Source organism: Bombina bombina, chromosome 2, assembly GCF_027579735.1.
Source record: "Bombina bombina isolate aBomBom1 chromosome 2, aBomBom1.pri, whole genome shotgun sequence".
In the NCBI taxonomy this organism is placed as follows: Eukaryota; Metazoa; Chordata; class Amphibia; order Anura; family Bombinatoridae; genus Bombina; species Bombina bombina.
Window position 1 is genome coordinate 729,097,732 of NC_069500.1, and position 288,358 is coordinate 729,386,089.

At 39.6% G+C, this 288,358-nt stretch overlaps 1 protein-coding gene across 1 annotated transcript; it reads left to right on the top strand.

Annotated features, from left to right (window-relative positions):
- The first annotated feature begins 104,121 nt into the window (after positions 1-104,121).
- Positions 104,122-234,534, top strand: SRP72 (signal recognition particle 72). The gene is made up of 20 exons (XM_053700023.1): positions 104,122-104,140; positions 108,397-108,402; positions 116,829-116,949; positions 126,287-126,410; positions 126,526-126,669; positions 126,945-127,056; positions 127,411-127,442; positions 133,421-133,545; positions 133,634-133,691; positions 138,151-138,282; positions 138,393-138,521; positions 138,912-138,984; positions 139,146-139,210; positions 156,163-156,258; positions 200,325-200,428; positions 200,514-200,591; positions 216,675-216,809; positions 219,935-219,972; positions 233,429-233,588; positions 233,985-234,534. Exons 1-20 carry the CDS (start codon positions 104,122-104,124, stop codon positions 234,166-234,168), a joined length of 1,935 nt encoding a protein of 644 aa, XP_053555998.1. The 3' UTR covers positions 234,169-234,534.
- The last annotated feature ends 53,824 nt before the right edge of the window (positions 234,535-288,358 follow it).

Genomic DNA, 288,358 nt, shown 5'->3' on the forward strand with positions numbered 1-288,358 from the left:
ATAAACCTAACACTAGACTATCAATAAATTAATTAAATAAACTACCTACAATTACCTACAATTAACCTAACACTACACTATCAATAAATTAATTAAATACAATTGCTACAAATAAATACAATTAAATAAACTAGCTAAAGTACAAAAAATAAAAAAGAACTAAGTTACAAAAAATAAAAAAATATTTACAAACATAAGAAAAATATTACAACAATTTTAAACTAATTACACCTACTCTAAGTCCCCTAATAAAATAACAAAGCCCCCCAAAATAAAAAAATGCCCTACCCTATTCTAAATTACTAAAGTTCAAAGCTCTTGTACCTTACCAGCCCTGAACAGGGCCCTTTGTGGGGCATGCCCCAAGAAATTCAGCTCTTTTGCCTGTAAAAAAAACCATACAATACCCCCCCCCCAACATTACAACCCACCACCCACATACCCCTAATCTAACCCAAACCCCCCTTAAATAAACCTAACACTAAGCCCCTGAAGATCATCCTACCTTGTCTTCACCATACCAGGTTCACCGATCGGTCCAGAAGAGCTCCTCCGATGTCCTGATCCAAGCCCAAGCGGGGGGCTGAAGAGGTCCATGATCCGGCTGAAGTCTTCATCCAAGCGGGCCAGAAGAGGTCTTCCATCCGATTGAAGTCTTCATCCAAGCGGCATCCATCCGGAGCGAAGTGGCAGCATCCTGAAGACCTCCACCGCGGAACATCCATCCTGGCCGACGACTGAACGACGAATGACGGTTCCTTTAAATGACGTCACCCAAGATGGCGTCCCTCGAATTCCGATTGGCTGATAGGATTCTATCAGCCAATCGGAATTAAGGTAGGAATATTCTGATTGGCTGATGGAATCAGCCAATCAGAATCAAGTTCAATCCGATTGGCTGATCCAATCAGCCAATCAGATTGAGCTTGCATTCTATTGGCTGATCGGAACAGCCAATAGAATGCAAGCTCAATCTGATTGGCTGATCGGATCAGCCAATCGGATTGAACTTGATTCTGATTGGCTGATTCCATCAGCCAATCAGAATTTTCCTACCTTAATTCCGATTGGCTGATAGAATCCTATCAGCCAATCGGAATTCGAGGGACGCCATCTTGGGTGACGTCATTTAAAGGAACCGTCATTCGTCGTTCAGTCGTCGGCCAGGATGGATGTTCCGCGGTGGAGGTCTTCAGGATGCTGCCACTTCGCTCCGGATGGATGCCGCTTGGATGAAGACTTCAATCGGATGGAAGACCTCTTCTGGCCCGCTTGGATGAAGACTTCAGCCGGATCATGGACCTCTTCAGCCCCCCGCTTGGGCTTGGATCAGGATATCGGAGGAGCTCTTCTGGACCGATCGGTGAACCTGGTATGGTGAAGACAAGGTAGGATGATCTTCAGGGGCTTAGTGTTAGGTTTATTTAAGGGGGGTTTGGGTTAGATTAGGGGTATGTGGGTGGTGGGTTGTAATGTTGAGGGGGGGTATTGTATGTTTTTTTTTACAGGCAAAAGAGCTGAATTTCTTGGGGCATGCACCACAAAGGGCCCTGTTCAGGGCTGGTAAGGTAAAAGAGCTTTGAACTTTAGTAATTTAGAATAGGGTAGGGCATTTTTTTATTTTGGGGGGCTTTGTTATTTTATTAGGGGGCTTAGAGTAGGTGTAATTAGTTTAAAATTGTTGTAATATTTTTCTTATGTTTGTAAATATTTTTTTATTTTTTGTAACTTAGTTCTTTTTTATTTTTTGTACTTTAGCTAGTTTATTTAATTGTATTTATTTGTAGCAATTGTATTTAATTAATTTATTGATAGTGTAGTGTTAGGTTAATTGTAGGTAATTGTAGGTAGTTTATTTAATTAATTTATTGATAGTCTAGTGTTAGGTTTATTTGTAACTTAGGTTAGGATTTCTTTTACAGGTAAATTTGTAATTATTTTAACTATTTTAGCTATTAAATAGTTCTTAACTATTTAATAGCTATTGTACCTGGTTAAAATAAATACAAAGTTACCTGTAAAATAAATATAAATCCTAAAATAGCTCTAATATAATTATAATTTATATTGTAGCTATATTAGGATTTATTTTACAGGTAAGTATTTAGCTTTAAATAGGAATAATTTATTTAATAAGAGTTAATTAATTTCGTTAGATTTAAATTATATTTAACTTAGGGGGGTGTTAGTATTAGGGTTAGACTTAGCTTTAGGGGTTAATACATTTATTAGAATAGCGGCGAGATTCGGTCGGCAGATTAGGGGTTAATAATTGAAGTTAGGTGTCGGCGATGTTAGGGAGGGCAGATTAGGGGTTAATACTATTTATGATAGGGTTAGTGAGGCGGGTTAGGGGTTAATAACTTTATTATAGTAGCGCTCAGGTCCGGTCGGTAGATTAGGGGTTAATAAGTGTAGGCAGGTGGAGGCGACGTTGTGGGGGGCAGATTAGGGGTTAATAAATATAATATAGGGGTCGGCGGTGTTAGGGGCAGCAGATTAGGGGTACATAGGGATAATGTAAGTAGCGGCGGTTTACGGAGCGGCAGATTAGGGGTTAATAATAATATGCAGGGGTCAGCGATAGCGGGGGCAGCATATTAGGGGTTAATAAGTGTAAGGTTAGGGGTGTTTAGACTCGGGGTACATGTTAGAGTGTTAAGTGCAGACGTAGGAAGGGTTACCGCATAGCAAACAATGGGGCTGCGTTAGGAGCTGAATGCGGCTTTTTTGCAGGTGTTTGTTTTTTTTTCAGCTCAAACAGTCCCATTGTTTCCTATGGGGGAATCGTGCACAAGCACGTTTTTGAGGCTGGCCGCGTCCGTAAGCAACTCTGGTATCGAGAGTTGAAGCTGCGTTAAAAATGCTCTACGCTCCTTTTTTGGAGCCTAACGCAGCCTTTATGTGGACTCTCGATACCAGAGTTATTTTTATGGTGCGGCCAGAAAAAAGCCGGCGTTAGTTTTTCGGGTCGTTACCGACAAAACTCCAAATCTAGGCCACCGTTTCTAAAAATAAGTAATTTCTTATAATGAATTCGGATTAAGGAGCGTGTATGTATATGTATATGTATATGTATCTTTAGATGGTATCTTAAGAAATTTTATGTATGTTTTTATTAACTTTCAGATTAACAAATGGTGTTTAGAGAATATAGTTTAACGATCAAATTTTTATGGTTTTAAAATGTAAAAATTTCAAGTATCAAATGTATGGAGTTTCAAGTATCAAATGTATGGATTTTTTAAAATTGTCTTAGATCATTGGGAGTAGTAACAATGTGCACAATGTGTTAATATGCCGGTATCATTAAGATTTGTCCTGTAAATCAAACATAGAGGTGGTTTTCTACAGAGCCCGGTAAATTTAAAATCTCTAACGGTAGCACAATACTACATCAAATATTTTACCTGTTGAAAAAGCCCGCCCGTGTTGCGGACGAATCGCATCCAGGAGTGTAAAAAGTTTTTGGGAACTGACGCCTACATTTTCCAAATATCGAAGGCGACCTCACATGGTGAGTTAAGATCTTGAATTGCGGCACCCGGTTGGAAGTTGATAGCCAACAGCCTGAAGGGACTGCACGTAAACAGCTGACTGCCAGAGAGTTTGGAGTATTAAGGCGTGTTTTTAACTGCTATCTTGTAAGTGCTATACTATTTTGTCCTCTGTGTACTTTAAATAAACTGATGCTGTGAGTCGTGGCTGCGCCTGTCCTCCTTTTCTATCTTATACTTTGTTCACGGAGACAGGGAGTCTGTCACAGTTTCTGGGGAGGCACCATTTGGACCAAGCACAGAGGATTGTGTAGATTTTTTTCACTGAAAAAGTGTTATCAATGGGGATTTCATTGTGAACTATCATTCACGGTACGGTACAGTGGTCATTGTTTGGAACTTAAATATTTTCTCAGTAAATTTTTCAGTGTATTGGACAAATTGAATCTGTGGACAATTATAATTTTATCGATATAATTATATTTAAATTATTTTAATTATTTAAACTTTTTTATACTATTGATATTTTTAGTTTTATTATTTATGAGTTTAATTTTTGTATCTTAAAAGAATCATATATTACTCCTAAATTTTCATATTTTATTTTACTTTGTTACCTTTAGGAAAATATAGTCTATAATAATTTCTATTATTTTAACCCAGCTTGTCATTTAGAAGCGCTGCTTGTACAATTCGTGTGTTTGTGTAGAATTTCCAACAATTGTTGTCATCTTCTGCACCATTGGAGCACCTTTTTCTGTTTCTTCATATTTGCAGTTTCTCCACCTTGTTTCAAGAAGAGCTGATCCTGGTGTATCTCTCCTTAACCATCGACAGAAGCCTCTAGAGGGCGCCTTTGTCCTGAGGGACCATCGTTGATGGACTTTGTTTGGTGATTTTATTATTATGAGTGTAAGTGTACTTTGTAATGTATTGTGATGTGTTTTGTGATTTTTTTTCGGTTTGCAAAACAGTTAACCACAGCTCTGAGGACGCGATAACCCGAGGAGCGTTAACTTTAATTGCGCTCAAGTGATCGCGTTTACTTTCAACTTGTAATGCTTGTAAAACTGGCAATTTAACCTGCGCACAAATTTATGCAAAAACCAGATTTCGCTTGCACGCAAACATTTTCGATCCACTCGTAATCTGGCCCAATATGAGTGACGTTTAGCACAGACACTCCATCCATTGAATGTATAGGATGCGTTAAAGATTTTCTCTATTGAATTGTTTATTTTTTTCCTTAAAGGGACACTGAACCCTAATTTTTTATTTCGTGATTCAGATAGAACATGCTATTTTAAGCAATTTTCTAATTTACTCCTATTATCAATTTTTCTTCCTTCTCTTGCTATCTTTATTTGAAAAAGAAAGGCATCTAAGTCTTTTTTAGGTTCAGAACTCTGGACAGCAGTTTTTTATTGGTGGATGAATTTATCCACCAATCAGCAAGGACAACTCAGGTTGTTCACAAAAAATGGGCCGGCATCTAAACTTACATTCCTGCATTTCAAATAAAGATACCAAGAGAATTAAGAAAATTTGATAATAGGAGTAAATTAGAAAGTTGCTTAAAATGTCATGCTCTATCTGAATCACAAAAGAAAAAAATTTGGGTTCAGTGTCCCTTTAAGCTAAGCTTTCTTAAAGAGAAAAAAGAATCCACACAGGCTGTGTTCCAAGTAATCTTTTAATGACACACAGTTAAAGGTTTTCGCATATTGAAAACATGCAATATCACATTATCCAGAAAAAAGTTGAACATATTTCAGGTGATGAAAGGGTGTCACTTTCTGAATGTTTTTCACAATCCCACAACCTGGTTGCTTTCGTGTGAAAAAGACCTGTGCTGCATAGATAAATTGTTGTGCATCTGGTGGCTTTTAGTTGTAGATATTGCACTGAGGTGCACGGGAGGTTTTGTTGGGTGGAGCCCTGTAAGTGTGTTAGACAAGGATATTGATGTTGTGGTGTGTCACTGTGACTTCATTAAAGGAAGACATGTGCGATTCGATTCAGTCCAAATCGAAATTCGGCCGAATCGATTCGAATTTATTCGGTAGATTCGGATGGCCGTGTATTAAACTAGTATTGTACAGTATATTAGGTTTTATCACTCTGCTATGGGTTAAACCTAATATACAGTACATAATACTAGTGTAATACACAGCACATCCCACCTAACACTTACCGAAATTCTGAATTTCCGAATCGAACCGAATCCAGCCGAATTTTTTTCGAATCCGAAAGAATCCGAATGAATCCAAAACAAATTCATTCGTTTTTTTTCTGAATTCGAATCGATCCGAACTGAAATTCGAATCGATCCGAACTGAAATTCGAATCGATCCGAACTGAAATTCGAATTGATCCGAATCGATCTGAACTGAAACGAAACAAATTTTTCGAAGCTGCACAAGTCTAATTAAAGGGACAGTCTACTCCATAATTTTTATTGTTTTAAAGGATAGATAATACCTTTATTACTAGTGATGCCCCGAACTGTTCGCCCGCGAACGGTTCACAGCGAACATAGCTTGTTCGCGTTCGTGTTTGTGGGCGAACACATGGCGATGTTCGATCCGCCCCTATGTGTCATCATTGAGGAAACTTTGACCCTGTATGTCACAGCCGTCTGACACATTAGAGCCAATCAACATCAGACACTCCCTCACAGACCCTCCCAGCTACTCGGAATCCGCCATTTTAGACTCATAACGACCTTGCTTTCTTAATGAGAGGACGTGTTGTGTTTTTGCTCCTGACATTAATAGGAAAAACATAGCTAGGCTAGTGTATTTAGTGTCCACTACAGTCCAGAAGGACTCCACTCATCTCTGCTGCAAGCACAGCACCCCAAAAAGCCCTTTTTAGGGCTATATTTCGTGCCGTTTTTTTTTTTTTGTTGTATTTTTTTTTATTAGCATTTGCCTGGCTTTCAGGCTGTGTGTTTAAGGCTCACAGCATATGTTGTGATTACTGCCACCACTGATATCTCCCTAACAGCATTAGTTTAAATTTAACTAACCAAAAATTTTAATTATTTTGCTAGTGTAATTTTTTTTTCATTTTCTATCAGGCCTGTGTCACACAGCATATACTCTGGTTCATTGCTCTGTGCCAGCCACCAAAGTTAATATCCGTTTATAACATTATTTTAAATTGAAAAAAAATATATATATATATATTTTGCTAGTGTAATCTAATTACATTTACTATCAGGCCTGTGTCTGTCAGGCTCACTCAGCATTAATAGACCTCATTTTTTTTCAGTCTTTTGGTTAATTGGTCTGTGCCAGGCAGCCACCCAGCACTCATATCTTCTTCACCTTAATTTAAATATATAAAAAAAAAAGTTTAAATTTGTTTGATAGTGTAATCTAATATAATTTTCTATCAGGCCTGTGTGTTTTGCTGACATACAGAGCCTACTGTATTTACTTGCTGTCCTCCCTAGTCTATGAGCCACGACTCATATGTGTTTAACCTTTTTTTAATTTCCCCCCCAAAAAAAATAATTTAAATCATTTTTCTAGTGTAATCTAATAGTATTTTCTATCACTGGCGTGTGTGTATCTGACTTACAGAGCCTACTGTTTTTAATAGCTGCCCTTCCAAGGCTATCAGCCACGACTCATATGTATGTGCTTAACCTTTTTCTTTAAATTCCCAAAAAAAAGTCTTTAAATCATTATGCTAGTGTAATCTAATTTTATTTTCTATCAGGCCTGTGTCTAACTGTCTATCTGACTTACACAGCATACTGTTGTTAATTGCTGCCCTACGTAGCAGCCAGCCAGTGCGACCACTCATATGTGCATTGCACTTCTTAACATAATTTTAATATAAAAATCTAAAATTTTAAAATATTTTGCTAGTGTAATCTAACTTAATTTTCTATCAGGCCTGTGTTTTTGTCACTTACACAGCATACTGTGTTAAATTGCTGCCCTACCTACCATCCACGACTCATATCTGCCAGCCTGTGTGCCAGGCCCAACAAGTCAATTAGTGGCACCAATCATAATTCTTGTAACAGTATATAAAAAAATAAAAATCATAATTTTTTGGACTGCAAATATTCAGTCTCCTAGTGCCATTGAATTGCATTTACCTCCTGCCTGCCACCCTTTTCTGCCAGGCCGTCTAGCCAACTATTTACACCAATCATAATTGTTGTCACAGACAGTATAGTTACTAATTAAAATTAAAAAAATTTTGATTGTTGATCTTAATCCTCAGTTTGCTCGTGCCATTGAATTGCACTTTTCTACTGCCTTCCAAGCCTGTGTGCCAGGCCTACTTTCAAAATATATACACCAATCATATTTGTTGTCACAATATTCTTAATAATTAAAAATTAAAATTTTTGTTAATAGTTGTTCTGAATCCTCAGTTTGCTCGTGCCATTAAATTGCACTTTCCTCCCGCCTTGCAGCCTGCTGTGTGCCAGGCCCACCTAGCCAATTATTGCCAGCAATCATATTTCTTTTAACAGTATTGCAAAAATTGTCAATCATCACTGTTTTGACTGTCAGTATTCAGTCTCCTAGTGTCCTTGAATTGCATTTACCTCCTGCCTGCCAGCCTTTTGTGCCAGGCCGTCTTGCCAACTATTTACACCAATCATAATTGTTGTCACAGTATAGTTACTAATTAAAATTTAAAAATTCTTGATTGTTAATCTTAATACTCAGTTTGCTCGTGCCCTAGAATTGCACTTTTCTACTGCCTTCCAAGCCTGTGTGCCAGGCCTACTTGAAAAATATTTACACCAATCATATTTGTTGTCACAGTATACAGTAGTTACTAATTAAAATTAAAAAATTCTTGATTGTTAATCTTAATCCTCAGTTTGCTCGTGCCATTGAATTGTACTTTTCTACTGCCTGCCAGCCTGTGTGCCAGGCCCAACTATCCAATTAGTGCCAGCAATCATATTTCTTTTAACAGTATTGCAAAATTTGTCAATCATCACTGTTTTGACTGTCAATCTGCAGTCTACTAGTGCCCTTGAATTGCATTTTCCTCCTGCCTGACTGCCTGTGTGCCACTCCCAACTAGCCAATTAGTGCCACCAATCATATTTATTGTAACAGGATTGGAATTTTTGTTAATCATAACTGTTTTGACTGTGATTCTTCAGTCTCCTAGTGCCATTGAATTGCAGTTTCCTTTCTCCCAGCGTGTGTGCCAGACAGGCCCATTTGCCAACTAGTGACAAACAATCATATTTGTTGTCACAGTACTTGTAATATTTTAAAAAATTAACAATTTGTGATTTTTAAAACATCTGTCTTTTTTGTTGTTGTCAGTCTCACAGCGTATACTGTGCCCACTTTCACATTGCCACCACTCAATTGGTGTAATAGTATTGTTAGTGTCCATTTTAAAAAAAATGACAGGCAGAGGCAGGCCACCCCGCAGGTTCCGTGGTCGTGGTTGTGGTGCTGTGATTCCTTTAGACCCTACAAATATGCACATTGTTCAGATGCCGGGTGCCAGGAGGGACGCAAAAACTTCTGAGGAGGACCTAGTTGAATGGCTAACACAGGACACTCAATCTTCTTCAGCTTCCGCTGCTAGTCCTCCTAACCTTGACGCACCATCTAAGTCCAGCTGTGCTTTGGGCAGGTCTCAAGTGACCAGTGCCACTCCCCCGCCTGTCGCCACCACCAACACTAGCACCACAGCTGCTTCACTTGATCTGTCACAGGAGTTATTGACACATCATTTGGAAGAAATGAGTGATGCGCAACCATCATTGACAGAGGATGTAGATAATAGTGATCAGTCTCAGTCAGGCAGCATTACCGACATGGAGGTACGGTGTGATGATGATGTTGTACCCGCTGCTGCTTCCTTTCTTGATGTTTCAGATACAAGTGAAGCAGTTGATGATGATGTGTCGGTGGATGTCACGTGGGTGCCTGCTAGAAGAGAAGAAGAAGAGGGGGAAAGTTCAGATGGGGAGACAGAGAGGAGGAGGAGACGATTTGGAAGCATGGGGAGGTCGTCTCAAGGAGCTAGTGGCACAGTCAGACAGCATGCATCGTCACCAGGGGTCAGCCAGACAGCACGCCGACGCCCATCAACGCATGCTGTTGCCACCACCAGAATGCCGTCATTGCAGTGCTCAGCAGTGTGGCATTTTTTTTGTGTGTCTGCCTCTGACAACAGCGATGCCATTTGCAACCTGTGCCAAAAGAAACTGAGTCGTGGGAAGTCCAACACCCACCTAGGTACAACTTCTTTGCGAAGGCACATGGTCTACCATCACAAACGCCGATGGGAAGAACACATGAGTAGAAGCAGCACACAAAGTGAAAGCCGCCCTCCCACTCCTGCTCCAGCATCTTCAGCCACGTCAACCAGTGCTGTCCTCCTTGCCCCCTCTCAACCATCCTCCACTCAGTCTCTCTTACATAGCAGTTCCTGGTCATACGCCCACAGTCAGGTGTCTGTCAAGGACATGTTTGAGCGTAAGAAGCCAATTTCTCAAAGTCACCCCCTTGCCCGGCGTCTGACAGCTGGCTTGTCTGAACTCTTAGCCCGCCAGCTTTTACCATACAAGCTGGTGGAGTCTGATGCTTTCAAAAAATTTGTATCTATTGGGACACCGCAGTGGAAGGTACCTGGCAGAAATTTCTTTTCACAAAAGGAAATCCCAAACCTGTACTCTGTTGTTCGAAAGGAAGTTATGGCATGTCTGGCACACAGCGTTGGGGCAAGGGTCCATATGACCACGGATAGCTGGTCTGCAAAGCATGGTCAGGGCAGGTATATCACCTACACTGTGCATTGGGTAAACCTGCTGACTTCTGACAAGCATGGAATGTGTGGCTCTGCAGAAGAGTTGGTGACACCGCCACGACTTGCAGGCAGGCCTGCTGCTACCTCCTCTACTCCTCCTACTCCATCCTCTTCCATAACCTCTTCCTCGGCTAAGTCCTCTTCAACTTCTGCGTCTTGCTCCACATCTATGGCACCCCCCCAGCTCCCCAGGTACTATGCTACATCCCGGGTATGGCAGTGTCACGCCGTCTTGGGGTTGACTTGCCTGAAAGCGGAGAGTCACACCGCACCAGCACTCCTGACCGCCCTGAACGCACAGGTGGATCAGTGTCTGACTCCACACCAACTGGAGATTGGCAAGGTTGTTTCTGACAATGGAAGTAATTTGGTGGCGGCATTGAAATTGGGCAAGTTGACACATGTGCCATGCATGGCACATGTGTGTAATCTAATTGTACAACGATTTGTCCATAAGTACCCAGGCTTACAGGACGTCCTGAAGCAGGCCAGGAAGGTGTGTGGCCATTTCAGGTGTTCCTACACGGCCATGGCGCACTTGTCTGATATCCAGCGTCGAAACAACCTGCCAGTGAGGCGCTTTATTTGCGACAGCCCGACACGGTGGAATTCAACACTCCTAATGTTTGACCGCCTGCTCCAACAAGAAAAAGCTGTTAATGAGTATTTGTATGACCGGTGTGCTAGGACAGCCTCTGGGGAGCTGGGGATATTTTTGCCAAATTACTGGACGATCATGCGCAATGCCTGTAGGCTCATGCGTCCTTTTGAGGAGGTGACAAACCTTGTCAGTCACACCGAAGGCACCATCCGTGACATCATACCATTTGTTTTCTTCCTGGAGCGTGCCCTGCGAAGAGTGCTGGATCAGGCATTAGATGAGCGTGAAGAGGAAGAGTTGTGGTGTCCATCACCCCCACAAACAACCGAATCAGCATCGCTTGCTGGACCTGCGGCAATGCAGGAAGAGGATTGTGAGGAAGAGGAGTCAGAGGAGGAATGTGGCTTTGAGGAGGAGGAGGAAGACCGAGCACAACAGGCATCCCAGGGTGCTTGTTGTTGTCACCTCTCTGGTACCCATGGTGTTGTACGTGGCTGGGGGGAAGAAGATACCATCAGTGAGATCAGTGAGGAGGAGGAACGGGACATGATTAGCTCGGCATCCAACCTTGTTCAAATGGGTTCTTTCATGCTGTCGTGCCTGTTGAGGGACCCTCATATAAAAAAGCTGAAGGAGAACAACCTGTACTGGGTGTCCACGCTCCTCGACTCCCGGTATAAGCATAAAGTGCCTGAAATGTTACCAAATTCCGGCAAGTCGGAAAGGATGGAGCATTTTAACAATAAATTAAAAACTATGCTATACACAGCGTATAAGGGTGATGTCACAGCACCACGGGAATGTAACAGGGGAAGAGATGAAATTAATCCTCCTCCTCCTCCCACGACCACGGCGGCAAGGACAGGATGCTTTCCTGATGTCTTGTTGATGGAGGACATGCGTACCTTTTTAACTCCCATGCACCATCAGAGCCTTTCGGGATCCAGCCTTAGAGAAAGACTCAACCGACAGGTAGCAGACTACCTAGCTTTAACTGAGGATCTCGACACTCTCAGGAGCGATGGAGCCCTTGACTACTGGGTGTGGAGGCTGGACTTGTGGCCTGAGCTATCCCAATTTGCAATGGAACTTCTGGCCTGCCCCGCTTCAAGTGTCCTGTCCGAAAGGACTTTCAGTGCAGCAGGAGGTTTTGTCACTGAGAAGAGAAGTCGCCTAGGTCAAAAAAGCCTTGACTATCTCACTTTTATAAAAATGAATGAGGGCTGGATCCCGAAGGGACTGACATTGGGCGATACATTTGAATAAAAAAGGCCTGATGATGAGATGAGCTGGCTTGGGCTACAACTGGTACACAGGCTGGCCTTTTTTTTTGTTATAAAGCCGGAGGACTTGCTTGACTTATCCGCCAACAACTAGTGTTCAAGCCACAAGCTTTTAGGGCACTTTATAAATGTTTTTCAAACATCAATTTTTCTGGCCGCTGATACAGCAGTTGCTACAACAATACCCACATTTTTCAGTCATTTGTGCATTCCTAATTTTTCTGGCCTCTGCTGCAGCTCTGTGGGTACAAAACTCAAATAAAAAAAATAAGGCACATAACACTAGTGATTAAACTGTTACGAATAGTACAACTTAGCACACCACTCATATCTGGTGGACCATTAAATTGAACGCAAAATGCCACAAATTTGAAGGAGGAGGACCGACCAAGCATCTTTATCCGTCTCTTGGTTGCTCTAAATTATCTCCGTGTTCCATCTATGCCATACCTGTACTCTATTGTGCAAAAGGGTGGCATATGTGGTGTTTCATGCTGTTGTGCCTGTTGTGGGTCGTGGCCCATGGTATAAAAAGGCTGAAGGAGAACGACCTGTAATGGGTGCCCCAGCAAATTTTTAGAAAAATGTTCCTGGTTCCTCTCAATTATCTCTGGGTTTCTAAAATGGATGCCATACCTGTACTCGCTTGTGCAAAAGGATGGCATATGTGGTGGTGTTTCCTGCAGTTGTTTCTGTTGAGGGTGCTGGACCCTCTTATAAAAAGGCTGAAGGAGAACGACCTGGAGTGGGAGTCCAAGCATGGTTTTTGGGGCAATTTCACTTTTCCAAACAATTATCTGTGGGTTTCTAAAATCAATGCCGTACCTGTACTCTATTGCTCAAAAGGATGCCATATGTTCTCTTTCCTACTGGTATTTTGTTTGAGGGTCCTGGACCCTCTTATAAAAAGGCCTAAGGAGAAAGAGGTGTACTGAGTGTCCACTCAATTTTTTTTTCTATTTCACATTTGCCCAAAATTATCTCTGGGTTTGTAAAATCAATGCTGTACCTGTACTCTATTGTTCAAAAGGATGCCATAAGTCCTCTTTCCTGCTGGTGTTTTTTTTAGGGTCCTGGACCCTCTTATAAAAAGGCCTAAGGAGAAAGAAGTGTACTGGGTGTCCATCGAATCATTTGTTTGATTCAAATTCCCGGTTGCAACAAATTATCTCCGGGTTTCTAAAATCAATGTCTTTCCTGTAATCTAATTTTCAAAAGGATGCCATATGTCCTCTTTCCTGCGGCTGGTTTTGTTGAGGGTCCTGGAGTCTCTGCTAAAAAGGCCTAAGGATAAATAAGTGTACAGGGGACAGGTGGTTTCCGGTGAGAAGGCGGAGCTTTGTTACATGCTGCTCCAGGTCGGCGTACAGACCGATGGTTGTTATCTGTGCCTTCATTCCTTGCCCCCTATTGCTGTGGATGTTTGGGGCACATTGCGAGGCGCAAATCACGCCAGCTGGAATAGGAAACCCTAAGGCTGTGTGGGCCGCGGAAGATACCGCAGCTAAGTTGTATCACTGGAGAAAGTTGTAATCACAAAAAAGAAAGAAAAAAAGAAAAAATAAACTCTTTACACAGACTTATAGTAACGTTCAAAGAAGCCTGACCTACCATGCTGGTGTTCCCTGACTGACCCGGTGATTGTGGAGAGCGGTCGAGTCGGTGGGGGATTGAGAGCTGTTTGGTGCTGGCGGTGTAGAGTGACTCTTCTCACTGGAGGGCAGTGTTGAGCTGGTGTGCTCCAAGGCGGACGGAGGAGGTAGCGGTGTGTGCTATCTGGAGGGCGTGTGTGCAGTGGTCCGGGAGAGCAGTGGGCGTGCAGAGGGATCCGGGCGTCACGCTCACGCAGGGCAGCAGCGCCTAAGTCCCGGCTACAGCCTCCGTGCTGGATATCCTGCAGTCCCCTGGAGGAAACTGGAGTGAACGCAGGAGCGGCACATAGAAACACCCCAGCTGAAGCATCCTGACCCCGCTCTGTGACCAGCTATCGCAAGTATTCACAGTATAATATCAGTATTAATAGTGACATTTTTTGTGATCTACCCAGGTCAGTCAGGCCCAGTATTTGTTGGATACTGATATGGTGGCTGTATTAAATTGAGACTGTCAATAAGTAATGGTGATATCCCCTGTAATTGTAAAAAGTTGCAGAGGTCACTGTGGTGCAGATACAGTGTTCCTATAAGAGGAGGGAGAAGCGGGGAGGAAGGAGAAGGAAGAAAGGAGGGAAAGAAAAAAGGGAGAAACAGCCTGATACTTTGATGATACAGTAACCCTTGGTACTTTAAATCTAGGAACTGGACATACACAAGGAGTAAAAGAGTTACTGTTGTGAATATCTGGACTTGGGTTTCTGGACTTATTTGTTGTAATACAAGATCATTTTTTTCTCTTTCTCTTCCAATCCAAGGGTGACTGGAAATGTCACCTTCATAAAGTATAAGGCCGGGAGGTCGCTGAAGGAGTCTCTGACCAACGGTCTGAGGCACTTTTTTTTGTTTTGCCCGGTATATTTCAGAGTATTTTGTAGAAAGATTGGTATTTTTCAACAATGTTGCCAGGGCACATAAATATGTAAACTACAGTATCAGAAAGATAAGGTGTGATAAGGTGTCCTGAGCACTAGCCTAACTTGTTCTTTTTTTCTTTTTCTGTTGTTTTTTAATTATATTTATTTTTCCGGGCTTGTTTTTGTGCACAAAATGTCATAAGAGGGGTAATCACAATATTATTTGTTCACATTAAATCACTAGTTTGTTTATTGTATAGATAGTTGTATTAAAGTAATACACAGATTATACTCCCAATCAGGGATATTAGTTAGATCACGACTTAGACTAGTCAAAAGGAAGGAAAGCACGAGTAGACGTAGTCACAGGCTGTTCAGTTCAGGAGGTCCCCACAGAAAGGAACCAGCAGCAATAGAGTAGGAGACGGATCAGAGACAGCCTGAACCACGCACATATCACAATTATTGGCCTTCAGGGATTGTTTTTTGTTTTCTTTTATTTAAATTCTACACTTGATGGAAAAGTTTGTAACGCACGGGAAAAATAATTCACCTAAAATGCCCGCGAAATCTAGAGAAAAGAAAAATACCAAGTTGGGTGATGTTAGTGTGGACCTACCATCTGAAAATGTATCAGCTATTATTGATACTCAGGTGTTAATAGGTCAACTCACAGCTATTTTTGCTCCCCAATTTGAAGGAATCAAAAAGGAACTTGGAGCTATCTCTACCGAGATAGCAACACTTTCCGCTGAGGTCAAACAATTTTCTGTAAGAATAGGGGAAGCAGAAAATAGAATTTCTACAGTAGAGGATAAGGTGTCGATCCAAGATGGTATTATCCAAGCTCATGAGGCTAAATTAAACAACATGCAATCACGTCTGGAGGATCTTGAGGATCGCTCCAGGCGCAATAATATTAGAATCATTGGCCTACCTGAGTCCTCAGAATTTGAGGATCTTATTGAATTCACTTCTATCACTCTCCCCCAGGCAATTGGTGTAGCGTCCCATCAGCTCCCCCTCGCAATCGAGAGGGCACATAGAGTTGGTCCTAGGAGAGATTCAGCCTCTGGGTTAGTTAACCCTAGGATGTGTATCGTAAAATTGCTCAAATTTCAGGACAAACTTGAGGTATTAAAATTAGCAAAGAAAGCATCCACTTTGACATTCGGGAACAGCAAGATATTGCTTTTCCAAGATTTCTCTGCAGAGACATCAGCACGGAGAAGAATAATGGCACCCTTCTGCTCTCAGCTGATTAGCAGAGGCATAAAAGCCAACTTATTTTATCCAGCTAAAATCATAGCTGAAAATAAGGGGGCTAAATTTATTTTTAATGAAGTCACAGAAGTTAAAGAGTTTATCCGGACTCTAGATTCCTAATGAAATCCAAAACTGATGAGAAGGATAGTAAGCACAAGGTGGTCAGGGAATCTAGGTCTGGCTGGCAAAATAGAGTTAATATGTTTACTTTTCTCCAAGATAAGTTTGTTTATTTGTTTTTATGTACAGATATACGTAATATTAGTATTCTATTGCTCCACGTTAGTAGAGTTTTTGAATTTTGTGGTCAAGAAAGAGCAACTACAAGTTATCAAACATCTGAAGATTATTAATGTTTTCTTTTTTTTTTTTTTTTTTTTTTTTGTCGGATTTTTTTTTTTATTTGCTTTTCCCCTCCCCTCCCCTCTTTGCTTTTTCCTCCCCTCCCCCCCGTTCCGTCTCGTGCCCTCTCTCTTTCCTTCCCTTCCATTAATCTCCGCTGGATATTTAGTTGTCGGCTAAGGTTATGTGTAGCGGTGTTGTAGCATTGCAGGCAAGATGATGGAAAACAGCGTGAAAATACTATCATGGAATGTGGGAGGGATCTCTTCTCCGGCGAAACGTAAGTTAATTATCAAGATGCTCGCTAAAGAGAAGCCAGATTTAGTGTTTCTGCAGGAAACCCATCTGGACGGGGCTGAAGCGGCTAAACTCAAATTTAATTGGGTTGGTAAAGTAATCTCCTCCTCTAGTACTTGTAAAAAACGGGGGGTTGCGGTGTTATTTCACAAGGATCTGAATTATAAAATTATACATGTTGAAATTGACCCCGCGGCCAGATTTATATTACTGCAAGCTATGATTAACACAGTGAAATATATTTTCTGCAACATTTATGCTCCAAATAAATTTTCAACTATATTTTGTGAACATATCCAAAACAAAATATTTCCGTTTCAAAGAGAAAATTTAATTATATGTGGAGATTTTAACATGACCATATGTCCGGAGTTAGATCGCTTTTAAAAAAAAAATATTGCAGAATATGGTAAACACGCAAAGTATTTTAAGAGATTCTGTGTCAAATTCGGTTTGACTGATATTTGGCGAGTTCAAAATCCGCAGGTTTGTGCTTATACATGTGAGTCCAAAGCTCATAGGACCTTCTCTAGAATAGATCTTTTTTTGATTTCAGAATCATTAGTAATACAACAAGTTAAAGCTGGCATTGGTGAGTTTATGATATCCGATCACGCTGTCATCTCCTTATGCTTTACTGGATCAGAGGAGATTAAATGCCCTGGATCTGCGTTTTGCTTTCCTCGTTTCTTGTATACAAATGCTCGGTTTACGTCATGGATTAAAAGGTTGTGGCGTGAATATGTAACTTTGAACCATGAATATAGATGTAAAATAGAGATTTTTTGGGAGGCTGCTAAAGCAGTGATACGTGGAGAAATTATTGCTGTTATGAGCAAACGCTCTAAAAAAATGAAGGAGCAGGGCCTTCAGTTGGCTAATAATATTAAGACGGCGTATAGGAAAGTTCATCGTGATCCTTCCTCTTTAAATTGGTTAGCATATTTGGAGTGCAGGAAGGTAAGAGATGTTTTTTTAAAACAAAAATCACAAGAAGAGGAGACTAGACTGAATTTAAAGTACAAGAGCTTTCATGGGTGCTCCGCAAAGCATCTGGCGCGTCTCACCAGAAATAGAGAAAAGAAGAACTTTATTGCTGTTATCAAAAGTGGTGATGATAGGTTTTTTAAATCACTTGAAATCAGCCAAATATTTTACAAGTATTATCAACAACTTTATACTGAGATTGATATTAATCAATATTCCCAGAATATGTTCTGGTCTAGAATTATAACTCCCAAGATTCAAGAAGACGAGTTGGTAATGTAAAATCAACCGATAACTCAAGAGGAAATTAGTGATGCAATTGATAGACTTAAATTAAATAAAGCAGCTGGCCCAGATGGGCTTCCTGCTGAATTTTATAAATCATTTAAAGACGATTTATTGTCAGTTCTGGGGGAACTATATAATAATTATTATCTTTCCGAATATGCTACTTCGAAATGTTTTGCGGCTGCAAACATTACACTTATATTGAAAAAAGGCAAAAATCCGGAAGATCCGGCCTCTTATAGGCCGATTTCAGTCCTCAATACTGATTATAAAATAATGGCGGGGATCATCTCATCAAGGTTGAATTCTTGTTTACAGAAATTGATCCATCCAGATCAAACAGGGTTTATGTCATCAAGAAATTCAACCAAAAACATACGAAAGCTAACCGCCTTTTTGGATTATGCATGGAGTCTAGATCAGGAGTCAAATAATACGACAATAGCAGATTCAGCAGTCTTGACTTTAGACACGGTCAAGGCTTTTGACTCCATTACCTGGGAACATTTATTTTACGCGTTGGAAAATTTTGGGTTTCTAGGTAATTTCATCCGATATATTCATAAAATTTATTCAAACCCTATTTCTTATTTACTGGTAAATGGTATTAGGTCACCAGAGATAATTTTACACAGAGGCACCAGGCAAGGTTGCCCATTATCTCCTCTCTTATTCAATGTAGCAGTAGAACCCTTAGCGGTTAGATTTTGCGATGTCTTAACTGGTATCCCACTCGGCCAATATAGTTTGAAGACTCTGCTCTATACAGATGACATTTTGCTCTTTGTAAATAATGTTCATAATTGTATTCCAGTAATCATGCAGACTCTTGCCGAGTTCAGTTCATTTTCAGGCTATGTGGTCAATTTGGAGAAAAGTGAATTGATGTCAACAGGTAATAGTCACTCTTGTGTGTGGGATATACCATTCAAATTAGTGAAGTCAATTAAATACTTGGGACTGGAGCTGCACAAAAATCCAAAATTATGGTATGGGGCAAATGATTCTCCATTATTCGTAAAAATCAGAGAAGATCTTCAGCTTTGGGTATCTTATCCCCTGTCGACTTCAGCAAAGATCAACTTAATAAAAATGATTATTTTTCCTCGTCTTCTTTATGTCCTTCAAAATCTACCTCTTTTTATATCTAATTCAGACGTAAAAAAATTATATAGTTATTTTTCTAAATTTATCTGGAAAAATAAAAAACCCAGAATAGCTCTAGCGAAACTCATGCAGAAGGCAAGTGTGGGAGGGTTAGCTCTACCGGATGTCAAACTATATAATGTAGCGGCTCTGGTAAAATTTGCTCTTGATTGGGTTGCCGAAACTAACTTGATAACTGACAGTCAAGAGGAAGCATTTTATATTCGCCCTTTTTCGCTAAAAGCTATTCTGCATTGTAGCACGAAACAGCTTCCGTCCAATATCTGCAGAATGATATCTTTTAAAAATATCGTCATCGCATGGCATAAGTTTTGCCGTATGATAGGAATAGATCTGTCCTTTTCGGATTTCCTTCCTATTCAAGGTAACCCTAAGTTTATACCCGGCATTTATCATAAGGTATTCAAATCTTGGGCAAATAAAGGTTTATTGCTGATTAAGCAACTGTTAGATGAAAACCATCTGATACTTACAGCAGAACTTATTTTTCAGACCTATGATCTACCTAGATCAGATTTATTTGCCTATTTTCAAATTCAACATTATATACATGAGCAAAATTATGTGGGCAGGCAGGTGACGGCGTGGTCGGATGTCAGAACTCTAATTCAAAAATTCATTGGCGGGGTCTCATCCATCTCGTTGATGTATGACATTATGCTGTCCAAACAAAGTGAAAAATATCTAGATAAGATCAGTAATTGGTTATACCCAGTTATTTCTGAGATAGATAATGAAAAGATTGTTCAAAGTTTTAATATGTTATACAAATGCAGGATATCTATGAGCTGGAAAGAATCACATATGAAGCTCTTGAATAATTTTTACTTACATCCGCTTAAAATTCAAAAATTTTCTATTTCTAGTATAAGTAACTGTCCTCGCTGTGCTAATCATAAAGCAGACTTATTTCATATGTTTTGGTACTGCCCCAAAATCAATCAGTTATGGCTCAAAGTTTGTTTCTGGTTTAATGCTCTCTACGATATTAATATTGCTGTGACCATACAAGAAGTGGTTTTATTGTTTAGTGCTATGGATAGTAGATACCCCCGTTTGATTCGTATCATCAATACGATTATTTTGGCGGTGCGCCATCTCATTCTCAAGAACTGGAAGGCGAATAGAGCTCCGAGTTTCGGACTGCTTCTTAAAGAAATTCAAGAACAAGTAGTTTTTGAATCATTTCATTTAGTGGATGCCTCTGAGAAGAGAATAGACGATTTTCTTTGGTGGTGGTTTCCAATCATTAAGTCTTACTCTGTTCCAATCCAAAGACAGATACTTTTCCCGTTCCGTTCGTCTATTAGTTTCGCAGAAATGGTACTTCTGGGGAAATTTCCGGCCTTGTGGATCAGTAGTGGGCCATAGAGTATCTGACACTTTTCATGGGTGTTTGATTGAGATCTGGATGGTGCAGTGGGGGGGGGGAGGAGAGGGGGGAGACAGACAGGGGGGAATTTTTTTTTTTTTTTTTTTTATTATTTTATTCTATTACCTATATTATTTGTATTTGTCGTGTTTTACATAGATTAGAAAAATCCAGTAAGACAAAGAAGATTACGGCAAAATACTTGTATTCATAATTTTTGATTTTTATTTGTATACATTTTCATGAAATATCTTGCCACTGTTTGTTTTCATCATAATATCATGTCTCTTGGAGATCAATAAAAATTTATCAAAAAAAAAAAAAAAAATAAGTGTACAGGGTGTCTAATCAATGTTCTTTTAGATTTCCCGGTTGCAACTAATTATCTCTGTGTTTCTAAAATCAATGCCTTTCCTGTAATCTATTAGTCACAAGGATGCCATATGTCCTCTTTCATGCTGTTGTTTCTGTTGAGGCTCCAGGACCCTCTTATAAAAAGGCCTAAGGAGAAAGAAGTGTACTGGGTGTCCATTGAATCATTTGTTTGATTCAAATTCCCGGTTGCAACAAATTATCTCCGGGTTTCTAAAATCAATGCCTTTCCTGTAATCTATTATTCAAAAGGATGACATATGTCCTCTTTCATGCTGTTGTTTCTGTTGAGGCTCCGGGAGCCTCTTCTAAAAAGGCCTAAGGATAAAGAAGTGAACTGAGTGTCCAATCAATGTTTTTTTCTATTTCCCGGTTCATATAAATGATCTCTGGGATTCTAAAATCAATGCCTTAACTGTAATCAATTGTTCACAAGGATGCCATATGTCCTCTTTCATGCTGTTGTTTCTGTTGAGGGTCCTGGAGCCTCTGCTAAAAAGGCCTAAGGATAAATATGTGTACTGGGTGTCTAATCAATGTTTTTTTAGATTTCCCGGTTGAAACAAATTATCCCCGGGTTTCTAAAATCAATGCCTTTCCAGAAATCTATTTTTCAAAAGGATGCCATATGTCCTCTTTCCTGCTGCTGGTTTTGTTGAGGGTCCTGGAGCCTCTGCTAATAAGGCCTAAGGATAAATAAGTGTACTGGGTGTCTAATCAAGGTTTTTTTTTAGATTTCCTGGTTGCAACAAATTATCTCTGGGTTTCTCAAATCAATGCCTTAAATGTAATCTATTGTTCAAAAGGATGCCATATGTCCTCTTTCCTTTTTTTTTTTTTTCTTTTTTTTTCTCGGTATTTTTGTTTATTTTAGAAAATTGAATGCACTTATAGGTTCACTAAGATTATGACTTTGCACACTGCCATTTTCCATGCAGCATTTTGACATGTCGTGTGATATGACTAGAAGAATGGTATGTTTTGAATCTGCTGAGCATAATAAAAAATAAAAAAATTTAATTTAACTTGAGTTACTAACTGAAGCATGACTTCAGGAGTCAGGTGTGGTCCTAGGTAGTGGTTGTTAGCAGATTCTTTTTAATGCAAATTGCAATTGCCACAGCATGCATAAAATGTGCGTCACTAGTCTCCAAATCTTACCTTTTTAATGCCAATTGATATTGCCACAGCTGGAACAACAGTAAATAACGTGCGTCACCATAGTCTCCAAAGCTGTTGACGGATATATACAAAAACACTGATAAAGTATTCCTTTTGGGGCGCAAAGAGATGGCTACCTGAACACTCCAGGAACTTCCCAAGAGTCGCTGTCTTGTGTTTCTGGTGATGTTGGAGACATCTGGGTAGTGTATAGGGAGGCCCAAAATCCTCTCCATCTCTCTGCACCACAGGACAGGATGTCCTTGTCATCCATAAGCACATGAAATTGCTGGCATTTTCCTTGCTTCAAGAAGTTCAGCTTTTGTGGTGATAGTACAGAATTTAATAAACTTTGGTTTCCTACCATACTCAAGACAATCTTTTAGTTCAAGCTTCGGCCTTGCTGTGGGAAACAGTGGCCTGTCCATACCAGGAAGATCATTTAGACAGAAGTAACAAGCTCTGCTTGCAGTTGACACATGTTTATCGTCAATCATCAAAGGGGTTGCGTGCAGAATATGGCTGATGGCCCCTTATTCACATGTTTGTCCAGAGCCAAAACATTTGCAAACAGCCAGAAGAAAGGTCGGTTCTCACCAGCCTTAAGTTGCGCTTCATTTACCAAATGCTGATATTCAAAAAATAGACAAACAGTGCCTTAAAAAAGACATTTGCTATATGGATTCACCAGAGCAAGGTCATTGCAAGTACTTCCCACGATAACAAAATTAAAATGCCACAACTCCGCAATCTTCCCCTTCACATTATTATTGTCACATTCCCTTGTACTCCTATGCCCAGCTCCCTGCTCTTCTTTTTGTTGAGGGTCCTGGAGCCTCTGCTAAAAAGGCCTATGGATAAAGAAGTGTACTGGGTGTCTATTCAATGTTTTTTTAGATTTCCTGGTTGCAACTAATTATCTCTGTGTTTCTAAAATCAATGCCTTTCCTGTAATCTATTATTCAAAAGGATGCCATATGTCCTCTTTCATGCTGTTGTTTCGGTTGAGGCTCCGGGACCCTCTTATAAAAAGGCCTAAGGATAAATAAGTGTACTGGGTGTCTAATCAATGTTTTTTTCTATTTCACGGTTTTAACTAATTATCTCTGGGTTTCTAAAATCAATGCCTTTCCTGTAATCTATTATTCAAAAGGATGACATATGTCCTCTTTCATGCTGTTGTTTCGGTTGAGGCTCCGGGACCCTCTTATTAAAAAGGCCTAAGGATAAATAAGTGTACTGGGTGTCTAATCAATGTTTTTTCTATTTCCCGGTTGCAACTAATGATCTCTGGGTTTCTAAAATCAATGCCTTTCCTGTAATCTATTATTCAAAAGGATGCCATATGTCCTCTTTCATGATGTTTTTTCTGTTGAGGCTCCGGGAGCCTCTTATAAAAAGGCCTAAGGATAAAGAAGTGTACAGGGTGTCCAATCAATGTTTTTTTCTATTTCCCGGGTCATATAAATGATCTCTGGGATTCTAAAATCAATGCCTTTCCTGTAATCTATTATTCAAAAGGATGACATATGTCCTCTTTCATGCTGTTGTTTCGGTTGAGGCTCCGGGACCCTCTTATTAAAAAGGCCTAAGGATAAATAAGTGTACTGGGTGTCTAATCAATGTTTTTTTTTATTTCCCGGTTGCAACTAATGATCTCTGGGTTTCTAAAATCAATGCCTTTCCTGTAATCTATTATTCAAAAGGATGCCATATGTCCTCTTTCATGATGTTTTTTTCTGTTGAGGCTCCAGGAGCCTCTTATAAAAAGGCCTAAGGATAAAGCAGTGTACTGGGTGTCCAATCAATGTTTTTTTCTATTTCCCGGGTCATATAAATGATCTCTGGGATTCCAAAATCAATTCCTTTCCTGTATTCTATTATTCAAAAGGATGACATATGTCCTCTTTCATGCTGTTGTTTCGGTTGAGGCTCCGGGACCCTCTTATTAAAAAGGCCTAAGGATAAATAAGTGTACTGGGTGTCTAATCAATGTTTTTTTCTATTTCCCGGTTGCAACTAATGATCTCTGGGTTTCTAAAATCAATGCCTTTCCTGTAATCTATTATTCAAAAGGATGCCATATGTCCTCTTTCATGATGTTTTTTATGTTGAGGCTCCGGGAGCCTCTTATAAAAAGGCCTAAGGATAAAGAAGTGTACTGGGTGTCCAATCAATGTTTTTTTCTATTTCCCGGGTCATATAAATGATCTCTGGGATTCTAAAATCAATGCCTTTTCCTGCAATCTATTATTCAAAAGGATGACATATGTCCTCTTTTATGCTGTTGTTTCGGTTGAGGCTCCGGGAACCCTCTTATTAAAAAGGCCTAAGGATAAATAAGTGTACTGGGTGTCTAATCAATGTTTTTTTCTATTTCCCGGTTGCAACTAATGATCTCTGGGTTTCTAAAATCAATGCCTTTCCTGTAATCTATTATTCAAAAGGATGCCATATGTCCTCTTTCATGATGTTTTTTCTGTTGAGGCTCCGGGAGCCTCTTATAAAAAGGCCTAAGGATAAAGAAGTGTACTGGGTGTCCAATCAATGTTTTTTTTCTATTTCCCGGGTCATATAAATGATCTCTGGGATTCTAAAATCAATGCCTTTCCTTTAATCTATTATTCAAAAGGATGACATATGTCCTCTTTCATGCTGTTGTTTCGGTTGAGGCTCCGGGACCCTCTTATTAAAAAGGCCTAAGGATAAATAAGTGTACTGGGTGTCTAATCAATGTGTTTTTCTATTTCCCGGGTCATATAAATGATCTCTGGGATTCTAAAATCAATGCCTTAAAGGGACAGTATACTGTAAAATAGTTTTCCCTTAATGTGTTTACAATTGCTTTTTTTACCAACTGCAGAGTAAAAAATTTATGAAAATTAGCTTTTTAAGGCTTATTTGTGTATATTAAAGCTCTGATTTTGTGTTTTGAAGCCACAACCTAATAAAATGGGTTGAGCTTGTAGGTATAATCAGATCTCATTACTGTATCACATTGTGCACATATACCTGCTTCTTTATCTTATATCTGTCCTTAAAACAATCACCAGTACTTTGAGAGAACAATGGAAAATCAACATTGTATTACCTTATCTCTGCTATATCCGACTGGGAGTGTAATTGCTTCTGCTGGCTGTGTTTACAAAGCTTATCTATAGCTGGTACGCGCGGCCACAAACTTTCTGAATAGGTGGGGATACCACATACTAAATCAACAATTTCAAATGCCAATATAAGGGTAAAGGAGCTACTTGTAACAATTTAATACACTCCAGCAGGTAAAGTGGATCATTGGGAACAAATTAAAGGGGAGAAATATTTTGAGTAAACTGTCCCTTTAACTGTAATCAATTGTTCACAAGGATGCCATATGTCCTCTTTCATGCTGTTGTTTCTGTTGAGGCTCTGGGAGCCTCTTATAAAAAGGCCTAAGGATAAAGAAGTGTGCTGGGTGTCCAATCAATGTTTTTTTTTATTTCACAGTTGCAAAAAAATTATCTATGGCTTTCTAAAATCTATGCCTTACCTGTCATCTATTGTTCAAAATGATGCCATATGTCCTCTTTCCTGCTGTTGTTTTTGTTGGGGGTCCGGAACACTATTCTTAAAAGGCCGAAGGAGAACGACCTGTACTGTACTGGGTGTCCAATCATGTTTTTGTTTTCAATTTCACGGTTCATAATAAATATCGCTGTGTAACTAAAATCAATGCCATACCTGTACTCTGTTGTTCAAAAGGATGGCATATGTGGTGTTTCATTCTGTTGTGGTTGTTGAGGGTCGTGGTTGTGGGACAGCGTATAAAACGGCTGAAGGAGAACAACCTGTACAGCCTTGCTCCTCTTTTTAGGCAGGCCAGCTCTTAGCATACATGCCCACAGACTCTGTAACGCATGCCTCTTTTAGGGAGAGGTGCAGCCATAATGCAGGGTCAGAACCTCTGCCTGCAACTGTTATACTCGATTTTGCGAAAGGAAGTAACCTTACCATGGTTCCCTGCATGCACATATTGTTGTTATATTTTGATGAGGGTAATCATGATGGCCATGTAGACCACCACCGAGAGTCCTGGAAGTAACAGGGATGAGATGAAAGTGCTAAGAATAGTACAACTTGAAACAACAGAGTTAGCCATGGGTGTTAGTGCAAGACTGCTTGGCTTTATTTTTGTTTTGGGTGCGGCTAATCATGCAGGCCATATAGAGCTGCCACCATTCGGTGTTGTATCAGGTATTAAACTAATAAGAACAGAACTACAAAAATACAACCAATGAAGGGCCTTATGAAGACTGAGCCAAGGTTGGATTGTAGTATTTGGTTAGGCTAATCATGATGGCCATGTAGACCACCACCGAGAGTCCTGGAAGTAACAGGGATGATGAGATGAAAGTGCTAAGAATAGTACTACTTGAAACAACCGAGTTAGCCATGGGTGTTAATCCAAGACCGCTTGGCTTTATTTTTGTTTTGGGTGCGGCTAATCATGCAGGCCATATAGAGCTGACACCATTCGGTGTTGTATCAGCTATTTAACTAATAAGAACAGAACTACAAAAATACAACCAATAAAGGGCCTTATGAAGACTGAGCCAAGGTTGGATTGTAGTATTTGGTTAGGCTAATCATGATGGCCATGTAGACCACCACCGAGAGTCCTGGAAGTAACAGGGATGATGAGATGAAAGTGCTAAGAATAGTACTACTTGAAACAACCGAGTTAGCCATGGGTGTTAATCCAAGACCGCTTGGATTTATTTTTGTTTTGGGTGCGGCTAATCATGCAGGCCATATAGAGTTGCCACCATTCGGTGTTGTATCAGCTATAAAAATAATAAGAACTGTACTATCAAAATACAGCCAATGAAGGGCCTATGAAGACTGAGCAAAGGTTGGATTGTAGTATTTTGTTCGGCTAATCATGATGGCCATGTAGACCACCCGTAACAGGGATGAAAGTGCTAAGAATAGTACTAATTGAAACAATCGAGTAAGCCATGGGTGTTAGTCTAAGACCACTCGGCTTTTTTTTTGGGTTTGGGTGCAGCTAATCATGAAGGCCAGATAGACCTGCCACCATTTGGTGTTGTAACAGGTATTAAACTGCAAAGAACAGTACTACTTAACACAACCTACTTACCATGGGTCCCAGAGAATATGTTTGGTTATTATATTTTGTAAGGGTAATCATGCAGGCCATATAGACCTCCACCGATAGGGTGAGTATGAGTAACAGCTATTAAAATGCTAAGGACATTACTAATTAACACAACATAGTTACCATGGGTCGCAGACCAAGAGCAGATGTCTTATTATTATATTTTGTATGGGTAATCATCCAGGCCGTATAGACCGCACCAAATAGGGGGAGTTACAGAGATTAAAGTGCTAAGAATGGTAGTACTTAAAACACAACCTAGTTAAAATGGGTACCAGACTGCATGTCTTATTATTATATTTTTTCAGGGTAATCAGGCAGGCCATATAGACCACCCCCGATAGGGGGGGCTAACAGGGATTAAAGTGCTAAGAAAAGTACTAATTAACACAAGCTAGTTACCATGGGTCCAACACCGTGTGTCTTGATGTTATACTTTGTCAGGGTAATCATGCAGGCCATATAGACGTCCCTTGATAGGGGGAGTAACAGGGATTACAGTTATAAGAATAGTACTACTTAAACACAACCTAATTACCATGGGTCCAAGACCAGATGTTTTATTATTATACTTTGTCTGGCTAATCATGCAGGCCATATAGAGCTCCAACAAAAGGGGGGGTAAGAGGGATTCAAGTGATAAGAAAAGTTTTACTTAACACAACAAAATTACCATGGGTCCCAGACTGCGTGTCTTGTTGTTATACTTTGTCAGGGTAATCATAACCGCCATATAGACCTCCACCAATAGGGGGAGTTACAGGGCTGAAAGTGCGAAGAATAGTACTACTTAGCACAACCTAGTTGGGTCCAAGAACGCATGTTTAATTATTAGACTTTATCAGGGTAATTATATATCTAACAAATCTATCTATTTCTCTTCTATCGATTCTATCTAACTATCAATCTATGTATATCTATCTATCCTATCTATCAATCTATCTTCTGTCCGGGATGTTTTGAGACAGCCACTTGTGTTTCTGACAAATTTGAAGTAGGAGGACAGAACAATCATCTTCTTCCATCTCCCGGTTCCACAAATGAAGGCCATATAGACCTCATCTGATAGGGGGAGTAACAGGTTGTAGTAAAATGTTAAGATTATTACTACTTAACACACCACGGGTCACAGACCACATGTCTTATTGTTATACTCTGTCAGGGAAATTATATATATTTCAAATCCATTTATTTATATATCAAATCGATCGAACTATCAAACGTATCAATCAAATGTAGATTGCATATATTGATCAATGTAATTCGTATCTATAAAATGTATATTACATATTTTGGTTGATGTCATTCGTATCTATAAAATGTATATTGCATCTTTGATTCGATAACATTCGTATCTATCAAATGTATATTGTATCTATTGATCGATGTAATTCGTATCGATCGAATGTATATTGCATCTATTGAGCTATGTACAGTGTATCGATCATATGTATAGTATATTGCATCGATTGAGCTATGTTATCTATGTATCTATCTATCTATCAAATCTATCTATCTATCTCATGGTTGTGCAAGTGGACTGTTTGCGGTTGATTTCGGTGCGTAACACTTGGAGTTTGCTCTGTCACTGTGATGCGGCCGTAACCCTTACACTACCTGATAGATACGACATCATAACTGATGTTTTAAAGCACATTATTGCAAACAATTTGGGAATGTTAGTTGATTTAGGCCCATTATGTGTCAGCCGCTCTGGAATCAATCCGGGATGTAACCCAACTGCTAGCGTGAATTGAAAGCACACGCTAGCACACTGAGAAATATCCAGGACGTGACCCACTCAGGAAGCAGATTAGAAGATAACAAAAATGAATATTGTTCCAGAATGCAGGAAAGCCACAAAGGATAAAACGTCCCTTTAAGTAGTACAAAGAACAAAAAGGAAATGCTCTTACTTTGAAGCTACTGAAAAAGGTCCTCTTTAGCAGGCTTGTAAAACAAAGGAAAAGTTCTCTTTTGCAGCTTGTAAAAGTATAATGTCCCTTTAAGCAGGTTTATAACAAACAGAAAGGCAAAGTTCTCTTTTGCAGCTTGTAAAAGTAAATGTCCCTTTTAAGCAGGTGTATAACAAACAGAAAGGCAAAGTTCTCTTTTGCAGCTTGTAAAAGTATAATGTCCCTTTAAGCAGGTTTATAACAAACAGAAAGGCAAAGTTCTCTTTTGCAGCTTGTAAAAGTAAATGTCCCTTTTAAGCAGGTGTATAACAAACAGAAAGGCAAAGTTCTCTTTTGCAGCTTGTAAAAGTAAATGTCCCTTTTAAGCAGGTGTATAACAAACAGAAAGGCAAAGTTCTCTTTTGCAGCTTGTAAAAGTAAAATGTCCCTTTAAGCAGGTCTTGTTTAACAAAGAATAGGTTTAAAGGTAAAGGCCAAAGCAAGGTCAGGCAGGCAGAAGTCGGCATCCAAATATCAGCAAAAGGTATAGGCAAAAGACAGGGTCAGGCAAGCAGAAGTCGGAACACAGAAGAATAAAACTGATATGGTACTCACAATCCAGGGAAACAAACAAACGGGCCCAGATTCAGATCTCCCGCCGAGATTTAAAGGGCAGGAGCGTAACCGTCATCAGAGGGGTGTGAGAGAAAGCGTCATGTTGCTAAGCAACATGACGTCAGAGACACAGAGGAGTTCCGGGAGCCGCGGCGACACGGCGATGAACGGAAGCGCTCATGACAGCACCCCCTCCTCAAGGGCCCCTCCGGGGGACAGGACCAGGTCTATCAGGATGAGTCTTGTGGAAGGTCTTGACCAATATTGGAGCATTTACTTGATGAGCAGGTTCCCAAGAACGTTCCGTGACTGGATAACCCTTCCAATGAATGAGATAATACAATTTCTTGCCCCGCAATTTGGAATCTAGAATATGGCTGATCTCAAACTCAGGATGTCCATGCACCAATAACGGTGGAGGTTTAGAAAAAGGCTTAGAATACCTGTTAATCATCACAGGTTTTAAAAGAGAAACATGGAATACCGGATGGACTTTGAGAGACTTGGGTAAAGCTACCCGATAAGCAGTGGAACATACCTGACCCAGTATTCGGAAAGGACCCACATATCGTGGTCCCAATTTGTTAGAAGGTTGTTTCAGGCGAAGAAATCGAGAGGAAATCCAAACTTTATCACCAGGGCGATATTTGGGAGCCTTTTTTCCGTCGAAGATCCGAAAAGAACTTGTAACGTCTAGAAGTTACAGAAAGAATACGATGTATCTTCTGCCAATGTCGAGTTAATCTTCGGGCTGTAAGATCAGAAGCAGGATTCACTGTGGAGGAAGTATGCAAAGGGAACGTCCTAGGCTGATATCCGTAAGCTGCATGAAAAGGAGAAGTCTGAAGGGAGGAATTGTACCGGGCATTATGGGCCAATTCAGCCAAAGGAAGGTAAGAAGTCCAGTTAGAATGATAATGATCCACATAATGTCTAAGATATGTTTCAAGACACTGGTTTACTCTTTCAGTCTGACCATTCGATTGTGGGTGGTGAGAAGTAGAGAGAGATATAGTAGTACCAAAATGTTTACAAAGTGACCTCCAAAATCGAGAAACGAATTGTACCCCTCTATCTGAAACAATATCAAGAGGAAATCCATGGATTCTTACAATATGTAGAATAAAAAGTTCAGAGAGTCTTTTGGCAGATGGTAATCCTGGCAAGGGTACAAAATGAGCCGTCTTAGTGAACCTGTCGACCACCACCCAGATAGTATTGTTCCCAGTGGACAAGGGAAGATCGGTAATAAAGTCCATGGATACATGAGTCCAAGGCTGGTGAGGTATAGGCAATGGTTGGAGTAATCCTGAAGGAAGTTGGCGTGGAGTTTTGTTCATGGCACATTGTGTGCATACTGAGACGTAATCCTTCACATCTTGAGAGAGTGTAGGCCACCAGACATGTTGTTTGAGGTTTCGAGTGGTAATACTGATGCCAGGATGTCCAGAAAGGGGACTATCATGAGCCCAAAATAAAATCTTGGAACGAAGGCGTTCAGGAACAAAGAGTAAACCATTGGGAGGTTTACAGGACAAAGGAAGACGCTCTTGAGCGGACTGTAATTCTTGTAACCAAGAAGTTGTTAACTGGGCAATGACTTCATGAGGTTGGAGAATGGTACCAGACTCAGGAACTGGGGTATCTTGAAATTGTCTGGAAAGTGCGTCTGCTTTAATATTTTTTGAACCAGGTATGTAAGACAAATTATAGTGAAACCGAGAGAAGAATAAGGACCAGCGTGCTTGCCTGGAATTTAGTCGTTTGGCTGTTTGGAGATACAGAAGGTTCTTATGATCAGTAAGTATAGTAAATGGCAAAGAAGTACCTTCCAGCCAATGTCTCCATTCATCCAATGCCATCTTGATGGCAAGTAACTCTTTATTCCCTACGTCATAGTTAAATTCGGAAGGAGTGAATTTTTTAGAGAAAAAAGCAACAGGATGAATCCTTCCAGTCTCTGGTATTCGTTGAGACAGAACCGCTCCAGCAGCAACAGAGGAAGCATCCACCTCCAGAATAAATTGAAACTCAGGATTTGGATGACGAAGGATAGGAGCTGAGGAAAAAGCTTCTTTGAGAGATTCAAAAGCTTCTATAGCCTCAGACGGCCATACTTTACAGTTTTGTCCTTTTCTTGTGAGAGAAGTAAGAGGAGAAGTAATAGTAGCAAAATTCTTGATGAACTTTCTGTAATAATTGGCGAAGCCTAGGAAACGTTGTAAAGCCTTCAAAGAATCAGGTCTAGGCCAATCCAAAATGGCAGAAAGTTTAGTAGGGTCCATTTCGAATCCAGATGCCGATATTACATAACCCAGAAAGGGTATGATTTTTTGATGGAAAGAACATTTCTCCAGTTTAGCAAACAGATGGAATTCTCTTAGACGTTGAAGTACTTTCTTGACGTGGTGCACATGATCTTGGTGGTTCTGAGAAAAAATTAAGATGTCGTCCAGGTATATGATAACAAAAATATTCAAAAAATCACGAAAGATCTCATTTACAAAATGCTGGAAAACCGCCGGAGCATTGCATAGCCCAAAGGGCATGACCAAATATTCATAATGCCCAAATCGAGTGTTAAAGGCAGTCCTCCACTCATCTCCTTTGCGTATACGGATCAAGTTGTATGCACCACGTAGGTCGAGTTTGGTGAAAATGGTGGCTCCCTGAAGATAAGTAAAAAGTTCAGGAATAAGGGGCAGAGGATAACTGTTCTTGATGGTAATCTGATTCAATCCACGATAATCAATACAGGGTCTTAATCCGCCATCCTTTTTTCCCACAAAAAAGAAACCAGCCCCTACAGGGGAAGAGGAGGGTCGAATAAATCCTCTAGCCAGATTGTCTTTTATATATTCTTCCAGAGCCATGTTTTCTGGTTTAGAAAGTGGATATGTTTTGCCTCGAGGATAGGCAGCCCCAGGAAGGAGGTCAATGGGACAATCAAAAGGGCGATGAGGAGGAAGACGTTCCGCTTCTTTTTTGGAGAAGACATCCACAAAGTCATGGTAATGCATAGGTAAGGATTCCGGAGTTTCAACTGTGAGAGCAATAGTGAGTGGTAACTTAGTAATCTCTTGAAGACATTTAGTCTGGCATGTAGATCCCCAGGAAGTGAGTTCACCGAAAGTCCAAGAAAAAATGGGATTGTGAATCTGGAGCCAGGGTAATCCCAAGATAATGGGAAATTGCGGAGTGGGAATGACATCGAAACAAATTGTCTCAGAATGAAGTATTCCTACGGTGAGGATTAAGGGTTGAGTAGAAAACTGAATGTATCCAGAACCCAAAGGATCTCCACTGACCGTAGAGACTGAAATGGAATACTCCTTCTTTAGTAAGGGTATAGAATGAGTAGAAACAAATGTAGAGTCAATGAACACACCTCCAGCACCGGAATCAATTAGGGCTTGGGTATAGATCTTCTTTTGTCCAATTAGAAGAGTTACTGGAACAAAGAGTTTCTTGTATAGGGAATGACCACTATTTTGGCTTAACTCAGTTCCCTGGACTAGAGTTAAGCCCTGGCTTTTACTGGCCTAGTAGGACAATCCCTTAATAAATGTCCTTTAAGGCCACAGTACAGACATAAGCCAAGAGTCCGTCTTCTTAAGCGTTCAGTCTCAGTTAATTTTATACTTCCTACTTCCATGGGTTCAGCCTGATCAGTAGTAGGAGAGGCTGGAGTGACTGGACTAGAAAAACGAGGAGCTAAACGAAAAGGAGTTCGAGTGGCAGTCCTCTGTGTTCTATCCTTTTCTTGTTGGCGTTCACGAAACCTGGCGTCGAGACAGATACAGAGATTTATTAAGGCTTCTAAGGACTCTGGAAGTTCACGATACACCAATTCATCCTTGAGACGCTCAGAAAGTCCTTTACGGAAAGCGGCTCTGAGTGCTCCCTGATTCCAAGTGGTTTCAGAGGCAAGGGTGCGGAACTCAATTGCATATTGAGAGACTGGTTGATTTCCTTGACGTAAATCCAGGAGAGTTGCTTCAGCAGCGGATGACCTTCCAGGTTTATCGAATACGTTTGAGAATGTAGATAGAAATGTATCAACATCCAACAGTATAGGATCATTCTTTTCTAGCAAAGGTGACACCCAAGCCAAGGCTTTTCCTTTCATTAAGGAAATAAGAAACGTGATTCTAGAAGAGGCAGTAGCAAAGAGAGTAGGGCTATTTCGGAAATGAAGACGGCATTGATTCAAAAAGCCTCTACATTCTTCAGGATTCCCATCATATTTATCCGGAAGAGGAATCCTGGGACTTAGTTGTACCTGAGACTGATTGTTAGGAATCGGAGGAGGTAATGCCTCAATCGGATTTGGATTGGGATTAGGATTGGGAGGTGCGGTAGCAACCAAATTTTGTAATAGAGCAGTAATTTGATCAAGTTTAGTGTCCAGAGACTGCAAGTGAGTGGCATGAGAACCCAAGAGCTGTCCCTGGTGAGCCACGGCCATAGATAATTCAGTGGGGTCCATTTTTATGGCCCGTTTGTAATGTCAGCCGCTCTGGAATCAATCCGGGATGTAACCCAACTGCTAGCGTGAATTGAAAGCACACGCTAGCACACTGAGAAATATCCAGGACGTGACCCACTCAGGAAGCAGATTAGAAGATAACAAAAATGAATATTGTTCCAGAATGCAGGAAAGCCACAAAGGATAAAACGTCCCTTTAAGTAGTACAAAGAACAAAAAGGAAATGCTCTTACTTTGAAGCTACTGAAAAAGGTCCTCTTTAGCAGGCTTGTAAAACAAAGGAAAAGTTCTCTTTTGCAGCTTGTAAAAGTATAATGTCCCTTTAAGCAGGTTTATAACAAACAGAAAGGCAAAGTTCTCTTTTGCAGCTTGTAAAAGTAAATGTCCCTTTTAAGCAGGTGTATAACAAACAGAAAGGCAAAGTTCTCTTTTGCAGCTTGTAAAAGTATAATGTCCCTTTAAGCAGGTTTATAACAAACAGAAAGGCAAAGTTCTCTTTTGCAGCTTGTAAAAGTAAATGTCCCTTTTAAGCAGGTGTATAACAAACAGAAAGGCAAAGTTCTCTTTTGCAGCTTGTAAAAGTAAATGTCCCTTTTAAGCAGGTGTATAACAAACAGAAAGGCAAAGTTCTCTTTTGCAGCTTGTAAAAGTAAAATGTCCCTTTAAGCAGGTCTTGTTTAACAAAGAATAGGTTTAAAGGTAAAGGCCAAAGCAAGGTCAGGCAGGCAGAAGTCGGCATCCAAATATCAGCAAAAGGTATAGGCAAAAGACAGGGTCAGGCAAGCAGAAGTCGGAACACAGAAGAATAAAACTGATATGGTACTCACAATCCAGGGAAACAAACAAACGGGCCCAGATTCAGATCTCCCGCCGAGATTTAAAGGGCAGGAGCGTAACCGTCATCAGAGGGGTGTGAGAGAAAGCGTCATGTTGCTAAGCAACATGACGTCAGAGACACAGAGGAGTTCCGGGAGCCGCGGCGACACGGCGATGAACGGAAGCGCTCATGACATTATGGGTTAAAAGCAGACTCTGCATAAACTATGTAATTTTCCATGGGAGTTTTGCCAGGGATCCCCCTCCAGCATGCCACAGTCCAGGTGTTAGTACCCTTGAAACAACTTTTCCATCACTATTGTGGCCAGAAAGAGTCCTTGTAGGTTTTAAAGTTCGCCTGCCTATTGAATTCAATGGCGGTTCACGCAGTTAGCGAACAATACCGGAAGTTCGAGTCCGCAGTTCGCGGACCGAAAATTTTAGGTTCGCGACATCACTATTTATTACCCATTCCTCAGTTTTGCATAAGCAACATGGTTATATTAACCCCTAAATGACCACAGCACTTTTCCATTTTCTGTCCGTTTGGGACCAAGGCTATTTTTACATTTTTGAGGTGTTTGTGTTTAACTGTAATTTTCCTCTTACTCATTTACTGTACCCACACATATTATATACCGTTTTTCTCGCCATTAAATAGACTTTCTAAAGATACCATTATTTTCATCATATTTTATAATTTACTATAAAAAAAATTATAAAATATGAGGAAAAAATGGAAAAAAACACACTTTTTCTAACTTTGACCCCCAAAATCTGTTACACATCTACAACCACAAAAAAACACCCATGCTAAATAGTTTCTAAATTTTGTCCTGAATTTAGAAATACCCAATGTTTACATGTTCTTTGCTTTTTTTGTAAACTATAGGGCCATAAATACAAGTAGCACTTTGCTATTTCCAAACCATTTCTTTTCAAAATTAACGCTAGTTACATTAGAACACTGATATCTTTCAGGAATCTCTGAATATCCATTGACATGTATATATTTTTTTTTAGTAGACAACCCAAAGTATTGATCTAGGCCCATTTTGGTATATTTCATGCCACCATTTCACCGCCAAATGCAATCAAATACAAAAAATCGTTCACTTTTCACAAATTTTTTCACAAACTTTTGGTTTCTAACTTAAATTATTTACAAACAGCTTGTGCAATTATGGCATAAATTGTTGTAAATTCTTATCTGGGACCCCCTTTGTTCAGAAATAGCAGACATATATGACTTTGGCGTTGCTTTTTGGTAATTAGAAGGCCGCTAAATGCCACTGTGCACCACACGTGTATTATGCCCAGCAGTGAAGGGGTTAATTAGGGAGCATGTAGGGAGCTTTTTGAGATAGTTTTAGCTTTAGTGTAGTGTAGTAGACAACCCCAAGTATTGATCTAGGCCAATTTTGGTATATTTTATGCCACCATTTCACCGCCAAATGCGATCAAATTAAAAAAAAAGTAAAATTTTTCTCAATTTTAGGTTTCTCACTGAAATTATTTACAAACAGCTTGTGCAATTATGGCACAAATGGTTGTAAATGCTTCTCTGGGATCCCCTTTGTTCAGAAATAGCAGACATATATGGCTTTGGCATTGCTTTTTGGTAATTAGAAGGCCTCTAAATGCCGCTGCGCATCACACGTGTATTATGGCTAGCAGTGAAGGGGTTAATTATGTAGCTTGTAGGGAGCTTGCAGGGTTAATTTTATCTTTAGTGTAGAGCTCAGCCTCCCACCTGAAACATCAGACCCCCTGATCCCTCCCAAACAGCTCTCTTCCCTCCCCCACCCCACAATTGTCCCCGCCATCTTAAGTACTGGCAGAAACTCTGCCAGTACTAAAATAAAAGGTATTTGGCCCTTTAAAAAAAAAAAAAAAAAAGCATATTTATATATGCTGATGTGTATGATCCCCCCTTAGACCCCAACCTCATTGATCCCCCACCTAACAGCTCTCTAACCCTTCCCCTCTGCCTTAATGGGCGCCATCTTGGGTACTGGCAGCTGTCTGCCAGTACCCAGTTTTGCAAAAAATGTGCCTTTTTTTTTTAAAAAAAAAAGCCCTTTCTGTAGTGTAGCTTCCCCCCCCCCACCAAGACCAACCCCCAACCCCTTCCAGATCCCTTAGATTATATTTTTAATATTTAAAGTTTCTTATTTTTTTTTACTTTTAACTTTATGTTTTTCTGTAGTGTAGCGGTTCCCACCCGCTCCCGCCCCGTGCACGCGCCCGCCCACCAACCCCCGTGCACGCGCGCGCTCCCTTGCGCGCCCCCGTGGGTCCCGCCCCCCTCCACTCCATACAGAGCATCGATGGCCGCCCACCCGCCTCCCACGTAAGCTCCCACCCATCAACGATACCGGCCATCGATGTCCGGTGCAGAGAGGGCCACAGAGTGGCTCTCTCTGCATCGGATGGCCAAGGGGGGTTATTGCAGGATGCCTCCATATCGAGGCATCACTGCAATAACCGGAAAGCAGCTGGAAGCGAGCAGGATCGCTTCCAGCTGCTTTCCAGACCAAGGACGTACGCCACACGTCCTCGTGATTAACTGTATTTTTTTTGAGGACGTGTGGCGTAGGTCCTTGGTCGTTAAGGGGTTAATAAACTTTTTACCTCTGTGATTAATTTGTGTCTAAGCCTGTGCAGACTGCCCCCTTATTTCAGTTCTTTGACAGACTTGCATTTTAGCCAATCAATGCTGACTCATCAATAACTCTATAGCAGGGAGCACAATGTTATGTTTATCTATAAGGAGGATAGGTGAGAATTGGAGCTTATATCAACCCTAATGCCAAGGAGCTTATATCAACCCTAATGCCAGTATTTCCGCTTAAATTATGTTTATCTATAAGGCACGAGTGAATTAGTGCTATCTAGCTGTGAAAAACTGTCAAAATGCACTGAGATAAGAGGTGGACTTTAAGGGCTTAGAAATTAGCATATGAGCCTACCTAGCTTTAGCTTTCAACAAAGAATACCAAGAGTACAGAGCAAATTTGATGATAAAATTTAATTGGAATGTTGTTTAAAATTACATGCCCTATCTGAATCATGAAAGTTTAATTTTGACTAGACTATTCCTTTAATGTTTCACCTAACAATCTGGGTGCAATATTCTTAATGCTGGTTTTCATTTTTTTCACATTTGCCTCAATACTTACCATTGCTTTTAGATTGTGGATAATCTCACATGTGTTTTCTGTGTATGACCTGGGCAGCATATTAACTGCTAATCATAATCGTTGTCCTCCGTATAGTGGAGCTTCTCATTCTTATATGTTCAGGTATGTTTCTACATGCAAAATAATAGCGTATTCAACTACCAAAACAGATATAATATATTTCAGCTCTGTATAATAATCTTAGCTTGCCATCTTGTGGTCAAATGACAATATAACCAAGAGCAGATCTGCAGTACAATTGTTTAGGATTTTAACAATAAAAGTAACTGATAATGGTTTGTTGAGATACAGCCGGATTATTGTCAATAAATCTGTAATAGTAAATAAATGTTTTATTTTTTACTACAAATTAATTCAGATGTGCAGAGATGAGAAGGTAGCTACAGGCCAGAAACAAGCTGGGGTCCGTATCCCGTAGATCAGTCAGTGTAGCAGCAGAGGTGCCTGAGGATAATCCACATGGGTAACCATATTTCCTTCATGATGTGGCCGCTGTTTGTTTATGGTTGACTAGCTACCCCAACCTTCGCAACCTTCTTGTTATCATTTGGCTCTGCTTTGCATAATTTTTTTGTGGCTGTTGCGTCATTTTTTCACAGCTGTCACGTCATCGCACAATGAATTTTTTGTTATGCTTGGCGCTATAAATTGCCACAATTGAGTCTATTCTGTGCACGTTTGTTGGAGTATTCCTGGGTGCTAATGCTTGCTGTTGTGATCTCTTTGTTTGACCTTCTGCTTGCTCTTTGACCTGTCGCTGGATCCTGATTCTCTACCTCTGCTGCCAATAAGGCAGTGGCGGCTGGTGAATTTTTAGGATGGGGGTGCACAAGACCCTGCCCCTATTAGAAAGCCACGCCCCTTTGAAAAACACGCCCCCTTTTTAAAAACCACGCCCCTTTTAACAAGCCACACTCATTTTTTAAAAGCCACACCCCTTTGTGAAAGTCACGCCCATCAAATGGCCCCGCCCATTTGAAACAGCAGTGTTTTTGGTCATCGTCTTCTTGAGATATCCAGCCCCGGCCTGGGGGTAACTTCAACTGAAGTTTGTGACTGATTCCTCAACATTATTCTCAAGTATCTGCTGATATTGAGTGGAATCCATGAGACCCTCAACAATATTCCCAGTAGTACAGGTCTTTGGAGGTGGTCTGTGGACTGTTTTTGACTGTTCTTATCATCCTTTGCCTATCCGATATTTTACTTGGCCTGCCACTTCTGGCCTTAACAAGAACTGTGCCTGTGGTCTTCCATATCCTCACCATGCTGACTATGTTCCTCACAGTGGACACTGACATCTTAAATCTATGTAATAGCTTTTTGTAGCCTAACTCTAAACCAGGGGTGTCAAACTCAAATTCATCGGGGGCCGCATCAGCAGTTTGGTCACCCTCAAAGGGCCTGCTGCCCCCCCCCCCAACCCCTTTGTTTTTAGGCTGTTGTTTAGCCACAATAATTTTTGGTCATGGTATAATGTGACTTTTTTAAGATTAGGACACAAGGAAGGAACAATTATTTCTAATGTTGTTAAAGTTCACAACTTTTTAACATTCACACACATATGTACGCACACACACAGAAACATACATTCACACATTTACACACACACAAAAAACATACATTCACACTGTCACATTAACACACACACACACATTTACACACACATACACATATTTTCACACACAAACATACCTTTACACACAAACACACATATTTACACACACAGACATATAAATTCACAGATACACACACAAACATACATTCACACATTTACACACACACACACAAACATACATTCACAGATTTACACACAAACATACATTCACAGATTTACACACAAACATACATTCACACATTTACACACAAACACACATTTACACACAAACACACATTTACACACAAACACACATACACATATTTACACACACATACTTACACACACAAACATACATTCACACATTTACACACACACAAAAACGTTATTACTGCTCTGATTTAGGTGGGCAATAAACTAATGATAATGCAGTGTGAATATGTTTTCCCATGCATGCAAGCATAACAGGCAGGGATAAGGTTAATAAAATCTGTGCAGACTACAAATCAGTCACAGACAGTACAAGTGTAGGAGCAGACTCCCGAGATAAAGATTTGATTTATTACCTGGAGAAGGCTGAGAGCAGAATAAGACAATCTGCAGAGACAGAGCCTCAGAACGGCTGTTTTAGAATTGTCCTGCTGACATATTATTTAAAAAAAACATGTTTTCCTTACCAGCCTCGCTGTGTGCCTGCTGCTGCCTCTCTGGTCTCTGCTGCTAGTCCTTTTCCCACGCGTGCAGATACATAGGGAAGCTGGGAGGAAGTGATGAGGGAGCAGGAGGTCAGTGTCTTGTTCTCACTCAGTCACTTCCTACCAGCCAGAAGTTTTCCATAAGTTAAATATGTATGTGAAGGCTGGCGGCCGGCGGCGGGTACACGGGCCACATGACGAGGTCTGGTGGGCCAGATTCGGCCCGCGGGCCTTGTGTTTGACATCCGTGCTCTAAACCATGATGTTGAACAATCTTTGTTTTTAGGTCATTTGAGAGTTGTTTTGTGGCCCCCATGTTGCCACTCTTCAGAGGAGAGTCATAGAGAACAACTTGCAATTGGCCACCTTAAAACCTTTTCTCATGATTGGATACACCTGTCTATGAAGTTTAAGGCTTAATGGGCTCACCAAACCAATTTTGTCTTCCAAATTCCAATTAATCAGTGCTAGGTAGTTCCAGGTATTCAAATCAACAAAATAACAAGGGTGCACAAATGTATGCACCTGTCTAATTTTGTTTTGATGCATATTGCACATTTTCTGTTAATCCAATAAACCTAATTTCATTACTGAATATTTACTGTGTCCTTCATTTATTTGATAGATCAAAATGAAATTACTGATCCAAACAGCCAATTATTTATAACTGAAAATCATGGAAATTGTCAGAGGTGCCTAAACTTTTTCATACAACTGTATATGATTTCATGCACACAAACTGCATTAAAGTTATGTACTCAGATATGAAATATATTTTTATGAAATGTAACATCAATTATATATAAATACTATGCTCCAATACAGCTCACAGACAGGATATCTAAAAAATATACAAAGGGAACATTTGTTAAAGTTTAAGCTTCAAAAGATTCTTTACTTCATCGCTTAATGAAATTAGATCTCTACAAACAAGATAACCATGTTACCTCTCTGGGGTGACAGAGAAACAATTCTGTACTTTAGTTCTGATATGCTCAATCTTCAGGAAAGTATGTAATTATCCCTTGTATGATATACAAATGATGATACTAACAATACTTTTGAAGGTGTGAATCCACATATACATCTGGAAAGGTTTTCTAGCTCAGAATCGATGCAAGCATATAGAAGACAAAATTTCATATGAAATGACTTGTACCTAATTTTCATATAGTTTTATATACTCCTATACTTTATTAAGGAATGACTTCAAATATGGAATATATTTATATTAAAGTGGGATAATAATGAAATATAAATATCGTTACAATAAATGAATCACTACAGTATTCTAATTAAATGCAATGTAATATCAGAATATGAAATGATTAATCAATTGATTTCAAATAGTTAATAGTATAGCTGATTATTAGTATCATACTAACTAAGTATTAAATTACAATCCTTTTAAGTCTCCCAATATTTAATGAATCATCGCGTTCATCATGTCCTCGAAGTGAAAGCTCAAATGCGCTGGAAAATAGAATACAATTCATCATTTTGGAAAGAACATAACGATTTGTGGTTACTTGATCATTGTGTTTTTTAACATTCAAACAATATGCACTGACAAGTTGTTGGTGAATATCAATCTTTCATAGCAAATTAAACTCTAATGGGGAGTATAAATGTGATTGGTAGCAATTATTTATATTTTTGGAGTTAAATGTGATAAATCGGCGACACCATAACTCACCCAACTTGAATCACCACTTTGTTTTTCAAACAGGAGACAATAAAAAGAAGATCATGTTTGCAAAATGACTATTAAGTTAATCTCTTAAGATATTATCAGTAGTAAGTATATATATATATATATATATATATATATATATATTTATATATATATATATATATATATTTATAATATTTAATATTATGACCATGTCTAATATTTAAATTAATATACAAGAATCCATACTCTTCAGTATACCCATGTCTAGTCTTAAAATATACATGCTCAGTTAAATTATATGATAACATATATATTAACCAAATGATTAATCAAAGCTGCAAAATAATAAGTATCTTGAATGTAAATTTATGAAAATATATATATTCCTGGATTTAAAGAACCTTCCACTTTATAGAGAAATAAAACCACATCTCAATTATTGTTGCCTTAGCCCCCAGTGTTCGATATTAGGCAATGCTGCCACAGGCCGTTGCAACATTAAGATAAATACATCAACATTTTACTTTCTACAAAAGAAGATTATTTCTATTACACTAGTGCTTAATAATTAACTTCAAAGGTAAAGATTAAAACAGAATGTTGATAACTCAAGTACAATTTTTGTAAATTAACTCAATCCGACGGTCTTTTTTTGATGAAAATAAATCAATAACATTTTCGGTTAATGTAGGCATGTCATTGATCAATTGTTTTTCAATTGTGAGCATAGCTAGAGCAGTCAGTCTTTCCTCGGTCATGGTGCTCCTTAGAAATGTCTTAACTCGTTTTAAAGTTGAGAAACATCTCTCAGCCTCAGCAGTTGTCACTGGAATAGTCGAAATAATTTGCAACAGTTTGTAGGTCTCCGAGAAAGTACTTTCCAAGTTATTTTCTATTACAAACTGATGGCACCATTCATATTTCGGAAATCTGGTCTTCTGTAAATTATGCCTAGTTCCGTTTTCAGGCGATCTTTCTGTAATATGTCATAAACAGCTGATGTTTGTTCAAGAAGCTGATTTGGAAAAATTTTCTCATAATCTGCAAATTTTTCAGCTTGGAGGAGAGAAACAGCCGAGTAGTGAGTTATAAAAGAAAATCTATCTTTTACTTGATTCGTGATAACATTGCATATCTCTTTAGCTGCCACAGTCTGAGCAATGTGAATTGACTACTTGAAATACGTTAAAGCAATGGAAGACTATGTCTTTAGAACAAGGAAACAGTCAGATCTTTTCTGCCTAGTATGGGAACCATGGGAGGCCTACCTAAAGCCAAATGCATAAAGTCCTACTTCCTTATGCCCTAGAGGCCCCCTTCCGACTGCCGTATTCCTTCCCCCCTGAAGATGCATCTCGCTATGTGTGACCTGAGGTGCACTTCGCTTCCCGGACGCTTCCCCTCCCCCCCCCCTCCCTCTTGACGTCCCTACCTCTTTTCCTAATATTCCCCCCCTTCCCTTTGGGAGAGGTGGGTGATGGACTTCGTCAGTATTATCCTCATCCAGACACACCACTCGCCCTAACTGTCCTATCTCACTTAGATGTCAGGCTCACTGGGTTTGACGTATGTAACCATACGTTACCTAGAATACAGAATTTAAAAAGAAAAGAAAAACTAAACCTTCCTTCTAGACAAACCACTATTCACCCCCGGGAAAGCGACAATACACAGCTGAAATATGATTACTGGGCAAGCTTGACCCCTATATATTAATACTATTGGCCCTCTGCATAACCGCGTGTAATTGCGCTTACAAATATGTCTCATGAAAACTGTGTTGTGGTTTGATCTTGTATGTTTATTTTTCTGTTAATAAAAACTTATTTAAAAAAAAAAAAAAAAAAATATTCCTATTTAAAGCTAAATACTTACCTGTAAAATAAACCCTAATATAGCTACAATATAAATTATAATTATATTATAGCTATTTTAGGATTTATATTTATTTTACAGGTAACTTTGTATTTATTTTAACCAGGTACAATAGCTATGAAATAGTTAAGAACTATTTAATAGCTAAAATAGTTAAAATAATTACAAAATTACCTGTAAAATAAATCCTAACCTAAGTTACAATTAAACCTAACACTACACTATCAATAAATTAATTAAATAAAATACCTACAATTACCTACAATTAAACCTAACACTACACTATCAATAAATAAATTAAACACAATTCCTACAAATAAATACAATGAAATAAACTAACTAAAGTACAAAAAATAAAAAAGAACTAAGTTACAAAAAATAAAAAAATATTTACAAACATTAGAAAAATATTACAACAATTTTAAACTAATTACACCTACTCTAAGCCCCCTAATAAAATAACAAAGCCCCCCAAAATAAAAAAATGCCCTACCCTATTCTAAATTTAAAAAGTTCAAAGCTCTTTTACCTTACCAGCCCTGAACAGGGCCCTTTGCGGGGCATGCCCCAAAGAATTCAGCTCTTTTGCCTGTAAAAAAAACACATACAATACCCCCCCCCAACATTACAACCCACCACCCACATACCCCTAATCTAACCCAAACCCCCCTTAAATAAACCTAACACTAAGCCCCTGAAGATCTTCCTACCTTATCTTCACCCTGCCAGGTTCACCGATCCGTCCTCGGAAGTCTTGATCCAAGCCTCGGAAGTGTTGATCCAAGCCCAAGCGGGGGGCTGAAGAGTGACGTCCATCCTCGGGCTGAAGTCTGGATCCAAGCGGCGACTGAAGAAATCCATTATCGGGCTGAAGTCGGAAGTCCATCATCGGGGTGAAGTCTTCTATCAAGCAGCATTTTCAATCTTCTTTCTTCCGGAGCGGAGCGGAGCCATCTTGTTCCCAGCCGACGCGGATCCATCCTCTTCTAACGACGCCTACTAGCCGAATGACGGTTCCTTTAAATGCCGTCATCCAAGATGGCGTCCGTCGAATTCCGATTGGCTGATAGGATTCTATCAGCCAATCGGAATTAAGGTAGGAAAATTCTGATTGGCTGATGGAATCAGTCAATCAGATTGAGCTTGCATTCTATTGGCTGATCGGAACAGCCAATCAGATTGAACTTGAATATGATTGGCTGATTCCATCAGCCAATCAGAATTTTCCTACCTTAATTCTGATTGGCTGATAGAATCCTATCAGCCAATCGGAATTCGACGGACGCCATCTTGGATGACGTCATTTAAAGGAATTGTCATTCGGCTAGTAGGCGTCGTTAGAAGAGGATGGATCCGCGTCGGCTGGGAACAAGATGGCTCCGCTCCGCCCCGGAAGAAAGAAGATTGAAGATGCTGCTTGATAGAAGACTTCATCCCGATGATGGACTTCCGACTTCAGCCCAATGATGGATTTCTTCAGTCGCCGCTTGGATCCAGACTTCAGCCCGAGGATGGACGTCACTCTTCAGCCCCCCGCTTGGGCTTGGATCAACACTTCCGAGGCTTGGATCAAGACTTCCGAGGACGGATCAGTGAACCTGGCAGGGTGAAGATAAGGTAGGAAGATCTTCAGGAGCATAGTGTTAGGTTTATTTAAGGGGGGTTTGGGTTAGATTAGGGGTATGTGGGTGGTGGGCTGTAATGTTGGGGGGGGGGGTATTGTATGTGTTTTTTTTACAGGCAAAAGAGCTGAATGCTTTGGGGCATGCCCCGCAAAGGGCCCTGTTCAGGGCTGGTAAGGTAAAAGAGCTTTGAACTTTTTTTATTTAGAATAGGGTAGGGCATTTTTTATTTTGGGGGGCTTTGTTATTTTATTAGGGGGCTTAGAGTAGGTGTAATTAGTTTAAAATTGTTGTAATATTTTTCTAATGTTTGTAAATATTTTTTTATTTTTTGTAACTTAGTTCTTTTTTATTTTTTGTACTTTAGTTAGTTTATTTCATTGTATTTATTTGTAGGAATTGTATTTAATTTATTTATTGATAGTGTAGTGTTAGGTTTAATTGTAGGTATTTTATTTAATTAATTTATTGATAGTGTAGTGTTAGGTTTAATTGTAACTTAGGTTAGGATTTATTTTACAGGTAATTTTGTAATTATTTTAACTATTTTAGCTATTAAATAGTTCTTAACTATTTCATAGCTATTGTACCTGGTTAAAATAAATACAAAGTTACCTGTAAAATAAATATAAATCCTAAAATAGCTATAATATAATTATAATTTATATTGTAGCTATATTAGGGTTTATTTTACAGGTAAGTATTTAGCTTTAAATAGGAATAATTTATTTAATAAGAGTTCATTTATTTCGTTAGATTTAAATTATATTTAACTTAGGGGGGTGTTAGTGTTAGGGTTAGACTTAGCTTTAGGGGTTAATCCATTTATTACAGTAGCGGCGAGATTCGGTCGGCAGATTAGGGGTTAATAATTGAAGTTAGGTGTCGGCGATGTTAGGGAGGGCAGATTAGGGGTTAATACTATTTATTATAGGGTTATTGAGGCGGGAATGAGGCGGATTAGGGGTTAATAACTTTATTATAGTAGCGGTGCGGTGCGCTCGGCAGATTAGAGGTTAATAAGTGTAGGCAGGTGGAGGCGACATTGAGGGGGGCAGATTAGGGGTTAATAAATATAATATAGGGGTCGGCGGTGTTAGGGGCAGAAGATTAGGGGTACATAGCTATAATGTAGGTGGCGGTGGTGTACGGAGCGGCAGATTAGGGGTTAATAATAATATGCAGGGGTCAGCGATAGCAGGGGTGGCAGATTAGGGGTTAATAAATATAATATAGGGGTCGGCGGTGTTAGGGGCAGCAGATTAGGGGTACATAGGGATAACGTAGTTGGCGGCAGTGTACGGAGCGGAAGATTAGGGGTTAAGACATTTAAATATAGTGGCGGCGATGTGGGGGGACCTCGGTTTAGGGGTACATAGGTAGTTTATGGGTGTTAGTGTACTTCAGAGCACAGTAGTTAAGAGCTTTATAAACCGGCGTTAGCCCAGAAAGCTCTTAACTGCTGACTTTTTTCTGCGGCTGGAGTTTTGTCGTTAGATTTCTAACGCTCACTTCAGACATGACTCTAAATACCGGCGTTACAACGATCCCATTGAAAAGATAGGATACGCAATTGACGTAAGGGGATCTGCGGTATGGAAAAGTCGCGGCTGCAAAGTGAGCGTTAGACCCTTTCCTGACTGACTCCAAATACCGGCGGTAGCCCAAAACCAGCGTTAGGAGCCTCTAACGCTGGTTTTGACGGCTACCGCCCAACTCTAAATCTAGGCCTAAGTAAATATAATCATTGTGTATATAAAGTTAACTGATCAGAAGTAAGGATTATTTTATTATTATTATTTATTATTATCGGTTATTTGTAGAGTGCCAACAGATTCCGCAGCGCTATAAACAAAGGGGGAGTACAACAAAACAATTATAGGGATCAAATGGGTAGAGGGCCCTGCCAAGAGTTGCACTGTTGTAGTCAGCTCTTAAGAAGGTGATCCACAAACAGCTGGATTCTTAGGCTTACATGCTAAGGGGGTTCAGGGGATAGCAATGGAGGAGAGGAACTGGTATTAGGAAAGGTTAGTATAGGTTGTATGCATCCCTGAACAGTAGAGTATTTAGGGAGCACTTGAAGCTTTTAAGACTAGAAGAGAGTCTTGTGGAGCGAGGCAGAGAGTTCCACAAGATGGGAGCCAGTCTGGAGAAGTCCTGTAAACAGGAGTGTGATGAGGTGACAAGAGAGGAGGAGAGTAGGAGGTCATGAGATGAGCGAAGGGGACAGGAGGGAGAGTATCTGGAGACAAGGTCTGAGATATAGGGGGGGAGCAGTGCAGTTAAGGGCTTTGTATGTCAGAATGAGAATTTTGTGTTGGATCCTAGAGGCAAGAGGAAGCCAGTGAAGGGATTGGCAGAGAGGTACAGCAGATGAAGAGCGACGTGTAAGGAAGATGAATCTGGCAGAGGCATTCATTATGAACTGTAAAGGAGCTAGGCGGCAGGTGGGGAGACCAGAGAGGACAGTGTTGCAGTAATCAAGGCGGGAAAGAATGAGAGAGTGGATTAAAATCTTAGTTGTGTCTTGTGTAAGGAAGTGTCTAATTTTAGAGATGTTTTAAGGTGGAAGCGGCAGGCTTTAGCCAAGGACTGAATGTGAGGAGTGAAAGAAAGATCTGAGTCAAATGTGACCCCGAGACATCGGGCGTGCGGGGTAGGGGTAATGATGGAGTTGTCGACAGTTATAGAGAGATTGGGGGTGGAGAGTTCTGAGGAAGGGGGGAAAAACATAATTTATGCTTACCTGATAAATTCCTTTCTTCTGTAGTGTGATCAGTCCACGGGTCATCATTACTTCTGGGATATTACTCCTCCCCAACAGGAAGTGCAAGAGGATTCACCCAGCAGAGCTGCATATAGCTCCTCCCCTCTACGTCACTCCAGTCATTCGACCAAGGACCAACGAGAAAGGAAAAGCCAAGGGTGAAGTGGTGACTGGAGTATAAATTAAAAAATATTTACCTGCCTTAGAAACAGGGCGGGCCGTGGACTGATCACACTACAGAAGAAAGGAATTTATCAGGTAAGCATAAATTATGTTTTCTTCTGTTAAGTGTGATCAGTCCACGGGTCATCATTACTTCTGGGATACCAATACCAAAGCAAAAGTACACGGATGACGGGAGGGGATAGGCAGGCTCTTTATACAGAAGGAACCACTGCCTGAAGAACCTTTCTCCCAAAAATAGCCTCCGAAGAAGCAAAAGTGTCAAATTTGTAAATATTGGAAAAAGTATGAAGCGAAGACCAAGTTGCAGCCTTGCAAATCTGTTCAACAGAGGCCTCATTCTTGAAGGCCCAAGTGGAAGCCACAGCTCTAGTAGAATGAGCTGTAATTCTTTCAGGAGGCTGCTGTCCAGCAGTCTCATAAGCTAACGAATTATGCTACGAAGCCAAAAAGAAAGAGAGGTAGCGGAAGCTTTTTGACCTCTCCTCTGCCCAGAGTAAATGACAAACAGAGAAGACGTTTGTCGAAATTCCTTAGTTGCCTGTAAGTAAAATTTTAGAGCACGGACTACATCCAGGTTTGTGCAGTAGACGTTCCTTCTTGAAGAAGGATTTGGGCATAAAGAAGGAACAACAATCTCTTGATTGATATTCCTGTTAGTAACTACCTTAGGTAAGAACCCAGGTTTAGTATGCAGGACTACCTTATCCGAATGAAAAATCAAATAAGGAGAATCACAATGTAAGGCTGATAATTCAGAGACTCTTCGAGCCGAGGAATAGCCATTAAAAATAGAACTTTCCAAGATAACAACTTTATATCAATGGAATGAAGGGGTTCAAACGGAACGCCCTGTAAAACATTAAGAACAAGGTTTAAACTCCATGGTGGAGCAACAGTTTTAAACACAGGCTTAATTCTGGCCAAAGCCTGACAAAAAGCCTGGACGTCAGGAACTTCTGACAGACGTTTGTGTAACAGAATGGACAGAGCTGAGATCTGTCCCCTTTAATGAACTAGCAGATAAACCCTTTTCTAAACTTCTTGTAGAAAAGACAATATCCTAGGAATCCTAACCTTACTCCAAGAGTAACCTTTGGATTCACACCAATATAGGTAATTTACGCCATATCTTATGGTAAATCTTTCTGGTAACAGGTTTCCTAGCCTGTATTAGAGGTATCAATAACTGACTCAGAAATCCACGTCTTGATAAAATCAAGCGTTCAATTTCCAAGCAGTCAGCTTCAGAGAAATTAGATTTTGATGTTTGAAGGGACCCTGTATCAGAAGGTCCTGTTTTCAGAGGTAGAGACCAAGGTGGACAGGATGACATGTCCCACCAGGTCTGCATACCAAGTCCTGCGTGGCCACGCAGGTGCTATTAGAATCACTGATGCTCTCTCTTGTTTGATTCTGGCAATCAATCGAGGAAGCAACGGGAAGGGTGGAAACACGTAAGCCATCCTGAAGTCCCAAGGTGCTGTCAGAGCATCTATCAGGACTGCTCCTGGATCCCTGGATCTGGACCCGTAACGAGGAAGCTTGGCGTTCTGTCGAGACGCCATAAGATCTATCTCTGGTTTGCCCCAACGTCGAAGTATTTGGGCAAAGACCTCCGGATGAAGTTCCCACGCCCCCGGATGAAAAGTCTGACGACTTAAGAAATCCGCCTCCCAGTTCTCCACTCCCGGGATGTGGATTGCTGACAGGTGGCAAGAGTGAGACTCTGCCCAGCGAATTATCTTTGATACTTCCATCATAGCTAGGGAGCTTCTTGTCCCTCCCTGATGGTTGATGTAAGCTACAGTCGTGATGTTGTCCGACTGAAACCTGATGAAACCCCCGAGTTGTCAACTGGGGCCAAGCCAGGAGGGCATTGAGAACTGCTCTCAATTCCAGAATGTTTATTGGCAGGAGACTCTCCTCCTGACTCCATTGTCCCTGAGCCTTCAGAGATTCCAGACGGCACCCCAACCTAGAAGGCTGGCGTCTGTTGTTACAATTGTCCAGTCTGGTCTGCTGAATGGCATCCCCCTGGACAGATGTGGCCGAGAAAGCCACCATAGAAGAGAATTTCTGGTCTCTTGATCCAGATTCAGAGAAGGGGATAAGTCTGAGTAATTCCCCATTCCACTGACTTAGCATGCACAGTTGCAGTGGTCTGAGGTGTAAGCGTGCAAAGGGTACTATGTCCATTGCCGCTACCATTAAGCCGATTACCTCCATGCATTGAGCCACTGACGGGTGTTGAATGGAATGAAGGGTGCGGCAAGCACTTTGAAGTCTTGTTAGCCTGTCCTCTGTCAGGTAAATCTTCATTCTACAGAATCTATAAGAGTCCCCAGGAAGGGAACTCTTGTGAGTGGAACGAGTGAACTTTTCTTTTCGTTCACCTTCCATCCATGTGACCTTAGAAATGCCAGCACTAACTCTGTATGAGAACTTGGCAGTTGTGAAAGCTTGAAGCTTGTATCAGAATGTCGTCTAGGTATGGAGCTACCGAGAATCCCCGCGGTCTTTAGTTACCGCCAGAAGAGCACCCAGAACCTTGTGAAGATTCTTGGAGCTGTAGCCAATCCGAATGGAAGAGCCACAAACTGGTAATGGCCTGTCTAGGAAGGCAAACCTTAGGTACCGATAATGATCTTTGTGAATCGGTATGTGAAGGTAAGCATCTTTTAAATCTACAGTGGTCATGTATTGACCCTCTTGGATCATAGGTAAAATTGTCCGAATAGTCTCCATCTTGAACGATGGAACTCTTAGGAATTTGTTTAGGATCTTTAAGTCCAGGATTGGTCTGAAAGTTCCCTCTTTTTTGGGAACCACAAACAGATTTGAGTAAAACCCCTGGTCCCTGTTCCGATCGTGGAACTGGATGGATACTTCCCATTAACAAAAGCTCTTGTACGCAGCGTAGAAACGCCTCTTTCTTTGTCTGGATTGTTGACAATCTTGACAGATGAAATTCTCTCTCTTGTGAGGAGAGTATTTGAAGTCCAGAAGGTATCCCTGAGATATTATCTCTAGCGCCCAGGATCCTGAACATCTCTTGCCCAAGCCTGGGCGAAGAGAGAAAGTCTGCCCCCCACTAGATCCGATCCCGATCGGGGGGCCCTCAATTCATGCTGTTTTTAGGGGGCAGCAGCTGTTTCCTAGTCTGCTTGCCCTTGGTTCCAGGACTGGTTAGGTTTCCAGCCTTTGTCTGTAGCGAGCAACAGCTCCTTCCTGTTTTGGTGCAGAGGAAAGTTGATGCTGCTCCTGCTTTGAAATTACGAAAGGAACGAAAATTAGACTGTCTAGTCTTGGGCTTTGGCTTTTGTCCTGAGGCAGGGGCATGGCCTTTACCTCCTGTAATGTCAGCGATATCCTTTCACCCGGGGCCCGAATAAGGTCTGGCCCTTTGAAAGGTATATTAAGCAATTTAGACTTAGAAAGTAGTCATCAGCTGACCAGGATTTTAGCCACAGCGGCCCTGCGTGCCTGATTGGCGAATCCTGAATTCTTCGCCGTAAGTTTAGTAAGATGTACTACGGCCTCCGAAATGATTGAATTAGGCTAGTTTTAAGGACTCTAAGCCTGTCCGTAATGTCGTCCAGAGTAGCTGAACCAATGTTCTCTTCCAGAGACTCAATCCAGAATGCCGGCTGCATGCCGTGATCGGCGCAATGCATGCAAGGGGTTGCAATTAAAACCTTGTTGAAGCAAACATTTTCTTAAGGTAACCCCTCTAACTTTTTATCCATTGGATCTGAAAAAAGCACAGCTATCCTCCACCGGGATAGTGGTACGCTTAGCTAAGGTAGAAACTGCTCCCTCCACCTTAGGGACCGTTTGCCATAAGTCCCTTGTGGTGGCGTCTATTGGAAACATTTTTCTAAATATCGGAGGGGGTGAGAGAACGGCACACCGGGGTCTATCCCACTCCTTAGTAACAATTTCAGTAAGTCTCTTAGGATAGGAAAAACCTCAGTACTCGTCGGTACCGCAAAATATTTATCCAACCTACACATTTTCTCTGGTATTTGCAACTGTGTTACAATCATTCAGAGCCGCTAACACCTCCCCTAGTTAATACACAGAGGTTTTCCAGTTTAAATTTAAAATTTGAAATATCTGAATCCAGTCTGTTTGGATCAGAACCGTCACCCACAGAATGAAGTTCTCCGTCCTCATGTTCTGCCACCTGGACGCAGTGTCTGACATGCCCTAATATTATCAGCGCACTCTGTTCTCACCCCCAGAGTGATCACGCTTACCTCTTAGTTCTGGTAAATTTAGCCAAAACCTCAGTCATAACAGTAGCCATATCCTGTAATGTGATTTGTTAATGGCCGCCCAGATGTACTCGGCGCTACAATATCACGCACCTCCCTCTGAGCGGGAGATTGTAGGGTACTGACACGTGAGGCGAGTTAGTCGGCATAACTCTCCCCTCGTTGTTTGGTGAAATTTGTTCAATTTGTACAGATTGACTTTTATTTAAAGTAGCATCAATACAGTTAGTACATAAATTTCTATTGGGCTCCACTTTGGCATTGCAACAAATGACACAGGTAGTCATCCTCTGAATCAGACATGTTTAACACACTAGCAAATAAACTTGCAACTTGGAAATACAATTCAATTAGAATAATATTAAAATGGTACTGTGCCTTTAAGAAGCACAGAAGATCTATGGACAGTTGAAAATTAATAAATTGAAACAGTTTATAGCCTCAATCCTTGTAAACAAACACATACTTTAGCAAAGTTTAATCCCATTAGCAAAGATAACAAATTCTGAAAGCAGGAAACAAATTACAGAATAAACGTTTTTTATCTCAGTCAAACTATAATTCTCACAGCTCTGCTGGAGAGAAATTACCCTCCTCAAAATAAGTTTGAAGACCCTGAGCTCTGTAGAGATGAACCGGCATCATGCAGGGGAATACAATGAGTTGCTGACTGAAATATTTGATGCATAGAAAAGGCGCCAAAAAACGGCCCCCTCCCCCTCACACACAGCAGTGAGGGAGAACAGAAACTGTCAGAAAAACAGATTAAGCAACTGCCCAAGTGAAAAATAGTGCCCAAACAATTTATTCACACAGTACCTCAGCAAATGAAAACGATTTTACATCCAGCAAAAACGTTAAACATAATCTCTAGTTATAAACAGCTTTATGTATTTCTTACAGTGTAATTCTAGTGAAGTACCATTCCCCAGAATACTGAAGTGTAAAGTATACATACATGACATTATATCGGTATGGCAGGATTTTCTCATCAATTCCATTGTCAGAAAATAAAAACTGCTACATACCTCTATGCAGATTCATCTGCCCGCTGTCCCCTGATCTGAAGTTTACCTCACTCCTCAGATGGCCGAGAACAGCAATATGATCTTAACTACTCCGGCTAAAATCATAGCAAAACTCTGGTAGATTCTTCTTCAAACTCTGCCAGAGAGGTAATAACACACTCCGGTGCTATTTTAAAATAACAAACTTTTGATTGAAGATATAAAACTAAGTATAATCACCATAGTCCTCTCACACATCCTATCTAGTCGTTGGGTGCAAGAGAATGACTGGGAGTGACGTAGAGGGGAGGAGCTATATGCAGCTCTGCTGGGTGAATCCTCTTGCACTTCCTGTTGGGGAGGAGTAATATCCCAGAAGTAATGATGACCCGTGGACTGATCACACTTAACAGAAGAAATAAGGAGCTCAGTTTTGGAGAGATTTAGCTTGAGGTAGTGAGAGGACATCCAGTTAGAGATGTGGGAAAGACAGTTAGTGACACGGGTTAGCAAGGAAGGAGATAAGTCTGGTGCAGAGAAGTAGATTTGGGTGTCGTCGGCATACAAATGATATTGTAAACCATGGGACTTTATTAGGGAACCTAGTGATGACGTGTAGATTGAGAAGAGAAGGGGACCGAGGACAGAACCTTGCGGTTCTCCAACAGAAAGTGGTGACGGGGCAGAGGAGGCCCCAGAGAAGGCTACACTAAAGGTACGGTTTGACAGGTAGGAAGAGAGCCACGAGAGGGCTGTGTCACAGTTGCCGAAGGATTGGAGGTTTTGGAGCAAAAGAGGGTGGTCAACAGTGTCAAAGGCTGCGGACAGATCAAGGAGGATAAGCAGAGAGAAGTGGCCTTTTGATTTTGCTGAAAGTAGGTTGTTGGTAACCTTAACAATTGCTGTCTCTGTGGAGTGATGGGGACGAAATACAGATTGCAGTGGGTCAAGGAGGTAGTTTATTGTAAGGAAATGGGATAAGCGTGCATAAACTAGTTTTTCGAGAAGCTTTGATGCAAGAGGGAGGAGGGATATAGGGCGGTACTTGGATGGGGAGGTAGGATCAAGGGAAGGTTTTTTGACGATAGGTGTAACCAGTGCATGTTTCAGTGATGAGGGAAATATACCGGTGCTGAGGGAAAGGTTGAAAGTGTGTGTGAGTATAGGGGTGAGGGTAGCAGAGAGGGAGGGGAGTAGCTGTGAGGGGATAGGGTCAAGGGGACAGGTAGTGAGGTGAGAGCGCAGTATAAGTGCTGAAACTTCTTCCTCAGTGACAGGAGAGAATGAGCTAAGTTTAAGGTTATGTGGGTTGTGGCTGATTGAGAGCATTTGAGAGGGTGAGAGAAAGGAATTATGTTGAGAGCTGATTTCATTTCTGATGGAGTCGATTTTGTTATTGAAGTGGCTGGCAAAATCTTGCCATTTTCCAACTGTCTGTCTAAGTTCTGGAGGTAGCAAGAATTTCAAAGGTGATAGTAAAGAGTGGGATGGGCATAACTTAATTTTCTGGGAAAACCTATGCCACATGCGAATTGTCTCCAACGTGACTGGAGATCTATATTTGAGTGGGTTTGTTTTCAGTGTGGGATCCCACAGAATATCTGTGGGGCTTTCACATCCCGCTATATCTGCTTCTATCCTAGTCCAATTAATCCTACTTTAAAGGGACACTGAACCCAAATTTTTTTCTTTCGTGATTCAGATAGAGCATGCAATTTTAAGCAACTTTCTAATTTACTCCTATTATCAATTTTCCTTTGTTCTCTTGCTATCTTTATTTGAAAAAGAAGGCATCTAAGCTTTTTTTCTTCGTTCAGAACTGTGGACAGAACTTTCTTATTGGTGGATAAATTTATCCACCAACACCAAGGACAACCCAGGTTGTTTACCAAAAATGGGCCGGCATCTAAACTTACATTCTTGCATTTCAAATAAAGATACCAAGAGAATAAAGAAAGTTTGATAATAGGAGTAAATTAGAACGTTGCTTAAAATGTCATTCTCTATCTGACTCACGAAAGAGTTCAGTGTCCCTTTAAGTCTATTTGCAATAATGGAAGCGAGTATTTTATAATCAACATTTAATAGTGAGATAGGTCTGTCAGTATATTTATAAGAATCTTCAGTAGTGCTCTCCAAATAATATATCAGTCTATGGCAGGGCTATAATACAATACACTTAATAATTATCCTTTAAAATATAAACCCTCAATCAATATGCATCTACTAGAAACCATAAAATTAATATAAATATCTGATTTCTTTTTATTAGTTAATATCTATGAATATATTTATACTACCAGAACATGAAATAATATTATACACGTTTAAAAAAAAACTATTAAGATATGCTATACTTCTTACAAAGCTCATAAAAGTTTACCTTTAAAACCAGCCTTATTTACAAATAGCCTTTCATTCAATTAACACAATGGGATTCTAAGTAAAATACTCAGCTATTTACCCACACTTTACTCTAACACAATTCTACTTTAAAATATCAAAATTTTCACAGATAATTTACTTAGCATCAATGATATATGTTTAACAATACACAGGCTATGAAATACTAACTTGCAATACAAATTATTTCTTTAAATCTGCTACATACAGCAGTAATGAATGTTTACTTTAAATATTTGTATACAAAAAGGCAAGCTAAGAGCTATTCAAGGCTATGAAATACTAGCTTTAAAATACAATTTTCTCTCTTCAATCTACCCCAATCTTTTAATACATTACCAGGATGACCACCAATCGATATCCAATATCTTTCAGCAGGTTTAATCTCACCTCAGAAATACCAATAAGTATATTTTGCAATCAATGAGAAATGGGTAGATCAGCTTTGCCAAAGTAAAATGGTACTTTTCACGCACAACACACCAGTTATAAGTTAGCTCAGCAAAATCTGTGTGTCCTGTTTCTCTCTCTTGCATTAACTTATATAAGTTCCCATCATTGTTGAGGATTGGAAACGCCCAAACGGAAGCCTTGTCCCTTCTGATTGGCTATCTGGAATATCTTATTTTTAACAGCCTAAAAAGCCTTCTGGCTGTAGTTCTCGCATCATAACACTGGGGGCAGCATGACAAACACAGCAATACATTTACTATCCAACATTGAAAGAAAATATTTCTTTAAAATGTGTAATAAATGCCATAATTTCCTTACATCAATAAGTTCTATGTTCATTATGCATTGGGCTAGGTCACAATATTTATTCTGATTATTTTAATATGAAACATCATGTGTCTTTAGCATTATACTATATGAAAACAAATTAATACTGCTAATTATTCTGAAATTAATGGTATTTATACATCTGTTATACATGCATTTACACAAATACAGCCTGTTCTACATCTCCAACAAGTTCTGCATGCATGCATTCCTCTATGGTCCATCTGAAATAAAATAAGTGTCATTAATCATTTCTTTTTAGTTCCATAAATAGTCTTAAAATAATACAGATGCTAAGACATTTTACGCTTTCATATATATATATATATATATATATATATATATATATATATATATATATATATATATATATATATATATATATATATATATAGATCTGAAATTATATGTCTGAAAAATAAAAACAATACAGAGGTTATTGAACATTTTAGACCGACTAAAATAGTTACCTACCAAGTTTAGCAAATACCCATGTAATAATAGAGAATTAGACAATTTCCTCATTTTCACACTCTAGCTAGAAAAGTCTCTTTTGAAATAATCTTTATGAGTGTCCTGTGTAATTGAAAAAGTGGGGGAGGACTGATTATGGGTTTTAAATCAATCCTTTACATCAGAAGTGCTATTCTACAGCACATCTGATAAAATAGACGGCCTCAAATATACACACATCCTTTTCATATTATTTTCATTTATATATATTAGTATATATATATACATATATGTCACTGACCTGTACCCTGACAGGTCTATAGGAACCCAGATCCAAACAATTCTTATCTTTTTTCAGAATAAGAGTAATAATGGAGGAGGAAAAATATTTAGACATAGTTTGTATTTTAATGAAATAATCATTATAAAGTCTAGTTAATGTATCCACAATATGGATTTTCAAAATTTTATAAAATTCAGTGGGAAGTTGATCGGGTCCTTGATCTTTGTTTAGCTTAGCACATTTAATTGCCTGCAGGACTTCCTTGTTAGAGATAGGGGCGTTTAAACTGTCTAAAAAAACATTCGATATCTTAGGAGGCTTAATTTATTCCAAAATGTATTTTTGTTTTCTGTATTGATATCCTTTGACGCATAGATATTTTTATAATAATCTAGGAAAACTCTCTTAATGTTTGTGAATCTATTCTGCCCATCTTTTATAGCTTCTATTGTGTTATTTTTATTCCTTGCCTTATCCAGCCTAGATAAAAATTGGGCTGATTTGCCGAAATGCCCCTTGAATTTCCCATTTATTTTAAGTTCTTCCTTGGCAGATTATTGTTTTATTAAGAGATCTCTCTCCTGCTTAGCGGCTTGATATCTATCCCAGCTTGTTTTGCTAGGATCATTTATATATTTTCTGTACATATTACTAACCTGGTTTGCCAGCTGGATTTTGCGTGCTTTGAACTTTTTTTTTTATTTGATCATATAGGCCTTAATTTCCCCTCTAAGGTATGCTTTGGCAGCTTCCCAGAATATTTCTGTTTTATCTGCATAATCTTTATTGAAAAAATGGTAGTCTCTCCATTTATACACAAGCCAATTAGTAAACTCACTATTTTGAAATAAAAATTTGGGGAAGAATAAATTATGGGACATTTCTGAGGCGCATGACTTACGTGGAATATCCAAAGAGATAATAGCGTGGTGTAAGTCTAATGTGAATTAGACCTGGTATGTCTCTTTAAGGATCTCAACTGCAGATTTGTAAATAAATATAAATATGTATCACTTGGCACTAGATCAATATTTAACATAAGATCTGCTTTATGCGTTAAGTGAAGTTATTCAATTCTTTATAAAATTCAACAACAATCAAATATGCACTTGTTGTTGCAGGAATAAAGGTGAATGTGAATAAGTAACTCAAATTGTTGTTGTGGTATTCATCTGAAATAACAAGTGCTTTAAACTGAAGATGACGTCAGGAGGAAGTGTCTCTTGTGTTTTAACAGTAATATGCGTAGTAACTTTAACTACGGTATACAAATGCATTTATAACAAGTACCCAGTGAAGAAGAGGACAAATGCATAAAGACAATTTGTTTCAAGTAATGTGTGCAGTAACAGAAGATTGCATTCACTTGCGAATAAGACGAAAACACTGAAGCTCCAATGAGAGGATCAGATTTACTGACAGGCAAGATGTGGGTGTGTCTTAACTCTGGTCACAGATAACATAGAAATTCCCAGTAAATGTGTAGCAAGGTAAATATAACAAAGTCCGTTAATCACTTAGCTAATGAATGAACTTCTGAATAATATGAGGGTAAACACTGTTTCAAATAAGATGGCATTCCCAGCTAGCTAGCAAGTATAGACAATATTGCGACAAGTTCAAACAGCACAGAGAAGTTGGAAACAGCAGCTTAAGCAGAGGTAGTCTGTATTATATCCTTGACAAAACCTTTGCAGATAAAGTCAAAATACTTGCGATTAGTTGGTATCAAATTAGAGGTTTTGTTAACAGTTTCATAGCAGAGTAGGTGATTCAATAATCACAGATTGCAGGACTCAAAGGAAGACAAAGTAAACAGAGAATTCTTTGGAGCTCAATAGCTTGCAGGATACAAACTAATTAACTAAGCACCTGAGCTTGTCTGTGTGAGCATTAAGTAGAGGATGTGGGTTGAGCTAGCAGAGGCTGAGTTTGACAGGCAAGTAAGTGAACAGGTTTAACAACACAGGCAACAGAGAGCGTCCTGACATGACCCCCCCCCCCCCTCAAGCAAGCCGTTCCATGGTTTGAAGCCGAGGTCGGTGAGGATAACGTCGGTGGAAACGTGAGACAAGCCTTGGTGCATTGACATTAGAATAAGGTTCCCAGGTATCATCATCAGGGGAATAACCTTTCCATCTCACCAAATATTGAAGTTCATCATTCAGAAGTCTGGAATCCAGTATATCTTGAACCTCATAAACCTCTGCATCCAAGAGTACCGGAGTAGGGGGTAGTACTGTTTTGTAAGTCCTCGCTTGAGTCACAGGTTAGTAAGGAGACATGGAAAGTGGAGTGGACCTTCAAGGAAGGTGGCAATTGCAAGGTGACGGCATTGGAGTTAACTATGCGTGTAATAGGGAATGGGCGAAGAAATAATCCAGCAAGTTTTTTACTGAGTATCTGTAATTTTAGGTTTGTTGTTGATAACCAGACCATGTCACCAACAGAATATTTAGGAGGTGTTCTTCTCCTCAGATCGTAATACCGTTTCTGGTTGTTTTCAGCAAGTTGAATATTTTGCTGTAAAATCTGAAAGTTTTCTGTTATTTTATGTGTTAAATCTTCAAAACTTGGGGATAATGAACCTTCGGTAGTCATGTATGAAATTCTTGGGTGATAAGCATAATTAGCGAAGAACGGAGTAAAGTTAGTGGATGAATTTAAAGTATTATTATAGGAAAATTCTGCCATGGAGAGAAAATCCATCTAATTATTTTGTTGGTAAGCACAATAACAACGTAGGTATTGCTCTAACCATTGGTTTAAACGTTCTAAATGTCCATTAGTTTGAGGGTGATAGGCAGTACTAAGTCGATGATCAATTTGTAGCTTTTCACATAGATGGTTCCAAAATTGTGAGGTGAATTGGCTGCCTCTGTCAGTAGTAATGATGGATGGTATACCATGGTATTTGATAACTAGAAAAAGTTGTGCCGTTTCGGAAGAAGTTGGTAGTTTATGGTATGGGATAAAATGTTCCATCTTAGTAAGTAGATCGATTACCACTAGAATAGTATTTTTCCCTGATGAAGTCGGTAACTCAACAATGAAATCCATTCCAAGATGATTCCATGGTCTGTCGGCTATTTGAATCAGCATGAGTAACCCATAATGAGGTTTTCTTTCAACTTTAGATGTAATACAAGTGACACAGCCCTGTATGTAGTCTTTGATGGACGTGTCCATTTTAGGCCACCAGAATTCTCTTTGTATGAGTTATTTTGTCCTTTTATAACCTGGATGTCCTGAGAGTGGAGAATCATGATACTGCTTTAAGATGACAGACCTCAGGTCCTTAGGTATGTAGAGTTTCGTTCCATGATAGAGGAGATAATTTATCCTTGTAAGCACTTCTAGTGGTAATTCTCTGTCTCTTCCTTGTGCGGTTAAAACTTGGTTAGAGAAGTCAGGTAGTAACCCAACAAAATTCTCAGTTGGGATAATGTAATCCTTTGAAGGAGTGTGTGATGGTCTTTGTTCCCTTTGAGAGAGAGCATCAGCTTTCCCATTTTTGGATCCAGGTCTGTATGTGATCTGATACTTAAATCTACTAAAATAGAGACTTTATCTAACTTGTCTCGCTGAGAGTTATGTAAGCTCTAATGTGAATTAGACCTGGTATGTCTCTTTAAGGATCTCAACTGCAGATTTGTAAATAAATATAAGTATGTATCACTTGGCACTAGATCAATATTTAACATAAGATCTGTTTATGCGTTAAGTGAAGTTATTCCATTCTTTATACAATTCAACAACAATCAAATATGCACTTGTTGTTGCAGGAATAAAGGTGAATGTGAATAAGTAACTCAAATTGTTTTTGTGGTATTCATCTGAAATAACAAGTGCTTTAAACTGATGATGAACAATTTTATGCCTGATGAAACGGTGCAAAACCGAGAAACGCGTTGCATTATTGGGGTCACTGTTAACCCCTTTTTTATCCACCTAACACAGCAATTGTTCTGTTGTGTTTTTTAACTTTTGTTTTTAATAAATATTTGTATTTTACTGGAAATACGCCTTTGAGTGGATATCTTTACCTACCTACTGCCCTGCTGATACATAAGAGTCTCTCTACCTTTTTGGGACTTTGTGTTACCTATTGGAGCCATTTGTTTACAGCATTAAGAAATCTGATCTGGGGTGAGCTGCTACACCTGCCTAAAATTTGCAGCTTGTTTCTACCAGCACATAAGTGTGCTCATGGAGTATGTGAGTAACCATCTGTACCACTGAAAATATTGTTTGTTATATTTTTAACAGTCTGCACATGTAGTGCTTTTTTGCTGTGTCTCCTTTTCCATCTCCAGCATCACAGTACTACCTGAGAGGTGAGCTGCCACACCTATTTGAATCTGCAGCCTGCTACTACCAGCACATTGGTGTGCTTGTGAAGTGTGTGAGTACCCATTTGGCTCTACTACTGTTATTACTGATTTTTATATCTGTTGATCCTACACATGAGGCGCCCCTCTATTTTCTTCTATTCCTCATGATGTCAGGAGGAAGTGTCTCTTGTGTTTTAACAGTAATATGCGTAGTAACTTTAACTACGGTATACAAATGCATTTATAACGAGTACCCAGTGAAGAAGAGGACAAATGCTTAAAGACAATTTGTTTAAAGTAATGTGTGCAGTAACAGAAGATTACATTCACTTGCAAATAAGACGAGAACACTGAAGCTCCAATGAGAGGTTCAGATTTACTGACAGGCAAGATGTGGGTGTGTCTTAACTCCGGTCACAGATAACAAAGTCCATTAATCACTTAACTAATGAATGAACTTCTGAATAATATGAGGGCAAACACGGTTTCAAATAAGATGACATTCCCAGCTAGCAAGTATAGACAATATTGCGACAAGTTCAAACAGAACATCACAGAGAAGTTGGAAACAGCAGCTTAAGCAGATGTAGTCTGTATTATATCCTTGACAAAACCTTTGCAGATAAAGTCAAAATACTTGAGATTAGTTGGTATCAAATTAGAGGTTTTGTTAACAGCTTCATAGCAGAGTAGGTGATTCGATAATCACAGGTTGCAGGAATCCAAGGAAGACAAAGTAAACAGAGGATTCTTTGGAGCTCAGTAGCTTGCAGGATACAAACAAATTAACTAAGCACCTGAGCTTGTCTGTGTGAGCATTAAGTAGAGGATATGGGTTGGGCTAGCAGAGGCTGTGTTGGACAGGCAGGTAAGTGAACAGGTGTAACAACACAGGCAACAGAGAGAGTCCTGACACGTGGTCAGAGATGGTAATATCTAGGATTCGAGTTTTAATTTCTGGAGCTAGCATTATACTTGATACTAAAAGTCAATCCTAGATAGAGACCTATGCGTTTTAGACTCGCAAGTATAGGTTTTGACGTCTGGAAATTGGATACGCCATAGGTCATGTACCTTCAAATCCCTGCTAATTTGTGTGAATATTTTAGATGTTTGGATTGAAAAAGAAGTATTTTTAGACGTGAACTTATCCAATATTATTGATGGGATCAAATTAAAATCGGCCGCTATAATTAATATCTGACCTATATATTGAGACAGGTGAGTGATGAGTTTATTCCAGAACTCTAAGTCTGATTGGTTTGGGCCATATACATTACAAAAGATACATTTAAGCCCATCTATCTCGATTTCCAGAATTAACCATCTATCTTTAGCATCCAATTCCTGTTTCAAAATTTGTAAATTAGATTTTTGTTAATTAAAAAGGCCACAGCTCATTTCCTTTTAGAACATGCAGAAGCAACCACTTCTCCTACCCATTTAATTTTTAGTTTGTTTGCCTCATCTAATTTTAAGTGGGTTTCTTAGCTGCCTGACTATAAGTGGGTTTCCTAGCTTCCTGACTATAAGTGGGTTTCCTAGCTGCCTGACTATAAGTTTCCTTTTACTTTGTGGATGTAATGGCCCCTACATTCCAAGAAAGACATTTAATATGTTACCTCATCCTGGCACCTTGACCTCATTATGAGCGTATGGATAGGGAACAGGAAGGGGAGAGGGCAATGCCATCAGGCCCGTCCACTCTATCTACGGTATAGACTCAGTTTAGACTTGTTTTAGGGTAGTGGAATTTTTTTTTTTTTTAAATAATCTTTTGCATCTCATTAGTCAAGCTAACATTAACCTCCTCATCCTCAATCACAATTTTAGCTGGGTAAAGCAATTGGCCCTGTAGCCTGCTTTTATAAGTTTTGTGCAGAAGGGTGCCATCTCCTTCCTCTTTTGTGCCGTATAACTGGAATAATCTTGAAAGAGTAGGATTTTAGCATCTCCTACGAATACACTGTGCATTTTCCTATACAACCTTAAAACAGTCATTTTGTCTTGGAAATTAAGAAATCGAATCATTATTGGTCTATTTAAATTCCTCCCTGAAATGTTTGTTTTTGGAGGGCTTATTCTATGAGCCCTTTCAATACCAATCAGAATATTTTGTTGCTGAGCACCTAAAATTTGTGGGAGAGTTGAAGAAGCAAAATGTATTAAATCAGCAAAATGGCTGGTTTCAGGGAGGCCAATAATTTTCAAGTTATTCCGTCTAGAACAGTCTTCTAAATAAGATATTCTAGTCTGTAGTACTGTAATAATATTGGTCTATTCAGTGGAGATATGTGCATGATTATTAAGGGTATCCTCTACCTCAGAAACTCAGTTTTCTATTTCAGTTAGTTTACTAGAGAATTGCCTTATCTCTCTAGAGAGATTAGACATTTGTGTTTTCAGGAGCTCAAATTGTGGTAGGAAAATTCCTGAAAGCTGATTAATTAGTGGCTGCATTTCTACCCTGGGTAATGTATGTTCGGTCGGGATTTCAGAAGTGGCATCTGATAGGCAATTTTTTTAATCCTTTAGTTTGGCAGGCATGGTAGGTAAATTAAATTTGGTAGAAGTGATGAACCTTCCCATGTGCTCTAATACAATATTTAAATATTAAAATCATTTAGGGGTACATACATAGAGGTACCATTAGACATACATTTAATATAGTGAAAATAATTCAAAGAACAATCAAGCAGCAGTGAATTGGGCTGCATCCACGTGTGAAAACCTCTCCCTCCTCCTCCCTCTTCCCTTCTCCACGAAAAAAACAATAAAGCAAAAATACAAAAATAAAACACAGAAATAACGCCAGAAGAGTGTCACAAAGGATAAACCAAGCTGCCAACTTGAGATAGAGAATATGTTCCAGGGAAAGGAAAAACAAAAAAAAAAATAAAAAAAAAAAATAAAAGATTGTTTTCAAAAGCTCTGGGAATAAATCTGAAATAACAGCCTTCTCAGTAAGCCACCTCATAGATGGCAACTAGTGTATAGCAAGCCGAGCAGCAAATCAAAGCAACAATTTGGAAGAAATTAAACAAAATGTTCTTGATCCCTTCCTCTTAAGATCAATTAGGGGCAAGTAAAGTTAATGACACATAGTGGCTCATAGGCACTCTTGACCCTTGTGTAGGCTTAAATACAGTAAATTATAGGATTATTCAGACTTGATATCCCAGGTAACATGCATATGTCAGGACACGTTTCAGACCCTTTTAGTGGTTCAAAATATGGCAGACCGTTATCTTCAGTTAAGGGCTGATATGAGGCAGTCCAACCTTTTTTCTTTTAAAAAAACAGCTTTTAGGGTAAATATGAAGCAGGCTAAGAACTAGGGAGGGCTCCCAACAATATTCTTCACAGCTAGTATTAATGCTGTTTCCACTTTATCATGAGAGTGAATGGGCAAAGATACACAGCATAACTTACAGTTCCCAGCTTCCCAGGCCATCTGCAGATTACCTACAAAATAATTTAAGCCTCAAGCATATGAATAATATACAGCCAATATAGAACGGCCAGTGATACTTGCAGTTTCAGGCTGTACATACATAACGTTGGAGTTAAAGTTCCACCAACTTTATTCGGCTCAGGCTAGGCCACCAAGCCCTCTTGGTTTCCCTGTTACACAGGGACTGTGGGCTGGGTGTAGATAAGCCTTTCTCCCAGGATTGTATTTTTCCACGACCGTTCCCCCTTGTCTTCACTGGGTCAGAGACGCTAGCTACCAGAGCCTCTGCGCCACCCGTGTAGGACTGCAGTACAGGGATTTATTGATGCGGCCTCAGCTTAAGTTGTAGCGTGGAGACTTGTCTGTCGCTGGTGAATTTACAAATTTAGGAGGGGCGTGTCTCCCGGCTCAGGCAATTTTCTTTAGAGAGACTCCAAGTCAAGCAGAGCAATACTCTAGCATTACCACTCCAGCAGCGTGTATTGCCCTGCGAGGAGGCAGCCTGTGGCAGAGTTGGATTGTCACTTGTGGCTCTAGTGATGTGAGCCAGGCACGGCTCTTGTGGACTTTGTGGTCAGGCCTCAGGTTGAAGCAGGCCTTTATCCTAGGGCATGTTCCCCGCCAGCAACGGATAGAGACCAGGGAGGTACGTGACAAGCTCTCTTGGATACCACACTTCGCTCTGCATGTTCCTCTTAGCTCCTCCCACTGGAAAACAATGTATTTCTATAAAGAAATTAGCTCATATTAAAGAGGATGTGGGCTTTGCCCTTCCTAATATCAAATTATATAACTGGGTCTGTCTGACCAAGATTGCAATTGATTGGCTTACAGGCACTGATTTTATTACGAAGAAGTCTTGACTTCACCATATTCTTTAAGAGCTCTACTACATCTGAACCAGCTCAAACTAGCTAAAAAATATCTACTAAAGTACTCATTTTATAATATTCTAGTAGCTTGGAGGAAGACTTGCCAAAGTTTACACATTAATAATAATGCCTCTCCATATCTTCCAATAAAGGGTAATCCTGAATTTGAATCTGGACTTAAAGGGACAGTCTAGTCCAAAATAAACGTTCATGATTCAGATAGGGCATGTAATTTTAAACAATTTTCCAATTTACTTTTATCACCAATTTTGCTTTGTTCTATTGGTATTCTTAGTTGAAAGCTTAACCTAGGAGGTTCATATGCAAATTTCTTATACCTTGAAGGCCACCTCTTTTCAGAATGCCTTTTAACAGTTTTTCACCACTAGAGGGTGTTAGTTCATGTGTTTCATATAGATAACACTGTGCTCATGCACGTGAAGTTATCTGGGAGCAGGCACTGATTTGCTAAACTGCAAGTCTGTCAAAAGAACTGAAATAAAGGGGCAGTTTGCAGAGGCTTAGATACAAGATAATCACAGAGGTTAAATTTTATTTTTTAGCTAGTAGACCCAAAGACTAAAATGGTTAAAAACTTTGACACTTTAGCATTGGAATTTGAGCTGGATAATAAACAATTCTTTGCTTATTTACAAATCAGATATTTTATAAACAGTCATAAAATTGTTGATTGTAATTTATGGACATTGGGAGATATAGATGTCATTATCAGTGCTTATCGCTCGGGGAACCATTCGATCACGATTATGTATAAACTCTTATTATCTCAAGACAACAAAGATAAAATTCTTGATCTTTTTCATAAATGGCGTTCTGATTTTCAATATCTAAACCTTGAATTCTTTTTAAAAAAAAAGTTTTGGTCGGGCCGCCATGTTTTCCCCTGCTATTTCATTTAGAGAGTCACATACTAGATTAATCAACAGACCATATATAACCCCCAGCAAGATAGCTAGGTGGCATACACGGGGTAACATGGCTTGCTCCAGATGTAGTTTTCCCAGAGCAGATCTACTGCATGCTTTTTACTACTGTCCTACTGTCCCAAAATTCAGAAATTTTGGACACAAATTGCCTATTTTTTAAATAGATTTCTTTAGCAATGAAACCAATGGCACTACTTATAAACAATAACAAACGTTCCCATATATATATACAAGCTTTATAAGCAAGTATTATCAGGGACTGGTGCTTGTACTGAGCAACATAGGAGGGTCAATCAGTAAAGAACTGAAACTAGAAGTACAAATATAGCACTCTGACGTTTAGATAAGATATAGTCGGCAAATTTATGCTAAACACAACTAAAAAATAAAACTTAACTTTTATTGAATAATAAGGATGTTAAAAACATAGGGTGGGTGAAGGTTAAAAGTACAAAATTGCTTATTGGTACCCGGAGATGAGTTGTGAACAACCAATGTCAAGTAATAACCAAATGGTTCACTGGTTGTTACAATCTAAATGCGTTTTGAAGGTATATAGAAGTTATTTCTAATAGATGGCCTCAGGTATATATATATATATATATATATATATATATATATATATATATATATATATATATATAAAGAGAGAAGTGCTCAACCTGAGAACGAACAATAGCATAATAGCTTGTTCTATGGCTAGTTACCACCCAAGAAGCAGCCTCTTTTTGCTCAACATGTGCCTTTCACAGAGAAGAACTTTCCTAAAGCATATCAGTCTGATCCTGACTTTACAGCACAGTCCAGCCCCGAAATACCAGGCAATCCCTCTCTGAACGAGAGAAACAGCAAAACCCCAGACGTACGTTTCGGCCTATTGTGGGCCTTGTCAGTGAGGTGCAGCCATATCCCTCTAGCCAGTCCTGTCCATGTCTGTCTGGGTCATTGTGTTTAAATAAACTCTGAAAGTTTTTTTGGACCTGTTTGTGCAGCCGGTGCCTTTCTTCTTTCAATTCATTGAGCGGTTGGTTTCCGCTAACTGTCGGCTTTGCACCTTGCATTCACCGCTCAGCATGTTCTCCACTTAACGATTGACTAGTCACGTCTGTCTGGGCATTTTCTGATGAGATCATCATACCGGCGACGACACCACAGCTGCGTGTGATCTGGAAGCTTTGCGCGGCCGTACTTTGACCTTCCATATCCCTCTAGGCACACTGAGCAACGGGTCCACGTCTGGATTCCCGCATCACACTTAGGGAAACTTCCCCAAATGTCATAATTTGCATAACTAAAAAGAGAGAAGGGCTCAACCTGAGAATGAACAATAGCATAATAGCTTGTTCTATGGCAGGTTACCACCCAAGAAGCAGCCTCTTTTTGCTCAACAAGAGAAGAACTTTCCTGAAGCATATCAGTCTGATCCTGAATTTACAGTACAGTCCAGCCCCGAAATACCAGGCAATCCCTCTCTGAATGAGAGAAACAGCAAAACCCCAGACGTACGTTTCGGCCTATTGTGGGCCTCGTCAGTGAGGTGCAGCCATATCCCTCTAGGCACACTGAGCAACGGGTCCACGTCTGGATTCCCGCATCACACTTAGGGAGACTTCCCCAAATGTCATAATTTGCATAAATAAAAAGAGAGAAGCGCTGAACCTGAGAACGAACAATAGCATAATAGCTTGTTCTATGGCTAGTTACCACCCAAGAAGCAGCCTCTTTTTGCTCAACATGTGCCTTTCACAGAGAAGAACTTTCCTGAAGCATATCAGTCTGATCCTGACTTTACAGTACAGTACAGCCCCGAAATACCAGGCAATCCCTCTCTGAACGAGAGAAACAGCAAAACCCCAGACGTACGTTTCGGCCTATTGTGGGCCTCGTCAGTGAGGTGCAGCCATATCCCTCTATTCACACTGAGCAACGGGTCCACGTCTGGATTCCCGCATCACACTTAGGAAGACTTCCCCAAATGTCATAATTTGCATAAATAAAAAGAGAGAAGCGTTCCACCTGAGAACGAACAATAGCATAATAGCTTGTTCTATGGCTAGTTACCACCCAAGAAGCAGCCTGGTATTTCAGGGTTGGACTGTACTGTAAAGTCAGGATCAGACTGATATGCTTCAGGAAAGTTCTTCTCTGTGAAAGGCACATGTTGAGCAAAAAGAGGCTGCTTCTAGGGTGGTAACTAGCCATAGAACAAGGTATTATGCTATTGTTCGTTCTCAGGTTGAGCGCTTCTCTCTTTTTATTTTTGCAAAATATGACATTCTCTCTTTTTATTTATGCAAATTATGACACTTATGGAAGTCTCCTTAAGTGTGATGCGGAAATCCATACGTGGACCCGTTGCTCAGTGTGCCTAGAGGGCTGCACCTCACTGACGAGGCCCACAATAGGCTGAAACGTACGTCTGGGGTTTTGCCGTTTCTTCCGTTCAGAGAGGGATTGCCTGGTATTTCGGTGCTGGACTGTACTGTGAAGTCAGGATCAGACTGATATACTACAGGAAAGTTCTTCTCTGTGAAAGGCACATATTGAGCAAAAAGAGGCTGCTTCTTGGGTGGTAACTAGCCATAGAACAAGCTATTAAGCAAATTATGACACTTATGGAAGTCTCCTTAAGTGTGATGCAGAATCCAGACGTGGACCCGTTGCTCAGTGTGCCTAGAGGGATATGGCTGCACCTCACTGACGAGGCCCACAATAGGCTGAAATGTACGTCTGGGGTTTTGCCGTTTCTCTCGTTCAGAGAGGGATTGCATGGTATTTCGGTGCTGGACTGTACTGTGAAGTCAGGATCAGACTGATATGCTACAGGAAAGTTCTTCTCTGTGAAAGGCACATATTGAGCAAAAAGAGGCTGCTTCTAGGGTGGTAACTAGCCATAGAACAAGCTATTATGCTATTGTTCGTTCCCAGGTTGAGCGCCTCTCTCTTTTTATTTATATATATATGTTTCCAATTATCGTGGGTAGGTATATATATTTTATCTGGTTACCGTAGGTAGATTAATGCTAGATAAATTGATCACTTAGCAGATAAGGTAAAAAGGTATTTTAACCTATTATTACCAAGGGTAATTAAATTCTGCTTTCCTGATGGCACTAAGGATACTTATTAATATCATAAGGGAGATTGCCAGTTGATACCATAAATAACACTCTAAAGTAAGAGAGTATCTGCCTGTTATAATCCCCTAATAGGACTCAGTGTACCTGTAATACCGTACAAGGATTTTCCAGTTGATACCAAATGTATCAATCCGAAATGAAAGAGTGTATGTCAATTATAATCCCCTTACAGAGGTAAGTATATTTGTTAATATCATATAGGGGAGGTTACCTATTAATACCGTGAATATACTGGTTAGTACCAGTTTGGATCTGGTTGAGAAAAGTGGCCTCTTAATACCGTAAGTATTGTTAGTACTGGTTATACTGGTTAGTATCAGTTTGAATCTGGGTAAGAAAAGTAGCCTCTTAATACCGTAAGTATTGCCCAAAAAATGTAAGTATACTGGTTAGTATCAGTTTGAATCAGGTTACCTATGAATACCGTAGGTATTTGCTCAAAAAATGTTGAGAAGATATATCGATCAATAGGTTTACCTAGTTATACCAAGATGTAGGAACTGGTGGGTACAGAAGGTATCACTACACAAATAGAAAATTAAAGTATATACCTATTAATACCAAGGGTAGTTATGTTATGGTATCAAGGTGGGTATTAGCAGACCTGTTAATGCCATGCTGAAAGATTACCTGTTAATACCGTGAGTATATACCTATTAATACCGAGTGTAGTTATGTTGTTATCTCCAAGTTGGAATGAGCGTACCTATTAATGCCGTGCTGAGAAATTACCTGTTAATACCGTAAATACCATAAGTATCATTAGGAAATGGCAAGGTATATGCCTATTATGGTTCTCTAATGTATCTTAGTATCTTAAGGAAGATATTGCCTATTAATACCATGCATATTTCTCAATCGTGAGTTAACAAATTGTAGTATCCTTAGATACTATTCGATCATGGGTAAGATTTTATATGGGCTGAGAGTAAATCACCCAATTGGAGATAAATACCTTTTAATACCCATAAAAGATTAATACCTATTAATACTGTGAGTATTACCAAATGGACAGCGTAAATCTCCCAATTGGAGATCAATACCTTAGAATACTGATGGAAAATAAATACCTATTAATACCGTGAGTATTACCAAATGGAGAGAGTAAATCTCCCAATTGGAGATAAATACCTTTTAATACCGATAAAAAATTAATACCTATTAATACCGTGAGTATTATCATATGGAAATAGGTATACCTGTTAATACCAGATTGAAATGGTTACCTATTAATACCGTATTACCAACTACTAAAGGTAATATACCTTTTAATACCGAGGGTAGCAGATAAGCAAAATGCTTATTTAAAAGAGGGGAGAGGGAGCAGGGACGCCACTGACGCGTTTAGCCATGGTGGCTTTATCAAAGGGCAATCTCACTGACATCTCGTGGGATTTATATACCCTTAGTTCTTTCAGGATTCGCTAATACCGCCATCAATCTTAGGGCATCAGAAGATGATTGGTTCAATGGTCTGTCACTTACTTTCAACCATTTGATTGGTTACATCAGCTCAAAAATATAGAAATATAAAAATACAATTAATCATTAACTGGTCTCACAAAAAATGTGTAATTATTAAAGTGAATTAGGCTTCTATTGCCTAATTTATATGCTTTTGAATGAATAGCATCCAAAAAAGAGGGCATATTGTAATGTTTGTTGTTCCTCTTATGTTATTGGTTACAATGCCTGTCACTCATTGTATCCGGTTAAACAAATGGTTCTCTCAAATCCAATCAGAACTTGATATGATCGGAACAAAAAAATACGGATTTTATTCATATTAGGACCTAATAATATGCAAGTTAGGTATTCCTGTTTCTAAATGGAATTCGAAACATACTTGCATATAACGTATTAGATATTTATACAGCTGTATCGTATTTGTTTGGATGTTGAGTTTGGTCATTGGTTAAACCATCTGTCGCTCATTGTGTCCCGTTTGACAATTGGTTCAATAGGATCCAATCGAAACTTTATATGATCGGAACTGAATATTATGGTAATATATTATATAAGATCCAAACGAAAGGGGAATTGCAACAAAATGACACATAGTGACCTGATTGCTTATAAAAAAAAATTGACTGGTAATACGTCTTCCAATAAAGACACAGATGTTAGAGAAAAAAGCTAAACAAAACGAAGAATTACAATTAAAGAAATAGTAATTACACGAGAGTGTAAATTACATAGATCAGAAATATAATAACAAGTAAATATGATTTGCGTGAATGGAAATGTTTCAGATAAAAAGCATACTGATAACAAGAGTTAATCGAGTGAAAAAAAAGTGACTCTAAAGTGAAAAAGTGAGCATACTGGGTGATCTAAGGTAAACACAAAGTGAAGGGGAACGGGTGTATGTCACATATAAAGAATGAATGTGAACGATTATTAGTGATGCCCTGTGTATAAAGGACACAAAGTATTGAATCATAAATATACATAGTTCCATAAGGTGATTAAGTGCGATATGCACAAGTGAAAAAAATGGTTATTTTACGCTGGTGAATACGCCAGGAATAAATAACCACTTTTGATATTTAAATTTGTTTTGGTTCTATAATAACATCTTAATATAATGTCCATAATACCACCATGCAATTGGTGAAAAGGGATGGTGTAATTGGCAAGTGCGCCAAGTGTCAAGAGGAAATAAGATAAAATAAAAATTATTAGCATACTGATAACAAGAGTTAATCGAGTGAAACAAAAGTGACTCTAAAGTGAAAAAGTGAGCATACTGGGTGATCTAAGATAAACCAGGGGAACGGGTGTGTGTCACATATAAAGAATGAATGTGAACGATTATTAACAGGTGTACCTACTTCCATCTGATAATACTCACTGTATTAATAGGTTTTAATTTTTTATCGGTATTAAAAGGTATTTATCTCCAATTGGGAGATTTACTCTCTCCATTTGGTAATACTCACGGTATTAATAGGTATTTATTTTCTAGTAGTTGGTAATACTCACGGTATTAATAGGTAACCATTTCAATTTGGTATTAACAGGTATACCTATTTCCATCTGATAATACTCATGGTATTAATAGGTATTCATTTTTTATCGGTATTAAAAGGTATTTATCTCCAATTGGGAGATTTACTCTCTCCATTTGGTAATACTCATGGTATTAATAGGTATTTATTTTCCATCGGTATTCCAAGGTATTATTCTCCAATTGGGAGATTTACTCTGTCCATTTGGTAATACTCACGGTATTAATAGGTATTAATCTTTTTTTTTTTTTTTTTTTTTTTTAAAGTTTTCAAATTTTTATTAGTAAAGATTTCTCAAATACAGCAGTGACATATTAAATGATTTGGAGCACGTAGGCTCCTACAGAAAGTATGAACAGTAAAATTGGAACATTAAAAATATGTCAGGTTAGAATGTGTTCCCATAATGACAAAGTGAACGAAATATAGCTCAAGTCAGATGGGGTGGGTTAACTGGGGTGGGGGGGAGGGATTGGGGAGAAAGGAACGGGAGGGTAATTGTTAGAGGCAGGGATTTGGTTCATATGCGGATGGTACTTGGAAAGGGTTACCTAGTGTGTGTTTACTCTAGTGTTCGGGGCCCAAGTAGTGGTGTGGTTAGATTGCCAATCTGCCCACACTAATTCAAATAGGTCTGAATTATTTAGAGAGTAAAAGATAGGTTTCTCCATATTGTAGATGTATGCCATATAGTTTAGGATGCATGACCATTTTGGGGGCGTCTCAGTTTTCCATGCCTTGGCTATTGTCGCTTTAGTAGCTGTTAGCAAATAGATTGCTAGATATGCTTGGTGTTTAGGTAATTTAGTGATGCCTATGTGTAAGAGGGCATTAGAAGGAGTTATAGGAAGTGTTATGCCTAATCTCCCTAGCGTACGGAAGCATGTACTCCATAAGGGTTTTAACTTGGGGCATTCCCACCATATGTGTAGAGAGTCTCCTTTTTTGCCACAATTGCGCCAGCATAGGGAAGAGGTAGAGACAAACATTTTATTAAGTCTCGCAGGGGTAAGGTACCAGTTCGTTAAGAGTTTGTAATATGTTTCAAAGAGTGTGACACAGTGCAGTGCTTTTTTAGTGAGGGAAATTACATGCTGCCATACTTGTGGGGGCAGAGTCAGGTTCAGAACTGATTCCCAAGTGAGTAAGTGAGGAAGTTTATTCTCAGGGTCTGTGTTTCCTATTAAAGTGTAATGCATTGATAATGGTCTGTGTAGTTTGTTACCTTGTTGCCAAGTCGTTTCCCAGAGTGTACGGGGTCGGTGTAACTCAGGTTGGAATCCCCAGCTAGTAAGAAAGCTCTTTAGTCTTGTGTATTCATATGTCATGTACCTGGGTAAGTTGGAGCCAGCCTTTATTTCTGAGAGTGTCATGAAGCGCGGGGTTGGTGAAGTAACCCAAAGGTCAGCTACTGTTTGTCTTCCAATTCTAGTCCAGCCATAAGGATGAGAGTCAGGTAAGCCTCGTAGGAGACCTGTCAAGGGAGTAATAGGTGAAGGATGTGGGGCGATGTGTGGATAGTGTCTAAGCTTGTCCCACATGGCGAGGCATTCTCGTATTATGTTATTGCTAATGTCTGTGGTACGTCTTAGGTGGGCAGGAATCCAAATTAAGTCGGGCAAAAATATATGATTTGGGAGGGAGGCTTGTTCTATGGTTTTCCATTTACTAGGGGAGTCTTTAGCACCCCATTGTGAGATGTGGGTGAGCATGGCTCCTTCATAATAACTAGTTATTGATGGGGAGGCTATACCTCCTCTATTAAGGGGGCTTTGAAGGATTTTGTGCGCCACTCTGGGGGGTTTGTGCTGCCATATATATTTTGTAAATTCACTCTGAAATTGGTGAAGGAGATATCCCGGGATACGGAGAGGGAGACATCTAAATAAATAAGTAATTTTAGGTAGAAAGGACATCTTAAGGGCTGTTAACCTACCTATCCATGAGATGTGAGTATAGTCCCATTTGTCTTTCAAAGTACGCAGTTCGGTTAAGAGGGGCAGGTAGTTGTCTTTGATCATCTGAGGGATATTGTTCGATATCTTAACACCTAAGTGGGAGATGAAGTTATTGACGCAGTGTACTCTGTATTGGACCTTGAGGGTGTCAACTGTGTTCTGTGGGATTCCCCAGGTAAAGATTTCTGTTTTATCTAGATTTAATTTGTAGAGTGACATGTCTCCAAAGGAGTTTAAGATTTCTATCAGTCTCGGGAATGAAGATAGGGGGTCTGACGAGAATATAGTAATGTCGTCTGCAAAGAGTGCAATTTTGTGAATTGTGCCATGTAGGCGAATGCCATCAATTTTTTTATCTTGTCTGATTTGTTCTGCTAGTGGCTCGATTGCCAGGGCAAAAAGAAGGGGTGAGAGTGGACACCCTTGTCTGGTGCCATTAGATATTGGGAAGGGGGGTGAGGCAAAGCCTAGGCCTCTAACTACTGCTGTGGGAGTGGAATAAAGAGCCTGTATCGCTTTGATAATTTGATCTGGGAAACCAAAAATTTTAAGAGCTTCCCATAAGTAGGACCATCTAACGCGGTCAAAAGCCTTCTCTGCATCCAATGAGATGACAGAGAATGGCCTATTTAGTCTGGTGGATTCAGTGCAGATGTTTAGGAGACGTCTAGTATTGTCTGGCCCCTCGCGGTGAGGGATAAATCCTACTTGGTCTAAGTTTATGAGTTTCGGGAGTAATTTAGAGATACGTGTAGCAAAGAATTTAGCATAAATTTTAATGTCTAAATTAATCAAGGAGATTGGCCTGTAATTGGAGCATAAGGATGGGTCTTTTTGGGGTTTAGGAATAGTAATCACTGTTGCTTCCAAGAATTCCTGACTAAACCTACCCTGTTCTCTAGCGTGATTAAAAAATCTTAAGAGTAGTGGGGTTAGTTCGTTTGTGTATGTTTTGTAGAAGGCTGCTGAGTAGCCATCTGGACCCAGAGTTTTAAAAGGTTTTAGATGCTTTATTACGTGTTTGATTTCCTTAGAGGTGAAGGGGGATGAGAGTGTTTCTTGGTCGTCAGGTGACAATGAGGGGAGATTTAAGCTGCGAAGGAAGGAGCATATTTTGTCAACAGGAGTTAGTTTGTCGCTTGCATTTTTTTCTAAATTGTACAGGTTTGAGTAAAATTTCTCAAAACAAGTACCAATGTATGAGGGTTTGCGGTATGTCTGGTTCTCAAATTGGATCTGGTCAATTCTTGAGGTACTCGCTCTGCTTTTAAGTTTATTTGCTAGTAGTGTATCTGCTTTGTTACTCTTATGGTAAGTAATCTGTTTCAGTTTAAATAAGTTAGCCTAGGTACGTTTTAGCTCTAGTTGGTTAATATGGTTTTTAATCTGTATAATTTGAGCTGTGGTTTCATCTGAGGGTGTACTTCTATTTAGGAGTTCTAGTCGACGCAATTCAATATGAGATTTGGAAAGGGGTAGGCCAGATAGTTTTTTAAGATGAGCTTGTTTTTTAATTATGAGATCTCTAAAGGTGGCCTTTGCCGCCCCCCATAGTGTGTCGTCTCTGACCTGATTATTGTCATTAGTTTGGCAGTAGAAGGTTATGTCTTTTCTCAAGGTTTCCTTAAATGCAGCATCCTGTAGGATGTCATGCGGGAGGCGCCAAGAAGGCTTCACATTATGTCGCTCCGCTGAGCGGAGAGTTACTGAAACTAGGTCATGATCAGACCATGGGCATAGGGAGATGTTAGAATGTTTGACTTGGTCAAGGGTTTCTGCTGAGCAAAAAACATAATCGAGTCTGGAGTATGTTTTATGGGGGAATGAGAAGTGAGTGTAGTCTCTATCTCTGGCATGAAGTGAACGCCATACATCGAAGTAGCAGAAGTGGGTAATTATTTGTCTGAACTTTTGGGAAAGTTGAGCAGGAGGGGTGGTGTGTTTTGTCCGGGCAGTTCTTTTTCTGTCTAGTGCTGGATCCCAAGTCATGTTGAAGTCCCCCGCTAGCAAGACTCTGCCTATTTTTATCTGGTCAACTGTGTGTAGGATCCGTTTGAGGTATCTAGGCTGATGTGAGTTAGGTAGATAGATAGAAACTAAGGTATGATCAGTATGGTCTAGCTTACATGTTAGAATGAGAAATCTAGATTGGGGGTCTTTTAGAACTTGGATTGGTTCGTAAGCTATTCTTTTATGGATTAGAATTGCCGTACCTCTGGCTTTTTTTGAAAAAGAGGTGTATTCGAGGACAGTGTAGTCTTTAGATATTGTGCAAGGAGGATTGTCTGACGACCAATGTGTCTCCTGAAGGAATGCTACGTCAGGGTTATGGAATTTGAGTGATCTAGTTAAAAGGCTACGCTTATGTGGGGAGTTTAGGCCTCGTACATTATGGGTTAGTATTTTGAGGGGTGGCATAGAGAGGTATGGGGAGTAGGTCAGGTCTTTTAATACTGAGAGTTAGTGTAAATGGGGAGGATAGGGGGAGGGAAATAGGCAACAGATAGTGTGAAGAAAAGTTAGCGAAAATAGTTCGCTATGGTGGAGCCCTAGTGTGGGCTGCCTGTGGTGGGGGGCGAGAAGCTAACAGAAACAGGGGTCTTTGGAATGGACCCTGCTCCGCAGTAATCATTGTAAATTAACTTGCTATTACATATGTGCAATACTTAAATTAAGACAACAACCTTAAAATAACAATCTAACACATAACTTAATTGTACTATCTAATAGTAAACTTTTCAAACTTTAACTCAGTCTCATTTATGATCTGTTGGAGACAGGTCAAACTTCCAGGTTAAATAAAGTCTAGGTAAGTTCCGTTAGAGGCTACCAGACGTGTTTTTACGGTGGGTTAGTTTTAGGTTTCTTGGCTCTTTGCTCTTTAATAGTCCATTCGGGAGCCGAAGCTCTCAGCTTTGGGTAGGTTGGCTGTAACGGTGGAGGTTGTTCCTGGTGTAGGCCCCATGTGGCCAGGAGAGCCATACCTTGAGGTATGGAGTTAATTGTGTGGCTCTGGTTGTTTCTGGTGACCACTAGGTTTGTAGGATGGCCCCACCTGTATTTAATATTGGCCTTCCTGAGTGTCAGGGTAATTTGTTGAAAGGTTTTACGGTACTGTAGGGTATGAGTTGACAGGTCAGGCAGGAGTTGAACATCCTTGAATTTTTCTGGCATAGGCGGTCTTTTGAAGGCTGCTTGCATAAGTTTATCTTTATATATGTAGCTGTGAAAGCAGACAATTACATCTCTTGGTTTGTCGGCTGGAGTAAGCCGTGATCTTAAAGCTCTATGGGCTCTCTCCATTGTATCAGTGTGTCCATCTGGGGTGCCCACGAGTACTGTAAACAGCTCCTTTAGGTAGGGTTGGAGATGAGTATTTTCTACGGTTTCTGGAATGCCCCTAAACCGGATATTATTTCTGCGAGATCTGTCTTCAATGTCTGCCATTTTAAATTCAAGTTGAGTCATCTGATCTGCTAGGGTTTCAGAGTAAGTGAGCAGGTTTGATTGATCTACTGCTAGATCATCCTGTTTCCGCTCTAGTGCTTCAACTCTTTTTCCAATCTCTGAGATTTCCTTTTTCAGTTCCGCAGAGGACCGTTGAATTTCCTGGGTGATAGAGCGTGTTTGACTGGCCAACATATGTTGTAGGGTAGCCTTAGTAATGTAATGATGTGATGGCGCTTCTGAGCGCACACTGGAATGAGATTCAGCATCGATCGACTCAGGGTCGCTCATCTCCTCGTTGGTGACAGGGTTAGATTCCTTTCCTGATTGAGTAAAGTGATCATAAACAGTCTTCTGAGTGTTAGTGGAGGGTTTCCCCTGACGTCTGGGCCCGTGGGGCATTGTGTTAAGACTGTTAGGTATGTCTGTAGGTTAAAGATTAACACCAACCTTCTCTTATAGAGCGCTCTGAAAACAATCTGAAAAGTATAAAGCACCGTACAGTAAAGTTTACTAGGTCTGATATGTATTGCTAGACTGCGGAGCAGGGGTCAATAACACTTTCTATATTTATGACATTTTGTTACAGCATCAAATAATAGGTAGTAATTGAACCCTTCGGTCCCAACATATAAAAAGTATGTGTAACTCAATGGCATATATTCAGACTGCGGAGCAGGGACTCTCAACATTTCCTGTGTTTATGGCATTCTGTTAAAACATCACATAGCAGACAGTAATTGTGCCTTTCAACATTAGAATACAAGCTAAAGTGAATAGGTCCCTAGCACCTCAGGGAGAGACGGGATACGACTTTGCAGAAGGGGAAAAGGAGAGGGGAAGTGACCAGTCCAGACTAGCTGGACCGGAAAGGGAGAGGTGCCGGGGTAAGCCTGCTACTAGTGTAAGTCGAGAGAGCACTGGATGTGTGTTAACGGGTTACCCCACTAGTGAGATATTAAGAGGGGGGGTGTAATGTAACAGGTGGACCAGGAATATAAATGGTTGTATTAGTTTTCAGGATCTGATGTTTCTCTTAGGTCACGTGGGTGAGGGATGAGGGCAAGTTGCGCTCTGTAATAATAAGAGTGTAGTGTGGTGTAACCTAGGTGTGCATGATGAGTGTGTGTCAGTATATGGGAGGTTGAAGGTAAGTTCTATATGAATGTACAGTAGAGGGGAGTGTTCTGGTTCTAGTCTGGTTTAAAAGTGTTGGCCAGGGGTATGTTGTGCTGGTGTGATGGGTGAACCTGAGAGGTTGTCAGTGTGTTATACCAATCCTGAGAGGTGTCTTGGTGTCTAGAACAGGCAAAGGTAAGTAGTGTGACTATTCTATATGATCAGGACTCATAAACCTAGGAACAACACATACAAATAGCAATACAGTGAAAATAAATGCACTCCACCCTGTTTGCAACAGGGAACATTTGGCTGACGCAGCAGCTAGGTAAAAAATAAAGGGTAAAGTACTTGGTGTCCTAAGTTATTACTCTGAGGATAGGATTGACTTAGATTGCTGTCAGGTAAGGGCTAGTGCTATCAGACACCACCCTGAGGGGTGCATTACCAGATAAGAAGGGATTGTTCAGATTGTCTGAATAAGGTGTCTATGAGATAACTATGTGAGAAAATTTTCTGTCTCCAGAGACTCAGATGGGGAAGGTAATCTATGCTTTTAAATTGGTTCTTCTGTCTCCATAAGTGTTACCCAGGAGAAGGCTACAGGGCCTTGTATATTGCAGGGTGTTTGTAACTTTAATCTCAGGTATTTAATTTCAGGACCCCCTCTGAAAGACTGTTAGGGGTACTCCTTTTAAGTTCCTCACAATTATATTGTCAGTTCAGTGGCTACCGGCAAGTGTGAGTTTTTTTTGTTTTTTTTTTTGCAGAATGCCAGACGGGCCTCAGCCTCTCAGTAGGGGACTCCTTATGATTCCAATGAGCTGGGCCTCACAGCACATTTATCATGTCCAGCTTTATAAGTTGCTTATGAGTAGGGCTGCTATGTACGGCTAGGCTTAAAGGTTAGGCTGTTTATACCAGGTCTGTCCCCCTTAGCTCCCTCTACTTTCGATTCGGTCCCTCTTACCTCCGAGTATGGAAGGGCCTCCGGTGTCAGGCGACAGGTTCCCCAAGACTGCTGCCCTCTCCGTCTTGTGTCAAATAGCCGGTTCTTTCCGGGCAGCCAGTGTGTTCCCAGCGGGGTACACTAGCGGTCTGTCTGAGCGGCCTCCTGCCGCGCTTGCGTGGGGGAGGTGAGGCGCCTGGAAATATGGCGGAGCTTCGCGCCAAAATCTGCCGGGAGGAAAGGAGTCCAGGTCCCGTCCAGAGGAGCCACCTGTGCCGCTCACCAGGGTAGCAGTCAAGGCTCTGTTGATCCGCCGGGAGGTGGGCAGATGTGCCCCCGGCTGCAACTCTTAACCGGGTAAGCGGGTTGTTATGATGGAGACCGTGGGACCATGCGGCTTCTCAAGGTGGCGGTCCGATGTCGACCTAGAAGGGCTATTTGCTCGTCGAGGGGGTGCTTGAGAGGCAGACAGTGTTCCAGTATTGGACCCCGATCCTCCGAAGCAGTTCCGTGGTGGCTTCTCCAATGGCTGGGGCACTCTTAGTCTGTCTGCTACCGGGAGTCCGCAAATGTGTTAAAGTAATCAAATTTAGGCAGATTCTGCTCTCACGCACTAATTTAACTATTAGTATACTTCTTATGCCCATAAAGAGGGGAAAAATATAGGCAAAAAAGCACTTTAACAGGGCACAATTGCAGGAGCTTCTCTGCAACACGTCCGTCTCTGTAAGCGGTTAACTCTGCCCCCCCGGTATTAATCTTTTATGGGTATTAAAAGGTATTTATCTCCAATTGGGTGATTTGCTCTCAGCCCATATAAAATCTTACCCATGATCGAATAGTATCTAAGGATACTACAATTCGTTAACTCACGATTCAGAAATATGCATGGTATTAATAGGTAATATCTTCCTTAAGATACTAAGATACATTAGAGAACCATAAGAGGCATATACGTTGCCATTTCCTAATGATACTTATGGTATTTACGGTATTAACAGGTAATTTCTCAGCACAGCATTAATAGGTACGCTCATTCCAACTTGGAGATAACAACATAACTACACTCGGTATTAATAAGTATATACTCACGTTATTAACAGGTAATCTTTCAGCATGGCATTAACAGGTGTGCTAATACCCACCTGGATACCATAACATAACTACTCTTGGTATTAATAGGTATATACTTTAATTTTATATTTGTGTACTGATACCTTCTGTACCCACCAGTTCCTCCCTCTCGGTATAACTAGGTAAACCTATTGATCGATATATCTTCTAAACATTTTTTGAGCAAATACCTACGGTATTCATAGGTAACCTGATTCAAACTGATACTAACCAGTATACTTACAGTATTAACAGGTAACCTTCTCCACATTTTTTGGGCAATACTTACGGTATTAAGAGGCTACTTTTCTTACCCAGATTCAAACTGATACTAACCAGTATAACCAGTACTAACAATACTTACGGTATTAAGAGGCCACTTTTCTCAACCAGATCCAAACTGGTACTAACCAGTATATTCACGGTATTAATGGTAACCTCCCCTATATGATATTAACAAATATACTGACCTCTATAAGGAGATTATAATCGACATACACTTTCATTTCGGATTGATACATTTGGTATCAACTGGAAAATCCTTGTACGGTATTACAGGTACACTGAGTCCTATTAGGTGATTATAACAGGCAGATACTCTCTTACTTTAGAGTGTTATTTATGGTATCAACTGGCAATCTCCCTTATGATATTAATAAGTATCCTTAGTGCCATCAGGAAACCAGAATTTAATTACCCTTGGTAATAATAGGTTAAAATACCTTTTTACCTTATCTAGTGATCAATTTATCTAGCATTAATCTACCTTACGGTAACCAGATAAAATATATATACCTACCCACGATAATTGGAAACATATATATATATATATATATATATATATATATACCTGAGGCCATCTATTAGAAATAACTTCTATATACCTTCAAAATGCATTTAGATTGTAACAACCAGTGAACCATTTGGTTATTACTTGACATTGGTTGTTCACAACTCATCTCCGGGTACCAATAAGCAATTTTGTACTTTTAACCTTCACCCACCCTATGTTTTTAACATCCTTATTATTCAATAAAAGTTAAGTTTTATTTTTTAGTTGTGTTTAGCATAAATTTACCGACTATATCTTATCTAAACGTTCAGAGTGCTATATTTGTACTTCTAGTTTCAGTTCTTTACTGATTGACCCTCCTAAATAGATTTCTTCCCACTAAAATTAAATTAGACACAGAGCATGTAATTTTTTTAACCACTCAAGACCACTTTCAAAATAAACAATTGATTAATACCGCCATTCTAACTGCTAGACAAATGATCTTGAGAACGTGGAAAGATAAAAGTGCACCAACCCTAGCTGAGTTTATTAAGAACATGTTATTCCAGCTAGCGGTAGATCAAGAAGACCCATTGATACATTTGGATAATAAACTAAAATCTTTCTTGGCTAAATAGGAAAATGTCATCATGTCACTCCCCACAGATACCCAAATACAGATTCTGTATTTATTCCATGCCTCCTCTCTCTTTCTCCAACTTATACAGTTAAGCCGCTATACCCACTAATACCCCCCCTTTTTTTTTTTCTTTTTTCATTTCTGTTTGTCCGTTTATGTATAGTTGATAATTGTATTAAAAATATCCATTCATGATCAAAACTTACACAGGTTCAGTCTGGACCAGATAGACGAGATTGTTGTTATAATAAATTACATTAAGCTGACTTTATAAAACCACATTAAAAAACCCACCAGCACATGTCCCCAATGTGATCAGAATTTCTGTACGCCACTAAAACAGCTTGTACCCCTGCTAATGTCTGATACAAGGGTCCAAATATTCACCATATAAGCAACTGCATGGAAGGGGAGGCATGCACTGCCAAACCAGCTGCTTCAGCTTGCCATCCTCAGGGAGGGAAGGTGAGAGCTTCTGGACTGATGACATGTTCTGAGTACGTTCCCATCAAAACACTTTACCATGCTCCCAGCTAATCCCCACACACTCTCCAAATGTTTTACGTGGGGTCATAAAACCCTCTCTTAGATTTTCCCGTTCAGGGATATATTGACTCCACAATTGGATCAATTGGGCAAAAATAATTGCCCAGATTCCCCTTCAAGTTCAAAACGGCTGATACATAATCCTTCCAAATAAATTACTAACCATTCGTTTCACCTTCCTTCAAGACACATCCAGCTTCTTAACATCCTAAGCAGCCCTCCAGCATAATAAAGACTAAATCTCTCACCAAACTATTGCCATAAGAGGAAACAGATCCTTCAAACTACACAAATCCGTTCCAATTTTGTCTCTCAAATATTTATGTGACATTAACCCTAAATCATTCCCCCCAGTATGCATAATCAATATAGATCAATATAGATGGAGGTCAAAACATCCTAGCAAATTCAACAACCATATCAATTATTTTGGCCCACCTAAGGCCTCTTAAACCTCTAAAACCAAACCAATTAACAACCACCTCATCCATATAAAATACAAACTGCATACCTCTCTCTTTCTCTAATACCACTCTCTTTACCCAGTAAATATATGAATGACCATTGACCCTGCAAATTACTGGGCCTATAAGAAACGCAATCGCAATTAAAGGAAAAAGTGTGTATTATTCAGCGCTGGGGTTAAACTTTTAATATTTTGATAAAAAAGATATGTGCTGTATTGTCAAATAAAGCCCAAGTATGTGGGTGGTTATGAATCTAAATCACACTAACTACAGGTGAACAAAACCCCCAAAAATTTAGGTATAGCAACATAAACTTAAATGCAAATATTGCAGCAAAAAAGCAGCAATTAAATAATATACATAAGAAAAATAAAATCCTACATACGGTTACCAACTGGTGTAGATAGGATAAGCAAGTGAAGGACAACAGTCTTAGACACTCTGTATGACGATCAGTAAATTGTCAGCTTGTAGGTTTCAAGATCCTCAGAGCAAATGAGCGCAGCAAAACCGGAATCTCCTTCTCCAATTTGAAAGTGATCAGAACTGTAAAAAAATGTAGACACAGCGCAGCTCCGACTCAAGGTAGTTTATTATACAGCATGTGCATACATAAAATAACTGATTGCACTTACTAAAAAGAAGTTTAAAATAAGCCTTTAAAAATGGTCTTTGCGTGAAGCAGTCCTCATTAAACCATACAAGGGGTGTTGCAGACAAGAAGCGATAACGGGCTAGTCTGAAAACAGGAAAACCCCAAAGGAGCAGTGAGAGTCTGTCCGTGTCACGCACGTTCCAATGATATCAGGCACGTAGTCTCAACCTCAAAGCGTTTCCCCAGAATGATGGTCTGGCTTTCTCAAGAGGATTTTAGGAAGAAGTCGGATATCGTTGTAACACAATACTTCTTCTTAAGTATACATGTCTTAAAGTGACAGTGCTTACAATTATGGTACTTATTGCATTTACAAAAAAATTAATCTCATACATCACAACTAATACACAAACAAAAAAATGCATAAATAAAAAAAACACTTAAATTGTATACACCTTTCAAAGCAATAAATGAATGATATAAATTGTTTTGATATCTACAAAATAAGTATAAAAACTAGTTAATAATAGCTAAAAAGCTTTACGGCTAGATTACGAGTTGTGCGTTAGGCTTAAAAAACAGCGTTAAGAGTTCCTAACGCTGCTTTTTTTAATGCCCGCTGGTATTACGAGTCTTGCAGGTACAGGTGTACCACTCACTTTGTTGGCCAGACTTGGAAATACCGCAAATCCAATTACGTAAATTGCGTATCCTCTTTTCTCAATGGGACTTGCATAGCGCCGGTATTACGAGTCTGCCAGAAAGTGAGCCAGTAGTTAAGAGTTTTACACTACAACGCCGTATCATAAAACTTTTAACTAAAGTGCTAAAAAGTACACTAACACCCATAAACTACCTATTAACCCCTAAACTGAGGACCTCCCACATCGCAAACACTAAAATAAAATTTTTAACCCCTAATCTGTCGAACCGGACATCGCCGCCACTATAATAAACATATTAACCCCTAAACCGCCACACTCCCGCCTTGCAAACATTAGTTAAATATTATTAACATCGCCGACACCTACCTACAATTATTAACCCCTAATCTGCCGCCCCCAACGTCGCCGACACTATACTAAAGTTATTAACCCCTAAATCTAAGTCTAACCCTAACCCTAACACCCCCTAACTTAAATATAATTAAAAGAAATCTAAATAAAAATTCCTATCATTAACTAAATAATTCCTATTTAAAACTAAATACTTACCTATAAAATAAACCCTAAGATAGCTACAATATAACTAATATTTACATTGTAACATTGCTAGCTTAGGATTTATTTTTATTTTACAGGCAAGTTTGTATTTATTTTAACTAGGTAGAATAGCTATTAAATAGTTATTAACTATTTAATAACTACCTAGAACAAATAAATATAAAGTTACCTGTAAAATAAAACCTAACCTAAGTTACAATTACACCTAACACTACACTATAATTAAATTATTTCCCTAAATTAAATACAATTAAATAAAATTATCTAAAGTACAAAAAACCCTCCACTAAATTACAGAAAATAATATACAAATTACAAGATTTTTAAACTAATTACACCTAATCTAATCCCCCTAACAAAATAAAAAAGCCCCCCCCAAAATAAAAAAAGCCCTACCCTACAATAAATTACAAATAGCCCTTAAAAGGGCCTTTTGCGGGGCATTTCCCCAAAGTAATCAGCTCTTTTACCTGTAAAAAAAATTACAAATCCCCCCCAACATTAAAACCTGCCACCCACACAACCAACCCTACTCTAAAACCCACCCAATACCCCCTTAAAAAAACTAACACTAACCCCTTGAAGATCACCTTACCGGGAGAAGTCTTCATCCAACCGGGCCGAAGTCCTCAACTATGCCGGGAGAAGTCTTCATCCAAGCCGGGTGAAGTGGTCCTCCAGACGGGCAGAAGTCTTCATCCAGACGGTATCTTCTATCTTCATCCATCCGGCGCGGAGCGGGTCCATCTACAAGACATCCGACGCGGAGCATCCTCTTCATCCGACTGAATGAAGGTTCCTTTAAATGACGTAATCCAATATGGCATCCCTTCAATTCCGATTGGCTGATAGAATTCTATCAGCCAATCGGAATTAAGGTAGAAAAAATCCTATTGACCGATGTAATCATCCAATAGGATTGAGCTGGCATTCTATTGGCCGATTGGAACAGCCAATAGAATGCCAGCTCAATCCTATTGGCCTTTTAAGGGCTATTTGTAATTTAGTGTAGGGTAGGGCTTTTTTATTTTGGGGGGGCTTTTTTATTTTGTTAGGGGGATTAGATTGGGTGTAATTAGTTTAAAAATCTTGTAATTTGTTTATTATTTTCTGTAATTTAGTGTTTGTTTTTTTGTACTTAAGATCATTTTATTTAATTGTATTTAATTGTATTTAATTGTATTTAATTTAGGGAAATAATTTAATTATAGTGTAGTGTTAGGTGTAATTGTAACTTAGGTTAGGTTTTATTTTACAGGTAACTTTGTATTTATTTTAGCTAGGTAGTTATTAAATAGTTAATAACTATTTAATAACTATTCTACCTAGTTAAAATAAATACAAATTTGCCTGTAAAATAAAAATAAATCCTAAGCTACCTACAATGTAACTATTAGTTATATTGTAGCTAGCTTAGGGTTTATTTTATAGGTAAGTATTTAGTTTTAAATAGGAATTATTTAGTTAATGATAGACATTTTTATTTAGATTTCTTTTAATTATATTTAAGTTAGGGGGTGTTAGGGTTAGGGTTAGACTTAGGTTTAGGGGTTAATACATTTAGTATAGTGGCGGCGACGTTGGGGGTGGCAGATTAGGGGTTAATAAATGTAGGTAGGTGGCGGTGATGTTAGGGCCGGCAGATTAGGGGTTAATAATATTTAACTAATGTTTGCGAGGCGGGAGTGCGGCGGTTTAGGAGTTAATATGTTTATTATAGTGGCAGCGACGTTGGGGGCGGCAGATTAGGGGTTAATAAGTGTAGGTAGGTGGCGTCAACATTGGGGGTAGCAGAGTAGGAGTTCATAAGTGTAAGATTAGGGGTGTTTAGACTCGGGGTTCATGTTAGGGTGTTAGGTGTAGACATAAAATGTATTTCCCCATAGGAATCAATGGGGCTGCATTAAGGAGTTTTATGCTGCTTTTTTGCAGGTGTTAGACTTTTTTTTCAGCCGGCTCTCCCCGTTGATTTCTATGAGGAAATCGTGCACGAGCACGTTACACCAGCTCACCACTAACGTAAGCAGCGCTGGTAATGGAGTGCGGTAATGAGCAAAATTTTGCTCAAAGCTCACTTCTTGTCTGGTTTGTAAAAACTCGTAATACCAGAGCTGTCTGTAAGTGAGCGGTGAGCATAAACTGCTCATTAGCACCGCACAGCCTCTAACACAAAACTCGTAATATAGGTGTTAGTTTGTTATCATGAATAGTTTAAAATTTAAAAAAATAGCTAAAAAATTCTTGTATACTGGTATATGGGTATATGGGATTCAAAAAATATATCATTTGGTTACCACCTAACTACCTAGGCTAACAGTGCTACACATGTGCCTAAAAATTTAGTTATAAAAATAGATAATGGTTAAAATATTATTGTGTTCTAATATGCTCACGTTCAAATAATTTCTATTAGTTGCCCCCTAACTATCTAAGTGAACAGTGCTACATGGATATCAATATCAATGTTGAGACCATTCGGTTGCAGACTGTTTATTTTATAAATCCAAAAAGTCTCTTGTTTGTGTAACTCTAAAAGTCTACTATGTCTTTTGGGAGATATCATATCGCTGACTTGTACTATACATTTATTGTTTTGAAAGGTGTATACAATTTTAAATGTTGTTTTTTTATGTTTGCATTTTTTTTGTTTGTGTATTAGTTGTGATTTATGAGATTACATTTTCTGTAAATGCAATAAGTACCATAATAGTAAGCACTGTCACTTTAAGACATGTATACTTAAGAAGAGGTATTGTGTTACAACAATATCCAACTTCATCCTAAAATCCTCTTGAGAAAGCCAGACCGTTCTGGGAAAACGCGTTGAGGTTGAGGCTACGTGCCTGACGTCATTGGAACGTGCGTGACACGGATAGACCCTCACTGCTCCATTGGGGTTTTCCTGTTTTCAGACTAGCCCATTATCGATTCTTGTCTGCAACACCCCTTGTATGGTTTAATGAGGACTGCTTCACGCAAAGACCATTTTTAAAGGCTTATTTTAAACTTCTTTCTTGTAAGTGCAATCAGTTATTTTATGTATGCACATGCTGCGTAATAAACTACCTTGAGTCGGAGCTGCGTTGTGTCTACTTTTTTTTCACAGTTCTAATCGCAATAAAACCTTACAAAAAACTGCTTCTACCTTGATGTGAGACAACAAATCCCCATTCTCACTAATCAATAATCAGCCATCACCATGTGAAGCTTTTAATTGTCCGAACTGGACAACATACTCCTCCAATAACAAAAAGCTCCCCTAACCTTAAAAAAAATTATAAATACATTTTAGAAAATGAAAAGTGCAACTGATTCAAGGTAGTATTCAAATATAATCACAAACTGTGATTATTGTTAGGCACATACATAAAAATGTTTTAAAACAGCTTATCGCAAAGTGTTTTGCAAGGTAAGTAACTGCAGATGACAAATAATCTGAGGAGTGTGCGCTGAGTATAATAAACCAGACTCCTAAACAAACCTAAATGATTCCCCACGGTTAGGTGAATATAAAAAACAATCAAAACATATATTAGAAGTGCTCAGAGGCTAAAGTTTTATAGATAAATCAATAAGGTCTAAATTAAAAAGTGCATAACTCAGTAAATACTCATTGGATAGCGAGAGAAAGGTATATAAACAGAATTTTACTACACCTTACTTACAAAAAAAGTAAAAAGCTACAACAGATAATCGTTTGTTGCAAACAGTATAAAAATCGGACGTCTCCGATATATAAACAATTAAAATCAGTAACTCTAAATTATTGCCACCACAGAAATGATTGTCAACCAATATTAAAAGTTCCAATTAAAACCCGCTGATTCATAACAATCCAAATGGTTAAAAGCAAAATGATTCAAGGCAGAATGTTCGTTATGATAGCAGTCCCAGTTAGATTAGTACATATTTCCTTATTCCTTCAGGGTTGTACTCGACACAGGGAACAACAAACTTACAGGCTGCTCTACTTCCGCAGAGATTCAAGTTCTCAACCGTTGCGGTCACATTTACAGAGGCTGTCAGAATGCTCCGATCTTATTGGCTGGTGTTGGTTTTCTTTTTTTGAAAAAAAACTTTTCCAGCTGGTTAATCTGTGTGCTCCTACTGTAGTGAAAAGACGTATCCACTTTTAAGTGCAATTTGCAAACAGGATACTTAGATGGTGCTTGAGAAATTCCAACAGAAATCTTATTCAGCAGGCTGTGATAGAATCTTTGGCATTTATGTAGTACAAAGATATGTTATTGCAAACACAGGCTCCAGGTATCTGGGCTAGTTTACCGGTATCTCAGCCTCAGTGTCTACTTATATAAAAATCCCAACAGACAACTTTGTTCTCAGCATAAAAAATGTGAAGTGTTTAGATATTGTGGATTATTCTTACTGCAACTCGTTAGCAAACATCAACGCATTTCTCCCTTCGTGAGGGCTTTTTCAAGATGAGAGAGTTGCAGTCCAAATCTTCCTTTAAAGTCTGTTCCAGTTTTTTCATTGGTTGAGCTCTTTAATTGGTATTAAAGGTGGTATTGGCAATAATTGACCAAAAGGTGTAAACAGTGGTTTCGGAAATAAAGTTAAGACTAATTATATGATAGCATAATTCAAACAAACTCAAATAGTGTATAAGTGTTACAATAGTAAAACAGTAGTGATCCTAATTTATAGTTATATTTCAAAGAATATGTCAGTAAGAGCTAAGTTATTAACTTTAATATATTGACATATTTATAGTGACTGACCAGTAATAGAGAAAAAAGAACTGGTGAAAGGTCAAACAGTAAGTGAACAATATTAACATTAGAGAAAAGATGTATTAAACGTGAACAGTGTATTAATAAAACCAATTGTTAAAATTTAATACATAATTTATTTTTAACAGAAACGGTGAAATGTCCAGTTCAGAATTTAGACCTGCTGGATATAAGGTGTTATATTTGTAAATGTATTCTGCTTCTTTCAGAAGGAGATGTTTATCTATATTACCTCCCCTCCAGTTTAATTGTATAGGTTGTATCCCCCAATATTTTAGGTCATTAGCTCTACCATTATGGACCTCTTTGAAGTGTTTATAAAGCCTAGTATCTTCTGTCTTCTTTTCAATGCACAGAATGTGTTCTCTGATGCTATCTTTTATCATTCTTTTCGTTTCCCCAAAATAAATCAGATTACAGGTACATTGTAACGCATAAATGACTCCCTTAGTGGTGCATCTAATTAGGTCTCTTATGACTATCTCTTATCCTGTAGTTGGTATAATTAGTGAATGCTTCTTACAGCTGTGTTGACAGGCTTTGCATGAATAGCAAGGGGAAAAAACGGAAATTTTAGCCCCAGAGAGATCTCTATTCGTTTTGGCCTGTTTTATCTTATCTTTAAAGACACTAGGTGCTAGCAGAGATTTTAGATTTTTTGTTTTTCTAAAAATTAATTTAGGTTTATGTGAGAGATTATTCCCTATTATGGGGTCAGCCCTAAGTATATGCCAATGTTTATTTATTATCTTTCTCATTATTCCATGATCAGTGCTAAAGTCAGTGATAAAGGGAATTTCAATAAATCTTGCCCAGTCTCAATATTTTTAATAGTGATTTCCTATCAGTATTTTTCGCTATTACTACTGCTTTATTAATGTTCTCTTCTTTATAGCCTCTGTCTTTTAATTTTTCAATAAGTATTTCAATTTGATTTTCAAAATCAGACAGCCTGGAACAATTCTTTCTAATCCTTAGGCTTTGTCCAACAGGAAATATTATCCTTCCATTGTTTCAAGTGGCAGCTCTCAGCATGTATAAAGCTGTTAGAGTCAACCTTCTTGAAATTAGTTTTAGTTTCTATAGTGTCATTAACCACCATAATCTCCAGGTCCAGAAAAATAATTGACTACTTATTGTAGTTGCATGTAAAACTAAGACCCTTATCATTTTTGTTCATACTTTCAAACATCTTAGTCAGGCCAGATTCTGAACCTCTCCATATAATTAAAATATCATCGATGTATCTTCTATAGAGCACAAGGTCTGCACCATAGCTACTCTCCTGGAAAAAAGCTCTTCCCAGCTACCCATAAAGAGATTAGCATAGCTTGGTGCAAACCTTGTGCCCATAGCTGTTCCTTCAACTTGCAGATAGAATTTATTATTAAATACAAAATAATTATTTTCTAGTATAAAAACAATGCTTTTTAATAAAAAAGTTTTCTGTTCTAATAGGATACCAGGATCATCGTCAAGATATTTATTTACGGCTTGCAGACCCTTCACATGATCAATTACTGTATACAGTGAAGTGTCACAGGTCACTAAAAATAGATCTTTTTCCAATTTAATGGTATCCAAGATGTTTAACACTTGTGTGGAGTCTCTTAAGTATGAATCTATTTTTTTTTACATATTTCTGTAAAAAAAAATCTACATACTGGGAAGGATTTGAGGAAAGTGCCCCTATCCCCAAAATAATTGGCCTCCCTGGCAGGCTATTCCGATCTTTATGAATTTTGGGCAGGAAGTAGAACAACGGAATCTTTGGGTATTTAGGATCTAAAAAATCTAATTCTTTATCATTTAGAATTCCTAATTTGTTACCTTCTATAACGATCTTTTTAAGTTTGGCTACAAATTTATTAGTTGGATTGAGTTTTTTATATGTTTTAGTATCACTAAGTAATCTTAGTGCTTCTGTCTCATAGTGGGTAGTATCCATAACAACAATCCTGCCGCCCTTGTCGGCGGGTTTTATGGCTACATTGTTGTTCTTTTTTAGATTATCTAGTACAAGTCTATCCTTTCTTGTCATATTTAATTTACTGTATTTAGATGGCTGACTTTTCTTTAAAGCACTTAAGAGCGGATACGTCTTTTCACTACAGTAGGAGCACACATATTAACCAGCTGGAAAAGTTTTTGTTAAAAAAAAAGAAAACCGACACCAGCCAATAAGATCGGAGCATTCTGACAGCCTCTGTGCATGTGACCGCAAGGGTTGAGAACTCGAATCTCTGCGGAAGTAGAGCAGCCTGTAAGTTTGTTGTTCCCTGTGTCGAGTACAACCCTGAAGGAATAAGGTAATATGTACTAATCTATCTGGGACTGCTAACATAACGAACATTCTGCCTTGAATCATTTTGCTTTTAACCATTTGGATTGTTATTAATCCACGGTTTTAATTGGAACTTTTAATATTGGTTGAAAATCATTTCTGTGGTGGCAATAATTTAGAGTTACTGATTTTATTTGTTTATATATCAGAGACGTTTGCAACAAACGATTGTCTGTTGTAGCTTTTTACTTTTTTGTAAGTAAGGTGTAATAAAATTCTGTTTATATACCTTTCTCTCGCTATCCAATGAGTATTTACTGAGTTATGCACTTTTTAATTTAGACCTTATTGATTTATCTATAAACCTTTAGCCTCTGAGCGCTCCTAATATATGTTTTGATTGTTTAAGTAACTGCAGATCTGTATACCCATGCCCACTACTTGTTGTTTTTCAGATCATCCCTAAGCCACTCAGCTGTTGACCAATCAAGTTCACATCTTTGGATGAGTATGGTAGCCTGTAAAGATCTAACCCAGTGTTTTTCAACCAGTGTGCCGTGACACACTAGTGTGCCGTGAGAGATCCTCAGGTGTGCCGCGGCAGACTGACAACAGTGTGACATATTTTTAAAATGTTGCTTGTTTTTGATTCTGGGCTGTTTTTTTATTTTGAGTGAGATGATGACTGAGGGTAACTGCGCAGCGGCAGCTCGCCTCCCCGATCCGTGTTCACACTTGGAAGGAACCCCCACCCACCACAACACGTGTCTAGTGCCGGCTCTACACGCAGCACAACGTGACACTTCAATCCCCCATGCTTTGCTCCTCCTCCAGAACAGTTCCAGCCAGGTCACGTCACTCTCGTTCCTTCTCAGCACCAGGAACATGACCGGAGGACTGGAGTGCGTGGGTGTCCCTCTTTCAAATTTTTAAATATTGGGAGATATGTGACAGGCTCATAAGGCATCATTTATAACCATGACATATTAACATTCATTCACAGACAATCATTATGATTGTTTGTGAATGAATGTCAATATGTCATGTGTAGTTTGTAGGAGTAATGTCATGACAGCACAGTACAGTGTGTGTGTGTGTATATTTATATATACTGTATCTATATATATATACTGTATCTATAAATATATACTGTATCTATATATATATATACTGTGTATATATATATATATATATATATATATATATATATATATATATATATATGCTGTATTAGGCTACAATGTGTGATTTTGCAAAATTTTGGGATGGTGGTGTGCCGCAGGATTTTTTTATGTAATAAAGTATGCCACGGCAAAAAAAAGGTTGAAAATCACTGATCTAACCTACCTATGCCTTCCACATCAATATTTGACCTATGCAACCAGATCTTCACATCCTTTTACCAAACTACACAGCCCTTTAATAGCTACATAATGAACTACCCACTCAACAAAAGTCCAAAACGTTCCAAAATAAAAGCAAGCAATAGCACAACCACCAGTACACACAAGTCAATAAAGGAGAAGTCTTCAAAACAAGTGATGACACGTCGGATAAACAGGCAGCAAGCGAAAGGCTGCTTCAAAATCAAACGGCCACCAACGCTCGCTATTCTGCCCTACACACCAACAAGATGCATGACAAACTGCTATCAACTGCTGTCATTCACCGACAAATCTTTTGGATAAGATAGGTGGTGAATCATTCTAAACTGACCCCACTAAAAATAATGTAGTTCAAATATTAAGGAATATTTATTATAAATAAAACTAGTCACTGTTCATGTTTATACAATAAAAGGAACACAGTTACTCAAAACAAGCTTTTTAAAAATAAAAGGGAGAAAATAACAGAACATACTATACTAATTCCAATGGAGATTTGCATGAAACATGGCTAATGCAATGTAAGCAACCTCTCATGGAATTAACAATATGATTTAGCCATATTCAAAATTAAAGAGACATTACAGCCAAAATTGGAATCCACATGGATGCATTTGTTTTGAATAGAAGCATTTTTGTAATATAAATGTATTATCAAGGGGGAGCATGTGCATGCTGTTTTCCTGAGAGGACGCATATCCAGAAGCTGATTTATAATAATCCGCCTGATTATTAAAAGTGTCTCACAGCATCACTTATTGTTCTGTTAAAATTGTTATAATTCTTTGTTGCGGGGACTTACTCTGGAGACGAGGTTTGAACAAGCAGGGCCTAAAGCGGCAGATTACCTAGAGACTGGAAGCACCCCCCCCCCCTGTTAGTTCAGGATACCTTTCTACTCCTGAACTAGAGTAATACAGATAGATACATAACTACATATGTTACTGTATTGATTACTAAAGCCTCAACCTATCCTGATATAAAAATTATACCACAAGCCATGTCAGTAGAAAATGTCCTACAGCGTTTGGATGGCCATTTCATGAGGCTGGAGAACTTACTACTCTCATTAATTGAAAGCATGCCTTCCAATAATTTGCTGGACAGAACTATTAAACAGTCAGTAACAGCTACCCCTCCTGCCAATTCTCTGGGGATCTCACACAGCAGTGATAGAGAATTTTGCTGGAGTTTGGCACAATAATTTTGTACTAGACCCAAGCAAGACATCTTCCAAGTACACAAGATAAGTACTTTTCATACATATAATTTGCATGTCACTGATTCAAATGGCCCCTTGAGTGCTGGAATAAGATGTGAGTCTGCCATTGTGGACATGGGCGCTAGCGCTCTCGTCCTCCAACCGTCACCAGACTTGGAAGGCTCAGGCATGCTGAAATACTTGAAAACAGTGGGCAGAGACCTACTTCAAATATTAAATCCTTGTACAACTTCAATGACCTTAAAGGGACAGTAAATGCAAAAAATAACGTTAAATAATTCTGCACACAGTGCAGAATAATGTAACATTATCTTAGCGACAGGTTTAAAAATCTAAAGATTTTAGAGATTTTACTTCTCAAAGTTGAACATACCTGGTCTTCTCTCCAGGATCTTCTGATTGTGTCTTCTTTTTCAAAAGCACTTCACAGCACGCCCAATTGTGTCATTGAACTGAATGTAGCGCCCTCCCACTCTGGCCTGATAGCTGAAGCGCGCTACATTCAGTTCAATAGCGCAATTGGATGCGCTGTGAAGTGCTCCCAATGCCTATACCATTATTTGTTTATACTTAAATTGCATTCTTAAAGTGGGTTACTTTTATTTTATGTTAATGCTAATTTGTTTATAAGTCAAAGAATATGCTTATTTCATATTGAGGGCAATAAGATACAGCTTTTATAATTATTAGGATTCAAAACAATTGGGGACAATTTATGTATAAAGCTTTGACATAAGTTCTGGTTACTACCAATTCAGTAACTTCTACAATAAAGGGCAGGTTTTTTTTTGGTTTGTTCCCCCCCCCCCCCCCCCCCGCTGTGACTCGTAGGCAGCGGCCAAAGCCATGGTGACAGTGGTAAGCAATATTCTTGTTTGTCACAACATGTATATTTTTATTTTTTTATATATAGAACTTAGCTCTACAAAATATTTACTCATCTTATGTTTATTTCATATAACCTATTATTTTAACATCCCAATTCTCTAACTTATACACAATCCTGACATTTTTAAATAGTGTTATACAATATTATATCTCACAACTCGCTGATTTTATATTATTACAGCTTTCCCTTGTGGTCTTATACCTAGCAAATATTTTCCCAGCACTAGTGAGCCAGACAGAACCACTGACTTTTGATTCAGCTTATTATTTGGAAAAATGCTGTTCCCTAGCTGCCACATATAGGCCTAGATTTGGAGTTTGGCGTTAGCCGTGAAAACCAGCGTTAGAGGCTCCTAACGCTGGTTTTAGGCTACCGCCGGTATTTGGAGTCACTCAAAAAAGGGTCTAACGCTCACTTATCAGCCGCGACTTTTCCATACAGCAGATCCCCTTACGTCAATTGCGTATCCTATCTTTTCAATGGGATTTTTCTAACTCCGGTATTTAGAGTCGTGTCTGAAGTGAGCGTTAGACATCTAACGACAAAACTCCAGCCGCAGGAAAAAAGTCAGTAGTTAAGAGCTTTCTGGGCTAACGCCGGTTTATAAACCTCTTAACTACTGTACTCTAAAGTACACTAACACCCATAAACTACCTATGTACCTCTAAACCGAGGTCCCCCCACATCGCCGCCACTATATTTAAATTTTTTAACCCCTAATCTTCCGCTCCTTACACTACGGCCAACTACGTTATCCCTATGTACCCCTAATCTGCTGCCCCTAACACCGCCGACCCCTATATTATATTTATTAACCCCTAACCTGCCCCCCACAACGTCGCAGCCAGCTACCTACAATAATTAACCCCTAATCTGCCGACCGCAAAGCGCCGCCACCTACGTTATATTTATGTACCCCTAATCTGCTGCCCCTAACACCGCCGACCCCTATATTATATTTATTAACCCCTAATCTGCCCCCTTCAACGTCGCCTCCACCTGCCTACACTTATTAACCCCTAATCTGCCGAGCGGACCGCACCGCTATTATTATAAAGTTATTAACCCCTAATCCGCCTCACTAACCCTATAATAAATAGTATTAACCCCTAATCTGCCCTCCCTAACATCGCCGACACCTAACTTCAAACATTAACCCCTAATCTGCCGACTGGAGCTCACCGCTATTCTAATAAATGTATTAACCCCTAAAGCTAAGTCTTACCCTAACACTAACACCCCCCTAAATTAAATATAATTTTAATCTAACGAAATTAATTAACTCTTATTAAATAAATTATTCCTATTTAAAGCTAAATACTTACCTGTAAAATAAACCCTAATATAGCTACAATATAAATTATAATTATATTATAGCTATTTTAGGATTAATATTTATTTTACAGGTAACTTTGTATTTATTTTAACCAGGTACAATAGCTATTAAATAGTTAAGAACTATTTAATAGCTAAAATAGTTAAAATAATTACAAAATTACCTGTAAAATAAATCCTAACCTAAGTTACAATTAAACCTAACACTACACTATCAATAAATTAATTAAATAAACTACCTACAATTACCTACAATTAACCTAACACTACACTATCAATAAATTCATTAAATACAATTGCTACAAATAAATACAATTAAATAAACTAGCTAAAGTACAAAAAATAAAAAAGAACTAAGTTACAAAAAATAAAAAAATATTTACAAACATAAGAAAAATATTACAACAATTTTAAACTAATTACACCTACTCTAAGCCCCCTAATAAAATAACAAAGCCCCCCAAAATAAAAAAATGCCCTACCCTATTCTAAATTACTAAAGTTCAAAGCTCTTTTACCTTACCAGCCCTGAACAGGGCCCTTTGCGGGGCATGCCCCAAAGAATTCAGCTCTTTTGCCTGTAAAAAAAAACATACAATACCCCCCCCAACATTACAACCCACCATCCACATACCCCTAATCTAACCCAAACCCCCCTTAAATAAACCTAACACTAAGCCCCTGAAGATCATCCTACCTTGTCTTCACCTCACCGGGTATCACACCGATCCGTCCAGAAGAGCTCCTCCGATGTCCTGATCCAAGCCCAAGCGGGGGGCTGAAGAGGTCCATGATCCGGCTGAAGTCTTCATCCAAGCGGGAGCTGAAGAGGTCCATGATCCAGATGAAGTCTTCATCCAAGCGGGAGCTGAAGAGGTCCATGATCCGGATGAAGTCTTCTATCAACGGCATCTTCAATCTTCTTTCTTCCGGATCCATCTTGCAGACCTCCGACGCGGAACATCCTCTTCTCCCGACGCCTACTAGCCGAATGACGGTTCCTTTAAGGGACGTCATCCAAGATAGCGTCCCTCGAATTCCGATTGGCTGATAGGATTCTATCAGCCAATCGGAATTAAGGTAGGAATATTCTGATTGGCTGATGGAATCAGCCAATCAGGACTCAAGTTCAATCCGATTGGCTGATCCAATCAGCCAATCAGATTGAGCCTTGCATTCTATTGGCCTGATCGAACAGCCAATAGAATGCGAGCTCAATCTGATTGGCTGATTGGATCAGCCAATCGGATTGACCTTGATTCTGATTGGCTGATTCATCAGCCAATCAGAATATTCCTACCTTATATTCCGATTGGCTGATAGAATCCTATCAGCCAATCGGAATTCGAGGGACGCCATCTTGGATGACGTCCCTTAAAGGAACCGTCATCTGGCTAGTAGGCGTCGGTGAGAAAGAGGATGTTCCGCGTCGGAGGTCTGCAAGATGGATCCGGAAGAAAGAAGATTGAAGATGCCGTTGATAGAAAACCTTCATCCGGATCATGGGACCTCTTCAGCTCCCGCTTGGATGAAGACTTCATCCGGATCATGGACCTCTTCAGCTCCGCTTGGATGAAGACTTCAGCCGGATCATGGACCTCTTCAGCCCCCCGCTTGGCTGGATCAGGACTCGGAGGAGCTCCTTCAGGACGGATCGGTGAACCTGGTATTGTGAAGATAAGGTAGGAAGATCTTCAGGGGTCGGTAGTGTTAGGTTTATTTAAGGGGGGTTTTGGGTTAGATTAGGGGTATGTGGGTGGTGCGTTGTAAATGTTGGGGGGGGGTATTGTATGTTTATTTTTTTACAGGCAAAAGAGCTGAATTCTTTGGGGCATGCCACGCAAAGGGCCCTGTTCAGGGCTGGTAAGGTAAAAGAGCTTTGAACTGTAGTAATTTAAAATAGGGTAGGGCATTTTTTTATTTTAGGGGTCTTTGTTATTTTATTAGGGGGCTTAGAGTAGGTGTAAATTAGTTTAACATTTTTGTAATATTTTTCTTATGTTTGTAAATATTTTTTATTTATTTGTAACTTAGTTCTTTGTTTATATTCTGTACTTAGTTAGTTTATTTCATTGTAGTTATTTGTAGGAATTGTATTTAATTTATTTATTGATAGTGTAGTGTTAGGTTTAATTGTAGGTAATTGTAGGTATTGTATTAATTAATTTATGATAGTGTAGTGTTAGGTTTAATTGTAACATAGGTTAGGATTTATTTTAAAGGTAATTTTGTAATTATTTTAACCAGGTACAATAGCTATTAAATAGTTAAGAACTATTTAATAGCTATTGTACCTGGTTAAAATAATTACAAAGTTGCCTGTAAAATAATATTAATCCTAAAATAGCTATAATATAATTATAATTTATATTGTAGCTATATTAGGATTTATTTTACAGGTAAGTATTTAGCTTTAACTAGGAATAATTTATTTAATAAGAGATAATTAATTTCGTTAGATGTAAATTATATTAATTTAGGGGGGGTGTTAGTGTTAGGGTTAGACTTAGCTTTTAGGGGTTTAATACATTTATTAGAATAGCGGTGAGCTCCAGTCGGCAGATTAGGGGTTAATAATTGAAGTTAGGTGTCGGCGATGTTAGGGAGGGCAGATTAGGGGTTAATACTATTTATTATAGGGTTAGTGAGGCGGATTAGGGGTTAATAACTTTATTATAGTAGCGCTCAGGTCCGGTCGGCAGATTAGGGGTTAATAAGTGTAGGCAGGTGGAGGCGACGTTGTGGGGGGCAGATTAGGGGTTAATAAATATAATATAGGGGTCGGCGATGTTAGGGCAGCAGATTAGGGGTACATAGGGATAATGTAAGTAGCGGCTATTTACAGAGCGGCAGATTAGGGGTTAATAATAATATGCAAGGGTCAGCGATAGCGGGGGCGGCAGATTAGGGGTTAATAAGTGTAAGGTTAGGGGTGTTTAGACTCGGGGTACATGTTAGGGTGTTAGGTGCAGACGTAGGAAGTGTTTCCGCATAGCAAACAATGGGGCTGCGTTAGGAGCTGAACGCGGCTTTTTTGCAGGTGTTAGTTTTTTTTCAGCTCAAACAGCCCCATTGTTTCCTATGGGAGAATCGTGCACAAGCACGTTTTTGAGGCTGGTCGCTTGCGTAAGCAACTCTGGTATCGAGAGTTGAAGCTGCGTTAAAAATGCTCTACTCTCCTTTTTTGGAGCCTAACGCAGCCTTTATGTGGACTCTCAATACCAGAGTTATTTTTATGGTGCGGCCAGAAAAAAGCCGGCGTTAGATTTTCGGGTCGTTACCGACAAAACTCCAAATCTAGCCGACAGTTAACACACTTCTATTTAATACTTTCTGCTTTCACACCATTGACTATAACACCAATTTACACCTCATTAGATGTTAGTTAAGCGTTACTTAAAAATTCAAGTCCAGAATCTGTCTTTATTTTTTCTCATGCTTTCTGTGTACTTTTCTGTCAAAGGTCTAAGTTTGACCTTTAAAGGGACATTATACACTCATTTTTTCTTTGCATAAATGTTTTGTAGATGATCTATTTATATAGCCCATAAAGTTTTTTTTTTTTAAATAAATGTATAGTTTTTGCTTATTTTTAAATAACCATTGCTCTGATTTTCAGACTCCTAACCAAGTCCCAAAAGTTTATGTGAATAACGTCAGCTACCTTCCTCCAGCTTGCTCCTGTTTGCGTAAAGGGGTCTTTTCAATCTGTAAAAGAAGGGGGAGGGGGGGAGGGTCTTATTTGCCACTTGCAGTGGCTTTCCAGCTACCTTTTCAACAGAGCCAAACTGACAGCTTCTAAGTAAGTTTTTAAACAGTTTTATACTGGATTTTTATATCAGTATCTGTGCATCTTATTCTTTATAGTAGTGTCTATTACATGCAGTTATATGAAAAATGAGTGTATACTGTCCTTTAAGTTATAATGACCCTTTGCTTATTTGTATATCAATAAATCAGAGGTCAAAGAGAGATTGATATGATAAAGAAAAGAGCAAAAAAATGGGGGACTGTAACTTTATGGGGGATATTTATCAAAGCGTCAATCTCTGTGCATTCGCCGCGTTCAATACGCTGGCACGTATGCCATATACGATGCCCTTATTTCTCAACACAAACGTAAAAAGCACGCGCATCAAGTACGGCGAGATGAGCATCGTACTGTTGTTTAACTAACAGACATTGATGTTGCTGTTATTCAGGTTTTTCCAACTTCATTTCCATTACTGTCCATGAACAAGCACTTTCTCTACAGCTAATCTTTTATTTTTCATCTGTTAAGTCTAAGAAAATAGCTACATTATACCTCAACAAACCAATAGCTCATAGGGAAAGTTATTTTTAATTTATTAGTTAATAGTTGATAAGCCTGCCCAGAGGGCAGTCTATTTGTTGAAAATGCAACCCTCCAAACTACAAAAAAAAAATACAGAAAAAAATAAACAAAGCCTATCTAAAAAACATAAAATTAAACCTAAACTAATTACCCCTATAAAATAACCCCTCCCCCAAATAAAAAACACCCCAATCTAGATCAAACTACCAATAGCCCTTAAAAGGGCTTTTTGTAGGGCATTGCCCTAAAGGAATCAACTCTTATACATTAAAAATAAACAAAGTCCCCCCTAACAGTAAAATCCCCCACCCACCAAAATAAAAAAAAACTAACACTAATAAACCTAAACTACCCATTGCCCCTAAAGGAGCATTTGTATGGGTATTGCCCTTAAAAGGGCAATCAGCTCTTTTTCACTGCCCTTAAAAGGGCATTCAGCTCTTTTTGAAATTGCCCAAAAAACCCTAATCTAAAAAAACAAAACCCCCCCCAAAAATTAAAAAAAAAACTAACACTAAAGCCCCAAATAGGTACTCACGATTTCAGAAGTCCGACGAAGAAGGTCTTCTTCCAGGTGGGTCCATCATCTTCATCCACAGCAAAGGCAGCACGCTGATGAAGTTATCTTTTCCGGCGTAAGGGGGCCACAAGTAGGGAAGTATTTGTTAACTGGACCGCGGTCAGATTGTGTCAACTAGTATGGCCACTACATGGAAGCTTGCTCTAGAAAACGTTAATGTGCCGCTATCAATGAGGCCCAACCTTATTTTTATTAAATGTATACATGTCTTTAAGTGAGGAGAGTTTAACATTGAGCACTGCTTATTTTAGGCCCAAGAATCTTCCTCAGGTATGTGGGGTGGTGATTTAATGGGGAGTTTGCTGATGTGGCCGTTAATATGAGCTGTGAGATCAGTACAGACTTTGAGAGACCAGAACTTTTATTTCTGACCAACCAGTATGTATATTATGGGCACCACGAGATTTTCTTTAGGCGTCACCTTGCATTTCTTTCTTGCTAGTGGCGTGTCTTACGGCCCTAACACTATTTCCCAGCTTATAACTTTCTGCGTGTTCTGAGGCCTATTTTTATCTGTGATTCAAAGTCTCTGGATCTTGGATTATTTATATGCAAGAAGGGTGTGTTTCAATCTGAATCTATCTGCTCGATAACTTTTCCTCCACTCCCTATGGGTGTCACTAAGTCTTACCCTGCTGCAGCGAGAAGTGAGTGCCGGCAGGCCCATTACTGTCCCAGGATGCAGCTCTTAGGTGACTCGTCTGGGCAGGACTTTGCTTCTCACATTTTCCACAGAATCCCTCCCTATAATGGTGTGTGGCTTTGGTCGTTCCGGTTTAAGGATACTGGTCAAATCTGCTAGGCCTGCCGCTTTACCTCACTTCCTTGCGGATTCCACTCCGCCTCAATAGCCCACCTCTAGGTCTGGTTGGGTGATCCTGTCTGAGGACTTGAGGAGTCAGCGGGTTAGGCTATGTGTCTTCCGCTGTCGCCGATCTGAGAACTGGGCCTATGTGATGCAAGGTCTTTGAAGTTGCGGCAGTGCGATCATGTGTCGTGTTCTTGCCGGTAAGTTGATAGGGTAATGCTGCCTTTGCCTTTTTAAGTTGGTCCACAAACCGTCTCCTTCAGCTCCGCTGCCGTATCTGTAAGGGTAATGGGCCGTATGGAGCTGCTAATATGCTTTTCCCCTCAGCGCTGTTTCTTATGTAGCTGGTGGCGGGAAGGTCTGTTCAGTCGACCCTGCTCAGTGGTTATTAGTATATAGTTTTACCTCCGGATTTCAGACCAGGTACAGCCCTCTTAGAAATATATTGTGGCACCTTTCCTGATAAAAAGGATGAATTAATTGCACATAACTTTCTTATTTTAGCACATGGGTTTCAAGAGCACTAACAGATTGCAGCCATCCTCCAGCGTGGCTAGGCTCCGCTCCGTTTTTTTTTTTTTTAAATACTTATCGTGGGGGGGGGGGGGTTTAATTGTCCGTTTGCCTTCGCTGCATCCCGGTGGATTCCGAAAATGGCAGGGTGGTGAAAGAATCCACCTTCGGTAATAATAATTTTATTGGGTATGTTTTTTATTAATACTTCATGCGGGCGGTTATTATTTTTTTTTTATTACTTAATGCGGATGGTTAGGTTGTTTTTTTTTAATACTTATTGCAGGCATTTTTGGTTTTCTTTTAATACTTATTGCGGCAGTTATTTTTTTTTTTTAATGCTCGTATGCCTTCGCAGCATCCAGTGGATTCGAAAATGAAGAGGGTTGTGAAAGAATCCACCTTCGCTACATCCATGTGAATTATTTTGGCTGCCCTCGCACTGCCAACATTCCTTTGAGGATTGCGTGCCGCAACTGCCGATTGCGACAGATCGCGTTACAACGCGATTATAGGTATAGATATGACTACTTTCACATAAATTAATGTGTATTTGTATTTCTAGAAGTCATATGATATGCTTTTATATATTTTTTAAAAAAAAAATGATTATTAATGCCTAGAATTTGTACATATATCTTTGCACATACTTGTATATATATATATATATATCTATATCATAATTATATATATATATATATGTGTGTGTGTGTGTTATGTCAGAAAATCTTTTGTCAAATAATATTTACATTCCCCTAAATTCTTTATTTTTGTTCTAAACCAATGTTGTCTTTCATGATCTTTGTGTTTATTTATACCACTATATGTATATAGTGTAAATGTATTATTATTCTGAGCCAGGAATAATTGCAAATATAACATGTAATCATGGTATCATATGTACAGTATTTAATTGCAATCAATGGATAATTTAAGAGCTGGGCCTTTTTCTCCCTGTACCTGTGTAACTCCCTCCTGATTGCAATCTAGTTTTAAAAACACCCCTACACAAGTGTTATAAAATGGGCTGGCATATAAGATGACATTTCTTACTGAAAAAGAAATTCAAGAGAAGGAAGAAAATACACTGAAAATAGTGTGGACAGTAAAGAGGTGAATTTAATTTTCTGCTGTAATCTGATTCATGGTCAGTTTTAATGTTAGGTGGGCTATCCTTTTGAGCTATCAGCTTAAGATTATACTGATTAAAACATCAATTCAAATTTTAAAATCATTGTCTAAAATATTGCACTGTGTGTGTCCTAATGTTAACATCAATGTTTATCTTTAATACTAATTTCACATATATATACTTTCAAAGTAATAATACACAATGTAACAAATGGCACTTACAAGTGCTTATGAGTGATCAATGACACAAGAAGTTCGAGCAATTTGATTCATTAGTGATAGTTTAAAATGTATATTTGAATCAGATTGGCTGAATGTCATAAATCATGTGATATGCATATTCCAATCAAAAGTGGTTGAAAAATCACTAGCATGTGGGTTGTTTTAGAGTTTGCATCATAATTTGTGCGAAAAGTGTTGCATCAAATATGGTACGAAGTGGAGGGAGGTGGGACTTGTATTACATGTCCTTAAACATGGTGCAAATAAGATTTTTCCAAAAAAATAAATAAAAGGAAGATAGCTATATTATGTTGTGGTATTCATATCATTTTATCTCTATAATCTATTAGTGCAACAAGTTAGGGGCAAAACTTTGCAACAAATTTGGAAAAATAATATTGTCCCCTTGCTTTGTAATGAGAGACAAAGTTGTAACATTATCCATAAGTAGTAATGTATTTTCATTTTTATCCCTATATCCACTAGTGCACCAAATGTGGAGCAATAATATTGTTTGATTTAGAAAGGGTATAAAATTTTAATAAAGTTTCTAATTTACTTTTATTATGTAATATACTTCATTCTCTTGCAGCATCGAACATAAGCTTTCTGTGTTTTCAGACTCCCATTGATTTGATTGAAAACTAGGTACGCTGCATCGGAATAGACGCGAGCGTACCTGTTAAATGTTTGATAACTTGGGAAAAGGGTCAAATAGAGTTGAATGTGAATTCAAAACATCTGTAATGACGCAAGCATCGATCTGCGTTGGATTGAGATCACGGGAGCGTATATTATGCCCCAAATTTCAACATTTGACGATCTTGGTGCTTTGATAACTACGGCGGATCAATCTCGTGACAAATACAACGCGGGATTCAAGCGTATTTACAGTTGACGCTTTGATAAATATCCCCCTATATATCCAATGTTATTTTTCAGGTATGATGTATATGTTCAATGTGAACAATATCCCTCATAATTGTCTGTACATTTTTCTGTGTCCTCAATAAAAATAATACATTAAAATAAACACAGCACTTGCTGAGCGAGCCTAAGGTGCTTGTTCCATCTGGTAATGACTCAATTTGCTAATTACAGACATGATACAAGCACCAATGGCACTTTGAGCTGCTGCAGTATTTAAAATGCTGGTGCACTGAGAATATCTAGCTATTCTTCACATGCACGTGCAGAGAAAAAATGTTAACACTAAAACAGTGATAACTTTTACTAGAAGCATTTTAGACAATACATGTATATTACATATATGTTTCTATTCAATTATGTAATTCCATCTATGTGCATTTAAATTTTGACCGGAATGTCCCTTTAAATACATTTCTTTTACTTTAGTCAGGTTTCTGATCAGCCCCCTTTCGGAGAAGGGGCAAGGAATAAAGCCCACACATTTATAGCAAGCCATAAACCAGCTCTCAAACCTGACTATATTATAGGAAACTGTTTACTTCCACTTAGGTACATTAAGTGACAGTATTGTGTTGATCGCTCACATTGGGGAACAAGGTGGATTAATTTCATACCAAACATGACATGGCAGTCATATTTAGTCACATAATCACATTATTAAAACATATCCTAAGATAGCCTAGATTTCCTGAAATGCTGTTAGTGATATGTGTTTTGTGATACCAATTAAGAGAGTGTGGCAATAATAAACTCAGTACAGCAAAGAAAATAAATTGCCTCTGATCAATAAAATTACTGAAGCTTGATTTCTAATTTTCACCAGACTTTACTTAAACTGAGACTGCCCTAGGATACCACTGACTGAGCACAATCCAATGATGTCAAAGATAGTACCCTATCTTGGTAAAATAAGCCTTCACAAGTCTCCTAAATGCACTACTGCATTCACTCTACTCTCATACGGCTAGATTACGAGTTTGGCGTTAGAGGCTGTGCGGTGCTAAGGAGCAGTTTATGCTCACCGCTCACTTACAGACAGCGCTGGTATTAGGGGTTTTTACAACCCAGACAAGAAGTGAGCGTTGAGCAAAATTATGCTCCTTACCGCACTCCAATACCAGCGCTGCTTACATTAGCGGTGAGCTGGTGTAACGTGCTCGTGCACGATTTCCCCATAGGAATCAACGGGGAGAGCCGGCTGAAAAAAAGTCTAACACCTGAAAAAAAGCAGCGTAAAGCACCTTAACGCAGCCCCACTGATTCCTATGGAGAAATACATTTTATGTCTACACCTAACACACTAACATGAACCCTGAGTCTAAACACCCCTAATCTTACACTTATTAACCCCTAATCTGCCGCCGCCGACATAGCCGCAACCTTCATTATATTGTTAACCCCTAATCTGCCGCTCCGGACACCGTCGCCACTTACATTATATTTATGAACCCCTAATCTGCTTTCCCCAACATCGCTGACACCTACATTATATTTATTAACCCCTAATCTGCCGCCCCTATGTCGCCACCACCTACCTACATTTATTAACCCCTAATCTGCCGCCCCCAACTTCGCCGCCACTATATTAAAGTTAATAACCCCTAAACCTAAATCTAACCCTAAACACCCCCTAACTTAAATATAATTAAAAGAACTCTAAATAAAATTACTATCATTAATTAAATTATTCCTATTTAAAACTAAATACCTGTAAAATAAACCCTAAGCTAGCTACAATATAACTAATAGTTACATTGTAGCTATCTTAGGGTTTATTTTTATTTTACAGGCAAGTTTGTATTTATTTTAACTAGGTAGAATAGTTACTAAATAGTTAATAACTATTTACTAACTACCTAGCTAAAATAAATACAAATTTACCTGTAAAATAAAACCTAACCTAAGTTACAATTACACCTAACACTACACTATAATTAAATTAATTCCCTAAATTAAATACAATTAAATAAAATTATCTAAAGTACAACCCCCCCCCACTAAATTACAGAAAATAATAAACAAATTACAAGATTTTTAAACTAATTACACCTAATCTAATCCCCCTAACAAAATAAAAAAGCCCCCCCCCCCAAATAAAAAAAGCCCTACCCTACACTAAATTACAAATAGCCCATAAAAGGGCCTTTTGCTGGGCATTGCCCCAAAGTAATCAGCTCTCTTACCTGTAAAAAAAATTACAAATCCCCCCAACATTAAAACCTACCACCCACACAACCAACCCTACTCTAAAACCCACCCAATACCCCCTTAAAAAAAAACTAACACTAACCCCTTCAAGATCACCTTACCGGGACGCCGGGAGAAGTCTTCATCCAAGCCGGGCGAAGTAGTTCTCCAGACGGGCAGAAGTCTTCATCCACAGCATCTTCTATCTTCATCCATCCGGTGCGGAGCGGGTCCATCTTCAAGACATCCGACGCGGAGCATCATCTTCTTTTCACGGCGACTGAAGAATGAAGGTACCTTTAAGTGACGTCATCCAAGATGGCGTCCCTTCAATTCCGACTGGCTGATAGAATTCTATCAGCCAATCGGAATTAAGGTAGCAAATATCCTATTGGCTGATGCAATCAGTCAATAGGATTGAAGTTCAATCCTATTGGCTGATCCAATCAGCCAATAGGATTGAGTTTGCATTCTATTGGCTGATTGAATCAGCCATTAGGATTGAACTTCAATCCTATTCGCTGATTGCATTAGCCAATAGGATTTTTTCTACCTTAATTCCGATTGGCTGATAGAATTCTATCAGCCAATCGGAATTGAAGGGACGCCATCTTGGATGACGTCACTTAAAGGTACCTTCATTCTGTATTAGCCGTCGATTGAAGAGGATGCTCCGCGTCGGATGTCTTGAACATGGACCCGCTCCGTGCCGGATGGATGAAGACAGAAGATGCCGTCTGAATGAAGACTTCTGCCCGTCTGGGGGACCACTTCGCCCGGCTTGGATGAAGACTTCTCCCGGCTTCGTTGAGGACTTCGGCCCGGTTGGGTGAAGACTTCTCCCGGTAAGGTGATCTTCAAGGGGTTAGTGTTAGGTTTTTTTAAGGGGGTATTGGTGGGTTTTAGAGTAGGGTTGGTTGTGTGGGTGGTGGGTTTAATGTTGGGGGGGATTTGTAATTTTTTTTTACAGGTAAGAGAGCTGATTACTTGGGGCAATGCCCACACAAAAGGCCCTTTTCAGGGCTATTTGTAATTTAGTGTAGGGTAGGGGCTTTTTTTATTTTGGGGGGTCTTTTTATTTTGTTAGGGGGATAGATTAGGTGTAATTAGCTTAAAATGTTGTAATTTGTTATTATATTCTGTATTTTGTGGTTTTTTTTGCACTTTAGATAATTTATATATTGTATTTAATTGTATTTAATTTAGGGAATTCAGTAATTAAGTATAGTGTAGTGTTAGGTGTAATTGTAACTTAGGTTAGGTTTTATTATACAGGTAACTTTGTATTTATTTTAGCTAGGTAGTGTTATTAAATAGACAATAACTATTTAGTAACTTATTCTACCTAGTTAAAATAAATACGAACTTGCTGTAAAATAAAAATAACCCTAAAATAGATACAATGTAACTATTTAGTTATATTTTAGCTAGCTAGGGTTTATTTTACAGTAAGTATTTAGTTATTAAATAGGAATTATTTAGTTAATGATAGTAATTTTATTTAGATTTATTTAAATTATATTTAAGTTATGGGGTGTTCGGGTTTGAGCTTAGATTTAGGGGTTATAACTTTAATATAGTGGCGGTGACGTTGGGGGCAGCAGATTAGGGGTTAATAAATGTAGGTAGGTGGCGTCGATGTTAGGACGGCAGATTAGGGTTAAATAATATTTAACCAATGTTGCGAGGCGGGAGTGTGGCGGGTTTAGGGGTTAATATATATTATTATAGTGGCGGCAATGTCCGGTTCGGCAGATTAGGGGTTACAAATTTTATTTTTAGTGTTTTGCTATGTGGGGGGAGGCTCAGTTTAGGGGTTAATAGGTAGTTTAAGGGTTTGTTAGTGTACTTTTTAGCACTTAGTTAAGATTTTATGCTACGGCGTTGTAGTGTAAAACTCTTAACTACTGACTTTAAAATGCGGTACCAGTCTTGACAGGAAAGGGTGTACCGCTCACTTTTTGGCAGACTTTTTGCCAGTACCTAAGATGGTGGTGACTACTGGGGGTGAGGGAGGGAAGAGAGCTGTTTGGGGGGTAAGGGGGTGGGAGGTGTTAGGTGGGAGGGTAATCTCTACACTACAGCTAAAATTAACCTTACAAGCTACCTGATTAACCCCTTCACTGCTGGGAATATGTGTGGGGCGCAACTGAAGCTGCCTTCAAATTACCAAAAAAAATGTCTGCTATTTCTGGACAAAAGGGATCCCAGAGAAGCTTTTACAATTGTTTGTGCTATGATTACACATGCAGCATGTAAATAATTTTAGTGAGAACCCCAAATTTTGTGAAAAACTTAACATTTGTTTCTTTATATGATCGTATTTGGCGGCATGAAATATACCAAATGTATATATATATAGTTTTGACAGGTAAATAGAAATAAATAAATGCTCTATATCTGTTAAATTGAGTGAAGCAAAAATCAGTATTTTTAGGCAGTTGTTCTCTGAAAGTCCGGGTGTAGTGACTTTATTTATAATATGTCTAGTACCAGCTAGAAGCGGAGAGAAAACGCTGACTACTATATCAGGAGATAGGGAACGACTTGCAGTGCCATGAAACTTGAGATGAGCGGAGGAGGTGTGACCTGGTGTGAGGAATAAAAAATCAAGAAACGGAAACTGTTAAGGAGAAGGGGGAGGAGCACAGAGTTCAGAGTACGTGGTCTTAAAAACTAGTGGAGAACAGAGACCTAGTAGGTGTGCATTTCGGAGCATCTTTATAAGGGACATATTTGTATCACTTTTATTCATTTTTAACAAGATTACAGAAATAACAAACCAACATATATTCTGTGGACACACTCACACTGTAATGATTACTCGTCTCCATCTTTAATATTTCTGTTGCATGAATCTACCATTTTGCCCAATTATAAAGTCGCAGGTATGCAAATGTAAACTTTATTTATTTAAGATATACATTTTAATCATCGCCTTGGTTGTTTAAATCATATTTGATATGTAAACGCTGCACTTGCTCTATGTGGACCCGATGTAATGCCAGAAGTAAACACGGCGCTGTATAGGTCGCTGTTATGACGTCATTAGTTCCTCGGTCTCGTCTCCCGTCCCGTGCCTGAGCTGCACTTGGCATTAGAAGATGGCGAGACTTCTGGGCAGCTGCTGGCTTCTCAGCTTTGGCTTCTTTAGGGAGTGAAGTTTATAGAGCTGGGACAAAATGGGGTTTTAATCGGGCCCTGAAATCTCGTAATAAAAAGTAAGGGATAAGCGTACAGAAAATGGGAATGTGTTTCTCTTAGTCTAATGGGTACTTGCAATATATTACTGGCCTACAGCTGTATAAGGACCAGAACAGAATTATTTTTTTGTTAACACTGAGCATCATTTCTTTGGTTGTCTTTGCCTTCGTTTTAAAACAGCTACACTGTGTCTTGAATGTTATAAATGCGTTTTGTTTTCAATCTTTACTAATAGAGTAGATGCTAGTTATGTTTCTGAGATTCTATTTGAATCCTTACATTTACAAATTTCTAGTTGTTGGAAGTATAAAGTAATTTACTATTTTGGATTTTCCCCCCTCAAATTTGTTTTATATTCGGTTATGGCAGCTTTTGTCAGTTCTTTAGACACAAATTATTTTACTCTTGCTGAGTCCTAATGTATGAGCCTTCTGCAGTATAATGCCTGTCTCTTCACAAGGCACTAGCGACACACTGGCAACATTATCCGTTTGGTTGTGCATCCTGTCCCTCACATAGACATGAACCAGTCAGATTATGCAATAATGGCAGAGGGCAGATACGCTCCAGAGAACTTTGTTGTAATCAGAGCCTCGGGGGCCACAACCACCTCTGGGAACCTAACCATGGGTCCCACCCCCCACTACGTACTTTTGTAGGTTCTCAGACAGAATACATGTGCGATGGATAATAATCTGACAGACAAATGTCTGTCGGATAACAGTTCAGTCAGTCCGAGAACCTTTTTTTTGTGGGGGTTGGGCCCCATGGTTTGGTTCCCAGAGAGGCGGTTGTGGCGCCTGAGGCTCTAATTAGGACAGAACGCTCTGGAGCGTATCTGCCCTTTGCTGTTATTGCATTATCTGATTGATCCGTGTGTCCGTGACGCACCAGAGGCACAACCAATCGAATAATGTTGCCAGTGTGTCGCTAGCGCTGTGTCTCTTCTGACTGGCTCTCCATGCTCTTTGATCATTCAGGAGGTTGTAGATAAATGCCCATGGAGACCTAAGAGAGAGTGCAGTATGATGTAGTATTTATTAAGAAAAAATGCCTTAATTATAAAACAGGGCCATGAATTTATTTTGGTTGCCCGTACAGTTTATTATTAAAGGAATGGTCTAGTCAAAATTATACTTTCATCATTTAGATAGAGCATGTGATTTTAAGCTCCTATTATCAATTTTTCTTCTTTCTCATTGGGTATCTTTATTTGAAAAAGCAAGAATGTAAGGCATATGTAGCGCGGCCCATTTTTGGTTCAGCAACCTGGGTAGCACTGTCTGGATTGGTGTCCTAATGGGCCGGCTTCGAAGTCTACTTTTGGGAAATAAAGATTCAAAGAGAACAAAGAATAATTGACATAGGAGCAAATGGAGAGAGTTTGCTTAAAATTGCATGCTCTAATCTGAATCATGAAAGTTTAGTTTTGACTAGTCTATTCCTTTAAAACACTGTTTATCAGTTTTTGTAACTTATGGGTATGGTTGAACCTTTTTTTTAAGGCGATAGAGAAATGACTTGAGTAACAAATCCCACAGTAAAAACACATCTCTAGGCTTATAAAGACTTCTTGCTTAAAAAACAAAAACAGCAGAGTTTGCTGATATGTATCAAATAATGGTGACTTTAATATAAAATTATATGCTTTTATAAATTTGTCACATTTTTGTAGTCTTATTTTTCTGAAATCACTCTTAAAGGGACCTAAACCCCCCAAAAATGTATTTCATGATTCAGATAGAGCATACAATTTTAAGGATTAGAAGTCTTTACTTTTGCAGTGTTTTAAAAATACATAACCACTTAGTTAAAGGGATAGTAAACCCCAAAATTTTCTTTTAGAATTCAGATAGAACATACAATTTTAAACAATTTTCCAATTTATTTCTATTACCAAATTTGCTTCATTCTCTTGTTATCCATTGCTGAAGGGACAGTATTGCACTACTGACAGGAAGCTGAAAACATCTAGTTAGCCAAACACAAGAGACAAAGTGCAGGCACCAATTAGCAGCAGCTCCCACTAGTGTATGATATATGCGTATTCTTTTTCTAACAAGGGATACTAAGAACGAAGTACATTCGAAAATAGAAGTGACTTTAAAAGTGTCTTACAATTACATGCTCTATGGGAATCATGCAAGTTTAATTTTGACTTTCCTATCCCTTTAAGGTTTCATAGATTAAAACCTTTAAGTCTTACCTTAAAACGAAGCTTTAATGTTCAATAAAATTATGTTTTCGTTTCCCTGTATACGTCCGTAACGACTGCCCATAAATGTAGACTGATAATGCATTCTCTTCCTCCAATGGCGCTGCAGCATGATAAGCTAATTACAGTATTTAAAGGGACAGTCAAGTCTAAAAAACCTTTCATGATTTAAATAGGGGAATGTAATTTTAAACAACTTTCCAATTTTTACTCATCACCAATTTTGCTTTGTTCTCTTGGTATTCTTAGTGCTAATTTCTTAGACCTTGAAGACTGCCTCTAATCTGAATGCATTATTGACCACTAGAGGGCGTTAGTTCATGTGTTTCATATAGATAGCATTGAGCTCATGCACATGAATTATCGAGGAGTGAGCACTCATTGGCTAAAATGCAAGTCTGTCAAAGAACTGAATAAGGGGGCAGTTTGCAGAGGCTTAGAGTACAAGGTTATCACAGAGATAAAAAGTATTTTACTATAACTGTGTTGGTTATGCAAAACTGGGGAATGGGTAATAAAGGGATTATCTTTCTTTTTAAACAACAAAAATTCTGGTATTGACTGTCCCTTTAAATGAACGCTTCTCATCAATCTTGGGGGGTGGGCACTTGCATGCGCAATGCATTGTTAGTCTCCGGTCACGTGACTTAGTATACATGTTCTGTCGCAGTTTTCATGTAAATTTTTAAAAATGGCTAAAAGATATGTTTTAAAAAAAATATATAAATTTTTGGTTTTGTTTACTATCCCTTTAAACAACTTTCCAATTTACTTCTATTATCTTATCTAATTTGCTAAGTTCTCTTGGTATCCTTTCTTGAAAAGCATACCTAGGTAGGCTCAAGAGCTGGAAGCTAGCTGCTGGTTGGTGGCTAAATTATATATTATTTTAATTGGCTTATCCATGCTGCTCAGCTAGCTCCCTGTAATGCATTGTTGCTTCAATAAAGGAATGAAGCAAAATTGACTATAGAAGTAAATTGGAAAGTTGTTTAAAAATGTATGGACCAGTTCAGTAGATCCGTTGTGATCACACTAAACAGCTTGGAATTGTTTCAAACTACACAATGCACCAAGTGGAAGGTACAAAACATATAGCCTTCCTGTTACCACTTTATAGACCAAATAAATCCATTTTAATTCTATGGTTTTATAACATAGTCCTTTCTTTGTTACTGTAACTACATCACTTGCATAATAGGCTAGGGAATTTGGAGGGAGAGTGGATGGAATATATAGGGATAGGTTTATGAAGCTTTTTAGGCTATGCGAAACAAGTTTGCATGTGTGATCTTGATGTCACATATTTAAAGGACCAGTCAACACAGCAGATTTGCATAATCAACAAATGCAAGATAACAAGACAATGCAATAGCACTTAGTCCGAACTTCAAATGAGTAGTAGACTTTTTTTCTGACATTTTTAAAAGTTATGTCTCTTTCCACTCCCCCTGTACCATGTGACAACCATCAGCCAATCACAAATGCATACACGTACCATGTGACAGCCATCAGCCATTCACAAATGCATACACACTTATTCTTGCACATGCTCAGTAGGAGCTGGTGACTCAAAAAGTTTAAATATAAAAAGACTGTGCACATTTACTTAATGGAAGTAAATTGGAAAGTTGTTTAAAATGGCATGCACTATCTGAATAATGAAAGTTTAATTTTGATTGAGTGTCCCTTTAAGAAGCAGAAACTGCTACTTCTGCCACTGAGGTGGTGAGATCAATCACTCTGGCGCCTGCTCGTTCAGGGTGATTGACATGCCCTGCTCTAGCTCAACCTGTCCACCTAATAAATTTTGTCCATTGTATACACAGTTTTTAAGACAAAAAAAGAATACAGTGATATACATGAACGTTGATGGATAATATAGAAGCAGTCCATTGTTTACTATGGTATTATAAAAATAATCCGTAAAGATTACTGATTTTGGGCAAGTGTCAATATCCTGTAACCAAAATAGAATGTTTCCATTTTTCCTCAGTGCTTTGACTTGTCGCCTTTTATTGTAGGTATACCTTATTGCAATGTGCCTCTAAGTGTGTCTGAGTTTTCCTATGTTGTGTGTGTGTGTGTGTTTTTTTTAATATTTTTAAATTAACAAGTTGTGATCCGTGTTTCCTTTTCATTATTTGTTCCAATAAGTGTTCTTTGTAAAGGTTGGTTGTATGCTCAACATATTGGTACATGCACTCACATTCTAGAAAGAGATAAGGCCAGATGAGGGACACTACCTAGCTTGGGGTACACGCACTTAGTGTATTTATTGGGTTTTGCAAAAGTTATAGAAGATGCATCTAGCCTTTTGTCCAGGTCATTGTATGCGCATCAAATTGATTTGCAGTTTTTTATTTTAATATTATTATTTTAAAAAAACATGTAAGCCATTTCTTAATAGCTTATTCAGTGTTTGTTATAGTAAAAGTAAATAAATTAATCAATGTTGTGTTTTTTTTTTTTTTTTGTTTTTTTAGTATTACAAGTTGCCAAGGATGATGTCACTGCCCTACACTGTAAAGTTGTTTGCCTCATCCAGAATGGGAGCTTTAAAGAAGCCCTTAATGTCATCCACAACAGTACTAAATTGTTAACAAGGTACATATATTAATGTTATTTAATTAACAGTTTAAGAGAGTTGTCACACTTTAGTTAGATGTATGTATTGGGAATCAATAATGACTTGCATCTTTAAGAACCACAAACACAGCTTTTCTGTCAAACTAGGATGACATGTGCACCAAATCAGTTACTGATCTTTTCTTAATGTAAAAATGTTCTCACTATTCTATAAGTCAGTGGAAGATATCCACATCATGCAATGAGTTTACACGTGTTGTGGGACCAATACACAAGTGTTCAACTCTGCTTTTTGTAGGAGAGAGTTAAAGTGAAGGTAAACTTAATAATTTTTAGTTACTATATTTGTAATCATAATGTAAAACATTGGCACTTTCATTCATGAAAGGCTTTGCAAATGCTTTATTTTTTTAAGAATTACCCTTTCATGTTATCAGATATTCTGCCTTTCCTCTGCCGTTAACAGATACTATTTTTCTTACTTCAGTGATGATTCAGGCTGTAGCCAATCGTATTGCGTCCCCTTTGGCGTCCAAAACCAGAAACGTTATTTATTTGCTGGACACCCAAGGGGGCGCAAAACGTTTGGCTACAGCATGAATTGTCACTGAAGTAAGAAATATAGTATCCATTAAAGGCGGATGATTGTTTAAAAAGATAATCCCTTTATTACCCATTCCCCTCTTTTGCACAGCCAACATGGTTATATTAATATACTTTTAACTTCTGTGATTGCCTGTACCTAAGCCTCTCTTGACAGCCCCCTGAACACATGACTATTTATGATCTATTGACTTGCATTTTAGTCAATTGGTGCAGTGTCCGTCACAACTCCACAGGAGAGAGAACAATGTTATCTATTATAACCCACATGAATTAGCAGTCTCTTGATGTGGAAAACTAATTTAAAAAGCATGTGATAAGAGGCTGTCTGTAGTGACTTAGAAACAGGCAGAAATTTAGAGGTTTAAAAAAAAAGTATATTAATATAACAATGTTGGTCTGGGGTATGGGTAGTAAAGGCGTTTATCTATCTTTTTTAAACAATAACAGTTTTGGTGTTGACTGTCCCTTTCATGATTCAGATAGAGCATGTAATTTTAAACAACTTTTCATATTACTTCTGTTATCAAATGTGCTTTGTTCTTAGGGGGCGCCCCGCCAATCCTCTGGCATTCACCCCAATTGAACCTTGGGGGAATAAGGTTTACTAGGGGGTCTTCACACCCCTTGAACCCCCCAGGCAGAGGCAAATATAGATAGTGAAGATAGGCGCTAATGCTGAATTACAGTGCCCATCTGATTGGCCCGTGTCTCAGTGAGAGACAAGATGCACAACCAAATAGATGAATGGTTCGGCTGTAATTGGATATTCCTGACGACTTGGAGACAGTGGCAGTGTTTTGCAACATTATTTGTAGCTTTTTTATACAATGTTGCAAAACACTGCTGCCATAGAGTGCTTAAAGTGAATGTAAAGTTTCATGAATGAGTGCCCCGTTTTTAAAAATACTATTAAAAATAGGGGCACTTTCATTCATTAAACTTTACATTGCAGCTGGGGGTTTTTAAATACTTTTTTTTTCTTTAGCAAACCCAGACCGGCGATACTCCGCCCTCAGCTCCTCTGTATTTTCCTCAGCAAAACCAGGTACTCATTCATTTAACTTTACATTCACTTTAAGACACGTGCACACTCCTGAGCTCTTATGAGCCTACCAAGTTTTACATTTCAATAAAAGATACCAAAAGATCAAAGCAAATTTGATATCAAAAGTAAATTTTAAAGTTGTTTTAAACTGCATGCACTATTTGAATTGTGAAAGCCTAATTTTGACTTTGTGTTTTTACAGTTGTTACTTAAAGGGACAATAGATATCTGTAAATATAATTTGTAGAATAAAGACCCGCACTCACTGGACTTAAAATACAGTGAAACAATTATTTTACACATTAAAGAATCGTTTCACTGTATTTGAATTCCAGTGAGTGTGGGTCTTTTTTCTACAAGTATTTATCTTCATTAGACCTTTTGGAATATATATATATATATATATATATATATATATATATATATATATATATATATATATATATATATATATATATATATATATATATATATATATATATATATATATATATATATATATATAACAATTTCCAGTTCAGCCCACCGATAGACAACTCGCCTGGGTGCAATGATACAGCATCAAATAAGAAACAAGAGAATGCACTCTCAGGACTTCTTCAAAAAAACAATTTAATGGAACGTTTTCGGGGGTTCACAACCCCTTCATCAGCATACAAAATACAACTCATTTATAGTGTTTCATACAAATTAAATCACACCAACCTTAGTGCCTCTCCAAAAAAGTGCGCCAATATTTCGAGCTTGGAACGCATCTTGCGTTCCACAGTGCTGTCCGAAACCGGAAGTTACATTACATCACTTCCGGTTTTCGGTCCCAATATACAATCGTAAACTTATTCATAAACTTATTCAATCTACATGTCTGAACATTCTTGTGTGACATACTAGTGTAGAGAACTTCATATAGACAAACCTGTGGAACATTGCCACAAATACCTAAAATTGTGTTAAATAAATATTAGAAAGTGTTTGTGCATCGAGTTGGCATGGTGGCAGTAACCAAGGTAATTGTATACAATGTAAATTACCCAAAAGTGCCATTACCTGTGTTAAGTTTAAAACAAAATACCAACTGGACAGAACAAAGATTTTCTTAATGTGCAAAACAGCATAAATTCATGCTGAATATGCTCATTACAATGAAAATAATAATAATAATAATAATAATTAAAATAATAATTGGACTATGTATCAGTACGTGTGATTGGAATGACATTTTCTAAATAAGAAACAAATGGAATGCTGCAAATATGGATGTAAAAAAATTAGAGTGTGACATCAATATGATATATGGGTAACTTGGACCAACTGACAGTTGGCATGAATATTACTTCAATCGATATGCGAACAGATAGATGCATAAAGTGAGAGGAATATATAATGAAAGGAATATGTGGGATATAGTAGGGCTGTACAAATTATAAGCTGTACCGCTGGGGCATCACATCGTGTTCATATAAAGTAAATTTGGCCATCGGGCGGTTATAACATACATCAGCCCAAATATAGATGCAGATGAATATATATAATGGCTGGGAAAATGTATAAGGGTGGTAACCTTATTTTAGATTTATAGCCTCAAACATGGCAGCAAAGCTACCTATATAACAAGATAGAAGGGATAATAATAAGGACATGTAGCTCATATATACAGTCCCACCATCAGAAATTTCTCCAAGTGGGTATAGTAGTATTCATATCCGCTATAAGACTGGTGGTGCGTGTTTGAACAGTGGGTAATTGCACAGGGCAGACCAGGCTTCCACGGAGAAGATGGAGACAGATGTCCCCCCTTGCTCCGTGCCGTTAGGTGCACAACACTTCCCCCTAAAAATAGGGGCAAATGAAATGTGTACCAAAAAACGGAGCCACAGTGTCCACCTGACATACCCCAAGTATGTAGCACCCCAATTATTGATCACATAAGGCTCTTAAAGTCCGGCATGGTATTCAAGCCGCCTGGTTGTATCGTGCCCAGTCTGAACATCCACTGGGCCTCGCGTTTCAGAAGTTGCTTGTTCCGGTCGCCCCCCCGATCCAATGGGGGTATGTGATCAATTAGAATGTAACGGATGGAAGACACTGAATGTCCCTTTTTGGCGCAATGTCGCGCCACTGGCTGCTCAGAATCTCCTTGTTTGAGTGCAGTCCTTATGGCGTGGCGATGATTTGCCATACGCTCACGGAGTGTGCCAGATGTTTTCCCTATATAGAAACAGGAACATGGACAAAATAATAGATATATTACGTGAGTGGTAGTACACGTAATAGAGTGCCTGATAGAAAATGTTCGATTTGTGTGTGGATGATGGAATACTTTGGTACCCACTAGGCCATTACATGTTGTGCAGCCTAAACAGCGATAGGATCCCTTGATATTCCTTTTGTTCCCGGTCAAATAACACTGCTTGGGGATCCGTTTTCACCAATAGATCCTTAAGATTGGTCCCCCTCTTGAACCCAACCATAGGTTGTAAATTGTGAGTGAATGTGAGCTTAGGGTCTGAAGACATAATTGGCCAGTGTTGGCGAAGAATCTGGCCAACATTTTTTGTCGCTGGAGTGAAAGTGGTGGATATAATGAGCTTATCACTTGTGTCCCTTTTGGGTTTAGGTAAAATCAAATCCGTCTGTGTTAATGTTGAAGCGGATTCCATAGCGTCTTGAATTACCGGGATCTTATATCCCCTATTCTGGAACCTCTCACCCACTCCTTTCAATTGGGAGACCCCAGTTTCGGCATTAGAGTTATTACGCATTGTTCTTATGCATTGTGATTTTTACTATGCCTTTTAGTAGGGCTGGGGGATGGCAACTATCTGCCCTTAGTATAGAGTTGCGGTCAGTGGGTTTATGGTATAATGTGGTTCCTAGATTATTGGAATCCTTGAAGACTGTTAAGTCCAAGAAATTAATGGATTGAGAATCCACTGTCATCTTAAACTTAACATTATTGGTAGTGTTGTTATACACTTCAAACCATTTGTGGAGTTCCTCCAGGCCCCCTCGCCACACCAAGAAGATATCATCTATGTATCTGTAATAACAAATGATGGATACATTCGGCGTGTTCCACAGATACATGTTTTCGAATTGTGACATGTAGATGTTGGCGTACGAGGGGGCCATGGAGGAACCCATGGCTGTGCCAGCGGTTTGTAAATAAAATTTACTCTCGAACCGAAAATAGTTTTTAAATAGACAGTATTCAATGAGGGACAGTAAGTATTCCACTGGGGGACCCTCATAAAGGGGGTTTCCCGTGAGATGTTCTTGTATGGCTTTAAGTCCATCAAGATGGGGTATGATAGTATACAGACTGTTGATATCCAGAGTGACGAGCAAATCGTCTGGCTGGATGTCAACAGTCCGTATCTTACGAATGAAATCATTCGTATCCATAACGTAAGACCGTGTTTCCCTCACCACTGGCTGTAATAGTACATCCACATATTGTGCTACAGGCTGGGTGAGTGACTCCCTAGCCGACACAATAGGACGGCCCGGTAGGTGGTCTAGTGTTTTATGGATTTTGGGGATTGAATACAAAATGGGTATCTTGGGATGTATAGTAGTGCAGAAATCACGAATGTGCTCAGTTAAGTACCCTTGTTCAAATCCCAAATTAATCAGTTTGTCAAGTTGTGTTTTGAATTGTATGGTAGGGTCAGAAGTTAACAGGTTATATGTCAGGGTATCAGCCAATTGTTCCAGGATGTCATCTCTATAATCATTATAATCCAAAAGGACAATGTCCCCGCCCTTATCGGCGGGCCTGATGACTATAGAGGAATCATTCTGGAGGGTTTTAATGGCTTTAAATTCATCTCTGGAGAGATTATGTTTCCACAATGTGTCTGTTCTTGCTGTGTCCAAATCTTGGGTTATCAGCCTCAAAAAGGTTTTAGTACTTGGACTGCTATTAATGGGCTCAAAAGAACTGGGTACTTTGCATTTAAGTTCAACGTGGGACTTCAGTGATGGCGAATCTTTATTTTGAAAAAATTCCCTAATCTTAAGGGATCTATTCAATTTGTAAAGATCTAGCTTAAGGTCAAATTCAGATACTGGGGTGCTCGGCACAAAGGATAAACCTTTGTTAAGAACTTTGCGCTCACTGTCAGTCAAGGTGTGTGTACTCAGATTAACAATTATGTCCTCTGTCGTGGTCGTCTGGGGGGTCTGTGTCTGATGCCCCGCCCGCCTGATGTGGGGTCTGTGATGCCTCCCCCTCCCCGAGAACGTGTTGTTACCCCTAAAAAATGACTAGGGGTTGAATGTGATCTGGGTTCATGTAAGGAAAATTGGTCCTGATGTCTATGTGGACCAGGTGGAGTGAACAGAGTACCAGAGGGATTCCTTTCGGTGTCAGTGGAGTCGTCCCCACTCGTATCTACCGTATCAAAGTGTACCCGTCTGGTTCTATGTCTCCTCCTGGTCTGATTCCTCTGTGTAGTAGTCAGCCATTTATACACTTTTTCCCTGAGTGTAGTCACTGTTAACAGTCTCCAACTTTTTGTTTTTAAATGTAATTAATTCACTCTGGTATTTGTCAATTTGCAATTTAATTTTTGATAACCAATTTTCTTGGGTGTCACTAGTGAGTGTGATATTGTGTAAAGATTCGAAAGTTTGTATTTCTATCCTAACTTTGCTTAGAATTACAGTGACCTCCTCTATAACCAATAGTATTAGGTCTAAAGAGCACTTGTTTAAAATGAAACACCATTTCTTTCTAAATTCAGGGTTATCACGTCCAATAGTAGGTACATTATGGACTCTAAATCCGCGGGGGATGTGGCCTGTTCTATAATAATCAGACAGATAGCTGCCATGTAACGCTAGATCAACCTCTCTTTTTTTTTAATTTAAACAAAGTGTAATACAAATTAACTGGGGTCTCACCAATAGTTTTGGAGATGGGTGCGAACAAAATCCGGTCAGCATCATCTGAGGTATAAGATACAGTGCCTGTCTGTGCTGCCACGGCCTGGCAAGTCAGATCCTCCACCTGGATGTTGGGATCTAGGGTGTTAATATCCTCTGCTCTCGGTTGTGATGTCATGCTGGAGGTGAGCAATGAATAGTGTACAAATGGAAAGAAAAGTATCTGGAAAATTAGTTCACAGCAGCCAAAGTCCAAGCACAAAAATACTGAAAGCACAGAAGGAATTGTGCAGCCCAGTTGTGAAAGCGCTGGAGATGTAGATAAATGAGGTTAAACAGGGGGGTTCCACTGGTCAGAAGATAAATAGTAAACAATTTCCAGTTCAGCCCACCGATAGACAACTCGCCTGGGTGCAATGATACAGCATCAAATAAGAAACAAGAGAATGCACTCTCAGGACTTCTTCAAAAAACCAATTTAATGGAACGTTTTCGGGGTTCACAACCCCTTCATCAGCATACATAACAGACAAAATACAACTCATTTATAGTGTTACATATAAATTAAATCACACCAACCTTAGTGCCTCTCCAAAAAAGTGCGCCAATATTTCGAGCTTGGAACGCATCTTGCGTTCCACAGTGCTGTCCGAAACCGGAAGTTACATTACATCACTTCCGGTTTTCGGTCCCAATATACAATCGTAAACTTATTCATAAACTTATTCAATCTACATGTCTGAACATTCTTGTGTGACATACTAGTGTAGAGAACTTCATATAGACAAACCTGTGGAACATTGCCACAAATACCTAAAATTGTGTTAAATAAATATTAGAAAGTGTTTGTGCATCGAGTTGGCATGGTGACAGTAACCAAGGTAATTGTATACAATGTAAATTACCCAAAAGTGCCATTACCTGTGTTAAGTTTAAAACAAAATACCAACTGGACAGAACAAAGATTTTCTTAATGTGCAAAACAGCAAAAATTCATGCTGAATATGCTCATTACAATGAAAATAATAATAATAATAATTAAAATAATAATTGGACTATGTATCAGTACGTGTGATTGGAATGACATTTTCTAAATAAGAAACAAATGGAATGCTGCAAATATGTGACACCAATATGGTATGAGGGTAACTTGGACCAACTGACAGTTGGCATGAATATTACTTCAATCGATATGCGAACAGATAGATGCATAAAGTGAGAGGAATATATAATGAAAGAAATATGTGGGATATAGTAGGGCTGTACAAATTATAAGCTGTACCGCTGGGGCATCACATCGTGTTCATATAAAGTAAATTTGGCCATTGGGCGGTTATAACATACATCAGCCCAAATATAGATGCAGATGAATATATATAATGGCTGGGAAAATGTATAAGGGAGAGCCTTATGTGATCAATAATTGGGGTGCTACATACTTGGGGTATGTCAGGTGGACACTGTGGCTCCGTTTTTTGGTACACATTTCATTTGCCCCTATTTTTAGAATCAGGGACGTGCACTCATTGGAGGCAGGGGAAGCAGTGCCTACCCTGCCATATGTGGCTAAAGCTTAATTAAATTTGAATAAAAAAAAAGTCCCCCAAAAAATATTTCCCCCCCATGTAATGCTATGGAGAGGCAGGTACAGGAACTCTTCTCTCTATTGCAGTACATGGGTCAAAGGAAAAGCTGTGCTGCAGCGCCACCTGTGTTCTGTCAATATATTAGCAGCAGAAATTGGTACCAATAGGAGACACCCCTCTTGATGCCTCCTAGCAAGAGAAGGAGATATAGATTAATCAGAAGGAGGATGCAGTGAGCAGGGTCATGTGACACAACTGGAAGCTGAGGTAGCCTAAGAACAGATGACACCAAGCAGAAGAGTAAAGTAGTATTCTACATCTCTTTTGATTCACAAATTGTGTTCAGATACAGCTCATTAACAGGGGGGGGGGGACAGTAAGTGAGCATAACCCAATACTGACAGGAAGGTCTTGAACACCATATTGCAGCAGCTGTGTTGGCAGTATTGATAACTTGTCCTTTGTTTAAAATTTGTATGGTACATTATTTCTATTTTTACAATACAGTAGTGAGTAGAGAAGAGATTGTGTATCATTCTAATTGCTTAGTAACTGGCACTGTATCACAGAATTGTGTGAGTGTGTATGTGAGCAGAGTGTGTGTGGGTGTCAGTGAGCAGAGTATGTGTGCTTTATTCTCCAGGTAATCAATACATTTCCAATGAGCTGGTACTTTAGTGCAGTGTTTCTCAACAATGGTCCTCAAGTTCCTCCAACAGGCCAGGTTTTCATTATAGCTGAATCAGTGCACAGGTGAAGTAATCAGCTGATCAGTAACTCAGTGGTTACTAACTTGCTCTCACCCATCACCTGATTATGTCACCTGTGTACTGGTTCAGCTATCATTTAAACCTGCCCTGTTGGGGGTACATGCGGCCCTCTGTACATGTGTTTCTCCGGCGTATCATATCTAGTGCCTCACCAGCCTCTGACCTCACTGCACGTCACTTATATATATATATATATATATATATATATATATATATATATATATATATATATATATATATATATATATATATATATATATATATCTATATATCTATATATCTCTATCTTATCTCAATGCCGGAGGCTTTCAATAATTCAGTTCATGTAGTGACCTAGTTTGTCATTTGGAGAGGAAAATGTATTTAAACTATATTAATTTTCAGAATACAATATACTTTTATCTTTTTAATTTAGTTCTGTCTTCTTTTTCTTTCTATCTTTTTCTTTCTAATGCTAGTGAGGTAATAGCTTTTGAAAAGGCGTACTGTGAATATCGGTTAAACAGGATTGAAACTGCATTAAAAACCATAGAAACTGCACCTCAAAAAACAGATAAACTTAAAGAATTGTATGGACAAGTGGTGAGTATTTCTCTTCCATATTTTTAAGACTTGTTGGTCCCAGCTTTGAAATTTGAATGAATACTTTTACCCAACATTAATTTGTGGGGTTTTTTTTTTTTTTTTTTTGTTAAAGCTTTATAGATTAGAACATTACGAAGAATGTTTAGCTGTTTATCGGGATATTATTCGCAATTCCCAAGATGATTACGACGAAGAAAGACAGACAAATTTATCTGCTGTTTTGGCTGCAATGAGTTTATGGGAGAACAAGATGCCAGTAAGTTATTTGGTATATATGAGTAATGTGCTAGATTATGATGTCACACGTTTAAATATTATGCCATAATTTTCCTTTGTGGTGAGGATTTGCTAATTTTACCCTTGTAAAGCTTGCAGCAAAAGAGAGACAAATCTGCAGGTATTAGCTGAGTATGCATAGTACAGTGATTAGAAAGATATTTAAATAAACTTATTTTTAATATCTGTTCTACAGGGCCTTCTTATTTTACAATATTCATACCACATTCAGCCTGTATTTTTTTTTTCTTGTAGGATGATTTTGATTTGCAGGAGTCATCCTATGAACTTTGCTACAACACTGCCTGCACTCTAATAGGTCAAGGAAAGCTGAATGAGGCCATGCAGAAGCTGCAGGAAGCAGAAGGTGCGGTCACTAGAAGTCTGTTATTTAAACATCAGTTTTTAAATTTTTATGTATTAACCTTTCATGTGTTCCATAAATGTTGTTGTTTAATGTCCATGCTTTTGGGTCCTTAGAGAAAGCAACCTGTTTGTATGCATATAAATATGTGCCCTGTAAATCCATTTGTTTCCATATAAAATTGTATATAAGCACCGCAGCAAAAGGTTAAAAACCCAGTGATTTGTTGATTTGTTGCTGCTTGGCAACCAAATTGGGGAATGGTGCCATTTAGCCGTATATAACATCCCCCTGAATAAAATGTACTTGTTCAATTGGTTTTGACCGCATCTCAATTTTTATCCTCATTTCTTTTAGAACTTTGCCGACAGTCCATTTCAGAGGATACTGTAAGTATATTTTTTTCATTTGTTGGTACCAGTACAGAGTGCATAAAATGTGCAGTATACAAGTAATAACATTACAGCTGTTCTGCAAGTCAAATTTTAACTTTCATAAATAGAGCATTTTAAAAAAACCTTTCCATTTTACTTCTATTATAAAGTTTACTTTGTTCTTTTGGTGTCCAATGTGGAAGAGTAAATCTAGGTAGGCTCATAGGAGCTCAGGCGCATGCACGTGTCTTAAGTACTCATATGAGCCTACCTAGATTTACTCTTCCAAAATGATACCAAGAGAACAAAGGAAATGTGATAAGCGGTAAAGTTGAGATTTCCAAATGGATATTAGGATGAGCATGCTTAATTTTAATTACTTTTAAAGTATCTTTAAATGTGTGAGTTGATCAATAAACAGTTGAATGTAACTGGGAGAACGTGTGTGTAAAAAATGTAACATGTATGATTGTTGCCCCCTCAAAAAAAAAAAAGCCTTAAAGGGACAGTCAACACCAGAATTTTTGTTCTTTAAAAGAAAGATAATCCCTTTATTACCCATTCCCCAGTTTTGCAAAGCCAACACATTTAAGGCTGTGACACACTGCAAGCGGAGCGTCGCGAGGCGAAGCAGCTGCTTCGCTCCGCATCGCTTCTGAAGTTCAGATATTTCATCTCTGAGCACTCAGCTACGCGATCTGATGCAGCAGAGTGCTCAGAGATGAAAAGGCAAGACACACGGAGCACGCACAGCTGCATCTACACGCTGCGCGTCGCTCTGCTTGCAGTGTGTCACAGCCTTTATAATAAGACATGTTTTACTTCTGTAATTACCTTGTATCTAATCATCTGCTGACTGCCTCCTTATTTCAGTTCTTTTGACAGACATGCATTTTAGTCTGTCAGTGCTCACTCTAGGTCACTTCACGTGCATGAGCTCAATGTTATCTATATGAAACACATGAACTAATGCCCTCAAGTGGTCAAAATGCATTCAGATTAGAGGCATTCTTCAAGGTCTAAGAAATTAGCATATGAACCTCCTAGTTTTAGCTTTCAACTAAGAAGAGAACAAAGCAAAATTGGTGATAAAAGTAAATTGGGAAGTTGTTTAAAATGACATGCTCTATTTAAATCATGAAAGTTTTTTTTGGACTTGACTGTTCCTTTTAAATTAGATAATTTAAAGTTCAGGTTTAAATTAATGGGAAATATCTATATCTATCCAGCATGGGTCCTCACAGGACTGGCCACTTCCTTGCAGATGAGACCCCCTCATAGGCACTCTTGGATACAAAACAAGCCTTTATTAGCATACAAAATCCATGATTTTTTTTTTCAGATCTAGCAGAGGAACCTTTCCCAAATAGAATAAACATACATTGTGTAAAAACAAACCTTCACCCCGTGATATATAATATTATTTATATATATATATATATGTGTATATATATATGTATATATATGTATATATATATATATATATATATATATATATATATATATATATATATATATATATATATATATATATATATATATGTATATATATATACACACACACACACACACACACATATATATATATATATATATATATATATATATATATATATATATATATATATATATATATATATATATATATATATATATATTAGACCGGCATCAACAATATAAAATGGACTTTCACTTCTATGTATGCATGAGCTTAATGCTTCCTATAATGTGGTAGAGAACATATACATATGAGTCCATTTTAATAAAAGCAGCTCTAATCAATTGCTGGGTTAAGACCCTTAGGAGTCAGTGCCCAAGTAATAAATCCATCTGGATTCCAACCTTAAAGAAAAGCGCTCTCTCAGGATCGAACAACAGCCCGATAGCTTGTACTAAGGCGATTTACCACCTGTGAGCAGGTTCTTTTTAGCCCAATAGTACTTTCCTGAAGTATATCAATCTGATCCTGCCAAACAAGGCCAGTCCAGCCCCACAATACCAGGCAATCCCTTTCAGAACTTTGTCCAAAAAATATATATGTGTATATAAATGAGAGATTTTGAGGTCCCTAGACTAAGATTATCAAGCAATATAAATAGCAAAATATTCTATAGTCAACTTCACGAAATTTTGCTGACCACAAAAATACCAAGATTTGTTGGATTTATGCCACCTATTCCCTGAATTGGAACATTGAGGCCTTTTCCAGCAGGGCCCTTGACACCCTCCCCAGATACGCCAGTTATAATAGTCAATTATTAGATATCAAACCACCAACGCATAGCTGCACTTATAATGGAGAAGGCTCAGAAGATGATACATCTCTTACAGCAAGATTTGTATTGTCAGCTAGAAAGATGTTTCTCAGACTTATCTGACACTCTAGCAATTCACTAAATGGCATGGAGTAAGGAGTCATATTGACAGAGCAACTCTCTGAATGCCTGCTAGTGCTACCTCAAACAATCGCAGCCTAACGGCTTTATTGTTGATTGTGGAGACATAAATCACGGGCTCTACCTGGATCACACTTTACCGACCACGCCACATAGAGATCTGATGATCTGGTAATCACCGGAATTTCCATAGCAATGCCGGAGCTCACTTTGCAGAACTTGTCAACGCAGCAACTTTCCAACCCCAAACCCCCTCATGGACTGTGGAGGGGGGACCGACTTTTGCAGCTGGGTTCCGGAGCTCAGGGCACTGACACTTTCACAGGAGGATCTAACTACTACAAAAACAAGTCAGGTCGATTGACATTTCATTATTGAAATGATTTGTTTCTCCAGCTATAGAGCAGGCTCCTAGAGGTGCTCACGTATTTGTGGAGGCCTCCTATGGAATGTGGTTGTGGACTCTATTATACAGACTTGGCATTGGGTAAACCACTTTTCTTATGTTATTCATGTAGCCCTTCTGGACTTTCCCACTGTAGATGTCCCAGGGTCTGGAGATATCCTTATGTTAATGACTTTGCCCCCACTATAAGGCCATATCACCAAGTGCTCACACAAACCTTTATATATCCTTCCTCATGTCTCTGTCATTATGCACATTTAAGCTATCTGCAAGCCATCAGTCTGTTTTTTTTGTTGTTTTATATGTAGCTATTCTCACTAGTATTTTATTAATTCACCACTATAATCTATTTGCTAGTCTATCAAATGTCACTAACATGGATAAGTTATTTTTATTTTACATCCTGCTTCAAAGAATGAGACATTTGCACCAGAAAATGTTATACTTACCCATACTGAATGTTATCTTAAGTTTGTGGTCTGTGTTTAGACTTTTAATGGCGATCACGCCAGTTTATTTGGTGTCCTCTTTATACTTAAAATAGGAGGTATCACTGCAGATAGTGCGGTATGCTAATCTTCATCTTTAAAATAAGAATGCCATTTTATAGTTGCATAATTTATCGCTCCCTACTTTGCTTTAGCAATGTACTAGTAGATTTAAAGCCTAGCGTTGTAAAATCCCCTTTGAAATATTCTATTTTTTCTATTACTCATAGCATTTATTTTAACTTACTAGATCCGTAGCCGATATGTTAACTAGGCTTAGTATTATGTTTTGTAGGGAATGAGTAAGTCATATCTTCTATCAGTGGCTATATATAATCAACCTGATTATAGCTTGCTTATTTAGGCTGTATTATGTATGTCCAGCTCCCTCTGATCTCCCCATAGGAGGTAGTTCTACATACTAGTGTATGTAACTTGTCATTGAGGATAACTATATCTTTATCCTAAGGTGAGGGATCTTTACACTACCTGTCATCTGGGTATAGGGCCCGTACCAGGGTGACAGGGTACATATTCCCAAGCTTGCAGAGTTACGTTTTATACGGCAAGTTTACTAATTAATTGTCTGCCATCTTATTTTACTTTCCATTTGTCTGATGATGAGCCCAAGAGAGACCTTCTTAATAGCGAGCCTTACGATAATAATACCACACCAATAATTGCCCAGACGTGACCCCCCCCCCTTCCAACATTCTAACATTTATATCCCTATAGAGCCAAATATGAAGACGCTGTAGAGGTGTCATATATACTGACTTGCTTGCGTCATTCTAAGCAAATTAATGGATGTACGTATCATTACCCAGCTTTCGGTCTGGGATTTTGCAAGAGCGACTTTGGTCCGCTATTTCCCCATACAGTTATACTGGAATAATATAAATATATCCTTTTAAGATTCCTATTTGTTATATTGATTGTATACATGTTCAACTGCATATTTATCATATTTATGAGTGTCTGACCTTTTCAACATTAGATATTACATGTAACTTATACGTGATAACAAATTGTACCTCTCAAATAAGAGAGTATGTTTTTGCCTGCGATAGGTTTGCATAAAAGTATCATCCTATTCGGCAGCAAAACATAATAAAGAGGTTCTATCGAAAGACCTGTTTATAAAGTTAAACTTTAAGGTATCAATGTCAGTTCTGTTCTGGTTTGTGATATAATTGTTAAATATGAAGATACTATATTTTACAGTGAAGTTAACAAGATTTATGTTATTGATCTATTATTTTATATGTTTGGCAAAATGTGCAACATACTGATGTAACTTGATTTGAGTTGTGTGACTTATCAATATCTTAATAAAATAAAAAAATTAAAAGATTTTGGAATTGGTTTTAAAAACAGAGTTTCACACTATAAAAAAAGAACATCTGTAGGGCTCCAACTAACGATTATTTTCATAATCGATTAATCGGCCGATTATTTTTTCGATTAATCGACTAATCGGATAAAAAGAGAATCAATAATAGTTTTCTATGTTTTAAATAAAATCCACATAATAAGTGTTACATATATAAACTTCAGACTAAAACTTTACATTAACACAACTGTTTCTTCAATTTTTAAGCAGCTGAGCACAGTTTTATAATTAAACAAAACAAAACCACAAACTGTTTGAAAAGAGGTAGAACTAGAAAGAGTTAAACTATCACTGTTAATAACATTCTGTTGTTCACTCTTTCAGAAACTTTGCATTGAAATGCAAACATCTCAACATGTCCACATGCTTCTGGTTAAGGCTGGTTCTTTGTTTGCAGCTATACTTCCTGCAGCAGAGAAAAGGCTGTTGAGGTGTATAAGTAGGGTTTTGCCAATTTCACCAAAGTGGGATATTTATCTTTGTTAGCTCTTTACCAATGCCAAGTGTTTTCTACCTTGGCAAGGGGCCTCTCAATAAAGTAACCCTTGATTTCATTCTAACATAAAAATATCTTGAATATCTATATGCAATGGTAAATAACCAGCTATAAGGTTAGGGAAAATAACGAATATATACTTATAAAGGTTAAATCTGGTGCATATTATCACAATTTATTAAAAATATAAAAAAACAATAAAAAACAAAATCAGAAGCGCTAAGTACTGTATATCAATAACAGGACAAATCCTTACACATTTATTTATACAGTACATATAATCAGCAATAGCAAGCAATACGCTAATAATTGTGCAAACAGATAATAGTGCACATCAATTTAAATAACTCCCATCAATCTAGGGGCAAGGTGTAAACAACAAGCTTGGCACTATATCATGAAAAGCATAGTTCCAAATCACCAGATTTAATATAAACAATCCAAATGATGACTATTATATCTGGGTTGCACATAAGCCAGGAGTAATTGTAAACTTATACTGTCCTGAAAAAGTGAAAAGTAAAATGTCTGTAGACGTCCTTTAGGTTAAGGACATAACCATAAAACAAAATACCATGTGCAGGAGTTCATTGGAGTGAAGCAGCTGGTGTTGTGCACAGACCAACTAATTGCAAACCAACTAATCGATTATGAGATTCGTTGACAACTATTTTCATAATCGATTATTATTGATTATGACGATTAGTTGTTGCAGCTCTAAACATCTGTACAGTATTCTTTGAGGATGGTTTGCAGATATATGTGTATATTATGGCTCTGTTGATCTAGAAAAATGATTAACCTTTCTTTGCAGGACTTATCTGAAGAAGACATTGATGCAGAATTGGCTATAATTCATGGGCAGATGGCATATATTAGGCAGCAACAAGGCACTACAGATGATGCCCTCCAACTCTACAATCAAATAATTAAGTTAAAGTAAGGATGTCTGGTTTTAACCTTCTTATAAATTTCTACATTTTCATGTTTGTATTTTCTTCATTACTCTCTTACATTTTATTTACAGACCCACAGATATTGCATTGCTGGCTGTTGTGGCAAATAATATTATAACCATTAACAAGGTATATATCTATATTCCTTAGTTTTCACTATTCTTATAAACTGTAACTTATTTCCTTCTTAATATGAAGAGAGTCCACGGCTTCATTCCTTACTTGTGGGAATACAGAACCTGGCCACCAGGAGGAGGCAAAGACACCGCAGCCAAAGGCTTAAATACCTCTCCCACCTCCCTCATCCCCCAGTCATTCTTTGCCTTTCATCACAGGAAGTTGGCAGAGAAGTGTCAGGATTTCGGAGTAGTTCCTTATGGAGGGTAGTACTCTTCGAGATGGGACTGGAGTTTTAAGTAGTCTTGTCAGCCTCTCAGTGAGAGCATTGATGATAGTTAGTCTGGAGATGCAGGGAGAGTCTTTCTGCGAACCCATCCAGACTCATTAACAGCTCCTTAAGTAATTAGCGTTTACAAGATTCGCTGCCTGCTTACTTCACTCAAGTACATGTCAAAAGCGCTGCTTTTTTCATTGCTTCAGATTCCCGACCAGATGACTGCGAGAGGAGCTTTCCCAGCTATTTGGGGTGTAAGGTGCCAGTTGTTTTTCCCTTCTATAATTTGATATAAGACGAGTTATGGAGGGTTCTGATATTTTAGAGTGGAAACCTTCCGATACAGAATTTTGTACCTGTGTATATTGTGAGGAGGCCCGGGTAATCCAGCCTGCTCAATTATGTTCTGTATGCCGCAATAGTGTTCTCATCAACCAATGTTGAGATATTAGAGACCACTGAGCCCGTCCGCCTCTGAGGACTCTTCATCCAGCGAGGTGTGTTCCCTTGGTTCTGTTTCTACATACGCAGTTTTCCCAAGCTTCGACCCCCCCCCCCCTTTCGCCTGTAAGGGGTTTGTTTACACCAGAGGTTACTATGCACTACCGCATCGCCATCTCTTCGGCCTTGGCAAGGTTACCTATTCCTACTACGCACAAGCGAGGGATTTGTCTGGGCTCTCCTGCCCGAGGACAATTTAGATTGGCACGCTTGCGTTTGTCTGAGAGAGGTTTTGGCAATGTTAGAGATTTCCAGGACTGCTCCGTCAGTTGACTCTCTGTACTCTAAATCAGAAAACGATCTTAACTAGACGAGTGGAGGATGGAACATTCCTTGTCGTTTTGTTTTATCGTTTATTTATAATCCCAGTTCCAAGCTTTATTGGGGATTGTACCGTATAACAGGCAGGACCTGTTTTTGGTTTTCACTCTCCTTTTTTCTTTGTTCCATACCGGATAGTTTTTTGGGTGTTTTTTTTTAGCTCTGGATTGTTTAAGAAACTCTTCTTAGAAAGAAGTTTTGTCACATGGGATTTTTGACCCTATCGACTTTAATGGTCGAGAGGTTGGAGCCTTCTGGTGGAAACCTATATTTTTTTTTTTGCTTCGGGTGATAGTTCCCCCGATATTTTAGAGGACTTTTAAGACTTGGAGCTTAATTAATTTGATGTCTCAGTGGTTCTAGCTTCACTGGAACATAAGAAGTTTTCCTTTTTAGCACGGGAGTGTTCTGGAAGATAAGCTGTATCCTAGATGACAGGCTAGGCCTTTTGTGGATACTAGTTAGGTTTGTTTCCTTTGTTCTTCTTAGGAAAAATTAGTTTTTTTTCTTCTAGGTTCAGGAACAGCAGGCCCATCTGTCCTAGTTAACAGGCTGGACCTGTTTAGGTATTATCTGGGATGGGTGCTTGATACTGAATCATATGGATCTAGGGGTCCTAAAGACCGGAAATAGGCATCTTTTCTGACCACTGGTCAGAGAAGACTAGGGACCTTTGGAGTCTTTGTCCCAGTATATTTATTCCGCTGTTGGTGCATACGCTATTGGGGGAGGGTCTTCCCTTCCTACATGGCTTCTATATATGGAGGAGCTTATCGGTTCTTTTGCTGGAGAAAGTAAGGTTCTCCCTTCCTCTCTTAGCAATAGTATTTTTCAGTATACTTTTCTGATCCTTCTTGGGATCTGGGGTTTCAGGCGGCAGTATCCTGCTTCCAGATTTTACTGTAGTTCCCGGGTCTCGAGTTTTCTGGTTTTCTTACCTTCCCCTGCTAGAGATTTTTAAGGGTTTTCTCGTGTCTTTTCGATCCCTTCTGGTCTTTGACGCAGGGGTGGTGAGTGATGGACACTGCCGAGAGTTTGGCATGATGGTGTTTCGGCCTTAGACAGTCTTACATGGAATACCGGTGGGGGAAATCAATTCTCAGTGTTCTGGTCAGATCTCCTTGTTCTGAGAATTTTTTCTCTTCTCCCAGAAAGGTTTTGACCTAGTCACTTTCTTGTCCGTTGGAAGAGTGTGTCCTAGGGAGGTCCGTGGGTTGGGAGTTTCCTTCTGTTTATTCCTTTGGTTCCTCAGTGAGCATTCTGCTTGGAGGATTTGGTCTTCTGGGTTTGTTCCAGTTGGGACCTCTTAGTGAGGAGACCCTCTTTTACAGAAGGAGAGTTCCTCCTGCTTATCGGGGGCATCTCGTGTTTGGTGGTGGGCGGAAGCCCACGTCGGCTCAATGCCGCCGACCCGCTCTATGAGCATACTCTTCAGCAGGACTAAGTGCCCTAAGGGATGGCTACCCTGCCTAGCAAGCTGAAGGCTTGGAGTTTGAATCCTGCTGGTGCAGTCCTTTTTTATGATTTTCAAGACGCAAATTAGCTCCTCCTGCTTCTGTAGCAGAAGGTGGGTTTGAACCCAAAGGGGGCTCCAGCATTTTCAGCCTGAATATGCTAGAATTCTAGCTTTCCTTAGAGGGTTTATTTTATTCTCCTTATTCTCTTCAGTCATATCGTTCTTTGTGGTGGAGGGTCGATCTTAGTAGGAGCAGATGTCATTGAGACGGTTTGCTTTGTTTATATTTAAAGTTATGTCGCAGTTTAGGGGCTTTGCCTCTATGGACCTTGTTCAGGTATCTGCAGTCCAGGATCCTTGTGTTCTTCACATCCTGGTCTCTCTGAGGCTAATTGCGTGGAATTGTTCGCTTAGTCATAACCAAGAGAGTTTTTTTTCTGATGGAGTGTTGATGCTCTCGGCTTATTTCATAGGCTGGTATATATTCGCTTCTATCATAAGGGGTGCAAGACCTACTTCTTATGGTATGTAGAGCGGAGATTCTCCTGGCATAAGGCCAGGTTTTTTTATGGGTTCCTTTCTTTTCTCCAGGATGTCCTGGGGAAAGGGTCCTCTGTAACTCCCTTAAAGGATAGTTTCGGTCCTATCCATCTTACTGATTGAGAGGCTCACAGAGCTTCCAGATGTCAGTATTGTTGAGGCCTGTGTTTAGACTCCTTACTCCTCTCTGGAGTTTACTTCTTGTTCTAAGTTTTGCAGATGGCTCCGTTTGGGCTTCTGCATGGAGTTGTTAAATCTTTCTGTCTTGAAAGGTTTTCTTTTTTCTAATGGTTATTGCTTCAGCGCACAGAGTTTCTGAGTTGGCTGTTTTGCAAGGTCAGGACCCTTACCTAGTTTTTTTATTCATACGGCTAGGGCTGTTCTCTGGGTTGGTTTTTCTTCCTATGATTGTTTCATATCGCAATATCAATCAGGAGAATGTGGTTCCTTCCTTGGCTCCTAATCCTCCTCCTTCGAAGGAGGGGTTATTTCATAACTTGGATGGGGTTCGGCCCTTGAAGTTCTATCTTCAGGCTACAAGGGAGTTTTTTTTGTCAAACTTCTTCCTTGTTTGTGTCTATTCTGATAAGTGTAAGGGGCTCATTGCTTTGGCCACTTCCTTGTTTTTCTGGTGAAGGAGCTTGTTCGCTTAGCTTACAGATTCAGCAAGACGCAAGCCTCCTCAGAGGCTTAAAACTCATTCATCTAGAGCTGTGGCTCCCTCTTGGGGTTTGAGAATGAGGCGTTTAGCATTCAGAATTGTAGGGCATCTACCTGGTTCTTCCTACATATTGTTTTCAAATTTTTACTTATTTGACATTTTTGGCTTTGGCTGAAGCAGCTTTTTGGAGCAGGGTTTTGCAGGCTGTGGTGCCCTCAGAATAGGGTCCACCTATCTTTTTACCCTCCCGTTCATTCAGTGTCCTCTAGAGCTTGGGTATATGTTTCCCACAAGTAAGGAATGAAGCGGTGGACTCTCCTTATATTAAGAAGAAAAACATAAATTATGCTTACCAGATAATTTCCTTTCCTTCTGTATGAGGAGAGTCCACGGCCCCCGCCCATATTCTCTGTTGGGCGGACCTAAAAAAATTTTTGTTGTTCTTCTGGCACCTTTCTACCCTGATGTTTCTCCTACTGTTCCTTGTTCCCTTGGCAGAATGACTGGGGGATGAGGGAAGTGGGGGAGGTATTTAAGCCTTTGGCTGGGGTGTCTTTGCCTCCTCCTGGTGGCCAGGTTCTGTATTCCCACAAGTAAGGAATGAAGCCGTGGACTCTCCTCATACAGAAGGAAAGGAAATTATCTGGTAAGCATAATTTATGTTTTTATGACTACGTAAAAAGTAACTATCTTTTTATTATTATTATTATTTAAGGACCAAAATGTGTTTGACTCAAAAAAGAAGGTGAAACTAACGAGTGCTGAGGGAGTGGAGCATAAGTTATCTCAAAAGCAACTACAAGCTATTGAATTTAACAAAGCTTTGCTATCCATGTATACAAACCAGGTATGAAACTTCAGAATTCTATTCTTTAGGGTTTCTTGACTGTGCTCTTTTTCCAGATTAGTTGTAACTTTCATGGAACTAATCTATTATATTTTTTTTTAATAAATCAGGCAGATCAGTGTCGGAAGTTATCCTCCAGTTTACAGTCCCAGAATCCTGAACATTTATTACCTGTGCTCATTCAAGCTGCCCAGCTTTGTCGCGAAAAACAGCATTCAAAGGCTGTAGATTTGCTTCAGGTAAACTTGGATTGATTAGAACAAATCATACTAGCTGATAAGTTTAAGTCTCATTTTAATTAACGCATAACCTCTTTCAAGGATACAAAGAGCATGTCTTGCATAAGGAAAAACAGTCTTGGTTGCAGAAGAGAAAGTTAGATCTTAAATCTTCTGAAGTGTTTTTTTAATTAAATTTAAAAAAAAATGATTTTACTTTTTTAACAGAAGGTAATGGGTAGATTTCTTCTGATGCATAAAATAAAAGGGATCACGTGCAGTCTTTGTATAAAGAAATAATTATGTGTAACTAATTTATAGTGTTGATGGCCGTCGGCCATTTCATGTTTGTTTTAATTAATGAACCTTAGTTTGCATACCAGTGACTGTTAATTTACGTTATGTCCTTAGGAATTTGCTGATCAGCATCCAAATAACTCTGCTCAAATAAAATTAACAATGGCACAACTGAAAATCGCTCAAGGTGTGTATTCAATGTTGAATGGCACATAAAAATTCTAAGTGCTCTCTTTTTAAGGTTTTTTAATTATTTATCTCCTTTTTTTTTATTTTATTTTTTTTATTATAAATAAAGCTTGTTTGATTGCTAATGATTTTTAATTGTTCTCTTGCTTCTTTTCTTAGGTAATGTGACAAAGGCCTGTCTAATACTTAGAAGCATTAAAGAGCTAGCGCATACACCTGGTATGGTGAGTATTCTTTGAGTCCTCTAAAAACCATTTTGAAAGGCTAAATAAATATACACAATGCAACTACCATACCAGTACTGGAAGATTATTTTAATTGATTGTGCATCTAAGATTTTTTTCTGAAGTTAAATCCTAAAATAAATAAGTTTACATGTAGACAATATTTCTTCTGTTAAGTGTGATCAGTCCACGGGTCATCATTACTTCTGGGATATTACTCCTCCCCAACAGGAAGTGCAAGAGGATTCACCCAGCAGAGCTGCATATAGCTCCTCCCCTCTACGTCACTCCCAGTCATTCTCTTGCACCCAACGACTAGATAGGATGTGTGAGAGGACTATGGTGTTTATACTTAGTTTTATATCTTCAATCAAAAGTTTGTTATTTTAAAATAGCACCGGAGTGTGTTATTATCTCTCTGGCAGAGTTTGAAGAAGAATCTACCAGAGTTTTTGTTATGATTTTAGCCGGAGTAGTTAAGATCATATTGCTGTTTCTCGGCCATCTGAGGAGAGGTAAACTTCAGATCAGGGGACAGCGGGCAGATGAATCTGCATAGAGGTATGTAGCAGTTTTTATTTTCTGACAATGGAATTGATGAGAAAATCCTGCCATACCGATATAATGTCATGTATGTATACTTTACACTTCAGTATTCTGGGGAATGGTACTTCACTAGAATTACACTGTAAGAAGTACATAAAGCGGTTTAATAACTAGAAATTATGTTTAACGTTTTTGCTGGAATGTAAAATCGTTTTCATTTGCTGAGGTACTGAGTGAATAAATGTTTGGGCACTATTTTTCCACTTGGCAGTTGCTTAATCTTTTTTCTGACAGATTCTGTTCTCTCTCACTGCTGTGTGTGAGGGGGAGGGGCCGTTTTTTGGCGCTTTTGCTACGCATCAGATATTTCAGTCAGCAGCTCATTGTATTTCCTGCATGATCCGGTTCATCTCTACAGAGCTCAGGGGTCTTCAAAACTTATTTTGAGGGAGGTAATTTCTCTCAGCAGAGCTGTGAGAATTATAGTTGACTGAGATAAAAAACGTTTATTCTGTAATTTGTTTCCTGCTTTCAGAATTTGTTATCTTTGCTAATGGGATTAAACCTTTGCTAAAGTTGTGTTGTTTGCAGGGATTGAGGCTATAACTGTTTCAATTTATTAATTTTCAACTGTCATAGATCTTCTGTGCTTCTTAAAGGCACAGTACGTTTTTAATATTATTCTAATTGAATTGTATTCCAAGTTGCAAGTTTATTTGCTAGTGTGTTAAACATGTCTGATTCAGAGGATGATACCTGTGTCATTTGTTGCAATGCCAAAGTGGAGCCCAATAGAAATTTATGTACTAACTGTATTGATGCTACTTTAAATAAAAGTCAATCTGTACAAATTGAACAAATTTCACCAAACAACGAGGGGAGAGTTATGCCGACTAACTCGCCTCACGTGTCAGTACCTGCATCTCCCGATCGGGAGGTGCGTGATATTGTAGCGCCGAGTACATCTGGGCGGCCATTACAAATCACATTACAGGATATGGCTACTGTTATGACTGAAGTTTTGGCTAAATTACCAGAACTAAGAGGTAAGCGTGATCACTCTGGGGTGAGAACAGAGTGCGCTGATAATATTAGGGCCATGTCAGACACTGCGTCACAGGTGGCAGAACATGAGGACGGAGAACTTCATTCTGTGGGTGACGGTTCTGATCCAAACAGACTGGATTCAGATAATTCAAATTTTAAATTTAAACTGGAAAACCTCCGTGTATTACTAGGGGAGGTGTTAGCGGCTCTGAATGATTGTAACACAGTTGCAATACCAGAGAAAATGTGTAGGTTGGATAAATATTTTGCGGGTACCGGCGAGTACTGAGGTTTTTCCTATACCTAAGAGACTTACTGAAATTGTTACTAAGGAGTGGGATAGACCCGGTGTGCCGTTCTCACCCCCTCCGATATTTAGAAAAATGTTTCCAATAGACGCCACCACACGGGACTTATGGCAAACGGTCCCTAAGGTGGAGGGAGCAGTTTCTACTTTAGCTAAGCGTACCACTATCCCGGTGGAGGATAGCTGTGCTTTTTCAGATCCAATGGATAAAAAATTAGAGGGTTACCTTAAGAAAATGTTTGTTCAACAAGGTTTTATATTGCAACCCCTTGCATGCATTGCGCCGATCACGGCTGCAGCGGCATTCTGGAGTCTCTGGAAGAGAACATTAGTTCAGCTACTCTGGACGACATTACGGACAGGCTTAGAGTCCTTAAACTAGCTAATTCATTCATTTCGGAGGCCGTAGTACATCTTACTAAACTTACGGCGAATAATTCAGGATTCGCCATTCAGGCACGCAGGGCGCTGTGGCTAAAATCCTGGTCAGCTGATGTTACTTCTAAGTCTAAATTGCTGAATATACCTTTCAAAGGGCAGACCTTATTCGGGCCCGGGTTGAAAGAGAATAACGCTGACATTACAGGAGGTAAAGGCCATGCCCTGCCTCAGGACAAAGCCAAAGCTAAGGCTAGACAGTCTAATTTTCGTTCCTTTCGTAATTTCAAAGCAGGAGCAGCATCAACTTCCTCTGCACCAAAACAGGAAGGAGCTGTTGCTCGCTACAGACAAGGCTGGAAGCCTAACCAGTCCTGGAACAAGGGCAAGCAGACCAGGAAACCTGCTTCTGCCCCTAAAACAGCATGAATTGAGGGCCCCCGATCCGGGATCGGATCTAATGGGGGGCAGACTTTCTCTCTTCGCCCAGGCTTGGGCAAGAGATGTCCAGGATCCCTGGGCGCTAGAGATAATATCTCAGGGATACCTTCTGGACATCAAATACTCTCCTCCAAGAGAGAGATTTCATCTGTCAAGGTTGTCAACAATCCAGACAAAGAAAGAGGCTTTTCTACGCTGCGTACAAGAGCTCTTGTTAATGGGAGTAATCCATCCAGTTCCACGATCGGAACAGGGACAGGGGTTTTACTCAAATCTGTTTGTGGTTCCCAAAAAAGAGGGAACTTTCAGACCAATCCTGGACTTAAAGATCCTAAACAAATTCCTAAGAGTTCCATCGTTCAAGATGGAGACTATTCGGACAATTTTACCTATGATCCAAGAGGGTCAGTACATGACCACTGTAGATTTAAAAGATGCTTACCTTCACATACCGATTCACAAAGATCATTACCGGTACCTGAGGTTTGCCTTCCTAGACAGGCATTACCAGTTTGTGGCTCTTCCATTCGGATTGGCTACAGCTCCAAGAATCTTCACAAAGGTTCTGGGTGCTCTTCTGGCGGTACTAAGACCGCGGGGAATCTCGGTAGCTCCATACCTAGACGACATTCTGATACAAGCTTCAAGCTTTCAAACTGCCAAGTCTCATACAGAGTTAGTACTGGCATTTCTAAGGTCACATGGATGGAAGGTGAACGAAAAGAAAAGTTCACTCGTTCCACTCACAAGAGTTCCCTTCCTGGGGACTCTTATAGATTCTGTAGAAATGAAGATTTACCTGACAGAGGACAGGCTAACAAGACTTCAAAGTGCTTGCCGCACCCTTCATTCCATTCAACACCCGTCAGTGGCTCAATGCATGGAGGTAATCGGCTTAATGGTAGCGGCAATGGACATAGTACCCTTTGCACGCTTTCACCTCAGACCACTGCAACTGTGCATGCTAAGTCAGTGGAATGGGGATTACTCAGACTTATCCCCTTCTCTGAATCTGGATCAAGAGACCAGAAATTCTCTTCTATGGTGGCTTTCTCGGCCACATCTGTCCAGGGGGATGCCATTCAGCAGACCAGACTGGACAATTGTAACAACAGATGCCAGCCTTCTAGGTTGGGGTGCCGTCTGGAATTCTCTGAAGGCTCAGGGACAATGGAGTCAGGAGGAGAGTCTCCTGCCAATAAACATTCTGGAATTGAGAGCAGTTCTCAATGCCCTCCTGGCTTGGCCCCAGTTGACAACTCGGGGGTTCATCAGGTTTCAGTCGGACAACATCACGACTGTAGCTTACATCAACCATCAGGGAGGGACAAGAAGCTCCCTAGCTATGATGGAAGTATCAAAGATAATTCGCTGGGCAGAGTCTCACTCTTGCCACCTGTCAGCAATCCACATCCCGGGAGTGGAGAACTGGGAGGCGGATTTCTTAAGTCGTCAGACTTTTCATCCGGGGGAGTGGGAACTCCATCCGGAGGTCTTTGCCCAAATACTTCGACGTTGGGGCAAACCAGAGATAGATCTCATGGCGTCTCGACAGAACGCCAAGCTTCCTCGTTACGGGTCCAGATCCAGGGATCCAGGAGCAGTCCTGATAGATGCCCTGACAGCACCTTGGGACTTCAGGATGGCTTACGTGTTTCCACCCTTCCCGATGCTTCCTCGATTGATTGCCAGAATCAAACAAGAGAGAGCATCAGTGATTCTAATAGCACCTGCGTGGCCACGCAGGACTTGGTATGCAGACCTGGTGGACATGTCATCCTGTCCACCTTGGTCTCTACCTCTGAAACAGGACCTTCTGATACAGGGTCCCTTCAAACATCAAAATCTAACTTCTCTGAAGCTGACTGCTTGGAAATTGAACGCTTGATTTTATCAAGACGTGGGTTTTCTGAGTCAGTTATTGATACCTTAATACAGGCTAGGAAGCCTGTTACCAGAAAGATTTACCATAAGATATGGCGTAAATACCTATATTGGTGTGAATCCAAAGGTTACTCTTGGAGTAAGGTTAGGATTCCTAGGATATTGTCTTTTCTACAAGAAGGTTTAGAAAAGGGTTTATCTGCTAGTTCATTAAAGGGACAGATCTCAGCTCTGTCCATTCTGTTACACAAACGTCTGTCAGAAGTTCCTGACGTCCAGGCTTTTTGTCAGGCTTTGGCCAGGATTAAGCCTGTGTTTAAAACTGTTGCTCCACCATGGAGTTTAAAACTTGTTCTTAATGTTTTACAGGGCGTTCCGTTTGAACCCCTTCATTCCATTGATATAAAGTTGTTATCTTGGAAAGTTCTATTTCTTCTGTTATGTGTGATCAGTCCACGGGTCATCATTACTTCTGGGATATAACTCCTCCCCAACAGGAAATGCAAGAGGATTCACCCAGCAGAGCTGCATATAGCTCCTCCCCTCTACGTCAGTCCCAGTCATTCTCTTGCACCCAACGACTAGATAGGATGTGTGAGAGGACTATGGTGATTATACTTAGTTTTTATGACTTCAATCAAAAGTTTGTTATTTTACAATAGCACCGGAGCGTGTTATTACTTCTCTGGCAGAGTTTGAGGAAGAATCTACCAGAGTTTTTTACTATGATTTTAACCGGAGTAGTTAAGATCATATTGCTGTTCTCGGCCATCTGAGGGAGGTAAAAGCTTCAGATTAGGGGACAGCGGGCAGATGAATCTGCATTGAGGTATGTAGCAGTTTTTATTTTCTGAATGGAATTGATGAGAAAATCCTGCCATACCGTTATAATGACATGTATACACTTCAGTATTCTGGGGATGGTATTTCACCGGAACTACTCTGTTAAAAGTCACTAATCCTTTTAATAAGTATTTTCATGTTAAACGTTTTTGCTGGAATGTAGAATCGTTTACATTTCTGAGGTACTGAGTGAATAAATATTTGGGCATTATTTTCCACTTGGCAGTTGTTTGGTTTTAATTGTGACAGTTTCGTTTCTCTTCACTGCTGTGTGTGAGGGGGAGGGGCCGTTTTGGCGCTCTTTGCTACGCATCAAAAATTTCCAGTCAGTTACTCTTATATTTCCTGCATGATCCGGTTTATCTCCGACAGATCTCAGGGGTCTTCAAACTTCTTTAGAGGGAGGTAGATTCTCTCAGCAGAGCTGTGAGAATTTTATATTGACTGTGAATAAAAACGTTGCTCTGTAATTTTTATGTCAAATTTAATTATTGTTATTTTACTAATGGGAACAAACCTTTGCTAAAAGTTGTGTTGTTTTAAAGTTTGATGCTATAACTGTTTTTCAGTTCATTATTTCAACTGTCATTTAATCGTTTAGTACCTCTTTGAGGCACAGTACGTTTTTGCTAAAAAAGATTATAACCAAGTTGCAAGTTTATTGCTAGTGTGTTAAACATGTCTGACTCAGAGGAAGATATCTGTGTCATTTGTTCCAATGCCAAGGTGGAGCCCAATAGAAATTTATGTACTAACTGTATTGATGCTACTTTAAATAAAAGTCAAACTGTACAATTTGAACAAATTTCACCAAACAGCGAGGGGAGAGTTATGCCGACTAACTCGCCTCACGCGGCAGTACCTGCATCTCCCGCCCGGGAGGTGCGTGATATTATGGCGCCTAGTACATCTGGGCGGCCATTACAGATAACATTACAAGATATGGCTACTGTTATGACTGAAGTTTTGTCTAAATTACCAGAACTAAGAGGCAAGCGTGATCACTCTGGGGTGAGAACAGAGTGCGCTGACAATACTAGGGCCATGTCTGATACTGCGTCACAGCTTGCAGAGCATGAGGACGGAGAGCTTCATTCTGTGGGTGACGGTTCTGATCCAAACAGATTGGATTCAGATATTTCAAATTTTAAATTTAAATTGGAGAACCTCCGTGTATTACTAGGGGAGGTTTTAGCAGCTCTCAATGATTGTAACACCGTTGCAATACCAGAGAAACTGTGTAGGTTGGATAAATACTTTGCGGTACCGGCGAGTACTGACGTTTTTCCTATACCTAAGAGACTAACTGAAATTGTTACTAAGGAGTGGGATAGACCCGGTGTGCCGTTCTCACCCCCTCCAATATTTAGAAAGATGTTTCCAATAGACGCCACCACTCGGGACTTATGGCAAACGGTCCCTAAGGTGGAGGGAGCAGTTTCTACTTTAGCTAAGCGTACCACTATCCCGGTGGAGGATAGCTGTGCTTTTTCAGATCCAATGGATAAAAAATTAGAGGGTTACCTTAAGAAAATGTTTGTTCAACAAGGTTTTATATTGCAACCCCTTGCATGTATCGCGCCGATTACGGCTGCGGCAGCATTTTGGATTGAGTCTCTGGAAGAGAACCTTAGTTCATCTACGCTAGACGACATTACGGACAGGCTTAGAGTCCTTAAACTAGCTAATTCATTCATTTCGGAGGCCGTAGTACATTTAACCAAACTTACGGCTAAGAACTCAGGATTCGCCATCCAGGCACGTAGGGCGCTGTGGCTAAAATCCTGGTCAGCTGATGTTACTTCTAAGTCCAAATTACTTAATATACCTTTCAAGGGGCAGTCTTTATTTGGGCCCGGTTTGAAAGAAATTATCGCTGACATTACAGGAGGTAAGGGCCACGCCCTACCTCAAGACAAAGCCAAAGCTAAGGCTAGACAGTCTAATTTTCGTCCCTTTCGGAATTTCAAAACAGGAACAGCATCAACCTCCACTGCACCAAAACAGGAGGGAGCTGTTGCTCGTTACAGGCAAGGCTGGAAGCCTAACCAGTCCTGGAACAAGGGCAAGCAGGCCAGGAAACCTGCTGCTGCCCCAAAGACAGCATGAACCGAGAGCCCCCGATCCGGGACCGGATCTAGTGGGGGGCAGACTTTCTCTCTTCGCCCAGGCCTGGGCAAGAGATGTTCAGGATCCCTGGGCGTTAGAGATCATATCTCAGGGATACCTTCTAGACTTCAAATTATCTCCCCCAAGAGGGAGATTTCATCTGTCGAGGTTGTCAACAAACCAGATAAAGAAAGAAGCGTTTCTACGCTGTGTACAAGATCTGTTATTAATGGGAGTGATCCATCCGGTTCCGCGGTCGGAACAAGGACAAGGGTTCTACTCAAACCTATTTGTGGTTCCCAAAAAAGAGGGAACGTTCAGGCCAATCTTAGATTTAAAGATTCTAAACAAATTCCTAAGAGTTCCATCGTTCAAAATGGAAACTATTCGGACAATCTTACCCATGATCCAAAAGGGTCAGTACATGACCACAGTGGATTTAAAAGATGCTTACCTTCACATACCGATTCACAAAGATCATCACCGGTATCTAAGGTTTGCCTTCCTAGACAGGCACTACCAGTTTGTAGCTCTTCCATTCGGATTGGCTACGGCTCCAAGAATCTTCACAAAGGTTCTGGGTGCCCTTCTGGCGGTACTAAGACCGCGAGGGATTTCGGTAGCTCCGTACCTAGACGACATTCTAATTCAAGCTTCAAGCTTTCAAACTGCCAAGTCTCATACAGAGTTAGTTCTGGCATTTCTAAGGTCGCATGGATGGAAAGTGAACGAAAAGAAGAGTTCTCTTTTTCCTCTCACAAGAGTTCCATTCTTGGGGACTCTTATAGATTCTGTAGAAATGAAGATTTACCTGACAGAAGACAGGTTAACAAGGCTTCAAAATGCATGCCGTGTCCTTCATTCCATTCAACACCCGTCAGTAGCTCAATGCATGGAGGTGATCGGCTTAATGGTAGCGGCTATGGACATAGTACCTTTTGCACGCCTACACCTCAGACCGCTGCAATTGTGCATGCTAAGTCAGTGGAATGGGGATTACTCAGATTTGTCCCCTACTCTGAATCTGAATCAAGAGACCAGAAATTCTCTTCTATGGTGGCTTTATCGGCCACACCTGTCCAGGGGGATGCCATTCAGCAGGCCAGACTGGACAATTGTAACAACAGACGCCAGCCTACTAGGTTGGGGCGCTGTCTGGAATTCTCTGAAGGCTCAGGGACTATGGAATCAGGAGGAGAGTCTCCTTCCAATAAACATTCTGGAATTGAGAGCAGTTCTCAATGCCCTTCTGGCTTGGCCTCAATTAACAACTCGGGGGTTCATCAGGTTTCAGTCGGACAACATCACGACTGTAGCTTACATCAACCATCAGGGAGGGACAAGAAGCTCCCTAGCAATGATGGAAGTATCAAAGATAATTTGCTGGGCAGAGTCTCACTCTTGCCACCTGTCAGCAATCCACATCCCGGGAGTGGAGAACTGGGAGGCGGATTTCTTGAGTCGCCAGACTTTTCATCCGGGGGAGTGGGAACTTCATCCGGAGGTCTTTGCCCAAATACTTCGACGTTGGGGCAAACCAGAAATAGATCTCATGGCGTCTCGCCAGAACGCCAAACTTCCTCACTACGGGTCCAGATCCAGGGATCCGGGAGCGGTTATGATAGATGCTTTGACAGCACCTTGGAACTTCGGGATGGCTTACGTGTTTCCACCCTTCCCGCTGCTTCCTCGATTGATTGCCAAAATCAAACAGGAGAGAGCATCAGTGATTCTAATAGCACCTGCATGGCCACGCAGGACTTGGTATGCAGATCTAGTGGACATGTCATCCTGTCCGCCTTGGTCTCTACCTCTAAGACAGGACCTTCTGATACAGGGTCCATTCAAACATCAAAATCTAACTTCTCTGAAGCTGACTGCTTGGAAATTGAACGCTTGATTTTATCAAAACGTGGTTTTTCTGAGTCGGTTATTGATACCCTGATACAGGCTAGGAAGCCTGTTACCAGAAGGATTTACCATAAAATATGGCGTAAATACCTATACTGGTGCGAATCCAAAGGTTACTCCTGGAGTAAGGTTAGGATCCCTAGGATATTGTCCTTTCTACAAGAAGGTTTAGAAAAGGGTTTATCAGCTAGTTCATTAAAGGGACAGATTTCAGCTCTGTCCATCTTGTTACACAGGCGTCTGTCAGAAAATCCAGACGTCCAGGCCTTTTGTCAGGCTTTAGCTAGGATCAAGCCTGTGTTTAAAGCTGTTGCTCCGCCATGGAGTTTAAACTTAGTTCTTAACGTTTTACAGGGTGTTCCGTTTGAACCCCTTCATTCCATTGATATAAAATTGTTATCTTGGAAAGTTCTGTTTTTAATGGCTATTTCCTCGGCTCGAAGAGTCTCTGAGTTATCAGCTTTACATTGTGATTCTCCTTATCTGATTTTTCACTCAGACAAGGTAGTTCTGCGTACTAAACCTGGGTTCTTACCTAAGGTAGTCACTAACAGGAATATCAATCAAGAGATTGTTGTTCCATCCTTGTGTCCAAATCCTTCTTCAAAGAAGGAACGTCTTCTACACAATCTGGATGTAGTTCGTGCCCTCAAGTTCTACTTGCAGGCAACTAAAGATTTTCGCCAAACTTCTTCCCTGTTTGTCGTTTATTCTGGACAGAGGAGAGGTCAAAAAGCTTCTGCTACCTCTCTCTCTTTTTGGCTTCGTAGCATAATACGTTTAGCCTATGAGACTGCTGGACAGCAGCCTCCTGAAAGAATTACAGCTCACTCCACTAGAGCTGTGGCTTCCACTTGGGCCTTTAAGAATGAGGCCTCTGTTGAACAGATTTGCAAGGCTGCAACTTGGTCTTCGCTTCATACTTTTTCCAAATTTTACAAATTTGACACTTTTGCTTCTTCGGAGGCTATTTTTGGGAGAAAGGTTCTTCAGGCAGTGGTTCCTTCTGTATAATGAGCCTGCCTATCCCTCCCGTCATCCGTGTACTTTTGCTTTGGTATTGGTATCCCAGAAGTAATGATGACCCGTGGACTGATCACACATAACAGAAGAAAACATAATTTATGCTTACCTGATAAATTCCTTTCTTCTGTTGTGTGATCAGTCCACGGCCCGCCCTGTTTTAAGGCAGGTAAATATTTTTTAAATTATACTCCAGTCACCACTTCACCCTTGGTTACTCCTTTCTCGTTGATTCTTGGTCGAATGACTGGGACTGACGTAGAGGGGAGGAGCTATATGCAGCTCTGCTGGGTGAATCCTCTTGCATTTCCTGTTGGGGAGGAGTTATATCCCAGAAGTAATGATGACCCGTGGACTGATCACACAACAGAAGAAAGGAATTTATCAGGTAAGCATAAATTATGTTTTTTAATGGCTATTTCCTCGGCTCGAAGAGTCTCTGAATTATCAGCCTTACATTGTGATTCTCCTTATTTGATTTTTCATTCGGATAAGGTAGTTCTGCGTACTAAACCTGGGTTCTTACCTAAGGTAGTTACTAACAGGAATATCAATCAAGAGATTGTTGTTCCTTCTTTGTGCCCAAATCCTTCTTCGAAGAAGGAACGTCTACTGCACAACCTGGATGTAGTCCGTGCTCTAAAATTTTACTTACAGGCAACTAAAGAATTTCGACAAACGTCTTCTCTGTTTGTCGTTTACTCTGGGCAGAGGAGAGGTCAAAAAGCTTCTGCTACCTCTCTTTCTTTTTGGCTTCGTAGCATAATTCGTTTAGCTTATGAGACTGCTGGACAGCAGCCTCCTGAAAGAATTACAGCTCATTCTACTAGAGCTGTGGCTTCCACTTGGGCATTCAAGAATGAGGCCTCTGTTGAGCAGATTTGCAAGGCTGCAACTTGGTCTTCGCTTCATACTTTTTCCAAATTTTACAAATTTGACACTTTTGCTTCATCGGAGGCTATTTTTGGGAGAAAGGTTCTTCAGGCAGTGGTTCCTTCTGTATAAAGAGCCTGCCTATCCCTCCCGTCATCCGTGTACTTTTGCTTTGGTATTGGTATCCCAGAAGTAATGATGACCCGTGGACTGATCACACTTAACAGAAGAAAACATAATTTATGCTTACCTGATAAATTCCTTTCTTCTGTAGTGTGATCAGTCCACGGCCCGCCCTGTTTTTAAGGCAGGTAAATATTTTTTAATTTATACTCCAGTCACCACTTCACCCTTGGCTTTTCCTTTCTCGTTGGTCCTTGGTCGAATGACTGGGAGTGACGTAGAGGGGAGGAGCTATATGCAGCTCTGCTGGGTGAATCCTCTTGCACTTCCTGTTGGGGAGGAGTAATATCCCAGAAGTAATGATGACCCGTGGACTGATCACACTACAGAAGAAAGGAATTTATCAGGTAAGCATAAATTTATGTTTTTTATGCTTCTAACTGCAGATTTTTTGGAAAAAAAAATTCAAACAGGCTTTGAGTTTTAAAGAGATGACAATGGATCAGATATCATTATAATTAGAGTTGTTAGACAATACATGCGACATTTAAGCGCAAATACCAAAGTTTGAATAAACTTTAAATACAGATTACGATTTTAACAACAACATCATCTCTGTTTGGATACAGGCAAAGAGTTATCCAAACCATATTATATAAAAATAAATAAATCTGTACTTTTACTCCTGAGAGTCTGTTTGGTGCTTATTCAGTTTTTCATAAGTCTTAAATTTTGCTTTATAGACGTTTGTGTTTCCAGAGAAATTTCTGGATAGGTAAAATACTTTTGAACAGAGAAAGTTCTAAAAAGTGATAGAGGGAGAGAGAGATGTGTGAGAACAGAGAGAGAGGGAAAAAAAAGGGGAGACGGGGCGAGGATGCAAGGGTATGGGGGGGAATAAGGGAGTTTGCTTTCGATTTTATGTGGGGGAAAGTATTGCAGTTTGTGACCTTTTTAAATTATTTTGTTCCATACCGCAAGCAGTGACTCGTGAGTTTCCAATCTGTGTGTTTTTTAAGATAGTGGTACTTTCTTCTACAAGATATGACGAGTCCACAGATTTCATCCTTACTTGTGGGATTTATCCTCCTGCTAACAGGAAGTGGCAAAGAGCACCACAGCAGAGCTGTATATATAGCTCCTCCCTTCCCTCCACCTCCAGTCATTCTCTTTGCCTGTGTTAGTAATAGGAAGAGGTAAAGTGAGGTGTTAGTTTAGATTCTTCAATCAAGAAGTTTTTTATTTTAAAATAGTGCCAGAGAGTGCTATTTTTCTCAGGGGGAAATTGTCAGTCTCTTGCTTCCCAAGAGACAACAGGTTAATTCCGGGGGCAGGTAGGCGCCACAGTGGTGCAGGGGCCAATAAATTGAATAAATAATCAAATTTATGTTCTGAGTGATAATATTGTGTTTGGGCTTATCTTGCAAGTGGATGCAATATTAAGGAGCGTTTTTAGGCACATTAAAACAGTTTTTTCAGGCTAAAAAGCGTTTTTTAGTTTTCAGTAAAATATTTGCGCTTTTAAAATTTAAAGGCGCAGTACAATTTTTTTTTTTGGTATTCGAGGGATCCTCAGGCCGAACTGATAGATGCCTTGGCAGTGCCTTGGTCGTTCAACCTAGCTTATGTGTTTCCACCGTTTCCACTCCTTCCCCGGGTGATTGCTCGAATCAAACAGGAAAGAGCTTCAGTAATTCTAATCGCGCCTGCGTGGCCACGCAGGATTTGGTATGCAGATCTAGTGGACATGTCCTCTCTGCCTCCGTGGAAACTTCCAGTTAGACAGGACCTTCTCATTCAGGGTCCTTTCCAACATCCAAATCTAATTTCTCTGCAGCTGACTGCTTGGAGATTGAACACTTGATTTTATCTAAGCGGGGATACTCTGATTCGGTCATAGGTACTTTAATTCAGGCACGTAAGCCTGTCACTAGAAAGATCTATCATAAGATATGGCGTAAATTTCTTTTTTAGTGTGAATCCAAGGGGTACTCATGGAGTAGAGTTAGGATTCCCAGGATTCTGTCCTTTCTCCAAGAAGGATTGGAGAAAGGGTTATCAGTGAGTTCCTTAAAGGGACAAATTTCTGCTTTGTCAATTTTGTTACATAAACGTTTGGCAGATGTTCCAGACGTTCAGTCTTTTTGTCAGGCTCTAACCAGAATTAAGCCTGTGTTTAGACCAATTGCTCCACCCTGGAGTTTGAATTTAGTTCTTAGTATTCTTCAAGGGGTTCCGTTTGAACCCATGCATTCCATAGATATTAAGTTGTTATCTTGGAAAGTTTTGTTTTTGGTTGCTATTTCTTCTGCTCGTAGAGTTTCTGAGCTTTCAGCGTTACAATGTGATTCGCCTTATCTTATCTTCCATTCTGATAAGGTGGTCTTACGTACCAAACCTGGTTTCCTTCCTAAGGTTGTTTCTAATAAGAATATTAATCAGGAAATCGTTGTTCCTTCATTATGTACTAACCCTTCTTCTAAGAAGGAACGTATGTTACATAATCTGGACGTGGTCCGTGCCCTGAAGTTTTACTTGCAGGCGACTAAGGATTTCCGTCAATCATCTTCATTATTCATTGTTTTTTCTGGAAAGCATAGGGGTCAGAAAGCTACGGCTACCTCTCTTTCTTTTTTGCTGGAAGAGTATCATCCGTCTGGCGTATGAGACTGCTGGACAGCAGCCTCCTGAAAGAATTACGGCTCATTCTACTAGGGCTGTGGCTTCCTCATGGGCATTTAAAAACGATGCTTCTGTTGAACAGATTTGCAAGGCTGCAACTTGGTCGTCTCTTCACACTTTTTCCAAATTTTACAAATTTGATACTTTTGCTTCTTCTGAGGCTGGTTTTGGAAGAAAGGTTCTTCAAGCAGTGGTGCCTTCCGTTTTGGTTCCTGTCTTGTCCCTCCCTTTCATCCGCGTCCTGTAGTTTTGGTATTGTATCCCACAAGTAAGGATGAAATCCGTGGACTCGTCATATCTTGTAGAAGAAAAGTAATTTTATGCTTACCTGATAAATTAATTTCTTCTACGATATGACGAGTCCACGGCCCACCCTGTCATTTTTAAGACAGATTTAGATTATATTTTATTTTTTTATAAACTTCAGTCACCTCTGCACCTTTGGCTTTTTCTTTCTCTTCCTAACTTCGGTCGAATGACTGGAAGTGGAGGGAAGGGAGGAGCTATATATACAGCTCTGCTGTGGTGCTCTTTGCCACTTCCTGTTAGCAGGAGTATTAATCCCTCCAAGGCCAGATATGTGTGTGACTCGTCATATCGTAGAATAAATTAATTTATCAGTTAAGCATAAATTTACTTTTTCTAGTGTTATAAGTTCATCCACTTGTATTTTCCATTCCTGGAAAGGAGTGACTTGCAATTTCCAGTGTTTTGGGATGAGTTTTTTTGACGTCAACATTATCAGTAAGAGAGCCTTATGGGCTATACCGCTTATTTTAGGTATTGAGCAGAATAGGAGGGTCTCTGGATTATTGGGGATCTGAGTGGCTAATATTTCCGACATTTCATGAAAAACCTCTGTCTAAAAATTTCTTAATTTCGGGCAAGACCACCAAATATGAAGGAGGATGCCCTCCTCTCCACAGCCTCTCCAGCAGGTCGGACTCAAAGTAGGAAACATTTTATGGAGTCGCACTGAATTTTATATGCATTTCCTTAATCAATGCAGAAACAGAGGAACATTTTGTTGTATTAAATGCTTTGAGCCAAGTATCAGTTTCAATGTCTTGGTTCAGTTCTCTTTGACATGCATGGGTATAAGAAGGAAGGGTAGCTGAGTCTGTAATAATTATTGTTTTGTATAAGGACGAGATAAGATGTTTTGGAGTGATAGGTAAGATGCATAGGTTTTCAAAGTGTTTAGTTTCCTTTCCTAAGTCCTTTTTTTTTGCTTTTTTGGTGGGAAATGTAGTGTAGCCATGAAGAGAAAATCCTTTCATAAGCTTCTTCTAAGGCTGCCTGTGGCTTGACACATCCGTTCTCTACCAGATATTGTATAGAGACTATTCTAAGACTATAAGGCTGCTTTAGACGAGAACCCAGTCGGTAATAGGGAAGGTCAACATTCTCAATGATTGGTGTTAGCGGGGACTGTCTAGAGTAGATCAGAGTGCTTGTGGCGATAATTGTATCCCATTCTGTCAGTATTGTAGTTGCTATATGATAGTTATTTAAGATTTTGGATCTTTTCTGTAAGGGTGTCCATGCTAAAGTGCTCACATTATTAAGTTAAAAAATTTGTCTGTCTAGTCCGATCCAGGCCTTATGATTAGTATTATGTGCCCATTCCACAATATGTTGGAGAATGATTGCTTTTCTATAAGCTGTTAGGTTTGGAACCCCCAGACCTTCTATCTCGCTGGGTAAATACATAGTTCTTTTAGGCACTCTAGGTTTGGACCCTGCCCAAATATATTGTTCTAGTAGTTGTTGGAGCTGGGAGAGAAACCCCTCGTGTATAGATATAGGTAATGTTTGTAAAACATAGAGGATCCTGGACAGGATATTCATTTTCATGACCCCTAATCCCAACCATGTAAGTGGCTTGTTTTTCCATGTTGACAAATCTCGTGAGATTTTATTTTTGAGAGCTAGATAATTCTATTTAAACAGATCTTGGGGTAAGGTAGAAAGATATATTCCCAAATACTTTAAACTTACGTTGTGCAATGGTGATATTGTAACTATTTTTTAAGTGTTGTATATGATGTAGTTGCGCGTTTATTTAGGAGTTCGGACTTACTGATATTTAGACTAAAATCTGAGATTTTTCCATATGATTCTAACTTTTTTTTTTTTTTTTTTTAGTAGTACTGGAACAGAGGTTTCAGCTTCTGTCAGGCAGAATAGAATGTCTTCCGCAAAAAGATCCTGTTTATACTCCATATCCCCTACAGTTAGACCCCTGATAGCCTTATTTTTTCTTATTTATTTGGGCAAGGACCTTTAACGAGATGTCAAAGAACAGAGGGGAAAGGGGGCAACCATGTCTAGTGCCATTATTTATTTTAAACAAGTCTGACAGGATGCCATTTACCCTTATTCTTGCGTTAGGGTTGGAGTACAGTGTCATTGTCATGTTGACAAAAGCTTTTGGTATGCCCATTTCCCCCATTGCCCTTTGCAGAAAAGACCACCACACCCTATCAAAGGCCTTCTCTGCGTCAGTCGCGAAGAGGACCATTGGTACGCCAGACACCCTAGCATGGTTTATTAGTTGCTAACTGCAGATCTTTTAAGTGACAAATAATATTTATGTAGTCAGTCCAAAGGCCACAGTGCGGCTCTCTAATTCTCATGTGCTCCCTGTCCCCAGATAATATGCTCATGTATGAACTATGTTGATTAGCATCTCTTTCACTGTGACTGCATGTCACATAATGTTCTTATATAGTTCGTCACAATAATGTGTATAAATGCTAATCACGTCCTTGTGTTTATCCAGGTGTCGGCACTAGTCACCATGTATAGCCATGATGAAGATATTGACAGTGCAATTGAAGTGTTCACACAGGCAATCTGCTGGTATCAGGAAAGTCAAGTAAGTACAATTTATTTTTCAGAAAACAGTCTATTTTAAGAAGGTATAAGGTTATTTAAGATGTTTCTGTACTTTATAGTATCCGTTCAACGCATAGAGAAGTTTTTTTTTTTTCTTCTTCTATATCTAAAAAATGTTATGTTCAACACCAACATTATCACCAATTTTTTAAATAAATAAAAAATAATACAAAGAAAAAACAAAAATCATCCTAATTATACAGAGAATAATAAAAAAAAGAAATATGTTTTAAGTGACAATATTGATAATCCATTGTTCTTAACTAAATCAAATTTAGTGACAAGTTCATCAAAACTTTTTATGGTCTTAGAATTCATATTCAATAAAGCACTTAATCTACAAATACCCTTATTACTCCAATTTGTAAGAGAGTTAATTGCAGGACTAAAGTTTACATTTCCTATAATAAGATACTTTGCATAGGCTCTATACAATTTGTCAGACTGTATTTCCGTACACGTTAACCTGGATATATTTTTAGAGAATATGATTATTAAATTATGCAGATGATTACCTATCAGATGATATCAAACAAGATGCTGGTGCTACCCTTTTCAAAGTTTTTAGCTCTATCTACATACGAGAAAAATGTTAAGAATTTGTAACCCAAAATCTAGACATTTCCTAATTATAATATTGAATATTTGGGAAACCTAAACATCCATCCATTTTAAAGAAGTGTTAATTTCTTAAAACTTAAACAAGGTTTCTTCCCTTTTCATAGGAAAGCTCTGAACTATTTATGTATCTTTCTGATGTCACCATTAGTAATCAATAAGTGAAGCATCTGTTAAGTATACAGTATCCAAGGAAGACTATTCATTTTAATTAAAGGGACAGTCAAGTCCAAAAAAAAAACTTTCATTTTTCAAATAGGGCATGTTATTTTAAACAACTTTCCAATTTACTTTTATCAACAATTTTGCTTTGTTCTCTTGGTATTCTAGTTGAAAGCAAACCTAGGAAGGCACATATGATTTCTAAGCCCTTGAAGGCCGCCTCTATTTTATTTACTTTTCACAGCAGGGGAGAGCAAGCTCATGTAGGCCATATAGATAGCATTGTGATCACGCTCGTGGCTAGTGGCAGACACTGCACTAATTGGCTAAAATGCAAGTCAATATATAATAACTAAAAGCCTTGTGATTAGGGGCAGTCAGAAGATGCTTAGATACAAGCTAGTCACAGAAGTAAAAAGTGTATTAATATAACAGTGTTGGTTTTGCAAAACTGGGGAATGGGTAATAAAGGTGATTATCTATCTTTTAACCCCTTAACGACACGCGTCGTACAGGGTACGTCTTGCACAAACTGGTCTTTAAAGACCAGCGACGTACCCTGTACGACGTTGGGGTTGAAAGCGGCTGGAAGCGATCCTGATCGCTTCCAGCCGCTTTCCGGTTATTGTAGTGATGCCTCGATATCGAGGCATCACTGCAATAACATTTTTCCCCATCCGATGCAGAGAGAGCCACTCTGTGGCCCTCTCTGCACCGGACATCGATGCCGCGATCGTTGGTGGGTGGGAGCAGACGTGGGAGGCGGGTGGGCGGCGATCGATGATGACCGGTGGGCGGGATCGTGGGCGGGATTGCTGGGGGGCGCGCACGGACGCGCGCGCGTGCACAGGGGAGGCGGGCGGGCGCGTGCACGGGGAGGGAGCGGGTGGGAACCGTTACACTATGGAACAGTGGTTTATATTTAGAGGGAGAGAGGGGGGATAAATATGTTAATCGAAGGGATCTGGGAGGGGGTGGGGGTTTAGTCTTGGGGGGGGGGGGAAGCTACACTACAGAAAAGTGGGGAAAAAATTAAAAAATATACTTTAAAAAAAAATATATTTTTTTTGTAAACTGGGTACTGGCAGACAGCTGCCAGTACCCAAGATGGCTCCCAATAATGTAGAGGGGGAGGGTTAGAGAGCTGTTTGGGGGGGGGATCAGGGAGGTTTGGGGCTAAGAGGGATCCTACACAGCAGCATACTTAAGATGGCGGGGACAATTGTGGGGTGGGGGAGGGAAGAGAGCTGTTTGGGAGGGATCAGTGGGTCTGATGTGTCAGGTGGGAGGCTGATCTCTACACTAAAGCTAAAATTAACCCTGCAAGCTCCCTACAAGATCCCTAATTAACCCCTTCACTGCTAGCCATAATACACGTGTGATGTGCAGCGGCATTTAGCAGCCTTCTAATTACCAAAAAGCATTGCCAAAGCCATATATGTCTGCTATTTCTGAACAAAGGGGATACCAGAGAAGCATTTACAACCATTTGTGCTATAATTGCACAAGCTGTTTGTAAATAATTTCAGTGAGAAACCTAAAATTGCGAAAAAAATTACGTTTTTTTTTAATTTGATCGCATTTGGCGGTGAAATGGTGGCATTAAATTTACCAAAATGGGCCTAGATCAATACTTTGGGTTGTCTACTACACTACACTAAAGCTAAAATTAACTCTACAAGCTCCCTACATGCTCCCTAATTAACCCCTTCACTGCTGGGCATAAAACACGTGTGGCGCGCAGTGGCATTTAGCAGCCTTCTAATTACCAAAAAGCAACGCCAAAGCCATATAAGTCTGCTATTTCTGAACAAAGGGGATCCCAGAGAAGCACTTACAACCATTTATGCCATAATTGCACAAGTTGTTTGTAAATAATTTCTGTGAGAAACCTAAAGTTTGTGAAAAAGTGAACATTTTTTTTTATTTGATCGCATTTGGCGGTGAAATGGTGGCATGAAATATACCAAAATGGGCCTAGATCAATACTTTGGGATGTCTTCTAAAAAAAAATATATACATGTCAAGGGATATTTAGGTATTCCTGACAGATATCAGGGTTCCAATGTAACTAGCGCTCATTTTGAAAAAAAGTGGTTTTGAAATAGCAAAGTGCTACTTGTATTTATGGCCCTATAACTTGCAAAAAAAGCAAAGAATATGTAAACATTGGGTATTTCTAAACTCAGGACAAATTTTAGAAACTATTTAGCATGGTTGTTTTTTGGTGGTTGTAGATGTGTAACAGATTTTGGGGGTCAAAGTTAGAAAAAGTGTGTTTTTTTCCATTTTTTCCTCATATTTTATAATATTTTTAATAGTAAATTATAAGATATGATGAAAATAATGGTATCTTTAGAAAGTCCATTTAGTGGCGAGAAAAACGGTATATAATATGTGTGGGTACAGTAAACGAGTAAGAGGAAAATTACAGCTAAACACAAACACCGCAGAAATGTAAAAATAGCCCTGGTCCTTAAGGGAAAGAAATTTAAAAATGGCCGTGTCCTTAAGGGGTTAAACAACAAAAATTCTGGTGTTGACTGTCCCTTTAATTCGGACAGATAATTTTTCCATTTCATTAAATCCTTATCTGATTTCGTCAGTAAATTACTTATATTCAATTCATACCATGTCTTTTTGGATTTCTTAAATTAAATAATTTTTAACTTAAGTAAATTTTAAATCACCTCCTTCATCTACATTACTCTTATTTAACAAACGAATGTCAGATTTCTCTAAATTAATTTTATAGTCTGAAATCTTTTCATAATCCTTTATCACTTAAGATAATTGGCAAGTTTTTCCTTGGGTTCTGGACATATAATAATAAATAATTGAGACGCCTTCATTTGTTCACAAAATAACATTCTCTAATTACAAGCTAAAGGTTCTAACATAAAGTAAAGGAGAGGGGGGGCATCCTTGTCTGGTGCCCCATTTAAGTTTAAATTTAGAGAGGATAATTATTCACCAGAATTGGGGCCCAGGTAGCTGAATAGATATTTTGTATGAATTTAAAAATAATACCCCTAAAATTTAAACTGAACTAACGCTTTAAACAAGTAAGACCATTGTACTATTAAAGGGACATGAAACCCACATTTTTTTCTTTCATGATTCAGATAGAGAATACAATTTTAAAAAACTTTCTAATTTTCTTCTATTATCTAGTCTGCTTCATTCTCTTGATATCCTTTGCTGAAAAGCATATCTAGATAGGCTTATTTGCTGCTGGTTGGTGGCTGCAGAAAGATGCCTCGTGATTGGCTCTCCCGTGTGCATTATTTCTTCTACAAAGGATATGTAAAGAATGAAGCAAATTAGATAATAGAAGTAAATTGGAATGTTGTTTAAAAATGTATCCTCTACCTGAATCATGAAAGAAAAATTGTTGGTTTTGTGTCCCTTTTAAGGCTTTTTCATCATCTAATGATATTAGCAAAGCCTCTGAGGGTTAACATTTTTGCCTTTTTATGGTCGTCACAATAATTTGCTATAATATGAAGAATACACCTCATTTTTAGTAGCAGAGCCTGTTTAAATAAAGCTGACCTGGTTTTAATGTATAACATCTGTAAGTATTTTCTTAAGCCTATTTGCCAAAGTAGCGAGAGGGTTTTTTTTTTTTTTCCTAGGTTTAGGTATTATGATAGGTTTGCTTGAGAAAGTTTACTTTTTTTTTTTCTAGGTTTAGATATTAAAGGGACAGTATACACTAATTTTCATATAACTGCATGTAATAGACACTACTATAAAGAATAAGATGCACAGATACTGATATAAAAATCCAGTATAAAACTGTTAAAAAAACTTAGAAGCTCTTAGTTTAGCTCTGTAGAAAAGGTAGCTGGAAAGCCCACTGCAAGTGGCAAATAAAACACTCCCCCCTCCTCTTGCATATGAAAAGACCCTTTACACAAACAGGAGCAAGCTGAAGTAGGTAGCTGACGGTATTCTCATAAAACTTTGGGGCTTGGTTAGGAGTCTGAAAATCAGAACAATGTTATTTAAAAAAAAAAAAAAGCAAAACTATACATTTTTAAAAAAAAACTAACTTTATGGGCTATATAAATAGATCATCTACAAAACATTTATGCAAAGAAAAAATGAGTGTATAATGTCCCTTTAATATATGTTTGCTTGAGAACGTTTACTTTTTTTTTTTCTGAATTTATAAAATAAGGCTTCCAATAAGTTTTTCCAATACAGGCTCTACATAGTCTTTGGCAATCTTAAAAAATTTAAATGGGAAGACTGCTGCTTTTTGGGGTTCGCAAAATATATATTTTTTTATTTGGGCCATAGACCATTAAACAACATAATTACTTGACTACTGATATTTACTTGGGTCTACCTTTGGGGTCACATTTTGTTTTTACCAAATACAATTGCAACTCAAACACTTTATTTTATTATATGAAGCATAGATTGCTTCCTAAACCCAAGAATGGGTATGCTTTGTTGAATGAGCAGCAATGCACTACTGGTTGCGGACTGAACATATGGATGAGCCAATAACAATTGTTGTGTGTGTGTGTATATATATATATATATATATATATATATGTGTATATATATGTATATATATATATATATATATATATATATATATATGTGTATATATATATATATATATATATATATATATATATATATATATATATATATATATATATATATGTGTGTATATATATATATATATATATTCTACACACCCCTGTTAAAATGGCAGGTTTATGTGATGTAAAAAAATGAGAAAAAGATAAATAATTTCAGAACTTTTTCCACCTTTTAATGTGACCTATAAACTATGCAACTCAATTGAAAAACAAACTGAAATCTTTTAGTTGAAGGCAAGTAAAAAATATAAAAATAAAATAATTTGGTTGCATAAGTGTGCACACCCTTAAACTAATACTTTGTTGGAGCACCTTTTGATTTTATTACAGCTTTCAGTCTTTTTGGGTATGAGTCTATCAGCATGGCACATCTTGACTTGGCAAGATTTGCCCACTCTTCTTTGCAAAAACACTTCAAATCTGTCAGATTGCGAGGGCATCTCCTGTGCACAGCCCTCTTCAGATCACCCCACAGATTTTCGATTGGATTCAGGTCTGGGCTCTGGTTGGGCCATTCCAAAACTTTAATCTTCTTCTGGTGAAGCCATTCCTTTGTTAATTTGGATGTATCCTTTGGGTCGTTGTCATGCTGAAAGATGAAGTTCCTCTTCATGTTCAGCTTTCTAGCAGAAGCCTGAAGGTTTTGTGCCAATATTTACTGGTATTTGGAACTGTTCATAATTCCCTCTACCTTGAATAAGGCAAGGCCCCAGTTCCAGCTTAAGAAAAACAGACCCAAAGCATGATGCTACCACCACCATGCTTCACTGTGGGTATGGTGTGCTTTGGTGGTATGCATTGTTGTTTTTGCGCCAAACATATCTTTTGGAATTATTGCCAAAAAGTTCATCCTTGGTTTCATCAGACCATAACACCTTTTCTCACCGGGCTTGGATGTTTTTCTTCATAAGAAAAGGCTTCTATCTTGCCACTCTCTACTTCATAGCCCAGATATATGAAGAATAAGGGAGATTGTTGTCACATGTACCACACAGCCAGTACTTGCCAGATATTCCTGCAGCTCCTTTAATGTTGCTGTAGGCCTCTTGGCAGCCTCCCAGAGCAGTTTTCTTCTCGTCTTTTCATCAATTTTGGAGGGACATCAAGTTCTTGGTAATGTCACTGTTGCGCCATATTTTCTCCACTTGATGACGGTCATCACTGTGTTCCATAGGAAGAGAGGTACGGCGTGCGGCTGCACTGACCCGGAACCGGAACTGCAGATACACCACGGGGTTATCCAATGATAGAACAGAGACTCCGGAGTGCCGTAGCCAGTGGGATCAAGCCCAAAGTGAGTATGAACAGGAGAAAAAGGCAGGCACTACTCGGGGGTTTAAAAAACAAAGAAGTTTATTGATAAACATAAGCCCAACAAAAGAAAAATAGGCTTAGAATTACCAACAGCAATACAGCAGATAGAATGACACAGAGGGACAGACGGCCTGACGCGTTTCGCGCCCCCTAGTGGCGCTTAATCATAGGCTGATTTGGAAAAGACAAGACAACCCTTATATACACAAGGGAATTAACCCCATCCTCACCAACATAACTAATTAATAAAACTTACATGTGTTCTAATGCATTTGAGACTGTGACATGAAATAAACAAAAGAAAACATATAACACCACCTCATAATGTAATCAAGGAAATCTGGAATAATATATAAATTAAGTGTTAATCATGGCCAGTTTTAAGAAAGAGACCTCACTTATTACTATCTAAAAAATTCCAGACAGATTGCCAATTAAGTTATGGGCAAAAGATAAAATGAAAGGAAATTGTTATATATATTAATCTTATTGCTCAATGTGATGCTGTACCTTAACAAGGAATATCAGACTGTATGCACCTTTAGATTAAAAAATTACAGATAACTCTAAGTGTCAATAAAGAAGTTGATATCGCATTCCTTATTCATGCCATGTGGTATTCTGGTATGTAATTTTAAAATCCAGTAAAGTTCTTTTCTATCTAGGATTTTATTTTTGTTCCCACCTCTAGGGGGAAGTATAACTCTATCAATGACTTGTATAGACATATCTGCAATATGGCTGAAATGTTGATAATTAAAATGGTTTGCTACAGCAGAATCTACAAAGTAATTTTTCACATCTCTAGTGTGCTCACTATATCTTGTTTTTACCTCACGTGACGTTTTTCCAACGTATTGGCTATTACAAAGATTGCAGGTTAATAAATAGACCACGTAAGTGGTTCTACAATTAGCATAGAAGTCAATGTGGTAAGTTTTATTATCATAGGATGAAACAAAACTGTTTCCAACTATTACATTAGTGCAAGTGGTACACTGTCTGCCTCCGCATTTAAAGTTCCCTTTCTTTGAAAGCCAACACGTTGGATTCTGATTATCTTTTGTTGTGACCATACTGGGGGATAGTGACCTAGCTAGAGTTTTTGGCTTTCTGGATACAAATCTGCAATTCTCAATCAGGGGTGTTAAAATAGGATCACCCTTTAATAAATGAAGATGTTTTGGGAACTTTAAATGCGGAGGCAGACAGTGTACCACTTGCACTAATGTAATAGTTGGAAACAGTTTTGTTTCATCCTATGATAATAAAACTTACCACATTGACTTCTATGCTAATTGTAGAACCACTTACGTGGTCTATTTATTAACCTACAATCTTTGTAATAGCCAATACGTTGGAAAAACGTCACGTGAGGTAAAAACAAGATATAGTGAGCACACTAGAGATGTGAAAAATTACTTTGTAGATTCTGCTGTAGCAAACCATTTTAATTATCAACATTTCAGCCATATTGCAGATATGTCTATACAAGTCATTGATAGAGTTATACTTCCCCCTAGAGGTGGGAACAAAAATAAAATCCTAGATAGAAAAGAACTTTACTGGATTTTAAAATTACATACCAGAATACCACATGGCATGAATAAGGAATGCGATATCAACTTCTTTATTGACACTTAGAGTTATCTGTAATTTTTTAATCTACAGGTGCATACAGTCTGATATTCCTTGTTAAGGTACAGCATCACATTGAGCAATAAGATTAATATATATAACAATTTCCTTTCTTTTTTCTTTCATTTTATCTTTTGCCCATAACTTAATTGGCAATCTGTCTGGAATTTTTTAGATAGTAATAAGTGAGGTCTCTTTCTTAAAACTGGCCATGATTAACACTTAATTTATATATTATTCCAGATTTCCTTGATTACATTATGAGGTGGTGTTATATGTTTTCTTTTGTTTATTTCATGTCAGTCTCAAATGCATTAGAACACATGTAAGTTTTATTAATTAGTTATGTTGGTGAGGATGGGGTTAATTCCCTTGTGTATATAAGGGTTGTCTTGTCTTTTCCAAATCAGCCTATGATTAAGCGCCACTAGGGGGCGCGAAACGCGTCAGGCCGTCTGTCCCTCTGTGTCATTCTATCTGCTGTATTGCTGTTGGTAATTCTAAGCCTATTTTTCTTTTGTTGTGCTTATGTTTATCAATAAACTTCTTTGTTTTTTAAACCCCCGAGTAGTGCCTGCCTTTTTCTCCTGATCACTGTGTTCCATGGTATATCTAATGCCTTGGAAATTCTTTTGTACCCTTCTCCTGACTGATACCTTTTAACAATGAGATCCCTCTGATGCGTTAGAAGCTCTCTGAGGACCATGGTTTTTGCTGTATGATCCGACTAAGAAAATGTCAGGAAAGCCCTAATAGAACAGATTAACTTTATTTGGGGTTAATCAGAGGCACTTTAAATGATGGCAGGTGTGTACTGACTCCTATTTAACATGATTTTGAATGTGATTGCTTAATTCTAAACAGGGCTACATCCCCACATTAATAATGCAAATACATTATTTTAGTTTTTTTTGTTTACTTCCCTCCAACTAAAAGATTTCCGTTTGTTTTTCAATTGAGTTGTGTAGTTTATAGGTCACATTAAAAGGTGGGAAAAGTTCTGAAATGATTTCTTTGTCTCATTTCTTTTTATATCCACTGTATGTGTGTGTGTGTATATGTATATGTGTGTATATATATATATATATATATATATATATATATATAATGTGACGTGCTGTCATAAGAGGCAGGTGAGGCAGCACCTCACCTGTCCTATGTGTGTAATTGCACCATTTAATACTGTTTAATAATAAATATATATATATATTTGTAAGTTTTTATAAAAAAAATAATTGTAGTCATTGGTGATACCCCCCACCCCCCTGCCACCCGCTGCTGACTCAGCTATCCTATTTGAATAATTCTGCGTGCAAAAAAAAATAATTCTCAAATACATACACATTGTGCAAGGAAGTAGAGGCTGTGAGCCCTTCCGTTGGGCAATATGATTGTATTTGTTCGTATGGGCCGCTAGAGACTGCCACCTAGTGGTGAATAAGCTTTAATGCTCTTCTTTTTGCAGCCTATACAGCTCCCAATAGAGGCTGGTCTATAGCAGCCTCGGGAACCCTGCCTGCCCTCGGCCAATCAGCGGTCCCGGTCTCTGACAGTGACTCCAGTGGGTGGGACTGGTGTGGCGGGAGATCCCAGGCGCAGAGTGAGACACGCTGTCACGTGCCCGTGAAGCGGTAGAGTCTACTGCAGCCAGCCACGCACTCAGTCAGATCGTGTCGTGACCGTGTGAGAAGTTCAAGGCTCACTCAGGTCAGGTGTGAGAGGCTGAGAGCTGCGGCTGCTGTGCTGTCCACTGAGTCCCGTGACCCGCATCGTGATGGTTAAGACCGTTAAGTGAACTTTCTTTGATTGTCGCTGTGTGCCTTCTCTCAACTGCCAGCATGCAGTCATCAGTGTGCTGAGTGTCCATTGTGCTGGTGCTCAGACAGAACTGGACAAGAGGTGACTTGGATTGGGAGCAATATTCCATATGGTGCGCGGCACTGGAGGGATAGGGAAACAAGTGTGATATCGCCAGGGTGATTTATTTTTTAGGAAAGTGCAAAGACTCCATCAGGGGTGGGATGTGACTTGCACTGTCAGCACCATCTAAGAGCTGTATACAGGAAGTAGGCTAGATGTGTGCAGGGTCCAATCTGCAGTGGTTTTAAACTTCAGCTAGGGGACTGGATTTTTTCCATGCCTGCTCTCTCCATGGTATGTTCCTCGTTACTGGGTTATTAAACTCTTATATAAAATCTCTGTGTGTGCAGGGCCAAGTGGTTCTGAAGTGGTTGCTACAGATTAAATCAGCACCGCTTGGACCTGCACACACTGAGAGATTTTATAAAAGTTTAATGACCCAGTAATGAGGAATGTACCACGGAGAGAGCAGGCATGGAAGAAATCCAGTTCTCTAGCTAAAGTTTAAAACCAATGCAGATTGACTAGTTTACCCCTCAGATTTTCATATTGTGTCCCTGTCTGCTTAAGCCACACCCTGCAAGTCACTGTCCCCATCTTCCAGGAAAGGTGAGAGAGGCTGCAACATTGATATCACATCGCACTATTTTAAAGGGATGTAAGCCAATAAATAACGTGCTGGGACATGGACTTAGTGCCAACCTCAGATAGTGCCAACCTCAGAATTTAAAAAAAAGCCTTTTTTTAATGCTGTATATTAGAAACCGCTGTACACTTGCATGCTCCATACTGACCAATATGTCCCTTTAAAAGCTGTGTGACATAGAGACATGACAATTTACTTTCATTATCAAATTGTCCAGTCCTTATGCGCACAATTTCTGAGGCACCAGCATCTACTGAGGAATTCACAGTATATACTTAGTAAGTTTGAGATTGGCTGATGGCTGCAACATGATACAGGGGACAGGGAATTTAATAAAACTTTAACATTTTCCAGAAAAAAAATCTTCTGTTCATTTAAAATTCATATTGTGTTATTGTCTTTTTATTATGTATTTGATGTGAATGTGTTTTGGGGTTTGGGGTCTTGGCTTAAAGGGGGTCCCATGAATCTAGTTTGCAGGGGGGCCTAGAAAAAAATTGTTCCACCCCTGGGGGTGTCTATATGGTCAGTGTGATATAATACTGAGCAATAAAGGTGCAGTTTAGTTGATGTGATGCTCTGATATTGGCTTCTCCAAATAAGGCAAATGGTGGGTGGTGTTTGACTACTGGAGAATAGCTGCAATAAAAAGGATGTTAATTTGTTTTAGAATATAAACGGAGCATTAAAAACATGTTTTCTTTCATGTTTCATATAGAACATACAATATGAAACAACTTTACATTTTACTTCTGTTATCTACATTACTTTTTCTACTACTTGTAGCTAGCTGCTGATTAGTGGCTGTGCATATATGCCTCTTGTCATTGGCTCATTTAATGTGTTTAGTTAGCACCCAGTAATGCTTTGCTGCATATCCTTCAACAAAAGATACCAAGAAAATAAAGTAAAATTAAAGGGACAGTCTACACCAGAATCTTTGTTTAAAAAGATAGATAATCCCTTTATTATTCATTCCCCAGTTTTGCATAACCAACACAGTTATATTAATATACTTTTTACCTCTGTGATTACCTTGTTTCTAAGCCTCTGTAGACTGCCCCCTTATCTCAGTGCTTTTGACAGACATGCAGTTTAGCAAATCAGTGCAGACTCCTAAATAACTCCACGGGAGTGAGCACAATGTTATCTATATGACACACATGAACTAGTACAGTCTAACTGTGAAAATGTTTCAAAATGCTCTGAGCTAGGAGGCGGTTTTCAACGGTTTAGAAATCAGTTTGAGCCCAACTAGGTTTAGCTTTTCAAAATTTCCACCAAGAGAACAAAGCAAATTTGATGATAAAAGTAAATTTTTTATATATATATATATATATATATATATATATATATATATATATATATATATATATATATATATATATTTATTTAATAAATATAATATAAACCACAACAAAACACTCATAAATAACATACAGTACAATCAACTATTTAGTTTTCAGTTGTTTTCTCTGGGTCTGGGAAAGCAGACTTGGACTAACTCGTAGAAAGTATGTGAAAGTCAGTTCCCAGATCGTGTAACCAAGGTGAGAAATGAAAAAATGGGGATACCAATAAAAAATAAAATAAAAAATACAATTCCGTGTGTGTTGTTAAGGCACAATGTAGTGAGTAGTTGGTCCTGTTAGAAAGTGTAAAAAGTCTCGTATAAAAAAATCCTCTTATATAAAATTCCTTCCTGTAAAGTGAACTGCAAAAATTAATGCCTGAATAGGAAATTTCGCTTATCTAGATCATGCGGTAAATAAAAGATGAGTGTAAAATCTTACTATTATGTTGCATAAAAGGATGTACTTATCTGTATAACACTTTTTCGTCGTTGTATAAAACGGAGGAGCAAACCGAAGGGAGGAGAAACAAACCATCAATTTGTGAAAGGCTTCAATAAATGTGGGAGAAAGAACTGCGAGTGCTGTAAACGAACAAGTGGAGACAAATGGAAAACAAATGGATTATCAATGACCGTACTAAGCAAATCCAAATCCAATTGTACATGAATTGCAAATCACAATATGTAGTTACACATGCAAAAATATTTATATCGGCAGAACGAAAAGAATTCTAAAAACTAGACTTCTAGATCATGTGAAAAACATTGAGGGAGAAACGTCAGAATATGGTCCGAGTAGACACTTTGAGGAATTCCATAATAAAAACCCCAATGAATTCACAATCAAAGCTATTGAACAAATGCCAAAATCATGGAATAATGATAGATTGCTACAATTGAGGAAAAGGGAAACTTATTGGATCCACTTCTTAAACACAAGGGAACCATAAGGTCTGAATAGAGCCATAGACCTAGCAGCCTTCCTATGAAAAATACATTTTCATTTAACATTAATAGATCTATTACCATTAATTTTATATTAAATTTTTTAATTTTATATTAATTTTATAATAGATTTTTTTTTTTTCAAATACAGGCCACTAAACATATGGTAAGCCTTATTCATATATTTATTTATTTACTTTTTAAACTGTTAATAAAATAAAACTGACTAAATAAAAAAAAAACAATAAAAATATCCCTAACTATTCATTATTTTTTATTTTATAACCCTTCTTTACTCCAAAATCAGAACGTTTGTCTCAATTAAATAAACTCTTTTATGTCAGAATAGGCATAAGATAAGTGATTTCCCATAACGTTATAAATGTATGTTCTAAATTAATATAAGTATATGGATATTCAAATTGGTGCATATTTTGCCTTTAAATGTTTCACAACCCAAAAAAACGTTAATCACATATGTTTAAACAACTAACAAAATAGGCGGGGTTTTTTGCGTAAATTTCCTTCTACCAATACAGATAACATTTAATAAAGCAAAATGGGAGCATATCCGGTTCTCTAAAATAAAAGGAGCCTAAGGATGGAGGTGGATCCTATCTCTGAGGAAGTGGGCATAGGACCCACGAAACGTGTAAGAATTTGCGACCCCAGTGACGTCACTTCCGGTTTAGCGCACAGGATCCACTTCCGGTTTCTCCTAAACCAACCAAGCGGTGTGTACATGCTTTTTTTCTGGCTCCTCCATTTTATACACCAACGAAAAGGTTTTTTACAGATAAGTACATCATTTTATGCAACACATTAGTAAGATTTTACACTCATCTTTCATTTACTGCATGATCTAGATTAGCGAAATTTCTTTCATGTAATTAGCAAGAGTCCATGAGCTAGTGACGTATGGGATATACATTCCTACCAGGAGGGGCAAAGTTTCCCAAACCTTAAAATGCCTATAAATACACCCCTCACCACACCCACAATTCAGTTTTACAAACTTTGCCTCCAATGGAGGTGGTGAAGTAAGTTTGTGCTAGATTCTACGTTGATATGCGCTCCGCAGCAAGTTGGAGCCCGGTTTTCCTCTCAGCGTGCAGTGAATGTCAGAGGGATGTGAGGAGAGTATTGCCTATTTGAATGCAGTGATCTCCTTCTAAGGGGTCTATTTCATAGGTTCTCTGTTATCGGTCGTAGAGATTCATCTCTTACCTCCCTTTTCAGATCGACGATATACTCTTATATATACCATTACCTCTGCTGATTCTCGTTTCAGTACTGGTTTGGCTATCTGCTATATGTAGATGAGTGTCCTGGGGTAAGTAAGTCTTATTTTCTGTGACACTCCTAGCTATGGTTGGGCACTTTGTTTATAAAGTTCTAAATATATGTATTCAAACATTTATTTGCCTTGACTCAGAATGTTCAACTTTCCTTATTTTTCAGACAGTCAGTTTCATATTTGGGATAATGCATTTTAATTTAACATTTTTTACCTTAAAATTTGACTTTTTCCCTGTGGGCTGTTAGGCTCGCGGGGGCTGAAAATGCTTCATTTTATTGCGTCATTCTTGGCGCGGAATTTTTGGCGCAAAAATTCTATTTCCGTTTCCGGCGTCATACGTGTCGCCGGAAGTTGCGTCATTTTTTGATGTTATTTTGCGCCAAAAATGTCGGCGTTCCGGATGTGGCGTCATTTTTGGCGCCAAAAAGCATTTAGGCGCCAAATAATGTGGGCGTCACTTTTGTCTCCACATTATTTAAGTCTCATTTTTTATTGCTTCTGGTTGCTAGAAGCTTGTTCTTTGGCATTTTTTCCCATTCCTGAAACTGTCATTTAAGGAATTTGATCAATTTTGCTTTATATGTTGTTTTTTTCTTTTACATATTGCAAGATGTTCCACGTTGCAACTGAGTCAGAAGATACTTCAGGAAAATCACTGCACAGTGCTGGAGCTACCAAGCTAAGTGTATCTGCTATAAACTTTTGGTATCTGTTTCTCCAGCTGTTATTTATATTGCATGTCATGTCAAACTTATTAATGCAGATAAAATTTCCTAAAAAAACAAAGGGTATAACCCAATAGGGGGCGCTAGTATGAATAGTATACAATATATATGTGTGCCTACGTGGTAATATATAAATATTTCAGACCATTAATCGGCAGATTACTGGTATGGCATAGATACAATACTGGTGTGTGTGAGCACACTACTATATACCACAGTCCTGGATCAAAGGTGGAAAACAAAAGACAGTAAGTCCAAGGAAGTCCAATATGGTACAGGTATCTGTCTTCTATGAAGGCAGCACTCGATCTTCACCCTCCAAAGGTTAATAAATCTAAAATCAAACACAAGGAAAGAGGCGCCGTATGTGTGAATCTGAAACAGCCAACATCACATATAAAACATGTGCAGGGTACTCACAATCTGGAAAGGCACTCTGGTGTGCCTATAGGAGCGGGCTGGTATTCACAGCACACCAGCTGGCTGATCTGGCAATCCCTGGTATCCAAGGTAGAAGATTCTATGTCTAGACTGATGGTGTATGATGTGTCCAGCAATATGGAAGCAGGAGCTAGGTGCAAAACAAAGGCACACCACTGTGTGAATCTGCAAGTGTATACTGGTAAATTTGCAATCTGTGCAGGGTACTCACATACTGTGGCGGCACTCAGTTGTGCCAATAGAGGCAGGCTGGCTTTCTCAGCAACCCAGCTGGCTGTACAGGGAATGATGCAGGAAGATCCACAGCATTCAAGATGAACAGGTAGCTCAGGAATAATCAATTGCAGTGAGGTTTATATGATTAAAAAAGATTTAATAAAATTACCAACAGTTAAAAATACATATATCCCTCATATACAATAAGTAAAAATCATGCAACGCGTTTCTCGGTATAAACCGTTTCTTCAGGCATGTATTCTATCTCTGCATGTACGTCTTATAAAGATCTGAGCTACCTGTACTGCCCCTCCCTTCCTACCAAAAAGGACCAATCATAGAAGCCCTTTGTTTAATTGCCCATTATTTGATGCACCTGCACACTTCTCATCCCTTATCCTGATAGGTTTATTGGGCTTGTACAAGTGTTATAGTCACTAGAAGGAAAAGTACTATAAATGTTTATTACAAATAAACCCAATTATAGATCATGATATCGTGACTGTATGTTTAATGATATTACATATACAATCCCCAGATGGTGTGATACCTCATTGAATCTGATATTAGCCTCAAAGAGTAAAAAACACATATTCGTACCTGTCTGCTGATGCTTGTCATCATGCGTAACTGAAATATAATATGTACAATAAGCCGCATTTCCCTAATAGTTTTTCTATGTCTCACTGTATGTTTTCATAACTGTTAGCCTAATTTAACCATTTTGTGTTATGTGGAGAACCGCCACCCGGATTATGACAAATAAGCGATCTCCTGTAATTGTTTGGCGTCTGACGTAAGCGCACGCCATAGGCTGATCGGCTCCAGCTTTCGGACCAATCCTGGATGTTAGCCGCTGCACACCCCCACTATAGTGTATCAGCCGATTTTCCGATTCGTAACAATGAATCGAAGCACTCAGTTGGTGTCCCCAGTACACACAACACGCTGCACGCATTATCAGCGCCTGCCCATGTAACAATCAGATTCAAAGACTAAATGCTGCTCCCGCACAAGTACCAACAGAGGGGATGTCTCTCCCATCCGCGGTCAAACTACAAAAGGACACGCCTCTCCATTACGTCACGGAGCTGTCAAAAAACTACCGTGAGCACTCCCATATATGAATGCACTCGATCAAATGTGGCATCCATCGACAACAAAAGAGACACTCATAAAGATATGTACACATATTTCGCTACACGAGTCCGCAAGTGTATCTCCTCCCGGTGTCCCAATATCTGGGCTCCAATCCAAAGCGGGACATAAGGAGACCCCCTGGGCGTGAACAGGACCACCATATTAGGTGGTCTATGCCGATGTACTCTCAGCTCACTATTATTTGTAATAAATGTTCATAACATGTGTGAAAATCTAATAGAATTAGAACTACTAACTAGCCTGTGTTGTATTGTATAACAACATTTGCTGACAATATAAAATGTACCGTGTGTAAAAAATTGCTAACCTATTGATAACCTTAATCATAAAGATATAATTTCCTATCATTCCTCTATCCCTCAACACTCCTAACCCTACCAGTGCCATTAAAGTGTTACTGAAATGGTCATTAATCAGAAAACTATATGCATATGACCATAATAAACAGTACTCACATATTGTGATCCATAGACAGTGCTCACATATTGTGATCCATAATTGTAAGTATATATAATCTCATACCCTACTCCTCCTACTTGGACAGTGCTAACCATACTAGTGCTAATAATTAAAGTGATACTCCAATTGTCATAAGACCTTATCGATAATTGTCATGTAAAAGATGACGTAGTGATACAATATAAATAAACACATACTTTCTCCAACATAGGTGTGTCCGGTCCACGGCGTCATCCTTACTTGTGGGATATTCTCTTCCCCAACAGGAAATGGCAAAGAGCCCAGCAAAGCTGGTCACATGATCCCTCCTAGGCTCCGCCTACCCCAGTCATTCTCTTTGCCGTTGTACAGGCAACATCTCCACGGAGATGGCTTAGAGTTTTTTAGTGTTTAACTGTAGTTTTTCATTATTCAATCAAGAGTTTGTTATTTTCAAATAGTGCTGGTACGTACTATTTACTCAGAAACAGAAAAGAGATGAAGAATTCTGTTTGTATGAGGAAAATGATTTTAGCAACCGTAACTAAAATCCATGGCTGTTCCACACAGGACTGTTGAGAGCAATTAACTTCAGTTGGGGGAACAGTTTGCAGTCCCTTGCTGCTTGAGGTATGACACATTCTAACAAGACGATGTAATGCTGGAAGCTGTCATTTTCCCTATGGGATCCGGTAAGCCATGTTTATTACGATTGTAAATAAGGGCTTCACAAGGGCTTATTTAAACTGTAGACTTTTTCTGGGCTAAATCGATTGATTATTAACACATATTTAGCCTTGAGGAATCATTTTATCTGGGTATTTTGATATAATAATATCGGCAGGCACTGTTTTAGACACCTTATTCTTTAGGGGCTTTCCCAAAGCATAGGCAGAGTCTCATTTTCGCGCCGGTGTTGCGCACTTGTTTTTGAGAGGCATGGCATGCAGTCGCATGTGAGAGGAGCTCTGATACTTATAAAAGACTTCTGAAGGCGTCATTTGGTATCGTATTCCCCTTTGGGTTTGGTTGGGTCTCAGCAAAGCAGATACCAGGGACTGTAAAGGGGTTTAAAGCTTAAAACGGCTCCGGTTCCGTTATTTTAAGGGTTAAAGCTTCCAAAATTGGTGTGCAATATTTTCAAGGCTTTAAGACGCTGTGGTGAAAATTTGGTGAATTTTGAACAATTCCTTCATGTTTTTTCGCAATTGCAGTAATAAAGTGTGTTCAGTTTAAAATTTAAAGTGACAGTAACGGTTTTATTTTAAAACGTTTTTTGTACTTTCTGATCAAGTTTATGCCTGTTTAACATGTCTGAACTACCAGATAGACTGTGTTCTGAATGTGGGGAAGCCAGAATTCCTATTCATTTAAATAAATGTGATTTATGTGATAATGACAATGATGCCCAAGATGATTCCTCAAGTGAGGGGAGTAAGCATGGTACTGCATCATTCCCTCCTTCGTCTACACGAGTCTTGCCCACTCAGGAGGCCCCTAGTACATCTAGCGCGCCAATACTCCTTACTATGCAACAATTAACGGCTGTAATGGATAATTCTGTCAAAAACATTTTAGCCAAAATGAACCCTTGTCAGCGTAAGCGTGGCTGCTCTGTTTTAGTTACTGAAGAGCATGACGACGCTGATATTAATATCTCTGAAGGGCCCCTAACCCAATCTGAGGGGGCCAGGGAGGTTTTGTCTGAGGGAGAAATTACTGATTTAGGGAACATTTCTCAGCAGGCTGAATCTGATGTGATTACATTTAAATTTAAATTGGAACATCTCCGCATTTTGCTTAAGGAGGTATTATCCACTCTGGATGATTGTGAAAATTTAGTCATCCCAGAGAAACTATGTAAAATGGACAAGTTCCTAGAGGTGCCGGGGCTCCCAGGAGCTTTTCCTATACCCATGCGGGTGGCGGACATTGTTAATAAAGAATGGGAAAGGCCCGGTATTCCTTTCGTCCCTCCCCCCATATTTAAAAAATTGTTTCCTATGGTCGACCCCAGAAAGGACTTATGGCAGTCAGTCCCCAAGGTCGAGGGAGCGGTTTCTACTTTAAACAAACGCACCACTATTCCCATAGAGGATAGTTGTGCTTTCAAAGATCCTATGGATAAAAAATTAGAAGGTTTGCTTAAAAAGATGTTTGTTCAGCAGGGTTACCTTCTACAACCCATTTCATGCATTGTCCCTGTCACTACTGCCGCATATTTCTGGTTTGATGAACTGCTTAAGGTGCTCGATAGTGACTCTCCTCCTTATGAGGAGATTATGGACAGAATCAATGCTCTCAAATTGGCTAATTCTTTCACTCTAGACGCCTCTTTGCAATTGGCTAAGTTAGCGGCTAAGAACTCTGGGTTTGCTATTGTGGCGCGCAGAGCGCTTTGGTTGAAATCTTGGTCGGCTGATGCGTCTTCCAAGAACAAGCTACTAAACATTCCTTTCAAGGGGAAAACGTTGTTTGGTCCTGACTTGAAGGAGATTATCTCTGATATCACTGGGGGTAAGGGCCACGCCCTTCCTCAGGATCGGCCTTTCAAGGCAAAAAATAGACCTAATTTTCGTCCCTTTCGTAAAAACGGACCAGCCCAAGGTGCTACGTCCTCTAAGCAAGAGGGTAATACTTCTCAGGCCAAGCCAGCTTGGAGACCAATGCAAGGCTGGAACAAGGGAAAGCAGGCCAAGAAACCTGCCACTGCTACCAAGACAGCATGAAATATTGGCCCCCGATCCGGGACCGGATCTGGTGGGGGGCAGACTCTCTCTCTTCGCTCAGGCTTGGGCAAGAGATGTTCTGGATCCTTGGGCGCTAGAAATAGTCTCCCAGGGTTATCTTCTGGAATTCAAGGGACTTCCCCCAAGGGGGAGGTTCCACAGGTCGCAGTTGTCTTCAGACCACATAAAAAGACAGGCGTTCTTACATTGTGTAGAAGACCTGTTAAAAATGGGAGTGATTCATCCGGTTCCATTAAGAGAACAAGGGATGGGGTTCTACTCCAATCTGTTCATAGTTCCCAAAAAAGAGGGAACGTTCAGACCAATCCTAGATCTCAAGATCTTAAACAAATTTCTCAAGGTCCCATCGTTCAAGATGGAAACCATTCGAACTATCCTCCCTTCCATCCAGGAAGGTCAATTCATGACCACGGTAGATTTAAAGGATGCGTATCTACATATTCCTATCCACAAGGAACATCATCGGTTCCTAAGGTTTGCATTCCTGGACAAACATTACCAGTTCGTGGCGCTTCCTTTCGGATTAGCCACTGCTCCAAGGATTTTCACAAAGGTACTAGGGTCCCTTCTAGCGGTGCTAAGACCAAGGGGCATTGCAGTAGTACCTTACCTGGACGACATTCTGATTCAAGCGTCGTCCCTTCCTCAAGCAAAGGCTCACACGGACATTGTCCTGGCCTTTCTCAGATCTCACGGCTGGAAAGTGAACGTGGAAAAGAGTTCTCTATCCCCGTCAACAAGGGTTCCCTTCTTGGGAACAATTATAGACTCCTTAGAAATGAGGATCTTTCTAACAGAGGCCAGAAAAACAAAGCTTCTGGACTCTTGTCGGATACTTCATTCCGTTCCTCTTCCTTCCATAGCTCAGTGCATGGAAGTGATCGGGTTGATGGTGGCGGCGATGGACATAGTTCCTTTTGCGCGCATTCATCTAAGACCATTACAACTGTGCATGCTCAGTCAGTGGAATGGGGACTATACAGACTTGTCTCCGAAGATACAAGTAAATCAGAGAACCAGAGACTCACTCCGTTGGTGGCTGTCCCTGGACAATCTGTCTCAAGGGATGATGTTCCACAGACCAGAGTGGGTCATTGTCACGACCGACGCCAGTCTGATAGGCTGGGGCGCGGTCTGGGGATCCCTGAAAGCTCAGGGTCTTTGGTCTCGGGAAGAATCTCTTCTACCGATAAATATTCTGGAACTGAGAGCGATATTCAATGCTCTCCAGGCCTGGCCCCAGCTTGCGAGGACCAGGTTCATACGGTTTCAATCAGACAACATGACGACTGTTGCGTACATCAACCATCAGGGGGGAACAAGGAGTTCCCTAGCGATGGAAGAAGTAACCAAAATTATTCTTTGGGCGGAGTCTCACTCCTGCCACCTGTCTGCTATCCACATCCCAGGAGTGGAAAATTGGGAAGCGGATTTTCTGAGTCGGCAGACATTGCATCCGGGGGAGTGGGAACTCCATCCGGAAATCTTTGCCCAAGTCACTCACCTGTGGGGCATTCCAGACATGGATCTGATGGCCTCTCGTCAGAACTTCAAAGTTCCTTGCTACGGGGCCAGATCCAGGGATCCCAAGGCGGCTCTAGTGGATGCACTAGTAGCACCTTGGACCTTCAAACTAGCTTATGTGTTCCCGCCATTTCCTCTCCCCAGGCTGATAGCCAGGATCAAGCAGGAGAGGGCGTCGGTGATCTTGATAGCTCCTGCGTGGCCACGCAGGACTTGGTATGCAGATCTGGTGAATATGTCATCGGCTCCACCTTGGAAGCTACCTTTGAGACGAGACCTTCTTGTTCAGGGTCCGTTCGAACATCCGAATCTGGTTTCACTCCAGCTGACTGCTTGGAGATTGAACGCTTGATTTTATCGAAGCGAGGATTCTCAGATTCTGTTATCGATACTCTTGTTCAGGCCAGAAAGCCTGTGACTAGAAAGATTTACCACAAAATTTGGAAAAAATATATCTGTTGGTGTGAATCTAAAGGATTCCCTTGGGACAAGGTTAAGATTCCTAGGATTCTATCCTTCCTTCAAGAAGGATTGAAAAAAGGATTATCTGCAAGTTCCCTGAAGGGACAGATTTCTGCCTTGTCGGTATTACTTCACAAAAAGCTGGCAGCTGTGCCAGATGTTCAAGCCTTTGTTCAGGCTCTGGTTAGAATCAAGCCTGTTTACAAACCTTTGACTCCTCCTTGGAGTCTCAATTTTGTTCTTTCAGTTCTTCAGGGGGTTCCGTTTGAACCCTTACATTCCGTTGATATTAAGTTATTATCTTGGAAAGTTTTGTTTTTAGTTGCGATTTCTTCTGCTAGAAGAGTCTCAGAATTATCTGCTCTGCAGTGTTCTCCTCCTTATCTGGTGTTCCATGCAGATAAGGTGGTTTTACGTACTAAACCTGGTTTTCTTCCAAAAGTTGTTTCTAACAAAAACATTAACCAGGAGATTATCGTACCTTCTCTGTGTCCAAAACCAGTTTCAAAGAAGGAACGTTTGTTGCACAATTTGGATGTTGTTCGCGCTCTAAAATTCTATTTAGATGCTACAAAGGATTTTAGACAAACATCTTCCTTGTTTGTTGTTTATTCAGGTAAAAGGAGAGGTCAAAAAGCAACTTCTACCTCTCTCTCTTTTTGGATTAAAAGCATCATCAGATTGGCTTACGAGACTGCCGGACGGCAGCCTCCCGAAAGAATCACAGCTCATTCCACTAGGGCTGTGGCTTCCACATGGGCCTTCAAGAACGAGGCTTCTGTTGATCAGATATGTAGGGCAGCGACTTGGTCTTCACTGCACACTTTTACCAAATTTTACAAGTTTGATACTTTTGCTTCTTCTGAGGCTATTTTTGGGAGAAAGGTTTTGCAAGCCGTGGTGCCTTCCATTTAGGTGACCTGATTTGCTCCCTCCCTTCATCCGTGTCCTAAAGCTTTGGTATTGGTTCCCACAAGTAAGGATGACGCCGTGGACCGGACACACCTATGTTGGAGAAAACAGAATTTATGTTTACCTGATAAATTTCTTTCTCCAACGGTGTGTCCGGTCCACGGCCCGCCCTGGTTTTTTTAATCAGGTCTGATATTTTATTTTCTTTAACTACAGTCACCACGGTACCATATGGTTTCTCCTATGCAAATATTCCTCCTTAACGTCGGTCGAATGACTGGGGTAGGCGGAGCCTAGGAGGGATCATGTGACCAGCTTTGCTGGGCTCTTTGCCATTTCCTGTTGGGGAAGAGAATATCCCACAAGTAAGGATGACGCCGTGGACCGGACACACCGTTGGAGAAAGAAATTTATCAGGTAAACATAAATTCTGTTTTTAACCTATCCCATATTGGCAATCAATTATATATCATGTAAAAACAATGAGAGGCATCCTGATCATATTTGACCGACATGATCCTCAAAAAATAAAATAAAAAATAAAATGAAAGTGGTACCTAATACATTCATCAGCAATAGCTGTGGTAGTGAAAACTAAGATTTTTCATAGTAGTGTATACTAAATCTAAAGTGATCTATAAAGAGCAAGCTTGTGAGTTAAATGGGTGTGAGGAATCTGTGTGACATACTATTCTCATTGTTTATCCCCAAATAATGATATGTTGTATATGGATGTAGCCCTATATAGCTACATAAATCAATATATTTAAATATGTGTATATAGAGAAGTGAGCAAGTATCAACATAGGATTAAACTCCGGTTCACAAAGATATGCACAATATCATACAAAGCTCGCAGTATCTATCACTTCATTTAGACCTAATGGGAACAACGTTTTGATCCTATAGATCCAGTAGGTCTCTCTCTGTCTGAGTCGTGAAAACCTATTATATGTGCGGCTAGGTGGAATGCTTTCTAATGGGGTGATTTTAAATCTACATCTCCCTGCGGTGTGTTCCTGGCAAACATGCCTAGGTACACTATGTTTCATTGATTTGTTTTTAATATTTCTAAGGTGTTCGCTCCACCTGATTCTTATTTTTCTGCAGGTTCTTCCAATATATTGGACCCCACATTCGCAGGTAAGTACATATATCACATATGAAGAATCACAAGTTATTCTAGAGGTTATCTGATGTTGTTCTCCCGTTGTGAACGATTTTACATTCAAAGCTTTATGGGTAATATACTCACACATAAAGCAACGGGTCTTACCACACCTAAAACTGCCCTTAAGTAGATGTCGAGTGGCCGTCACTTCAGATTTCTTTGAGGTATTTTTCTGCGTTATACGTTTGGATAACATAACCACTTTACTGGGTGCTAGTTTTTGTTTTAGGGTGGGTGCCCTTCGATATACAATTTTAGGTCGTCCCGGTAATGTCTTTTTCAAAACGGGGTCTCTCATAAGGAGTGGCCAATGTTTTTCTAAGATTTTCCCTATAGCTTTATAATTAGAGTTGTATTGGGTCACAAAAAGAGGGATCTCCTTCAATGAGTCCCCTTGTTTTTTCTCATCATTGTTTTTTGTTGACAACAACAATTTAGTACGATTGAGTTCTCTGGCCCTTTCGTAGCTATTAGTTACCAGTTGTAATGGGTAGCCTTTCTCTAAAAATCTAGACTTAAGTGTTTGGGATTGTTCATCATACTTGTCAATGGAGGAGCAATTACGTCTTATTCTACAAAACTGGCTAAAAGGGATATTTTTCTTCCAGTTTAGTAAGTGGTTGCTGCCAAAGTGTAAGAAATTGTTGCAGTCAACTTGTTTGAAATAAGTTGCAGTGCAAACATTACCCTCAGTGTCCCATGTGAGGCTTAAATCCAAAAATTCTATTGTAGATTGCTGAATGTTGGAGGTAAAGCCAATACCCATGTTATTATTGTTAAGATGTACTACAAATTCTTTCGCCTCAGCAATGGAGCCATCAAAAATAAACAAGAGATCGTCTATGTACCGGCCATAGAACACCAGATTGCCCCACCAATTAGAGTCATATATATACAGCTTTTCAAAATGGCCCATAAACAGATTAGCAAAACTGGGGGCAAATCTGGTGCCCATGGCCGTACCCTTGATCTGTAAATAAAATTCGTCTTGAAACTGAAAATAATTATGATGTAAAATAAAATCAATCAATGTAAGTAAATATTCCTTTTGTGTTTTGGGCATATAGATGTCTCCTTCTAGATATAGACTAGTGGTGAATAACCCTATCTCATGCGTGATGTTGGAATATAAAGATCCTACATCACACGACACCCATAGGATGTTGGCCTTCCTATTAAGTTTGATCTGTGATAACTTATCCAATAGATCTTTGGTGTCTTTGATGTAGGACGGTAGATTACACACATATCTCTGAAGATAGAAATCTACGTATTCTGACAATTTGTCCGTCAAACTATTAATGCCAGCGATAATCGGTCTTCCCGGAGGCACTTTGTCATCCTTATGTAATTTTGGAAGATGGTAATAAAAAGGTATATCTGGGTGATTTGGCAACAGATATCGTTTTTCTTTTTTATTTAGAATACCAGAATTATGACCATATTCCAATATTTTTCCCAGTTTTTTGGAAAATTCCAAGGTGGGATCGGATGTAAGCTTTCTGTAGTATTCTTGATCCCAAAGGATGCGTTTGGCCTCCTTAAGGTAATCACAAAAGTCTTGTAGAACAATCCCACCCCCCTTATCGGCCTGACGAATGACTAAATTGTCATTCATAGTCAGGTTATATAGTGCTCTTGCCTCATTAGGCCAAATCTTTTTCTTTTTGGGGATGTGATTGGGGATTCTCTCCCAATCTTCCAATACCAGCTGTTGAAATAGGTCGATGTAAGATACATCTTCCCTCGGGGGGGACCATGTGGAAGGGGGATGGAAAGGAGTGTGTAAATATTCCTCAAAGAGGGTTTCTGTGATTTGACTGGGATCACAGTAGAGAAGATTAGATGATTCTCTTTCTCTTTGTGAGTCTAAAGTGATAGGCATACCCGATATATTACGGTTCTTCATCGTTTTCAGTGCAAAATATCTTTGCAATGACAGCTTTCGTGTGTATCTATTCAAATCTACAAACAGATTGAAAAGATTATGTGTGCTGGGGGGACAATAGGATAAGCCCCTCCCTAAAATTCTAACTTCATCATCCGTGAGGGTGTGTGAGGACAGATTGAAAATTCCACTTTTCAGTTTTTGTAGTTGTGCTTTTTGGTGGGTTTTCCCTCTGCCTCGTTTTCCCCGTTTGGATATGGTCTCTTTTTTTGATTTGACGCTTGTGGTGTTGGTCTCCTCCAAAGAGATATCAGCCCCTCAGCCATACGGATGGCAATCAGTCTGCACCTGAAGAGGGTATTAATAGGGATAATTCACCTTCCACGTCTGGTGTGGTTTTTTTAGAGACCCCCCAGTTGGCACCTCTTTGGAGGAGACCAACACCACAAGCGTCAAATCAAAAAAAGAGACCATATCCAAACGGGGAAAACGAGGCAGAGGGAAAACCCACCAAAAAGCACAACTACAAAAACTGAAAAGTGGAATTTTCAATCTGTCCTCACACACCCTCACGGATGATGAAGTTAGAATTTTAGGGAGGGGCTTATCCTATTGTCCCCCCAGCACACATAATCTTTTCAATCTGTTTGTAGATTTGAATAGATACACACGAAAGCTGTCATTGCAAAGATATTTTGCACTGAAAACGATGAAGAACCGTAATATATCGGGTATGCCTATCACTTTAGACTCACAAAGAGAAAGAGAATCATCTAATCTTCTCTACTGTGATCCCAGTCAAATCACAGAAACCCTCTTTGAGGAATATTTACACACTCCTTTCCATCCCCCTTCCACATGGTCCCCCCCGAGGGAAGATGTATCTTACATCGACCTATTGCAACAGCTGGTATTGGAAGATTGGGAGAGAATCCCCAATCACATCCCCAAAAAGAAAAAGATTTGGCCTAATGAGGCAAGAGCACTATATAACCTGACTATGAATGACAATTTAGTCATTCGTCAGGCCGATAAGGGGGGTGGGATTGTTCTACAAGACTTTTGTGATTACCTTAAGGAGGCCAAACGCATCCTTTGGGATCAAGAATACTACAGAAAGCTTACATCCGATCCCACCTTGGAATTTTCCAAAAAACTGGGGAAAATATTGGAATATGGTCATAATTCTGGTATTCTAAATAAAAAAGAAAAACGATATCTGTTGCCAAATCACCCAGATATACCTTTTTATTACCATCTTCCAAAATTACATAAGGATGACAAAGTGCCTCCGGGAAGACCGATTATCGCTGGCATTAATAGTTTGACGGACAAATTGTCAGAATACGTAGATTTCTATCTTCAGAGATATGTGTGTAATCTACCGTCCTACATCAAAGACACCAAAGATCTATTGGATAAGTTATCACAGATCAAACTTAATAGGAAGACCAACATCCTATGGGTGTCGTGTGATGTAGGATCTTTATATTCCAACATCACGCATGAGATAGGGTTATTCACCACTAGTCTATATCTAGAAGGAGACATCTATATGCCCAAAACACAAAAGGAATATTTACTTACATTGATTGATTTTATTTTACATCATAATTATTTTCAGTTTCAAGACGAATTTTATTTACAGATCAAGGGTACGGCCATGGGCACCAGATTTGCCCCCAGTTTTGCTAATCTGTTTATGGGCCATTTTGAAAAGCTGTATATATATATGACTCTAATTGGTGGGGCAATCTGGTGTTCTATGGCCGGTACATAGACGATCTCTTGTTTATTTTTGATGGCTCCATTGCTGAGGCGAAAGAATTTGTAGTACATCTTAACAATAATAACATGGGTATTGGCTTTACCTCCAACATTCAGCAATCTACAATAGAATTTTTGGATTTAAGCCTCACATGGGACACTGAGGGTAATGTTTGCACTGCAACTTATTTCAAACAAGTTGACTGCAACAATTTCTTACACTTTGGCAGCAACCACTTACTAAACTGGAAGAAAAATATCCCTTTCTTCTGTTATGTGTGATCAGTCCACGGGTCATCATTACTTCTGGGATATAACTCCTCCCCAACAGGAAATGCAAGAGGATTCACCCAGCAGAGCTGCATATAGCTCCTCCCCTCTACGTCAGTCCCAGTCATTCTCTTGCACCCAACGACTAGATAGGATGTGTGAGAGGACTATGGTGATTATACTTAGTTTTTATGACTTCAATCAAAAGTTTGTTATTTTAAAATAGCACCGGAGCGTGTTATTACTTCTCTGGCAGAGTTTGAGGAAGAATCTGTCAGAGTTTTTTACTATGATTTTAACCGGAGTAGTTAAGATCATATTGCTGTTCTCGGCCATCTGAGGGAGGTAAAGGCTTCAGATCAGGGGACAGCGGGCAGAGGAATCTGCATTGAGGTATGTAGCAGTTTTTATTTTCTGAATGGAATTGATGAGAAAATCCTGCCATACCGTTAAAATGACATGTATGTATACACTTCAGTATTCTGGGGATGGTATTTCACCGGAACTACTCTGTTAAAGGTCACTAATCCTTTTTAATAACTATTTATCATGTTAAACGTTTTTGCTGGAATGTAGAATCGTTTACATTGCTGAGGTACTGTGTGAATAAATATTTGGGCATTATTTTCCACTTGGCAGTTTTTTTGCTTTATTTGTGACAGTTTCGTTTCTCTTCACTGCTGTGTGGGAGAGGGAGGGGCCGTTTTGGCGCTCTTTGCTACGCATCAAAAAATACCAGTCAGTTACTTTTATTTTTCCTGCATGATCCGGTTCATCTCTGATAGATCTCAGGGGTCTTCAAACTTCTTTGAAGGGAGGTAAATTCTCTCAGCAGAGCTGTGAGAATTCTTATAGTGACTGTGAATAAAAACGTTGCTTTGTATTTTTTATGTCAAATTTAATTATTGTTATTTTACTAATGGGAACAAACCTTTGCTAAAAGTTTTGTTGTTTTAAAGTTTGATGCTATAACTGTTTTTCAGTTCACTATTTCAACTGTCATTTAATCGTTAGTACCTCTTTGAGGCACAGTACGTTTTTTGCTAAAAAAGATTATAACCAAGTTGTAAGTTTTTTGCTAGTGTGTTAAACATGTCTGACTCAGAGGAAGATATCTGTGTCATTTGTTCCAATGCCAAGGTGGAGCCCAATAGAAATTTATGTACTAACTGTATTGATGCTACTTTAAATAAAAGTCAATCTGTACAATGTGAACAAATTTCACCAAACAGCGAGGGGAGAGTTATGCCGACTAACTCGCCTCACGCGGCAGTACCTGCATCTCCCGCCCGGGAGGTGCGTGATATTTTGGCGCCTAGTACATCTGGGCGGCCATTACAGATAACATTACAAGATATGGCTACTGTTATGACTGAAGTTTTGTCTAAATTACCAGAACTAAGAGGCAAGCGTGATCACTCTGGGGTGAGAACAGAGTGCGCTGACAATGCTAGGGCCATGTCTGATACTGCGTCACAGCTCGCAGAGCATGAGGACGGAGAGCTTCATTCTGTGGGTGACGGTTCTGATCCAAACAGATTGGACTCAGATATTTCAAATTTTAAATTTAAATTGGAGAACCTCCGTGTATTACTAGGGGAGGTCTTAGCAGCTCTCAACGATTGTAACACCGTTGCAATACCAGAGAAACTGTGTAGGTTGGATAAATACTTTGCGGTACCGGCGAGTACTGACGTTTTTCCTATACCTAAGAGACTAACTGAAATTGTTACTAAGGAGTGGGATAGACCCGGTGTGCCGTTCTCACCCCCTCCAATATTTAGAAAGATGTTTCCAATAGACGCCACCACTCGGGACTTATGGCAAACGGTCCCCAAGGTGGAGGGAGCAGTTTCTACTTTAGCTAAGCGTACCACTATCCCGGTGGAGGATAGCTGTGCTTTCTCAGATCCAATGGATAAAAAATTAGAGGGTTACCTTAAGAAAATGTTTGTTCAACAAGGTTTTATATTACAACCCCTTGCATGTATCGCGCCGATTACGGCTGCGGCAGCATTTTGGATTGAGTCGCTTGAAGAGAACCTTAGTTCATCTACGCTAGACGACATTACGGACAGGCTTAGAGTCCTTAAACTAGCTAATTCCTTCATTTCGGAGGCCGTAGTACATTTAACCAAACTTACGGCTAAGAACTCAGGATTCGCCATACAGGCACGTAGGGCGCTGTGGCTAAAATCCTGGTCAGCTGATGTTACTTCTAAGTCCAAATTACTTAATATACCTTTCAAGGGGCAGTCTTTATTTGGGCCCGGTTTGAAAGAGATTATCGCTGACATTACAGGAGGTAAGGGCCACGCCCTACCTCAAGACAAAGCCAAAGCTAAGGCTAGACAGTCTAATTTTCGTCCCTTTCGGAACTTTAAAACAGGAGCAGCATCAACCTCCACTGCACCAAAACAGGAAGGAGCTGTTGCTCGTTACAGGCAAGGCTGGAAGCCTAACCAGTCCTGGAACAAGAGCAAGCAGGCCAGGAAACCTGCTGCTGCCCCAAAGACAGCATGAACCGAGAGCCCCCGATCCGGGACCGGATCTAGTGGGGGGCAGACTCTCTCTCTTCGCCCAGGCCTGGGCAAGAGATGTTCAGGATCCCTGGGCTCTAGAGATCATATCGCAGGGATACCTTCTAGACTTCAAATTATCTCCCCCAAGAGGGAGATTTCATCTGTCAAGGTTGTCAACAAACCAGATAAAGAAAGAAGCGTTTCTACGCTGCGTACAAGATCTGTTATTAATGGGAGTGATCCATCCGGTTCCGCGGTCGGAACAAGGACAAGGGTTCTACTCAAACCTGTTTGTGGTTCCCAAAAAAGAGGGAACTTTCAGGCCAATCTTAGATTTAAAGACTCTAAACAAATTCCTAAGAGTTCCATCGTTCAAAATGGAAACTATTCGGACAATCTTACCCATGATCCAAGAGGGTCAGTACATGACCACAGTGGATTTAAAGGATGCTTACCTTCACATACCGATCCACAAAGATCATCACCGGTATCTAAGGTTTGCCTTCTTAGACAGGCACTACCAGTTTGTAGCTCTTCCATTCGGATTGGCTACGGCTCCAAGAATCTTCACAAAGGTTCTGGGTGCCCTTCTAGCGGTACTAAGACCGCGAGGGATTTCGGTAGCTCCGTACCTAGACGACATTCTAATTCAAGCTTCAAGCTTTCAAACTGCCAAGTCTCATACAGAGTTAGTTCTGGCATTTCTAAGGTCGCATGGATGGAAAGTGAACGAAAAGAAGAGTTCTCTCTTTCCTCTCACAAGAGTTCCATTCTTGGGGACTCTTATAGATTCTGTAGAAATGAAGATTTACCTGACAGAAGACAGGTTAACAAAGCTTCAAAATGCATGCCGCGTCCTTCATTCCATTCAACACCCGTCAGTAGCTCAATGCATGGAGGTGATCGGCTTAATGGTAGCGGCAATGGACATAGTACCTTTTGCACGCCTACACCTCAGACCGCTGCAATTATGCATGCTAAGTCAGTGGAATGGGGATTACTCAGATTTGTCCCCTACTCTGAATCTGAATCAAGAGACCAGAAATTCTCTTCTATGGTGGCTTTATCGGCCACACCTGTCCAGGGGGATGCCATTCAGCAGGCCAGACTGGACAATTGTAACAACAGACGCCAGCCTACTAGGTTGGGGCGCTGTCTGGAATTCTCTGAAGGCTCAGGGACTATGGAATCAGGAGGAGAGTCTCCTTCCAATAAACATTCTGGAATTGAGAGCAGTTCTCAATGCCCTTCTGGCTTGGCCCCAGTTAACAACTCGGGGGTTCATCAGGTTTCAGTCGGACAACATCACGACTGTAGCTTACATCAACCATCAGGGAGGGACAAGAAGCTCCCTAGCAATGATGGAAGTATCAAAGATAATTCGCTGGGCAGAGTCTCACTCTTGCCACCTGTCAGCAATCCACATCCCGGGAGTGGAGAACTGGGAGGCGGATTTCTTGAGTCGCCAGACTTTTCATCCGGGGGAGTGGGAACTTCATCCGGAGGTCTTTGCCCAAATACTTCGACGTTGGGGCAAACCAGAGATAGATCTCATGGCGTCTCGCCAGAACGCCAAACTTCCTCGCTACGGGTCCAGATCCAGGGATCCGGGAGCAGTTCTGATAGATGCTTTGACAGCACCTTGGAACTTCAGGATGGCTTATGTGTTTCCACCCTTCCCGCTGCTTCCTCGATTGATTGCCAAAATCAAACAGGAGAGAGCATCAGTAATTCTAATAGCACCTGCATGGCCACGCAGGACTTGGTATGCAGATCTAGTGGACATGTCATCCTGTCCGCCTTGGTCTCTACCTCTAAGACAGGACCTTCTGATACAGGGTCCATTCAAACATCAAAATCTAACTTCTCTGAAGCTGACTGCTTGGAAATTGAACGCTTGATTTTATCAAAACGTGGTTTTTCTGAGTCGGTTATTGATACCCTAATTCAGGCTAGGAAGCCTGTTACCAGAAGGATTTACCATAAAATATGGCGGAAATACCTATACTGGTGCGAATCCAAAGGTTACTCCTGGAGTAAGGTTAGGATCGCTAGGATACTGTCTTTTCTACAAGAAGGTTTAGAAAAGGGTTTATCAGCTAGTTCATTAAAGGGACAGATTTCAGCTCTGTCCATCTTGTTACACAGACGTCTGTCAGAAAATCCAGACGTCCAGTCCTTTTGTCAGGCTTTAGCTAGGATCAAGCCTGTGTTTAAAGCTGTTGCTCCACCATGGAGTTTAAACTTAGTTCTTAACGTTTTACAGGGTGTTCCGTTTGAACCCCTTCATTCCATTGATATAAAAATGTTATCTTGGAAAGTTCTGTTTTTAATGGCTATTTCCTCGGCTCGAAGAGTCTCTGAGTTATCAGCCTTACATTGTGATTCCCCTTATCTGATTTTTCACTCAGACAAGGTAGTTCTGCGTACTAAACCTGGGTTCTTACCTAAGGTAGTCACTAACAGGAACATCAATCAAGAGATTGTTGTCCCATCCTTGTGTCCAAATCCTTCTTCAAAGAAGGAACGTCTTTTACACAATCTGGATGTAGTTCGTGCCCTCAAGTTCTACTTGCAGGCAACTAAAGATTTTCGCCAAACTTCTTCCTTGTTTGTCGTTTACTCTGGACAGAGGAGAGGTCAAAAAGCTTCTGCTACCTCTCTCTCTTTTTGGCTTCGTAGCATAATACGTTTAGCCTATGAGACTGCTGGACAGCAGCCTCCTGAAAGAATTACAGCTCACTCCACTAGAGCTGTGGCTTCCACTTGGGCCTTTAAGAATGAGGCCTCTGTTGAACAGATTTGCAAGGCTGCAACTTGGTCTTCACTTCATACTTTTTCCAAATTTTACAAATTTGACACTTTTGCTTCTTCGGAGGCTATTTTTGGGAGAAAGGTTCTTCAGGCAGTGGTTCCTTCTGTATAATGAGCCTGCCTTTCCCTCCCGTCATCCGTGTACTTTTGCTTTGGTATTGGTATCCCAGAAGTAATGATGACCCGTGGACTGATCACACATAACAGAAGAAAACATAATTTATGCTTACCTGATAAATTCCTTTCTTCTGTTGTGTGATCAGTCCACGGCCCGCCCTGTTTTTAAGGCAGGTAAATATCTTTTAAATTATACTCCAGTCACCACTTCACCCTTGGTTACTCCTTTCTCGTTGATTCTTGGTCGAATGACTGGGACTGACGTAGAGGGGAGGAGCTATATGCAGCTCTGCTGGGTGAATCCTCTTGCATTTCCTGTTGGGGAGGAGTTATATCCCAGAAGTAATGATGACCCGTGGACTGATCACACAACAGAAGAAAGGAATTTATCAGGTAAGCATAAATTATGTTTTTAGCCAGTTTTGTAGAATAAGACGTAATTGCTCCTCCATTGACAAGTATGATGAACAATCCCAAACACTTAAGTCTAGATTTTTAGAGAAAGGCTACCCATTACAACTGGTAACTAATAGCTACGAAAGGGCCAGAGAACTCAATCGTACTAAATTGTTGTTGTCAACAAAAAACAATGATGAGAAAAAACAAGGGGACTCATTGAAGGAGATCCCTCTTTTTGTGACCCAATACAACTCTAATTATAAAGCTATAGGGAAAATCTTAGAAAAACATTGGCCACTCCTTATGAGAGACCCCGTTTTGAAAAAGACATTACCGGGACGACCTAAAATTGTATATCGAAGGGCACCCACCCTAAAACAAAAACTAGCACCCAGTAAAGTGGTTATGTTATCCAAACGTATAACGCAGAAAAATACCTCAAAGAAATCTGAAGTGACGGCCACTCGACATCTACTTAAGGGCAGTTTTAGGTGTGGTAAGACCCGTTGCTTTATGTGTGAGTATATTACCCATAAAGCTTTGAATGTAAAATCGTTCACAACGGGAGAACAACATCAGATAACCTCTAGAATAACTTGTGATTCTTCATATGTGATATATGTACTTACCTGCGAATGTGGGGTCCAATATATTGGAAGAACCTGCAGAAAAATAAGAATCAGGTGGAGCGAACACCTTAGAAATATTAAAAACAAATCAATGAAACATAGTGTACCTAGGCATGTTTGCCAGGAACACACCGCAGGGAGATGTAGATTTAAAATCACCCCATTAGAAAGCATTCCACCTAGCCGCACATATAATAGGTTTTCACGACTCAGACAGAGAGAGACCTACTGGATCTATAGGATCAAAACGTTGTTCCCATTAGGTCTAAATGAAGTGATAGATACTGCGAGCTTTGTATGATATTGTGCATATCTTTGTGAACCGGAGTTTAATCCTATGTTGATACTTGCTCACTTCTCTATATACACATATTTAAATATATTGATTTATGTAGCTATATAGGGCTACATCCATATACAACATATCATTATTTGGGGATAAACAATGAGAATAGTATGTCACACAGATTCCTCACACCCATTTAACTCACAAGCTTGCTCTTTATAGATCACTTTAGATTTAGTATACACTACTATGAAAAATCTTAGTTTTCACTACCACAGCTATTGCTGATGAATGTATTAGGTACCACTTTCATTTTATTTTTTTTATTTTTTTTGAGGATCATGTCGGTCAAATATGATCAGGATGCCTCTCTTATTGTTTTTACATGATATATAATTGATTGCCAATATGGGATAGGTTAAAAGTATGTGTTTATTTATATTGTATCACTACGTCATCTTTTACATGACAATTATCGATAAGGTCTTATGACAATTGGAGTATCACTTTAATTATTAGCACTAGTATGGTTAGCACTGTCCAAGTAGGAGGAGTAGGGTATGAGATTATATATACTTACAATTATGGATCACAATATGTGAGCACTGTCTATGGATCACAATATGTGAGTACTGTTTATTATGGTCATATGCATATAGTTTTCTGATTAATGACCATTTCAGTAACACTTTAATGGCACTGGTAGGGTTAGGAGTGTTGAGGGATAGAGGAATGATAGGAAATTATATCTTTATGATTAAGGTTATCAATAGGTTAGCAATTTTTTACACACGGTACATTTTATATTGTCAGCAAATGTTGTTATACAATACAACACAGGCTAGTTAGTAGTTCTAATTCTATTAGATTTTCACACATGTTATGAACATTTATTACAAATAATAGTGAGCTGAGAGTACATCGGCATAGACCACCTAATATGGTGGTCCTGTTCACGCCCAGGGGGTCTCCTTATGTCCCGCTTTGGATTGGAGCCCAGATATTGGGACACCGGGAGGAGATACACTTGCGGACTCGTGTAGCGAAATATGTGTACATATCTTTATGAGTGTCTCTTTTGTTGTCGATGGATGCCACATTTGATCGAGTGCATTCATATATGGGAGTGCTCACGGTAGTTTTTTGACAGCTCCGTGACGTAATGGAGAGGCGTGTCCTTTTGTAGTTTGACCGCGGATGGGAGAGACATCCCCTCTGTTGGTACTTGTGCGGGAGCAGCATTTAGTCTTTGAATCTGATTGTTACATGGGCAGGCGCTGATAATGCGTGCAGCGTGTTGTGTGTACTGGGGACACCAACTGAGTGCTTCGATTCATTGTTACGAATCGGAAAATCGGCTGATACACTATAGTGGGGGTGTGCAGCGGCTAACATCCAGGATTGGTCCGAAAGCTGGAGCCGATCAGCCTATGGCGTGCGCTTACGTCAGACGCCAAACAATTACAGGAGATCGCTTATTTGTCATAATCCGGGTGGCGGTTCTCCACATAACACAAAATGGTTAAATTAGGCTAACAGTTATGAAAACATACAGTGAGACATAGAAAAACTATTAGGGAAATGCGGCTTATTGTACATATTATTATATTTCAGTTACGCATGATGACAAGCATCAGCAGACAGGTACGAATATGTGTTTTTTACTCTTTGAGGCTAATATCAGATTCAATGAGGTATCACACCATCTGGGGATTGTATATGTAATATCATTAAACATACAGTCACGATATCATGATCTATAATTGGGTTTATTTGTAATAAACATTTATAGTACTTTTCCTTCTAGTGACTATAACACTTGTACAAGCCCAATAAACCTATCAGGATAAGGGATGAGAAGTGTGCAGGTGCATCAAATAATGGGCAATTAAACAAAGGGCTTCTATGATTGGTCCTTTTTGGTAGGAAGGGAGGGGCAGTACAGGTAGCTCAGATCTTTATAAGACGTACATGCAGAGATAGAATACATGCCTGAAGAAACGGTTTATACCGAGAAACGCGTTGCATGATTTTTACTTATTGTATATGAGGGATATATGTATTTTTAACTGTTGGTAATTTTATTAAATCTTTTTTAATCATATAAACCTCACTGCAATTGATTATTCCTGAGCTACCTGTTCATCTTGAATGCTGTGGATCTTCCTGCATCATTCCCTGTACAGCCAGCTGGGTTGCTGAGAAAGCCAGCCTGCCTCTATTGGCACAACTGAGTGCCGCCACAGTATGTGAGTACCCTGCACAGATTGCAAATTTACCAGTATACACTTGCAGATTCACACAGTGGTGTGCCTTTGTTTTGCACCTAGCTCCTGCTTCCATATTGCTGGACACATCATACACCATCAGTCTAGACATAGAATCTTCTACCTTGGATACCAGGGATTGCCAGATCAGCCAGCTGGTGTGCTGTGAATACCAGCCCGCTCCTATAGGCACACCAGAGTGCCTTTCCAGATTGTGAGTACCCTGCACATGTTTTATATGTGATGTTGGCTGTTTCAGATTCACACATACGGCGCCTCTTTCCTTGTGTTTGATTTTAGATAAAATTTCCTTTAGTACTGTTACATTACCTGTTGCTGTTCCGTCAACATCTAATTTTCAGAGTGTTCCTGATAACATAAGAGATTTTATTTTTTAAATCCATTAAGAAGGCTATGTCTGTTATTTCTCCTTCTAGTATACATAAAAGTCTTTTAAAACTTCTCTTTTTTCAGATGAATTTTTAAATGAACATCATCATTCTGATACTGATAATGGTTCTTCTGGTTCAGAGGTTTCTGTCTCAGAGGTTGATGCTGATAAATCTTTGTATTTGTTCAAGATGGAATTTATTCGTTCTTTACTTAAAGAAGTGTTATTTGCATTAGAAATAGAGGATTCTGGTCCTCTTGATACTAAATGTAAACGTTTAAATAAGGTTTTTAAATCTCCTGTAGTTATTCCAGAAGTGTTTTATCTCCCTGATGCTATTTCTGAAGTAATTTCCAGGGAATGGAATAATTTGGGTAATTTATTTACTCCTTCTAGACGTTTAAGCAAATTATATCCTGTGCCACCTGACAGATTAGAGTTTTTTGGGACAAAAATCCCTAAGGTTATGGGGCTGTCTCTACTCCTGCTAATGTACTACTATTCCTACGGCAGATAGTAATTCATTTTAAGGATCCTTTAGATAGGAAAATTGAATCCTTTCTAAGAAAAGCTTACTTATGTTCAGGTAATCTTCTTAGACCTGCTATATTTTTAGCGGATGTTGCTGCAGCTTCAACTTTTTGGTTAGAAGCTTTAGCGCAACAAGTAACAGATCATAATTTTATAGCATTATTATTATTCTATAACATGCTAATAATTTTATTGGTGATACCATCTTTTGATATCATTAGAGTTGATGTCAGGTATATGTCTCTAGCTATTTTAGCTAGAAAAGCTTTATGGATTAAACTTGGAATGCTGACATGTCTTCTAAAGTCAACTTTGCTTTCCCTTTCTTTCCAGGGTAAATAATCATTTTCGTTCCTTTCCTCACAAGGAACAAAAGCCTGATCCTTCATCCTCAGGAGCGGTATCAGTTTGGAAACTATTTCCAGTTTGGAATATATCCAAGCCTTATAGAAACCTATAGCCAGCTCCTAAGTACCTATGAAGGTGCGGCCCTTATTCCAGCTCAGCTGGTATGGGGCAGATTACGTTTTCTTCAAAGAAATTTGGATCAATTCCGTTCTTAATCTCTGGTTTCAGAAAGGTACAGAATTGGCTTCAAGTTAAGGCCTCCTGCTAAGAGATTCTTTTCTTTCCCGTGTCCCAGTTAACACAGCAAAGGCTCAGCATTTCTGAAATGTGTTTCAGATCTAGAGTTGGCTGGAGTATTTATGCCAGTTCCAGTTCTGGAACAGGGGCTGGGGTTTTATTTTATCTCTTCATTTTACCAAAGAAGGTCAATTCCTTCAGACCAGTTCCGGATCTATCATTATTGAATCGTTATGTTAGGATACCAACATTCAAGATGGTTACTGTAGGACTATCCTGCCTTTTGTTTAGCAAGGGCATTATATGTCTACAATAGATTTACAGGATGTGTATCTGCATATTCCGATTCATCCAGATCACTTTTAGTGTCTGAGATTCTCTTTTTAGACAAGCATTACCAGTTTTGTGGCTCTACCGTTTGGCCTAGCCTCAGTTCCAAGAATTTTTTTCAAAGGTTCTCGGTGCCCTTCTTTCTGTAATCAGAGAATAGGGTTTTGGTATTTCCTTATTTAGACGATATCTTGGTACTTGCTCAGTCTTCTCATTTTCGAAGAATCTCATACGAATCGACTTGTGTTGTTTCTTCAAGTTCATGGTTGGAGGATCAATTTACCAATCAGTTCATTGATTCCTCAGACAAGGGTAACCTTTTTAGGTTTCTAGATAAATTCAGTGTCTATGACTCTGTCCTTGTCAGACAAGAGAAGTTTAACATTGATATCAGCTTGTCAAAACCTTCAGTCACAATCATTCCCTTTGGTAGCCTTATGCATGGAAATGTTGGGTCTTAGGACTGCCGCATCAGATGCGATCTCCTTTGCTCGTTTTCACATGCGACCTCTTCAGCTCTGTATGCTGAACCAATGGTGCAGGGATTACTCAAAGATATCTCAATTAATATCTTTAAACAGATTTTACAACACTCTCTGACATGGTGGACAGATCACCATCGTTTAGTTCAGGGGGCTTCTTTGTTCTTCCGACCTGGACTATAATCTCAACAGATGCAAGTCTTACAGGTTGGGGAGCTGTGTGGGGGTATCTGACGGCACAAGGGGTTTGGGAATCTCAGGAGGTGAGATTTCCGATCAATATTTTGGAACTCCGTGCAATTTTCAGAGCTCTTCAGTCTTGGCCTCTTCTGAAGAGAGAGTTGTTCATTTGTTTTCAGATAGACAATGTCACAACTGTGGCATACATCAATCATCAAGGAGGGACTCACAGTCCTCTGGCTATGAAAGAAGTATCTCGAATTTTGGTTTGGGCGGAATCCAGCTCCTGTCTAATCTCTGCGGTTCATATCCCAGGTATGGACAATTGGAAAGCGGATTATCTCAGTCGCCAAGCGTTGCATCCGGGCGAATGGTCTCTTCACCCAGAGGTATTTCTTCAGATTGTTCAAATGTGGGAACTTCCAGAAATAGATCTGATGGCTTCTCATCTAAACAAGAAACTTCCCAGGTATCTGTCCAGATCCCGGGATCCTCAGGCGGAGGCAGTGGATGCATTATCACTTCCTTGGAAGTATCATCCTGCCTATATCTTTCCGCCTCTAGTTCTTCTTCCAAGAGTAATCTCCAAGATTCTGAAGGAATGCTCGTTTGTTCTGCTGGTAGCTCCGGCATGGCCTCACAGGTTTTGGTATGCGGATCTTGTCCGGATGGCCTCTTGCCAACCGTGGACTCTTCCGTTAAGACCAGACCTTTTGTCTCAAGGTCCTTTTTTCCATCAGGATCTGAAATCCTTAAATTTAAAGGTATGGAGATTGAACGCTTGATTCTTGGTCAAAGAGGTTTCTCTGACTCTGTGATTAATACTATGTTACAGGCTCGTAAATCTGTATCCAGAGAGATGTATTATAGAGTCTGGAAGACTTATATTTCTTGGTGTCTTTCTCATCATTTTTCTTGGCATTCTTTTAGAATACCGAGAATATTACAGTTTCTTCAGGATGGTTTAGATAAGGGTTTGTCCGCAAGTTCCTTGAAAGGTCAAATCTCTGCTCTTTCTGTTCTTTTTCACAGAAAGATTGCTATTCTTTCTGATATTCATTGTTTTGTACAAGCTTTGGTTCGTATAAAACCTGTCATTAAGTCAATTTCTCCTCCTTGGAGTTTGAATTTGGTTCTGGGGGCTCTTCAAGCTCCTCCATTTGAACCTATGCATTCATTGGATATTAAATTACTTTCTTGGAAAGTTTTGTTCCTTTTGGCCATCTCTTCTGCCAGAAGAGTTTCTGAATTATCTGCTCTTTCTTGTGAGTCTCCTTTTCTGATTTTTTATCAGGATAAGGCGGTGTTGCGAACTTCTTTTGAATTTTTACCTAAGTTGTGAATTCCAACAACATTAGTAGAGACATTGTGGTTCCTTCATTATGTCTTAATCCTAAGAATTCTAAGGAGAAATCGTTGCATTCTTTGGATGTTATTAGAGCTTTGAAATATTATGTTGAAGCTACTAAGTCTTTCCGAAAGACTTCTAGTTTATTTGTTATCTTTTCCGGTTTTAGAAAGGCCAGAAAACTTCTGCCATTTCTTTGGCATCTTGGTTGAAATCTTTAATTCATCTTGCCTATGTTGAGTCGGGTAAGACTCCGCCTCATAGGATTACAGCTCATTCTACTAGGTCAGTTTCTACTTCCTGGGCGTTTAGGAATGAAGCTTCGGTTGATCAGATTTGCAAAGCGGCAACTTGGTCCTCTTTGCATACTTTTACCAAATTCTACCATTTTGTTGTATTTTCTTCTTCTGAAGCAGTTTTTGGTAGAAAAGTACTTCAGGCAGCGGTTTCAGTTTGAATCTTCTGCTTATGTTTTTCATTAAACTTTATTTTGGGTGTGGATTATTTTCAGCAGGAATTGGCTGTCTTTATTTTGTCCCTCCCTCTCTAGTGACTCTTGTGTGGAAAGATCCACATCTTGGGTAGTCATTATCCCATACGTCACTAGCTCATGGACTCTTGCTAATTACATGAAAGAAAACATAATTTATGTAAGAACTTACCTGATAAATTCATTTCTTTCATATAAGCAAGAGTCCATGAGGCCCGCCCTTTTTTGTGGTGGTTATGATTTTTTTGTATAAAGCACAATTATTCCAATTCCTTATTTTATATGCTTTCGCACTTTTTTCTTATCACCCCACTTCTTGGCTATTCGTTAAACTGAATTGTGGGTGTGGTGAGGGGTGTATTTATAGGCATTTTAAGGTTTGGGAAACTTTGCCCCTCATGGTAGGAATGTATATCCCATACGTCACTAGCTCATGGACTCTTGCTAATATGAAAGAAATGAATTTATCAGGTAAGTTCTTACATAAATTATGTTTTCCTATTCAGGCATTAATTTTTGCAGTTCACTTTACAGGAGGGAATTTTATGAGGATTTTTTATGAGACTTTTTACACTTTCTAACAGGACCAAATACTCACTACATTGTGCCTTAGCAACACACACGGAGTTGTATTTTTTATTGGTATCCCCATTTTTTCGTTTCTCACCTTGGTTACACGATCTGGGAACTGACTTTCACATACTTTCTACGAGTTAGTCCAAGTCTGCTTTCCCAGACCCAGAGAAAACAACTGAAAACTAAATAGTTGTATTGTACTGAATGTTATTTATGAGTGTTTGAGGTTTTTTTTATATTTATTAATTAAATTTGAGTTTAAGCATCCTCAACAAATTATTGACTACAGCCTTGTTTTGAGTCCAACACTTTATACCTTGCCAAGACTTATTTCAATTGGATTTTATATCCATATATCCTTCTGGGACCCTTTTAGCGCTTTTTCTTTACACACACACACACATAGATATATACAGGTAGCCCTCAGTTTACGCCGGGGTTAGGTTCCAGAAGGTATGGTTGTAAATCGAAACTGTTGTAAATTGAAAAACCGTTTATAATGTAAGTCAATGGGAAGTGAGGGAGTTAGGTTCCAGGCCCCTCTCAAAATTGTCATAAGTAACATCTAATACATTATTTTTAAAGCTTTGAAATGAAGACTTTAAATTCTAAACAGCATTATAAACCTAATAAAATAACCACACAACACAGAATATATAATTAAACTAAGTTAAATGAACAAAAAACATTTGCTAAACAGCATTATAAACCTAATAAAATAATCACACAACACAGACTTCACTTGCATTTTTCTGCTAACAGTTCTTTCTATGCATTCCAATCTGGACTGATTTATAGACAGGAAGATCTTGTTCCTTTGAAATCTGCTCGATAGCTCAGGTCTGGTTAAACTGATTAATTTCAGCTTGTTTGGCTTTGCTGCAACACAAGCGGACAGCTCCCCCTACTGCCTATTTTAATAAATGCACTGCTTCTCAATAGCAGTCACATGACTGGAAAAAAAGGTTGTTATTCTGAAACGGTGTAAATTGAACCGTTGTAAAACGAGGGCCACCTGTATGTGTATGTGTATATATATATATATATATATATATATATATATATATATATATAATCTAGAAAACTAAAGTTTAATACATAGAGAGAAGAATGGAAAAAATATATAATTGTATTACTTAACTATCCTGTGCGCCACTGTGAGTTTAATTTCTTTTGCTGGCTGTGTTAACTTTGGCTTATCAATAATTGAGACTCCAGTATCAAAACTTTCAGTATAGGTTGGGAAACCACAAGCTAAATCAGTTATTTCAAAGGCCAATATAGGGGTAAAGGAGCTACTTATAAACAATTTAATACACTCCAGCAGGAAAATGGATCATTGGAAACAATTTAAACGGGAGAACATTTTTGGGTGAACTTTCCCTTTAAAGGCATAGTAAAGTAAAAATTAAACTTTTGATTCAGATAGAGCACAGATTTTTAAACAACTTTCCAATTCACTTCCATTATCTAAATATGAACAATCTTTTATATGCACACTTTCTGAGGCTCCATCTCCTACTGAGCATGTACAAGATTCACAATATACGTATATGCATTTTGAGAATAGCTGATGGCTGTCACATGATGTATTATTTATTTGAAAATTAAACTATTTTAATTTTTTTGGACAAATTTCAGTTTGGTCCATTTTCCCATGTGCTTTTGTATTATGTTTTCATTATGGACGTATTGATTATGCACTTATACTGTACTGTGTTTAGTAGTTCTTTAATAAACCTTTCGAAATAACACAAGTGCATTAGTGTCACATTGCTGTATATGATTACAACAGCGTTCGTGATCCCAACGTTGATCTAATGGATACATATGGAAAAGTCTTGGATTTTTTTTCAAACTCTGTTTTTAAGTGCAAACTTTTGCTTACATTTTGATGAATTCCTCTTCCTAACAGCCAAACTCACCAGCACATTTGTCTCTAATAAGAGAAGCTGCCAACTTCAAATTAAAGTATGGACGCAAAAAAGAAGCCATCAATGATCTTGAACAGTTATGGAAGTATGTGGTTGTTTTTTGTTTCTTGTACATCTTATTCCCCACCCCCCCAACAAAAGCTTTAATAATGATTTGCATTATTTTACAGGCAGAATCCTAAAGACATTCATACCTTGGCTCAACTCATCTCTGCATATTCACTTGTGGATGCAGATAAAGCAAAGGTGTATCCTTTTTTATCACCATTTATTTAATATTTTTTTCTCTACTTTCTTTACACCTTTATTGCAACACCCTACACCATCTTTTATTCTTAAAAATTTTTTTTAACTAATTTTAGCTAGGTCAGTTATTTGTTAAAAATGAAACATTAAATTCAGAAATTGCATGCAGTTTTAGAAAACTTAAATTTCCTTCCATAAAATTGTGTACATTTGTTTTATGCATTCTGCATTCTGAGGCATCAACTCCTAATGAGCATGTACATTAGTTCACTTTATATACTTATGAGTCTGATTTGGCTGATGGATGTCACATGATACAGGGGGCCAGCAAATTAAAGGAAGTTTAGAACTTTGTTAGAAAAAAAATCTTTCTTATTTAAAATTCAGAGTTAATGCTATGACATTGCCTTTTTTTATTATGAACTTGTTGAGTGTGCAATTCTATTGTATTTAATGGTCCTTTAATTCCTCTTCATGGCATTCTCCCTTTTCGTTCTTAGATATGGAATGTGTTAACCCTTTCATTACAGGGTCAAATTGAAATCCCGCTATTGTGCACGCGATCGAGAGATTTCAGTTATGGCATCGGGTCGGGAAGTATCCCTATGTCGCTAGGCATGCCCTCCAGACCGTGATCACATCCAGGAAGCGCCTTTTGCTTCAGGACAGATAAACTAGGACGTTCTATTCCGTCCTAACGGCGCTAAAGGACGGAATAGAACGCCATAACGGCATTAAAAGGTTAATTTCTTTCATGTAATTAGCAAGAGTCCATGAGCTAGTGACGTATGGGATATACATTCCTACCAGGAGGGGCAAAGTTTCCCAAACCTCAAAATGCCTATAAATACACCCCTCACCACACCCACAATTCAGTTTTACAAACTTTGCCTCCGATGGAGGTGGTGAAGTAAGTTTGTGCTAGATTCTACGTTGATATGCGCTCCGCAGCAAGTTGGAGCCCGGTTTTCCTCTCAGCGTGCAGTGAATGTCAGAGGGATGTGAAGAGAGTATTGCCTATTTGAATGCAGTGATCTCCTTCTACGGGGTCTATTTCATAGGTTCTCTGTTATCGGTCGTAGAGATTCATCTCTTACCTCCCTTTTCAGATCGACGATATACTCTTATATATACCATTACCTCTGCTGATTCTCGTTTCAGTACTGGTTTGGCTTTCTACAAACATGTAGATGAGTGTCCTGGGGTAAGTAAATCTTATTTTCTGTGACACTCTAAGCTATGGTTGGGCACTTTGTTTATAAAGTTCTAAATATATGTATTCAAACATTTATTTGCCTTGACTCAGAATGTTCAACTTTCCTTATTTTTCAGACAGTCAGTTTCATATTTGGGATAATGCATTTGAATTAATCATTTTTTTCTTACCTTCAAAAATTTGTCTCTTTTTTTCCCTGTGGGCTGTTAGGCTCGCGGGGGCTGAAAATGCTTCATTTTATTGCGTCATTCTTGGCGCTGACTTTTTTGGCGCAAAAATTCTTTTCCGTTTCCGGCGTCATACGTGTCGCCGGAAGTTGCGTCATTTTTTTGACGTTATTTTGCGCCAAAGATGTCGGCGTTCCGGATGTGGCGTCATTTTGGCGCCAAAAGCATTTAGGCGCCAAATAATGTGGGCGTCTGATTTGGCGCTAAAAATATGGGCGTCGCTTTTATCTCCACATTATTTAAGTCTCATTTTTTATTGCTTCTGGTTGCTAGAAGCTTGTTCTTTGGCATTCTTTCCCATTCCTGAAACTGTCATTTAAGGAATTTGATCAATTTTGCTTTATATGTTGTTTTTTCTCTTACATATTGCAAGATGTCTCACGTTGCATCTGGGTCAGAAGATACTACAGGAAAATCGCTGTCTAGTGCTGGATCTACCAAAGCTAAGTGTATCTGCTGTAAACTTTTGGTAGCTATTCCTCCGGCTGTTGTTTGTATTGATTGTCATGACAAACTTGTTAAAGCAGATAATATTTCCTTTAGTAATGTACCATTGCCTGTTGCAGTTCCCTCAACATCTAAGGTGCAGAATGTTCCTGATACATAAGAGATTTTGTTTCTGAATCCATAAAGAAGGCTATGTCTGTTATTTCTCCTTCTAGTAAACGTAAAAAATCTTTTAAAACTTCTCTCCCTACAGATGAATTTTTAAATGAACATCATCATTCTGATTCTGATGACTCTTCTGGTTCAGAGGATTCTGTCTCAGAGGTTGATGCTGATAAATCTTCATATTTATTTAAAATGGAATTTATTCGTTCTTTACTTAAAGAAGTACTAATTGCTTTAGAAATAGAGGATTCTGGTCCTCTTGATACTAATTCTAAACGTTTGGATAAGGTATTTAAAGCTCCTGTGGTTATTCCAGAAGTTTTTCCTGTTCCTAATGCTATTTCTGCAGTAATTTCCAAAGAATGGGATAAATTGGGTAATTCATTTACTCCTTCTAAACGTTTCAAGCAATTATATCCTGTGCCGTCTGACAGATTAGAATTTAGGGGGCAGGTTACGTTTTTTCAAGGAAATTTGGATCAATTCTGTTCACAATCTTTGGATTCAGAACATTGTTTGAGAAGGGTACAGAATTGGTTTCAAGATGAGACCTCCTGCAAAGAGATTTTTTCTTTCCCGTGTCCCAGTAAATCCAGTAAAAGCTCAAGCATTTCTGAATTGTGTTTCAGATCTAGAGTTGACTGGAGTAATTATGCCAGTTCCAGTTCCGGAACAGGGGATGGGGTTTTATTCAAATCTCTTCATTGTACCAAAGAAGGAGAATTCCTTCAGACCAGTTCTGGATCTAAAAATATTGAATCGTTATGTAAGAATACCAACGTTCAAGATGGTAACTGTAAGGACTATCTTGCCTTTTGTTCAGCAAGGGAATTATATGTCCACAATAGATTTACAGGATGCATATCTGCATATTCCGATTCATCCAGATCATTATCAGTTCCTGAGATTCTCTTTTCTGGACAAGCATTACCAGTTTGTGGCTCTGCCGTTTGGCCTAGCTACAGCTCCAAGAATTTTTACAAAGGTTCTCGGTGCCCTTCTGTCTGTAATCAGAGAACAGGGTATTGTGGTATTTCCTTATTTGGACGATATCTTGGTACTTGCTCAGTCTTTACATTTAGCAGAATCTCATACGAATCGACTTGTGTTGTTTCTTCAAGATCATGCTTGGAGGATCAATTTACCAAAAAGTTCATTGATTCCTCAGACAAGGGTAACCTTTCTGGGTTTCCAGATGGATTCAGTGTCCATGACTCTGTCTTTAACAGACAAGAGACGTCTAAAATTAATTACAGCTTGTCGAAACCTTCAGTCACAATCATTCCCTTCGGTAGCCTTATGCATGGAAATTCTAGGTCTTATGACTGCTGCATCGGACGCGATCCCCTTTGCTCGTTTTCACATGCGACCTCTTCAGCTCTGTATGCTGAATCAATGGTGCAAGGATTACACAAAGATATCTCAATTAATATCTTTAAAACCGATTGTTCGACACTCTCTAACGTGGTGGACAGATCACCATCGTTTAATTCAGGGGGCTTCTTTTGTGCTTCCGACCTGGACTGTAATTTCAACAGATGCAAGTCTCACAGGTTGGGGAGCTGTGTGGGGATCTCTGACGGCACAAGGAGTTTGGGAATCTCAGGAGGTGAGATTACCGATCAATATTTTAGAACTCCGTGCAATTTTCAGAGCTCTTCAGTTTTGGCCCCTTCTGAAGAGAGAATCGTTCATTTGTTTTCAGACAGACAATGTCACAACTGTGGCATACATCAATCATCAAGGAGGGACTCACAGTCCTCTGGCTATGAAAGAAGTATCTCGAATTTTGGTTTGGGCGGAATCCAGCTCCTGTCTAATCTCTGCGGTTCATATCCCAGGTATAGACAATTGGGAAGCGGATTATCTCAGTCGCCAAACGTTGCATCCGGACGAATGGTCTCTTCACCCAGAGGTATTTCTTCAGATTGTTCAAATGTGGGAACTTCCAGAAATAGATCTGATGGCGTCTCATCTAAACAAGAAACTTCCCAGGTATCTGTTCAGATTCCGGGATCCTCAGGCGGAGGCAGTGGATGCATTATCACTTCCTTGGAAGTATCATCCTGCCTATATCTTTCCGCCTCTAGTTCTTCTTCCAAGAGTAATCTCCAAGATTCTGAAGGAATGCTCGTTTGTTCTGCTGGTAGCTCCGGCATGGTCTCACAGGTTTTGGTATGCGGATCTTGTCCGGATGGCCTATTGCCAACCGTGGACTCTTCCGTTAAGACCAGACCTTCTGTCTCAAGGTCCTTTTTTCCATCAGGATCTGAAATCCTTAAATTTAAAGGTATGGAGATTGAACGCTTGATTCTTGGTCACAGAGGTTTCTCTGACTCTGTGATTAATACTATGTTACAGGCTCGCAAATCTGTATCTAGAGAGATATATTATAGAGTCTGGAAGACTTATATTTCTTGGTGTCTTTCTCATCATTTTTCTTGGCATTCTTTTAGAATACCGAGAATATTACAGTTTCTTCAGGATGGTTTAGATAAGGGTTTGTCTGCAAGTTCCTTGAAAGGACAAATCTCTGCTCTTTCTGTTCTTTTTCACAGAAAGATTGCTATTCTTCCTGATATTCATTGTTTTGTACAAGCTTTGGTTCGTATAAAGCCTGTCATTAAGTCAATTTCTCCTCCTTGGAGTTTGAATTTGGTTCTGGGGGCTCTTCAAGCTCCTCCATTTGAACCTATGCATTCATTGGACATTAAATTACTTTCTTGGAAAGTTTTGTTCCTTTTGGCCATCTCTTCTGCCAAAAGAGTTTCTGAATTATCTGCTCTTTCTTGTGAGTCTCCTTTTCTGATTTTTCATCAGGATAAGGCGGTGTTGCGAACTTCTTTTGAATTTTTACCTAAAGTTGTGACTTCCAACAACATTAGTAGAGAAATTGTGGTTCCTTCATTATGTCCTAATTCTAAGGAGAAATCGTTGCATTCTTTGGATGTTGTTAGAGCTTTGAAATATTATGTTGAAGCTACTAAATCTTTCCGAAAGACTTCTAGTCTATTTGTTATTTTTTCCGGTTCTAGAAAAGGCCAGAAAGCTTCTGCCATTTCTTTGGCATCTTGGTTGAAATCTTTAATTCATCTTGCCTATGTTGAGTCGGGTAAAACTCCGCCTCAGAAAATTACAGCTCATTCTACTAGGTCAGTTTCTACTTCCTGGGCGTTTAGGAATGAAGCTTCGGTTGATCAGATTTGCAAAGCAGCAACTTGGTCCTCTTTGCATACTTTTACTAAATTCTACCATTTTGATGTATTTTCTTCTTCTGAAGCAGTTTTTGGTAGAAAAGTACTTCAGGCAGCGGTTTCAGTTTGAATCTTCTGCTTATGTTTTTCATTAAACTTTATTTTGGGTGTGGATTATTTTCAGCAGGAATTGGCTGTCTTTATTTTGTCCCTCCCTCTCTAGTGACTCTTGTGTGGAAAGATCCACATCTTGGGTAGTCATTATCCCATACGTCACTAGCTCATGGACTCTTGCTAATTACATGAAAGAAAACATAATTTCTCCAACATAGGTGTGTCCGGTCCACGGCGTCATCCTTACTTGTGGGATATTCTCTTCCCCAACAGGAAATGGCAAAGAGCCCAGCAAAGCTGGTCACATGATCCCTCCTAGGCTCCGCCTACCCCAGTCATTCTCTTTGCCGTTGTACAGGCAACATCTCCACGGAGATGGCTTAGAGTTTTTTAGTGTTTAACTGTAGTTTTTATTATTCAATCAAGAGTTTGTTATTTTAAAATAGTGCTGGTATGTACTATTTACTCTGAAACAGAAAAGAGATGAAGATTTCTCCAACATAGGTGTGTCCGGTCCATGGCGTCATCCTTACTTGTGGGATATTCTCTTCCCCAACAGGAAATGGCAAAGAGCCCAGCAAAGCTGGTCACATGATCCCTCCTAGGCTCCGCCTACCCCAGTCATTCTCTTTGCCGTTGTACAGGCAACATCTCCACGGAGATGGCTTAGAGTTTTTTAGTGTTTAACTGTAGTTTTTTTTATTCAATCAAGAGTTTGTTATTTTAAAATAGTGCTGGTATGTACTATTTACTCAGAAACAGAAAAGAGATGAAGATTTCTGTTTGTATGAGGAAAATGATTTTAGCAACCGTTACTAAAATCCATGGCTGTTCCACACAGGACTGTTGAGAGGAATTAACTTCAGTTGGGGGAACAGTGAGCAGTCTCTTGCTGCTTGAGGTATGACACATTCTAACAAGACGATGTAATGCTGGAAGCTGTCATTTTCCCTATGGGATCCGGTAAGCCATGTTTATTAAGATTGTAAATAAGGGCTTCACAAGGGCTTATTAAGACTGTAGACTTTTTCTGGGCTAAATCGATTCATTATTAACTTGCTATTGTGGCGCGCAGAGCGCTTTGGTTGAAATCTTGGTCAGCTGATGCGTCTTCCAAGAACAAGCTACTTAACATTCCTTTCAAGGGGAAAACGCTGTTTGGCCCTGACTTGAAAGAGATTATCTCTGATATCACTGGGGGTAAGGGCCATGCCCTTCCTCAGGATCGGTCTTTCAAGGCCAAAAATAAACCTAATTTTCGTCCCTTTCGTAGAAACGGACCAGCCCAAAGTGCTACGTCCTCTAAGCAAGAGGGTAATACTTCTCAAGCCAAGCCAGCTTGGAGACCAATGCAAGGCTGGAACAAGGGAAAGTAGGCCAAGAAACCTGCCACTGCTACCAAGACAGCATGAAATGTTGGCCCCCGATCCGGGACCGGATCTGGTGGGGGGCAGACTCTCTCTCTTCGCTCGGGCTTGGGCAAGAGATGTTCTGGATCCTTGGGCGCTAGAAATAGTCTCCCAAGGTTATCTTCTGGAATTCAAGGGGCTTCCCCCAAGGGGGAGGTTCCACAGGTCTCAGTTGTCTTCAGACCACATAAAGAGACAGGCATTCTTACGTTGTGTAGAAGACCTGTTAAAAATGGGAGTGATTCATCCTGTTCCATTAGGAGAACAAGGGATGGGGTTCTACTCCAATCTGTTCATAGTTCCCAAAAAAGAGGGAACGTTCAGACCAATCTTAGATCTCAAGATCTTAAACAAGTTTCTCAAGGTTCCTTGGAAACCATTCGAACAATTCTTCCTTCCATCCAGGAAGGTCAATTCATGACCACGGTGGATTTAAAGGATGCGTATCTACATATTCCTATCCACAAGGAACATCATCGGTTCCTAAGGTTCGCATTCCTGGACAAGCATTACCAGTTTGTGGCGCTTCCTTTCGGATTAGCCACTGCTCCAAGGATTTTCACAAAGGTACTAGGGTCCCTTCTAGCTGTGCTAAGACCAAGGGGCATTGCTGTAGTACCTTACTTGGACGACATTCTGATTCAAGCGTCGTCCCTTCCTCAAGCAAAGGCTCACACGGACATTGTCCTGGCCTTTCTCAGATCTCACGGATGGAAAGTGAACGTGGAAAAGAGTTCTCTATCTCCGTCAACAAGGGTTCCCTTCTTGGGGATAATAATAGACTCCTTAGAAATGAGGATTTTTCTGACAGAGGCCAGAAAAACAAAACTTCTAGACTCTTGTCGGATACTTCATTCCGTTCCTCTTCCTTCCATAGCGCAGTGCATGGAAGTGATAGGTTTGATGGTAGCGGCAATGGACATAGTTCCTTTTGCGCGCATTCATCTAAGACCATTACAACTGTGCATGCTCAGTCAGTGGAATGGGGACTATACAAACTTGTCTCCGAGGATACAAGTAAATCAGAGGACCAGAGACTCACTCCGTTGGTGGCTGTCCCTGGACAACCTGTCACAAGGGATGACCTTCCGCAGACCAGAGTGGGTCATTGTCACGACCGACGCCAGTCTGATGGGCTGGGGCGCGGTCTGGGGATCCCTGAAAGCTCAGGGTCTTTGGTCTCGGGAAGAATCTCTTCTACCGATAAATATTCTGGAACTGAGAGCGATATTCAATGCTCTCAAGGCTTGGCCTCAGCTAGCGAGGGCCAAGTTCATACGGTTTCAATCAGACAACATGACAACTGTTGCGTACATCAACCATCAGGGGGGAACAAGGAGTTCCCTGGCGATGGAAGAAGTGACCAAAATCATTCTATGGGCGGAGTCTCACTCCTGCCACCTGTCTGCTATCCACATCCCAGGAGTGGAAAATTGGGAAGCGGATTTTCTGAGTCGTCAGACATTGCATCCGGGGGAGTGGGAACTCCATCCGGAAATCTTTGCCCAAGTCACTCAACTGTGGGGCATTCCAGACATGGATCTGATGGCCTCTCGTCAGAACTTCAAAGTTCCTTGCTACGGGTCCAGATCCAGGGATCCCAAGGCGGCTCTAGTGGATGCACTAGTAGCACCTTGGACCTTCAAACTAGCTTATGTATTCCCGCCGTTTCCTCTCATCCCCAGGCTGGTAGCCAGGATCAATCAGGAAAGGGCGTCGGTGATCTTGATAGCTCCTGCGTGGCCACGCAGGACTTGGTATGCAGATCTGGTGAATATGTCATCGGCTCCACCATGGAGGCTACCTTTGAGACGAGACCTTCTTGTTCAAGGTCCGTTCGAACATCCGAATCTGGTCTCACTCCAGCTGACTGCTTGGAGATTGAACGCTTGATCTTATCGAAGCGAGGATTCTCAGATTCTGTTATCGATACTCTTGTTCAGGCCAGAAAGCCTGTAACTAGAAAGATTTACCACAAAATTTGGAAAAAATATATCTGTTGGTGTGAATCTAAAGGATTCCCTTGGGACAAGGTTAAGATTCCTAAGATTCTATCCTTCCTTCAAGAAGGATTGGAAAAAGGATTATCTGCAAGTTCCCTGAAGGGACAGATTTCTGCCTTGTCTGTGTTACTTCACAAAAAGCTGGCAGCTGTGCCAGATGTTCAAGCCTTTGTTCAGGCTCTGGTTAGAATCAAGCCTGTTTACAAACCTTTGACTCCTCCTTGGAGTCTCAACTTAGTTCTTTCAGTTCTTCAGGGGGTTCCGTTTGAACCCTTACATTCCGTTGATATTAAGTTATTATCTTGGAAAGTTTTGTTTTTGGTTGCAATTTCTTCTGCTAGAAGAGTTTCAGAATTATCTGCTCTGCAGTGTTCTCCTCCTTATCTGGTGTTCCATGCAGATAAGGTGGTTTTACGTACTAAACCTGGTTTTCTTCCAAAAGTTGTTTCTAACAAAAACATTAACCAGGAGATTATCGTACCTTCTCTGTGTCCGAAACCAGTTTCGAAGAAGGAACGTTTGTTGCACAATTTGGATGTTGTTCGCGCTCTAAAATTCTATTTAGATGCTACAAAGGATTTTAGACAAACATCTTCCTTGTTTGTTGTTTATTCCGGTAAAAGGAGAGGTCAAAAAGCAACTTCTACCTCTCTCTCTTTTTGGATTAAAAGCATCATCAGATTGGCTTACGAGACTGCCGGACGGCAGCCTCCCGAAAGAATCACAGCTCATTCCACTAGGGCTGTGGCTTCCACATGGGCCTTCAAGAACGAGGCTTCTGTTGATCAGATATGTAGGGCAGCGACTTGGTCTTCACTGCACACTTTTACCAAATTTTACAAGTTTGATACTTTTGCTTCTTCTGAGGCTATTTTTGGGAGAAAGGTTTTTGCAAGCCGTGGTGCCTTCCATCTAGGTGACCTGATTTGCTCCCTCCCATCATCCGTGTCCTAAAGCTTTGGTATTGGTTCCCACAAGTAAGGATGACGCCGTGGACCGGACACACCTATGTTGGAGAAAACAGAATTTATGTTTACCTGATAAATTACTTTCTCCAACGGTGTGTCCGGTCCACGGCCCGCCCTGGTTTTTTAATCAGGTCTGATAATTTATTTTCTTTAACTACAGTCACCACGGTATCATATGGTTTCTCCTATGCAAATATTCCTCCTTAACGTCGGTCGAATGACTGGGGTAGGCGGAGCCTAGGAGGGATCATGTGACCAGCTTTGCTGGGCTCTTTGCCATTTCCTGTTGGGGAAGAGAATATCCCACAAGTAAGGATGACGCCGTGGACCGGACACACCGTTGGAGAAAGTAATTTATCAGGTAAACATAAATTCTGTTTTCTGTTTGTATGAGGAAAATGATTTTAGCAACCGTTACTAAAATCCATGGCTGTTCCACACAGGACTGTTGAGAGGAATTAACTTCAGTTGGGGGAACAGTGAGCAGTCTTTTGCTGCTTGAGGTATGACACATTCTAACAAGACGATGTAATGCTGGAAGCTGTCATTTTCCCTATGGGATCCGGTAAGCCATTTTTATTCACACAGTAAATAAGGGCTTCACAAGGGCTTATTAAGACTGTAGACATTTTCTGGGCTAAATCGATCATATTTACACATATTTAGCCTTGAGGAATCATTTAATCTGGGTATTTTTTGTAAAAATATCGGCAGGCACTGTTTTAGACACTTTATTCTATTGGGGCTTTCCCTAATCATAGTCAGAGCCTCATTTTCGCGCCGGTATGGCGCACTTGTTTTTGAGACAGCATGACATGCAGCTGCATGTGTGTGGAGCTCTGATACATAGAAAAGTCTTTCTGAAGGCATTATTTGGTATCGTATTCCCCTTTGGGCTTGGTTGGGTCTCAGCAAAGCAGATTCCAGGGACTGTAAAGGGGTTAAATATAAAAACGGCTCCGGTTCCGTTATTTTAAGGGTTAAAGCTTCCAAATTTGGTGTGCAATACTTTTAAGGCTTTAAGACACTGTGGTGAAATTTTGGTGAATTTTGAACAATTCCTTCATACTTTTTCGCAATTGCAGTAATAAAGTGTGTTCAGTTTAAAATTTAAAGTGACAGTAACGGTTTTATTTTAAAACGTTTTTTGTGCTTTGTTATCAAGTTTATGCCTGTTTAACATGTCTGAACTACCAGATAGATTGTGTTCTGACTGTGGGGAAGCCAAGGTTCCTTCTCATTTAAATAGATGTAATTTATGTCATAATAAATTTAGTAAAAATGATGCCCAAGATGATTCCTCAAGTGAGGGGAGTAAGCATGGTACTGCATCATCCCCTCCTTCGTCTACACCAGTTTTGCCCATACAGGAGGCCCCTAGTACATCTAGCGCGCCAATACTCCTTACTATGCAACAATTAACGGCTGTAATGGATAATTCTATCAAAAACATTTTAGCCAATATGCCCACTTATCAGCGAAAGCGCGACTGCTCTGTTTTAGAAAATACTGAAGAGCATGAGGCCGCTGATGATATTGTTTCTGAAGGGCCCCTACACCAGTCTGAGGGGGCCAGGGAGGTTTTGTCTGAGGGAGAAATTTCAGATTCAGGAAAAATTTCTCAACAAGCTGAACCTGATGTGATTACTTTTAAATTTAAGTTGGAACATCTCCGCGCTCTGCTTAAGGAGGTGTTATCCAATTTGGATGATTGTGATTATCTGGTCATTCCAGAAACACTATGTAAAATGGACAAGTTCCTAGAGGCCCCGGGGCCCCCCGAAGCTTTTCCTATACTCAAGCGGGTGGCGTACATTGTTAATAAAGAATGGGACAGGCCCGGTGTACCTTTCGTACCTCCCCCCATATTTAAAAAATTGTTTCCTATAGTCGACCCCAGAAAGGACTTATGGCAGACAGTCCCCAAGGTCGAGGGGGCGGTTTCTACTCTAAACAAGCGCACCACTATACCCATAGAAGATAGTTGTGCTTTCCAAGATCCTATGGATAAAAAATTAGAAGGTTCGCTAAAAAAGATGTTTGTTCAGCAAGGTTACCTTCTACAACCAATTGCATGCATTGTCCCTGTCACTACAGCCGCGTGTTTCTGGTGCGATGAGCTAGAAAAGGCGATTATTAGTAATTCTTCTTCTTATGAGGAGATTATGGACAGAATTCGTGCTCTTAAATTGGCTAATTCTTTCACCCTAGACGCCACCTTGCAATTGGCTAGGTTAGCGGCGAAAAATTCTGGGTTTGCTATTGTGGCGCGCAGAGCGCTTTGGTTAAAATCTTGGTCAGCGGATGCGTCTTCCAAGAACAAATTGTTTGACATTCCTTTCAAGGGGAAAACACTGTTTGGCCCTGACTTGAAAGAGTTTATCTCTGATATCACTGGGGGCAAGGGCCACGCCCTTCCTCAGAATAGGTCTTTCAAGGCCAAAAATAAACCTAATTTTCGTCCCTTTCGCAGAAACGGACCAGCCCCAAGTGCTACGTCCTCTAAGCAGGAGGGTAATACTTCTCAAGCCAATCCAGCCTGGAGACCAAGGCAAGGCTGGAACAAAGGAAAGCAGGCCAAGAAACCTGCCACTGCTCCCAAGACAGCATGAGATGCGGGCCCCCGATCCGGGACCGGATTTGGTGGGGAGCAGACTCTCTCTCTTCACTCAGGCTTGGGCAAGAGATGTTCTGGATCCTTGGGCGCTAGAAATAGTCTTCCAAGGTTATCTTCTGGAAGTGATTCATCCTGTTCCATTAAAAGAACGAGGGATGGGGTTCTACTCCAATCTGTTCGTAGTTCCCAAAAAAGAGGGAACGTTCAGACCAATCTTAGATCTCAAGATCCTAAACAAGTTTCTCAAGGTTCCATCGTCCAAAATGGAAACCATTCGAACAATCCTTCCATCCAGGAAGGTCAATTCTTGACCACGGTGGATTTAAAGGATGCGTATCTACATATTCCTGTCCACAAGGAACATCATCGGTTCCTAAGGTTCGCATTCCTGGACAAGCATTACCAGTTCGTGGCGCTTCCTTTCGGATTAGCCACTGTTCCAAGGATTTTCACAAAGGTACTAGGGTCCCTTCTGGCGGTGCTAAGACCAAGGGGCATTGCTGTAGTACCTTACTTGGACGACATTCTGATTCAAGCGTCGTCCCTTCCTCAAGCAAAGGCTCACACGGACATAGTCCTGGCCTTTCTCAGATCTCACGGATGGTAAGTGAACGTGGAAAAGAGTTCTCTATCTCCGTCGACAAGAGTTCCCTTCTTGGGAACAATAATAGACTCCTTAGAAATGAGGATTTTTCTGACAGAGACCAGAAAAACAAAACTTCTAAACTCTTGTCGGATACTTCCTTCCGTTCCTCTTCCTTCCATAGCACAGTGCATGGAAGTGATAGGTTTGATGGTAGCGGCAATGGACATAGTTCCTTTTGCGCGCATTCATCTAAGACCATTTCAATTGTGTATGCTCAGTCAGTGGAATGGGGACTATACAGACTTGTCTCCGAAGATACAAGTAAATCAGAGGACCAGAGACTCACTCCGTTGGTGGCTGTCCCTGGACAACCTGTCGCAAGGGGTGACCTCCCGCAGACCAGAGTGGGTCATTGTCACGACCGACGCCAGTCTGATGGGCTGGGGCGCGGTCTGGGGATCCCTGAAAGCTCAGGGTCTTTGGTCTCGGGAAGAATCTCTTCTACCGATAAATATTCTGGAACTGAGAGCGATATTCAATGCTCTCAAGGCTTGGCCTCAGCTAGCGAGGGCCAAGTTCATACGGTTTCAATCAGACAACATGACGACTGTTGCGTACATCAACCATCAGGGGGGAACAAGGAGTTCCCTGGCGATGGAAGAAGTGACCAAAATCATTCAATGGGCGGAGACTCGCTCCTGCCACCTGTCTGCAATCCACATCCCAGGAGTGGAAACTTGGGAAGCGGATTTTCTGATTCGTCAGACATTGCATCCGGGGGTGTGGGAACTCCATCCGGAAATCTTTGCCCAAATCACTCAACTGTGGGGCATTCCAGACATGGATCTGATGGCCTCTCGTCAGAACTTCAAGGTTCCTTGCTACGGGTCCAGATCCAGGGATCCCAAGGCGACTCTAGTAGATGCACTAGTAGCACCTTGGACCTTCAACCTAGCTTATGTATTCCCGCCGTTTCCTCTCATCCCCAGGCTGGTAGCCAGGATCAATCAGGAGAGGGCGTAGGTGATCTTGATAGCTCCTGCGTAACCACGCAGGACTTGGTAGGCAGATCTGGTGAATATGTCATCGGCTTCACCATGGAAGCTACCTTTGAGACGAGACCTTCTTGTTCAAGGTCCGTTCGAACATCCGAATCTGGTCCTACTCCAGCTGACTGCTTGGAGATTGAACGCTTGATCTTATCAAAGCGAGGGTTCTCAGATTCTGTTATTGATACTCTTGTTCAGGCCAGAAAGCCTGTAACTAGAAAAATTTACCACAAAATATGGAAAAAATATATCTGTTGGTGTGAATCTAAAGGATTCCCTTGGGACAAGGTAAAGATTCCTAGGATTCTATCATTTCTTCAAGAAGGATTGGAGAAAGGATTATCTGCAAGTTCCTTGAAGGGACAGATTTCTGCCTTGTCTGTGTTACTTCACAAAGAGCTGGCAGCTGTGCCAGATGTTCAAGCCTTTGTTCAGGCTCTGGTTAGAATCAAGCCTGTTTACAAACCTTTGACTCCTCCTTGGAGTCTCAACTTAGTTCTTTCAGTTCTTCAGGGGGTTCCGTTTGAACCCTTACATTCCGTTGATATTAAGTTATTATCTTGGAAAGTTTTGTTTTTGGCTGCAATTTCTTCCGCTAGAAGAGTTTCAGAATTATCTGCTCTGCAGTGTTCTCCTCCTTATCTGGTGTTCCATGCAGATAAGGTGGTTTTACGTACTAAACCTGGTTTTCTTCCAAAAGTTGTTTCTAACAAAAACATTAACCAGGAGATAGTCGTGCCTTCTTTGGGTCCGAAACCAGTTTCGAAGAAGGAACGTTTGTTGCACAATTTGGCTGTTGTTCGCGCTCTAAAATTCTATTTAGATGCTACAAAGGATTTTAGACAAACATCTTCCTTGTTTGTTGTTTATTCTGGTAACAGGAGAGGTCAAAAAGCAACTTCTACCTCTCTCTCTTTTTGGATTAAAAGCATCATCAGATTGGCTTACGAGACTGCCGGACGGCAGCCTCCTGAAAGAATCACAGCTCATTCCACTAGGGCTGTGGCTTCCACATGGGCCTTCAAGAACGAGGCTTCTGTTGATCAGATATGTAGGGCAGCGACTTGGTCTTCACTGCACACTTTTACCAAATTTTACAAGTTTGATACTTTTGCTTCTTCTGAGGCTATTTTTTGGGAGAAAGGTTTTGCAAGCCGTGGTGCCTTCCATTTAGGTGACCTGATTTGCTCCCTCCCTTCAGCCGTGTCCTAAAGCTTTGGTATTGGTTCCCACAAGTAAGGATGACGCCGTGGACCGGACACACCTATGTTGGAGAAAACAGAATTTATGTTTACCTGATAAATTACTTTCTCCAACGGTGTGTCCGGCCCACGGCCCGCCCTGGTTTTTTAATCAGGTCTGATGATTTATTTTCTTTAACTACAGTCACCACGGTATTATATGGTTTCTCCTATGCAAATATTCCTCCTTAACGTCGGTCGAATGACTGGGGTAGGCGGAGCCTAGGAGGGATCATGTGACCAGCTTTGCTGGGCTCTTTGCCATTTCCTGTTGGGGAAGAGAATATCCCACAAGTAAGGATGACGCCGTGGACCGGACACACCGTTGGAGAAAGTAATTTATCAGGTAAACATAAATTCTGTTTTATGTAAGAACTTACCTGATAAATTCATTTCTTTCATATTAGCAAGAGTCCATGAGGCCCGCCCTTTTTTTGTGGTGGTTATGATTTTGTATAAAGCACAATTATTCCAATTCCTTATTTTATATGCTTTCGCACTTTTTTATCACCCCACTTCTTGGCTATTCGTTAAACTGAATTGTGGGTGTGGTGAGGGGTGTATTTATAGGCATTTTGAGGTTTGGGAAACTTTGCCCCTCCTGGTAGGAATGTATATCCCATACGTCACTAGCTCATGGACTCTTGCTAATATGAAAGAAATGAATTTATCAGGTAAGTTCTTACATAAATTATGTTATTTGCAGTGTGTTTATATTTACATCATTTAGTCATTTTAATCTTAATTTATTGAAAGTTAACTATTTTTTGCCCAAGTAGCTATTGTAGATAACCTAGATGTAAAGTACATGTGTACTATGATTCAGTTTCCTTAGCACCCACCGTTAAGCCTTAGCAAACATCTACCATCTTCTGACACCATGACTTTGAAAGTGGATGTAGATGCCCTAGAAAATTCCACCGGAGCAACATTTATTCGGAAGAAGGCTGGGAAAGTTGCTGCAGAACAAACAAAAGAACAAGGGTATGTTGCTTTTTTAATGCAGCTGTTTTACATGTTTATACATTAATTATATTCACTTATTAAAGGGACACTAAACCCATATTTTTTTTAATCTCATGATTCAGATAGAGCATTCAATTTTAAGGAGTTTTCTAATTTACTCCTATTAAGCCAGGTTCTGAACCAAAAATGGACTGGTTTCAAAGCGCTGCATTCCTGCTTTTAAATGAAAGATAGCAAAAGAACAAAGAAAAATTGATTATAAGAGTACATTAAAAAGTTGCTTAAAATTGCATGCTCTATTAGAATCGTTAAAGGGACATGAAACCCAAAAATTTTCTTTCATGATTCTGATAGAGAATACAATTTTAAACAACTTTCCGATTTATAATTTAATTTGCTTCCTTCTCTTGTTATCCTTTGCTGAAAGGTTAATCTAGGCAAGCTCAGGGGCAGCAGAGAATCTAGGTTCTAGCTGTTTAGTGGCTGCATATATATAATTGTGATTGGTTCACCCATGTGTTCAGTTAGAAACCATTAGTGCATTGCTGCTCCTTCAACAAATGATACCAGGAGAATTAAACAGATTAGATAATAGAAGTAAATTAGAAAGTTGTTTATAATTGTATTCTCTATCTGAATCATGAAAGACATTTTTGGGTTTCGTGTCCCTTTTTAAAGAAAAAATTTGGGTTTAGTATTTTAATGCTTCGGTTTTCTATATTACATAGGTGTCAGTGCGCCTTAAATCACAAGTTCTCAAGTAGAGGTAAAGGTAATAGTACAGTGTACTGGCAAATAAAGCAGTGATAATGCAAATGATTTTAATGTAGGCTCTAAAATTCCTAATATTTAACTGGTCATAAAGCTGTAATTCAGTAATGTGTTAGATTATTGCCTTATTTCTCAGTAATGTGTTAGATTATTGCCTTATTTCTCCTTTGCCTATACCACAGAGGGGATAAGCACAAAGTTAAAGTCCGCTCCAGACCGACAGTGCAATCCTGGTCTGGAGCTGAACACAGCATTAGAGCTAATCAGGGCTAGCATATGTGCATAGCCACCAATCAGCATGTTCATCTTAGCTCAGCTCTGAAGCTGCAATTCCCTGCTGAGCCTAACACATTACAGCATTTTCTTATTTCAGGTGTAGGTCCCTTTTTTATTCAGCTTAGATTTTTGTGGTAATTGTCTAAACCTATTAAACACCTGCTCTGGATTGTCTGAATACTCTAATACTAGCATTACAATAAAGATTGTTGTCACGTTTTTTATTCTTTCTCAGAAATAATTTGAGCTCTATACTTTTTAAGAATACAATTTGTAATACTTTTTAATTTTGTCTTAGAATTTCAGTTTACCAGTGAAGAACGTCTAGATAGACATATAGAAGACCTTAGGACAGGGCTTGACAAATTTGTTCTAAATCTCTAAGCAAGCCCATGTAGGAGCCTGAAACTTCTGGCTATCCATATGACATATATGAGGGGCACTACTGCGTGTCTTGCAGAGGTTTGTCAAGCCTTATAATGACCATGTGAATAGCGACATGTTTCAAATATTGCGGTTAGAGAAATTCGGAAACATGTTTGTTTTTAGATAATGTGTTTTAGAATGCAACGGGTCCTAAATCAACAGTCACATTATATATATATATATATATATAAGACTCTGAAAAGTCATGCAAAAGCATTTACATACCACTAGCGTACTCTTTATGACAACACCTTCTAAATCGCAGAAAAAAATATTTGCACTGTCTGTCTAGTATGTTATTTATAAAGACTGACATTTGGACCATTAAAGGGGCAGTAAAGTTAAAATTAAACTTTAACAATTCCAACAGAGCATGTAATTTTGAACTACTTTCCATTTTACTCCTATAATCAGATTTGCTTTATTCTCTTGTAATCCTTTTTTGAAGAGTAAACCTAAGTTTACTTGAACCCCCTTAGCATATAAGCCTATGTCCCCAGCTGTTTTGTAGATCACCTTCATGAGAGCTGATTTACAACAGTGCAACTCTTGTCAGGGCCCTCTACACATTTATCTCCCATAAATGCTACCTTGCATATTATTCCTATGTTTATAGCGCTGCAGAATCGGTTGGCCACTTTATAAATAATTGATACTTAGGAGCAGTAATGCTCTGCTGCAGTGTTTCTCAATTCCAGTCCTTAATTACCCCTAACAGGGCAGATTTAAAGGATCTCCTACCTGAGCACTGGTGATACCCAATGATTGTTAATCAATAACCTTAGAAGGGAAATACTTACATATTTTGTCTGTTTGGGCTCCTTTGAATTGAGAAACGCTGCTCTACTGGTAGCTAGCTAAACACAAATCAGGTGAGCCAATGGCGAGGCATATACAAAAAGCCACCAGCTAGCTCCGTGATACATTGCTTCTCCTGAGCAAACCTAAGCACACTTTTCAAGTAAGGATAGCAAGAGAACAAAGCATATTTGATCATAGAAGTAATTTGAAAAGTTGTGTAAAGTTGCTTGCTCCTAAAATTGTAATTTTTACTTGCTGTCCTTTTAAATAATATTGTGCTATACATGTTTGACTAAAGTACATCAGTTCAGTAGTTTAGCATTTCTTTTATCACTCGTGTTTTGTTTTTTTTAGAGCTGTATGATTTTAGAAATATTGACTGTTATCCACAATATGCTGCCACGTGAAAAATACTGAGGGATTTTTGTTATAAAGTTGTTCCTTAAAATCTTCTAGTTTAAAGGGACACTCAATCAAAATTAAACTTTAATTATTCAGATAGAGCATGTAATTTTAAACAACTTTCTAATTTACTTCCATTAACAAAATGTGCACAGTCTTTTTATATTTAAACTTTTTGCGTCACCAGCTCCTACTGAGCATGTGCAAAAATAAGTGTGTATGCATTTGTGAATGGTTGATTGCTGTCACATGGTACGTGTATGCATTTGTGATTGGCTGATGGCTGTCACATAGTAAAGGGGGAGTGGAAAAAGACATAACTTTTTAAATTGTCAGAAAAAAATCTACTACTCATTTGAAGTTCAGACTAAGTGCTATTGCATTGTCTTGTTATCTTGCATTTGTTGATTATGCAAATCTACAGTGTTGACTGGTCCTTTAACTTGTTTTCCCTTTTTGTATTACAGACTGGTAGAAATTAAGAAAAAGAAGAAGAAAAAGAAGGGCAAGTATTGGATTTGTTTAGAATAGGTTTAATACATTGCTTTGTTTCTAAAGAAATGGTTTGCATTTGAAGTGCTACACTGTAGTCCTAACTTCTCATCAAGTAAATAAAACGTACTTAATTTAATTGTTGCTGTATTTGCCAAAATAATCGAATAAGGTTGCTGCTCGTAGTTCATAGAAAACTAGAAGAACAATTTATCCTGTTTTCTCTTGTTAAGTGTATCCAGTCCACGGATCATCCATTACTTATGGAATATATTCTCCTTCCCAACAGGAAGTTGCAAGAGTCCACCCACAGCAAAGCTGCTATATAGCTCCTCCCCTAACTGCCATATTCAGTCATTCTCTTGCAAGCCTCAACATAGATAGGTCGTGAGAGTCTGTGGTGATTTATACTTAGTTTATTCTTCAATCAAAAGTTTGTTATTTTTAAATGGCACCGGAGTGTGCTGTTTTTCTCAGGCAGTATTTGGAAGAAGAATCTGCCTGCGTTTTTCTATGATCTTAGCAGACGTAACTGAGATCCATTTGCTGTTCTCACACATTCTGAGGAGTGAGGTACTTCAGAGGGGGAATGGCGTGCATGTTTTCCTGCAGATAAGGTATGTGCAGTAAAATATTTTTCTAGGAATGGAATTGACTAAGAAAATACTGCTGATACCGAAGTAATGTAAGTAAAGCCTTAAATGCAGCGATAGCGACTGGTATCAGGCTTATTAATAGAGATACATACTCTTATAAAAATGTGTTTTAAAACGTTTGCTGGCATGTTTAATCATTTTTTAACGTACATTGGTGATAACACTGTAATGTTGGTATAGCCTTAAATGCAGTAAAAGCGACTGGTATCAGGCTTATTAATAGAGATACATACTCTTGTAAAAATGTGTTTTAAAATGTTTGCTGGCATGTTTAATCGTTTTTAACATATGTTTGGTGATAAAACTTATTGGGGCCTAAGTTTTTTTTTCCACATGGCTGGCTTAAATTTTGCATAGAAACAGTTAACTGAAGCTTCCCACTGTTGTAATATGAGTGGGAGGGGCCTAATTTAGCGCTTTTTTGCGCAGTTAAAATTACAAAATGAATTATCCAGATTCCCTCAGCAGTCCCATGAATACTACAGGACATTTCTAAAGGGCTAAAAAGACTTCCAAAATCGTTTATAGGGAAGGTAATCCAGAGCTCTGCTGTGGCAGTTTTGTTGTGTCTGTTTTTAAAAACGTCTGTCGTTTTTGTTTTTTTATCTGTTTTTTGCATTAAGGGGTTAATCATCCATTTGCAAGTGGGTGCAATGCTCTGTTAGCTTATTACATGTACTGTAAAAATTTCGTTTGTTTTACTGCCTTTTTTCACTGTTTTTCAAATTTTGACAAAATTTGTTTCTCTTAAAGGCACAGTAACTTTTTATATATTTGCTTGTTAACTTGATTTAAAGTGTTTTCCAAGCTTATTAGTCTCATTATTAGTCTGTTCTAACATGTCTGACATAGAGGAAGCTCTGTGTTCATTATGTTTTAAAGCCATGGTGGAACCCCATCTTAGAATGTGTACCAGATGTACTGATTTCATGTTAAACAATAAAGATATTTTTTTGTCTTTAAAAACATTATCACCAGAGGATTCTGTCGTGGGGGTAGTTATGCCGACTAACTCTCCCCACGTGTCAGATCTTTTGACTCCCGCTCAAATGGCGCCAAGTACATCAAGGGCACCCATAGCGTTTATTTTACCAGGGGATTCTGTCGAGGGGAAAGTTATGCCGATTAACTCTCCCCACGTGTCAGACCCTTCGACTCCCGCTTCAGGGACTCACGCTCAAATGGCGCCAAGTACATCAAGGGCGTCCATAGCGTTTATTTTACAAGACATGGCAAAGGTGGTGAATAATACTCTGGCAGCAGTATTAGTCAGACTACCTGAAATTAAAGGAAAGCAGATAGCTCTGGGGGTAGATACAGAGCATACAGACGCTTTAAGAACCATGTATGATACTACCTCACAATATGCATAGTCTGTGGGTGATTTTTTTTGACTCAGGGAAGATGATTTAACCTGATTCTGATATTTCTACATTTAAAATTTATGCTTGAGAACCTCCACTTGTTGCTCAGGGAGGCTTTGGCTGCTCTGAATGAATGTGTACAATCGCAGGGCCAGAGAAATTGTGTAGACTGGATAAATAATATGCAGTGCCGGTGTGTACTGATGTTTTTCCAATACCTAAAGAGGTTTACTAAAAATTTTTTTAATAAGGAATGGGATAGACCAGGTGTGCCTTTCTCTTCCCCTCCTATTTTTTAGAAGAATGTTTTCTAATAGTTACCACCACACGGGACTTCTGGCAGACAGTTCCTAAGGTGGAGAGAAGAGTTTCTACTCTAGCTAAGCGTACCACTACCTCTGGCGAGGACAGTTGTGCTTTTTAGATCCAATGGATAAAAAATGTTTATTCAACAGGGTTTTATCCTGCAGCCCCTTGCATACATTGCTTCTGTCACTGCTGCTGCGGCGTTCTGGGTTGAGTCTCTTGATGAGGCTTTACAGTTAGCGACTCCATTGGATGAATATATTTGACAAGCTTATGCCAGCCAATTCCTTTGTTTTCTGATGCCTTGTTCATTTGACTAGACTAACGGCTAAGAATTCTGTTTTTTACTATACTGGCGCGCAGAGCGCTATGGCTTATATCATGGTCAGCTGTCGTGACTTTAATAAATAAGCTACTTAACTTCCCTTCAAGGGGCAGACCCTATTCGGGCCTGGTTTGAAGGAGATTATTTCTTATATCACTGGAGGAAAAGGTCATGCCCTTCCTCAGGATAGGAATCAAGGGCCAAAAAAAAGGTCTAATTTTCGTGCCTTTTAAAACTTCAGGGCAGGTGTGGCATCCACTTCCTCTAAGGCAAAACAAGAGGGAATTTTTGCTCAGTCCAAGGCGGTCTGGAGACAATTGGACCTGGAACAAAGATAAGCAGGCCAAGGAGCCTGCTGCTGCCTCTAAGGCAGCATGAAGGAACGGACCCCTATCCGGTAACGGATCCTATAGGGGGCAGACTTTCATTCTTCGCCCGGGCGTGGGCAAGAGATGCCCAGGATCCCTAGGCATTGGAATTTATATCCCAGAGATATCTTCTGGATTTCAAAGATTCCCCCCCCCCCAAAAAAAAGGGGAGGTTTCGCCTTTCACAATTATCTGCAAACCAGATAAAGGAGGCATTCTTACATTGTGTACGAGATCCATCCAGTTCCAAGAGAGGAACAGGGACAGAGTTTTTACTCAAATCTGTTTGTGGTTCCCAAGGTGAGGGAACCTTCAGACCTATTTTGGATCTAAAGATCTTAAACAAATTCCTCAGAATTCCGTCATTTAAGATGGAAACTATTCGTACCATCTTAACTATGATCCAGGAGAGTCAATAGAGGACTACAATGGATTTGAAGGATGCTTATCCTCACATTGTGATGCATAAAGATCACCTTCGTTTTTCAGGTTTGCCTTTCTAGACAGGCATTACCAGTTTGTAGCTCTTTCCTTTGGGATATCTACAGCCCCAAGAATCTTTATGGAGGTTCTGGGGTCGCTTTGGCGGTCCTTAGGCCGCGGGGCATAGAAGTGGCCCCTTAGTTAGACGACATCCTGATACAGGCGTCAAACATCCAAATTGCCAAGTCTCATACGGACGTAGTACTGGCATTTCTGAGATCACATGGGTGGAAAGTGAACAAGGAAAGAGTTCTCTATCCCCAATCTCAAGGGTTTCCCTCCTAGGGACTCTAATAGATTCTGTAGAAATGAAAATTTACCTGACGGAGTCCAGGTTGTCAAAGTTTTTAAATTTCTGCCGTGTTTTTCATCCCATCCGCGCCCTTCGGTGGCTCAGTACATGAATGAAATCGGCTTAATAGGTAGCGGCAAGGGAGATAGTACCGTTTGCACCTCTACATTTCAGACCGCTGCAACTATGCATGCTCAGTCAGAGGAACGGGGATTACACAGATTTGTCCCCCTGTTGAACCTGGACCAAGAGACCAGAGATTCTCTTCTCTGGTGACTGTCGGGTCCATCTGTCCAAGGGTATGACCTTCCGCAGGTCAGATGGGACAATTGTTACAATGGATGCCAGCCTTTTAGGTTGGGATGCAGTCTGGAACTCCCTGAAGGCTCAGGGATAGTGGACTTAGGAGGAGACCCTCCTTCTAATAAATATTCTGGGAGTGATATTCCATACTCTTCAGACTTGGCCTCAGTTAGCAACTCTGAGGTACATCATACTCAGTCGGACAATATACACGACTGTGGCTTACATCAGCCATCAAGGGGCAACAGAAGTTCCCTAGTGATGTTAGAAGTCTTACAATAATTCACTGGACAGACAGAGACTCACTCTTGTCTATCAGCTATCCATATCCCAGGTGTTGAGAACTGGGAGGTGGATTTTCTAAGTCGTCAGACTTTTCTTCCGGGGGAGTGGGATTTCCTTTGGAGGTCAAGACAAAGCAGGAGAGGGCTTTGGTGTTTTTGACAGCGCCTGCGTAGCTACGCAGGACCTGGTATGCAGATCTGGTGGACATGCCATCCTTTCCATCACGGTCTCTGCTTCTGAGACAGGTCCCTCTACCTCAGGGTCCTTTCAACCATCTAAATAGAATCAATCTGAGATGGACTGCCTGGAGACTGAACGCTTGATGTTATCAAAGCATGGCTTCTCCGAGTCAGTCATTGATACCTTAATACAGACATGAAAGCCTGTCTCTAGGAAAATTGAACATAGATATGGTGTAAATATCTGATTGTTATGAATCCAAGGGTTACTCATGGAGTAAAGCCTGGATTCCCAGGATATTATCTTTTCTCCAAGATGTTTTTGAGAAAAGGGTTGTCAGCTAATTCCTTAAAAGGGACAGATTTTTACTCTGTCTATTTTTAATTTTTTTTGCACCTGCGTCTGGCAGGTATTCTAGACGTTCAGGCATTTGGTCAGGCTTTGGTTAGATCCAAGCCTGTGTTTAAAACTGTTGCTCCACCATGGAGCTTAAACCTGGTTCTTAAGGCTCTTCATGAAGTTCCGTTTGAACCTTTTTTGTTCCATAGATATCAATCTTTATCTTGGAAAGTTCCTTTTGGGTAGCTATTTCCTCGACTCGTAGAGTCTCCAAGTTATCTGTGTTACAATGTGATTCTCCTTATCTGGTCCTTCGTACGGATAAGGTAGTCCTGCATACCAACCTGGGTTTTTTCCTAAGGTGGTATCTAACAAGAACATCACTCAAGAGATAGTTGTTCCATGCTTGTATCCTAATCCTTCCTCAAAGAAGGAACGTCTATTACACAATATTGGACGTGGTTTGTGCTTTAATGTTTTACTTACAAGCTACTACAGTTTTCATCAAACGTTCACCTTGTTTGTTGTCTATTCTGGACAGAGGAGAGGTCAAAAGACTTCAGCAGCCTCTCTGTCTTTTTGGTTAAAAAGCATAATTCATTTAGCTTATGAGACTGCTGGACTGCAGCCTCCTGAAGGGATTGCAGCTCATTCTACTAGAGCTGTGGTTTTCACTTGGGCCTTTTTTAAATGTGGCTTCTGTTGAACAGATTTACAAGACGGAGTCTTGGTCTGCGCTTCATACTTTTTCAAATTTAACAAATTTGATACCTTGCTTCTTCGGAGGCTATTTTTGGGAGAAAGGGTTTTTTTACAGGCAGTGGTAACTTCCGTTTAAGTACCTGCCTTGTCCCTCCCATCATCCGTGTACTTTAGCTTTGGTATTGGTATTCCATAAGTAATGGATGATCCGTGGACTGGATACACTTAACAAGAGAAAACATAATTTATGCTTACCTGATAAATTTATTTCTCTTGTAGTGTATCCAGTCCACGGCCCGCCCTGTCACTTTAAGGCAGGTAATTTTTTCATTTGAACTACAGTCACCACTGCACCCTATGGTTTTTCCTTTCTCTGCATGTTTTCGGTCGAATGACTGAATATGGCAGTTAGGGGAGGAGCTATATAGCAACTTTGCTGTGGGTGGACTCTTGCAACTTCCTGTTGGGAAGGAGAATATATTCCATAAGTAATGAATGATCCGTGGACTGGATACACTACAAGAGAAATAAATTTATCAGGTAAGCATAAATTTTTTTTTTTCTTTTTTTAACTTTGGTTATTAACCCCTTAAAGGGACAGTAAAGTCCAAAAAAACTTTCATTTTTCAAATAGGGCATGTAATTTTAAACAACTTTCCAATTTACTTTTATCAAGAATTTTGCTTTGTTGTCTTGGTATTTTAGTTGAAAGCAATCATAGAAAGGCTCATATGCTAATTTCTTAGACCTTGAAGGCCGCCTCTATTTTATTTGCTTTTCACAGCAGGGGAGAGCTAGCTCATGTAGGTCATATAGATAACATTGTGATCACACACATGGCTAGTGGCAGACACTGCACTAATTGGCTAAAATGCAAGTGAATAGATAACTAAAAGTCATGTGATTAGGGGCGTTCAGAAGATGCTTAGATACAAGTTAGTCAGAGAAGTAAAAAGTGTATTAATATAACAGTGTTGGTTATGCAAAACTGGGGAATGAGTAATAAAGGGATTTACTTTTTAAATAACAAAAATTCTGGTGTTGACTGGGCATTTCAGTCTAAAACTTCAAAACTATATTTCTTTCATGTAATTGGCAAGAGTCCATGAGCTAGTGACGTGTATGGGATATACAATCCTTCCAGGAGGGGCAAAGTTTCCAAAACCTCAAAATGCCTATAAATACACCTCCCACCACAACACGCACAACCCGGTTTTACAAACTTTGCCTCCTATGGAGGTGGTGAAGTAAGTTTGTGGTTGATTTTTTTTTTTTATTATTATTCTATGATAAGCGCTTCTAAGCATTCTGAAGCCTAGTTCCTCTGAGTACAGTGTTTGTCAGAGGGATGTGAAGAGAGTATCGCCTATTGATTTTTATGGTCTCTCTCGTGGAAAATCTTTTCAAGGGTTCTCTGTTATCGGCCGTAGGGATTCATATCCTACCTCCCTTTTCAGATCGACAATATATAGTTTCAGTACTGGTTTGGCTATCTGCTATATGTGGATGGGTGTCTTTCGGTAAGTATGTATCATTATTTAAGACACTTTTCTGCTATGTTTGGCGCTTTATGTATTTATATATGTTTACTTATATTTGCCATGAGTCAGGTCTATGTATATTTCCCTTTGCAGTTTAGCAGTTTCAGTATAGGAATCCTGTTTTAGGAAGTTTTTTTTTTTTTTTTTTTTTTTTTTTAATATTTTCTTACCTGGGGTTTAGGCTTTTTTCCAGTTTGACTTGTTTCTTTAAAATTCATGGGCAAATTTAGGCTTGTGATGGCGCCAAAATGCTGCTGTTTATTGTGTCATTCTTGGCGCAAGAATTTGCAAGTTTGTCATTTCCTGCGTCTTAGATTACACCAGGTTGTTTGGCGCGAAGTTGTGTCTATTATGAAGCGAGTTGTCATTTCCGGATGTTTTTGTTGGCTCCAAAAAAAAATTATACTTCCTTTTGTGTCATGTGTCATACTTGGCGCCAACATTTTTTTTTTATTTTACCCCACTTTCTATATGCTCCTTGCCTTTTTTATGCTCAGTGGCCTATGCAAACTGCTATATGAGGAAATTAGATTTTTTTTGTTAAATTTTCTTTTTTTCTTTTACATTTTACAAGATATCACAATCTGACTCAGAAGCTGCTGTAGGAACCCTGCTGCCTGAACACAGTTCTACCAAAGCTAATTGTATCTGTTGTAAGCTAGCTGAGGTTATATCTCCGGCTGTAGTATGTAACAGTTGTCATGATAAGCTTTTGCATGCAGAAAATGTTTCTATTAGTACTAGTGCAGTATCTGTTGTTCCTTCAACATCTAATGTACATGATATCCCTGTTGATATGAAAAATTATATTGCTGATGCGATACAGAAGGCTATGTCTGCTATTTCACCTTCTAATAAACGTAAAAGGTCTTTTAAAACTTCTCATGATACTGATGATTTTTGTAATGACCGACAATATACTGAGATATCTACTTCTGATGAGGATCTCTCCGACTCAGAAGATCCTGCTTCAGACATTGACATTGATAAATCAACTTATCTTTTTAACATTGAGTATATTCGTTCTTTGTTGAAAGAAGTATTGATTACTTTGGATATTGAGGAGTCTGGTTCTCTTGATAACAAATCCAGTAAACGTTTAAATTCTGTTTATATTACTCCTGAGGTTTTTCCTGTTCCTGATGCTATTTCTGATGTGATTGCTAAGGAATGGTCTAAGCCTGGTACTTATTTTGTTCCTTCTTCTAGGCTTAAAAAATCTAAGGGTAAAACTAGAGCTTCTAATCGGTTTCGTTCCTTTCTTCAGAATAGAGAACAAAAAAACACTCATTCCCCTAAGGACTCTGACTCCAATTGGAAGCCATCTTCAAGTTGGAATAAATTCAAGCCTTTTAAGAAACCAAAGCCAGCCCCCAAAACTGCATAAAGGTGTGGCCCTCAATCCAGTTCTACTGGTGGGGGGCAGATTGAAATTATTTCAAGACGTTTGGGCAGGTTCCATTCAGAATCATTGGATTCAGAATATTGTCTCTCAGGGGTATCGAATAGGTTTCAGAATAAGACCTCCTGTGAGAAGGTTGTTTTCTCTCTCACATTCCAACAAATCATGTGAAAGCTCAGGCCTTTCTGAAGTGTGTTTCGGATCTGGAGCTTTCAGGGGTAATTGTACTAGTTCCACTTCTTGTCCCAAAGAAGGAAAATTTATTCAGACCAGTTCTGGATCTGAATTTATTTTAATAGCTTTGTAAGGGTCCCAACGTTTAAGATGGTGACTATAAGGACTATTCTGCCTTTAGTTCGGCAAGGTCATTATATATCCAAAATAGACTTGAAGGATGCATATCTTCACATTCCGATTCATCCAGACCACTATCGGTTTCTGAGATTCTCTTTTCTAGACAAGCATTACCAATTTGTCGCTCTTCCATTTGGCCTAGCGACAGCTCCAAGAATATTTTCCAAGGTTCTAGGTGCCCTTCTATCTGTAATCAGAGAGCAGGGTATTACGGTGTTTTCTTATTTGGATGATATCTTGGTACTGGCTCAATATTTTCATTTAGCAGAATCTCACACAAATCAACTTGTGTTGTTTCGTCAAAAACATGGTTGGCGGATCAATTTACCAAAGAGTTTCTTGATTCCTCAGATAAGGGTCACCTTTTTAGGTTTCCAGATAGATTCAGTGTCCATGACCCTGTCTTTAAAGGGACACTGAACCCAAATTTTTATTTTTCGTGATTCAGATAGAGCATGAATTTTTAAGCAACTTTATAATTTGCTCCTATTATCAAATTGTCTTCATTCTCTTGTTATCTTTATTTGAAATGCAAGAATGTAAGTTTAGATGCCGGCCCATTTTTGGTGAACAACCTGGGTTGTTCTTGCTGATTGATGGATAAATTCATCCACCAATAAAAAAAAAGTGCTGTCCAGATCTAAACCAAAAAAGCCTTGATGCCTTCTTTTTCAAATAAAGATAGCAAGAGAATGAAGAAAAATTGATAATAGGAGTAAATTAGAAAGTTGCTTAAAATTGCTTGCTCTATCTGAATCACAAAAGAAAAAATTTGGGTTCAGTGTTCTTTTAACAGACCAGAGATGAATGAATTTGGTTTCTGCCTGTCGAAACCTTCAGTCTCGATCATTCCCTTCAGTGGCTATGTGCATGGAAGTTTTAGGTCTCGTGACTGCAGCATTGGACATGATCCCCTTTGCTCGTTTTCATATGAGACCTCTGTAGCTTTGCATGCTGAATCAATGGTGCAGGGATTATACTCAGATATCACAATTAATATTCTTAAATCCCAACATTCAGCTCTCTCTGACTTGGTGGTTAAACCATCATCTTATTGTTCAGGGGGCATTCTTTCTTTGTCCTTCCTGGACTGTGATTTCAACAGATGCAAGTCTCTCTCACAGGTTGGGGAGCTGTCTGGGGGTCTCACAGCACAAGGGGTTTGGAATCCTCAAGAGGCGAGGTTACCAATCAATATTTTAGAACTCTGTGCTATTTTAAGGGCTTTTCAGGCTTGGCCTCTACTAAAGAGAGAATCATTCATTCGTTTTCAGACAGACAATATCACAACTGTGGCATATGTCAATCATCAGGGTGAGACTCTCAGTCCTTTAACGATGAAAGAAGTATCTCAAATACTTTCTTGGGCAGAATTCAACTCCTGTCTAATTTCTGCAATACATATCCCGGGGACAATTGGGAAGCGGATTATCTCAGCCGTTAGACTTTACATCCAGGGGAGTGGTCTCTCCATCCAGATGTATTTTGTCAGATTGTACAGATGTCCAGAAATAGCTCTGATGGCGTCCCATCTAAACAAGAAACTTCACAGGTATCTTTCCAGGTCCAGGGTTCCTCAGGCGGAGATGGTGGATGCGTTAGCAGTTCCTTGGTTTTACCAACCTGCTTATATCTTTCCGCCTCTAGTTCTTCTTCCAAGGGTGATCTCCAAGATCATAATGGAACAATCACGTGTTTCTTATAGCACCAGCATGGCCTCACAGATTTTGGTTTGCGGATCATGTCCGGATGTCAAGTTGCCAACCTTGACCACTTCCATCAAAACCAGACCTTCTGTCTCAATGGCCATTTTTCCATCAGGATCTCAAATCACTAAATTTGAAGGTATGGAAATTGAAAGCTTGGTCATAGAGGTTTCTCTCACTCAATGATTAATACATTGCCACAGGCTTGTAAGTCTGTTTCAAGGAAGCTTTATTATCAGGTTTGGAAAACCTATATTTTATGGTGTTCTTTTTGGTTTGGATAAAGGTTTGTCTGCAAGTACTTTGAAGGGACAGATCTCTGCTCTTTCTGTTTTATTTCATAGAAAGATTGCTAATCTTCCTGACATTCACTGTTTTGTTCAGGCTTTGGTTCGTATCAAGCCTGTTAAGTCAATTTCTCCTCCTCTGAGTCTTAATTGGGTTTTAAGGGCTTTGCAGGCCTCCGTTTGAGCCTATGCATTCTCTGGATATTAAACTACTTTCTTGGAAGGTATTGTTCCTTTTGGCTATCTCTTCAGCTAGAAGAGTTTCTGAATTATCTGCTCTCTTGTGAGTCTCCTTTTCTGATTTTCCATCAGGATAAGGCTGTTTTGTGGACTTCATTTAAATTTCTTCCTAAGGTTATGAATTCTAACAACATTAGTAGTTAAATTGTTGTTCCTTCTTTGTGTCCTAATCCTAGGAATACTCTTGAAAGATCTTTACATTCTTTGGATGTTGTAAGAGCTTTGAAATATTATGTTGAAGCTACTAAAGATTTCAGGAAGCGTTCTAGTCTATTTGTTGTTTGTTTTTTCTGGTCATAGGAAAGGTCAGAAAGCCTCTGCCATTTCTTTGGCATTTTGGTTAAAGCTTTTGATTCACAAGGCTTATTTGGAGGCAGGGCAATCTCTGCCTCAGAGAATTACATCTCATTCTAGATCAGTCGCCACTTCTTGAGCTTTTAAGAATGAAGCTTTGGTTGATCAGATTTGCAAAGCAGCAACTTTGTCTTCTTTACATACATTTACAAAATTGTACCATTTTTTATGTATTTGCTTCTTCTGAAGCAGTCTTTGGTAGAAAAGTTCTTCAGGCAGCTGTCTCAGTTTGATTCTTCTGCTTATGATTTAAGGGGTTTTTTTCTTGAAATTTATGTGCAATTTATGAGAGACTTATTTTTTTTTTTGTGTGTGGATTTAATTTTTTTCAGCGGTAATAGCTGTTTTTATTTTATCCCTCCCTCTCTAGTGACTCTTCTGTGGTCTTCCACATCTCGAGTATTTCTATCCTATACGTCACTAGCTCATGAACTCATGCCAATATGAAAGAAATGAATTTATCAGTTAAGTTCTTACATAAATTATGAGATATAATATATGTATATTTATTTAGTAGACAACCACCCTAGGTATTGATCTAAGCCCATTTTGGTATATTTCATGCCACCATTTTGCTGCAAAATGCGATTATATTTAAAAAAAAAAAAAAAAAGTTTACTTTTTCACAAACTTTGGAGTTCTCACTGAAATTTCCATACCACTTGTGCAGTCATAACACAAATGGATGTAAATGCTTCTCTGGGATCCCAGAAATAGCAGACATGCATGGCTTTGCCATTGCTTTTTAGTAATTTGAAGGCAGCTAATTGCAGCTGCGCTCCACACCTCTGAAATTCATGGCATTTAAGGGGTTAATCGGGTAGCTTGTAAGGTTAAGTTTAGCTGTAGTGTAGATTACCTTCTCACCTGATCCCTCCCAGCCCCTGATCCCTACCTGATCTTTCCTAAACAGCTCTCTTCCCTCCCTCACCCCCCACTGGTCACCACCATCTTAGGTACTGGCTGACAGTCTGCCAAAGTTTTAGACCTCTCTTCTGCAGTTAAGGATTTACCTCCTTACCTTCCCACCTACCTGACCCCTCCCAAAAAGCTCTCTAACCCTCCCTCCTCTCTACATTTATCTCTTTTTTTTTTTAACTTAAAACATTTCTGTAGTCAAAATTCCACCTCTCCACTCTAGGACCCACCTCTCTCTCTCCCTCTTGCTCTCAGTTTGGAATTTTCTCAGCAGTGTAGCGGTCCCACCCACCTGCCCCTTCCACGCCACTAACGATAGACACCACTGCTACCTGATGCAGAGAGGGAAGCAGCGTGTTTATCTGCATTGGTCTCTCTGCATTATTTCCGCATGCCCCACAAGTTCAATCTCGCCACTGTTAGCAAGATAACGGAAGAAAAAGGCCTAGGAGAGCAGGGTACTGTGCTGGTCGTTAAGGGGTTCATATTAATTCTTGGCAAGCTTGTCATGCTTGTTTGTGTGTGTTCAGAAGAAAGTTTACGATGTAATTTAAATTTAAGCTTCACAGTAGCAAATATGTTTCTTTGATAGAGTTCATGTGTTAAAGGCATATAAAACCCAACATTTTTCAGATATTCAGATAAACCATGAGATTTTAAACAACTTTCTAATTTACTTCTATTATAATTTCTTCTTTTTTTTTCTTGGTGTCTTTTGTTGAAAAGCAGGGACGTATGCTTAGGAGCCATCCCATTTCTGGAGCACTATATGGCAGCAGTTTTACAAGTATTGTATCCATTTGCAAGAGCAGTAGATGGCAGCACTATTTCCTGCCACGTAGTGTTTCCGATGCCTACCTAGGTATTTCTACAACACAGAATATCACAGGAATAAAGTAAATCTGATAAAAGAAGTAAATTAGAAACTTTTTTTAAAATGATATGCTCTGTCTGAATCGCAAAAGAAGGTGGTTTGGGGTTAATACCCCTTTAAGTAAACCAAGATTTCTGCTGCAACACTCTAACGAACTACATCTTTTGTTCTGTGTTGTGGTGTTGAATAGGTAAACTACCCAAGAATTATGACCCCAAAGTTACTCCAGATCCTGAACGTTGGCTGCCAATGCGAGAACGGTCGTATTACCGAGGAAGGAAGAAGGGTAAAAAGAAGGACCAGATTGGTAAAGGAACACAGGGAGCAACAGCTGCTGCAACTGCTGAATTGTACGTTTGAGATTTTTTTTTATATTTATATATATTATTTTTTAATTTTCTGTTATTGTCGATAACTGAAGTTCATACTTTTTTGTACACAGGACTACACCATTTTCTTAGTAGAAAGTTGTTTGTAGGTGACCAGATTTCTTTGTGTAAATATTGGCTAAATTTAGTTTTCACCCTTTTTAATAACTATCAGTTTCTGTCGAGTTTATCATTAGTGATGCTTCTTAGTGTCTATACATAGTTATACTAGTATATCCATGAAGCTACAGAGTTACACACCTAAATAATTGTATGATTACAGTTTATGAATTGACATGTTCCGTAAGCTTTTATCATTTTCTACAAACATAATGTGTAAACTAACACCTTTCTTCTATATATTTTGCAATCTGCAAGTGATGCTAGTAAAACAGCAGGCAGCCCACCTACATCTCCCCGGCCTGGAGTGGCAGCACCTGGAGCAACTTCATCATCTTCTAGCAATGTCGTTCCCCCCAGACATCAAAAGCCGATTGGTGCTGTTGGTACAAAAAAGAAGCAACAACAAAAGAAAAAGAAAGGAGGGAAAGGGGGTTGGTAATCCCCCCCCCCCCCCCCCCCAAAAAAAAAAAAAATGTGCAAACAACTTCTACAAACTAATTTATGTCTTATCGGATATTTTTGGTTTATTTCATTGAAGTGTACAAATTTTAGAGCAATTCATTTTGGCAAAATTATTTGTTCTGTTTTATTAGAAAAATATATCCGGCAGGATTTGTATTTTTTTTTTCTGAAAGTCCAAATTACATTTTTATATCTAAGGACCATTTTGACTCATGGAAAAAGTGAAACAACTAATTCCTGTAAAGAAAAATTGTGTTTTACAAAACTTTGAGACAGTGTTCTAAAAATGCATTAATTTAATCGTTTGATTGCAAAATTAAAATAAGAACAAACACGGTTTTAATTGATTTGGTTTTTCTTGTCGTACATTTGAGTTTTAGAAAAAAGGACATTATTTTACTAAAACTTTACTTTTACTTGAATGATTTGATTGGTTTATACTGTAGTAGATTTCATTTTTAGGTATGCAAAAATGTTGTAGTGGTTCCATTCCTTTTTATTCTTTTAAGGGCCTCTTCCATATATTCTAGCTGTTGACAGTTTGGCATATTCCAATCTTCACGTGTTTTATTGACAAAAAAAAATCAATTTTAGTCCGCAAACAGTTTAGCTATCTCTGCAAACACGTTTGAAGTCATTATGCCACCACGGTTTACTGCATTCAAGTTTATTAAAGAGACACTAAACACAAAATACATTCTATGAACCTCTAATTATGGATGCCACCATTTTGGAACCTGGGTCTCACTACAGGTATCTGAAAGATAGTTGTTGCACAAGTGAAAACATGTCGGCATCAATATTTAATGAAAGCCAGATTTCAACATGGCGGCACCCACGACTAGAGGGAGGCTTGGAATTAACCAAGGTTAAATTGTGTTTAATGCCTCTTTAAAGGAATAGTCTAGTCAAGATTAAATGTTTGATTCAGATAGAACATGCAATTTTAAGCAACCTTTCTAATTTACTCCTATTACCAATTTTTCTTTGTTCTCTTCCTAACTTTTATTTAAAAAAAACTAGAATGTAAGCATAGGAGCTGGCCCATTTTTGGTTCAGCACCTGGGTAGCACTTTCTGATTGGTGTCTAAATGTAGCCACCAATCAGCAAGCGCTACCCAGGTGATGAGCCAGCTACTAAGCATAAATTAAAATAGGTACCAAGAAAATAATGGAAAATAAAGTTGCTTAAAATTACATGCTCTTACAAAATAATTCCACCAATTTGATAGATCATTCTTGAAAAAGCCTAAAAAAAGAATTGGCTGAGCCACCTGCCTGATTAGGGAAAAGCTGAAAGGAATTTAGACTGTATAAAATGTAACAATGTAACCACCTATTATTAAGCTTGACAAAGACTACCTCTTAAATTACTTTTAATGTTTTCTCATTGTTTCATGTATTTAAAAGCAACGTAGTATATAAAAATAACAAGTCCACTTAATGATATGAAAGTCGTTTATTTTAAGCTTAAAATTGATTTAAATTAATAGTCTTGCAAAAGTCAGAATGGAGAGCAAATGTAGAAAAATAATTTGAACTACTGTGAGTTTCATATATAGATGAGATGACAGAGTTTAGAAGTCAGCAGATCACCACAAGTTTGACATGAGCTATTGCCTTCAATAGTCTCTTGGACGCACTGACTACAGAAAATATGTTCACGCCATGTTGAAACGACAAGCCGGCCACTCATTAACCCCTTAATGACCACAGCACTTTTCCATTTTCTGTCTGCTGTTTGGGACCAACACATATTATATACCGTTTTTCTCGCCATTAAATGGACTTTCTAAAGATACCATTATTTTCATCATATCTTATAATTTACTATAAAATAAATTATAAAATATGAGGAAAAAATTGAAAAAAAACACACTTTTTCTAACTTTGACCCCCAAAATCTGTTACACATCTACAACCACCAAAAAACACCCGTGCTAAATAGTTTCTAAATTTTGTCCTGAGTTTAGAAATACCCAATGTTTACATGTTCTTTGCTTTTTTTGTAAGTTATAGGGCAATAAGTATAAGTAGCACTTTGCTATTTCCAAACCATTATTTTTCAAAATTAGCGCTAGTTACATTAGAACACTAATATCTTTCAGGAATCTCTGAATATTCATTGACATGTATATATTTTTTTTTAGTAGACATCCCAAAGTATTCATCTAGGCCCATTTTGGTATATTTCATGCCACCATTTCACCGCCAAATGCGATTAAATACAAAAAATCATTCACTTTATTACTAATTTTTTCACAAACTTTTGGTTTCTTACTGAAATTATTTACAAACAAACAGCTTGTGCAATTATGGCTTAAATGGTTGTAAATTCTTCTCTGGGATCCCCTTTGTTCAGAAATAGCAGACATATATGGCTTTGGCGTTGCTTTTTAGTAATTAGAAGGCTGCTAAATGCCACTGCGCACTACACGTGTATTATGCCCAGCAGTGAAGGGGTTAATCATGGAGCAAGTAGGGAGCTTTTAGGGATAATTTTAGCTTTAGTGTAGTAGACAACCCCAAGTATTGATCTAGGCCAATTTTGGTATATTTCATGCCACCATTTCACCGCCAAATGCGATCAAATTAAAAAAAAAACGTTACATTTCTCCAACATAGGTGTGTCCGGTCCACGGCGTCATCCTTACTTGTGGGATATTCTCTTCCCCAACAGGAAATGGCAAAGAGCCCAGCAAAGCTGGTCACATGATCCCTCCTAGGCTCCGCCTACCCCAGTCATTCTCTTTGCCGTTGTACAGGCAACATCTCCACGGAGATGGCTTAGAGTTTTTTAGTGTTTAACTGTAGTTTTTTTTATTCAATCAAGAGTTTGTTATTTTAAAATAGTGCTGGTATGTACTATTTACTCAGAAACAGAAAAGAGATGAAGATTTCTGTTTGTATGAGGAAAATGATTTTAGCAACCGTTACTAAAATCCATGGCTGTTCCACACAGGACTGTTGAGAGGAATTAACTTCAGTTGGGGGAACAGTGAGCAGTCTCTTGCTGCTTGAGGTATGACACATTCTAACAAGACGATGTAATGCTGGAAGCTGTCATTTTCCCTATGGGATCCGGTAAGCCATGTTTATTAAGATTGTAAATAAGGGCTTCACAAGGGCTTATTAAGACTGTAGACTTTTTCTGGGCTAAATCGATTCATTATTAACACATATTTAGCCTTGAGGAATCATTTAATCTGGGTATTTTGATAAGATTATATCGGCAGGCACTTTTTTAGACACCTTTCTCTTTAGGGGCTTTCCCAAATCATAGGCAGAGCCTCATTTTCGCGCCGGTGTTGCGCACTTGTTTTTGAGAGGCATGACATGCAGTCGCATGTGTGAGGAGCTCTGATACATAGAAAAGACTTTCTGAAGGCGTCATTTGGTATCGTATTCCCCTTTGGGCTTGGTTGGGTCTCAGCAAAGCAGACACCAGGGACTGTAAAGGGGTTAAAGTTAAAAACGGCTCCGGTTCCGTTATTTTAAGGGTTAAAGCTTCCAAATTTGGTGTGCAATACTTTTAAGGCTTTAAGACACTGTGGTGAAATTTTGGTGAATTTTGAACAATTCCTTCATATTTTTTCGCAATTGCAGTAATAAAGTGTGTTCAGTTTAAAATTTAAAGTGACAGTAACGGTTTTATTTTAAAACGTTTTTTGTACTTTGTTATCAAGTTTATGCCTGTTTAACATGTCTGAACTACCAGATAGACTGTGTTCTGAATGTGGGGAAGCCAGAGTTCCTTCTCATTTAAATAAATGTGATTTATGTGACAATGACAATGATGCCCAAGATGATTCCTCAAGTGAGGGGAGTAAGCATGGTACTGCATCATTCCCTCATTCGTCTACACGAGTCTTGCCCACTCAGGAGGCCCCTAGTACATCTAGCGAGCCAATACTCCTTACTATGCAACAATTAACGGCTGTAATGGATAATTCTGTCAAAAACATTTTAGCCAAAATGCACACTTATCAGCGTAAGCGCGACTGCTCTGTTTTAGATACTGAAGAGCATGACGACGCTGATAATAATGGTTCTGAAGGGCCCCTAAACCAGTCTGATGGGGCCAGGGAGGTTTTGTCTGAGGGAGAAATTACTGATTCAGGGAACATTTCTCAACAAGCTGAACCTGATGTGATTACGTTTAAATTTAAGTTGGAACATCTCCGCATTCTGCTTAAGGAGGTATTATCCACTCTGGATGATTGTGACAAGTTGGTCATCCCAGAGAAACTATGTAAAATGGACAAGTTCCTAGAGGTCCCGGGGCTCCCAGAAGCTTTTCCTATACCCAAGCGGGTGGCGGACATTGTAAATAAAGAATGGGAAAGGCCCGGTATTCCTTTCGTCCCTCCCCCCAAATTTAAAAAATTGTTTCCTATGGTCGACCCCAGAAAGGACTTATGGCAGACAGTCCCCAAGGTCGAGGGAGCGGTTTCCACTTTAAACAAACGCACCACTATACCCATAGAAGATAGTTGTGCTTTCAAAGATCCTATGGATAAAAAATTAGAAGGTTTACTTAAAAAGATGTTTGTTCAGCAGGGTTACCTTCTACAACCAATTTCATGCATTGTCCCTGTCGCTACAGCCGCGTGTTTCTGGTTCGATGAGCTGGTAAAGGCGGTCGATAGTGATTCTCCTCCTTATGAGGAGATTATGGACAGAATCAATGCTCTCAAATTGGCTAATTCTTTCACCCTAGACGCCACTTTGCAATTGGCTAGGTTAGCGGCTAAGAATTCTGGGTTTGCTATTGTGGCGCGCAGAGCGCTTTGGTTGAAATCTTGGTCAGCTGATGCGTCTTCCAAGAACAAGCTACTTAACATTCCTTTCAAGGGGAAAACGCTGTTTGGCCCTGACTTGAAAGAGATTATCTCTGATATCACTGGGGGTAAGGGCCACGCCCTTCCTCAGGATCGGCCTTTCAAGGCCAAAAATAAACCTAATTTTCGTCCCTTTCGTAGAAACGGACCAGCCCAAAGTGCTACGTCCTCTAAGCAAGAGGGTAATACTTCTCAAGCCAAGCCAGCTTGGAGACCAATGCAAGGCTGGAACAAGGGAAAGCAGGCCAAGAAACCTGCCACTGCTACCAAGACAGCATGAAATGTTGGCCCCCGATCCGGGACCGGATCTGGTGGGGGGCAGACTCTCTCTCTTCGCTCGGGCTTGGGCAAGAGATGTTCTGGATCCTTGGGCGCTAGAAATAGTCTCCCAAGGTTATCTTCTGGAATTCAAGGGGCTTCCCCCAAGGGGGAGGTTCCACAGGTCTCAGTTGTCTTCAGACTACATAAAAAGACAGGCATTCTTACGTTGTGTAGAAGACCTCTTAAAAATGGGAGTGATTCATCCTGTTCCATTAGGAGAACAAGGGATGGGGTTCTACTCCAATCTGTTCATAGTTCCCAAAAAAGAGGGAACGTTCAGACCAATCTTAGATCTCAAGATCTTAAACAAGTTTCTCAAGGTTCCATCGTTCAAAATGGAAACCATTCGAACAATTCTTCCTTCCATCCAGGAAGGTCAATTCATGACCACAGTGGATTTAAAGGATGCGTATCTACATATTCCTATCCACAAGGAACATCATCGGTTCCTAAGGTTCGCATTCCTGGACAAGCATTACCAGTTTGTGGCGCTTCCTTTCGGATTAGCCACTGCTCCAAGGATTTTCACAAAGGTACTAGGGTCCCTTCTAGCTGTGCTAAGACCAAGGGGCATTGCTGTAGTACCTTACTTGGACGACATTCTGATTCAAGCGTCGTCCCTTCCTCAAGCAAAGGCTCACACGGACATTGTCCTGGCCTTTCTCAGATCTCACGGATGGAAAGTGAACGTGGAAAAGAGTTCTCTATCTCCGTCAACAAGGGTTCCCTTCTTGGGGACAATAATAGACTCCTTAGAAATGAGGATTTTTCTGACAGAGGCCAGAAAAACAAAACTTCTAGACTCTTGTCGGATACTTCATTCCGTTCCTCTTCCTTCCATAGCGCAGTGCATGGAAGTGATAGGTTTGATGGTAGTGGCAATGGACATAGTTCCTTTTGCGCGCATTCATCTAAGACCATTACAACTGTGCATGCTCAGTCAGTGGAATGGGGACTATACAAACTTGTCTCCGAGGATACAAGTAAATCAGAGGACCAGAGACTCACTCCGTTGGTGGCTGTCCCTGGACAACCTGTCACAAGGGATGACCTTCCGCAGACCAGAGTGGGTCATTGTCACGACCGACGCCAGTCTGATGGGCTGGGGCGCGGTCTGGGGATCCCTGAAAGCTCAGGGTCTTTGGTCTCGGGAAGAATCTCTTCTACCGATAAATATTCTGGAACTGAGAGCGATATTCAATGCTCTCAAGGCTTGGCCTCAGCTAGCGAGGGCCAAGTTCATACGGTTTCAATCAGACAACATGACAACTGTTGCGTACATCAACCATCAGGGGGGAACAAGGAGTTCCCTGGCGATGGAAGAAGTGACCAAAATCATTCTATGGGCGGAGTCTCACTCCTGCCACCTGTCTGCTATCCACATCCCAGGAGTGGAAAATTGGGAAGCGGATTTTCTGAGTCGTCAGACATTGCATCCGGGGGAGTGGGAACTCCATCCGGAAATCTTTGCCCAAGTCACTCAACTGTGGGGCATTCCAGACATGGATCTGATGGCCTCTCGTCAGAACTTCAAAGTTCCTTGCTACGGGTCCAGATCCAGGGATCCCAAGGCGGCTCTAGTGGATGCACTAGTAGCACCTTGGACCTTCAAACTAGCTTATGTATTCCCGCCGTTTCCTCTCATCCCCAGGCTGGTAGCCAGGATCAATCAGGAAAGGGCGTCGGTGATCTTGATAGCTCCTGCGTGGCCACGCAGGACTTGGTATGCAGATCTGGTGAATATGTCATCGGCTCCACCATGGAAGCTACCTTTGAGACGAGACCTTCTTGTTCAAGGTCCGTTCGAACATCCGAATCTGGTCTCACTCCAGCTGACTGCTTGGAGATTGAACGCTTGATCTTATCGAAGCGAGGGTTCTCAGATTCTGTTATCGATACTCTTGTTCAGGCCAGAAAGCCTGTAACTAGAAAGATTTACCACAAAATTTGGAAAAAATATATCTGTTGGTGTGAATCTAAAGGATTCCCTTGGGACAAGGTTAAGATTCCTAAGATTCTATCCTTCCTTCAAGAAGGATTGGAAAAAGGATTATCTGCAAGTTCCCTGAAGGGACAGATTTCTGCCTTGTCTGTGTTACTTCACAAAAAGCTGGCAGCTGTGCCAGATGTTCAAGCCTTTGTTCAGGCTCTGGTTAGAATCAAGCCTGTTTACAAACCTTTGACTCCTCCTTGGAGTCTCAACTTAGTTCTTTCAGTTCTTCAGGGGGTTCCGTTTGAACCCTTACATTCCGTTGATATTAAGTTATTATCTTGGAAAGTTTTGTTTTTGGTTGCAATTTCTTCTGCTAGAAGAGTTTCAGAATTATCTGCTCTGCAGTGTTCTCCTCCTTATCTGGTGTTCCATGCAGATAAGGTGGTTTTACGTACTAAACCTGGTTTTCTTCCAAAAGTTGTTTCTAACAAAAACATTAACCAGGAGATTATCGTACCTTCTCTGTGTCCGAAACCAGTTTCGAAGAAGGAACGTTTGTTGCACAATTTGGATGTTGTTCGCGCTCTAAAATTCTATTTAGATGCTACAAAGGATTTTAGACAAACATCTTCCTTGTTTGTTGTTTATTCCGGTAAAGGGAGAGGTCAAAAAGCAACTTCTACCTCTCTCTCTTTTTGGATTAAAAGCATCATCAGATTGGCTTACGAGACTGCCGGACGGCAGCCTCCCGAAAGAATCACAGCTCATTCCACTAGGGCTGTGGCTTCCACATGGGCCTTCAAGAACGAGGCTTCTGTTGATCAGATATGTAGGGCAGCGACTTGGTCTTCACTGCACACTTTTACCAAATTTTACAAGTTTGATACTTTTGCTTCTTCTGAGGCTATTTTTGGGAGAAAGGTTTTGCAAGCCGTGGTGCCTTCCATCTAGGTGACCTGATTTGCTCCCTCCCATCATCCGTGTCCTAAAGCTTTGGTATTGGTTCCCACAAGTAAGGATGACGCCGTGGACCGGACACACCTATGTTGGAGAAAACAGAATTTATGTTTACCTGATAAATTACTTTCTCCAACGGTGTGTCCGGTCCACGGCCCGCCCTGGTTTTTTAATCAGGTCTGATAATTTATTTTCTTTAACTACAGTCACCACGGTATCATATGGTTTCTCCTATGCAAATATTCCTCCTTAACGTCGGTCGAATGACTGGGGTAGGCGGAGCCTAGGAGGGATCATGTGACCAGCTTTGCTGGGCTCTTTGCCATTTCCTGTTGGGGAAGAGAATATCCCACAAGTAAGGATGACGCCGTGGACCGGACACACCGTTGGAGAAAGTAATTTATCAGGTAAACATAAATTCTGTTTTTTCACAATTTTTCACTGAAATCATTTACAAACAGCTTGTGCAATTATGGCACAAATGGTTGTAAATGCTTCTCTGGGATCCCCTTTGTTCAGAAATAGCAGACATATATGGCTTTGGCGTTGCTTTTTGGTAATTAGAAGGCCGCCAAATGCCGCTGCATTTCACACGTGTATTATGGCTAGCAGTGAAGGGGTTAATTATGTAGCTTGTAGGGAGCTTGCAGGGTTAATTTTAGCTTTAGTGTAGAGCTCAGCCTCCCACCTGAAACATGAGACCCCCTGATCCCTCCCAAACAGCTCTCTTCCCTCCCCCACCCCACAATTGTCCCCGCCATCTTAAGTACTGGCAGAAACTCTGCCAGTACTAAAATAAAAGCTACATTTGGGCTTTTTTTGTGTGTTTTTTTTTTTTTTTAGCATATTTACATATGCTGCTGTGTAGGATCCCCCCTTAGCCCCCAACCTCACTGATCCCCCACCAAACAGCTCTCTAACCCCTCTGCCTTAATGGGCGCCATCTTGGGTACTGGCAGCTGTCTGCCAGTACCCAGTTTAGTAAAAAAATGTGCCTTTTTTTTAAAAAAAAAAAATGCCCTTTTCTGTAGTGTAGCTTCCCCCCCCACCCCTTCCAGATCCCTTAGCTGTTTATTTACAGCTTTCAAAACTTTTTTTTTTTTTTACTTTTGACAGCTTTATTTTTCTGCAGTGTAGCGGTTCCCTCCCGTGCACGCGCCCGCGCGCGCTCCCGTCCGTCCCGCCCCCCTCCACTCGGCACATCGATGGCCGCCCACCCGCCTCCCAGACTTGCTCCCACCCACCAACGATACCGGCCACCGATGTCCGGTGCAGAGAGGGCCAAAGAGTGGCTCTCTCTGCATCGGATGGCCAAGGGGGGTTATTGCAGGATGCCTCGATATCGAGGCATCACTGCAATAACCGGAAAGCAGCTGGAAGCGAGCAGGATCGCTTCCAGCTGCTTTCCAGACCAAGGACGTACGCCACATGTCCTCGGTCATTAACTGTATTTTTTTTTAGGACGTGTGGCGTACGTCCTTGGTCATTAAGGGGTTAAAGGGACATGAAACCCAATTTTTTTTTTTCTTTCGTGATTTAGAAAGAGCATGTCATTTTAAACAACTTTCTAATTTACTTCTATTATCTCATTTGCTTCATTCTCTTGATATCACTTGCTGAAAAGCATATCTAGATATGCTCAGTAGCTGCTGATTGGTTGCTGCACATAGAGGCCTTGTGTGATTGGCTCACACATGTGCATTGCTATTTCTTCAGCAAATAATATCTAAAGAATTGAGCAAATTAGATAATAGAAGTAAATTGGAAAGTTGTTTAAAAATGCATGCCCTATCTGAATCATGAAAGTTTAATTTTGACTAGACTGTCCCTTTAATGTCAGAGTAGCTATCCATACAAATCGAACATCTGGTATGAGGTGGATCAGGTGTTGAAGTAGATAATACACTTGTGATAATATCCCCACCTCTTGAATCATCTTCCTCACTACAGGATGCAAAACCAGAAGACTGGTGTGAGGTTGATCCGGCTCTCCGCTGACTTATGTTCTCTAAAAGGTCTGAATATTCCTGAGTATGGTCAATGAATTCTACACTTCCACCACAATTAGTGGTATCTGCATCTGTTCCTAAAGATGTACTGGAACCAGACACACTCCTTTTTTGACATTGACTGGAATAACTAGTCTCGCCAACAGCTGAATCATGTTGAGTTAAATCAATTATCACCAGTTCAGGAGGTCCAGAATTTACATTGAACAGTTCTTCATTAACATCGCGATTGGCAGTTTCTGGCTCTGTTGCCATAGCTGTACTGGGACCAGATGCTTTCATGTAATTGGCAAGAGTCCATGAGCTAGTGACGTATGGGATATACAATGCTACCAGGAGGGGCAAAGTTTCCCAAACCTCAAAATGCCTACAAATACACCCCTCACCACACCCACAATTCAGTTTTACAAACTTTGCCTTTTATGGAGGTGGTGAAGTAAGTTTGTGCTAGTTTTCTACGTTGATATGCGCTTCTCAGCATTTTGAAGCCTGGTTCCTCTGAGTACAGTGAATGTCAGAGGGATGTGAAGGGAGTATCACCTATTGAATGCAATGGTCTTCCTAACGGGGATCTATTTCATAGGTTCTCTGTTATCGGTCGCAGAAATTCATCTCCTACCTCCCTTTTCAGATCGACAATATACTCTTATATACCATTACCTCTATTGATTTCCGTTTCAGTACTGGTTTGGCTATCTGCTATATGTGGATGGGTGTCTTTTGGTAAGTATGTCTCATTTACTTAAGACACTCTCAGCTATGGTTTGGCACTTTATATATAAAGTTCTAAATATATGTTTGTACTTATATTTGCCATGATTCAGGTTTATCAGTATATTTCCTTTTTGCAGACTATCAGTTTCATATTTGGGAAATGCAATAAAAAACAATTCTTACCTGAGGTTTTCAAATTGACTCTTTCTAAATTGCGGGCTGTATTAGGCTCGCGAGAGTGCAAAATGCTATAATTTATTGCGTCATTCTTGGCGCAAGACTTTTTTGGCGCGAAAATTACATTTGATGCAAATTCGCCATTTTCGGCGTCTTAGTTGGCGCCGAGTCTTTCACGAGGTTGCGTCATCTATGATGCTCGAGTTTCGTTCCGGACGTTTTTAGCGCCAAAAAATGTTTTTTCGTTTGTGCTGCGTCATACATGGCGCCAAACATTTTTTTCATTATTTAAGACCTCATTCCTTTGGTCTCTGGTCTTTTTTTTTTCTATGTCAGAGGCCTATTCTGTTTGCATTTTTTCCCATTCCTGAAACTGTCATATAAGGAAATTGATAATTTTGCTTTATATGTTGTTTTTTCTTTTACATACTGCAAGATGTCTCAATCTGATCCTGTCTCAGAATCTACTACTGGAATCCTGCTGCCTGATATCGGTTCTACCAAACCTAAGTGCATTTGTTGTAAACTTGTGGTAACTGTTCCTCCAGCTGTGGTTTGTAATAGTTGTCATGATAAACTTTTACATGCAGAGAATGTTTCCATTAGTAGTAGTTCATTACCTGTTGCTGGTCCATCAACATCTAATGCTCAGGATATTCCTGTAAATTTAAGATTATTTTTAAGAAATTATTTGGTTCTCAGTTGGATTCTATAATTCAACTGTCACTGGGGGGAAGGTAGCTTTTTTGCCTCAGGATAAAAAATCTAAGGGCAAATTTAAAGCTTCCAACCGTTTTCCTTCCTTTCGACAAAATAAGGAACAGAAACCTAATCCTTCCCCTAAGGAATCTGTCTCCAATTGGAAGCCTTCCTGAATCTGGAATAAATCCAAGCCATTTAAGAGATCTAAACCAGCCCCCAAGTCCGCATGAAGGTGCGGCCCTCATTCCAGCTCAGCTGGTAGGGGGCAGATTAAATTTTTTCAAGGATGTTTGGATAAATTCAGTCCAAAATCATTGGATTCAGAACATTGTCTCTCAGGGGTACAGAATATGTTTCAGAGTAAGACCACCTGTGAGAAGTTCTCTTTCTCTCACGCATTCCAGTGAACCCAGAGAAAGCACAGACTTTCCTTAAGTGTGTTTCAGACCTAGAGTTATCTGGGGTAATCGTGTCAGTTCCTTTTCAGGAACAGGGTCTGGGGTTTTATTCAAATCTGTTCATTGTCCCAAAGAAAGAAAGTTTCATTCAGAACAGTCCTGGATCTAAAAGTCTTGAATCGTTATGTAAGAGTATCAACATTCAAAATGGTGACTATAAGGACTATTCTGCCTTTTGTTCAGCAAGGGCATTATATGTCCACAATAGACTTACAGGATGCATATCTTCATATTCCGATTCATCCAGATCACTATCAGTTCCTGAGATTCTCTTTTCTAGACAAGCATTACCAATTTGTTGCTCTTCCTTTTGGCCTAGCGACAGCTCCAAGGATCTTTTCAAATGTTCTCGGTGCCCTACTCTCTGTAATCAGAGAGCGGGGTATTGCGGTGTTTCCTTATTTGGATGATATCTTGGTACTTGCTCAGTCTTTACATTCTGCAGAATCTCACACAAATCAACTAGTGTTGTTTCTTCAAAGACATGGTTGGAGGATCAATTTACCAAAAAGTTCTTTGATTCCTCAGACAAGGGTAACCTTTTTAGGTTTCCAGATAGATTCAGTATCCATGACTTTGTTTCTGATAAGAGACGTCTGAAATTGGTTGCAGCCTATCGAAACCTTCAGTCTGTCATTCACTTCAGTAGCTATGTGCATGGAGGTTTTAGGTCTCGTGACTGCAGCATCGGACGCGATCCCTTTTGCGCATTTTCACATGAGACCTCTTCAGCTTTGTATACTGAACCAATGGTGCATGGATTATACAAGGATATCACAATTAATAACCTTAAATCCCAATGTTAGACTATCTCTGACTTGGTGGTTAGATCACCATCGTATAGTTCAAGGGGCCTCTTTTGTTTGTCCAACCTGGACTGTAATCACAACAGATGTGAGTCTTTCAGGTTGGGGAGCTGTCTGGGGATCTCTGACAGCACAAGGGGTTTGGAAATCTCAAGAGGCGAGGTAACCAATCAATATTTTGGAACTCTGTGTGATTCTCAGAGCTCTTCAGTTCTGGCCTCTATTAATGAGAGAGCCGCTTATTTGTTTTCAGACAGACAATGTCACAACTGTGGCGTATGTCAATCATCAGGGTGGGACTCAGAGTCCTCAGGCTATGAAAGAAGTATCCCGGATACTTGTTTGGGCAGAATCCAGCTCCTGTCTAATTTCTGTGGTCCATATCCCAAATATAGACAATTGGGAAGCGGATTATCTCAGTCGTCAAATTTTACATCCGGGAGAGTGGTCTCTTCACCTAGATGTGTTTTTTCAAATTGTTCATATGTGGGGGCTTCCAGAAATAGATCTGATGGCATCTCATCTAAACAAGAAACTTCCCAGGTACCTGTCCAGGTCCAGGGATCCCCTGGATCCCCCATTGACACTTCCCTGGAGTTATCAACCTGCCTATATTTTTCTGCCTCTAGTTCTTCTTCCAAGAGTGATTTCCAAGATCATCATGGAGCAATTCTTTGTGCTGGTGGTAACTCCAGCATGGACTCACAGGTTTTGGTATGCAGATCTTGTTTGGATGTCCAGTTGCCAACCTTGGTCACTTCCACTAAGGCCAGACCTATCTCAAGGTCCTTTTTCCATCAGGATCTTTTAGAATTCCTAGAATTTTACAGTTTCTTCAGGATGGTTTGGATAAGGGTTTGTCTGCAAGTTCCTTGAAATGACAAATCTCTGCTCTTTCTGTTTTATTCCACAGAAAAATTGCTAAACTCCCTGATATTCATTGTTTTGTACAGGCTTTGGTTAGTATCAAACCTGTCATTAAATCAGTCTCTCCTCCTCGGAGTCTTAATGTGGTTTTGAAGGCTTAACAGGCTCCTCTGTTTGAGCCTATGCATTCTTTGGACATTAAATTGCTTTCTTGGAAAGTGTTGTTTCTTTTGGCCATCTCTTCTGCTAGAAGAGTTTCTGAATTATCTGCTCTTTCTTGTGAGTCTCCTTTTCTGATTTTTCATCAGGATAAGGCAGTTTTGCGGACTTCATTTAAATTCTTACCTAAAGTTGTGAATTCCAACAACATTAGTAGGGAAATTGTTGTCCCTTCTTTGTGTCCCCATCCTAAGAATACTTTGGAAAGATCCTTACATTCTTTGGATGTGGTGAGAGCTTTCAAATATTATGTTGAAGCTACTAAAGTTTTCAGGAAGACTTCGTCTATTTGTTATCTTTTCTGGTTCTAGGAAAGGTCAGAAGGCTTCTGCCATTTCTTTGTTATCTTAGTTAAAGCTCTTGATTCATTATTTGGAGTCGGGTAAATCACTGCCTCAGAGGATTACAGCTCATTCTACTAGGTCAGTTTTCACTTCCTGGGCTTTTTAGAATGAAGCTTCAGTTGATCAGATTTGCAAAGCAGCAACTTGGTCTTCTTTGCATACATTTACTAAATTCTACCATTTTGATGTTTTTTCTTCTTCAGAAGCAGTTTTTGGTAGAAAAGTTCTTCAGGCAGCTGTTTCAGTTTGATGATTCTGCTTATAATTTCAGTTTTTTTTCTTTTCCATTATAAGATTAAAACTTATGATTTGGGTTGTGGATTTATTTTTTCAGCGGAATTGGCTGTCTTTATTTTTTTTCCCTCCCTCTCTAGTGACTCATGGAGTCTTGCCAATTACATGAAAGAAAACATAATTTATGTAAGAATTTACCTGATAAATTCATTTCTTTCATATTGGCAAGAGTCCATGAGACCCACCCTTTTATTTTTTTGGTGGTTATGATTTTTTTGTATAAAGCACAATTATTCAAATTCCTTTGTTGATGCTTTTTTACTCCTTTCTTTCTTTATCACCCCACTTCTTGGCTTTTCATTAAACTGAATTGTGGGTTTGGTGAGGGGTGTATTTGTAGGCATTTTGAGGTTTGGGAAACTTTGCCCCTCCTGGTAGGATTGTATATCCCATACGTCACTAGCTCATGGACTCTTGCCAATATGAAAGAAATTAATTTATCAGGTAAATTCTTACATAAATTATGTTTTTCTATTTTGCCTGGAATGCTGGTTCCTTAAATTTTCGTTGCTCAGTCCATGACGGTTCTTCAGAATCAGCACAAATAAAGAAAATAACAACCTTTACCAAGCTCAGTTAATACTGAGAAATACCCAACATTCAGTAGCACTGGGATTTTGAAAATTAACTTCCAACAGAATCTCAGAGCAGTTTGCTTTGGCCTTATGACATCCTAGAAAGAGGCCAGTGAGCCTAGGCAGTCTTCAGAATGTTCAGTAACTCTCTACCTTAGTTACACATTTAAACTTATTTCCATGGTAACCACTGATCAACTAACTTCAGCTCAAGGAGATTAAACATATAGGGGCATATTTAACAATGTGCGAGCGGACATTATACGAAGTAGTGGATCATGTCCGCTGCACGTCGATAAATGCCGACAGCATACGCTGTCTGCATTTCTCTTTGCACCAGCAGTTTTTGTGAACTGCAGGTGCAATGTCGCCCCCTGCAGATTCATGGTTAATCGACCGTATTCGATCGGGTTGATTTCTGTCCGCGGCCTTAGAGAAGAAGAATTCTGCCTGGAGGTTAATGATCTTAGCGGTTTGTAACTAAGGTCCATTGCTGTTCTCACACACAACTGAAGAGTATGGGAAAACTTCAGTTGGGGGAACGGTCTGCAGATTACCTGCTTTGAGGTATGTTCAGTATTTTTATTTCTAGAGAGATGAATAAGTTCTAGAAAATGCTGACAGAGCCTTGTATATTTGAGGTAAGCTAGATGCAGTGATTTAACGACTGGGATCATGCTTACAAAACAGGGTAATACTCATGTTAATACTCATATTACTTAGTAAAAAAACGTTTGCATGTTTTCAAAATAGAACGTTTTTTCTCTGAGGGAGATAAGTCTTTATTTGGGGCCTAGTTTCCACATGGCTAGTCAGATACTCCTAGGAGTACTTTCTTAAGGCCCCTCTGACATCCAGTACATGGTGGGAGGGGCCTATTTTCACGCTCTAGATGCGCAGTTTCCTGCAGACTGAGACATCCAGCTTCCCTAGAGGAGTCCTCTGGCATCTGAGGACAATCATAAAGGGTTTATTTCTTCACTAAAGGGCAGGTAGGAGCCTCAGCAGAGCTGTGGCAAGGTGCTCAACTGTTTTTTTTACCTGTGGTTGACGTTTTTTAAATCCGGTTTGGGGGCTAAGGGGTTAATCATCCATTTGCAAGTGGGTGCAATGTTGCTTTAGTTCCTTACACATACTGTAAAAATTTCGAAGACTTTACTGTATTTTTACATTGTTTTGCAGTTTAAGTGCTAGTTTTTTCTCTTAAAGACACAGTAACGTGTTTGTTTAATTGCTGTTTCACCTTTATTAAAGTGTTTTCCAAGCTTGCTTGTCTCATTACTAGTCTGTTAAACATGTCTGACATAGAGGAAACTCCTTGTTCAATATGTTTGGAAGCCATTGTGGAACCCCCTCTTAGAATGTGTACCAAATGTACTGAAATTTCTATAAACTATAAAGACCATATTATGGCGCTTAAAGATTTATCTCCAGAGGATTCTCTGACTGAAAAAATGGAGATTATGCCATCTAGCTCTCCCCACGTGTCAGAACCTATAACTCCCACCAGGAGTAGAGAACTGGGAGGCGGACTTTCTAAGTCGGCAGACTTTTCATCCGGGGGAGTGGGAGCTCCACCCGGAGGTATTTGCCCAGCTGATTCAACTATGGGGCAAACCAGAACTGGATCTGATGGCGTCTCGTCAGAACGCCAAACTTCCTTGTTACGGGTCCAGGTCAAGGGATCCCCAGGCAACGCTGATAGATGCTCTAGCAGTGCCCTGGTCCTTCAGCCTGGCTTATGTGTTTCCACCATTTCCTCTCCTCCCTCGTCTTATTGCCAAGATCAAGCAGGAGAGAGCTTCAGTGATTTTGATAGCACCTGCGTGGCTACGCAGGACTTGGTATGCAGATCCGGTGGACATGTCATCCTTTCCACCATGGAGTCTGCCATCTGAGGCAGGACCTTCTACTCCAAGGTCCATTCCAACATCCAAATCTAATTTCTCTGCGTCTGACTGCTTGGAGATTGAACGCTTGATTTTATCAAAACGTGGTTTCTCCGAGTCGGTCATTGATACCTTGATTCAGGCTCGAAAGCCTGTCACCAGGAAAATCTATCATAAGATATGGTGTAAATATCTTCATTGGTGTGAATCCAAGGGTTACTCGTGGAGTAAGGTCAGGATTCCTAGGATATTCTTTCTCCAAGAAGGATTGGAAAAGGGATTATCGGCTAGTTCCTTAAAGGGACAGATTTCTGCTCTGTCTATTCTTTTGCATAAGCGTCTGGCTGATGTTCCAGACGTTTAGGCGTTTTGTCAGGCTTTAGTTAGAATCAATCCTGTGTTTAGACCTGTTGCTCCGCCATGGAGTTTAAATTTAATTCTTAAAGTTCTTCAAGGGGTTCCGTTTGAACCTTTGCATTCCATAGATATCAAGCTTTTATCTTGGAAAGTTGTGTTCCTAGTAGCTATCTCTTCGGCTCGAAGAGTTTCAGAGTTATTTGCCTTGCAGTGTGATTCCCCTTATCTGATCTTCCACGCAGATAAGGTAGTTTTGCGTACCAAACCTGGGTTTCTTACTAAGGTGGTATCTAATAAGAATATCAATCAGGAAATTGTTGTTCCGTCTCTGTGTCCTAATCCTTCTTCAAAGAAGGAACGTCTGTTACACAATCTTGACGTGGTTCGTGCTTTAAGGTTTTATTTGCAAGCTACTAAGGATTTTCGTTAAACATCTGCATTGTTTGTTGTCTATTCTGGAATGAGGAGAGGCCAAAAGGCTTCGGCAACTTCTCTTCCTTTTTGGCTGAGAAGCATAATCCGTTTAGCTTATGAGACTGCTGGCCAGCAGCCTCCTGAAAGAATTACAGCTCATTCTACTAGAGCGATAGCTTCCACATGGGCTTTTAAACATGAGGCCTCTGTTGAACAGATTTGTAAGGCGGCGACTTGGTTTTCGCTTCATACTTTTTCTAAATTCTACAAATTTGATACTTTTGCTTCCTCGGAGGCTATTTTTGGGAGGAAGGTCTTACAGGCAGTGGTGCCTTCCGTTTACGTTCCTGCCTTGTCCCTCCCTTCATCCATGTCCTAAAGCTTTGGTATTGGTATCCCACAAGTAATGGATGAACCCGTGGACTGGATACACCTTACAAGAGAAAACAAAATTTATGCTTACCTGATAAATTTCTTTCTCTTGTGGTGTATCCAGTCCACAGCCCGCCCTGTCCCTTTAAGGCAGGTGTTTTTATTTTTAAAACTACAGTCACCACTGCACCCTATAGTTTCTCCTTTTTCTTACTTGTCTTCGGTCGAATGACTGGAGGTGGGGGTTAGGGGAGGAGCTATATAGACAGCTCTGCTGTGGGTGTCCTCTTGCAACTTCCTGTTGGGAAGGAGAATATCCCACAAGTAATGGATAAACCCGTGGACTGGATACACCACAAGAGAAAGAAATTTATCAGGTAAGCATAAATTTTGTTTTTCAACACCTAGGGCTAGATTGCAAGTGGAGCACAAATTTATTGCACGTGATAAATAACTAGTAATTACAAGGGGCTGGTTATTGCTACTGCAAGCTCGTGGTAGCAAATAGTGCTTTAAAAAATAAACAGAGCTCAGACCACTGGTTAATTTTAGAAATGTCCCCCTATTGCTCCAAAAATCAAGTGTAATATATTTTATTAAAAAAAATATAGTATCAGTTATATGGGGTTAAATTGGCGGGTGTGGGGTGTTAGAAATAAAAACGCCCTGAAAAGTGCCTTTACACTGCGGTCTATAGGAACTGTGTGTTCCCAGTAAATATACAGTCATGGCCAGAAATATTGGCACCCCTGCATTTCTGTCAAATAATTCACCACTCCACCTGCAAAACAGAAAGAGAAGCAGTCTGCTTGTTCTGTGTCCCGGTTGCCACCTGGGAGTAGCTTCTTTCTCCCCAATTGTGCTTTTCACAGAGGAAAACTTTCCTGTAGTATATCAGTCTGATCCCGCCGACATGGTCAATCCAGACCTGAAATACCAGGCAATTCTCCTCTGAACAAGGAACATGACAACCCAAGACTTTTCAGCCTCTTTGGGCTTTATCAGTGAGGTGCAGCCATATCCCTCTAAGCACATTGGGCAAGGAGTCCACGTCTGGTTTCCCCCATTACCCCTAGGGAGACTATCCCCAGGGTCATATTTGCATATGCAAAACAGAAAGAGAAGCAGTCTGCCAGGAACGAACAGTAGCATCAATAGCTTGTTCTATGGCCCAGTTGGGAGTAGCTTCTTTCTGCCCAATTGTGCTTTTCTAAAAGAGGCTGCTCCTGGGTGGTAAATCCCCATAGAACTAGCTGATGAGCTGTTGTTCGTTCCTGGTAGAGCGCTTCTCTTCGTATGCAAATTAATGCACCACTTCACCCAGAAAATTGTTGCAATTACAATTGTTTATGCATTCTCATGTTTATTTCTTTTGTATGCATTGGTATGACACAAAAAAGTGGAGGAAAAAAAAAAGCCAAATCTGAGCACGCCCCTTGGAAAAAAATAACTGAAATCAACCCCTTCCTGTAACCATCGATGAGTTTTTTTACACCTCTCTACTGGAAATTTTGGACAACTTTTCTTTTGCCAACTGCTCCAGGTCTCTCAGATTGTAAGGGTTCCTTTTCCCAACTGCTGTTTTGAGACCACTCCACAGGTGCTCTATGGGATTGAGATCTGGACTCATTGCTGGCCAGTTCAGTACTCTTCAACACTTTGTCTTAAACCATTTCTGGGTGCTTTTTGATGTGTGCTTTGGGTCATTGTCCTGCTGAAAGACCCATGACCTCTGACGAAGACCCAACTTTCTGACACTGGGCCCTACATTGCACCACAGAATTCTTTGGTAGTCTTCAAATTTCATAATGCCATGCACACATTCAAGACATCCAGTGCCTGAAGCAGCAAAGCAACCCCAAAAGATCAGTGAACCTTCACCATGTTTGACTGTAGGGACTGTATTCTTTTCTTTAAAATCATAGAATGATGGGCTTTACCAAAAATCTGTATTTTTGTTTTGTCTGTCTACAGCACATTCTCATAGTAACATAGTAGATAAGGTTGAAAAAAGACTGAAGTCCATCGAGTTCAACCTATACAAATCTAAAATACTTATAAAAAATTTGAGTTAAGCTTAAATAACCCCACTAAAAAGTGACCCATTTAATACTAGCAATCATATCCATAAATTTTGTTTATATACAGAAATGTATCCAGACTATTTTAAATGTATCTAGGGTATTGGCATTCACTACCTCCTTTGGTAATGAGTTCCACAATTTTATAGCTTTTGCAGTGAAAAACGTTTCTCCCAAAAGGATTTTGGCTTCCTCAGGCAAACTCCAATCTGGCTTTTTTTATGTTTGTGTCAGCAGTGGGGTCCTCCTGGGTCTCCTACCATAGCGTCCCTTTTCATTCAGATGGTGACGTATAGTGCAAGCTGACACATTTGTACCCTGTGCCTGAAGGTCAGCTTGAATTTGTCTGGAAGTTGATTGAGGTTCTTTATCCACCATTCGAACAATCCTTTGTTGCAATCTTTGATACATTTCTTTCATGTAATTAGCAAGAGTCCATGAGCTAGTGACGTATGGGATATACATTCCTACCAGGAGGGGCAAAGTTTCCCAAACCTTAAAATGCCTATAAATACACCCCTCACCACACCTACAATTCAGTTTTACAAACTTTGCCTCCCATGGAGGTGGTGAAGTAAGTTTGTGCTAGATTCTACGTTGATATGCGCTTCGCAGCAGGCTGAAGCCCGGTTTTCCTCTCAGAGTGCAGTGAATGTCAGAGGGATGTGAAGAGAGTATTGCCTATTTGAATACAATGGTCTTCCTCTAGGGGATCTATTTCATAGGTTCTCTGTTATCGGTCGTAGAGATTTCTTCTCCTACCTCCCTTTTCAGATCGACAATATACTCTTATATACCATTACCTCTACTGATTCTCATTTCAGTACTGGTTTGGCTATCTACTATATGTAGATGAGTGTCCTGGGGTAAGTAAGTCTTATTTTTGTGACACTCTAAGCTATGGTTGGGCACTTTATATGTAAAGTTCTAAATATATGTGTTTAAACTTATATTTGCCATGATTCAGGATAATCAGTATTCCTTCATTCAGACTGTCCGTTTCATTATTTGGGATAATGCATATAAATAAATATTTTTTTCTTACCTTGAAAATTTTCAATTGACTTTTTTCCCTGCGGGCTGTTAGGCTCGCAGGGGCAGAAAATGCTTCAATTTATTGCGTCATTCTTGGCGCAAACTTTTTTGGCGCAAAATTTTGTCATTTCCGGCGCCGTAGTTGACGCCGGAAGTTTGTTCGTTGTTACGTCATGTTTTGACGCATATGTGTTCAGACTTTTTTTGCGCAAAAAAATGTGGGCGTCGTTTTCGGCGACAGAGGATGTGGCGTCATACTTGGCGCCAAAAAATATGGGCGTTGTACTTAGCTCCAATAATGTGGGTGTCATACTTGGCGCCAAAAATGTGGGCGTCATACTTGTTCCACTTTTTCTCACATTATTTAAGTCTCACTTTTTTGTTGCTTCTGGTTGCTAGAGGCTTGTTTGCTTTGCATTTTTTCCCATTCCTGAAACTGTCATTTAAGGAATTTGATAATTTTGCTTTATATGTTGTTGTTTTTTTATTACATATTGCAAGATTTTCCATACACTGTTCCTGGATCAGAACATGCTGAGGGATTCCTGTTGACTGAGATCAGTCCTACCAAAGCTAAGTTCATTTATTTTAAATGTTATGAATGTTTATCTTTAGCTATGGTTTGTAATAAGTTATCATGATAAACTTTTACATGCAGAATCCATTAGTATTTATGCTTTATATATTGCTATTCTTTTTACATCTTATGTACAAGATATACTTAGAAATTTATAAGAATTTTTTTCTGATTCTATTTTAAAGGCTTTGTCTGACATCCCGCCTTCTAATAAATTTTTAGGTCTTTTTCAAACTTCTTTTTTAGTTGATGAAGTTTCAAATGACCAACAACATAATGAATTATCCTTCTCTGGTGGTGTTTTTTTCTCATTCAGAATTTGTCTTCATCAGATATTAACACTAACAAATCTACTTTTTTATTTTTTAATAGAGTACATTTGTTCTTTGTTCAAAAGGTGTTGATTATTTTGGAAATTGAAGTAACTAGTTCTTTGGATTTTTTAGACTAGCTAACATTTAAATTCTGCTTATTTATCTTCTGTGATTTCTTCAGAGGTTTTTTCCAGTTCCTGATACTAGGGAATGGAATAGGCTGAGAATTTTCTTTTAGTCCTTCTTTAAGGTTTTTAAATTGTATTCTTTGCCGGCAGTTAGTTTTGAGGAAAGATTCCCCAAGTTAATGGGGCTATCTCTACTCCTGCTAAATATACTATTATTCTTATAGCAAATAGTAATTATTTTTTTCCTTCAGATGGTTGTATCTTATTTAAGGAAAATTATTTTCAGGTACTTTTATTAGACCTGTAATTTATTTGGCTGATGTTGCAATTGCTTCATCTTTCTGGTTGGATACTTTAAGATCAAGTATCGGATTATGATTTGTTTAGCATTGTTAAAAGGACAAAATCTACTACTCATTTGAAGTTCAGACTAAGTGCTATTGCATTGTCTTGCTATCTTGCATTTGTTGATTGCGCAAGTCCAGTGTGTTGACTGGTCCTTTAACTTGATTAACATGCTAAGAATTTCATTTGTGTTGTCATTTTATTAAATATTTTCGCAAATGAGGTTTAATCTATGTCTTTAGCTATTTTAGCTAGAAGAACTTTGTGATTTTAATCTTGGAATGCTAATTTGATTTCTAAAATCCATATTTCTTTTTTTCAAAGATAATCAATTATTTGGTTCATAATTGGATTCAATTCTTTAACTGTTACTCTGGGCTTCAAAATTGAGTTCTAAGAGTTCTTTAAGCTTATATTAGTTTTCTGTTCTTACTAAGGAACGGAATCCTGAATTCTTCCCCAAGTAACATGTTTATAATTGGAAGTTTTTTTCTTCATTCAATTAAACCTTTTAAAAGTTCAAAGTCAGCTCCCCAAATTTGCATGTAGGTGCGGTTCTTATTCCAGCTTGGCTGGTAAGGGGCAGGTTAAGACTTTTTTGAAATTTGTTTGGTTCTATTCGGTCCAAACTTCTTAGACTTTGGGTTCAGAATAGGATTCAGAGTAAAACCGTCTGTGAGAAGTCTTTTTTCTCTATCATATTCCAGCTATTCCAGTAAGACTAACACTTTCCTGAAGTGTGTTTCAGACCTATATGTTTTGGGTACTGGTGAAGTGCGGCTGGTCACCCGTTGGGGCTCAAGCACTGCTCAGACCTGGAGTTTTCTGGGGTATTTATTCCAGTTTCATTTTAGGAACTGGGTTTTAGGGTTTTATTCAAGACTATTCATTGTTCCAAAGATAGAAAATCTTTTTGAATTGTCATATAAGTGTACCATCTTTTAGAATAGTGTTTATATGGTTTATTCTGCCTTTTTGGTCAGTGATGGCATTATTTGTTTACAATAGATACAATAGATGCATATCTTAATTTTCTGTTTTCATTCAGATTATTTTTATTTTCTGAGATTCTCTTTTTTTGACAAGCATTACCAATTTGTTGCTTTTCCTTCTGGTCTAGCGACAGCTCTAAGAAAATTTTTAAGGTTCTCAAGTGTTCCTTATTTGGACGGTATCGTGGTACTGGCTCAGTCTTTTCGTTTTGCGGCATCTCATACTATTCAACTTTGTTGTTTCTTCAAGACATGATTAGAGGATCTTTTTATCAAAAGCTCCTTGATTCCTCACACAAGGGTCACCTTTTTTAGGTTTCCAGATAGATTGTGTCAATGTTTTAGTCTCTAACAGACAAGTGACGAGTTTATTAGGTTCCATTTGTCGGAACCTTCAGTCTCTATTATTTCCTTCAAGTTGCTATATATGCATGGAAGTTTTAGCTTTTGTGGCTGCCGCATTGGATTCGATTCCCTTTGCTCATTTCATAGGAAACCTTCCAGTTTTTTATGCTGAATAATGGTGCAGGGATTCTAGGATATCACTTTTTATATCTTTGAATCCTAATGTTTAACTATCTTTGATTTGGTGGTTAAGATCACCATCATTTAGTTCTACAGGTCTCTTCGGTTCTTTCAACCTGGACCATGATCTCTACAGATGCGAATCTTTTAGGTTGGGAGGCTGTCTGAGTATCTCTGTCAGCACAAGGGGTTTGGAAATCTCAGGAGGCGAGATTACCATTTGATATTTTGGAACTCTGTGCATTCTCAGAGTTCTTCAGTTGGTTTCTTTTTGAAGAAGAGACATTTATTGTTTTTTTCAGACAGACAATGTCACAACTGTGGTGTATGTCAATCATCAGGGTGGGACTATCAGTCCTTAGGCTGTGACAGAAGTATCTCGGATATTTGCTTGGGCTAAATCCAGCTCCTATCTAATTTCTGTGGTTTTTTTCCCAGGTATAGACAATTGGGAAGCGGATTGTCTCTGTTAATCAAGCTTTACATCCGGGAGAATGGTCTCTTTAACCAGATATGTTTTTCAATTTTTCAGATGTAAGGGCTTCCAGAAATAGATCTGATGGCATCTCATCTAAACAAGGAACTTCCCAGGGGCCTATTCAGGTCCGGGGATCCTCAGGCAGAAGTAGTGTATGCATTGACACTTCTTTGGAATTATCAATCTGCCTATATTTTTTCATCTCTGGTTCTTCTTTTAAGAGTGATTTTCAAAATCATCAGAGAGCAATCTTTGGTGTGGCTGGTGGCTCTAGCATGGCCACACAGGTTTTGGTATATGGTTCTTGATCGGATGTTCAGTTGCCAATCTTGGTTACTTCCATTAAGGCCAGACCTTATATCTTAACATTCATTTTTTTTCATCAGGAATTCAAATTATTAATTTGATGGTATGAAAATTTAATGCTTAGTACTTAGTCATAGAAGTTTCTCTGACTCAGTAATTAATACTATGTTGCAGGCTCGTAAATCTGTGTCTAGTAGGATTTATTATCGAGTTTGGAAGATTTACATCTCATGATGCTCTTCTTATGAGTTCTCTTGGCATTCTTTTAGAATTCCTAGGATTTTTTAGTTTCTTTATAAGGTTTTTGTCTGCAAGTTCCTTGAAAGGACAAATATCTGCTTTTCCTGTGCTGTTTCACAGTAAGAATTGCTAAATCTTTCTGATATTCATTGTTTTGTTCAGGCTTTGGTTCGTATCAAGCCTGTCATTAAGCCAATTTCTCCTCTTTGGAGACTTAATTTGATTCTGAAGGCTTTACAGGCTCTTCTGTTTGAGCATATGCTTTCTTTGGACATTAATTACTTTCATGGAAAGTATTGTTCTTTTTAGACATCTCTTCAGCTAGAACAGTTTTTGAATTATCTGTTCTTTCTTGTGAATCTCCTTTTTCTGATTTTTCATCAGGATAAGGTTGTTTTTGCTGTCCTCATTTCAATTTTCACCTAAAGTTGTGAATTCTAACAACATTAGTGGAGGAATTATTGTCTTTTTATTGTGTCCTAATCCTAAGAATTCTTTGGAAAGATTCTTACATTCTTTGAATGTGTTAATAGTTTTGAAATATTATGTTGAAGCTATTCAGATTTCAGACAGACTTCTAGTCTATTTGTTATATTTTCTGGTTTTAGGAAGGTCAGAAGGCTTCTGCCATTTCTTTGGCATCTTGGTTAAAGCTTTTGATTCATCATGCTTATTTGGAGTCGGGTTAATCCCCGTCTCAGAAGATTACGGCTCATTCTACTAGGTCAGTTTCTACTTCCTGGGCTTTTTAAGAATGAAGCTTCTGTTGATCAGATTTGCAAAGCAATGACTTGGTCTTCTTTGCATACTTTTACTAAATTCTACCATTTTGATGTTTTCTCTTCTTTAGAAGCAGTTTTTGGTAGAATAGTACTTCAGGCAGCTGTTTCAGTTTGATTCTTCTGCTTATAATTTCAGTTTTTTTCATTATAAAAATTGAAACTTTTGATTTGGGTAGTGGATTAATTTTTCAGCGGAATTGGCTGTCTTTATTTTATCCCTCCCTCTCTAGTGACTCTTGCGTGGAAGTTCCACATCTTGGGTATCTGCTATCCCATACGTCACTAGCTTATGGATAAATTCATTTCTTTCATATTAGCAAGAGTCCATGAGGCCCACCCTTTTTTGTGGTGCTTATGATTTTTTTGTAAAAGCACAATTCTTCCAATTCCTTATTTTGATACTTTCGCTCCTTTCTTATCACCCCACTTCTTGGCTATGCGTTAAACTGATTTGTGGGTGTGGTGAGGGGTGTATTTATAGGCATTTTAAGGTTTGGGAAACTTTGCCCCTCCTGGTAGGAATGTATATCCCATACGTCACTAGCTCATGGACTCTTGCTAATATGAAAGAAATGAATTTATCAGGTAAGTTCTTACATAAATTATGTTTTTTCTCTTTCGTCCACGTCCAGGGAGATTAGCTACGGTGCCATGGGCTGTAAACTTCTTGACAATGTTGCGCAAAGTGGACACAGGAATATTAAGATTTCTGAAGATGGGACTTGTAACTTTAAGATTGTCAATGCTTTTCCACAATTTTTTGTTCTCAAATCCTCAGACAATTTTTTGCTGCTCTTTCTCTTCTCCATGCTCAGTGTGGCACACAGAGAGTATGTTTTTCACCATTTTAACTGGTTGCCGGTGTGATTTCTATATTGTCAGCACTGTTAATTGATATAGGTGAGTTAAGTTACAAATTACAGGAGCATCACAAACTTGTAATGCAATTATTTCTTACAATTTTGAGAAGGTGCCAATAATTTTGTCCAGTCCATTTTTGGAGTTTTGCGTGGAATGTGTCAGATTTGGCTTTTTTTCTCCACTTTTTTGTGTCATACCAATACAAACAAAATAAATAAACATGAGAATGCCTAAACATTTGTAATTGCAACAATTACACACATACATGCTAATACAGCTGGAAGTAAACTTTTAACCCTTTGAGTGCTAAGCACTTTCCCACCTGGGTACTAAGATTTTTTAATGTTTTGTTTTTTTTTGGAACAATTTTTTTTTAACTTTTTTTTTTATTTTTCTCAGACCCCCAAGTCTTACACTGTTGGAAAGTTTAGGCAATTACTTGGGGTTCTGTAGCTACTTAGATGCCTGAGATACAGGCTTCTAAGCAGCATGCCCCCTGATCCTATACTTAACATTGTTAAGTATAAATAAAGTTGCACAGTAACGTCATCACGTTATTGCGCGTGACGTCACCACGCAAAACGGGAAGCCCTGGCGATGCCTGTCACTCTACCGGCATGATCGCCGGGGTAGGAGAGGGTGGGAGCCCCCAGATCTCCCTCAAGGTGGGAGAGTGCTCATGATGGCTCAGGGCCGTCATTAGCACCAGAGTGGGAAATTCTGTGACAGCTCAGAGCCGTCATTAGCACTCAAAGGGTTTTAAAGGACCACTCAATGCAGTAGAATTGCATAATTAACAAATGCATAATAGACAATTATTTAACACCTACTCTGAATTTCAAATAAACAGTAGATTTTATTCTGACAAATGTATTTTTTCTCTCATTTTCCATCTCCCTGTATCACAGACTAGTGTACGTATACCTTGTGAGCTTGTGCACATGCTTTGTAAGATTTTGTTCCCCAAAAGGTGCTCATATAAAAAGACTTTAAATATTGATAATGGAACTAAATTGGAAAGTGTCTTAAAACTGCATGCTCTTTCTGAATCATAAATGTTTATTTTGACTTGAGTGTCCCTTTAATGCGTGTGGGTTAGTGCATGTATTACGTTGAAAGTAATTGTTTGCCTGCAAAAGAAACATGGCGCGCACTAACATCAGGACTTCGGATATTATGACCACGTTAACTTCTCCCCATAGACTTTAATGGAGCACATTAGCATGCGCTGGTATTAGTGAAGCACAAATATTGCTTTTGTGAAAGCGATATTTAGAGCTCCACTTGTAATCTGGCCCTTAATAGTCACAACTTATTAATAAATTGAATTCACATTTCCTACCTTTCCAGTCACTGAGAATGCCCGCAAACTCCTGAGTTACAAACTATAATATGTGTATTTGTATATATACAGCAATAGTGATCCCCTGATAAACCATAGAAATATGGAACGCCATTTCTGGTGGCGAATCTAGACTTCCTGGGTCAATAACTGTATCAGGACCCCCTATTTCAACAACACCCTACTCTATGAATTCATCCTTCCCCTTGGTAATACTGTTCCAGGGGTTATGCAAATCCTTTCTTTACAAATATCATGGCAAGTTTTTTCTGTACAGCAACAACCTGGTAGCCATGGTGGAAACCCTGACACCATATTGTAAAGGCAAATCATGCACTTTCCCTACACTATGAGCCCTGTTTTGCAGGGGGGCACACAGAGCGGCCAGACATGATGCAGGTTGAGTGATGCCACTTCTGTTTTTAGGACCTTGGTGGGACATTTGAGACCACTGTAATTATGCCCATGTCCATTTCACCAAAAATACATAGGCATTTATACTTTTTATTTAAGTGATTTTGTAGGGCTCTTTAACATTTAGGGCTAGATTACAAATGGAGAGCAAAATATCACTTTCGTGAAAGTGATATTTCTGCTCCTCTGAGTAATACCAGTGCACGCTAATGTGTGCTAGTATTACAAGTTACAAGCCCCCAGGTTATATATTGTGATGAACTTGGCTCCCATTTTTCTTTTTTTGTTAGTATCAGATGTTTTTTCGTCTTATTTACCATCAGATCTTTTCTACTTTTACTGTTATCTCTCGCTTTTTGGACTAAACTTTTATCGTATTGGTAAAAAAGGGGGATACCATTAGTAATTGGGATCAAACCAAAGATTTTAAAATTAGAGATAAGGCCTCCTGTGTGTCCGTGTATGCGGTATATTGTCTGGCCTGCGAGTGTGATAAAATCTATGTGGGCAGGACCAAAAAGAAGGTCAAGCACGGCATATACGAACACATAGAAAATATTAGAAGGGGCTATAAGAATCATAGTGTATCAGAACACTTTAAAACAACACATGGATAAAACCCTAAAACCCTTTCAGTTAGAATTCTAGAAGTCATACCAGCTTCAGCAGGTAATGAACACCAGAGGTTAATGAAACTTAGGCAATGCAAGACTAAATGGATACATTTGTTAGATTGTATGTCCCCAAAAGGGTTAAACATAGATTTAGATCTGCAGGCTTTTATGACACGAAAATGTGGAAATTAGCCACAAAGTAACCGTGAACAGGGTAGATATGATTACGATTTATTTCTTAGGAATAATACATATCATGAAATTTTTGTATATTAATTAATTTTTGTACAGTTTCTTAATGTGGTCTTTCTTATATGCAAATTATTATAATGATTTTATGCTTAATTGTATTTTTTATGTTTTAGATACCCTTTTAATATGATGAAATTCTGTTTTAATCAAATTAATGTTTTATATCGAATATGTATTAGCACAAAATATGCCCCAGTATATGTTAAGATGTGTTACAAATGCAGCATTTTTTTAGTTAACAGATATAAATAGACATCGATAATTCTGAGATACTGTTATATGCTGTAACTTTAGTTTCATTTAGTTGTACGACACAGATACGATAAATAGGGTGGGAAGCTTTCTGAAAAATATGATTGGGCCACGTCATGATGACAACACATATAGATACGCCCAAGGAGAGAGGCCGGTCCAGATTAACTCACTGGATTGGCTGTTGATTAACAAATGGGAACTCAGCACTGGAAATTTAAGGAGACGCTGGGTCGAGTGAATTAGAACTGTATTTCCTCTTGAGAAAGTTTGCTTATGGCGAACAAAATGCGATGGGGGCGGAGCCTTGTATTGCTTCTGGAGAAATAGAAGCAAAAGAGAGTATAACGGAGAAAGATCCCAGCATCCCCACATTGGATTACATCAGCAATAACAGAACCGCACTGAGGGCTTCTTCGTTCCCTGATTGGGATACATGCCTGTTAATACTTTTATCTTGTAAGTGTTTTTAACCATATGTAGTGTTCATAATAAAGTCAAATCTTCTACCTTGATGTGGGGTTACGCTCTTTTCTCTTTTTTTCGCTGATTGCTTTATTGTGTTTTTTGCTGCAACATGTGTGAGATGTGGCTCTGGCAATGTGTGAACAGGCAGGTTCTTTCATTTTGATCAACTGCGCAGCCTGTTTAGTTCGGCACGCTTTTTCTCGGCTGCAGGGGCAGTCCTGCATGGCACTCCATGTGACCGGGTGTGGCCTCATTCTCTTCCTTTTCCTGACCGTCGGTTGCAGGAGACAAAGCGGTTTCTCTGTGGGCCTGGGTCATAGGAGGTGGTGAGTGCCCTGGCCATTGGTGTATAAAAGGTGCCATTTATTTTTTCTATAGTCAATATTAAAGGCGCAAGCTATGGAGGACTCTGATGCGTTAGAGCAGTGCTTTCCAAACTGTGTGTCGTGACACATTAGTGTGTCGGCAGCAGTGTGTAGGTGTGTCCCTGCTTCAGCACAATTTTTTTTTAAATTTAATTTTTTTTACATTTAATTTTTTTATTTTTTTGGGGGGGTTTCTGACTTTCAGCCTGCTTGCTATGCATATCACATGGTTGACTTGTGATTGATACCTAGTGGGTCACAGATCATCTTAACCTATTGGTGCAGCTCAGTGGGAACTGAAACTATTCCCATTGGCGGCTTTGGCGGCACATTGGCTCCTGACTGCACATGTAGTCTCCTCAATCGGCTTGTGACTGCATGTGTAGTCAGTGAGTGGGATAGCAGTGTGTTTGCAGCAACTCAGTCAGTGCAACTCTCAGAGCTCTGAGGCGGCAGCTTAAACGCTGAGCTGAAGTCAGTGTTTCTTTCATGTAATTAACAAGAGTCCATGAGCTAGTGACGTATGGGATATACATTCCTACCAGGAGGGGCAAAGTTTCCCAAACCTTAAAATGCCTATAAATACACCCCTCACCACACCCACAAATCAGTTTTTACAAACTTTGCCTCCAAGGGAGGTGGTGAAGTAAGTTTGTGCTAGATTCTACGTTGATATGCGCTCCGCAGCAAGTTGGAGCCCGGTTTTCCTCTCAGCGTGCAGTGAATGTCAGAGGGATGTGAGGAGAGTATTGCCTATTGAATGCAGTGATCTCCTTCTACGGGGTCTATTTCATAAGGTTCTCTGTTATCGGTCGTAGAGATTCATCTCTTACCTCCCTTTTCAGATCGACGATATACTCTTATATTTACCATTTCCTCTACTGATTCTCGTTTCAGTACTGGTTTGGCTTTCTACAAACATGTAGATGAGTGTCCTGGGGTAAGTAAGTCTTATTTTCTGTGACACTCTAAGCTATGGTTGGGCACTTTATTTATAAAGTTCTAAATATATGTATTCAAACATTTATTTGCCTTGACTCAGAATGTTCAACTTTCCTTATTTCCAGACAGTCAGTTTCATATTTGGGATTATGCTTTAAATTATCATATTTTGTCTTACCTCAAAAATTTGACTTTTTTCCCTGTGGGCTGTTAGGCTCGCGGGGGCTGAAAATGCTTCATTTTATTGCGTCATTTTTGGCGCGGATTTTTTTGGCGCAAAAATTCATTTCCGTTTCCGGCGTCATACGTGTCGCCGGAAGTTGCGTCATTTTTTGACGTTATTTTGCGCCAAAAATGTCGGCGTTCCGGATGTGGCGTCATTTTTGGCGCCAAAAGCATTTAGGCGCCAAATAATGTGGGCGTCTTATTTGGCGCCAAAAAATATGGGCGTCGCTTTTGTCTCCACATTATTTCAGTCTCATTTTCATTTGCTTCTGGTTGCTAGAAGCTTGATGTTTGGCATTTTTTTCCCATTCCTGAAACTGTCTTATAAGGAATTTGATTTATTTTGCTTTATATGTTGTTTTTTCTCTTACATATTGCAAGATGTCTCACGTTGCATCTGAGCCAGAAGATACTACAGGAAAACCACTGCCTGCTGGATCTACCAAAGCTAAGTGTATCTGCTGTAAACTTTTGGTAGCTATTTCTCCAGCTGTTGTTTGTATTAATTGTCATGACAAACTTGTTAAAGCAGATAATATTTCCTTTAGTGATGTACCATTGCCTGTTGCAGTTCCCTCAACATCTAAGGTGCAGAATGTTCCTGATAACATAAGAGATTTTGTTTCTGAATCCATAAAGAAGGCTTTGTCTGTTATTTCTCCTTCTAGTAAACGTAAAAAGTCTTTTAAATCTTCTCTCTCTACAGATGAATTTTTAAATGAACACCATCATTCTGATTCTTTGGACTCTTCTAGTTCAGAGGATTCTGTCTCAGAGATTGATGCTGATAAATCTTCATATTTATTTAAGATGGAATTTATTCGCTCTTTACTTAAAGAAGTACTAATTGCTTTAGAAATAGAGGATTCTAGTCCTCTTGATACTAATTCTATACGTTTGGATAAGGTTTTTAAAGCTCCTGCGGTTATTCCAGAAGTCTTTCCTGTTCCTAATGCTATTTCTGCAGTAATTGCTAAGGAATGGGATAAATTGGGTAATTCATTTACTCCTTCTAAACGTTTTAAGCAATTATATCCTGTTCCGCCTGACAGGTTAGAATTTTGGGACAAAATCCCTAAAGTTGATGGGGCTATTTCTACCCTTGCTAAACGTACTACCATTCCTACGTCAGATGGTACCTCGTTTAAGGATCCTTTAGATAGAAAAATTGAATCTTTTCTAAGAAAAGCTTATCTATGTTCAGGTAATCTTCTTAGACCTGCTATATCATTGGCTGATGTTGCTGCAGCTTCAACTTTTTGGTTGGAAACTCTAGCGCAACAAGTAACAAATCGTGATTCTCATGATATTATTATTCTTCTCCAGCATGCTAATAATTTCATCTGTGATGCCATTTTTGATATTATTAGAGTTGATGTTAGATTTATGTCTCTGGCTATCTTAGCCAGAAGAGCTTTATGGCTTAAGACTTGGAATGCTGATATGGCTTCTAAATCAACTCTACTTTCCATTTCTTTCCAGGGAAACAAATTATTTGGTTCTCAGTTGGATTCTATTATTTCAACTGTTACTGGTGGGAAAGGAACTTTTTTACCACAGGATAAAAAATCTAAAGGTAAAAACAGGGCTAACAATCGTTTTCGTTCCTTTCGTTTCAACAAAGAACAAAAGCCTGATCCTTCGTCCTCAGGAGCAGTTTCAGTTTGGAAACCATCTCCAGTCTGGAATAAATCCAAGCCTGCTAGAAAGGCAAAGCCTGCTTCTAAGTTCACATGAAGGTACGGCCCTCATTCCAGTTCAGCTGGTAGGGGGCAGGTTACGTTTTTTCAAAGAAATTTGGATCAAATCTGTTCACAATCTTTGGATTCAGAACATTGTTTCAGAAGGGTACAGAATTGGTTTCAAGATGAGACCTCCTGCAAAGAGATTTTTTCTTTCCCATGTCCCAGTAAATCCAGTGAAAGCTCAAGCATTTCTGAATTGTGTTTCAGATCTAGAGTTGGCTGGAGTAATTATGCCAGTTCCAGTTCCGGAACAGGGGATGGGGTTTTATTCAAATCTCTTCATTGTACCAAAGAAGGAGAATTCCTTCAGACCAGTTCTGGATCTAAAATTATTGAATCGTTATGTAAGGATACCAACGTTCAAGATGGTAACTGTAAGGACTATATTGCCTTTTGTTCAGCAAGGGAATTATATGTCCACAATAGATTTACAGGATGCATATCTGCATATTCCGATTCATCCAGATCATTATCAGTTCCTGAGATTCTCTTTTCTAGACAAGCATTACCAATTTGTGGCTCTACCGTTTGGCCTTGCTACAGCTCCAAGAATTTTCACAAAGATTCTCGGTGCCCTTCTGTCTGTAATCAGAGAACAGGGTATTGTGGTATTTCCTTATTTGGACGATATCTTGGTACTTGCTCCGTCTTTACATTTAGCAGAGTCTCATACAAATCGACTTGTGTTGTTTCTTCAAGATCATGGTTGGAGGATCAATTTACCAAAAAGTTCTTTGATTCCTCAAACAAGGGTAACCTTTCTGGGTTTCCAGATAGATTCAGTGTCCATGACTCTGTCTTTAACAGACAAGAGACGTCTAAAATTGATTACAGCTTGTCGAAACCTTCAGTCACAATCATTCCCTTCGGTAGCCTTATGCATGGAAATTCTAGGTCTTATGACTGCTGCATCGGACGCGATCCCCTTTGCTCGTTTTCACATGCGACCTCTTCAGCTCTGTATGCTGAACCAATGGTGCAGGGATTACACGAAGATATCTCAATTAATATCTTTAAAACCGATTGTTCGACACTCTCTAACGTGGTGGACAAATCACCATCGTTTAATTCAGGGGGCTTCTTTTGTTCTTCCGACCTGGACTGTAATTTCAACAGATGCAAGTCTCACAGGTTGGGGAGCTGTGTGGGGATCTCTGACGGCACAAGGAGTTTGGGAATCTCAGGAGGTGAGATTACCGATCAATATTTTGGAACTCCGTGCAATTTTCAGAGCTCTTCAGTTTTGGCCTCTTCTGAAGAGAGAATCGTTCATTTGTTTTCAGACAGACAATGTCACAACTGTGGCATACATCAATCATCAAGGAGGGACTCACAGTCCTCTGGCTATGAAAGAAGTATCTCGAATTTTGGTTTGGGCGGAATCCAGCTCCTGTCTAATCTCTGCGGTTCATATCCCAGGTGTAGACAATTGGGAAGCGGATTATCTCAGTCGCCAAACGTTGCATCCGGGCGAATGGTCTCTTCACCCAGAGGTATTTCTTCAGATTGTTCAATTGTGGGGGCTCCCAGAGATAGATCTGATGGCCTCTCATCTAAACAAGAAACTTCCCAGGTATCTGTCCAGATCCCGGGATCCTCAGGCGGAGGCAGTGGATGCATTATCACTTCCTTGGAAGTATCATCCTGCCTATATCTTTCCGCCTCTAGTTCTTCTTCCAAGAGTAATCTCCAAGATTCTGAGGGAATGCTCGTTTGTTCTGCTAATAGCTCCGGCATGGCCTCACAGGTTTTGGTATGCGGATCTTGTCCGGATGGCATCTTGCCAGCCATGGACTCTTCCGTTAAGACCAGACCTTCTGTCACAAGGTCCTTTTTTCCATCCGGATCTGAAATCCTTAAATTTAAAGGTATGGAGATTGAACGCTTGATTCTTGGTCATAGAGGTTTCTCTGACTCCGTGATTAATACTATGTTACAGGCTCGTAAATCTGTATCTCGAGAGATATATTATAGAGTCTGGAAGACTTATATTTCATGGTGTCTTTCTCATCATTTTTCTTGGCATTCTTTTAGAATACCGAGAATTTTACAATTTCTTCAGGATGGTTTGGATAAGGGTTTGTCCGCAAGTTCTTTGAAAGGACAAATCTCTGCTCTTTCTGTTCTTTTTCACAGAAAGATTGCTATTCTTCCTGATATTCATTGTTTTGTACAAGCTTTGGTTCGTATAAAACCTGTCATTAAGTCAATTTCTCCTCCTTGGAGTTTGAATTTGGTTCTGGGAGCTCTTCAAGCTCCTCCGTTTGAACCTATGCATTCATTGGACATTAAATTACTTTCTTGGAAAGTTTTGTTCCTTTTGGCCATCTCTTCTGCTAGAAGAGTTTCTGAATTATCTGCTCTTTCGTGTGAGTCTCCTTTTCTGATTTTTCATCAGGATAAGGCGGTGTTGCGAACTTCTTTTGAATTTTTACCTAAAGTTGTGAATTCCAACAACATTAGTAGAGAAATTGTGGTTCCTTCATTATGTCCTAATCCTAAGAATTCTAAGGAGAAATCATTGCATTCTTTGGATGTTGTTAGAGCTTTGAAATATTATGTTGAAGCTACGAAATCTTTCCGTAAGACTTCTAGTCTATTTGTTATCTTTTCCGGTTCTAGGAAAGGCCAGAAAGCTTCTGCCATTTCTTTGGCATCTTGGTTGAAATCTTTAATTCATCTTGCCTATGTTGAGTCGGGTAAAACTCCGCCTCAAAGAATTACAGCTCATTCTACTAGGTCAGTATCTACTTCCTGGGCGTTTAGGAATGAAGCTTCGGTTGACCAGATCTGCAAAGCAGCAACTTGGTCTTCTTTGCATACTTTTACTAAATTCTACCATTTTGATGTATTTTCTTCTTCTGAAGCAGTTTTTGGTAGAAAAGTTCTTCAGGCAGCGGTTTCAGTTTGAATCTTCTGCTTATGTTTTTTGTTAAACTTTATTTTGGGTGTGGATTATTTTCAGCAGGAATTGGCTGTCTTTATTTTATCCCTCCCTCTCTAGTGACTCTTGTGTGGAAAGATCCACATCTTGGGTAGTCATTATCCCATACGTCACTAGCTCATGGACTCTTGTTAATTACATGAAAGAAAACATAATTTATGTAAGAACTTACCTGATAAATTCATTTCTTTCATATTAACAAGAGTCCATGAGGCCCACCCTTTTTTGTGGTGGTTATGATTTTTTTGTATAAAGCACAATTATTCCAATTCCTTATTTTATATGCTTCGCACTTTTTCTTATCACCCCACTTCTTGGCTATTCGTTAAACTGATTTGTGGGTGTGGTGAGGGGTGTATTTATAGGCATTTTAAGGTTTGGGAAACTTTGCCCCTCCTGGTAGGAATGTATATCCCATACGTCACTAGCTCATGGACTCTTGTTAATATGAAAGAAATGAATTTATCAGGTAAGTTCTTACATAAATTATGTTTTTTTTGCAGCTAGCTCCCAGTACTGCATTTCGTTATTATATAATTGATGTAGGTGTCCGTATTTTTTAAAACAAGTTAGTTTAACCTCCTGTTTGCTAGTACAACTGAGTTACTGTGTCACGAAATTATGTAGGTTTAAAAAGTGTGTCACCGACATGAAAAGTTTGGAAAGCTTTGCGTTAGAGGGTACTCCCTCTTTGCCTAAATCTAATGCCTGTGTTTATTGTGAGGAGGCTACGCTATACATGCCTTGATAAAATAGTGATATCTAAAAATAACAGGATGTTTAGTACCACTGAGCCGTCCACCTCTGTGGGGTCAGCCTTCCCGCAAAGTGCGTTCCCTACAATCATCTCCGATTACACATGCAGCTCCCCAGTGCACTACTAATCCTCCTGCGGGAGGGTCCCTGTGGCCGCCAGATTTTGCTGATCAGTTTCAAACGGCGGTGTCTGCAGCCTTCAGTGCTTTACCTCGCCCTGCTAATCGCTAGCGAAAGGTTAAACATTGCTATCCTTCCCAGGGGTCATCTACTCCATTGGATGTATCTAAAACTAGATTATCCGCTGATGAAGAGGATTCCTATACTTAGGAGGACTCTTTCTCTGCGTCGGAATCTGTGGCCTCTAAACCTCCGGCTGCGGAGGAACCAGACTTTAGGATGGAGCACTTACGCTTTTTATTAAAAGAGGTGTTGGCTACTCTAGAGGCTCTGGAACCGAAGTTACCCAAGGAACCTTCTATTCCTAAGCTTGATAAAGTTTATGAGGACAGGGTAGTGCCCCCGACTTTCCCAGTTCACGTAAAGATGGTGAATATTATTGAGAATGAATGTGAGAGACTTGGATCATCTTTCTCCCCTTCTTCCCGGATATTATTCCCGGTTCCTGACTCTCAGCTAGAATGGTGGGGATCTGTCCCTAAGGTGGGATGGAGCTATCTCCACGCTCGCTATGTGCACCACTATCCCACTCGAGGATAGTTCATTGTTTAAGGAGCCCATGGATAAGAAACTAGACCCTGTTAAGAAAAATGTTTCAGCACACAGGGTTCTTATTTCAGCCTGCAGCGGCAGTCGCTGCGGTGGCGGGAGCCTCTACCTATTGGTGTGACTCTATGTCAGATATGATCGAGGTGGAGACTCCCCTCTATGAGATACAGGAAAGAATTAAGGCCCTGAGGGTAGCTAATTTGTTTATCTGTGATGCAAATATGCAGATTATTCGCTTGAATGCCAAGACATCAGGCTTTTCTGTTCTGGCCCTGTGGTTGAAGTCGTGGTCTGCTGACATGACATCCAAATCTAGATTACTTTCCCTTCCATTTAAGGGAAAGGTTCTTCTCAGTTCAGGCCTTGACTCTATCATATCCACAGTCACGGGGGGCAAGGGTGCTTTCCAACCGCAGGATAAGAAGAATAAGCCTAAGGGTCCTAATTTTTGGCCCTTTCATTTGGACAAGTCCCAATGACAGCAGCCTGCCGCGAAGCCCGAGCAGTCCAAGGGACCTTGGAAACCATCTCAGTCTTGGAATAAAGCCAAGCAAAGCACAATGCCCGCCAAGACAAAATCGGCATGAAGGGTCAGCCCCCGATCTGTCTCTGGATCTCGTAGGGGGCAGACTATCTCTTTTTGCGGAGACTTGGATGAGAAACGTGCAGGATCCTTGGGTTTTGGAGGTCATTGCCCAGGGTTACAGGATAGGTTTCAAATCTCACCCTCCCAGGGCAGATTCCTCTTGTCAAATCTATCATCAAAACCAGAGAAACGAGATGCCTTTCTAGAGTGATTGAGGGATCTCTCATCTGTAGGAGTAATTGTACCGGTACCTCTAGCAGAAAGAGGACTAGGGTACTATTCAAACCTTTTCGTGGTCCCAAAGAAGGAGGGCACGTTTCGTCCGATTCTAGACCTAAAGTGATTAAACAAGTTTCTGTCGGTTCCATCGCTCAAAATGGAGATAATAAGGTTCATCCTGCCCTTAGTTCAAGAGGGGCAGGTCATGACTATGGTAGACTTGAAGGATGCTTACCTTCATGTGCCAAGACACAAGGATTACTTCAAGTTCCTAAGATTAACTTTTCTGAACCAGCACTTCCAGTTTGTAGCTCTCCCCTTCGGTCTGGCTACTGCTCCAAGAGTCTTTATGAAGGTTCTGGGAGCTCTGCTCACAGTGGTGAGATCCAGAGGTATTGCAGTAGCACCTTATCTGGACGACATCCTGGTCCAGGCTCCGTCCTGCCGGCTGGCAGAGGACCATTCAAGAGCTCTTCTACTTCTTCTTCGATCTCATGGATGGAAGTTAAACTCAGGAAAGAGTTCTCTGGTTCCCAGTTCCAGAGTGGAGTTCCTGGGAACGATAATAGGCTTCATATCCATGCAGTCGAGAGAATCCCTCTCTTGGTGGCTCTGTCTAGATCGGCTGTCCCAGGGAACATCCTTCCTGAGACAATCCTGGGAGATTGTGATTACGGACGCGAGCCTCTCAGGATGGGGAGCTGTTTTGGGTGCCAGGAAGGCACAGAACAGGTGGAATCGGGAGGAGTCGTTTCTTCTGATCAATATCCTGGAACTTCAAGCGATCTTTAACACTCTGAGGGCTTGACCCCTCCTGGGTTCATACCAATTCATCAGATTCCAGTCGGACAACATTACCTCGGTGGCTTTCATCAACCATCGGGGGGAACGAGAAGCTCCCTAGCCATGAGGGAAGTATCCCTGATTCTGGAATGGGCGGAGACCCACAACTGTTCGCTGTCTGCGATCCACATCCCGGGTGTGGACAACTGGGAAGCGGATTGGTCTCTTCATCCCAAAGTGTTTGCAGAGATTTGCAACAGATGAGGGACACCGGAGATAGATCTCATGGCATCCAGACTCAACTTCAAGCTACCAAGATACGGGTCGCGGTCCAGGGATCCCCAGGCAGAACTAATCGATGCCTTAGCAGTGCCTTGGGGATTCAACCTAGTCTACATATTTTCACCGTTACCACTTCTACCTCGAGTAGTGGCCCACATCAAGCAGGAGCAAGCTTTGACTATTCTGATTGCTTGGTCGTGGCCACGGAGGATGTGGTTTGCGGATCTGGTGGGGATGTCATTGTCTCCTCCATGGAGGTTGCCCTGTTGCTGGTACAGGGCCCTGTTGTGCATTGGAATCTAGAGTCTCTGAGGCTGACTGCGTGGAGATTGAATGCTTAGTCTTAGCCAGGAGAGGGTTTTCTGAGAGTGTGATTGATTGATTGAAGTCAGTCACCCGACGCATCTATCATAAGGTGTAGAGGACCTACTTACTCTGGTGTCAGGCTTGTGGGTATTCCTGGCATAAAAACACCTAAAAAAGGAGTATCTGAAATGTATAAAATTACAAATCTGCATCCAGAGTTTGTTTAAACCCAATGTATAGGCAATGTTTTTAACTGTTTCCTCATCTGTATTTAAGTCATAAGTCTATAAATTTTATGGATTTTGTATTTTTTCCTATATCTTAAGTAAATATATATTTTGTATATCGTTTCTCTTGTTTGATTCAGATTTATAATAACGGTTTAATTGTCTAGTTTCTCTTGTGAATATATATCAAGTCTTATAACATAGTAAAAAAACTGTATAGCAGGAGGTGATCCTCTTGTTTTATCCAAATTTAAAAATACGGTAACAGTCTGTTTTCTCTTGCAATAATATATTTAGTCTTTTAAAAGATTGTATAGCAGGAGTCCTTATTGAAACGAATAGCAACATTGTTTCAAATATACCACTCACACTAAGGATTTTATCTAACATATAGTCTACTTTTTTAAATTATTTAGTAATCTCCAATTCTTTAACACTTTAAGCTTGGTTAGCGCCTTCCTATATATATTTTCTACTTTATCCCTGGCATAAGGTCAGGGTATCCAGGAACCTTTCCTTCCTCCAGGACGGTTTGGAGAAGGGACTTGCCGCCAGTTCCTTAAAGGGACAGATTTCATCTCTGTGTTGCTACATAAGAAGCTAGCTGAACTTCCTGATTTACAGTCTTGTTCAGGCTCTATCCAGGATCAGGCCTGTATTTAGGCATTCTGCTCCTCCTTTGAGTTTGAATTTGGTTCTTAGGGTTTTGCAGAGGGCTCCGTTTAAGCCTATTCATTCTCTTGACATTAAATTACTGTATTGGAAGGTTTTTTTTCTACTGGCTATTGCTTCGGCACGCAGAGTCTCTCAGTTAGCAGCCTTGCAATGTGAGCCTCCTTACCTGTTTTTTTCATGCCGATAAAGCTGTCTTTCGCACTGGGTTGGGATTTCTCCCTAAGGTTGTGTCTGATCGCAACATTAATCAGGAAATTGTAGTTCCTTCCTTGTGTCCTAACCCTTCTTCGAAGGAATGGTTACTTCATAATTTGGATGTGGTTCGAGCTTTGAAATTCTATCTTCAGGCTACGAAGGATTTCAGACAGACTTCAGCATTGTTTGTTGTCTATTCGGGGAAGCGCAAAGGGCAGAAGGCTTCCACTTCCCTATTTTTTTGGCTGAGGGGCATGATTCGCTTGGCTTATGAGACAGCGGGACATAAGCCTCCTCAGAGGATTCCAGCTCACTCAACTAGAGCTGTGGCTTCTTCTTGGGCCTTCAAGAATGAGGCCTCTATAAAGCAGATTTGTACCTGGTCCTTCTTACATACTTTTTCAAAGTTTTACAAATTTGATGTGTTTGCTTCGGCGGAAGCAGTTTTTGGGAGAAAGGTCTTGCAGGCTGTGGTGCCCTCAGAATAGGGTCCGCCTTTCTTTTACCCTCTCGTTTTTTTGTATTCAGTGTCCTCTAGATCTTGGGTATTTGTTTTCCCACAAGTAATGAATTAAGTTGTGGACTCTCCTCATATTAAGATGTAAAACATAAATTATGCTTACCTGAGATCTTCATTTCCATCTGTATGAGGAGAGTCCACAGCCCCCGCCCCGGTTCTCCGTTGGGCGGACCTACATTTCTGTTTGTTTTTCTTCTGGAACCATTTATACCCTGATATTTCTCTTACTGTTCCTTGTTCCCTAGGCAGAATGACTGGGGGATGAGGGGAGTGGGGGAGGTATTTAAGCCTTTGGCTGGGGTGTCTTTGCCTCCTCCTGGTGGCCAGGTTCTGTATTCCCACAAGTAATGAATGAAGCCGTGTACTCTTCTCAGACAGATGGAAATTAAATTATCGTGTAAGCATAATTTATGTTTTTCTAGGACTTTTGAAGCTAGCGGAAGCAGTGATATGGGGTAGTAGTTTGCAGGAGAATTGGGGTTGAGGGAGGGTTTTTTGAGGATGGGGGTGACCTTTGCATGTTTGAAGGAAGATGGAAATGAACCGGTAGTAAGGGATAGGTTGAATATGTGAGTAAGAACTGGAGTGAGGGTAGAAGACAGAGAAGGTAATATATGTGAAGGGATTTCCTCCAGGCACATTCAGCAGCACGGGAGCATTTCTTGCAGGTATTTGCATAGAGTGCCAGGGTTGGAGCTGACAACGTGGGGTTTTGCATATTTGGGGGAGGAGCAAAAGTGTCAAGTGCAGAGGCGAGAGTATTGTTATAGTGGGTTGTAGCAAGGTCAGGGCAGGATATCGTGAGACTTGTAGGAGCGGGTATGATTAGACACAGGAGAGTTAGATGGGGACAGAGTAGTTCAGAGCAGGTGGACAGGAATCGCCGGAATTCAACCCGATCAAATATGATCGGGTTGATTGACACCCCCTGCTGGCGGCTGATTGGCAGCGAGTCTGCAGGGGGCGGCGTTGCAATGCTGAATACGGAGAACGTATTGCTCTCCGCATTCAGTGAGGTCTTGCGGACCTGATCCACACTGTCGGATCAGGTCCGCAAGAACTTTGATAAATTGGCCCCATAGACTGAACAATAAATAAACAAAACTAGTATAGTTTGTCGAGGTATTGCTGAGTGGCATTGGATAAACTTCATATGTATCACATAATTTAATAATTCAATTAAGCTAATATCTACTTGATATGAATGGATTTGGCTATAGCCACAGCAGAAATTGTAAAAGACCTGAAATCAAACCTTTCAACATAGACCCCACTCACTATACAGATAACACTGTGATGTATATCTATATAACTCCATTAAAAGAACTGCCCTCACATGGTACCTATATCAGGATGCTACCTGGGGTGAGAGGGATGCCGAGTCTGTACTTTAGTCTTTACTTTAGTGTAGATATGCTCAGAATCCCAGGATATGGTAAGTTAACAGATACATGTGATAATCAACATGATGATACACTAGGTTTTCTTTTGAAGGTCCAATCCACATATACGTCTTGGAAAATTTGCTAGCTCAAGATATGACATGGGAAGCTAAATCTCAAATAAATGATTTGTGCCTAATCGTCATAATAATTTAAAATACTCAGATTATATTGAAAACATCTATATTTATGCATTGATCTGAAAATTATACTACATTGAATAAATGTCTGCTAGATTAAATAAATAACTGCATTGAATTTAAAATGTTTAACTTATTTCAGAATAACAAACTGTTTCTTTGTTTTTCAGAATCTGGTATGAAAGTGAGGTTTTGAAATAAACACTGGATGGGTCATCCTAGTAATATAATCATAGCTTTAAGTCCGTATTTTTAAACATTATTAATATGTGAAGTCATGAAAAGAAATATGTATTTTATATAATTAATAAAATTATAATGCTCCTATATATCTATCATAATTTAATTGCAACAGAATTCTATTGCAGGTACGTATGGAATATGGAAACATGACTTTTAAATACATCTTTTAAGACCTTATCAGTAGGAAGTATATATTATATGTATATTGTATGGATTTGACGTTATGTACAGGCTAAATATTTAAATGTATAGGAAAATATAAAATTGATAAATATACCCCATGTTTGGTCTTGTAAATACGTGTTCAGTTAGATTAAATGGACCATGTACTTGACAGATAAGTTTAAACTGTAGCAGTATTTGATAATGAAACTGTTTCTTCTGTTATGTGTGATCAGTCCACGGGTCATCATTACTTCTGGGATATAACTCCTCCCCAACAGGAAATGCAAGAGGATTCACCCAGCAGAGCTGCATATAGCTCCTCCCCTCTACGTCAGTCCCAGTCATTCTCTTGCACCCAACGACTAGATAGGATGTGTGAGAGGACTATGGTGATTATACTTAGTTTTTATGACTTCAATCAAAAGTTTGTTATTTTACAATAGCACCGGAGCGTGTTATTACTTCTCTGGCAGAGTTTGAGGAAGAATCTACCAGAGTTTTTTACTATGATTTTAACCGGAGTAGTTAAGATCATATTGCTGTTCTCGGCCATCTGAGGGAGGTAAAAGCTTCAGATCAGGGGACAGCGGGCAGATGAATCTGCATTGAGGTATGTAGCAGTTTTTATTTTCTGAATGGAATTGATGAGAAAATCCTGCCATACCGTTATAATGACATGTATGTATACACTTCAGTATTCTGGGGATGGTATTTCACCGGAACTACTCTGTTAAAAGTCACTAATCCTTTTAATAAGTATTTATCATGTTAAACGTTTTTGCTGGAATGTAGAATCGTTTACATTTCTGAGGTACTGAGTGAATAAATATTTGGGCATTATTTTCCACTTGGCAGTTGTTTGGTTTTAATTGTGACAGTTTCGTTTCTCTTCACTGCTGTGTGTGAGGGGGAGGGGCCGTTTTTGGCGCTCTTTGCTACGCATCAAAAAATTCCAGTCAGTTACTCTTATATTTCCTGCATGATCCGGTTCATCTCTGACAGATCTCAGGGGTCTTCAAACTTCTTTGGAGGGAGGTAGATTCTCTCAGCAGAGCTGTGAGAATTTTATATTGACTGTGAATAAAAACGTTGCTCTGTAATTTTTATGTCAAATTTAATCTTAGATTTAAAGATTCTAAACAAATTCCTAAGAGTTCCATCGTTCAAAATGGAAACTATTCGGACAATCTTACCCATGATCCAAAAGGGTCAGTACATGACCACAGTGGATTTAAAAGATGCTTACCTTCACATACCGATTCACAAAGATCATCACCGGTATCTAAGGTTTGCCTTCTTAGACAGGCACTACCAGTTTGTAGCTCTTCCATTCGGATTGGCTACGGCTCCAAGAATCTTCACAAAGGTTCTGGGTGCCCTTCTGGCGGTACTAAGACCGCGAGGGATTTCGGTAGCTCCGTACCTAGACGACATTCTAATACAAGCTTCAAGCTTTCAAACTGCCAAGTCTCATACAGAGTTAGTTCTGGCATTTCTAAGGTCGCATGGATGGAAAGTGAACGAAAAGAAGAGTTCTCTTTTTCCTCTCACAAGAGTTCCATTCTTGGGGACTCTTATAGATTCTGTAGAAATGAAGATTTACCTGACAGAAGACAGGTTAACAAAGCTTCAAAATGCATGCCGTGTCCTTCATTCCATTCAACACCCGTCAGTAGCTCAATGCATGGAGGTGATCGGCTTAATGGTAGCGGCAATGGACATAGTACCTTTTGCACGCCTACACCTCAGACCGCTGCAATTGTGCATGCTAAGTCAGTGGAATGGGGATTACTCAGATTTGTCCCCTACTCTGAATCTGAATCAAGAGACCAGAAATTCTCTTCTATGGTGGCTTTATCGGCCACACCTGTCCAGGGGGATGCCATTCAGCAGACCAGACTGGACAATTGTAACAACAGACGCCAGCCTACTAGGTTGGGGCGCTGTCTGGAATTCTCTGAAGGCTCAGGGACTATGGAATCAGGAGGAGAGTCTCCTTCCAATAAACATCCTGGAATTGAGAGCAGTTCTCAATGCCCTTCTGGCTTGGCCCCAATTAACAACTCGGGGGTTCATCAGGTTTCAGTCGGACAACATCACGACTGTAGCTTACATCAACCATCAGGGAGGGACAAGAAGCTCCCTAGCAATGATGGAAGTATCAAAGATAATTCGCTGGGCAGAGTCTCACTCTTGCCACCTGTCAGCAATCCACATCCCGGGAGTGGAGAACTGGGAGGCGGATTTCTTGAGTCGCCAGACTTTTCATCCGGGGGAGTGGGAACTTCATCCGGAGGTCTTTGCCCAAATACTTCGACGTTGGGGCAAACCAGAGATAGATCTCATGGCGTCTCGCCAGAACGCCAAACTTCCTCTCTACGGGTCCAGATCCAGGGATCCGGGAGCGGTTCTGATAGATGCTTTGACAGCACCTTGGAACTTCGGGATGGCTTATGTGTTTCCACCCTTCCCGCTGCTTCCTCGATTGATTGCCAAAATCAAACAGGAGAGAGCATCAGTGATTCTAATAGCGCCTGCATGGCCACGCAGGACTTGGTATGCAGATCTAGTGGACATGTCATCCTGTCCGCCTTGGTCTCTACCTCTAAGACAGGACCTTCTGATACAGGGTCCATTCAAACATCAAAATCTAACTTCTCTGAAGCTGACTGCTTGGAAATTGAACGCTTGATTTTATCAAAACGTGGTTTTTCTGAGTCGGTTATTGATACCCTGATACAGGCTAGGAAGCCTGTTACCAGAAGGATTTACCATAAAATATGGCGTAAATACCTATACTGGTGCGAATCCAAAGGTTACTCCTGGAGTAAGGTTAGGATCGCTAGGATATTGTCCTTTCTACAAGAAGGTTTAGAAAAGGGTTTATCAGCTAGTTCATTAAAGGGACAGATTTCAGCTCTGTCCATCTTGTTACACAGGCGTCTGTCAGAAAATCCAGACGTCCAGGCCTTTTGTCAGGCTTTAGCTAGGATCAAGCCTGTGTTTAAAGCTGTTGCTCCGCCATGGAGTTTAAACTTAGTTCTTAACGTTTTACAGGGTGTTCCGTTTGAACCCCTTCATTCCATTGATATAAAATTGTTATCTTGGAAAGTTCTGTTTTTAATGGCTATTTCCTCGGCTCGAAGAGTCTCTGAGTTATCAGCCTTACATTGTGATTCTCCTTATCTGATTTTTCACTCAGACAAGGTAGTTCTGCGTACTAAACCTGGGTTCTTACCTAAGGTAGTCACTAACAGGAATATCAATCAAGAGATTGTTGTTCCATCCTTGTGTCCAAATCCTTCTTCAAAGAAGGAACGTCTTCTACACAATCTGGATGTAGTTCGTGCCCTCAAGTTCTACTTGCAGGCAACTAAAGATTTTCGCCAAACTTCTTCCCTGTTTGTCGTTTATTCTGGACAGAGGAGAGGTCAAAAAGCTTCTGCTACCTCTCTCTCTTTTTGGCTTCGTAGCATAATACGTTTAGCCTATGAGACTGCTGGACAGCAGCCTCCTGAAAGAATTACAGCTCACTCCACTAGAGCTGTGGCTTCCACTTGGGCCTTTAAGAATGAGGCCTCTGTTGAACAGATTTGCAAGGCTGCAACTTGGTCTTCGCTTCATACTTTTTCCAAATTTTACAAATTTGACACTTTTGCTTCTTCTGAGGCTATTTTTGGGAGAAAGGTTCTTCAGGCAGTGGTTCCTTCTGTATAATGAGCCTGCCTATCCCTCCCGTCATCCGTGTACTTTTGCTTTGGTATTGGTATCCCAGAAGTAATGATGACCCGTGGACTGATCACACATAACAGAAGAAAACATAATTTATGCTTACCTGATAAATTCCTTTCTTCTGTTGTGTGATCAGTCCACGGCCCGCCCTGTTTTAAGGCAGGTAAATATCTTTTAAATTATACTCCAGTCACCACTTCACCCTTGGTTACTCCTTTCTCGTTGATTCTTGGTCGAATGACTGGGACTGACGTAGAGGGGAGGAGCTATATGCAGCTCTGCTGGGTGAATCCTCTTGCATTTCCTGTTGGGGAGGAGTTATATCCCAGAAGTAATGATGACCCATGGACTGATCACACAACAGAAGAAAGGAATTTATCAGGTAAGCATAAATTATGTTTTTTCTACGTCTGCTGCCCCCCCCCCCCGATAGAATAAAACTGGTATTACAGCCAAAAGGGTTGACTGTTAAGACATGCACTATCAAAGGGCCAATGAGGGACAACCTTCGATAAGTGCGTACCCAAATTTCCCCAATGATTAGAAAAGAGGTGGATTTTATCACAGATATAAAATCCCTTGGCTTGGCTTCTTTGCTGCTTAAACTTGGCTTACTGACAAACTGCTGCCTTGGAAATACATAGAGTTTGGTAAGACAAAATTGGCCCTAAACATACTTCCAGACATGTGCATCCCCTCTTATATGACGGTGAAAATTTATTGAAAAAGCTGAAACTCTCAAAATTGTTTTTTTGGTAATGTATAGCGATTGTTAAATATATTTAATATTTTAAATCAAAGGAATTCTTTATAGCATAGTTAAATGGTAGCTGTGATTTAAAAGGGTATTATGTATTTTAAACTTATGTCCCATTGGCCTCTGTAGTCTAGAAATAATTATATTGATGTTAAGTTCATTTTATTTCTAAGAAAGGTTTTGTTTTCCAGATTTATTCAGTCAGTTTTATTTATTGTGAAATCTTTTAAGAACTGCACATAAATTGGCTATTGTGTTGATAATATATGAACGTCTCCAGTTGTTGTTTAAGCACTGTAAGTTAGTGATCCATATTTTGGCATTGGATTTGTGTTGTTAGCTAATTCTAAATTGTCTTGTAAGTTTAATGGTAAAGTGTGATCTAATAAGCGATTCATTTTGAGTAAGGTTCACTTATAGAAATGTTTCTTTTATAGCTTGCCTGGTATAGAAAATTGTAACAGCATAGACATATTTGATTCATAATCTATTTTCTACATAAATATAATCATTGCGTTTTAATAAGGATTAACTGATCAGAACTTTGGAAACATTGTTACGTAAATATAATAAATACGTTAGAGGTTGCCACTGAAATAGAGGATAATTAATATTGTAACCTAGGTTATATCTAACACGTTGGAGTACACTGCTGAGATAATATTTATAGTGTTATTCTAACAGATATAATAGTATCAACAAATTGGAGGCACACTGCTGTAGATCATTACATCTTTATCATATTGATATAATATATTTTGTAGTAAATAGAAATTTTTTTAAAAAAATAATAATTTTTAAAATTGTATTGGTGATTTAAGTTAACTAAATACTAAGCCAAAATAATAATGTCTGTTACAAGAAGCAACTCAATTGAATCTGTACTCAGTATTGAAATATGCCCCCCAAGATTACCCCTTACAAAGGCAGACTCGCTGAAAATGGACGATATCGTCCACATCAAAAATAGATTTAATATTGCGGGTGATTTAAATGATTATATTGATATGCTTACCACTAAGGCCAAAAATATTGCCATTGATAATAGAATGTGGAATTAAAAAAGTGAATTATTCCAGGAATTATTAAAAATTAATCAATGCAAGAAATCTAAAAAATGGGACGAGCTAATACTCAAATCCTGGCCGCTTGTAATATGCATTAATGACGAAATGTCCACTCACCTTATAGAAAAGGAATTGCAATTACAGCAGCTTTAAGATGAGATTCACTCATCATGCAAATGCAAAGAATATTTAGAAATAGCCCAAAATGAAATTGTTATACTTAAACAAGACATGGCCACCTTAGATAAACAGAACCAAAAATGAATCGCTAAAATATAAAGTTTAAATAAACAACTCGCAGAGCTAGAAAAAGCTAAGTGAACTAAAAAAAGGCAATATAGCAATAATACACCCCCCTCCATTAGTAAGGAAATTATGAAAACCCTAAAAAAAATTATGAGATGTAAAATACAAGGCCTCAGGGAAGAATTTAAACAAAGGACTCCGATTGGGTCAGAAGGAAACTTTCCACATAGGCAGTCACCAAATGTTTTAAATTCAGGGAATTTCTATACTTCAGAGGAAGAGGGCACTTGTTATAGTGATTCAGAGGGCAGAGCCTGCTACCCAGATACCCCATATAATGCTAATATGCATAAGGGATCTCCCCATAGTAAAAGGGCAGATAGGGAGCACTCAAACCCTCACGATAAAGTCACTAGGAAAACTCGAGATGTACTTAGTAAAGTGTATGACACCCCTACGATAATTACGTTTTTAAGTAAAGCAGTACACCCGTTTTCCAAAAGGGGGACTACTTCCATAATTGATCATTTAGAGGCTTATGAAAATGCTCTAGCTGTATTAAATATAAATGATGGGCAATCTAAATTTGAATTTCTGCCATGGGTATTTGAGCCTAAGCATCATAAATACTTTGCTTCACTAAAAGATATGAATGTCAAATCTTGGAGTGAAATAAAGCAACAGAGTAAAAGGGAGTTCGGCCCATATTGCACAACAACAGCTGCTAAGGTGGCTATATACAATTTGAAATGTGGAGTCAATCAGAGCCTAATTTAATTTCTTACTACACTAAAAGGAGCGTACTGTATGGCAGAAAATGTACCCAAAATTTGAGAGCTCAGAATTTGTTAATTTATTTTATGAGGCATTGCTCCCACACATCAAAATAAATCTGGCTAGAGAGTTTGATGATAACTGCTCATTGGATTGGTTGATCAGAGAGAGTACAAAGTTATACTCTATTCAGCAGTCTAGTGAACAGGGGGTTAAAAGAGAACCAAGGCCCAGCCCTAAAATTGTGGCAAACACTAGGGTGTCACCTAGCCCCCCTCAATTTAGAGACCAAAAAGAAAACTTATGCAGAAGTGGCCCGAGAAAACAGGCCTTCCTCATCGCAAAGTTTTGATTCTGCCCCTCACCCACCAAGGGCTGAGGCACAGAGGGAATATACTCAAAATGGGGGGCATAACCAGATAAATAGGTATCCCCAAAGAGACAAATACCCACAAGGTAATCGGTATCCCCGTAAAAGTAAATACCAAAAGTGGCAAAAATACTCTTAGTGTAACCAGACACCCCAAGTAAATAGTGCTCCGAGGATATTAACGCAGGACAAGTTGAACCCCAAAGACAACCACGTCAAAAAAAACAAAAAAAACGACAGCTATGATTCTGAGGGATCCCAAGGATCCAGGAATCAATACCCTGGGATATAAAAAAAATCAGTCCATGGGTAAAAATAGCTTGTACAATCAAGTGGGCCAACTTAGTACGCAGTTAAATCAATTATGTATAATATTTACTAATATGAGTCAAGCTTTCACGGCTCAGCATCCTAATAATTCTTTTTTAGGGGTACAGCCAGTGGCCAGCAGCAGGCCACAGTAATAAATACTCAGGTATTACCTGAAAGAGAAGAGAGAGATATACCAGATAAAATAATAAATGTCAATAATGGTACTAATCATGTTCTCTACCTACAGCCGGAAGGCCTGACTGTGATGACAGGTGTCCTCAGCCTCAAAGCTCTAATGAATCTCTTCTTTTGCAGTTGTCCCTAAACCTTATTCCCACAGATGCAATACACAGGAACCCCGTGTAATAGAGGCAGTGACCGGTATGAGTGAAAATTCTTCTGCATCAGGTAAAGTGGTTGATACAGGTAAAACGTGGCGAAGCCCACAAATGTGTAAACATGCAAATATTATGTATGAAATGGTAGAAACTGCAGGGAGATATTATGCATCAGCTGAGCTCCAGGATTCAGTTACTAACCCTACCATGGGATTAATTGATACTGGATCTAAGGCAACTTTTTTATCCCACAGGTACTACACACCGCTAAATGAGCAGACGCCCCACAAGCCTAAACTCAGGGAGTTTGATGGTTCATTAATAGGTGTTGGGGATGACTCTCTCAAAGTTTGGGGCACTACGTGGTTAAAACTAAAACTGGGAAACCGGGTAATAAGACACCTTGTCATTATAGTGGATCTGCCAACTGATCGTTTAATAATTGGTAATGATCTCCTTAAGCGACTTAGTACCATAGTTGATTGCATAAATAATGTAATTTGGTCACAAGTGAAAAGACCTATTAATTATGAGTGGTCCAGCATACTTCACACCAGACATAACTGTCATGTGGTGAAAGAGAAGACAGATGATGTGGAGATTTATTTCAGGAATAACTCTGTACCTCAAATAACTATCCTACAAACAGATGATCAGACTCCCCAAAGTGGCTCTGATGGTAATACCATTAAAATTTCTCCTGGAAAGATAGCCAATATTTCCCTAGGCGGCGATATATTAACCATATCTCTCCACAAAGGGGATCCTAAATTCCATAAAGGGGGATATCACTCTCAATTCCTTGCAGAGATTGAGAGAATTAAGTATAATTTATTTATCCCTATGCAAGTGTATGACCTTGGAAAAACCAAGTAAGCTAAATTGAATTTAAAACAGGAAGCTAGCTATATAAGCGAAGACTTATTGGCGCAGATAGCTGAACCTAAGGTGATTAAATATCTTTCTCCGCAAGATCACTGGGTCCATGACCTGGATGACAACTCTGAGAGCTATAACATCACAGCTAAATGTTTATTATCTATCTCCATAGGTAATAAATCAGCGAAACACCTGTTTTTAGTTTTAAATAATCCCCATATTAAATATACATTGGCAATGATCTCTTACATAGATATGCCATACAAATAGATTTGATTAACCTTTGCCTCTGGAGCAGGTTAAAGGGGGACCCTGAAATATTTCAGGATGAAAACGCAGCCCTAAAATGAAACCAGCAGATGTCATATGCTGTGAATATGCAGGTGTCTAGTGATATTGTAATCCCTGCTGGGGCTGATAAATTTATTTTACCCTTACAGGTAAAAGGAGCCAGAAATTAAAAAAATCTGAAGCACTAATTTACATCTCCATGAGAATGCAAAATATAGGTATAACAATGACCCATACTCCTATGGTAAATATTGGAAATATCCCAATACATGTTATTACACATAACATGACCACACAGGATATCAACTTATCCAAGGGAAACATATGATATGCTCTGGAATCCAGTTATTACACTTTTGGATTCCAGAATAATGTAATTGGGCAAATATCTAAAGGTTACTTAACTGAAGAACAATTAATAGCGCAATCCTTTGCATCTATGCCAGAAGGATTATTCACAATTCAGTCGATTTACCCTTTCAGCTCAGAGGAAAGCATCTGTAAAATTGAAGAAGCCTCCCTGGTATTTGATCAGTCGATCAGAGGATAAGAATACCCCAATACACAGAATCCTGGGGGTAATGTAAATTATAATCAAGGGGACCTCACATCTAGGCTTGAAGAAGCCTATGAGATAGGACAGCCTGAAATCTTTTCTGGATTTCAGCAAATAGTCGAAGACCAAATCTCCTTAGCTAATGGCTGTTCCAGTGATGATGAACGCCAACAGCTACAAGAACTCCTGATGGAGTACAAGGATATTTTTGCTAGGGATTCTTATGACTGTGGGACTACAGACCTGCACATTGCAAGAATCCAAACAGATCCCAATGCACCACCTGTATTTGTTAAACAATACAGACTCCCTTTAGCCTCATATGATTCTCTTGCAGAAATCATAAGGATCTTGGAAAAAAGGGGTATCATCAGACAGGTGCATAGCTCTTATAATGATCCTATTCTCTCTATTTTTAAAGGGACACTGAACCCAAAAATTTTGTTTCTTTCATGTAATTAGCAAGAGTCCATGAGCTAGTGACATATGGGATATACATTCCTACCAGGAGGGGCAAAGTTTCCCAAACCTTAAAATGCCTATAAATACACCCCTCACCACACCCACAAATCAGTTTTACAAACTTTGCCTCCTATGGAGGTGGTGAAGTAAGTTTGTGCTAGATTCTACGTTGATATGCGCTCCGCAGCAGGTTGGAGCCCGGTTTTCCTCTCAGCGTGCAGTGAATGTCAGAGGGATGTGAGGAGAGTATTGCCTATTTGAATGCAATGATCTCCTTCTACGGGGTCTATTTCATAGGTTCTCTGTTATCGGTCGTAGAGATTCATCTCTTACCTCCCTTTTCAGATCAACGATATACTCTTATATATATATACCATTACCTCTGCTGATTTTCGTTTCAGTACTGGTTTGGCTTTCTACAAACATGTAGATGAGTGTCCTGGGGTAAGTAAGTCTTATTTTCTGTGACACTCTAAGCTATGGTTGGGCACTTTTTTATAAAGTTCTAAATATATGTATTCAAACATTTATTTGCCTTGACTCAGGATGTTCAACATTCCTTATTTTCAGACAGTCAGTTTCATATTTGGGATAATGCATTTGAATCAATCATTTTTTCTTACCTTATAAAATTTGACT

Bases quoted from the DNA above. Each gene is read 5' to 3' on its own strand.
- SRP72 (XM_053700023.1), top strand. The intron at 126,670-126,944 runs GTAAGTTATTTG...TTTTTCTTGTAG, and splicing joins TATGGGAGAACAAGATGCCA to GATGATTTTGATTTGCAGGA. The intron at 200,429-200,513 runs GTATGTGGTTGT...ATTATTTTACAG, and splicing joins GATCTTGAACAGTTATGGAA to GCAGAATCCTAAAGACATTC.